This window comes from Schistocerca cancellata, chromosome 5, assembly GCF_023864275.1.
Source record: "Schistocerca cancellata isolate TAMUIC-IGC-003103 chromosome 5, iqSchCanc2.1, whole genome shotgun sequence".
Classification (NCBI taxonomy): Eukaryota; Metazoa; Arthropoda; class Insecta; order Orthoptera; family Acrididae; genus Schistocerca; species Schistocerca cancellata.
Window position 1 is genome coordinate 623556765 of NC_064630.1, and position 288358 is coordinate 623845122.

Below are 288358 nucleotides of genomic sequence, written 5' to 3' on the forward strand. Positions count from 1 at the left end.
CTCAACTCCTGTTCACGGCCAGTTCTGTCAATAGTTTCAACCTTTAATAGAATGTTTGTCATAAAGCATGTAGCACTCTTCCTGCAGGATAGCTCCTTCTGGTGTACTATCTGGAAGACAGTGAGTCCCTCAGCCACTTTACAGTATTTCACTTGGCCAGGAAAATACTCATATTTTTCCCTGACTGGTCCACTGTGCTGATCTTCTTATCCAACACAGTAGAAAACTTCACCTTCTTAAAAGTGTAGATTATCAAAGATACCTCTTCTGGTTTTATTGCTAAATAAATCTAATAAGAGGTCTGTTCAAAAATTTCTATAACATTTGTAATTTTGTGCCATAGGAGTGTTGGAGCGAAATGTGGTTGGCATCCCAGCACATGCCTGTATTTAACGTGTAACTGCCAGAAGTTTCATTGTTGTTATAGTTCAGTGTTGTATTGAGCAGAATGTTGTGTCACACAGTTTACGAATTTCGAGATGGCAGAGTTAGAGGAGCAACGCATCTGCATTAAATTTTATGTGGAACTCAAGAAAACCTTTAAAGAGAGACACCAAATGATGTGGGAAGCCTACAGTGATGAGTGCTTAAGCTGTATTCGGTGTTGCGAATGGTTCACATTGTTTCAAAATAGCCAGACGGAAGGAAGTTAAAGGTGACTCTCATTCAGGACCCTTTGACATTTACCAATGATGCTTATGACAGGAATGTCAATGAAATTGTGCATGCCAATCGAAGACTGACTGTCCGAGAGATTGCAGAAGAATGTAACACTTCAGTTGGATCATGTCACGAAATCTCGACACAGCATCTTGGAATGCATCGTGTTGCCACCAGGTTTGTTCCACAACTCATGAGTCAAGACCAAAAAAACCTTCACCTCACAATCTGTGAAGAGCTTTTGGATCATGCAAATGAGAATGAGATGTCCCTTAAGAGAATCATAACTGGTGATGAGACATGGGTCTACACTTATAATGTTGAGACCAAGATTCAGTCTTCACGATGGGTCAGGAAAGGTTCTCCAAGACCAAACAAAGCTCATTAGGTCAAGTCAAATGTCAAAGCCATGCTGATAGTTTTCTTTGACTTTGAAGAATTAGCATAATTAATTCATGCCACAGAGACAAACTGTTAATCAGTAGTACTATCAGCATGTGTTGGAATGCCTTTGAGAAAATGTGAGAAGGAAACGGCCTGAATTGTAGGTGAGGTAATTCATGGAACTTGCATCATGATAATGCACCTGCACATTTATCCCTGTTGGCACATGAGCATTGCACAAAAAAATGAAATAATTGTGCTGCCTCTCATCCTTCATACTCTTTCAGACCTGGCCCGTGCGGACTTTTTTTTTTATATCCGATGTTGAAAACCCCACTTAAAGGACAAAGATATGCAACAACAGATGAGATGAAAGAAAATTCAAAGATGGAACTTCACATGATCCAGCAAGAGGCATACCAAGACTGATTCCAGAAGTGGAAAGTGCATTGGGAGTGATGTATCGATTGTGGAGAAGAGTATTTTGAAGGAGAACATGCACAACAATAGAAGGTAAGCATAGAGAAATTTTGTGGAGAAAGTTTCAGAATTTTTTAAGAAGACATCATACACTATCAAGCAATGTCATGTGTTCAATATGAGTGCACATATAAATTATGTTTACTGTTACACCTCACATTTCTCCACAAACAGCAGATCTGTCATATATCCACAATGCCATTGAGAATGTAAAAATAGTTTAAAGACTCAAAATGCAAAAGGTAGCTTTTATATCAGTTTTGAATATACAAACAAAAAAACATTTGATGAGAAAATGAGTAATACTGTATCAAACACTAACTAACATTCTATATGTCACTTGTCTGATGGCATTCTGGGTTCTTAAGCCTAGAGGCAGTCAAATGGACACAGGAAAACAGTCTGCAAGCCACTGTGGATTGCAAGGTGCATTAACTATGGCTCCACACAGACCCCTGGACACACATATTCTTATAATGTCAATATATCTGGCATTTTGTTATGTACCAAAAAATCTCAGTTGGTATCAAAATACCTTATTAAATACATCATAAAATCACAGTGACACACAGTTGTTAATGAAAATAGAACCCATACATACGAGTTGAAATTTACTTTAATGGTAATGAGTTTAATGCAGGAAACATGTATTAGTTGATGACAAGAGAGGATTCTATATTGCGCAGGGAACATCCATTCAACTTGAATAAGGAATGATGAATCTGCCCTGGAAAATAAGGGGCTATGTTCACATATTAATTTAAAACTCGGTAGTGATAAAATTTTATGAGATGGGTCCTCAAAATTGGCACCATGGTGACAGGACAGTCATGAAGAAAACAGAATACGAAACGAATGAGGCACAAAGAAAAAAATGGCTCTGAGCACTATGGGACTCAACTGCTGAGGTCATTAGTCCCCTAGAACTCGGTAGTGATAAAATTTTATGAGATGGGTCCTCAAAATTGGCACCATGGTGACAGGACAGTCATGAAGAAAACAGAATACGAAACGAATGAGGCACAAAGAAAAAAATGGCTCTGAGCACTATGGGACTCAACTGCTGAGGTCATTAGTCCCCTAGAACTTAGAACTAGTTAAACCTAACTAACCTAAGGACATCACAAACATCCATGCCCGAGGCAGGATTCGAACCTGCGACCGTAGCGGTCATGCGGTTCCAGACTGCAGCGCCTTTAACCGCACGGCCACTTCGGCCGGCTGGCACAAAGAAAAAATTAGTCAAATATTCAAAGGAAACTGTTGAAATTTGTAGTGATTTTGAAGAAAATGTGTATTGGTAAAGAAAGGATCTACTGCGGTTTATGTTTTAAGGGCTGATGAAGGAAAATTAAAAAAATATTTCAGAAGTAATAAAACTGTTGTTTGGCTGGAAGATTGTGATTTTGTCTGCAATCACAAGTCTCCATAGTGAGCCAAATATAATGCCACCTGCTGCCAAGTCTGTCTCAGTTTGCCGTTATCCAGCTTGCCTCTGCATGAGGACTCCACAATGCCACTACTCAACAGTTTACTCTTTAGTGCCATAGATCATGAACTTGCTGTTCCAACCACTTTTGCACTTGCTGTTCCAACCACTTTTGCCTACATGGAACTTTTGTTATAAAACACACAGTGCATCCAATAAATAATGAGACTGATTTTTTTCCAGGAACATTTTTAAGAAACACGCCGAATGTGGTTACCATTTCACTTGCTAGATTGTACTGTTCAACTGTGTCAAAGACTTGACCAATGTATACACGGCTACCAAGAAACTAATGCTGGGCAAGTAGCAACAGTCGAATATCGTGTCACAGATCAAAGAGCTGTGATAAAATTTTACCATAAATTACAAAAAGCTGCATCAAGACATGCAAAGTGTTTTACAGAGAAGATTGTCTTAGTCGGCACAAGTGTCCCACTAGTTTTCAGCATTTAAGAATGGAAGAGAATCCCTAGAAGATGAATGACAAGTTGGACATCCTGTGTCTGTTCAGGTGCATGAAAACGTGGAAAAAGCCAAGAAAACTGTTCCCAGCGATAGACGAATCGCCACCAGAATTCTTACATGAAACTGGGTGTCAGTAAGGAAATGGTCAAGTCCATTTCAGAGAAAGATTTGCATAAGAGAAAGATCTGTTCCTGTTTGTGCCACATTCATTGGCAGAAGAGCAGAGAGAGCATCGAGCTGCATGCTGCATTAGTTTCATTGCAACAGTTGATGAAGATTCCAAACTGTTGAAACAAATTATAACTGGGGATGAAAGTCGATGTTTTCAGTTTGATCCAAAGACAAAAGTCAGACTATGGAATGACATGGACATTGTCACCAAGGCAGAAGAAATTCAGGTTCTAGAAATCATACAGCAATACAATGGTGACTGTTTCTTTTAATGCTTCATCAGTGATACATCATGAATTTCTCCCTGAGGACACAACAGTGACTGGATATTACTACTTATGTCATGCAACATCTCTTTGCTCATATGTGTTACGCCAAGATGCATCTGTTCCAAAGTAAGAGCAATGCACTGGTTCATTGCTCACTGCCTATAAAACAGTCTGTAGCATCAAAACAAACCTGTGTACTTGGATATCCACTCTATTCAACTGATTTTCCATCTACAGATTTTTTCTATTTCTGAAAATTAAACGTGTTTCAAATGGGGAACTTTTCAGTGACATTGAGGATATCCAACACGTGACCAACAGTCTGAAAGAGGTACACAATCAAGACTTCCAGCATTCAGTCAACAACTTGTACGATCAATGTATATGTTGTGAGGAGTTGCAAGGGGATTATTTTGAATATATGTAACTGTGAAATTAAAATAAAGTTATGAAATGTATTCACAAATTCCGAAGTAGTTTTACAACTGCTGTACAATTCACTAGAAACATGTGAAAATCTGTGCTGGACTGCAAGTCGAACCTGGATATCCTAATGGTCATGGGCAGTCACCTAAACCCTTTGAGTCCTACCAATATGAAAAAGAATGTAATTTGAAAAATTTTCACATAATTAATCTTTATCATCATAGTAAGCCTTGAATACAAGAAGAAATTGGCAAAAAAAGGAAAAAAATCAATTGCTTTAAGGAGGTAGTTGCACTTTAGAATAAAACTGTACAATTTTTAACAAAATTAATCATTATTATCTTTGTAAGCACCCATTGTTTTAAGGAAGTGGTTTCATTTTGGAACCATTGGGACATACTATTTGAACCAATCATGATGTTATGTGAGACATTTGAAACCAAATTCACATTTTCCTTGATAAAATCTCACATCTCAAAACTTCCATGAGTTTATAATGCCTAAAACAAGTTATATTTGTAAATATTGTCTCAGTGCTTTCATTTCGATAATACTTCATCACTATGAGTCTCTGCCTTGCAATAGCCTCTGTGGTTTCATGCGAAACGCAGTGGTACTTAAAAAAAATAGTAATACTAGTCATAATAATAAAATGGTGATTTGAGGCAAAAATCACTAATATGCAAAGGGTTAACTACTTCAGCAACCTGAGCGCACCTCCAGGACCGTCCCAAACTTCCATACATTCTGGTGCCTACATCTCATAGTGCTACAATTCACAATTTAATATGCCTGTCAACTGACAGCAGCATCTGTTCCTTAAGACACACCAGCATGTCTGAAGGAACACTGCACAAACTAAACAGACACTATCAAATACAGACACTGCACTACCATAAAACAAAGTTCTTAGATGGATGTAATGCTAGAGGTCTTCATTATTTGGTGCATTGTACAGGGGATATCCAGCAATGTCCTTCTTGAACTTTATTCTTCTACTCTAGAATGATAATCAAATAATTTCTATTGTGGTTCTAATGAATATTTTGTTGTGAACTGTTTCTGCTTGGTTCATGGACTAACTGACTTTTTATGTTGTTTTCTACAGAATATTTAATCATGTTCAATAAATGTTGTTTGCCAAAAGTGAGCATTGCAACAGAACTGATAATTTTAATGACAAATGATACATATGGAAATTTTGAATAGTTCACAAGAGAAGATTTGTTGTCATGGTCTTCAGTCCAAGGACTGGTTTAATGCAGCTTTCCAAACTACTCTGTCCCACACAAGCCTCTTCATCTTCGAATAACTACTGCAACCATCATTTATATACTCATCTATTGGACTCTGACTGCAATTTTTACATTCCATACTTCCTTTCAATTCTAAATTGACAATTCCTTGATGCCTCAGAATGTGTCCTATCAACCGATCCTCTCTTTTAATCGAGTTACGCACAAATTTCTTTTCTCCCCATTTCTATTCAGTACGTCTTCATAAGTCATGTGGTTTACCCATCTAATCTTCAGCATTCTTCTGTAGTGCCGCATTTCAAAACCTTCTATTCTCTTCTTTGTCTCAACTGCTTATCGTCCACATTTCACTTCTGTAAGAGGTTACACTTCAGACAAATGCCTTCAGAAAAGACTTCTTAACACTTAAATTTATATTCAATATTAAGAATTCTCTCTTCTTCAGAAATGTTTTTCTTGTCATTCCCAGTCAACATTTTATATCCTCTCTATTTAGACCATCATTAGTTCGTTTACTGCCCAAAATAGTAAAACTCCACAACTACTTTTAGTGCCTCATTTCCTAAAATAATTCCCGCAGCTTCACCTGATGTAATTCAATTGCATACCATTACCCTTGTTTTGCTTTTGTATATGTTCATCTTATATCCTCCTTTCAAGCCATTATTCATTCTATTCAACTGCACTTTCAAATCTTTTGCAGCCTCTCATAGAATCATAATGTCATCAGTAAAACTCAAAGTTATTATTTCTTCTTCTTGAACTTTAACTCCATCTCTGAATTTTGTTTTGGCTTCCTTCACTACTTGCTCAATGTACAAATTGAATAACATTGGGGATAAGCTGCAGGTCTGTCTTGCTCCCTTCTCTAGCACTTCATTCCTTTCATGCCCTCTGATTTTTATAACTGCCATCTGGTTTCTGTACAAGTTGTCTATAAACTGTTGCTCCCCATAATTATGCCTGCTACCTTCAGAATTTCAGTGAACTTATGCCAGTCAACATTGTCAGAGAAGCATTCTCTCTGTATAAAAAAGCTATAAATATACTTTGCATTTCATTAACTTATATTCTAAGATAAGTCATACAGTCAGTATTTCCTTACACGTTACAACGTATATTTGATATAATTTTGTACAATTATGTTGGTCACCAAGTTGAAAATTCATAGTGGTAGTTATTATGATTACTGCATGCACATTTTGCAGAAACAGAAGGAATGGCCATCAAAATACAGAGAAGAATGATAAAGAACATCTGTACATGAATTAAAGAAAAATTAACAATTTTAAAAGTTGAAACTGCTTAGTAACATGAGCTGGAATATCATATGAGAGAAGTTGTTATACTTTAAAGATGTTAGTGTGGGTTCACTACTTGCCTTGCTGGATACGAATTATGGATCTGCAAGTCTGGCTACTTTGCACAGAGAGTGTATACCTTCTACATAAGGGTGTGTGCATTCAGAGTTGCAAGCTATGGCATCTTAAAGATTAAATCAGTGTGATCTTTTAGAGAGTGTGTTTTGATGCACACTGCTACAAGTGGGACCATCACTGCATACTCACTGTTTCCAGGTAGACCTCAACCACTACAGCATGTTTCAGGATAATGATGAGCAATTACTAATTGATAGTCTGGTTTCACCTCTCTACTGCATTGGTATGCATTTTGTGACAGATCATTGCACCTGCTTTTAATATTGCAGTAAGCACAAAGATTATCCCCATGTCTAAAAGACAGTTTATGAGTTTTGACTGAAGAGGGTACAATCCTCTGCTTTGTATTCTTGTGAGTAATGCCAGGTGTGAGTGTGGCTGTTTCAGAGCTTTTATTACAATGGAAACTGAAATGTTTTCCCCTCGGAACATTATATGTATTCAGATGATTCAATAGTCAGTCTTTTATAATGGAATGAATTATTTTTGAGAATGATGACAGCAGAAAAATAAACCTGCTGTTTTCTTCCTCTTCTGTGTTACCTTTATTTAGAAGAGGCACAACTCTTGCCTAGTTTAGATAGTCTGGACACTAAACTGAGCAGAAAGAGTCAGTTATTATATCAGTTAAGGAAGTTCACTTGCGTAGCTGATTACAGAAAAGGGCCATACAGATAACAACAAAAATATTAATTCAGCTCATTGTAAGGACTGTTCAAAACCTTGGGAATGTTAGCGAAGTCATGCGACTACATATAACAATCAGTTATGCACAACAAGGAAACAACCCTTGATAATTACTGCATAAACAGTTCTGTCCAAACCCATGGAACAAGATCTAGACTGAACTTATATTTATGAAGAAAGACTAAACATTAAACTCAAAATAGCACTTTTCACCAAGGAATAAAACTGGACAATAAATTGCCTACAGAGGTTAAAGAGATTACTAAAACTAACTCATTTAAAAAGACAGTTTAAAAGTACATATTACACTATACACTCTATATATATGGAAAGATTACTTAAATAACACAGATTATGGATTTGGTTAAAAAAGTAAAATAAGTAAATAACAATAAATCATTTATGTCACTTCACAGTACATCTCCTTACAATAATGTTCACTCCTCCTTCCCAGAAAACCTTATACTAATGCTCTGCAATGGCCATCTTATTCTCTTTCTGAAATAGTGTCTCGCTCATTAAGGGGACATGCTGACTAAATTTCTGAGGCAACTTACTGTGAAAACTCTGAGACGCAAAATGAAAAGCAAACATCAATGTCGTTGTCCTCATGTCGGCTGATAGTGTGTGCAGTGAGTGATATTGAGAAATGAATTTGCATTTCAGCACGAGATTTTTACATTATCAAATAAGTTCTTTTCAAGTATCAATAAGCACAACAGTACAGTACAGTAACACTAAACTGAATAAGGTTGCAAACTTGTAAACAGACTGGTAGTGTTTTCGGGCAGGTGGAAGCTCTAATCCCTATTTGACCATTCTGATTTGCATTTCCTGTGGCTTATCTAAATTACTTCGGGTAAATGCTGAGATGATTCCTGCTATAAGACCAGAGGAGACTACCTTTCCCGTTCTTGTCAAAATATACCCGAAAGTACATGAGTACCTGCGTATAGGCTATGGATTATGTTTTTTATGCTTAAACTGTAGTAACATGAAATGCTCAATATCCTTGTAGAAACGATGTACACATGAACAAAATACTACTACTACTACTAGTAGTCTCTCTTGAAACTTGTTAGTTTATAAGGGTTATTTATTCACATACTAATGCCTCAATGTGTGGATGGTGACTGCTTTCGTTCAAAAATAAAGCTTTTTACATTATCAAATAACTTCTTTTCAAGCATAAATAAGCACATCAGTATTTTACAGTAAGGCTAAACTGAATAAGGTGCACTCTTGTTAACAGACTGATATTGTTCTCGGGTAGGTAGAAGTTCTAATCCCTATTTGACCAATCTAAACCAAACTCTATATGCAGAACCCCCCCTCCCCCCTCTACACTAATGCGAAGCAATCAATAAATGAATTACAAAATTATAAACACAATTAGCATCAAAGAGCATTACTATTAAATGATAATGAGAAGGATTCATGGCTACTCACTGTAAAGATGACACATTCAGCTGCAGACAGGCACAATGAAAAGACTGTTACACACTGAGCTTTCTGCTAAAGCCTTCTTCACAAAAGAAAGGAAAACACACACATTTACATAAGTAGGCACATCACATGCAGACTTGACTGCTATCTCTGGCTACACTGCAACTACTGTACTGCACAAAAGCTGCACTCCTGAGTGGGGAAGGGAAGGGAAGGGGGCGGGACAGCAGGGTACATGTGGGAAGAGAGAAGACCATTGTTTGGCAGAGTTTGCAGGGACTAGAAAGCGGTTGGATAAGCCTGCCATGTGCAGCATTAGGAGGCTGTGGGAGAGTCGAGCAGTAGAGCAGCTGTGAGGGAAAAGACCGGTGGCGGTATTACTACCAACCAACTATCCACTAGGATGAAAGGCCACCACCACTGTGACCAAGAGCAGAGAGTGGCAAAACATCCACCTGAATATATCATTCTAGATCTCAATGGGTGCTTTACAACCCGGGCCATCTGGATCCTCCCCTCCACCACCAGCTTTTCTGAACTGCACAGCTTGCACGGCTGGGATTTATCCTGACAACGCATTCTCCACTCCTGAAATTATCTTGGCCTCAATCTAAGAACCTACTGTCCCCATACACTCCAATCAACAGTTTCCGCCCCTCTGCTCTATAATTTCCACCCAATTTACACCCCTCACCCTAACTGTGTGTCGCTCTCTGCCACTGTACCCACCAGCCTTTTCCCCTCTCTGCTCCTCTCCTTTTCCACTCCCCTCTCACTCCCCTCCCCCTTCTCTGCTCCATTCAGGCTTGCTGATTTTGTTAAACACAATAGTTGCAGTCCAGTGGTATAGCGATCATGTGTGCCTGATGTGTTCCCGCTTGTTTGAATGTGTTGTTCCCTTCTTTTCTGAAGAATGCTTTGCCCAAAAGCTACCATTTTCATAATAGTTGATAATCTAAACTGAACTTTCCATAGTTTGTTTTTACTATTAAATAAGATTCGGTATGCAAACTGTTATAATACTGCCTGTTCGACTGTTGTTTTGTATTAAAGTGAGAATATGTAGTAGTCAACCACACACAGACATTGAAAAAAAGAATTTGTTTATTTACAAACACTATCTAACATCAGTGAATCAACATTTAAAGCAAAAGGCAGTTTTCTTGCTGGCAAGGTGGATTCATCACAGAACATTTTGGAAGGCATGCCATGGTCTCTGAAACTGAGAACATTTTTTAAAGTTATTCACAATGATCAGTCACAAAAACATTGTTACAATGAATTCACATTTTCTAGCTTTGCAATATGAATGTACTGCACTACAGATAACATACTACAGACACACTTAATGAGTTTTGTCACAGAATATTATTGCATGATATTTTAAATTTGGAGAATAAATGATACTATTTTGGCAAACCAATTAATTAAGATATTTATATTTTCTACAACTAAGCAAGTCTTTAATATGTTCTGTGACTGAAAAATATTTTACAAACCAAAAGTGGCGAAGCTAATTTTTTGTGATGCATCAGCAAAGTATGTCAATAATTATGAAGCAGAATTGTACATTGAAAGAACAAATAAATGTTCCAGTATATGCAAAACATTCACAAAGCTACAGTTTGGCACTGTCATAACCGGTGGTGTAAAATACATGTAGTTTACGATGCTAATAGATGAGTTTATGGAACAGTAGAGGTATTTTGGTATTTGCTAAGTAGAAAAACTAATGATAGTTGAAATAGAGCGGAAATAAAATCCAGATTGGCAGGGGCAAGAAAAGCATTTCTGAAAAACAGAAATTTGCTAGCATCGAATATAAATTTATAGTATTTTTTCCTTCATAGCAAGTAGCACAGCAAAAACCCTAAATTATTAAATCAACAAGTTCTACATACTTGAAAATAAATGCACAATAAAATACACATGAATTTGTTAAACAAATCAAATACATGTATTCCTGATAACAGTACACTGGTTTCTTTTGACATCACTAATATCTACGCATACAGCCCTCTCTCCCATCCCTCCAATCTACACACATGAATATACAGTGACAGTATTTGAAATTATTATTCCAAGTTTAGCTTTATTCTTTGATCAATATAATACCTGTGTAAATGTTAAACTGTCAAACTAACAAGGCAGCATTTGTGAACTAAAACAAATAAAAAACATGCTGACACTTCAATATGTAAGGTATAGTTTTCCATTGCAAATAAATGTATTTAAAATATATTCCACATTATGATATTTGTGGAGGTAATGTAATGTACTCTAGAGGGTCATTCTAAATGATGGACCCATTTTCAAAACTTCGTACTTATTCAAGTACAAATCCAAAATGTACAAGCTTTATACCAATGAAAAAAGGCAGTTTCAAAGATTTTTCATAATGTTTGATATCAATTTAATAAATTTGATAATTTGTAATTAATTAATGTTTAATAATTATTTAATAATTAGAAATGTGATAACTGTTACAAATGTTCAATGTGGCCATCGTTTGCTGCACGGCAAACATTGCCGCGATAGCCAAACTCATCTCACACAGGTGAAAGCTTATCTACAGACATGCCAGAAGGCTACAGAAAAGAGAAGGAAGATGAGAGAGAAGTGGCTAGCTGACGGGGAGAATGAGCAGAAAAGGGAATATTTTATCAACATCAAAAGGGAGACAAAGCGAATCCTAAGAGCAGAGAAGAGAATATATCTAACCAGTTTGCTAGAACACATTGAGGAAGAGAGGCAAAACAAGAACTCAAGGCAATTCTTCCAATACATAAAAAATCGGAAACTTGGATTTCAGAGCCCAACTTTTTTCATTATAGATAAGAATGGCAACTTGATAAATGACAAGGAAAGAATTGTAGAAAGATGGAAAGAATACTTCTCAGAACTGTTGAATCGCCCAGACCAAGATGAGATATTACCTGCAAACACTACGGAGGAAAGGGAAGATTAAGAAGAATGGGAAGTTAGTGAAGAAGATGTGAAAATCGCAATCAAAGACTCAGAAACAACAAAGCCCCAGGGGAGGACGGAATAACATCAGAATTAATCAAGGAGGGAGGTGAGAGCTTACACTTATAGATATATAAACTGATCCAGTTGATATGGGAGGAGACACTGCCAGAAGAATGGAAATTGGCTATAATATGCCCAATATACAAGAAGGGAAGCAAAATGGAATGCGGTAACTACAGAGGAATCAGCTTGTTGAATGTAACTTATAAGGTGCTGTCCATCATTATCCTCAGAAAATTGCAACCATTCATAGAGAACAACATACAGGGGTACCAAGCTGACTTTCAACCAAACCGATCGACAATAGATCACATTTTCACACTAAGACAATAGTTTGAAAAACATTGGGAATATGATAAAGATATCTACAACCTGTTCGTCGATTTTCAATGTGCTTATGACAGCATCCACAGAAATAGCCTATACAATGCAATGCGGAACTTCAGAATCCCTGAGAAGCTAGTGAGAATGGTGCAAGCTTGTATGGAAGGGTCAAAGGCAGTAGTACGTTTCCGAGGAGCCACATCAGAAACATTCAAGACTGAGACAGGCCTCAGACAAGGGGATGCTCTCTCATGTGTTCTGTTCAACGTCATCTTAGAGAAAGTAATAAAAGATTGTAGGCAACAAGAGTCGGCTGAAGTAGAGATGGACAGTAACTTCAATTGTCTCGCATATGCAGATGGCATATTACTATTAAGTGAATCAAAGCACAAGTTGAAAGAAATGTAACAGAAAATCGACAATTATACACAGAAGGTAGGGCTCAAAGTGAATCGAGACAAAACAGAGTTGATGCAATTAGGAAGAAGACAAGAGCAGATAGAATTTCTTGAGATAGATGGCAAGGGGTTCAAGAGAGAAGACCAGTTCAAATACTTGGGATCATGGTTTACCATGGACAACAACATAAAAATGGACATCAAGGAAAGAATAGCAGTGGGAACGAAATACATGCAAACCCTCAGAGAGATGCTTGGCTCTAAATTGATCTCAGTGAACACGAAGATGAAAATCTACAACACAGTGATATGCCCAGCAGTAATGTACAGTTCAGAAACATGGAGCATGACTAAGCGAGAAAGGGAAAAACTATTAATATTTGAAAGACGAGTAATGCGGAAGATATGGGGACCAGTTTTAGATAATGGAGGAGGAGGAAAAACGTGGAAATCTACCTTGTGATGGACAACCAACTATCCTACAGAAGATAAAGAGCAAAAGAATACAATGGGTGGTCCATGTAGCCCCTATGCCAGATGGAAGACAGGCCAAGATGGCACTAGCGGGGAAACCAACAACCAAACGCCCAACTGGACGACCAAGGCAGCGTTGGATGGACGACCTGGCGAAGGACCTAGCATCTATCTATCTGAAATCCAAAGACCCAAAGTTAAACTTTTAACAAACATACATAGTTTAGTATAAAACCATTGAACAGAAGTTTCTGTAGAGTTATATTAAGTACTTGCTGTTGACGTGGCATTGCCAGGTATGTAGAGTTATATTAAGTTCTACATGTGTACTTGGCATTGCCTAGGTATGTATTTGTTCCAGTCTTCTGTTAATTATCTCCTCCTTTCCCCTCTCTCCATCTCCCCCTGCCCTTCTCTCTGTATATCTGCTCCTCCCCCCTCTTTCTGTCCATCATCTGCTTCCCTCCTCAATGTCCATCTCCTCCTCCCTCCCTCCAAGTTATCTCCTCACTCTAAGTCAATCTCCTCCTCCCCCCTCTCTGTTCATCCCCTCCTCCTCCTCTCCCTGTCAGTTTCCTCATCCCCCCTCTCTCTGTCCATCTCCTCCTCCTGTCTCTGTCCATTTCCTCCTACCAACCTTCTCCCTCAATCACCAAGTTACCACCCCAACGCATTAGCAGGGTGGTGGTTCTAATCCCACAGTATTTCTTTCCAGATAGTAAGTAATATGTGTACCAAGTTTAACTGAAATCAGTCCAAGAGTTTAGGAGGAGCCTTTCAGCTGCAGCTTTGCTGGAGTACACACACATCACATTTATTTAATGTATCTGTCACGTATTTGTATACATATTTCACCTGTGTCTGTAGCAGATTTCATCCTGCAGTTCCGTTTTCATGCAGCTCAGTCTTTATGACATCACAATCTCTTAAACTGTGTTCTACAATGACATAATTTTGCATGTACATTCAGTGGTATATTTGAATGGTGTCTGCAAAGTGTGATGTTAATAGAGTTCCTAGTAACGACATAATAAATTAAAATGTCAAGCATGGTGTGGCAGTTTTTCACGCATCTCAGTAATTATGACACCATATATCCCAAACTGTGTTGTACAATGATATAATTTTGCACGTACATTTAGGGACATATGTGAATACTGTCCATGAAATAGGTTTCAATAGAGTTAGTAGCAAAGAAGTAATAAATAAAACTGAAATGCCATGCATGATGAGCAATTTATCGCACATTTCAATGTTTATGATGTCATATCTCATGAGCTGCATGTCGTACAATGATATAAGTTCATAGGTACATCCAGCAAAGTTTGTGTATACTGTACATGAAATGTGTTGCGAGTAGTTAAGAAGTAATAAATTTAAAAATCGAGCATGATGTGACAGTTTTTCATGCATCTCAGCGTTTACAACATAATATGTCATGAACTATGTGTTGCAGAATGATTTAATTTTGCAAGTACATTCAGTGGTATAGGTGGATACTGTCTGTGAAATGTATTGCGAATACAGTTTGATGTCAAGAAGTAATAAATTACAAACTCATGCCCGATATGACAGTTTTACTGAACGAACAGCGAAAATGTAGTGAGAGATAAACTTTTTTCCTATCATCATTCTGTGGGGGTTGCATCGAGAAAAAGTTTTGTAAAGGTTTGACTACGTGTAAAGTTTGTTGCAGGTCATTAAAGTCCTCTCATTCTCAAATAATGGACAAATAAAGTACTCATGCATTGTGTGCTAGACTTCTTTTTCATCCCCGTCCACATCCCTTTGATAGGTAATTTGCTTTTATCCCACAGTGATTCTTCCTAGACAGTAACTGATTTGGGTCTCAAGTTTAGCTGACATCAGTCCGGTGAGGACATGTGAAACGAACAAACAAATATACATACATACATTTTTGTGATACCTATGGAAATTGCAAGATATCAATGGTTTATGAAAATTTCACATCTGTTGAACTCTGAAGACACAGAGTTGAAATTTCAATAGTAGGTGGGTTTTAGTAGTCCCATTTAAAGGAAATTAAGGTATTATTAGTGGGTACAGCAACAACAGGAAATGCAGTTCAGAGGACAAAGATGATTCAAAGTTCTACTTAAAACATCTTAGAAGCTACATTTATTGAAGTACAAAATTGAAACTCAAGTGGCATGTTGTGTTTGGAAAAATGGGGCTGTGGGCATAATCCTAACTGGGAGAATTGTTATAAATTTTATGCAGCAAGACAGGTGCTTTTAAAGCACACAGTTGGGTGCACTGTCATTCAAAAAGTGAGTGTTTTGTTTGCCATCTGTACATCCGCACTAGGGGCATTTAGGCAGCCACAACAGGGCATTCAGGGACAGTCTATTTGCAGTCATTCAAGGAGTGACTGTCAGTCTGTTAGAGCCATGCAATATATGGAGAAACTTCAAGTTATCGGGGTGGAGACTGGTAATACTTAATTCACATTGCATACAATTCAACTTTCATCTGAACATTAGACTGTTTATACCCCACTGTTTTCGGTGTACTGAATGTTTATGCTCCACTTGTATTAAAACTGTGTGGTGAGTGCAGCATTAAATGTTCCACTTTTAGGTGAGCTAAACTATCTAGGTTTATGATGATTACCTGACATTGTCGGGTGCATCTATGGTTTATACAGCTGGTGTTTGATAGAAACAGTTCATAGAAATGTGAATAGAATTTTGATTCTGATGTGTTACAGATTCTGAGGAAAGAAAACAATTTTGCTGAAATGTTAATATTTAGTGTCTATGATACAGAGGACATGTGAATATACGAGATCTTTCTTGAAAGCCTTGTTGAATGATTCCAGTAGCTGCTTCCTCATGACCTCATAGTAGCATGTAGATTTTTTTTTCAGTTACAGGGAGCTGGAAATGTGGGCAAGTAGATTCCAGATTACGGGTACTGTAATTTGTTTACAAATATTTTCAGGTTACCTACCTCAATTGTCTACACACCCATATTGTGGAGTGGATAAAATTTTAGGACAAAACTGAACAAATTAAAACTGAAATCTAATCACCTACCCTGCTACACTCCCTGCTCCATCCTCCTGAACAATGAACTTGTGCATCACTGGATTGGGCGTAGTGGTGAAGATGATGTGGCTCTGTTCCCTTGGCTGCCCAGGTTGTGTGACTTAACGTCTTGTGATTTTTTTCCTTTTGCCATATATTAAGGTCTGTGTTTACATACCCCCATTGACAAGAACACTGGAATGGCTCTGAGAATGTGTCAATGCTGCAGTGGTAATCATTGACAGGATGTTCCTGCATAAGGAATGGAACGAACATCAGTCTCATTTGGACCTGTGTCATGTGAACAGAGGAGCACTCAGAGAACATTTGTAGAGTGCAAAATGCAAACTTGTGAGTTTATGGTTCTTTTAATGCATCAATCAAATTTGTATGTGAAATACTTCAGAACATACAGAGCTTAGAAAACTAATGAATCATTCAATATAGCTCTGTATACTGAATGCTTTACTGTACATGGCTTTCCAAGGAGTGTGGCTCTAATACTCAAAAACAGATAAATTGTCCTCTATAAAATTTCACAATAGTGTCTTTGGAAGCTAGTTTTGCCACATGCAATTTGCAGATTACATTCCATCAGAACTATTGAAGTCACTGGGACACCCAGCCATCACAAAACTATTCCACCTCATTTACAAGATCTATGAGACAAGTGAAACACCTTCAGACTTCAAGATGAATGAAATAATTAAAATAGAAGGAAGGTGCTGGAAGGAGTGCTTATTATCAAACTGTCAGTTCAAAAGTCATGTCGCAAAATGCTGACAAATGAAAAAGCTGGTCTGGCCTGACCTCAGGGAAGATCAGTTTGGGTTTTGGAGAAATGTAGGAACACACAAGGCTGAAGAAAGGCAAACCCATGTTTATAGCATTTGTAGATTTAGAGAAAGCTTTGATGATGCTGACTGAACTACACTCTTTGAAATTCTGAAGTAATGGACATAAAATACAGGAAGCAAAATATTATCCACAACTTGTACAAAATGTACAAAAACTGGACTGTTGTTAAAACAATTGAAGGACATGAAAAGGAAGCAGTGGCTGTGAAGGAGATGAGATAGGACTTTAGCCTGTCCCCAGTGTTGTTCAATCTGTACACTAAGCAAGAACAAAGGAACAAGGGACATATGTTGTAATGGATTTAAAGTTCATGGAGAAGGACAAACATTGAGGTTTGTCAATGACACTGTAATTCTGTCACAGATGACAGACGAGTTTGCAGAGGAGATGGGTGGAATGGGTAGTGTTCTGAAAAATGTTTCTAAGATAAATACCAACAAAAGTAGCATTAGATTACGAAATGATACAGTAAAAGTAGTAGATTAATATTGCTGTTTGGCCAGTAAAATAACTGACGATTGTCAAAGTAAAGAAAATATATAATGTAGACTGGCTATAGCACAGAAAGAATTACTGAAAAAGAGAATTTGTTAACACTTAATGTCAATTTGTTCAGAAGTATTTTCTGGAAGTACCTGGCTGGAGTAAAGTCTTGTATGGAAGGGAAATGTGGACAATAAACAGTTCAGACTAGGAGGTATTAGAAGCTTTTAAAATGTAATACTACAGAAGAATGCTGAAGATAATATGGCTAGACTGATTACCTACTGAATGGAAATGGGGAAAAAAGAAATTTATGGCACAACTTGGCAATGAATACAGTAAGCAGGTTCAAATGGATGATGGTTGTGTATTTATTTAGAGATGAAGAGCCTTGCATGGGAAAAACTAGTGGGAAGAGCTGCATTTTCAGACTGAAGACCACAACAAGCAACAGAGCTGCTCATAGGTCTTTTGTAAATGAAAGAATAAACTACATGATTAATACTGTACAACACAAGGATTTATTACCGTTTCTAAGTCTAAGCATTACACACAGTCCAGTTACATTAATGTGGGCACCACCACGTTTGAAGTCAAGTGCAGTAACCACTATCAGAAAGCAGATGGCAGCACTAGCAGTGGAAGGAATATAAAGCATTTGGGAGGGGGAGGGGGGAGATGTAAAAAAAAGTGCTGTCATTGTTGTATTGCAGAAATGGAATGATTTATCTGCTATCCAAAACAGTATGATCATTGGCTTTCGGGCCAAGGGTGGAAGGAAATTCCGAAATGACTAAGCCTGTTAATTTTGCACATGCCACTGTCGTACTGTGCTTGGCGAAATGGCAGTATCTAAAATCGGCACCAAGGAAACTGTGGTGTACCACATGACAAAGATGAATGACAGCTACAGAGATGTGTACTGGTGAACAGACATACAATTATGGGTCACCACAGCAGTCACCTTTGGTGCACCCATGCTGATTGCTGTTCATTGTCAATGAAGGCTGGAAGTTGCATACCAATACCACAGCTGGACATCTACTTAGGGTGACAGGTGGACTTTTCAGTTGAATCACATTTTATGTTCCATTGGACAAATGTCTATTGGTGTGTGCAGTATGAAACATCTAGAAGCAAACATGCGGCAACCAGGAGGGAGGATTAGTGTCTGGAGAATGTTTTCATTGTGTTCCCTTCGTAATTTCATCATTCTGGAAGGCACAATGGGTCAACAAAAGTATGCATGTATACTTGAAGACCATGTCCACCCCTAAGTGCACTTTGTTTCTCCTCACCACAGTGGCATCCACCAACAGGACAATCCACTCTCACACAGCTTGCAGTGTAAGTGCATAGTTCAAAGAGCACTAAGATCAATTTACCTGTACTACCCCGGCCATGAAATTCCCCGTATTTAAACCCAATCAAGAATCTGTGAGACCACCTCAATTGGTCTCTTTGCACTGTGCATCCCTGGAGCTTACCTGGCTCCATATCCCTATCGGAAACTTCTACAACCTCACTGACTCTCTTCCTGCACATCTTGCAGTGGTCTGCACTGCAGAAAAGTGGCTATTCAGGCTTTTGACAGGTGGTCACATTACTGTGGCTGGACAGTGTAGTAAATGAGGATTCTTCTCCTTCCACAGTCACCACTTTTTGTTGCTTCTGCAATTTAGACATAAGAGAAAGTCTCATGAAGATAAGGAAGATGGTCTGTATGTCCGGCAACAACTGCTATCAAAGAACAAGTTTTCTGTATACCAGTTATAACTGAAAGATATGTTCTCTGTACCCACCATGGATAAGTGCTCTTTAGATGGTTCAGTAGTTGTCTTACAATTGTACATGACAGATTTTGTGTGAAATTGCTCCCAGTTACTGGTTAATATGCTGAGGGGAAAAACACTTAGTGTTTGGAATCCTGACACTGATTGTGCCATAAGTCTAAGATCAGCATATCACATTGTAACATCATTGTAACAGTATAACCTACAGGAAAAGAGTTAGTCTTATTTGTATCATCCATGGTGATCATTATCAAACACATGAAGAGGGCAGGAGTGTGAGCAAAAGACTTTTTTAAGGTCTCAAAATGTTCATTTTATTTCTTAGTTTTAATTTATATTTCTTAGCATTTAGACTTTCTGTATTTTCTTCAGCCTGTATTATTTATCACTTATTGTATCTACTAAGTGCATTATTTGTCTCCAGTTATGCTCCACTGTTTCTTTTCAATATAATTTGTAACTTTTTATTTCCCTTTATTGTACCTTTTTATTGTTTTCATGTCTTCTTTGAGCTTTTTGATCTTTTAACATCGTCTCACTTTTGTGTATGATACCAAAATTACTTTTTACATGGAGTTTATGTTAGCACTTAATTAGTGAGTAATGATGTGTTCTCTTAGTATAATCTTCCATCTTTTTACATGAAGTTTATGTTAGCACTTAATTAGTGAGTAATGATGTGTTCTCTTAGTATAATCTTCCATAACAATTTCTCAGTATTTTTAGAAAATTATTGATATTTTTATTTAAATTTGGACATTCTGATTTTAAGTATTGTACTTATGGCAGATCATACATAATTGCCTTATTATGATGCAAAATGATAACACAAAATTTAAGAAACACATTCTGGACTTACATTTCACCTGAAGTTTCCACTGTCTGATTGCCCACATTTAATCAGGTAACTTCTTCAGGAGAAGTTTTGGTATTTGACAAATACAACTGCTGCTAATTCCTTACAGAATTCCTCAAGAACAATGAATCCTTCAAACAGAGTACTGTTCTCATCCCTGAAAAAAAAAAGGGCATTTTTCTTATTTTTACATTAATGTGAATCCCAGGATGAGAAGAACAAATAAAACAGAGGAAAGGCAATCATTCACCAACAGATGGTTGCTCTCTCTCTCTCTCTCTCTCTCTCTCTCTCCTCACACACACACACACACACACACACACACACACGAGTATACCACAGTACAGTACGTTGTGCTCATCAGCATATTTTGTCAATGAATCTGACCTTATGCCCCACATACCCCCAACCCTCTGCCACAAGAGTCTTACCCCTGTGAAAGAACAAGATGCAAAATGTGTCCTGTGCACCCACTCACCACATCCTACATCCTGTTCGAGTCTCATCACGAGCATATCTTAAACTATCCAGAGGCAGGCCACCTGTAAAAACAGTCGTTCATGTACCTGTTCTCCTGTAACGTTTGCACATTGTTCTATCTGGGCACAACCACCAACCAACTTTCCATCCAACTGAATGGGCACTGCAATAGTGGCCAAGAAGAGTTGACCATCCAGTGGCACAACATACTACTGAGCACAATAAGGTCATTTTCTACTGCTACTTCATAACCTGTACCATCTGGATCCCTTTCCCATTAGCAGCTTCTCAGAATTACGTAATTAGGAACTGTCTTCACGAAACATCCTTTGAACGTGATGACCTCAATGTCCAGCAGCCACTGTCCCACACTCCCCTCTTCCTCAATTCACCAAACAATCTGCACCCACATTTTCCTCCTGGAGTCTCCCTCTTCCTCTGTTCTGTCTCCTCATCTCCAACTATTTCCCTACCTCATATGTCACATGGAACTCGTCATGCCTGTGCCAGGGCAACCTCACCAGTGACACATTCCCATCCTGCTTCCTTGCTCACTTTCCTTCCCATTCCTTCTCTGCCTCTTCCTATTCAGAGAGTCAGAGGTGCAGGGGTGTGGGTGGGGGGGGGGGGGGGGGATGAGGGAAGAGGAGGGAGAGAGTGGCATTCTACTACTTAACTCTTTTTGTATATGCCTATCTGCTGTTTATTGTATCTTTTATTTGATGTGTAATGATCAAATCTCACATAAATGTTAAAAGAAAATTTCAGTAACTAAGAGTCAAAACATGACCATACGCACAATGATTAGACATAAATCATTGATGAATCACGCTTATAAATACCTATAATAGCTACCTATCTCAGTAAACTCCTCACACTTGCCTATGCAGTGCATGTGAATAAATCAGAAAGCTCATTTCTGAAAGTAAAATACAATCCACAATGCAAGAATTTTAGGGATGAGTACCTAATGACTTGCAGTAAGTATGATGATACTGTTAATTTTTTTCTCTAAACAGTGCAACACTACCAATCGTAGTTGTATGTAAAGGGGAGTACATAAATAATATAATTTTTTTGTTCAGACATAGAATACTGCTGTGGTTACAAAGTCTTTTGTGATAGAGTCCTCACCATTTCAAATTCAGATAAAATCTAAAGCTTTTGATGGTTGCCACTATCATCATCATCACAAGGGGCTAAGCCTGACTGTTGTGAAACTGCCGAGGCTCCCACTTTTATACCAATCTGATTGGCTGGACTATGCCACCATGATGACACACACAAATGGCGCATACTGTGGTTGTGCCCTATATTTCAATAGATTATGTCTGCATTCTCTATCCATCATCACATGCAGTGTCATCCCTCACATAAGGTGGTATACTGCGAGAGAAGTCTTCATCTGTGCTCTTTCCTTATCACACACATGCTCCATGCATTACTTAAGACATAGATGATGTCAGTATTAAAGTTGTTTTCACATAGTCTAATTTCAGTCACTTCCCTGCTCACAAAGTCCCAATAGTTCAATGCATGAGTATATTTAAATAAATAAATAGCATTGTAAAAAGTGGCTGGTTGCTGTAATCTTCTATGTAAGAGTCAACCTATATTTTGTACACAGCCATGGGCTCAAAATGTCAGTTTTTGACAAAATAGCATGCACGAGTATTCTTGTTTCTACAAACAAAATCTTGTGTTTATTTAATAGCCTGTGCCCTGGCACCACTGATTTTTTCCAAATTCCTATTTTTGATGTGTTGCCAATACTCAACGCAGTGGGCAGGAACAGTCTGTGAGGCCCATGTAACTTTTGCATCAGTCGCAAGGAATATTATAAATTTGTCTGGGTGACTGATCTGCTTCCTTGCCTGTTTAGGACTCTAGCTATCATATTAGTTGTTGCGCTGCCGAATGAAAGTCATGCTATGTGTTGGTCATCTTGGATTGCTTGAACAGCGTCGCATCTTAGTTTCTTCGACAGCATTGATCTAATAATGCGGACAGAATACCCATTGCTTCTGGACACCTTCATCAGAGGATTAATCTCAAGTCCTAGGTGGTCCTTATGCAAAACAGTCCTCGTTCTACACACTAAGGTGTTCAGTATATAGCTCTCTTCTGAGCTGGATGGTGAAAGCTACACCTGCTGAGGTTCAGACCTAGATGTTTCAGTTTTCTGTACACAGAATGGCAGAGTTGTCCACCTGATTTCTATTTGACCAACATGTCTAAGAAAGGTAACTTCCTGTTCCTCTCTACCTCCATTGTGAATACTATGTTAGTATGTACACCATTCAAATGGTCAACGAACTGCTGCAGCACCTCATTGCCATCGGTCCAGATTAAAAATGCATCACCACCATCCCTGAAGAGGTAGGATGAATGGAGGGGAGCACTATTCAATGCTCATTCTTCAAAAACCTTCATGAAAAAAATTCGTTATGGCTGGTGAGTTGTGAACACATTACTGTTCCATCAGTCATTTCATTTCACAATAATTTCCACTGCACAAAAAGTGAGTGGTCATCAGAATGTTCCAAAATTACTGGGAAATTTTAGGGGACAAATGTGTGGACAAAAGTTTTAATTTATCTTCCACTGGTACCTCCATAAACAGGGAGACCACAACAAGGCTGACTATAACTTCACTCGTGCCTATCCTTATCTGCTTTATTGCATCAACACACATTCCTGAGTTTTAATACAATGTCTACAGTGGCCAACTATGGGTACCAATAATTTAGTTAAGTACTTTTCCAGTTTGTACGCAGGGGAGACATGAGCACTAACAATTGGTCTCAATGCTATGCCATCTTTCTGTTTTTTAGGCAGACCATAAAACTTACGTGACCGAAGTGCTCTTGACTTAAGTTCTTCACAAGTCCATCGGAGTAGCCAGGGTTCTTTAGTAGCTCTCCTATCTCCCTGTGAAATGCTGATGTGGGATGCTGTTTGAGAAACCAATATGTGGTACTTTGTGCACCTGGAGATTGGAAGCCCACCATGATTCTTTTAGCACAAGACAGCCCCCAACAGTGGTGTCCACCCCTGCAAGTGGAGGTGTACAGTGTCAGCTTGCCTGCACAAGTAAGGGCAGGTGGGTGGTTGTACTGCCCTGGTCATGAACAAATGCCTTCTATGGCAGAAGCTCAGCTGTTGCTTAACTCAACCCAAGAAAATTTCGAAGTCCAAGGGAGTGAACTTAGAACCAGTAGACAGCTTGTTGGTGGTGAAGCCTGTGGTGCCAGCCTGAAAACGATGTTGCCTCGTCACCTGGTGAGGACCTCCAATCGCAGTAGGTGCAACCAGACTGTGAATATGTCTACTGAAAATGATCGGTATTTATAAAGGTTCGATGCCCATTTGTTGCACTGAGTCACTGCTTCTAACTGCATACACAGATTTCCAGTACTGTGAGCACTGGCCCTTGGCCTGCAATGTGGAAACAGACTGGAAGCACTACTGCATCTGATGCAAGGATGTTTTGGTTCACTCTGCACCCATTGGTGTCTGTGACCCTCTTGTGATAGCTGCAGCACTGTTGCTATTTATTTTGGTAGCAATGAAAAATAGTGGCAGTATTACAGGTAGAAGTGAACTACTTAGAACATCTGAAGCAGGCTGTTAGGACTGCCTGGACACCTTAGTTTATAACAATACTATGTAGAAGAAGTAAGGATCTGGAAATGCGACAATTTAAACTGGTCAGGAAGTTCCACTGGCCTACTGTATATAAAACACATATGTGCCCAAAAATGTTATTATGCTTAAGCTAGCTTATTATTTTATATTTGCACATGTTAATAAAAACACGAAGTAATTTACTTAGGGGGAATGTACAAACAGCTTTTGTGCAGTTAATACATGCAACAATACAGAATTACATATGCTTCTCATAGATATGTACATGGAACGTGTAACTCAATCATCATAACTTCTCAACAGCATATTGTTATATACACACATGCACAGTATAAAAGGTTTTCCAGATTTTCTCAAGTGAAATAAAATAAGTAGTATCAAGTATCAGCTGGAATCACGGGGAAACTACCATCTTTATACTTCCCAAGCACAGGTATCTCTACTACATGGTTTAGCAACAATGGGATTCTAACTGGTCAAGTATTCCAGAGGTAAAATAGTCTCCCAATTTGGATCTCTGGGTGGGGACTACTCAGAATGATGATTTTATCAGGAGGGGAAGGGTGAAAAATACTGGCACTCTATGGATTGGAGCTTGGAATGTCAGATTGCTTAATAAGACAAGTAGGTTACAGAGTGTGAAAAGAGAAATGGATAGGTTATATGTAGCAGAAATTAGTCTGGTGACAGAAAGAACAGGAGTTTCAGTCTGCTGAACACAGAGTTATCAACATCAAATCAATATAGGTAATGCATGAGTTGTTCCACCTCAGCAGTGCTACACAGACAATACAGGAACTGAAAAAATGTATGATGAAATAAAAGAAATTTTCAGTTTGGTAAGGGAGATGAAAGTTTAATTGTGTTGGGGGACTGGAAATCAATAGCAGGAGAATGAAGAGAAGGAAAAACAGCAGGAGAACATGGACTTGGGGACAAAGATGAAATGAGAAGCTGCCTGGTACATTTTTGCACAGAGCACAATTTAATCATTACTGACATTTTGATTAAGAATCTAAAAAGAAGATTGTATGTATACATAGAAGAGGCCTGGAGACAGCGCCTGTTTTGACAGATTATATCATGTTAAAAATATATTAGGAAACCAGATTTTAAACTTAATGCATTTCGAGGGGCAGATATAGACTCTGACCATAATTTACTGATTATGAAAAATGGCAGAAAGGTTGGAACAGACTCTGGATAAAATGAAAGATTCCGAAGTTTTTCAAACTTGCAAAGAGGGCCTTAGGTGACAATGGACTGTAACAAAGAAAAGGAATACAAAAGAAGACTGATGGTTAGCTTTGAGAGAAGAAACAGTGAAGGTATCAATGGATCGAATAAGGAAAGGACAAGGCCCAGTACATTTCCTTGGATAACACATGAGATACTGAATTTAACTAGGGTCTTAAAAAAAAGTTCCAATTTCTAAGAAGGCAGTTGCTGACTGATGTGAATATTACTGTAGCATTAGTTTAACAAGTCATGACTGCAAAATACTGATGAGAATTATTCACAGAAGCTTGCTAGATGCAGATTTTGGGGAAGACAAGTTTAGGTTCCAGAAAAATGTAGCAGTATGTTTAACAATACTGACCACATGACTTATTTCAGAAGATGAACTGAAGAAAGACGAATATGTGTTTATAGCATTTATAGATGTAGAGAAACCTTTGATAATGTTTACTTGATTGCAATCTGAAATTCTGGTAGTAGCAGTGATAAAATACTTGGACCAAAACATTATTCACATCTTGTCCAGAGTCCGCCGCTCGTGGTCTCGCGGTAGCGTTCTCGCTTCCCGAGCACGGGGTCCCGGGTTCGATTCCCGGCGGGGTCAGGGATTTTCACCTGCCTCGAGATGACTGGGTGTTTGTGTTGTCCTCATCATTTCATCATCATCCAGGAAAGTGGCGAAATTGGACTGAGCAAAGGTTGGGAAATTGTACGGGCGCTGATAACCGCGCTGTTGAGAGCCCCACAAACCAAACATCATCATCATCTTGTCCAGAAACCAGACTACAATTATAAAAGCTGAAGGACATGAAAGGGAAAATTATTGAATCTGCACATTGAGCAGGCAGTAAAGGAAACCAAGGAGAAATTTGGAAAGCGAATTAAAGTTTGGAGGAAAGAAATTATGAATATGAGGTTTTTTGGTAACTTGTAATTCTGTCAAAGGCAGCAATGGACTTGAAAGTTGGAATGAAATAGGATGGATAGTGTCATGAAGTGTGGTTGTAAGATGAATATCTAAAATAGTAAAATAAGATTACTGAAATGTAATCAGATTAAATAAGACATGCGAGCTGGTAATAGCATGAAAAGCAGGTTTGTAAAAGATATATATCTGAACTTGCATTATAAATTTAAGTGTTAGGAAATATTTCTGGGCGTTTTTGTCTTCAATGTTTGCCCTGTACAGAAGTGAAATGTAGACGATAAACAGTATACACTACAAGAGAATATAAATTTTTTAAACATTGTTACTGAGGAATGCTAAAGATTAGATCGATTGTTCAACTAACTAATGAAAAGGTACAGTGAACTGAATTGAGGAAAAAGTAAATTTATGGCACAATGTAACTAAAATAAGGGATCAACAACTTATATTGAGGCTCAAGGAATAGTCAACCTGATGATGGTTAGATATGGGGGTATAAACTGTACTGGGAGACAAAGGATTGTCTATAGTAAGCAGGTTGCAGTAGTTATGCAAAAATGAGAATGTTTTCATGGACAGCTGCAGCAAACCAATCATTCAACAAAAGATAACAACAGTATCAAGATAAACAGAAATTGTTATATAGTAAATGACTTACACTACATATTCTTTGTCCTGCAGGAGGAACAACTTCGTGGAGGTCAGAATCGCTTTATGATCCTCAATTTCAGAAATTTTTAGTATTAACTCTTCTGCCGTTTGTTGCAGAACTTTAAACAACGTTACTACACCTTTTATAATTGGAAGTGTTGGATTTAAAAGGTACTCATGTAAATAGGGGTGTGGTAGCATTGCTAGCTGTGAAATTAAGCCAGTTAGCCGGAGGTTTACTTGGTAGGACTGAAAAATAGTAAGAAATGACAATTAGTTATTAAATGTCTTGCAGAGGTTAAATTCAGTTAGCATAATATGTCACATACTGAGGAAAATACTTATTCCAGAGTACAAAGAAAAGAATGTTCATTAGGCAAATCATTTTGCTTCTTCATAATTTTTAAGTTAAAAAACTGCAAAATACAATCTATACTATGTATACTGCAACAAGTGTTGCAAGCACTCTTACTGAACAAACAATAAATTTAATGGTATTCTAATTTCTTTTGTTAACATCTATGGCAAAAGAGAGAGAAGGGGATGGGAGAGGGGGTGGGGAAGGGAGGTGAGGGGAGAGAGAGAGGGAGAGAGAGAGAGAGAGAGAGAGAGAGAAACAGAGAGAGAGAGGGAGGGAGGGAGGGAGGCGGGGGGAGAGAGAGAGAGAGAGAGAGAGAGAGAGAGAGAGAGAAGAAGAAGAAGAAGAAGAAGAAGAAGAAGCAAATAATCAGGTATCTTCCTAGGCATCCAACTTACAAGTTCTTTAAAAAATAATGTAGACAGAGAAACTACAAAAAATATACTTTTAAGTTTTTATCATGATTTCATGATATTTACTTATGAGCTACTGATCTTCAATTTTGGGATCGCCTCTTCCTGTAATGATGAAGAATTACTATATGTGGATAGGACACTGACAGAGGACAGTAAAGGTAATCATTCAAAGTACCTTGCTGTGTATGTACTATGAACCACAAAGAACAAAATTATTTTATTATGTTTCTTTTAGCTTGTCTTAAATACAAACATCAAGCTTTAATTTAATGATGGTTAATTATTACAGAAATCTATAGAATTAATTTCTAACAACTGCTTGTCTTTGATAATCTACCTATGCTTTGACTTAATTCACATTACTGAATGTTGTCCTTCATGACTGTATTGTACAAAACACAACTGAATGAATAGGGTAAGTCCCACAATGCATGACTTCCATTTATTTTTCATTTATTTCCAATAATGCTCGTATTTTTCAAAAATTTTAATTTGATTCTCATGCAAATTTCCAATTTTTGTATTTTTCCTCACATGTTAAATGCATAGCTTGGTAGCAATACACATCTGAATGCACAAGTGTATATGCGACTTGAAATCTGCCGGCACACATTACCAATAAAGTTCCTGGAAGTGATTAAGCAGTAATATATGTCTAAATACCTGCAACTCTCAGTTTGTAATATCATTATCCCTGTGGAAAAAGATACTATACAACACTTCAGATATATGATGGAAACTGAAAGAAATTCATAGGATAAGGTATGCTATAATCTACTGCAATCAAGAGTCATCATTATACAATGCAACAATAGTTTATATTTGGGTTAGGAGAAATTTTAGGACAATTATGTATAAAAATTCAGACATGGTTCATGACTTCACTTTTGACAAACCTCAATGGTATCAGTGCTAACATATTACCACTAAAGTGAAAATAAGCTGTGTACCTGTATACAAACAATATCTTTCCAATGTTAATGTGACTGACTACAACACTCTGATAAAGTTCTATGAAGTGGAAGCTATTTTGTTACAATCCATCAACAGTTTTAACATTATAGTCAATCTTTTCTGTCAACTATTTCTCTACATAACAAGAAACTTTTTGGCTTTTGAATAACATGTTTTTATAATTGCATAGAAGCTTTTATGCACCCTGGACTGTGATCTATCAATAGTATCTCTGTTTCAATGGCTACAATCCTCCACAGATAAATATCTCTTCCACTACAATGTTATTTTGAGACATACCATAATACTCCAACAATAATATGACATGCCACATATTTCACGAAACTTATCTGGTTCCATTGGTATTATTGTGAAATACAACCTAAAGGTGTGGCAAGAGATGAGTACTCCATAGCAGATAGGAGAAGTTTTTGTCAACTGCACATCCATGTCAGTCCAGTAACTCAACGCAGAGCACTCAGATATACATGGTGATATTGTAACAGCTTTAATACATATGTGAGTAAATCTTCAGACATGATTTTATAGCCGTGAAAAAGAATAAGAAGACTTTTTTTACACACATATGTAACAGCCCAACCATTGTCTTTGCAATAATAAGCTTATTTAATATTATATAATAGTTCTAATACTGTGTGTTGGTTTTTTCTGTTTGGGATATCAAGAAATTAGGCACCAAATGCAGCCACTGGTAGGTGCAGAGTCCATGGATGTAATGGTGCCCAACCACATTGCAATCAACATTTTATTGTACTGGGCCATATAAGTACTGGGTCAGATAAAATAGCATGCTTCAGGGGCGTTGAAGAAGGTAAACATTGTTGTAATGCTCCACTAGTTTACTGTGTGCATTTTTTTTTGTTCGATCATAATTGTGATTGAGTTACGATATAAGAGAAGGGGTACTGATAGCCAGGTAAGAAGAGGAAGAGTGTACCATTCGCAACCATACAACACTGTAAGAATAGTGGTCATACAGATCCTAACTGACAAGGACTGGAGATCAGTGTCAAGTCTTGTCAGTGACAACCGATTTCAAAACCAACAATGAATTGCTGCTGCCAGTGAATGCATGTTTCAGACCAAACATAATGAAGAGAATTGCATGCAGTGGGACAGGTTCCTCAAAGAAGGTAATTGCTACGTTTCCAGTACCATGATTTGGGCCCATTCATTCAGATTACTGTCAACCTGAACCAGGATGTTTATTTTGAAATTCTTGGTGCCCAAGTGATACTATTTCTTCTACATCTTCATGATGTGGATACTGTGGACTCTCCTGACTTCCAAGCCAATAAGAGCCATGTCCACAGGGCTGTAAAAGTATGATCCTGGCGTGAAGAACACTCAGCCATCCAACTTTGACTGAACCACTAAATCATCTGATCTTAATACCACAGAAAATGTCAAGAGATCATTTGGAATAGTGGTGAAACACAGCAATTAACATCACTACAATTTGGTAGCTCTCAGTGATCTATTCCGCAATGAATGGTTTTAGTTGTATACAGTTGAGTTAAAGAGTATTACCAAGGCAAGAGGTGGTGTTACACAATATTAGAAAGATACCTCCGGTGGGGGGATTATTTATCCAGTGTGCTTATCATAAAACTGATGAAATGGAAAACATTAGTTTACAATATGCAATTACCACTAAGCATTTTTTTTTCTTTTTGTATCAGCTCAGGGCACAACAATGCTGCAAATCATCACTGTCGACACAAATATAACTATATTAGCTTATAGAGGCTCGGCTGCATAGCTGGGGAGAAAGAACAAAATTTGATGTCTGGGTAAATCTACAGGGGAGGAGAATGGCCAAAAACAGGGTTGAGAGTTGGGCATCTGATGCCAGTTCTGTAGCGCACCAACTGTCATAAACTGTTGCCAAATGGCCTACTTTGTGGAACATGCCACACAGGATATATATGTGTCAAAGACCCTCCGAATGACAATCAAGGCATGACCTCTGGCTTTACCGTTGAACATAAACAGGTGAGGAAGGGAAACAGTTCTGAGTATCAGAAAAACAACATGAATGGTGATTACAGCACTTCAACTGACTCACACCCACAGGGCCCGAACAGGCAAAGGTGGGCAGCACTGTGATGTTGATGCACACAAAAAGTTAATGGCATCAACACACAGCAGCTCAGCAGAGGGCAAGGCTGCCTGGTTCACCCTATGGGTTATTGGGTGTTGTTTACCATGCACATCTAACATTACCACCTGCCAGTTTTCCAACAGTATGTCTTTTGCACTGCTGTAAATTCATGTGGTTCCACAATCTTAGGAACTTCAGCTAAAGGGGACTGTAGAAAGTCTATTCCCTAGTTTGAACCTTGGAGTCAGTTGTTAACCAGATGATCATATCTCTAATTAGCAAACTCCTGCCACCATTTCAAAAATGCTGTCTGTGGTGGCCACAATAAAAAAAAGGAGGGGCATCACACCGTAAGATTGCCATTTTACATCTGCACAGAGCATACATAAGAATGTCCTACATGCCATTCCGTATCTGCAAATGGCATGACAACGCCATGAACTGTAGTTATTGGCACAAATATAGCCATACTAACCAACGGTGGCTCAGCTGAGGAGCTGAAGCCTGGCAGAGAGAATAAAATTCAGTGTGTGAGTCAATCTACAGGGAATAGAAAATCTGAACCATGCTTAGAGACCAGCACAGAGAAATACACAACCTGGCCAGCTGAAGGACTGAATGACTTGGTACGTGGAAACCAGTACACGGTGTGAAGTGAGAGCCAGGTCCAAGTACATTATCATCAAGGTAAAAACTACAAGGCCAAGTATATTATTGCCGGAAAGTTAACACCTGGTTCAATGGCTTTACCCATACTGCACTTTGTATGCACCTCCTTTGACAACGTTCTGCAATATCCTGCAGTGATACCCAGTCCAGCACATCTGTACCCAACTTGATGTTGATGTTGATGTTTGGTTTGTGGGGCGCTCAACTGCGTGGTTATCAGCGCCCGTACAATTTCCCAACCTTTGCTCAGTCCAATTTCGCCACTTTCCTGGATGATGATGAAATGATGAGGACAACACAAACACCCAGTCATCTCGAGGCAGGTGAAAATCCCTGACCCCGCCGGGAATCGAACCCGGGACCCTGTGCTCGGGAAGCAGAACGCTACCGCGAGACCACGAGCGGCGGACAGTGTGTACCCAACTTGATGCCGGCTAGTAGGAATGCTAAAATTTTTTTCAAAGCAGGAGAATTTTTGCCCTTTTTTCCTAGGAGGAAATGTATCACATTCTTATGAAAACTATTTCTTTGTGAAATCACTTAGACTCTGCTCTTTGGTTCTCACCCTCTTGGTCCAAATTCGCACTGTTGTTGCTTCTTGTTTCACAGTTATCTTTAGGCTATTGACCAAAATATACTGCTTTACTTTTTCTCTTGACAATTGACTAGTGAAAACATTTATTTTAAAGCATGGAACTAAAGCGGTACCCACCAAATAATTTTTAGCTGTTGTGATGTTTTCAAATCATTTTAGCAATCCTTGTTATATGACAAACCTCACCTGGCTTTTTTTATCCTTAGCACTGACGTGTTCATTATATCGCAATTTCACATTAATACACTCCTGGAAATTGAAATAAGAACACCGTGAATTCATTGTCCCAGGAATGAGAAACTTTATTGACACATTCCTGGGGTCAGATACATCACATGATCACACTGACAGAACCACAGGCACATAGACACAGGCAACAGAGCATGCACAATGTCGGCACTAGTACAGTGTATATCCACCTTTCGCAGCAATGCAGGCTGCTATTCTCCCATGGAGACGATCGTAGAGATGCTGGATGTAGTCCTGTGGAACGGCTTGCCATGCCATTTCCACCTGGCGCCTCAGTTGGACCAGCGTTCGTGCTGGACGTGCAGACCGCGTGAGACGACTCTTCATCCAGTCCCAAACATGCTCAATGGGGGACAGATCCGGAGATCTTGCTGGCCAGGGTAGTTGACTTACACCTTCTAGAGCACGTTGGGTGGCACGGGATACATGCGGACGTGCATTGTCCTGTTGGAACAGCAAGTTCCCTTGCCGGTCTAGGAATGGTAGAACGATGGGTTCGATGACGGTTTGGATGTACCGTGCACTATTCAGTGTCCCCTCGACGATCACCAGTGGTGTACGGCCAGTGTAGGAGATCGCTCCCCACACCATGATGCCGGGTGTTGGCCCTGTGTGCCTCGGTCGTATGCAGTCCTGATTGTGGCGCTCACCTGCACGGCGCCAAACACGCATACGACCATCATTGGCACCAAGGCAGAAGCGACTCTCATCGCTGAAGACGACACGTCTCCATTCGTCCCTCCATTCACGCCTGTCGCGACACCACTGGAGGCGGGCTGCACGATGTTGGGGCGTAAGCGGAAGACGGCCTAACGGTGTGTGGGACCGTAGCCCAGCTTCATGGAGACGGTTGCGAATGGTCCTCGCCGATACCCCAGGAGCAACAGTGTCCCTAATTTGCTGGGAAGTGGCGGTGCGGTCCCCTACGGCACTGCGTAGGATCCTACGGTCTTGGCGTGCATCCGTGCGTCGCTGCAGTCCGGTCCCAGGTCGACGGGCACGTGCACCTTCCGCCGACCACTGGCGACAACATCGATGTACTGTGAAGACCTCACGCCCCACGTGTTGAGCAATTCGGTGGTACGTCCACCCGGCCTCTCGCATGCCCACTATACGCCCTCGCTCAAAGTCCGTCAACTGCACATACGGTTCATGTCCACGCTGTCGCGGCATGCTACCAGTGTTAAAGACTGCGATGGAGCTCCGTATGCCACGGCAAACTGGCTGACACTGACGGCGGCGGTGCACAAATGCTGCGCAGCTAGCGCCATTCAACGGCCAACACCGCGGTTTCTGGTGTGTCCGCTGTGCCGTGCGTGTGATGATTGCTTGTACAGCCCTCTCGCAGTGTCCGGAGCAAGTATGGTGGGTCTGACACACCGGTGTCAATGTTTTCTTTTTTCCATTTCCAGGAGTGTATAACGACATATGGAATAATTTCAGAAATACAAGCATATCTGGAACTTGTAATTTTTATTATTTCCTCAAATGACTGTCATAATTTCAAAAGTTGCTCTAAAAGCTCCCACTGTGCAGCAGTCAGATTGGCAGATAGAGTGAAATGGCCTGTTTTTGTTCCATTAGCCTTGCAAGAATATAATACAAGTAGGTGGAATTCCATTGCGTACTGACATCTTGCACCAACTCATGCTGAGGAGATCCAAATCTTTTTGGACAGAATGCAGTTTTCCCTATGCAAAGATAGAGTGATTAAAATGAGTTATTATCCTCCTACCTGTAGCTATCATTTGAGTCACATTTGACTGAGCCTTCAGACAATCGTTAACAAATAATTGAAGAGTATGAATAAAACAACGTTATTGGCCAACTATGCATTACTATCAACTTTTACTATGTTTTGTCCATTATCACAAATAATGGTGTGAACTTTTGCCAGCTGGATGTCCCATAAATTTGCAATTTTCTGTGAACTAATCACATGTTTTCTGTTGTGTGTTGTCCTTCAAAACGCTCAACACTCAATACTACATGTTTGACACTGAACTCACGATCAATAAAATGCACTGTAAGACTTAAAAAATTGTTTTGATTATGCAAGCAAGCACATCTACATGTCGCATGTCACAGAAATATAATCAGTCTCAGACAGTAATCTTTTAATTGTCTCAACCACCTTATGATAAGTTTCTCGAATTATTTTGTCTGAAAAGTAAGGGCAGTTTGGTATTTTATACGGTGCCAAAGCACTGTTAATCAGTCTTCTAAAACCAGCCCTTTCAACTGTATTTACTGCCTCATTGTCTAGTGCTATCATTTCAGCAACAAACAGATAGTATTTTTTAGCCATGGGACCATTAATATCGCATAGTTTACATATTTCAGAACTTGATTCAAGACTCTGGTACTTTTTTGACGTTGAAGCTTTACTTACAATTTTTTGGTATCAAAGGTTTATTTACATCTGTATCTTGATCTGTAATTTCTTGCCCCATATGAATCATAGGCTACAACTTACAATATTCGTTGCTGTGTTTATTTTTCAAATGATTTATCATTCCTGATGTAGTTGCCATCTTTCAAATGCCACTATGAGAAATTTTTATTTAGCACAATTTGCACACAACACTTTTCGTATTATTTTCATCGTCTTCAGAGTACGTCCATATAGGTGATTTTGTTTTAGAAGCCATAATTGATTATTAATAGTTAGACCTTATACAATTCCACTTTTACACAAAACAAAATGTAGAGAGTGCAATGAAATGTGCTTAAATGTCCTGGCTTTCCCAGTTAAAAAAACAGTTTTTCCTGTGTGAAAATACACTGTACCCTGGGTGAAAGTACATATTTTTTCTGTATTAGGTGACAATATAGTTTCCCTTGGAGATGTAAAAATTATCAATCCTTTAAATGGTAAAAATTTTATACACCTTTCTAGAACTTTAGCACTTTTCTATCACTTTAGGAAATCCATACAAATTGCACTAAATACTGCATGATACCTTCCAAAGGGCTGAAATCGAGATTGCGCTTTATGAAGGGCTACTGTCAGCCAATCATAGCTCATGTCATGTGATCTCGCAAGCCAATGACAGCAGATATTCAGAGTAGGGCTGTTTTACTACTTTTTGAGCTTTCATCTCTTTGACTGTGTGAAGCAAGTTTAGATGGCACAAAGAAGAAGTCTGATTGCACTGCGGTGTGGGGGTGCAGTAACAAGGTATCCGATCGGAAGAAATTTTAACGCAACTAGTGTGATAGTTCTTCGCATTGGTGTTCTTCAAAAATAGTTGCCGAAACTGATGAAAAAAATCTAAATGATAAGATTCGTTTTTGTGTTGTGTGGAGATGTGTGTGGGGAAATGCTGATGCAATTGGCTGGTGCTACCAACAGAAACTGCAATGCTTATCTTCACCACACAATTTAAACACTACAACTGCTAAGTCACAGGCATGAAAAAAGAGACAGGGAAGTTAAAATGAAGTATTCCGTATTTTGTGACTCGCCGATTATTCAAAGTGCCGCTGCGCAATTACGCACGCCCTCTACGTGCGGCGCTGTCTGCCAGCCATGCAGCAGCTGCGCCACCTAAGCGACCAGCCGAGCAGCGGCCGCTAGACTGAGACTCAGTGTTTAATCGAATGCCGACTTGTACACAGGTCAACTTACTCAACGACTTATATGTGTTGTTGTGTTGTCCGAAATATGTGTTAAATTTGAAGATTTAACAATTGGCGACGAGGATGGGATTTTTCCTTTTCACCGTTGACTCACAGGGTTCCATGGCTACTGTCGAGCAGCTCTTGCAAAATCTCCTTGAACAGCAAACGCTTCTAACTGCGGCGATTTGCGATTTCGTCGCGGCGTCAAATGCGGGGCGTTTCTCGTCGTTGGCTGTACCTCCTTTTCCACCTTACGACGAGATGGCGGAAGACTGGTCTGATTATAAAAAACGTCTTCGACAGCACTTCTTGGCATTTCATGTCACGGACGAACAACCATGTAAGTCTCTGTTCCTTTCCTGGATTTCACCTCAAATGTATCGGTTGTTGTCACAATTGGCTCCTTTGAAGGATCCTGCGTCTTTGTCCTTTGCTGAAATGTGCTCCCTTCTGTCTGTCTATTTTCAAAAGCAAACGCATGTGGTAGCCTCTCGTGTTGCCTTTTATCGTTGTCAAAAACAACCAAATCAGTCCTATCGCGCTTGGGCTGCTGAACTTCATGGCCTCAGTCGAAAGTGTCAATTTGTTACTGACGTTCACAAAGAATCCTATGGCGATTCCATGGTACGGGATGCTATTATCCGGTCGGCGCCCGACAAAGAAGTTTGGCAACGTGCCCTTCAGTTGGCGAATCCGACTCTAGATGAAGTTCTCTCCATTGCGCAGTCTTTTGAAATTTCTCGTGCCGCTGGGGCGCAAATTGAAGCGTGGGGTGACGTAGGGGAAATACAACCTCTGTGCGCTGTTGACGACGCGTGCGGCGCGTCCCCGCCGGCCGACGTGGCCGCAGTACGCTCCCACGCGCAGCCTCGGCCTAGCCGTAAACAACCCACTAAGAAACTGCAGCAAAATCCCCGGCAACTTCCTTCATGTCCGCGGTGTTTTACAAAACATTCACGCGAGGATTGTCCCCAACGTTGGGCTGTGTGTCACACTTGCAAAAAGAAAGGTCATGTGTCTTCCGTTTGTAAATCCGACAGCATACATGATGTTCATGAACACGACGCTGATTCTGATTCTGTGTTGTCTGTCAATTGCACTTCTTCCCTTTCAGGGAAGTTATTCCTCACTGTCCAAATCCTTGGTCGAGATGTTCGCATGCAAGTGCGAACATCTCGGCAATTACGGACGTACAATAAACAGAAGATTTCTCTCTTGGGACAGTTTAATGCTGAGGTATCTTACAAATCTGTCGTTCGCACTGTTCCCATATTTGTGGTCGACCAGAGCAACGCAGAAAATCTTTTTGGTTTCGATGCCTTTCGCGTTTTTGGGTTCTCCATACATGACTCTGTCAATATTGTCTCTGACGCTATTCCTTATGCTCAACTATTCCTTGTCGACGACATTTTCGTCCCTTTTTTCTCCTGCGTTAGGCCGTGCAAACGACTTTGAAGCTCATATCACGCTCAAACCCACTGCTCGGCCTAAGTTTTTTCGGGCTCGGCCCATTCCTGTGGCCCTTCGTGATCGGGTAAAACGGGAGTTGGATTGTCTCACTGCTTCAGGGGTCTTGCTTCCTGTCACTTCCAGTGAGTGGTCCTGTCCTGTCGTTGTAGTTGCTAAGCCCAATAGTGATATTCGTCTCTGTGGCGATTTCAAAGCCACTGTAAATGCCCAATGCCTCATCGACACTTACCCTATGCCCCGTCCTGAAGAACTGTTCACTAAACTCGCTGGAGGACAGTATTTTTCTAAAATTGACCTGTCGGAAGCTTATCATCAACTTCCTCTCGACGCTGCTTCCCGGCAGTTTCTGGTCCTTAACACGCCTTTCGGCCTCTATCAATACCAACGCTTGCCATTCAGGGTTGCTAGCGCCCCTGCTTTCTTTCAGCGATTCTTGGAACAACTATTGCTCCCTGTCCCGGGGTGTATCAATTACATGGATGACATTGTTGTCACTGGCTCCACCACTGAAGAACATCTTCAAAATCTCCGCACACTTTTTAATGTCTTACAGACTGCCAGTCTTAAGTGTAATCTTCACAAATCACAATTTTTTCAGGCATCTATCACGTACTTGGGGTTTCAACTCTCTCGGGATGGTATTCGTCCGCTTCAACACACTGTTGCTGCGATCGATGCCCTTCCTCGCCCTATATCTGTTAAGGAACTGCAGGCTTTCTTGGGGAAAATAGCATACTATCACAAGTTTTTACCATCTGCGGCATCAGTGGCTCAGCCATTGCATCGCCTGTTGCATAAAAACGTGCCTTTTCACTGGTCTGCGTCATGTGACGCGGCTTTCCAGAAATTAAAGACTATGCTGAAACAGGCCCCGTGCCTGGCTACTTATCGACCTGGCCAACATCTTGTTCTTGCCACAGACGCCTCTCAATACGGGGTCGGTGCAGTCCTTGCGCACCGTTTTTCTGACGGTTCGGAACAACCCATCGCTTATGCCTCCAAAACGCTCACGGATGCCCAACAGAAATATTCTCAAATTGAGAGAGAAACTTTGGCCATCATTTATGCTCTTCATAAGTTTGGTGTTTTTCTCTATGGCTCAAAATTTCATCTTGTTATGGATCACAAACCGCTTGTTTCCTTGTTTAATCCATCAACGTCACTTCCCGACAAGGCTGCACACCGCATCCAGCGTTGGGCTCTTTACTTGTCCCGTTTCAATTATGAGATTCATTTCCGGCCAATGGCTCAACATGCGAATGCTGATGCTTTGTCTCGCCTTCCCATGGGTCCTGATCAGGCATTCGATAGGGACGAACTTTTGTGTTTCCACCTGGATGTTGCCGAGCAGCGGGTTGTGGACAGGTTCCCCATCACTGGGGACAGGCTGGCGGCTGCTACGGGTTCTGACCCTACCCTCTCCCGGGTTTTACGCTGTATTCAGAAGGGTTGGCCAGATCGCCCGTCCTCTAAGACTTCTGATCCGTTGTGGAACTACTACACTTTGCGCTACCGCCTCACAGCTAGGGATGGTGTTATCCTCCTCTCCACTGATAATGCTTCGCCGTGTGTTGTGGTACCTGCATCTTTGCGTGCTTCGGTCTTGCGCCTCCTTCACCAGGGGCACTGGGGTGAGTCTCGCACAAAATCTCTGTCGCGCTGTCATGTGTACTGGCCTGGCATCGACTCTGAAATCGCACACATGGTCGCTGCCTGCGGCCCTTGTGCGTCACAGGCCACTGCCCCGAAGTCATCTTTGTCACCGTGGCCTTCGCCTGAGAAGCCCTGGGAGCGCATTCATGCTGACTTTGCGGGACCCTTTTTAGGTACTTATTGACTCCTCGTAAATGACGCCTATTCTAACTTTCCTTTCATTGTCCGTTGCACGTCACCTACCACCGCGGCAACCACCAGTGCTCTCGCCCACATTTTTTCTTTGGAAGGCCTCCCCTCTACTCGTGTTACTGATAATGGTCCGCAATTTGCCTCTTCCGACTTTGCGGATTTTTGTGCTCGTCACGGCGTTACGCATGTTACGGTCCCGCCGTTCCATCCACAATCCAACGGTGAGGCTGAACGACTGGTCCGCACATTTAAGGCTCAGATGCGGAAACTTCTGACTTCTTCTGCTGCTGATGACGCGCTTCTCCAGTTCCTGGCGTCTTACTGTTTCACCCCCATGGGCGATCACAGCCCGGCTGAGCTCTTACATGGTCGACAGCCCCGCACGCTACTTCATCTTCTGCGGCCTTCCACCTCACGGCCACGGGTGCCTTCACTTGGCCGGTTCACCGCCGACGACCTCGTCTGGGTACGGGGATATGGCTGGCGGCCAAAATGGAGCCCGGGCCGCATCTTACGACACCGTGGCAGACGCCTGTATGAAATCCAGATGGACACGGGTGTTGCAGTGCGTCATTCGGACCAGCTTCGGCCTCGTGTGCCAGCAACGCCTGTTCCGAATGCCGCCACACCACCTTTGGCTCTACCTGATGCTTGGGATCTTGGCATCTCTCAATACTCACAACGCAGCTCTCTCACCGTCATCGCGATGCCAGAACCAGAACGGATGCCACCAGGAGACGTGCCCATGCAGGAACCGGAGGACCATCCTCTGTCAGAGTACATCTACTCGCCTCCTCCTCCAACGGACGCCGACACATCGCCCATGTCTCCTGTCATATCAACTGGACTTGCCGCAACGGGCAGATTGGTGCAGGGGGCCCCAGCAGATTCGACCCCTACGTCTCCTGTCATCTCGACCCGTTATCATCGGGGACACTTCCGTCCGTATGGGAAGCCTCCTCCTCGAGACTTTACGGCGAGTCAAACAACGCCTATGGACGTTAGCCATCTCCAGGACACCTCCATCAAGACCAGTGCAACAATTTCAAAGGGGGGAAAAGTGTTGTGACTCGCCGATTATTCAAAGTGCCGCTGCGCAATTACGCACGTCCTCTACGTGCGGCGCTGTCTGCCAGCCATGCAGCAGCTGCGCCACCTAAGAGGCCATCCGAGCAGCGGCCGCTAGACCGAGACTCAGTGTTTAATCGAATGCTGACTTGTACGCAGGTCAACTTACTCAATGACTTATATGTGTTGTTGTGTTGTCTGAAATATGTGTTAAATTTGAAGATTTAACACCGTAAAAATCCAATATGTGACGAAACCGAACAATGGATCCATTGGATACCTTTTACTATGCCACTTACGTGCTGTTACCATTGTATGAATGTGGATTGTTTTCATTTTGATTCTTGAGCTGAGAGGGCTAAGCAGGCTGCTAGCTTGTTGATGTACAGCATATCTAATAATAAATGAATACTTATAACAACGAAAATAATCAATTATTGACAAAATAATATAAAGGGTTTAACTGTTACAAATTTTCGAAGCCAGTGACTCCTTCTTTCCAGAAAAGAGTTGCAGGGGAAGGAAGAGGGGTGACGGAAAGGGACAGAAGAGGTTCAAGGACTGGGGTACAGTTCAAAAAAGTCACCCAGAATCCCCCTCTTTCAGTTCAGTAAGTCTCCCCTGAATTGAGGTTCTGGGTGACTTTTCTGAACTGTACCCCTTTCCCTAAACCTCTCCAGACCTTTTCCTTTGCCCCTCTTCCTTCTCTTTCAACTCTTCTGCCAGAAGGATGAGCCATTGGCTCCGAAAGCTTATAAAAATTAAGCCCTTTTGTGTGTATGTTCCCCTGCTGCAGCTGCTTGGTGAGTATATATTTTTTATCTATCCATTTATATTATAATCAATAATTAAATACACAGCTCTAAATCTGGCCAGTATGTCAATATTTCTTCTGTAACTATAATGATATAGCGATAATTTTTTTTTTATGTATCGAGGGACGATAGTGATAATTTTTTAAATATTGATGTATCAGATTCCCTATATTTATAAAAATATCAACAGCTCTAATTCAGAGCATATGAGATGTGATGTAGTCAGCCAACAGCAACATCACTGTTAAGTAGCGCAAACACAGAAATTGGAAAAGTTAATGGTTTAAATCAATGAACATATAGTGTAGCTACAAGAAAAACTAACTTTTCACATATATTATTGCCTGTCAAAAATTTTTGCTGTTTTTTTCCAAGGGTGTGGTTAGGCAGGAACCTAGTAGCATGGCTTAAATTGCTATGAGTCAAATCACTATTTGCAATATTGTCCTACAACCTGTTAGAAATGTTAACAGTTGTGCTGTCAAATCCATCAAAAGCAGTTTGATGTTATACTCTTCATCCTACAGCCTTCGACACATTTTTCTGTCAGCAGATGTTTGTGTGCAGACTAAATTTTGTTGCTGTAAAGGCACATTTTCTTTGCAAATAAAGTTTTAAATTGGTGTTATTCTCTTGCTTATCCTTTATTGTTGCAGTATTATACTGCAGTAGCAGGCTAAAGCAAAATTATTTGTTAAAGTATCAGTTCTTAGCAGTCTAAATTACAAAAATTTAACTGAAAACAAAAACAATTCAAAATTCTCGGAGTTCTAAAAAATTTTCAAGATTTTCCCACATTAAAAAGTTACCACACTTTTTCTGGTTGTCCCGGGCTGCATACACCCTGATTTATGAAATAAAAGTCTGCTGAGGGTAATATTCAGTACAGTGTTGCTCCACTCCATGCAATATGATGTACTGGGACCCTCCTAGGTGTGCTGTTCACAAGGCTGTTGAGATGCTGCAGTTGAAGCCAGTACCATTTTTTGACAATGGTCTTTCTATGGTCATGCAATGTGGCACAAGGACGTCGTGGATCAATGCACAGAAAGTTTCAACTGATCTTAAGCATGCTCAATTGGATACATCAGCATATACCACAGGCCATTCCATTTGGTTGATTTTGATCTCCTGAAGGAATGTGTTCATGATGTTTTTGCAGTATCGTCTTGAAAGATGAAGTCACTGGACAACAGACTGGAATATCCTGTCTCCATACTGCATAGCAGTCAAATCAGTCTCGACAGAAATGAGAGGTGCCTGACATCTACACAATACCAACCCAAAATGTGATTGAGAATTGCACTGATACCTACACAACTTCACACTCTTTTAGAACGATTACGAGGTGTCATAAAAAATCTGCACTCATTGGTGAAGAGAACCTGATGCCACTGACCCATGTTTCATTCTGTGTGTTCCCTCACCCACATTTTAATTAACCACACTGCTCAAAGGAATGTACTGTTGTTCTTCATGGATATCTACAGGGCAATTTGAAATTGTGGAGATGGTCACAATCAGTTCTGTTGGATTATCTTCCTATGGGCAGTACTGCTTTGCGAGCTAAGCAAAGGGTTACACCGTTTTCAGAAAGTGAGCCAGTTGAAAGAAATCATAAACTACAACTTTTTTCACTCAAATATATAAATTGGTGTGTAAAAATATTAAGATGGTCAATGAAAGCAATGCATTCATTGTTTATCAATACAGTGAATAATCTGCATACGAGGGGGGGGGGACACGGAATAATGTTGCCGTGAGTAGAGCTTGAATAGTACACATTTTTGCCGCTAGGCGTGTATAATGCAACTCACTGCCAGTTCAGTGCCACCTGTGTTGTTGTCCTGGTTTGTTCTATTCATCTGCAGTGAGTGTTTTTGCTAGTGCTGTTTTGGTCTTGTTTTGTTTTTTACGGTGGCAAGTTCAAGTGAACAATGTGCAGCTGTGAGATTTTGTTTTCTACTCAGTAAAAATGCTGCAGCTTATCAAGATGACACTATTAGAAAAACTCAAGTGTATGAGTGGTTTGTTTGATTTAAAAATATCAACATGTCGGTTAATGGCAAACCTAGTTCTCGACATCCATAAATTGCCCGAATCGACAAAAATATTGAAAAAAATTCAAGAGCTTGTGCTCACAGACTGTTAGGCAATAAATCAAATCTTTTATTTGGAAGTTTTAAGCAGATAATACAATAGTGTTCATAAAAAAAAGACATGATTTGTGGCACCCAAGAGACTGGTTCTTCAACCACGAGAACACACCTGCACACGGAACCATCTCTGTTATAGAGTTTCTGGCTAAAAATGGCATGGTTCCGCTGCCCCACACGCCTTGCTCGCCTGACCTGGTTCCGTGTGAGTTTTTCTTACTTCAATCATGAAAAGGAGCATGAAAGGACAATGATTTGAAAACACTGAAGAAGTCATGAAAAAAAAGGAGGGAGGAGCTGACAGCCATGTCTAAAGATGACTGCAAAAAATGTTTTGAATAATGGAAGCACCAGTAGCACATATGTATTAGTTGTGATGCAGAGTATTTTGAAGGGGATAAGGTTGTTTTGTAAACAATCCTTCCCTTTTTTGGGGGGGGGGGGGGGGGGGGCGGCGGGGAGGGGGGAGGGGGTGTACCCCTTTGTACATAACTTTCAGGTCGCTTCTTGTAACAGTAACGCTAGAAAGTTGAAGCAGTGACTGAGGTATACATTTTCATGTGAGTTTTAATGTCACACCATCAAATGTAATAAAGATCTACCGTTACCAATTTCTGAGAATTTCATTAGTTTTAGGCATGTCATTCCAGCCCTGGAGCTATTTAAATAAAATACTGCATTTCCTTAAGGCCAAAATGGGCTAGAAGTGATCATGGAACTACCATGTTGGAGGTATTCTTTTTTAAAAATATTTCATTAAAATGTTAAAAACAAAAATTTATATTCTTTCTGAAAAACAAGTGTTTTATGCTTTTCTGTATTTACAGCTAAAGTGAAGTGTTTCTAGACTGTAACCTTCGCCACCCATAAAAAGTGATGTTAATTTTTAGCATCTCTAGCATTGTAAAGTTTATTTATGGCTGAATTCCGAACTCCTTGTGATCTGTTGCCATGGATGTTATTCTACTGCTGGTCAGAAATGACAAGGACTAATGGTAATTGCAAGATAATCAGTGCCCTCTTCACATGTTCGACCCTGATAAGCTTCTGTTGGAAGACGATAACTAGTTCCCCATCCCATGGTCAATACAGCTCTCCTAGTTGTCTCCGAAAAGACAGCAACCAGTTTTTTTTGTATTCTTCAGCCACAGTATATTGGTAATGCACATCAGCTGTTGTTGTTGACAGTGGGTGATCATTCTGGGGCACATCTTTGATGTAGTGGTATTGTGACAGCTGTCCTATAGGCTACTGACTCAAAGTACAGAAATATAATCTCTCACTGAAACTACGCTTCCCTGTGATGAACTGCTGTCCTCATTGTACTTTCCAGGAAACACTATCCAAAGTGACACAGTGTGTAATGAAAGTTTTGTTAAAATGCCCATCTTGCCATACTCTGGTTTCACAGTTTTCTTAAAACATTTCAGGAAGAAGCTGGAACCCCTTCCTTAAAAAGACAGTGGCCATTTATTTTTGCCAGATATTTATGCAAGTAAGCTAGCATTTTTTTCTCTACTGGTTAACCATAAAGACCATAATCTCTTCTTACAGGCAGAAGAGTCAGCAATGCTAAATAACATGGGGGATGTAGATGGCACTGGTACTGTACACTGGCCGAAGGCCAACTAAATTATGCTTCCCGCACAAAATCTTCACCCTGCGGGTTTGGCTACCCTTGGCCCAAGGAGTCTCTCCTCTGGAGTTTACCTACAGATATCACAAGGATATTGTGCGTTATGGGCATGATACATTTACAAAGAGTCGCTGGTATGTGATTGTTACAGGCACCACAAGGGAGCACCAATCCTGCTTCTCAGCAACACACGCCTCAGGAAAATGATGGCATTGCTATTGAGGAACCAGTTTCCACTCACACAGCACTTGATCGTGGATATCCTTCCACCTGCTGGATATTTAAGGTGGAGCACATCCTCCAGAGGTAGCATTCAACTTCTTGCACAGTTCTGAGCCAGGAGCCAACTACACCAATAGCATTCAACTTCTTGCACAGTTCTGAGCCAGGAGCCAGCTACACCAAGTTCAAGGAAGTAGATAATATATGTTGTATTTTGTTATGTTTCTTGTAATTTTGGTTATTTTGTTTGTATGTGTTACAGGGTGTTGAGCACTGTATACAGGAAAATGAGAATATGTAGGAACAGACGGTGTGGGAAGTAATGAAAAACAGAGATGATTATATGATGATTAGGAGAGGGGAAGTGTTGATCTGTGTCTGGTCATTTAGGATTAGATCTGGACTGTGAGATACATGTTTGTTAATTTACAGTGCTTCCAGCAGGTTGCATCTACATCTACATCTACATGGATACTCTGCAAATCACATTTAAGTGCCTGGCAGAGGGTTCATCGAACCATTTTCATACTACTTATCAACCATTCCACTCTTGAATGGCACGTGGGAAAAATGAACACCTAAATCTTTCAGTTCGAACTCTGATTTCTCTTATTTTATTATGATGATTATTTCTCCCTATGCAGATGGCTGTCAACAAAATATTTTTGTATTCGGAAGAGTAAGTTGGTGATTGAAATTTCGTAAATAGATCTCGCCGGAAAGAAAACCACCTTTGTTTCAGTGACTTCCACCCCAACTCACGTATCATATCAGTGACACTCTCACCCCTATTGCGCATTAACACGACACGAGCTGCCCTTCTTTGCACTTTTTTGATGTCCTCCGTGAATCCTACCTGGTAAGGATCCTACACCATGCAGCAATATTCCAGCAGAGAACGGACAAGTGTAATGTAGGCTGTCTCTTTAGTAGCTTTGTCGCATCTTCTTAGTGTTCTGCCAACAAAGCGCAGTCTTTGTTTCGCCTTCCCCACAATATTATCTATGTGGTCTTTCCAATTTAAGTTGCTCATAATTGTAATTCCTAGGTATTTAGTCAAATTGACAGCCCTTAGATTTGTGTGATTTATCGTATACCCAAAATTTATCTGATTTTTTTTAGTATCCATGTGGATGACCTTGCCTTTTCTTTATTTAGTGCCAATTGCCACTTTTTGCACCATACAGAAATTCTCTCTAGATCATTCTGTAATTGGAATTGATGGTCTGATGATTTTACTAGATGGTAAATTACAATCTATGGGGGCTGCTCAGATTATCACCTACATCATTTATGTAAATCAGGAACAGCAGAGGGCCTATGACACTACCTTGCAGTATGCCAAATATCACTTCTGTTTTACTCGATGATTTACTGTCTATCACTACCAACTGTGACCTCTCTGAGACGAAATCACAAATTCAGTCACACAACTGAGACAATACTCCATATGCACACAATCTGATTAATAGTCGCTTGTGAGGAATGGTATCAAAAGTCTTCTGGAAATCAAGGAATATGGAACCGATCTGAGATCCCTTGTCGACAGCACTCATTACTTCATGGGGATAAAGAGCTAGTTGTGTTGTACAAGAACGATATTTTCTGAATCCGTGTTGGTTATGTATCAATAAGTCACTTTCTTCAAGGTGATTCATAATGTTTGAGTACAGTATATACTCCAAAATCCTACTGCAAATTGAGGTCAGTGATATGGGTCTGCAATTCAATGGGTTACTCCTATTTCCTTTCTTGAATACTGGTATGACCTGTGCTACTTTCCAGTCTTTAGGAACAGACCTTTTGTCAAGTGAGCGGTTGTATATGATTGCTAACAAAGGCGCTATTGTGTCTGCATACTCTGAAAGGAACCTGATTGGTATACCATCTGGACTGGAAGACCTGCCTTCCTTAATTGATTTGAGTTGTTTCGCAACACCTAAGATCTCTACTTTTATGTCACAATTGCTAAAAGCTGTTCTGGTTTTGAATTCTAGAATATTTACTTTGTCTTCTTTCATGAAGGAATTATGGAAAACTGTATTTAGTAACCCCGCTTTAGTGGCACCATCATCAGTAACATTTCCATCATTATCGTGCAGTGTCGGTATTGACTGTTTTTTTGCCACTGATGTACTTTACATACAACCAGAGACTCTCTGGGTTTCCTACCATATTTTGAGATAATGTTTCATTAAAAGCATCTCGCATTGACACCCGCACTAAATTTCGAGCTTCCGTGAAACTTAGCCAGTCTTGGGGATTTTGCGTTCTTCTGAATTTGGCATGCTTTTTTCGTTGCTTCTGCGTGTTTTGATGTGTTTTGTGTACCATGGTGGATCAATGCCATCTCTTATTAACTTATGCGGTTATGAATCTATCTATTGCTGTCGATACTGTATCTTTGAATTTGAGCCATATCTGGTCTACACTTACATAATTAGCTTGGAAGGAATGGAGACACTTTCTTAGGAAGGCATCAAGCGAATTTTTATCTGCTGTTTTAAATAGATATATTTTGCATTTATTTTTAGTGGTTTTGGCTGATATGGTTTTGAGCCTCACTACAACGACTTTGTGTTCACTAATCCCTGTATCAGTCATGACGCTCTCTATTAGATCAGGATTATTTGTGGCTAAGAGGTCAAGTGTGTTTTCACAACAATTTACAATTCGTGTAGGCTCATGAACTAATTTTTCAAAGTAATTCTCAGAGAAAGCATTTATTACAATTTTGGAAGATGTTTTCTGTCTGCCACCATCTTTGAACATGTATTTCCGCCAACAAATTGTGGATAGATTGAAGTCCCCACAAATCATAACTCTATGAGTGGGGTACTTATTTATAATGAGATTCAAGTTTCTTTGAACCATTCAGCTATTATATCATGAGTCGGGAGGTCAGTAAAAGGAGCCAATTATTATTTTGATACCGCTGTTGAGTATAACCTCTACCCACAGTAATTCGCAGGAACTATCTATTTCAACTTCACTACAAGATAAACTACTACCAACGGACACAAACACACCACCACCTACTTTATTTAATCTATCCTTTCTGAACATGGTTTGCGCCTCTGTAAGAATTTCGACAGAATTTATCTCTGGCTTCAGCCAGCTTTTTGTTCCTATAATAATTTCAGCTTCAGTGCTTTCTATCAGCGCTTGAAGCTCTGGGTCTTTTCCAACACAGCTACTACAATTTACAACTACAATACTGACTGTAGCTTGGTCAATTCTTGTTGTTTCTTTGCCTGTACCCTTTGAGACTGGAGCAATGTTTGAGAGTGTGGTGGTACTGCATTTTAAAAGGTAAAAAAGGCTGAACATTACACAAAAACAAAAGGAGCAAGCAGAAAAAACATTAACATTATACTCAAAACCGTGACTGTTACAGTTTGCATTAAACTTCTTTGGTGACAATACTCAGTAAATGTCTGAAGATGGCCTTGTAAGCTGAAAGTCAGTTAACACAATAAAAGTAATACTGTAGAACAAAAGCAAACTAGTACTTTTCATTTACTGTAATGTTGTTCTACCAATAACCGACGGAAGATTCAATTACCACTTAGTCTTTCTCATTTTTTTCAGTTCTTCTTTACTAGTCTGCCAATCACAAATTGATTTTTCTGTTGGTGGAGGGCCAAATTGTGCTCAGCTGCTTTGTTTCCCCATTCTTCTGCATATGGTATTACTTTCAATTTATAGCCCACATAATATGAATTCATTTCATTTTTTCCATTATGAAATTAGTTACAAACAAATCACTTGTAATTAAAGTTCAATGGCACTATAGACTGCAATGATGCACCATAGGCTAAACATTGTCTGGATTTGTGATTGCAGGTCAGGAGAGAGACAGTGTCAGCAAGCTTGTGAATCCCCGTGACTCACATTTGTTGCATCAGTGCACTGCTGCTGCCATTGAATCTAGTGTTGCCAGATAGAGATAGGTTTCCTGTGGCATCAAATGTATGGCCGTTTTTAAGACTGGTGGGAATTTTAAATCAAACAACAGACCTTTTTGATATTATTTTTAAGTATAAGATGCATCTGAATTTTTTAGGCAACTTTTTGAAGAAAAAATTACATTTTACAGTCTGTAAAACATGGTAATTTCTGTCCACTCCATTAAGTTGTCTTGAAACAAAATCAATCAGATGTTCCTCTCCATCAAACTCCTGGCTCAAAATACACCCGAGAGAGTGATTTGATGCATCACATGATAATATAAACTCTTCATGAAATTCTGTGAACACAAACACTGGACTCGATGTTGGTACCTCCTTTAATTCGACAAATGCTCTCAGACACTCTTCAGACCATACAAACCTGATACCCTTCTTCAATAAGTAAGTAAGCAGCGGTACTATACAAGCAAAAGCTCTCATGAACTTTCTACAACACATGAGGCCCAAAAAAAGACTGACTCTTTGCTTGTTCCAGGTACTGGAAAACTCGTACTACCTGTGTCAATCTTGTATCAGTCCTCACACATCCATATTAACTATATGGCACAAATAATTTATTTCTTGGAATAAAAAGTGAAAATTTATCGTACTCAGTGTTAGATGTGCAGCTCTTAACCTCTTGAACACCTCCCACAGTCTTTGTCTGTGTCCCTGCATATCCCTTGAAAAACCAATTATGTCATCTAGTGACATTAGACACTGGAAAGGCTGCAATCTTTTCAACACCCCATCTATCAAATGCTGGAATGTCACTGCCACATTCTTAAAACCAAAATGCTCCAAATGATGAGTTAAAAAGTTTGAAGATCACCTTTTATAAATCCTGAGTATACTTGTGCAATGGACTTTGACTGAAAATCCTGAAACCTGGAGTCAATTTTTAGTTTCTGTGTAGTTATGAAGTTGAATCATGTATCCTGTGAACAGAAATCTTGGGAAGAGCTGGGGGAGCACTGGGGATTTATTGATAAAGTACCACTGGTGAGCACTTGTCAGTCAACAGATGAACTTTCATCACTTTCAAACTCCAGTGAAGTAACATCATATTCTTCTTCACTTTCTGAGATGCTAAATTCAATGTCAAAATCAGGACACTATAGCAATCCTTTTTTGAAAGCACTGCCTTGCTGAAATGGATATAAGAGAGGTTTTATTTTTTCAAAGGTCTGAAAAGTTTCCCAAGTATACTTGGGATTTTAAGTCGTTAAAATAATAAAAATGAGATAACTCAGGACTTATGTTAAGCAACTAATGTGAACAGAGATTCTTAAGGAACCACCAGTGAAATGGAGATCTACATCAGAATGCTGGCTTGCTGAGCTAAGGAGAACCAGGTGACACCAAAGGATGTTGAGAAACTGGAAGAATGACAATAGGCTGTCCCTGTCCTACGTGTGCATCATAAAGATGCCATCAATGAAGTTGAACAAGGGGAGGGATATAGGATTATAGATAGCTGCAATAGTCTTCTGGTGGCTCATGGATAGGTCGGCACAGGACAGTGTCACACATGTGATTATGACAGAGCTATGGATGTCACAAGAACAATCTGTGTAACTCCTTTCAGAGGCCACCAAGGATCTTCATTAGTCTCCTCACTTTATCCAGAAACACTCCTACATGCACAAATGAGACATACAGAAGTGCCCATATCATCACTGAGTACCACACAGGATGCAACAACTGAACCGTATTCTCTACTTAACTACAGCGTCTTCTGACATGAATGATGATTATCTAACTTTGATCCCTCCCCAAACCATTATTATGGCCCCCTAACAACCACCTAATATTCTTACCCCTCCATCCACCACTTCACTTTCAACACCCTGCTCCACAGGTCACATCCCTGCAGAATATCCACATCAACAAACCTGTTACATACATCTGCCTATCACTTTATATTCCAGCCTTGTTACTGGTATTTCCTAGCTCATCAGAGGCAGAACCATCTGTAAAAGTACTCACAGCATTTACAAACTTTGCTGCAATCGCTGTAGAGAACTGGATTTGTGGTATGAGCATGGACAACCCATTCACACACTAAAGTATGTGAGTACCAAAGTGATGCTGCAACTCCGTCTGCAAGGCTAGTGACGTACACTGTATCAGGGTACAGACTCTGAAGCACACTGGCTGCTTCAACCATGTATGAAGCACCATCTGTTACTTGCAGCAAAGTGTGTCCCATTGAAACCAGCATCCGTGTGCAGTGCACTTTTTACGCCCCTATTCCTACCTCCCACTCCAGGCTCTACTTTTCTCCAGTACTATTTTCTCAGTGTTTCTCCCACTGCTAACTTCTATCTTGTGCTCACATGCCTTATCATTAGGGCCCAGATATTAATAACCTAAAAACCAGCAAAATATGCAACAACTTATGACCTAAAACTTACATAAATATGACCTTAAAAAATAAAATATGACTTTATATAAATTTATTTAAAAACATTCTTGTTGATTCTTTTTTATACAACACATAATACAAAGTTTACTTCTGAACAAACAGTGAGTACAGTAAACACTTTTTGCAGTGTCTCAAATTAACTAGCACTTACTTTTGAAATGTCTACATATGCCTGGGTGAGGGAGGGGAGAAGGGAGGGGAAGTACAGTGAAAACAATAACACCCATCCAGACAAAAAAAAAGTTTTTACTACTTCACACCAGGATAATTTTGTACTAGGAAATCTCCTCTATTACATGCCTCAAGAGCATATTGAGTGTATTTAACAGTGGCAACATCACTGCAGGCCAACTTCTGTTTACTGTCTTCAAATGCTGTTTCATTCCCAAAAAGACTGTCACTAAGTTTGCATTTTGTGGAATATTCAAGATTCTGATGTAAAACACTTTGCAATTTGTTGTTCACTTTGTCAGCCACATGAACACAAGCTCAACCCTACTAACTCTGCACATATTGCACAATATCCATGATGTCACACAGTTGAGTACCAGTAGCTTCCAGTCATGTGATGGCTTTTGATACCACTGAAAAATTGGCACTGATGTACCCCAAGTTTCCATGCAAGAGATCTGGAGACCTCTTTCACAGTGTTGAAAGCACCCAATTCATCACTGTCTAGGTCATAAAAGGTCGTCTTTATTTTGGTGTAGATGGTGCAGTAATACTCAGCAGCATTTGCCATCATGTAAGATGAAAGGACAGCAAAGGCACCTGTTCCTTGAATTTCTGCACACATAGCAGAGCTTTCATGTAGTTTTTCTTGCTACGGGAAATAAATTTGTCCACTTTAGGGTAATCTGAGTGCACCTCTCCCGCAACTCCGTCTGCAAGGCCAGTGACATAAACCATATCAGGATAGAGAATCTGAAGCACATTAGCTGCTTCAACCATGTATGAAGCCCCATCGGTCACTAGCATCAAAATGTTGTCTCTGTTAACAACATCCGCCACTAGAAGCTTCATACAGTTGTCAAAGAAAGTGGCAACTCTTGAGTTGTTTACTCTCTGGAGAGCTTCACGCATTAAGATGAACATTTCTCCAGGCTTGTCAACTTTTAGAACACCAACAACAACATTTGCAACATAATGACCACCCACACTGGTGTTTTCATCTACAGGCACCCAGACCGTTCGGCCAGAGCAACACCAATTTGCATTTTGCTGAGCAGCTCCTCTTAGCACACGGATAAACAGTTCTTCGTTAATGCACAAGCATCTGGAATTGGATGTGTTGTGCACTTCTCCAAGGACTGTCTGAAGAATGAATTCTTCAGATTCTCCAATAGGATGTTGCAAGACATCATCTCATACAAGTCCTTGAATAATGACTGCAAGATTGAAGAAGAATCCGTCTGCTCAAATAACAGTGTTTGTGTGTTTCACACAGGTGTTGTTGCACATTAAAGCACTTTTCTGCACTAACTTTAAGTATTGTACAAAATAATATTTCCCTGTCGGTGCTGAAGAATTTCTCTCCAAAATCATGAATAAAACCTCACAATGTCATGCTTTTGGAGCACTTTACTTTTGGCATGTTGAACCAGACTGAGTTGTTTTCAAACTGAATAGTGTGACCACGTGTGTAGCGTTTATTATGTCTAAGGCCACCTTTGTTGGCTTTGAGAGTGTTTTGCTGACCCTGTGCAACAATTTCTTATGCCAGGAAACTAGCTAGTGTGTTATGCTGCTTGTCTACTACAGTCTTGATAAATGAAGCTGTGTAGTAAAGTGTTTAATTTATTTGTGTCATCACCTGAAGCATTGTCGTGTGAACAACATTTTCAGGTTTCTGTTCTTGAGTCCTTAAGGATACAACATATAAGAGGGGCGTTCCATAAATAATGCAACACTTTTTTTCTGGCCAATTTCAGTTGCAAAAAGACAGAATTAGTTGTGGGACATTTTGATATATTCCTGCTTTGCCTCTACAGTTTCATTACGTTCTGATAGGTGCCAGCACTGTACAAAGCCTTCAAAATGCCATCTGTAATGGAGGAGTGTTCCAAGCACGGAGCTGTCACTGAGTTTCTTTTGGTGGGAAAGATATTCATGGGTGCTTGCAGAATGTCTGTGGAGACCTGGCAGTGAACAAACGCACAGTGAGCTGTTGGGCAAGGCATCTATCATCATTGCAACAAGGTTGTGCAAACTTGTCCGATCTCCCACTTATGCCATCTGGCCACACACATCTATATCTACATAGATACTCGACAAATCACACTTAAGTGCCTGGCAGAAGGTTCATCGAACCACATTCACAACAATTTTCTATTATTCCAATGGCAGACAGCGTGCGGTAAAAACAAACACCTATAACTCTCCGTGCGAGTTCTGACTTCCCTTACTTTATTATGACGATTGTTTCTCCCTATCTAGGTCGGTGTCAACAGAATATTTTCTCATGTGGAGCAGAAAGTTGGTGATTGAAATTTCCTGAGAAGATTCCGTGACAATGAAAAATGCCTTTGTTTTAATAATGTACACCCCAAATCCTATATCATGTCAGCAACACTCTCCCCCCTATTTCTCAATACTACAAAACATGCTCCTCTTCTTTCAACTTTCTCAAAGTACTCCATTAATCCTATCTGGTACGGATCCCACATTGCACAGTACTCCGAAAGAGGATGGACAAGCACAGTGTAGGCAGTCTCTTTAGTAGATCTGTTGCATCTTCTAATCATTCTGCCAATAAATCACAGTCTTTGGTTTGCCTTCCCCACAGCATTTTCTGTGTGTTCTTTCCAATTCAAGTTGCTCATAACTGTAATTTCTAGGTATTTAGTTGAATTTACAGCCTTTAGATTTGACTGATTTAGCGTGTCACCAAAGTTTAACAGCTTCCTTTTAGTGCTCATGTCATTTAGCATTTAGTGTCAACTGCCAATTTTCGCGCCATACAGATATCTAAATCTTCTGGAGCTTGTTTTGATCTGCAGAGCTGTGACTCCTGTGATGTTGGAGCATGCAGACATGATCATTTGAAGTGAATGATGAATCACAATCAAATGCATAGCTGCACAACTGGACATCTCTGTCGGTAGTGCTGATACACTTGCCCACCAGTTGGAGTACTCAAAGGTGTTTGCCTGCTGGTTCCTTGCTGCCTAAGAGAAGACCATAAAGAACATTGGAGGACAATTTGTGCAGAATTGCTTGCAAATTATGAGGCTGCTCATGACAATTTTTTCCTCAAATATCATCACAAGGATGAAACACGCATTCATTACTTTGAATGGGAAACAATACAGCAATTCATAGAGTGCTGCTACATCAACTCTCCTAAAAAAGAAAATGTTCAAAGCTACACTTTCATCTGGTTAAGTCATGGTGACGGTCTTCTGAGATTCTGAAGGGATTATTCTGTTTGATATCGTCCCTTAAAATGCAATGATCAACTCTGAACTGTATTGTGCTACACTCTGGAAACTGAAGAAACACCTTCGGTGTGTTCGTCACCATAAAAATATAAACATACTTTTCCTTCTCTATGACAAAATGAGGCCTCACACAGGTCTGCGCATCTGAGAGGAATTCATAAGACTTCATTGGACTATTCTTCTTCATCCACCCTATGGCCCAGATCTCGCTCCTTCCAACTTCCATCTGTTTGACCCAATGAAGGACATAATCTGAAGTATCTGCACTAGCAGAATACAAATGCAGAAAAAACAAGTCCGAAAACAATTTATTGGACTCACCAAAATGAAACAATAATACAATATCCAAAAGAACAACCAACTTGATCCCAACTGTGGATCAACACAAATACAAAATAACAAATAATAATAATAATAATAAAAAAGACCTGACTCTTCATGGGGAGCGAACACCAATAGTTCTACAACGTCAAGAGTTTCGTCAACTATACCGAGATATCGGCCAGATAGAAGAGGCGTCTGGCTGTGGCTGCAGCCCTGTATCCTTCCAAGCGGTGCATTGAACTGCCTTTTGCCACCAGTGCGCCACCTTATAAAGCCCGTTGGCGGATGTATCTGTCAGAACTATTTGCGATCCCGTGTCTGGCGAAGCAAAGTAGTTCCTAGGCTAGTTGCAACATCTGGTGAAGCTGTTCTGCAGGCTCTGCGAATGGGTAGTGGGCCCTGGCGGCCGTTGGTGGAGACCTGGTGGTGTGTTATGTTGTGGCCACCGTTAAGTCTTTGTTTTGACAACACAGACAACGTAAGTTTTCCTGGTGAATATACACCCTGTGATGCAGGCGTCCTGTGATGAGTGGACGTAAAGTGGAATGACGATGCTGCAGGTGCTATGATTTCCGAAGTGTGCAGCCACAGCATACTCCACGCAAAGTAGTATGTGGATGATGGTGAGTTTGTTCATGCAGCAGGACACTGGCTCCAATGTTGACCAGCAGAGTAGTACAGACTATCTCACTATGGTGGTGTAAGGCTGTCGTACTGACTGGATATTATGTTGAAAAATAAGGTTTTGTAGCCAAAAGAGTGGGAAATTATATGTTGCATTTGAATCCTGAATAAAACCAAACTGCTTTTAGGAAAAAAATATGATGCATTACCTACTGAACACCCCTCATATATGCATTTTGGCATAAGTTGGCTGGATTGTGAGCTATTACTACGAAATGTATGAACATGACTTGATGTGCACAAAGAAAATACATTTTTCTACACTACAATGACTGGTTTTATGCATAAATTGTTGTAAAATTCACCCCAAAGTTCAGGGGAAAAATATGACTTGTCATTCAAATCAGGGCCTCACTTTTCACATACGAGGTGTGGCTAGAAAAAAACCGGACTAGTACTGGTGAAACAATAAAACGAATGCAATAAGGCTGAAAGTCGCGTGGCCTGTAAAGTGACTCTCGCTCCGCCTACTGCTCGAGTTTCATCTGCCTCCTGCACTCACTCTGCCCGTGGCGTCTGTTTTAAGTAGTTGACATTTTATCTGTGCGTCGGAAAATGTTGAGTGTACAGAAAGAACAGCGTGTTAACATCAAATTTTGTTTCAAACTAGGAAAATCTGCAAGTGAAACGTTTGTAATGTTACAACAAGTGTACGGCGATGATTGTTTATCGCGAACACAAGTGTTTGAGTGGTTTAAACGATTTAAAGATGGCCGCGAAGACACCAGTGATGACACTCGCACACTTTGTTCATGTTGAAACTTTGATGAAGAATCTGCCTAACACTTTCCTTGTCAACTCCTGTTAACTGAGACACTGCTCTGATTGTTAAACGGCGATCTTGTCGAACAAGTTTACCGATTTTTTCAATGTTTGCATCAGTTTTTGCTGACAATGGTCTGCCAGTGCGAGTGTCATCACTGGTGTCTTCGCGGCCATCTTTAAATCGTTTAAACCACTCAAATACTTGTGTTCGCGATAAACAATCATCGCCGTACACTTGTTGTAACATTACAAATGTTTCACTTGCAGATTTTCCTAGTTTGAAACAAAATTTGATGTTAACACGCTGTTCTTTCTGTACACTCAACATTTTCCGACGCACCGACAAAACGTCAACTACTTAAAACAGACGCCACAAGCAGACTGAGTGCAGGAGGCAGATGAAACTCGAGCAGTAGGCGGAGCGAGAGTCACTTGACAGGCCACGCGACTTTCAGCCTTATTGCATTCGTTTTATTGTTTCACCAGTACTAGTCCGGTTTTTTTCTAGCCACACCTCGTACATAGTTATATTCCATAGTGGATTAACCAGTGAAATGTATATTGTGAATAACACTGTGGTTCACTAAGCTACAATTGTTAGCAATAATTTATAGTTTTAATACCTGGTATGGGAGTTGACCAAGCCTAGTGAATAACATCCTCAAGAATGGACCCTCATAGAAATTATTCCGATGATCAGCTTCAGGGTAAGAATCTGAGCTACAACAGTCATCAGATTCCTGTGACTCTGGAAATACTGCTTCAAGAGGCCATTTATATTGACTACAACAAGAGATACAATGTTGGTACTGCTTCCTCACATCTTCAACATATTGCTCATATGTTGATTCTTCAGTATTAGATGTCTGCATGTTCCTGGGTATTAGGGATAAGAATCTGTAACAAAAGAAACAGTATCAAATTTTAGAGTCACTGATATTTTCCTAGAAGTCTTTTATTACCATTTTTACAACTTAAAATTTGCCCTTTAAGTGAACAATAAAGTAAGGAAAAATTCTGAAATGTTGAAATACAGCAAAATTTCTACTCATCTACATACATACTCTGCAAACCACTGTGAAATGCACGGCAGAGGTTATGTGAAGCACCTATTAGACATGTTAAGATCAATAAACTTCTACCATTCAAATGATAAACCCACCCAGCTCAGTGCTTGCTTAGATAATATAATATGCAACCTTCAGCCAAATAAAACTGAATTTGGAACTGTAAACCTCAGGATATCAGATCATGAAGGGCTGTGGCTTAGGCATCCTCTAAACAACAAAACAGACAGTTCTGCAACTGAACTAGGAAGAGTAATCAGGCCAATCAATGAACATAAACTGAATCAGTTAAAAACCAATCTTAATCACATAAACTGGAATATAGTACTCACTAATGATATGTCTGCCAATAATTCACCACAGAAACTTTTAGAATTATTAGAATGAAACCTTAACTCATGTTGTCCCAAATACTACAGAAAACACCCAAAGCAGAACTGGAAAAATAAACTGCAAGAACTGATTAACTAGTACATGCCACACTTGTACAACCTTAGGGAAGAAATGATGGTGCACTATGATAGATTTCAACCAAATCAAGCTGAGAAGGAAGCTTATGCAGCAGCAAGAAGGGTGTATAGATCAGAAATTAGAGCATCCAAGAGGAAAGCCAATGATGGATACGTACTTAACTAGACAAATAAGTTTAAAGCAGCATGGAAGGTTATCAAAACAGAGATAAGCTCCAAAAATAAACACAACAACATTCCAATCCAACCAAACACCTTAAATGCACACTTTATCAGTTCTAGTTCATATAAAAGTCTCACTGAAGATGCAAATAAAGCTGTAGATTTGCTTCCAGCTCTAGCCAGTAAGCAACACAAAAACTTCTGCTGGACTTGCATACCCTACGGACAGGTTAGCGAAGCAATTGCCACTCAAAAGCAGAAGACTTTTATGGACTTTCAAATCATCTAATAATGGAGAATAGATGACAAAAACACACACACACACACACACACACACACACACACACACACAGAGAGAGAGAGAGAGAGAGAGAGAGAGAGAGAGAGATGACCACAGTCTCTGGCAGCTGAAACCAACAGTGTGTGCGAGTTGCGTGAATGTGTGTGCGTGTGTGTGTTTCGTTTATTTTGTGACAGTCTTTTTGTTGTACCTGTCTGTGATTCAGAATTTCCACTATATGGTGAGTAGCAACTATCCTTTTCATAGTATTGTTACATATCATCTAATAAAAAATATAAAGAAATAAATTCCACTGTCATTAACCAAAATCATCAAACAAATGGTACATAAAGGAATCTTCCCAGATTGCCTAAAAATTACTATTGTAATACCTATTCATAAGAAAGGTGATCAAGCATCTCCTGATAACTATTAACCATCTTACTCATACCAATCATATTAAAAATTATAAAATATTGTATGCACAAACAGATGAATGAGCACTTCAAGTAAAATAATCTACTTAGCTCCTCATAATATTGTTTCAGACCTCAACTTCCCACTGTCAATGCAGTTGAGACTACCATCACAAAAATATATGCCCCTTTTGAAACTAAGAAAACAACCTGTGCAACTCCTCTGGGAAAGCTTTGACACTGTCTGCCATAGCATACTCAGATGGTAACTATAAACAAACAAGCTTTGTCAGGCAGTACTGTATGCAGATGATACAACTCTAATCTCACAAGTTGACAATCCAGAGGAGCTGCAACATAATGTAAATGTAGCAATGGACTGATGCACTAACTGGTTCCAGGCACGTTATCTACAAATTAACAACAATAAAACTGAAGATATTGTTTTCAATTAATGTCTCCAATGAATATAAAAAACAGTCAAACTATTATGTTTCCACACAAATCAGAAACTTAGCTGGGAGAGACAAACAGAAAAATTGTGCTCAAAACTTTGAATAATTTATCTGTTGTACAAACTAAGGATTAATGAAGCAAAACCTTGCCAGTATATGCATATTTTGCATTTTTCCACTCCCACCTTACCTATGGAACTGTTTTATGGGGTATTGCCCAGCTCAAAAACCCGCATTCAAGTAGCAAAGAAAGGCTATCAGATGTATAGCAGCACTGACTCTAAGAGAAACCTGTAAAGACCATTTCAAAGAGCTCAATATTTTACAGTCCCAAGCCTCTATATGTATAGTTGCTTTCTCAGTGTTAAAGAGAATTTAAATACTTTTAACCTTAAGAGGTCTGTACATGATCACAAAACAAGAACTGGACAATCAATTGATATACTCCTGGATTCCTCTCTTAACAGTGCTTCATGAAACTTAGTATCCTATCATGCAATAGTTTTGTGTCTATTTTAAAGCGTCTACCAGTTCAGATTTTCCAGCCTTTCTATAACATTCTTTCATAGGTCTAAGAAACCTGTCACTATCTGTACTCTCCTTCTTTTGTATACATTTAATATTCCCTGTCAGGCCTGTTTGGTACAGGCCTCACACATTTGAACAATATTCTAGGCTGAGACACATGCATCTCCTTTGCAGACTGGTTACATTTTCCCAGTAGTCTACCAATGAACTGGAGTCTGCCACCTGATTTTACTTGTGATTGAGCCTATATGATCATTCCATTTGACATCTCCACAAATTCTAACAACCAAGTAATTTTATGAGTTGGCTGATTACAAATATGACTCATTAATAATGTACTCATAGGAAACTATGTTTTTGATTTTTGTAAGTGCACAGTTTTACATTTCTAAACATTTAAAACAAGTTGCCTATCTTTGCATCACTTTCAAATCTAATCAATACCTGATTGCATATTTGCAAATATTTTTTTTACAGACAGCACTTCACTACAAATAACTGCATCAGCTGCCAAAAGTCTAAAGTTACTATTAATATTTTCCACCAGCTCACTAGTACATGATACTAGTGAACCCCGCAGTGCTTTCTAATTGCTGTGTATACATGGAAAATGGATGTACATCCTAATCTCCTTCTCCCCCCTCTCCTTGTCCACCTCCTGTTCCTCCTCCTCCTTCCCCTCCCTCTATCTGTCCATCTCCTCAATCCTCTTTATCTCCTCCTTCCCCACTCTCACTGCCCATCTCCTCCTCCACCTCCCTTTCTCTGTCTATTTTCTCCTCCACCCCTCTCTGTCGACCTCCTCCTCCCCATATTTCTGACCTTCAGCCTTGTTTATTGGTATTGCAAATGAAACCTTGATTCAGAATTGAAGTTGCTTAAAACAAATGGGTAAATCAATTGGGACCGTTGGTATACAGGTTTGACAAGATCACTTCAGCTGCTAGATCTGTGAGGATATGGGCTTCAACAACAGTATTTTGCAGAGTTTTAATCTGTGAATAAGTTGGATTACAAAGTTATGAGCAATTCAAATTCAATAATAGTATTCTGATGATAATCCAATAAGCCATAAATACAACTTCCCTGTTTTCAGTTAAAATCAACCGTGAGTAAGAAAACAAAACAGCACCTTGATGTGTATTCCATATTTATTTAAAATTATGGTTAAGGGGAAAGATATATATATGGGGAAAGCAATTTGCCTAATGGTTTAAACATCCTGATAATATAGTTAACACCGAATGTGGGAAAGAAAATACAACTACACATTATTTTTTAACAGAAGATCTGTACATTATTGTTTAAAAAATATATAGCCTATGTTTGAAGTAAACTGAAATTTTTCCTGTCACTTTTTCCCCTTTATATACTATACATACATATGCATATACTACCGATTTGAAAAAAAAAAATATAAATAAATAAATACAAAACTTATGTCCAACAACAACCTTGCTAACAACCTTTTCTCTTTATATACACTCCTGGAAATTGAAATAAGAACACTGTGAATTCATTGTCCCAGGAAGGGGAAACTTTATTGACACATTCCTGGGGTCAGATACATCACATGATCACACTGACAGAACCACAGGCACATAGACACAGGCAACAGAGCATGCACAATGTCGGCACTAGTACAGTGTATATCCACCTTTCGCAGCAATGCAGGCTGCTATTCTCCCATGGAGACGATCGTAGAGATGCTGGATGTAGTCCTGTGGAACGGCTTGCCATGCCATTTCCACCTGGCGCCTCAGTTGGACCAGCGTTCGTGCTGGACGTGCAGACCGCGTGAGACGACGCTTCATCCAGTCCCAAACATGCTCAATGGGGGACAGATCCGGAGATCTTGCTGGCCAGGGTAGTTGACTTACACCTTCCAGAGCACGTTGGGTGGCACGGGATACATTCGGACGTGCATTGTCCTGTTGGAACAGCAAGTTCCCTTGCCGGTCTAGGAATGGTAGAACGATGGGTTCGATGACGGTTTGGATGTACCGTGCACTATTCAGTGTCCCCTCGACGATCACCAGTGGTGTACGGCCAGTGTAGGAGATCGCTCCCCACACCATGATGCCAGGTGTTGGCCCTGTGTGCCTCGGTCGTATGCAGTCCTGATTGTGGTGCTCACCTGCACGGCGCCAAACACGCATACGACCATCATTGGCACCAAGGCAGAAGCGACTCTCATCGCTGAAGACGACACGTCTCCATTCGTCCCTCCATTCACGCCTGTCGCGACACCACTGGAGGCGGGCTGCACGATGTTGGGGCGTGAGCGGAAGACGGCCTAACGGTGTGCGGGACCGTAGCCCAGCTTCATGGAGACGGTTGCGAATGGTCCTCGCCAATACCCCAAGAGCAACAATGTCCCTAATTTGCTGGGAAGTGGCGGTGCGGTCCCCTACGGCACTGCGTAGGATCCTACGGTCTTGGCGTGCATCCGTGCGTCGCTGCGGTCCGGTCCCAGGTCGACGGGCACATGCACCTTCCGCCGACCACTGGCGACAACATCGATGTACTGTGGAGACCTCACGCCCCACGTGTTGAGCAATTCAGCGGTACGTCCACCCGGCCTCCCGCATGCCCACTATACGCCCTCGCTCAAAGTCCATCAACTGCACATACGGTTCACGTCCACACTGTCACGGCATGCTACCAGTGTTAAAGACTGCGGTGGAGCTCCGTATACCACGGCAAACTGGCTGACACTGACGGCGGCGGTGCACAAATGCTGCACAGCTAGCGCCATTCGACGGCCAACACCGCGGTTCCTGGTGTGTCCGCTGTGCCGTGCGTGTGATCATTGCTTGTACAGCCCTCTCGCAGTGTCCGGAGTAAGTATGGTGGGTCTGACACACCGGTGTCAATGTGTTCTTTTTTCCATTTCCAGGAGCGTATATACAGTGTGGTCCATTGTTTGAGACCGGGCCAAATATCTCACGAAATAAGCGTCAAACTAAAAAACTACAAAGAACTAAACTTGTCTAGTTCGAAGGGGGAAACCAGATGGCACTATGGTTGGCCCGCTAGATGGTGCTGCCGTAGGTCAAATGGATATCAACTGCATTTTTTTAAATATGAACCACCATTTTTTATTAAATATTCATGTAGTGCGTAAAGAAATATTAATGTTTTAGTTGGACCACTTTTTTCGCTTTGTGATAGATGACGCTGTCATAGTCACAAACGTATGGCTCACAATTTTAGACGAACAGTTGGTAACAGGTAGGTTTTTTAAGTTAAAATACAGAATGTAGGTATGTTTGAACATTTTATTTCGGTTGTTCCAATGTGATACATATAATTTAGTGAACTTATGATTTCTGAGAAAGCATGCTGTTACAGCGTGATTACCTGTAAATACCACATTAATGCAATAAATGCTCAAAATGATGTCCATCAACCTCAATGCATTTGGCAATACGTGTAACGACATTCCTCTCAACAGCGAGTAGTTCGCCTTCTGTAATGCGCTGACGCATGTTGTCACACGAGCTCTGTGTTGCACATCCATGATGTTGGAAGTACATCACCATCCTGTCATACAGTGAAACATCTTGTAGTAACATCAGTAGAACATTAAGTAGGAAATCAGCATACATTGCACCATTTAGATTGGCATCGATAAAATGGGGGCAATTATCCTTCCTCCCATAATGCCACACCATACATTAACCCGCCAAGATCGCTGATGTTCCACTTGTCGCAGCCATCGTGGATTTTCTGCTGCCCAATAGTGCATATTATGCCGGTTTACGTTACCACTGTTGGTGAATGATGCTTCGTCCCATAATTTCTCTTGTGCCCAGTGGCAGAACTGTACACAATGTTCAAAGTTGTCACCATGCAATTCCTGGTGTACAGAAATATGGTACGGGTGCAATCGAGGTTGATGTAGCATTTTCAACACCAACGTTTTAGAGATTCCTGATTCTCGCGCAATTTGTCTGCTACTGATGTGCGGATTAGCCGCGACAGCAGCTAAAACATCTGCTTGGGCATCATCATTTGTTGCAAGTCGTGGTTGACGTTTCACATGTGGCTGAACACTTCCTGTTTCCTTAAATAACATAACTATCCGGCGAACGGTCCGGACACTTGGACGATATCGTCCAGGATACCGAGCAGCATACATAGCACACGCCCGTTGGGCATTTTGATCACAATAGCCATACATCAACACGATATTGACCTTTTCCGCAATTGGTAAACGGTCCATTTTAACATGGGTAATGTATCACGAAGCAAATACCATCGGCACTGGTGGAATGTTACGTGATATCACATAATTATATGTTTGTGACTATTACAGTGCTATCTATCACAAAGCGAAAAAAATGGTCCAACTAAAACATTCATATTTCTTTATGTACTACACGAATATGTAATAAAAAATTGGGGGTTCCTATTTAAAAAACGCAGTTGATATCCATTTGACCTATGGCAGCGCCATCTAGCGGGCCAACCATAGAGCCATGTGGTTTGCCCCTTCAAGCTAGACAAGTTTCATTCTTTGTAGTTTTTTCATTTGATGCTTATTTCGTGAGATATTTGGCCTGGTCACTATCAATGGACCACCCTGTATATTAAAAATATGTAGTTTACGTCCTTCCCAATATTTATATTTCTGAAGAAAATCAGCCAATAATGTTTCAGAGTTTTTGCAAAAAAGGGTTCCTCTTTTATTATAAATGTCTTGTCTTTATATAGTAGTATAAAATAGGTAAACAGTATGGATCTCAACACATTTCCCTGGGGCACACCTGAAGTTACTTTCACATCTGTCAATGATTCTCCATCCATGACAACTTGCTGTACCCTGCCTACCAAGCTATCCTTAATACAGACACAAATTTCAGTTAACACCTGGACCACTCCATGTTATGGAACTAGACATTTTCATAACATTTTAACATGTTTCATATTCCAAAATTTAATTTATATTGAAACATAAACTGTTTCTGTGGCCACAAAACAATATAGACCTAAATATATGAGGAACTTTCAATAAGCAACACAACACTTTTTTTCTCAGCCAGTCTCGGCTGAAAAAATGTGGAACTTGCTGTGGGACATTGTGGAATATCCCTGCTTCAGCCCTTATAGTTTGAAGAAATTCCAACAGGCGGCGGCGCTACACAAAGCCTTCAAAATGGCATCTGTAACAGAGGTGAGTTCCACGCAGAGAGCTATCATTGAGTTACTTTTAGCAGAAAATCAGAGCATCACAGATATTCATACGCTCTTGCAGAATGTCTAGAAGGACCTGGCAGTGAACAAAAGCTGGTGAGTTGTTGGGTGAGGTATCTGTCATCATCGCAACCAGCTCTAGCAAACCTGTCTGATCTCCCACGTGTCAGCTGTCTGCAGACAGCCTCAGGAAATTGAAAAAACAACTTCAATGTGTTCGTCAACATAAAAATACAAACAAACTTCTCCTTCTCAATGACAACACAGGGGCTCACACAAGTGTATGCACCCAACAGGAGTTCACAAAACTTCATCAGACTGTTCTTCCTCATCTGCCCTGCAGCCTGGATCTTGAACCTTTTGACTTCCATCTGTTAAGCCCAACAAAGGATGCACTCTACAGGAAGAAGTACATGGATGATGGGGAGGTCAGCAAGACGTTGGTTCCGATGTCGACCACAGACTGGCACCATGTGGCATACAGACACTCACAGTAAGGTGGCATAAGGCCGCCGCATTGAATGAAGATTACATGGAAAAATAAGGTTTTGTAACCCAAAGATGGGGAACAATACAGTGTGTTCAATCCTGGATAAAACCAATCTGCTTTCAGAAATAAATATGTTATAATTTTAGTAAAATAAAATTATTGAAATATCATTTAGCATTGTGAAAATTATTAAAAGTGGGCATTTGCTATATAAAATCTATGTGTGGTAACATGCCACAAGAAATATGTGTTATGAAATTTTTGTGCTTGATAAGAAGAGTCCTCAGTCCAATCTGCATTAACAAAGTTTTTATTTTCGTCTGTTATTTTAATATTAAAATTATTTCTTCAAATGACTGAATGGGACATTTTTATGACAGACTGGGCCTAGTACAAAACAATTTCATTTTAATTTGTTTTATTTTGAAAATACTGGTTTCCAACTTGACCAAATTCACAAATTTTAAATAAAATACACTAGCCACATGTAATATTATTGCTATTCAAGCCATAGAATGAAAACTTTTGTCAATGGTCAATATCAGACATATGAAGAATTTGAAGAATATCAGACCTTGTTATACATGTTGTATTATCAGTTTTAAATGTAAGTTTTCAATCTGCATTGTTCTTTCTAAAGATACTTCTTGTTCATCAGCAGCTACTGTTATAGCTTGTCCTATGAAGTGCTAAACTGACTTTTTGGTTGCAAATTTAACAACAAAAAAGAAACCCATACAAATATCTCCCTTTCCATCAACCATCTGACCACTAAGTTCATTATTGAGGCTGTGCTCAGGAATCACTGCTGTAAACAAAGTTAAACTCAAAACCATTTTTTGTGATAGAATGCCCTTTGTAAATTGTTGTGCTTGGGGGGGGGGGGGGGGGGGTTGGGCATCCACACACTAAACAGAGCAGTGGTTCCCATCCTTTCTGAGAGCATTACCCTTGAGTGCTGTCAGATATTAGCTAGTACCCCCTTGCCCCATTATCATCAACATTAGTGTTGAACTAGACTTTAGAATGAAAAACTATGTTCTTAGACACTCTTATTTTTAAAAACACAAAAGAAAGATGATCTTTTGTTTTTGTGAGTGTTTTACTAAAACGCGAACTAATGAGTCACTGAGATGATAGGTAATGCTTATTTTTATCAAACTTTTTACAGAATGATGATGATGAATACATAGTGTGTGCTACCTACAACTCCTTCCCAGAAAAGAAAGCTAACTACCCAAGTTGACAATGGATACTTGTTACAAAACATGCTTCCTCTGCACCACTCCTGTCCCTAGTAGCACTTGTTTACCCATACCATACATGCCCATTTCAAATCAACCACATTAAATTGCGCATACTGCAGTTAGCGTTTGTGAATCACTTCACTGCTGGACTCCCTACCTTTGTAATGGCAGAAACTGGAAGATATCAGGCTACAACAACAACAACAATAATAATAATAATAACAGCCATTACATAGATACTGCTATTTTGTCCTGTCAATCAGCTTGTTTATTCTTGCAACACGAATAATTAAGCAATTTCTGGTCTATTGCAGGAACTACTTCAAGTCAGAGAAGGAAAATTTATGGAACATTTATGCACATTTGATGTATACATCTCAATTTCGCTGTGATTGATGCATGATACAAAATATGCATGTAGTGGGTGGGCTATATAAGGAATATATGATACATGAAGATGGTATTTGTTCTTTCGGACAGGTCCTAAAGAGCAGATATCACTGGTGATCTTGCAGCTCTCGAAGAATGAAATTATAATAAAACCCAGACCATTAGCTGCTTACAGGTTTTGATAAATATCAAGGAGGACAGATGAAAATGTGTGCCTTGACCGGGACTCGAACCCGGGGTCTCCAGCTTACATAGCAGACACTCTATCTGACTGAGCCATCGATGACACAGACAATAGTGTGACTGCAGGGACTTATCTCTGGCATGCTCCCTCTGAGACCCACATTTCCAACTGACTGTCCACACACACTACATTTGTAGTGCCCCTACCCACTATACTCATTACTTGTGGTGGTCAATCTACTGATTCCCGTAAGAGTTTGAGCAATGCGAGTACATATGCACTGAAGAAGATCATTGCCCAGTAAGCCTTATCTATATGAACACAGTATACGTCCTTTCGGACATGTCCGAAAGAACAGATACCATTGGTGATCTTGCAGCTCTCACAGAATGTGGGTCTCACAGGGAGCATGCCAGAGATAAGTCACTGCATTCGCACTATCGTTTCTGTCCTCGATGGCTCAGTTGGATAGAGGGTCTGCCATGTAATCAGGAGATACCAGGTTCGGGTCCTAGTCAGGGCACATATTTTCGACTGTCACCATTGATGCCTGTAAGCAGCTAATTTTCTGGATTTCATTGTAATTTGATACTTCGAGTTTCGGACATGTCCAAAAGAACAGATACCATCTCCGTATAGATACGGCTTACCGGCCAATGATCTTCTTCAGAGTGGATGCACTCGCATTTCTCAAACTCTTGTGGCAATCGATAGACTGACTGCCACGAGTAATGAGTACAGTGGGCAGGGGCGTAGGGGCACTACAAATGTAGTGTGCAAACAGTAAGCTGGAAATGTGGGTCTTACAGGGAGCTTGCCAGAGATAAGTCCTTGCAGTTACACTATCATCTGTGTTCTCAATGCCTCAGTTGGATAGAGTGTCTGCCATGCAAGCAGGAGATCCCGGGTTCAAGTCCTGGTTGGGGCACACATTTTCAACTGTCCCTGTTTATATTTATCAATGCCTGTAAGTGGCTAACAGTCTGGATTTCATTGTAATTTCATTCTTAGAGAGCTGCAAGATCACCAATGGTATCTGTTCTTGCGGACGTATCCGAAAGAACAGATACCATCTTCATGTAGATAAGGCTTACCGGCCAATGATCTTCTGCAGTGCAGATGCACGCACATTGCTCAAACTCTTATGGCAATCAGTACACTGACTACCGCGAGTAATGAGTATAGCGGGCAGGGGCACTACAAATGTAGTACATGGGTAGTAAGTTGGAAATGGGGGTCTCTCAGGGAGCATGTGAGAGATAAATTCCTGCAGTCACACTATCATCTGTGTCTTCAATGGCTCAGTCGGATAGAGTGTCTCCCATGTAAGCAGGAGATCCCGGATTTGAGTCCCATCAGGACTGTCCTGATTGATATTTACCAAGGCCTGCAAGCAGCTAATGGTGGGGATTTCATTGTAGTTTCCTATAAGGAATATGTTGTTCATACATTTGTTGCAGGAGCTGTAATCTACACCACAATGTGTCAAATGTTAATGCTAGTATTTGATGCAAAATGGTGATTATTGGTGACTTATTTAATCAGTATTACATTCTTATGAAACCGTGGCAATAGTAATGATGTTTCAAAAATTATTTAATTTCTGGTAGCAAAATATACCTGAATCCTTTTATTTTTTAGCCCTTAGAAAATTGTGTGTTTACCTCTCAGAGCGCAGTTAATACCCAGATTGGGAACCACTGGTACAGAGTGAGTGTGAAGTACTGCATGGTTATCATTAATAGCTGTATCAAATAAAGAACTCCTGTATTTTACTCTGTAAATCTGCAAATGGAGCTAAGCATTTCTGCTTTAGCTTTGCTACCATCAGTTCCAGTTCCTGGGTTATTTGTTACTTCATGGACCCTAGCTTCCATTCCACTGACAGTATATATATATATATATATATATATATATATATATATATATATATATAATAGAGGGAAACATTCCACGTGGGAAAAATATATTTAAAAAGAAAGATGATGAGACTTACCAAACAAAAGCGCTGGCAGGTCGATAGACACACAAACAAACACAAACATACACACAAAATTCTAGCTTTCGCAACCAACGGTTGCCTCGTCAGGAAAGAGGGAAGGAGAAGGAAAGACAAAAGGATATGGGTTTTAAGGGAGAGGGTAAGGAGTCATTCCAATCCCGGGAGCGGAAAGACTTACCTTAGGGGGAAAAAAGGACAGGTATACACTTGCACACACACACATATCCATCCGCATATACACAGACACAAGCAGACATTTGTAAAGGCCCATATCCTTTTGTCTTTCCTTCTCCTTCCCTCTTTCCTGACGAGGCAACCGTTGGTTGCGAAAGCTAGATTTTTGTGTGTATGTTTGTGTGTCTATCGACCTGCCAGCGCTTTTGTTTGGTAAGTCTCATCATCTTTCTTTTTATATATATATATGATCAGAATTTCATCAGGTTTTGTGAAAGGTCTTTCAGTATGGTTCTCCTACGACAATTGTTAAAGGCTTCTCAAATTGCACCCTTCTGACATACCAACTTGTTTCATTTAACGTATCTCTATCTTCAGCCCTCTGAATTATTTTACACTTACCGTACGGTACTCGCTGTTCCTTTAAAAGTTTCTTCCAGAGATATTAGCTATCACTGAATTGTATTCAGTCTTTTCAGATCAACAGTGTATAATATAATTTGTATGGACAGAAACAAATAATATTGATGCCACACTGTGTTGTGTTTCACATTAAGAAATACATAGATCTGCAAAGCAATGTGGGATTAGACAATGACCAACAGTACCAAATGAATAAATAGCCCCAAAGTGTGCAAGTATATGACGTTTTTTGATGTGAGTATAAATAGGACAGAAATACCACAACTGAAGATATTTTATTGCATTCACACAAAACACATTTTGTAACAGAAACATGCATTTTATAGTAGTTCTAAAGACACATATATCTACATCTGCATGATTACTTTGCAATCCACAATTTAAGTGCCTGGCAGAGGGTTCATTGAACCACTTTTAAGCTACTTCACTGCCTTTCCAGTTCTACTCTCAAACAATATGCAGGAAAAATGAACACATAAACCTTTCCGTGCAAGCTTTGATTTCTCTTATTTTATTATGATGACCATTTCTCCCTATGTGGGAGGGTGCCAACAAATTATTTTCACACTTTGAGGAGAAAGTTGGTGATAGAAATTTCATGAGTAGGTCCTGCCGCAGCAAAAAACTCCTTTGTTTCAGTGACTGACACCCTAATCCATGTCATATCTGTGACACTGTCTCCCCTTTTTGAAGATAATACAAAACGAGCTGCCCTTCTTCGAAATTTTTTGGTGTCCTACATCAATCCTATCTGATGCGGATCCCGCAGTGCACAGCAATATTCCAGAAGAGGGCAGACAAACATAGTGTAAGCAGCCTCTTTAATAGACCTGTTATATTTTCTAAGTGTTCTGCCTGTTATATTTTCTAAGTGTTCTGCCAATAAATCACAGTCTTTGGTTTGCTTTCCCTACAACATTATCTATGTGATCATTCAAATTTAAGTTATTCATAAATGCCTTCAATAATTATAAAGCAATGGTGAACAATAAGGCCACACAAATGAAGAAATCACTGACCCAGAAAAGAATGACAATGGGGCATAGGAACACTTAACAGATAAAAAGTTTCACAGGTGACAAAAAGTTTAGGAATGCCAATGACACAATCTGATCTTTTGGAAATATTAGTTCCTTCTTTGGGGAAGAGAGAGGAATAGGTTGGAGAATGTTACAACTAACAGTAGGTCCCTCAGGACCCAGGATGAGAGGAACCCACCTATAGTGAGGAGAAGGGAGAGAAATATATGTAGGAGAAATGACAGGGAGAGTAGAAAGTCACAGATAGTCCACTCAAAGCACTCTGCCAGAAAAGACCAGAGATGATGAGGACAGAATAAGAAGTAGGGATACTCCAGAAGAGGGTGAACAAGTGTAGTGTTATAGACCTATCATATTTTCTAAGTGTTCTGCCAATAAACCACAGTCTTTGCTTTGCTTTCCCTACAACATTATCTATGTGATTATTCCAATTTAAGTTATTCATAAATGCCTTCAATAATTATAAAGCAACTGTGAACAAGTCCAGGAATAAATACAGATGGAAGGATATGTTGGAGGGCAAGTTTCTTTCTATGGAGATCAGGGTAACTAATAGCAGATGGGAAGATCCAAATAGCCTTTGCCACCTACAGGCATTCAGGTCCCTTGAGAAACACTGTAAAGCATGTTCAGCAAATGGGTACTAGGTGTCCCCAAGGCATAAAGTTCTCGTATGCCCATACACGCCCAAAAGATAGGTCGTGGCAGTAATTCTATCTCATAACCATACATTTTGCTACGAGTTAAATTGAGTAGAAGACAGAGCACCACATAGATGAAGAGTAGCCAAGCAGCGTGTACCTTCCCCTCACATACACATCACATAATGATTGTGATGGTAAAAACACAAAAATTTAAGCTCACAGAGAAGCTTATCAGCATCAAATGGTTCAAATGGCTCTAAGCACTATGGAACTTAACAGCTGAGGTCATCAGTGTCTTATCAGTATCCATTATAGTTACTGTCATGGTAAAAGTACAAAAATTCAACCTCACAGAAAAGCTCATCGGTATCCGTTCTTCCTGTGCACCATTTGATTATAGAACAGGAAAGGAGGAAATATTAGTGGTACATGAGGTCCTGTCAGAACGTGCTGTAAGGTGGACTTGCAAAGTGCAGAACTAGATATAGATGTGTAATGCAATTCAGTATCAGTTTGAATCAAACTTCTACCATTGCAACTCATTTCTTCCATGCTAATTTCTACAAAATCACAATGCGAAAAGGTAATGAGAACTGTGCAGTTATTAAATTTCAATCACTTTCTCCCATGTTTCCTATATATGCTGTATCACTGTGTAAAAGCTACAGTATTGGATATTACTTGATAATATTTTGTGATTGTCTTCTAGTTTAGCTTTCAATGGAAAAGATAGTAAAGAGAAAGTATTTATTTCTAATATGTATTGGAACTGATAATACATCCTAATCTCCTCTCCACTGTCTCTGTCCATCTCACCTTCCCTGTTTCTTTGTCTATCTCCTTGTCTCCCCCCCCCCTTCCCCCATGCATGTCCATCACCTCCTCCTCCCCCCCTTTCTGTCCATCTTCTCCTCCTCTCCTCTCTCCATCCCCTTCTCTCTCTCAACCCATCACCTCTTCCCCTCTTTCTCTGTCCATCTTCTCCTACCCCCTCTATTTATTCATATCCTCCTTCCCATGTTTTTTGCCATTTCCTCCCACCCCATTTTCCATCTCCTCTTCCCCCTCTCTCTGGCTTGTTTATAGTTATTGCAAATTCCGGTTCTGTAATAGTATTCTACTCATAAACCATACCTGTTTGCTAACAATGTTTCACTATTGTGTGTGTGTGTTTTACACTGTTCCACTGTTGAGCCAGAGCTGAGGACGATGCAGATCTACCCTGCAATACCATTCAGATGAGATGTTGATTTCTCGTAGGGTGGTCTGGGTAGTGCAACCTGACCCACCTCATTGTGTTCTACGGCCTTCCATGAACCATTTGCACACACCTGTTGCATTGCCAAAACACTTTGTCCTACAGCAGCAGCAATTTCATGGATGGATGCTTTACATTTCTCATGTCAATAATGTGCCCTCTTTCAAACTCACTGAATTGATGGTACGGTTTGCACATCCATCTGTGAGGCATCCTGCATGTCTGCTCAGGTCACATTGATCCACTACCTTTGGTTTATAGTGACAAAGAGAGCTGCAGGCACTTTTTACTGGTAGGTAGTGTTGCGCTGTGATGTCGATGTTGACCTTGGACCTGAAGCCCGACGTGGTTCACATGCTAATCATTTCTGCAGAACATACTAATGTACATGAGTTTAAATATTGGTTTGTTCAAGACCATTCATCTCAAGAATTTCTTGTGCAATATATATACATAATAAGAGAGAAAGAGAGAGAGAAAGAGAGAGAGAGAGAGAGAGAGAGAGAGAGAGAGAGAGAGTCTATGTGTGTTTAAACATTTATTACAGTAATGCGTAAAAGTTTGAAGTAAATCAGAAAGGTAGTCAAAATTTCAATGAAATTGCTCAAGAACTTCTGGAGATGAATGGTCTTGAACAAACCAATATTTAAATTCATGTTCAGAAAAAACTAGGGATAGGATGTTCATATTCATAGGACATGTACATTAGTATGTTCTGCAGAAATGATTAGCATCTGAACCATGTCTGGGTGCAGGACCAAGGACAACATCGATATCACAGTGCAACACCACCTACCAGTAAAAAGTGGCTGCAGCTCTCTTTGTCACTATAAACCACATCTGAACCATGTCTGGGTGCAGGACCAAGGACAACATCTATATCACAGTGCAACACCACCTACCAGTAAAAAGTGCCTGCAGCTCTCTTTGTCACTAGAAACCGAAGGTAATGGATAAATGTGACCTGAGCAGACGTGCAGGATGCCTCGCAGATGGATGTGCAAACCGAACCATCAATTAAGTGAGTTTGTAAGAGGTTGGATTATTGGCATGAGAAATGTAATGCGTCCATCCAGGAAATTGCTGCTGCTGCTGCTGCTGCAGGACTAGTGTTTTGGCAGTGCAACAGGTGTGCGCAAAATGGTTCAAGGAAGGCCGTGGAACACAATGAGATGGGTCAGATTGCACTACCCAGACCACACTATGAGAAATCAACACCTCATCTGAATGGTATTGCAGGGCAGATCTGCATCCTCCTCAACTCTGGCTCAACAGTGGAGCAGTATAACACATTGTATACAACGGGGGTGACAGTCTGTCACCGTTTATTATGGCACAGATTGTGTGTGGGTCATCCACTTCTCCATCTACCTTTGATGAATGAGTAGAAACAAGCCAGGTGGCAATAGTGTATGGAACATCACTGGAGACAGGAAAGGCATCAGATAGTGTTTTCGGATGAATCTAGGTTCTCTTTATTTGAAAATGGAGGTTGCATTTTGGTGTCAACTCAAGGCCTTATGGTGTGGGGTGCTATTGGTACAACCACAAATAACACCCTGCACGTGTCCAGGGCACTGTGACCAGTGTGACCTATGTGAATGACATACTGCGACCCATAGTCATACCCTTTCTGCACAACACCCCGATGGGCATTTTTCAGCAATACAATGCATGACCACATGTTGCTGTCTGAACACTTGCTTTCTTCATGTCACAAGACGTCAAACATTCACCCTGGCCTGCCAGATCACCAGACATGTAGCCTATTGAAAATGTGTCAGTGTGCGAAACAGTGGAAACAATGTGTGTGGTGCTATGACCCAATGGAAACAATGCGTGCGGTGCTATGACCCAATACCAACAACCACAGATGAACTTTGGAGACAGGTGAATGCAGTGAGAATGGCTCTACCACAGGACCCCATTTGCGCTTATACGTGTCGATGCCATCACGCATGGAACAATTCAACAGGGTCCATGGCAGACCCTGCGCTTACTAGGCAACAGGACACAGGCTGAACCGAGGTGACTGAAATGATAATCATTTCTGCAGAATATATTAATGTATAGGTCCTGTGAATATGAAGGTTCTATCTCTAGTCATTCAAGGTGTTCTATTTATCTTTTTTTCTTTCTAAACATCAGTGTACATTTTTATAATGCTTCCTCTTTTATTGAATATATATTACTTATATACCAGAATGTGTATAAAAACACAAGAGTATTTGAATGCAATGTTATGTCAAAATTTCAAAGGAATGCCTGAAGAACTTTTGGAGATTTCAGATTTTGATGAAATGAACATCTATGTCTGTACTTATATAGACACTATAAATGTTACTAATCGCAAATCTCTGAAAGTTTTGGACCGAATGGTTTGAAATTTTGACAAAACATTGCATTTGAATATTTGTCTGTTTTTATATACCTATTTATAAATATATGCAATGCATAATTTTTCATTAATTTATTAATAGGGAAATACTGTTACGAAAAAATCTCAAAAAGTTACAAACGCACCCCCCCCCCCCCCCCCGCCCCACTCACACCCCCCCCCCCCCCCCCCCCCCCAGCCCCACTCACAGAAATAAGAACTTTTGGAGGTATACAACTGTTAACAAGCAAACATTTACATATTTATTTATATACATAGTTTCACAGATAATCTCCAAATGGTGTAATGGATTTGTCTGATAATTTGGTTATATTAGGGCTTGAGGTCCTGCTACATTACACTGATATATGTTTCACCTGTTTTTTGTGTTGTTAAGCAAATGGAGACTGGACATTAAGTTATGTTTCACTGCTGAAATACTGGCATGCAGTTCTCATTAAGCAAGGGTTTCTTGATGTACTAAGAAGCTGTCCCCGTATATCATACAAGAAATTACAGAACCAATAATGGAGCAGTTCAAAGGTAAACCAACACCTTGAATAAATTAGACTTACTTGTTAATAATCCTATGGACATTTTGTGGCGCCAATGTTCTGCTGACTGGTGAAGAGACCCTGGAAGAAACTGGAGACAAAAAAGTGAATTTTGTGTAATATCTGCAATTGAAACTAACTAGTCCCAGAATTTAAGCATTCAAAATGCAACACAGACTCTCATATGGAAGAATAGTAACAGAGAGGGACACACATTACTGAAATTAATTGTATACTTGAGGTGGATTCAAATCAACCCTAAAATAATGAGGGTTCAGAACTGTAATTGATACGTGACAAATTAATATGGTCCGTGTTTTCACCATATGCAATCCTACCCTGGGTTTGTTTCTGGGAATCTCTTACAACGCAGTTAGTATATGAGTTTACAAGATAACTGTAGAGGTTCCTCATGAGTGGTGCAAATAGAGAGCAACCAATGTTATCCAAAACATGTTCAATGAACATCATACAGGATGTGTAAATAAAGTTTCCAGACTGATTTTTTCCTGATTAGCGGTGTACGCGCAGACCGGTCTCATCACCTGCGCCCGGAGCGAGAACATCACGAGTGCAGGGAGCGTCTGTTTCGAAACGTCGTCGAGAAATCGGAGCATCGAAAATGCAACGCCTCTTGGAGCAGCAGTGTTCAATCAAATTTTGTGTAAAACTGAACAAAACTGGTACAGAAATGTTGAAAATGATTCAAGAAGCTTATAAAGAATACATCATGTCTTGTGCCATGATTTTCATGCGACACAAGTTGTTCAAAGATGGCTACGAAGACTTGGAGGACGATGAGCACTCTGCAAGTCCTTCAATGAGCAGAACTGACGAAAATTTGCACAAAGTGCATCAAATTTTAAACAGTTACCAATGTCTCAGCATCAGGTGAAGTGGGTTTGAATCACTAACTGTGTTTCAGCTAGTGACAGAAAATCTAATGATGAGAAAATTGTGTGTGAAACTTGTCCCTGAAGTGCTCTCAAATGAACAGAAAGAATGGTGCCTTGCTGTTTCGTTGGAAAAGTTTGAAAGTTTACAAACTGAACCTTTTGGACAAAGTGGTCACTGGGGATGAGACCTGGGTCTTCGAATATGGTCCAGAGTCGAAGAGACAAAGCTTGGAGTGACATACCTCCGCATCACTTAAGTCAAAGAACGTCCGCATGAGCAAGTCATGTGTGAAAAGCATGCTCATTGATCCACAGAGTTTGTGCCTGCCAGATAGACTGTCAATGGTCAGTATTTCACAGGAGTGGTTCGCCGTTTGAGGGATCGAGTCCACCGAGTCTACCCAGAGAAGAAAGACGACTGGGTGCTCCACCATGACAGAGTGACCGTTCATTACTGCTTTGCTGTCACTGAAGTTTTGACCTGGTTCAACATGGCAACACTGCTATATACACCCTATAGCCCCGACTTTGCCCCCAGTGACTTCCTTTTGTTCCCCCGGATGAAGAAAGACCTGAAAGGGAAGCGGTTTGACAGAGTTGCAGAGGTCCGAATGGCTTCGACAAGAGTTTTGAACGGCATTCCAGATAAGGATATCCAGGGAGCTTACCAGCAGTGGAAATCTCGTTGGCAGTGGTGTGTGGATTCTCTAGGCACCTATTTTGAAGAATTTTAGTCCGATGTGTGAAAGAATTCAATAAGTTTTGTGTTCTGAGACCAGTCTTGAAACTTTACTTACACACTCTGTATAAGATAAATGTGCAGGCCAAGCAAGTCAGGATGCCTGACATTCTTCAAAGAAAGTTTGCAAATTCTTCACTACACTGCAAAAGGCTTTTTCTGCCAGAATATGACTTGTGGAATAGCCTGAAGGACGTGAAATACCTTAAGACTCTCAAACGGCACTGCTGTAGCAGTTGCTGCTGATACTGTTATCAATGTCTAGAGGCCACTATAAGGTATTCTGTCTAATGATATCTTTAATCATCACATCTTGCTTTCATCTATTGTGACAATCAACAATTCAACCTTCCTGAGCCATATTTGCTTCCATGTTTACAGTTTGTTTGATGGTGCTTCACTGTGTGAGCCTACTAAAAGAGTGGACACTGCTGGGACAAAGTATGCACCATCTCTCCACAGTTTTAATAATTTATTGAAGTACAAATACACACCCACACCCACCCACCCACCCACCCACACACACACACACACACACACTAGGAGTTTGGATTCATTTGGCCTGTTCTTCATGGATGTTGCATATTACAATAATAGGATTTGTGATCACATGCTCATTGCTACACAAGGAAATTCAATCCCATGGCGTAGAAAGGTTCAAAGTAAAAGGATAGTAAGGAAGCTTGAGTAAGCTAAAGTTACCAATGGAACTTATTTATGTACACATTATTGTGACAACATGAACAATGCAAAAAGACCACAAATTCATAATCCCCACATTATAATCATTAATGTTTTCTTTATTAAAGATTTATGATTATTCTTGTGGTGTCACCGCCAGACACCACACTTGCTAGGTGGTAGCTTAAATCGGCCGCGGTCCATTAGTACATGTCGGACCCGCGTGTCGCCGCCATCAGTACTTGCAGACCTAGCGCCACCACATGGCAGGTCTAGAAAGACGGACTAGCACTCGCCCCAGTTGTACGGACGACATTGCTAGCGACTAGACGTACGAGGCCTTCCTCTCATTTGCCGAGAGACAGTTAGAATAGCCTTCAGCTAAGCACATGACTACGACCTAGCAAGGCGCCATTAGCCTTACCTACTTTGAGAGTTATAGTATAAATGTCTCAAGAAGAACGCTGTATTCATCAGAGAATAAAAGTTAAGTATAAAGCAACTACGTACTTTTCTTGCTACCATTCAATAGTTATCCTGTTTCAGACTTCACGCCCGTCTGCATTAGTTAGCGTGCCTTTCGGCTACCTCCGAGTGGTGTGGCTGTCTTGCTACGCCACAACAGTTTGGCGACGAGGATGGGATGTGTTCTTCCTACTTGTTTTGCTCTGATTTGATTTGCTTGTGTCATGGCTTCGCCACAATCTCCAGATGTACTGTCCGAATTTTATCGCTTGCAGAATCAGCAGACGCAGGCGTTATTGGATGCCCTGGGACAGCTCGTCCAGGGTCAACGTGCGCTGCAAAACGATGCGGCCGCCGCCGCTTCCTCACAGCTACCGCAGCCACAACATGCAGTTGCACCGCCGTTTCGCCAGTTCGATTCCACTCAAGAATCTTGGGCGGAATATTCCCGACAGCTGGATTTTCATCTGGCAGCCTACAGAATTCAAGGTAACGAGCGGCAGCCTCACTTATTGTCTTGTGTCGGCGTGCAAACGTATCGTGTGATAGTGAAATTGTTTCCCCGACGCGACGTAGCTACACTGTCCTACGAAGATATTGTGTCGGCTTTAGATGCCTATTTCAAAGACACAGTTAATGTGGTTGCAAAACGGTATACGTTCTTTCGTACGAAACGTACGGCCGGTCAAACTAATAGGGAGTGGGTTGCAACTTTGCAAGGCCTTACTAGGGACTGCGCATTTGACTGTGACTGTGGCCTTCCTTATTCAGATACAATGGTGCGTGATGCAATAGCACAGAACGTTTCTGATGTTCGCATAAGGGAACAGATTTTGAAACTAGTTAATCCCTCCCTTCAACAAGTGATAGACATATTGGATAGGCAAGACACACTTGACTGTGCTCAGGCATCTTTTGAAGCTTCGCCAGCAGTGTGTAACATTAACCGGCCCGCTGGACGCGCTGCGCGGCCCGGTAACCGGCCCTCGTGCACTTCGACGCAGCTGCCGCCGCGCTCTAAACCAGGTGTGCCTCGCCAGCACACAAATGCAGTGAAATCATGCCCGCGGTGTGCAACTAGACATTCGCGTGAAAATTGCCCGTCACGCCAAGCTATTTGCTTTTACTGTCAAAAGAAAGGACATGTTCAAAGTGTTTGCCAGAAAAAGCTCAGATTAGACAATCAAAACCGTTCCAGGCCCTTTGCTTCGCGCCGGAATCGAACCAAGGACACTCAGGCTCGGGAACATTCGCCCATGGACATTCATGTAGTTAATGCCACTCCGCCCAGTGTTCCTCTCTCTACTAGTAACTGTGTTTGTCCCACAAAAAGTGTGCGTCGACGTCGACGGCAATCCCGTCACGTCGCAAGTGATTCTGTACCAGTGTCTGTTCACGTTGCACAAAACAGTCGCTCTTGTCGTCAGCAAGACAATAAACTTTTTGTAGATTTGGACTTTGCCGGACAAGTGATACCATTCCAGCTCGATACCGGAGCTGCAGTTTCATTGCTCAATCACGCCACGTACAAACAACTGGGCGCACCGCCGTTGCGTGCCGCAAAAGTTCAGCTCACTAGTTATTCATGACAGCATATCCCTGTGTTAGGACAGTGTAGCCTTCTTGCAACATACAAGGGACAAACAAAACTTGTGTCATTTTACGTTCTTCGTTCTTCTGCTGCAGTGAACTTGTTTGGTTTAGATTTATTTCAATTGTTTAACTTGTCAATAGTAAATCACGTCCTATCAGTGAACCAGACTGTGCCTTCAGCCAGTGTTTCTAGTCTATGTGAGGAATTTGCAGACATTTTTGCAACGGGCCTTGGTTGCGCTAAGAACTATGAAGCACATTTGGAACTAAAAGTCAACGCGCAACCGAAATTTTTCAGAGCGCGCAATGTTCCCCACGCATTGCGTGATGAGGTCGCAAGAACATTACACGATTTAGAATCACAAGGTGTAATTGAACGTGTGCAGGCTTCTCTCTGGGCCTCACCCTTAGTTATTTTGCAAAAACCTTCCGGAAAATTGAGACTTTGCGTGGACTTCAAGGCAACAGTGAATCCACAATTAGTGCCTGCTACTTTTCCTTTGCCCCGCCCGGAAGATCATTTTGACAAACTGTGCCCGGGAAACTATTTTTCAAAGTTGGACCTAGCAGATGCGTACTTGCAAATACCGGTGGACGAAGAATCCCAGCGCGTATTGGTGGTTAACACGCATCTTGGATTGTACAGATTCAAAAGACTGCCATTCGGGTGTGCATCCGCCCCTGCATTGTTTCAGCAATATTTACAAACTATTTGTGCGTCGGTCCCTACTGCAGCTAACTATTTGGACGATATAGTGATCTCAGGAAAGACAGAAGCAGAACATTTACAAAATCTCAGAACACTATTTCAGGTCTTGCGACAGAATGGTCTTCGCTTGCGGAAGGACAAATGTGTTTTTTGCTCGTGACTTGCCGTATCTGGGACATGTCATAAATGCCCAAGGCATCCATCCGAGTCCAGAGCACCTCAGTGCCATACAGGACTTGCCTGCACCACAAACTTTGAAGCAGATACAGAGTGTGTTGGGAAAAATTAATTATTATCATCGCTTTCTGCGCAATGCCTCTTCCATTTCAGCTCCGCTTCATCGCTTACGCCGTAAAGGTGTTCCGTTCGTCTGGTCGACGGAATGCGAACGCGCCTTTCGCCAATTGAAATCGGCGTTGCTTTCAAATACTTGCCTTACGCCATTCTATCCCCAGAAACCCCTTTTGTTGATGGTAGATGCATCGGATTTCGGGATCGGTGCTGTGCTTGCGCACAAAGATGGTTCGCATGATCGCCCTATTGCCTTTGCGTCCAAATTGCTCTCGTCAGCGCAAAGAAATTATTCCCAGATAGAGAAAGGAGCTTTGGCTCTCGTGTTTGGTGTTACGAAGTTTCACGATTTCTTGTATGGTCGTCACTTTACCATCATTACCGACCACAAACCTTTGACATCGCTTTTTCATCCGAACAAGCCTGTACCTCCACGTACAGCGCAGAAATTCATTCGCTGGTCTCTTTTCCTCTCGCAGTACCGCTACGATATCTTGTACCGGTCCACTGCTAAGCACGGAAACGCAGATGCGTTGTCCCGTTTGCCTGTTGCCGAGGATAAAGCATTCGATTCTTCCGAACTTGCTTGCATGTTCATTGATGCGGACACTGATGACGTGGTCGAATCGTTTCCGATTGATTTTCGTCGTGTAGCTACAACCACAGCTGCGGACCCTGTCCTTGCTACCGTTTTGCGTTTTGTTGCTGCGCAGTGGCCCTTGTCGAAGTCGCGGATCGAGGATCCGATGGTTCGCCGATTTTTTGCTCACAAGGCGAGACTTTTTGTACGACGTGGTGTTTTGTTGTTGCGTTCTGATAATGATCAGTCTAGGGTCGTGGTCCCACGTTCGTTACAGTCATCTGTCTTAAAGCTTCTCCACCAAGGACATTGGGGTATAGTGCGTACGAAACAACTTGCTCGTCAGCACTGTACTTGGTTCGGAATCGATGCTGCGATTACGAATATGTGCTCTTCTTGCATGGCGTGTGCCGAACAACAATCTGCACCGCCGCGGAAATTCTTTGCTTGGCCGAAAGCCGCTTCCCCTTGGCAACGCTTACACATAGATTTTGCTGGTCCTTTCTGGAATGCTCGATGGTTGGTTGTTGTCGATTCCTTCAGTAATTTTCCTTTTGTTGTCCGGATGTCTTCCACGACGTCATCTGCCACCATCCAAGCGTTGTCTGCTATCTTTTGCATTGAAGGTCTTCCACAGACTATTGTTTCCGACAATGGCCCACAATTCATGTCCGCAGAATTTGAGTCATTCTGCACGGCCAATGGTATTCAACATCTGACGTCCGCGCCGTTTTCGCCTCAGTCAAACGGTGCTGCTGAACGATTGGTCCGGACTTTCATGTCACAGATGTTGAAGTTGAAAGAGTCGCATTCTCGGGAGGACGCGTTGTTGCTCTTTTTGTCTTCGTATCGCTCTCAGCCCCGCGATGGTCGCTCGCCGGCTGAGTTGCTTCACGGTCGTCCTCATCGAACCTTGATGTCTTTGCTGCATCCGCCGCATCAGGTTCCTGTGCAGCGGCAGACTCCTGCTTTTGCTCCAGGCGACGTTGTATTCTATCGCAACTATCGCGGTTCACGGCGTTGGCTCGCAGGGCGCATTCTTCGCTGCCTCGGCCGCGCGATGTATTTGGTTACGGGGGCCTCTGGTGAGGTGCGTCGGCATCTCAATCGGCTGCGCCTCTGTCGTCGCCTGGGTTCTGCCGCTCCCCGTCTGCTTTCAGCGACGGAGCCGTCCGGTCAGCGCCCTGGGGACCCATCTACTGGCTCGCCTCATCCCCAGGTGTTCCCGACGATGCCTTCCATTTTGCCCCACGGCGTCGCGCCGCCGCCGCTGCCGCCGCCGCCGCCGGCGCAGCCCGCAGGGGACGCTTCGCTGCAGCCGCCATCCGCCTCCCTGGGTCACGCGCCGCCGATCGCTTCCCGTGACCAGCTGTCCTCCGCCATGGAACTCTTGCCCGCTCCGGACCACATGGCGTCATCGCGCGTCGGATACCCCGACGCAATGGAGGTCGATCCTTCGGCCCCTCCTGTCTCATTACGGGCGCATGCGCCGCATGTTGACGTGCACCCTGGAGTAGGTTTCCAGGCGTTTCCTAGCTCCCCTCGGACCGAATGGCCGGGTGCGGGTGGCACAGCCTCGCCTGTTGTTAGGCTCCCCACCTCATCGCATACGTCAACATGGGGCCCTCCCCACGGCGGGCGGAAGCCTTATTACACGACCGTTCGCCGATTTGCGGGGGAGGAATGTGGTGTCACCGCCAGACACCACACTTGCTAGGTGGTAGCTTAAATCGGCCGCGGTCCATTAGTACATGTCGGACCCGCGTGTCGCCGCCATCAGTACTTGCAGACCTAGCGCCACCACATGGCAGGTCTAGAAAGACGGACTAGCACTCGCCCCAGTTGTACGGACGACATTGCTAGCGACTAGACGTACGAGGCCTTCCTCTCATTTGCCGAGAGACAGTTAGAATAGCCTTCAGCTAAGCACATGACTACGACCTAGCAAGGCGCCATTAGCCTTACCTACTTTGAGAGTTATAGTATAAATGTCTCAAGAAGAACGCTGTATTCATCAGAGAATAAAAGTTAAGTATAAAGCAACTACGTACTTTTCTTGCTACCATTCAATAGTTATCCTGTTTCAGACTTCACGCCCGTCTGCATTAGTTAGCGTGCCTTTCGGCTACCTCCGAGTGGTGTGGCTGTCTTGCTACGCCACAACAATTCTATTTGGATATAATGATCAAATGATATGATTGTAGATAACTTTCATGATCCTAAGAACTGGAGCATCCACAACTTAATGGATACCACGAATGAACAGTGTATGCTGATAGGGGAAGTTACATTTGATTCTATTTCCAGGCTTGATGCTGGTTTTTGGACAGTCATTTTTCAGCCACATTAAAGCGCTTACCTTATATTGGCACCAGCAGCTCACAATTCTACATAACAGAAATGATCAATTGAAGCAAAAAAGTCTAGTAAACATTGGTTCTAAAACACTTACCGTAAGATCTGTCAGAACTTCTTCATCTTTGATATTGTGAAACAAATCTCTTTTACTGCATGCTCTTTGCTATCTGTGTTTTGAGAAGCGGTAGTATGGACACATACAAAAAACATGTCCAGTAAACACACATGTCTTACCAGCTATGAGCATTTGTTCAGTAGAACAGATGAGTTTCACAGTAGCGAAGATGAACAAGTGCTCATAGCTCTTTAGAGCCCATGTTCACCGAACATTTTTTCCTTGTAATAGTCCACACTACTGCCTCTCCAAACACGGAAAGCAAACAGCTTGTAGTAGAAGAGATTTGCTTCACAGTATAGATGATGAAGACATGATCATAGCTCTGAAGGTATGCATTTTACAGCCCTTGGTTCTTAGACTTTTTTGCTTTGAATAATCATCCCTGTCATATCTCTGAATATTGACCATTCCTCCTGGTACACCCTGTGGAGTAACTTTTGTGAGGAACATTTCACAGTGGCTCAAATTATTTGTGACATCCAAAACACACCAGACCACAATGTTAGATGTTCATCAGAAATGATATTCTGCACGGGCATGTTTGCCAATCACATGTAACTGAATTAAAGTCTCTAATGTAATCTTCACCAATGACAGCTCATAGCCACGTACATTTTCAAGAATTATAGACCAGAGTTTTATCTCCTTGTGTTGTAAATTTTATAATTTAGCGGACAGTTCATGTTAAACACAATTGTGTTGGCTCAGTGAACTACATACCTACTTATGACTCATATACTGGTAAAGCAGAAAAAAATCTTTTCCATCATAATCAATCAATTTCACAAAAGGTGAACAGACATATGAAAAACTAAATGACACTGACATTAAAATAATCTTATAAAAAGGTTATTTCATTCCATGCAGTTCTGTGCTAGACAGTACAAATTTCTGACAATAACAGTAAAATGTGGGGCAATGGCATTATGTACACCAAAATGTTCGCAGTTTTTGGGCATTCATATTGGAAAGAACTTACAATGAAAATAATGTATTGTATATTTTGTATGTAACTGTTGATATGATAAAAATCTCAGAAATTTGTTTACTCTTTCTATTTCCATTTATTAACATTGGTATGGAATATAAACTATCTCCACCATTCATGATTTATATACGTAACTTGTAGGTGACGCTGGTGAGTGCATATGGAGTTTTAAAATCTTATTTGTGTTTTTGAAGATGTGTGTGTGTGTGTGTGTGTGTGTGTGTGAGAGAGAGAGAGAGAGAGAGAGAGAGAGAGAGAGAGATAGACACTGGGGGGAGGGGGGGACACACATCAAACTCAGAGCCAACATTCAGTGAAACCCCACTTTTACACTTTTCAAGGATCTTAAAAAAATGGTGTAAAATGCAGGAAAATGTAACATGTGGGAAATAACATTTTAAGCTGTAGAAATTCCTTATAGGATACCCCCTTGCACTTTATGTTGATATATGTATATAACAGGCATTAAAAGACTTGTTAGGGACTTGTTTATTATCTAATAAAGGTTTATTATCAAATAAAAACCGCTGATGTAACTGGAACTCATAACTGTCTGGGAAGTAGGAACATTTGACTCAATTTTATGTCATGATAGATGTTTTTGAAAGCCTGCAGCTGTCATCCATTATTTAAATAATGAAATACTGCACTAGTGCAGTATCATCCTTAGCATGATGCACTTCGAGAATTTTTTCTCACTGTGAAGTGCAAATATGTAAATAAGTATTTTGTGTGGTGTTTGTGTATGTGTTATTCTGTGTCTCTTGCAATGTAGTCATCTTTTTGAGGTTATCAGTGACTGTGCCTCATCAGTTATGCAGAACCCCCCGCCCACACACACACACACACACACACACACACACACACACACACACACACGCACAAACTATCACTAACATTTTTTGTTTGCGTATCATCACAAAAAATTTGTATTTAAATACTGCACTTGACAACGAGTATAAATTCTCAAAACATGTTTTACTCACCATGAAGAAAATACGTAATTGGCGCTGTGTTTAAACTAAAAACATTTGAGCAACGCAACTAGCACTCCAAGTGGCCATACGCCGAAACATACCAAATATGGTTCGACAAAGGTGTCGTGATGATCACAACAGTCACAAAACTGCATTTGTGCAGTAGAGACGATTTGGAAATGGTTGTGATTGGTCATGATATCTTTATTCGAACGAACCTAGTTACTGCCATCAGCCACTATGCCAAGTAGAGCTTGGAAGTGGTGGGAGATATGGCGTGAATTGTTCCAACTTTTACACGTTTACCAGTTCAAATCAGCTGAGTAGAGTGCCCTAACAACGTAATATTTGTAAACATTACTGGATGACTAACATTCCAGCGTCATTTTTTCTACACAAACATTATTTTCTAATGCGTAAATTGCGGGAAAAGTATAAATATGTTGATGCAAAATCAGGCGTAAATTAACATGGTGGGCATAGGAAATTTGACAGGACCAATAAAAAATGTCGTAACCGTCAGAAAAACGTTAATTACGTGAACGTAAAAGCGGGATTATACTGTAGTTTAGTCCTCTTGAATATCACAATGGGGTAGCCACTGAGCTTTAATTCCCCTTCCAATGGCTGTGTCAAATTCCATGATTCCACAAGGCATTACAGAGAGATTTGGAATTTAATCTATGCCTTGTGCTTAGGATAGTGATCAAGAGTGTCATAGTCCCACCACATCAACCCCTGCCAACCAAATAACAGTGGTGTTAATTTCTTCCTCCCACCAGGATTGGACCTGGTTACCTCCAAATCAAAAACTATTGCATGAGTAAGAATTAGCAGTCTCATCTACAGAGGCGGGTATTTCTCCAATGAATACAGCTGTTGTCAGACAAAAAGAGAAAACAAATACATTTTGGCTGGCAAATTATTCTACTTCATACTCTGAATAGATAATCTCTCTCTCTCTCTCTCTCTCTCTCTCTCTCTGTGTGTGTGTGTGTGTGTGTGTGTGTGTGTGTGTGTGTGTAAAAAAGAGAAAGAGAACATATGGACACGTTCAGTTAATCTCTTTAAATGTAATTTAAAACATATCATGTTCATCACACAATAATATTTTCACTGAGAAAATGTACTATTTTTAACGTAGTTGGCATGTTCCATACTGTACCAGTATATTACAAACATTGAACATGGAAATAAGTTACTAACTGACCTTCAATATCTCTTGTCTTCTCCCACTCATCCTCTTCATCACTCCAGGAGCCTGCACAGCTATCCGAGGTGGAACTATTATAGTAAGAACGTGAGTTTACATATTTCAACACAAGATTTTTGAGTATGCAGTCAGTTGGTTTTTCCAGGAGACTCTGCAATAAAAATTAAAAGCTAGAGACACTATATGAATTAAATTATACTACATTTAGGGCTGGAACTGAATTGAAGAAATAATATTTGTTGGCTCAACATCGAACTTTATACTCAAATTCTGTATCTATTATTGAGCAGAAATAGTGGTAATGGTTGAGAGAAGTAGAGGATGTAAGCTTCCCCTGTTTTGACAATGCTGACACAGTGTCTTTCTTTATTTTATAGTGAATCACTAAACAACTGAATCACATTCATACTCCTAGCTTTTAGTTCATATTCATTGCACTTTCACACCAGTAAGAAATATAAACATTATTCATCTCAAATACCACAAACTACTACTGAACTATATAAATACAATGGTATTACCTACATCATTAAATTTAAGCAACAAAATACATGAAAGACTCCAAGTGCCTCCCTATGCCATGTCCACTCAAGAAGTGAAGTTGCAATTCTTAGCAGATATCTGGACTCATTATTAAGAAAAACCGTTGTATAGTAACTATTGGTTTCAACTATTTCAAATTTAATTTATAATAATCATCATATTATTTTAGATGTGACTATGGTATCCTCACATGTTGTAGGCCTGTACAGAATATAAATACATGAGGGTTTCATTCACTAAAATCTTATCATCATCATCATGGTTATTATTCCAGAATGAGATTTTCACTCTGTAGCGGAGTATGCACTGATATGAAACTTCCTGGCAGATTAAAACTGTGTGCCCGACCGAGACTCGAACTCGGGACCTTTGCTTTTGCGGGCAAGTGCTCTACCAACTGAGCTACCGAAGCACGACTCACGCCCGGTACTCAGAGCTTTACTTCTGCCAGTATCTCGTCTCCTACCTTCCAAACTTTACAGAAGCTCTCCTGCGAACCTTGCAGAACTAGCACTCCTGAAAGAAAGGATATTGCGGAGACATGGCTTAGCCACAGCCTGGGGGATGTTTCCAGAATGAGATTTTCACTCTGCAGCAGAGTGTGCGCTGATATGAAACTTCCTGGCAGATTAAAACTGTGTGCCCGATCGAGACTCGAACTCGGGACCTTTGCCTTTCGCGGGCAGGTGCTCTACCAACTGAGCTACCGAAGCACGACTCACGCCCGGTACTCAGAGCTTTACTTCTGCCAGTATCTCGTCTCCTACCTTCCAAACTTTACAGAAGCTCTCCTGCGAACCTTGCAAAACTAGCACTCCTGAAAGAAAGGATATTGCGGAGACATGGCTTAGCCACAGCCTGGAGGATGTTTCCAGAATGAGATTTTCACTCTGCAGCAGAGTGTGCGCTGATATGAAACTTCCTGGCAGATTAAAACTGTGTGCCCGATCGAGACTCGAACTCGGGACCTTTGCCTTTCGCGGGCAAGTGCTCTACCAACTGAGCTACCGAAGCACGACTCACGCCCGGTACTCAGAGCTTTACTTCTGCCAGTATCTCGTCTCCTACCTTCCAAACTTTACAGAAGCTCTCCTGCGAACCTTGCAAAACTAGCACTCCTGAAAGAAAGGATACTGCGGAGACATGGCTTAGCCATTCCCCAGGCTGTGGCTAAGCCATGCCTCCGCAATATCCTTTCTTTCAGGAGTGCCAGTTCTGCAAGGTTCACAGGAGAGCTTCTGTAAAGTTTGGAAGGTAGGAGACGAGATACTGGCAGAAGTAAAGCTGTGAGTACTGGGCGTGAGTCGTGCTTCGGTAGCTCAGTTGGTAGAGCACTTGCCCGCGAAAGGCAAAAGTCCCGAGTTCGAGTCTCGGTCGGGCACACAGTTTTAATCTGCCAGGAAGTTTCATGGTTATTATTATTTTTTGCAAAAGAGATGATGTATACAAGGAGGTACCGTAAAAAACTGGAATAACATTGCTATGGGCAATGGTGTAGTATGCATTTCTGCCACTAGACATGTATAGCGTAAGTCATTGCCAGTTCCGTGCCACCTGTGTTGTCGACCTGGCTCGTTCTGTTAATATGCAGTGGTTGTTTTTGCTAGCGTATTGTTTTTGTTTCATTTTTTATGATGGCAAGTTTAAGTGAACAACATGCAGCTGTGAAATCTTGTTTTCTGCTTAGTAAAAATGCTGCTGAAACTGTTTTAATGTTGGAAACAGCTTACCAAGATGACTCTGTGGGAAAAACACAAGTGTACAAATGGTTTGCTTGAGTTAAAAATGGCAATGTGTTGATTGATGACAAACCTCGTTCTGAACGTCCATCAACTGCCTGAATCAAATCCCCCAGGTCAGACCGTCAATCAAACCTTTTATTTGGAAGTTTTAAGAAAATTGCGTGACAGTATTAATCAAAAATGACCCGATTTGTGGCAGACTGAAGACGGGTTCTTCCTACACAATGCATCTGCACACATTGCTGTCTCTGCTACACAGTTTTTTGCTAAAAATGATACGGTTCTGCTGCCCCACACACATTACTTGCCTGACTTAGCTCCATGTCACTTTTTCTTATTTCCATGCATGAAATGAGGCATGACAGGACATCGATTTGATAATACTGAGGAAGTCAATATGAAAACAAAGGAGGAGCTGTCAGCCATTTCTAAAGATGACTACAAAAAATGTTTCCAACACTGGAAGCACTGGCGGGACAAATGTATTAATTGTAATGGACAGTATTTTGAAGCAGAAAAGGCTATTTTGTAAACAATTTGAAAATATATAGCATTTAAAAAACAACTTTTTTTTGGGGTACCCCCTTAACATCATTAGTGATGCTGTAAATGTACACTGTGGAGGAATACAATGATTTATAATGATTATTCAAAGAAAGTTTCTTTTGCCAGTCAAAATAAAATTTAAAACGTGTATTCTCAGCTATTGCACACACACACACACACACACACACACACACACACACACGCACACACTCATCATTTAAAAATAGAAAACAATTACTAGCATCATAACAAACATCCTTGTCTACAATAAACAGGTATTGGTTTTTACAACATGAAAATATCTATTGTCTTTGACAGTTATCAGTGTAATTATGTAAATTATAAGCAAGCAAAAGTAGATAAACGGTAGATGTATCTGGATAGCAAATTTATTATTAGAGTGCATGACAATGTGGCTGCTAGTACATGCACTCTTATTTCTATGAGAATAGTGTGTTTAAAATAAACAATATTTTTTTTAGAAAACTTAGTAGATGGACAACATACGACCACAAGCAGTTCCCCATCATAGTTTATTAAAATACCTGAGCCTTCCTTAAAATTTAAAAGAAATATGATTAAATATGTAGCCAAAATTGAAAAAATATGATACAGAGTAGTGTGGCTGATTGATCACATACTGACAAAGGTTGAGCTAACCATTTTAACTCTCATTAAAATATCCTAGCTAGTAACTTAAACAATTGTCTGGACAACACACAAAAAAATTTAAATTATCTATCATTTTGATTGTGTCTGTAGCACTGACATCTGATTGCAATCAACCACATGTGATTCTTGGCTTAAGAACGAGATTTACATTGGATTCTTTTATAGGTAATTGACAGTGTTGATTGATGGACCTGACAAAGGTCACTGGACTTGTTAGCAAAAACTGTATTTTATGTTAGAGTAGTACTTGTGCACTCTCTGGTCTGCATCATGAAATCTATGGGACAGAATACAAATCAACTTTTGAAGGGTCATTTCTAAAACTGAAGTAAAAGGTGGCTGTCAACACTTCACTGAACGATCCTTGTTATGTAAATACACTGTCTATTATCGCCACACAGCTGACACCACCATTAACATCATAAGAAAGATCCTGGCCTTCAAGAGAACAGGAATTGTGATTGACAGTGGCCCATAATTCGTCTCTCAGTTGTTTCAGCATGTCTTTCAGTGAAATGGCAGCCAGCACCACCTGTCCATTTCAGGCCGAATATATTGTCCGTGCCTTCAAGCATCATAAAGGGTACGAAAAATCAATGGGGCAGACCTTGTGTCTTTCCTAAGCACTTACTGGACCACAACTGTAAATAGCCACAGCTGAACCAAGTTATGTCACGAGCCTTAACCCCCCCCCCCCCCAACTTTTTAAGTTGCTGCACCCAATTCTTGGACTCAGAATATAACAGTCACCAGCGAATCATATCAATGGTCTACCTATGCAGGATGCACTATTGGGCAGAATCTGAGTTGCATGCTGGTCACAGCAGTTTCTAAAAGAAGAACCCATATATTTGCTGTAGCAGCCAATCTACAACAATTGCTGTGATATGAGAACAAGTGACATCCCAGGTTTTCCGATCAACCACTATGCCAAGCCTCAATCAGTTAGGTGAAAGCTGTACTTGGATAATGGTTTCTTTTGTTTGCTATCATATTTGTTTTGGCATCTGCCTCTAAATCTTGACAGCACTGGTGGGTACTCTTACTCCCAAGGTACATGTATCATGGTAATGAAGTTCTTAACCATGTGCCTATGTGACATATGGCTTATCAAACTACTACTCTCAGTACTGCACATAACTAAGTCAATAACACGCAAACAAGTATGAGAAAGGTCTCTTCTAATCAGAATATATTTACTAGGCACTGTCTTTATTATACTGTAAGTTTATAGATAAGTCACCATGATGTCTAAAGTTCACTCACATGACTTCAACTTTTATACACATACACCCACTAACTCCACTCAAGTTACCTGTTTCTTTATTGACTCAGTCCTATTACCATAAAATATTACCTGTTGTCTCATTTCACAGAAAACTAATGTGCATGGACAATTATTAATGTTCATGCCTACTTTCTGCACTCAGATGTATCACTGGGCACACTGCACTCATTTGCAACTCACTTCTCCAGGCTTCCTCCTACTAACAGCTGCACACCAATTCAGCAGGTGCCGAACTGCTCCTACAGCTGGATGAAGGAGCAGCCCAGCAATACCTGTGTGCTCCATATTGCAAAATGCAATACATAGAAACTGTATCAAAATCTGTAACCTTACAACTATCACAGGACCACAGATATGACACACGAGTGTCATGGGCCAACAACCTACATAATCCCAGCTGGCCAATGTCAGCCACAGACAGTGCATTGCCCATTTGATGCCACAGATGCACTCCTTATTCCCATTTCTACAAACCATAGGGTTACCTTTGCCCATTGCCATTGCTGCCACTGCCATGACAGTCCTACAAAACATAGATCACACCACTGAAGCCAACACTGATATCACTCCACATCAAACTGGCCACCACTGTGACCAGCAGCATTTTCATCACACTACGAGGTCCCTTGTCTAGTGGGCTGTAAACATTGCTGAAATGTATGGCACAGGATCACCATAACTGTGGCCAGCAGTGGCAGCCGACCTCCAATGCCGCAATTAAAGCCACCACTGCCAACGGTGCCTAACCACTGATATAATTGAAATGAATACCACAGCTCTTAACCCATGTCCACTGATGCAACACCAACAGTCGCTGTCAACATGCTACCAGTAATGCTGATAGCAACAGTTACAACACCAAGAATTGTGGGATCACCATCATCTCCTTCCGAGGGTGTTATTAAGCAAGTAAAACTCCAAGCCAGTATATGAGACATTAAAAACATTATATCTGTCTGTGTGTCTATTCTTTTGTTTTGCAGTTTGGCCACAGACATTGGAAGTAGGATAATTTGTCATTTCATCAGCATATATTTTCAGCTTGATTTCAGAGGCATATTCATAAAATATTACTGACTTTTAATTAGCTCATGGTTATTTTCCTGCTTTCTTAGAAAACTGTCTGTCTTGTGTTGTGGTGATGCAAGCTGTTTGGGATTAATTTTAACCACTAAACACTGCTTGTGACTATAATTTTTTGTGATATTTGGTGGAAGTAGTTTCGACGTAGTTGCTGGGTTATTGACAAAGGTATTGTTGCATGTATATTTATTTACATGCACATTATTTTAATACAAATGTCTGTTTCCTGTGTTTTTTTGTGCTGTACTTATTTTTACAGCTGCACTTCTTACAGTTGTAGCAAATAAAGCAGAGAAAACGAGAGGTCTCATGGCCTTATTCTATTTTTTGCTGTTATATAAAATTCTCCAGGTACCTTTAATTTCCCAAATACTGTGCTGTTCCTACTCCAAACAGTATGGTCACGTGAACAATTTATGCAGAAGTCTGGCATGGAACTCAACAACTCTACCTTACAAATCTCTCTCCCACATGTCCCCATAATAATTACAAAACTGAACTAAGGAGGGTGAAGTGGAGAGAGAGAGAGAGAGAGAGAGAGAGAGAGAGAGAGAGAGAGAGAGAGAGTCTGCACTAAAGTTAGTAAAATAGCAGAAGCTAATGCAGCATTTCATACACTGGTTATCTGTCCCAATTTTTACAATTTATGAGGTAGTCAAACGAAGCTTATGAATTTTCTTATCATGCTCATGAAATGTGTTTATAATATAATGTGTTTTTGGTATTTAGCAGCCTTTCTTTAAGTTTATAAATGGTGTACAATATAAAGTAGTTTGTAATAAATATGTCTTTAGGAAGCAAATATTGAGTGTTCAAAGAAATTTTAAGCTTGCAGCCAGTTGTCGTCAACTACACTTCAAGATATTTCAACCAGAAACCTGCCAGTTATGCTCAGTTGAGCCATCAAAGATTTGTGAAGATGTCCTTTGTTCTGCAATATACAGCACACTGTAAGTATTTCGCACATGTCAAGATCACACTACCCAGTGGCAGCACACTCACTGATGGGACTGCTGAACTCAGCTGTCGCCAGCATTGCTGCTCACTGCAGCCATCGATGCACTCTGTCGTCTTTGATTACGGCAAATCATGGAGATGGTAGACAACTAGTAATCGCTCTCATGGCTCATCAGATTTTCTGCCATACGTATTTAAATAGCTTCTTTAATAATGGGAGTCCCAAAAAGATGTTGCTGTGGCCAATATTATTGTTTTATCATTCTTCATTAAATGTCTTGATGAAAGCAATCAGTTTTTGAAATTATAATATAACTGGCTTGGGGGCGGAAAAAAAAAATCTACTCACCAAGCAGTGGTAGGAGAAAACACATATTAAAGTTAGTTGAAGAAATGTGCAAGCTTTCAGAGCCAATGGCTCCCTCTTCTGGCAGAAGGGTTGACGGGGAAGAAAGAGGGATGAAGGAAAAGGATTGGTGAGGTTCAGGAAATGGGGAGAGTTATGGAAAAGTTACCAAGAACCCTGCGTTGGCAGAGGCTTACCGGACATATGAGAAGGAAAGACTGACTGTTGGGGATTGCATAAGATGAAATATGAAAACCTGAGAGCTTAAAGGTGGAAGATAGGGTAATATGCAAGACAGAGATTACAGACAAAACACCAAGCAAGGATATGAAACTTCGTGGCAGATTAAAACTGTGTGCCGGACCGAGACTCGAACTCGGGACCTTTGCCTTTCGCGGGCAAGTGCTCTACCTACTGAGCTGCCCAAGCACGACTCACGCCCCATCCTCACAGATTTACTTCTGCCAGTACCTCGTCTCCTACCTTCCAAACCTCCACCAAGCAAGAGTTAACAAGAATGGAAAGTTAAGTGCAGTGCACGCAGTGGATATGTGTGCGGGGATTCGGGAAAAGTAGACAGATCAGAAAATAAAAGACACAGAAAATTGAAAGGGAGTGAAGAAAGGAATAGTTACTAAAAAGAAATAATGCTAAGATCAAAGAAATTAACATATATTAAGACCAGGTGGGTGGTGAAAACCAAGGACATGTTGTAATGCCATTTCCCATCCGTGTAAATCTGAGAAAATAGTGCCGGAGGGGGGGGGGGGAGGGGGGATCCGGATGCAACATTCCGTGAAGCTGGCACCAAGGTCAAGACTGTCATGTTGCAGAACATGCTTTGCAACAGGATATTATGTGGTACCAGTATACACCCTGTTTCTATGCCCATTCATCCTAGCTGATAACTTGGTTAGTCATATCAGTGTAGAAGGCTGAACAGTGTTTTCGTAACAGCTGATACATGACATGTATTGTTCCACAGGAGGCTCTCCCTTTGATAGTATATGTTTTGCCAGTTACATGGCTATGATAGATGGTGGTTGTGGTAGTGGTGATGGTAGTGGTGACGGGAGGGGGCATAGGACATTTCTTGCCTAAGAGATGGTCACAGGGATAGGAGCCATAGGCTAGGGAAATGGGTGCAGAAGGAAAACAGGGTCTGACCAGGATATTGTGGAGACTGGGAGGAGGAGGAGGAGGAGGAGGAGGAGGAGGAGGAGGGAGAGGGGTGGGGGGGCAAAAAGCTATTCTAGGCGTGGTGAGAAAAGTGTCAGACAAAATGAACCTCATTTCGGGGCATGGTTTTAGCAAGTCATAGCCCTATCAAAGTAGCTGATTAACACATTCAAGACCAGTATAGTATTGAGTGACATGAGGCTTTTTGGAGGGATCAGCTGTACCAGGACTGGATGTGATGTCCTGGGAAATCTGCTTTTGAATTGGAGGGTGGAGTAATTACATCCAGCAAAGGCTGAAGTGAGAATGTTTGTGTTGCATTAAAGAATCTGCATCTGAACCCAGCCACTGCATGTCTGGTGGAGATACAATGTTCGACAACAGCAGAGTAGCTCAGTTACAAAAGGCAATTGATGTTTGATGTAGTGTTGTTCCACAGTGCGCATGATCCAGCTTATATAATCCATACCATATTGACGAGCTGTTCTGTAAATTCCACTCTTCCGCAACAGAAAACACTCATTCACTAAATACAGCAGGTCGGCTACCTTAGATGGTGGGCAGAAAACCATTTTCACCTGAAAATTACAGAGGATTCTTGCTATTTGAAATGAAATATTTCCAACAAATGTAAGAAATGCTAGAGATGTTGCCAACATGCTCTCCTCTTGATTACTTCCTGGCCCTTGGTTGTAACTGACAGTGAGTGCCCTGTTAATCTGCCAAGCAGAATATCCATTTTCCTTGAACACTGTCTTTAGGCTTGTAAGCTCTGTAGGCAAACTATCTGCATCTGGAACTGTGAGAATTCTTGCGTACTGGTGTTTTAAGCACTCTCATAGTTTGTGCTGGGTTATGAAAACTTGACAATTGTCAATATAAACCAGTATGAGAGAGCGTATGATAAACTGAAAGCCCCAAAGAGCCAGCCTTGTTCTGTCTAACCAAAACATCCAGGAAAGACAGACAATAATCTTTCTATAATTCCACAGTGAACCAGATGTTCTATAAATGGAGCTTGTAGCGAAACAAGCGCTGTATCGTTTGTGAGATACAGAGGCGAGCAGGTGTGCTGGGACTTACCCCGGTTCACTGTTAGTAGCGCCACGTCACCATAATGCATTTGTGTGTAGCGCACAAGTATTGCACCATAATTAAGAATAAAATTAAAAGTTAAAATGGTTTTTCAAACTTTGTCAGCATATATTTTAATGTAATAATGTTTTAAATGTCAAGTCTTACAGTGGTTAGATCAATAGTTTTCCTAAATACATCGTTTTAAGAGAAAAATAAGTGGTGCTAAGTAATAAAGCTAGAACGCCAGAAATTGGTCATAATGTGCAGAAGTATGTCAAAATTAACTGGTGCAAGTCTCAACATGATAAAATAAAAATTGTAATCAGAATCTACGCTTTTAAGAAAAACTGAAGGTGATAGATATTAGACTTAGAATGTAAAAATCTGTGTGATTTTCAGTTCAACCTAAAAATAATAACTATGTGACCACATCAAGTTACTTCTAATAGTTTTTGAGTAATTTAAAGAAAACTAATATTGAACTAAAACATCCTTAATTTTAGTAGATTAAGTAACCGTAATTTTAATGCTAGAAATTTTTGGTTACAGCACATGATAAAAACTATTAAATAATAGAGCTATAACAAGTTTTGGGACTGTAATGTTAATAACAACCAATACAAGGTCTCTTTAAGTTATAGTTCAGAGGTAATGATCTACTGTCAGTTCCATTCTAAAAATTCTAGAACGCAAAGTTTTTATGCAAGTGAACTGAAACTTTTACTGAGATTTCAACCAACTTACCTACATGCATGCAAAAATTAAGAAGATTCTAAATTAATTCATAACTGTCATTAAATATTGTATGTACAAGGAGCGGCCATTTAGAGACTGCTGCCATGTGCATAAGGCGGATGACAGCAGGTGTTCCCTCGGCCGTCCACTGTGCCACATATATAAGTACAGCCCGAGAAGCAAGACCAGGCTTAACTTCACACCCAGCCACTCTAAGATCTGCATCTGTCAAAATGCCAGATTGCGCGCTGCCTTGGATGATGTCAGAGACGGGCTTTTGCAAAAAGCCAGCTTTCAGTAATAACAGATGTGAACTTGCGAGGACTGCACACTGTCCTCGATTGCTTAGATTTTTGCTAAGTAACTGTTAGTGTGCCGTCCGTAATATTTACAAATCTGCGTGGCAAGTGGTGACAATTATCTTTCCATTTTGGTCGCGAGTATTTTGAGTATCAGTAGTCAGGGTGAAAGACAATTTGGTAGGAACTTGTGACAACGTTCCCTGCTTTATTTCTTCATTGATCGTCCTCGGTGTTGATGTACTGGCTGAAAAAATAGGGGGTGGAAGTGCAGTACTGTCTACTGTAAATTATGTAGCTGAGATACACATTTGTGTTTCACTGTTGTTTACTTTTACTTTTCACCCCCCCCCCTCCCCCCCTCCCATATACACATTTAATATGGCCAGTGCACTATTGTTCAACTTTTGATAAGCTTCATTAATATGTTGCAGGTGAACATCGACATACTGCTACAATAGTTTCCTGTTGAACATCTACGAGCAGTAAAAGCCTAAGCACATAGTTCACATTCCTTGAAGAATAAAAAGGTATGTATGGAGCACACACTGTCATTGTTTTAACACATGGTCTAACTGTGTAACACTTATTTCACAGTTACGCTGAAGCATTGCTGTTCTAAATTGACACAAAGTTAAATTTACAGAAATAACAATTAAAACTTGACTCATTCGATTAACTGAACACATTGAAAAATTGGTTCTTTTTAACAGTTTCTTCTACCAGAAGAGTTAGGCCGAATTATTTGTTTAAATGATGAAATTAACAGATGTTGTTACACACCAATACTGTTGACAAAACTGTTAATTACTTTGGAATTAATTAAGGGCTGACTTTGCTAACATGTTTTTGAATAGAGCCAAATAGATACTTTAAGATTACTAGTATGTCGTCTTCCAAATGTTTACAATTATTACAGAATTTATATTTGTTTATAAGTCAACAATAGAATTTAAGTTACAAAACAATTACTGATTTCACCCTATAATGGAAAGTATTAACTAGGAATAGTCAAAATAAATTAGAAAATCAATTACATACATAAAACTACGCACAAAATTAGAACTCGTGTTATGACATCGGCATTCTAATTGAGTGAAGGGGAAAAAATAAATAAATAAAGATTGAAACAAGACTGCAACCATCAACTATTAGTCTCAAGCAGTACCAATTTAGCCATGTGACCTGTCGAAAAATCGTGTAACTTTGGTGAATTACAGCTGCTCAGAAAACTTGTAAGCCAATTTTCTCGAGAATTTTTGAAACTACTTTGGTTTATTGGTGTTTTTCTGAACTTCAGGTACCATAAACATAAAAAAATTACAAAAATCTGATTGCGGTGTGGTCTCCTTGTAAGTGGCTCGGTATGATGTCCTATCAACCAATGTCTCCTTTTTGTCAAGTTGTATCATAAACTTCTTTTCTCCGCAGTTCAATTGAGTAATTTTTTGTCAGTTACACAATCTATTTGTCAAATTGCTGACATTCTACTGTAGCACCATAATTCAAGAGGTCCTACTCTCTTCAAGTTTGTACTGTTTGTCATCCACATTTCACTTCCACCACTGCTACACTCCAAAACAAATCCGTCATGACAGACTTCCTAAAACTTAATTTATATTTGCTGTAAACAAGTCCTTTTTCTCCCTGCCCCCCCCCCTCCACCCCTGCATTTTGTACACATTGTACTTTGATCACCATGTTTTGATGTAAAGATAGCAGAAAGAATCTACTACTTTTAGTGTCTTATTTCTGATATATACTTCAGCAGAGCCTGATTTGATTTGATGAAATTCTGTTACCCTAGTTATACTCTAGTTCATGATTGTATAGTAACCTTTCTTCACAAAACTATTGTTTCCTTTCAACTGATCTTCCAAGTACATTCCAGATTTAGCTCAGGTTTTTTTCTGCTGCTTGCTCAATATATGGTTTGAATAACCTAGGGATTGGCTACAGCCCTTTGTTGCTTCCTTGTCAACTACTGCTTCCTTTTCATGCCCTTCAACTCTTATAATGGTAGTCTGGCTTCTGTTACAGTTTTAGATATCCTTTAGCTCCCTTTATTTTATCCCTGTTACCTTAAGAATGTCAAAAGAGCGTATTTCAGACTGGGGAGTCTCACTTTGAAGTCACTAACAGCAACAATTCTTGGATAGAAGTCCTGTTGCCAGGTAGCAGACTGAACTAGTCAAATTCCAAATTTTCATAGTTACAACACAACGCACTCTTCTGGCACAGGTGCAACAATTTTTTTTTATTCATCTCAGAGATCCAAGACTTACGTACATTAAATACAGTAAAAAACTTATCTCCCATCATACTGACAACAGGTGGGTCTTTCTCATCCTGGTGCCTGAGTGACAACTACTTTCTACCTTGCACAAAATTATCCGTTTTTCTCTCTTACAATTCCAAAAGCAATTATTAATGTTTTCATTTTTAAATGTGTGTATTGGCAGTACTGAAATGCCACCTCCTGAATGTGTGAACTGGCCAGTGACTCTACCCCAATGTAATTTTGCAGAACAGAAGAAGCTACATCTTGTACTGGACAGATCTGTTCAGGATGTCTCAGGAGGAATGGTCAGTGTTCAGGGATATGATAGGAACAATCAACAATCATTCAAAGCAAAAAAGTCAAGTAAACATGGGCTCTAAACACATAGGCTATCTTACATACTATGAGCATTTCTTCACCTTCAACACTGTGAAACAAATCTCTTCTACTGCAAGCTCTTCTCTTTCCATATTTTGGGAGGAAGAAGTAAGGACTAAAACAAGGAAAAAATGTCCAGATGGGCTCTAAAGTGCATACCTCAAGAGCTATGAGCACTTGTTCATCATCGCTACTGTGAAACACATCTCTTCTGTTGAACATGTGCCCATTTTTTTCTTGTATTGGTCCTTACTATTTCCTCCCAAAAATATGGAAAGCAAAGAGCTTGCAGTAGAAGGGATTTGTTTCACAGTATCCAAAATGAAGAAATCCTCATAGTTCTTAAGGTAAGTATTTCAGAGCCCATATTTACTAGACTTTTGTTGCTTTGAATGATTATTCCTATGATATTCCTGAATATTGATCATTCCTTTGAGACAAAATAAAGCTGTGCTCATAGTTCGTAAGGTAAGCATTCTAAAGCCTATTTTTATTAGACTTTTTTGCTTCAAATTATTGTTCCTGTCATATTCCTCAATACTGGCCATTCCTCGTTGGACACCTTATATTTTTAGGCAATAATTTACTTTGAACTGCATTAAACAAAACATACTTGAATTTACTGCCTTTCACCACAAACAGATATAGACCCTTTATTTAAAGTGATAATACAAAATCATTCCACGGGAGCACCCAATTTCTATCCCTTTCCATTGCTCATTATTAAGCCTTGTAATATAATGTAAATTCTTATGATACAGGTTTAATATTATTACTTTTATTCCACATTTCATACTTCACTATTTCTTTTTATAATTTTTCTTTTAAAATATTAAGAATGTGTTACGATGTGGCTATAACACTGTGTCACTGATACAAAAATTCAATGGAATTAGAACAAAAAAAATTACAATATACAAATGATCAAAAAGATCGTATATAAGCTTAGAGGAAAAACATGTGAAAACACCAGAGATCTATTTCTGACATTATCCATTAACTGGCAGAATCATCAAAACATAGACATATTTACCTGGAACAACTGCAATGCTTCAAGACTAATATCATCTGCTTTATGTAAGCAGCAGTCTATAACATTTAATACCGGAGGAGTTTCAGATCTTGGCAATTCATTTTCTTCCATGTTTCCAAGAAACCAAACCAAAAATTCTGAAAAGAAAAAATAAGATTTTGTTTATTTGTTACTCTATCCCTTATTATGTTTTTACGCTTCACTGAAAGTGGGATGGGTGGAAATGAAGCAGCCCTTAGTCCAACAAAATGCAATCTACCTTATATAATCCTGGAGCAGAGTGCATTCAGCCGTTCTGTTATCATGTTTCTTCATGTTAACTGGGCTCCATTCTTGGGGTCATTCTGCACTGTACAGCATTCAGCCTGGCATTGTATTCAGACTGTGTATAGAACTTCTAAACCATTATCTCATTAAAGTGATTAATGCACTATGCTTGTACTTATTTGTGTTAATACCGTATTTACTCGAATCTAAGCCGCACTTTTTTTCCGGTTTTTGTAATCCAAAAAAACGCCTGCAGCTTAGAATCGAGTGCAAAGCAGGCGGAAGTTCTGAAAAATGTTGGTAGGTGCCGCGACAACTAACTTCTGCCACCGAATATATGCAGCGCTACACAGGCATGCTTCGTAGGCACAGAGATAAATACTGGCGACAAAACCTCTGCTTCAGTAAATAAATTTTTTAAAAAAAGGTGGAAGACGAGCTTTTTTTTTTCCGCCCCGAGTTTCGACCACTGCATTTTCATACATTATCCAACGAAGTAAATACAAATTCCGTATTGTTCATCTTCGAATTTAGCAGAATTTCAATGTACTACGAAAATCCGACTGGCAAGACTGTTGCTAATAGGAAACTGATGAAATGTGAATTGTGGTGTCACCGCTAGACACCACACTTGCTAGGTGGTAGCTTTAAATCGGCCGCGGTCCATTAGTACATGTCGGACCCGCGTGTCGCCACTGTCAGTAATTGCAGACCGAGCGCCACCACACGGCAGGTCTAGAGAGAAGTACTAGGACTCGCCCCAGTTGTACGACGACTTTGCTAGCGACTACACTGACGAAGCCTTTCTCTCATTTGCCGAGAGACAGTTAGAATAGCCTTCAGCTAAGTCCATGGCTACGACCTAGCAAGGTGCCATTAACCATTTCTAGAGAGAGTCTCACTTGTATCATCAAGAATGCTGTATACAAATGATGGATTAAAGTTAAGTATTCCAGCAGCTATGTACTTTTCTTTATAGCATTCATTACGTATCCTGTTCCAGACCTCACGCCAGTCTGCGTTAGATTATAGCGTGCATTTCGGCCTCCTCTAACTACAAGGTGTTGGCACATCTGCCAACACATCATGAATCACATGCAGTATTCTCTTCACCATAAGAATAATACGAATATAAACATTTTGACATGTATTCTTTCGTGTTTGCTGCTATCTCATTTAAATCCTGTCTGCCTAATAAAATATGAAACTAGAGTGAGACAACAGCAAACGCAGAAGAATATATGTATCATGTCATGTTTATATTCGTATTATTCTTATGCCTAATAGTGATACAGTCAGAAACGAAGCACGGCAACTGACTACATTTTTAAATCTAAGATGACTAATTTCTGTGCAGAATTTGATGTACTAAAGAAGCGGCCGCAAAGATTTTCAAACGGAGAAAAATTTTCACTTAACTCTCGTTCAGAACATGTTCTATCATACGCAATCTATTATTTGGTTCTTGTTGATCATTATCAAAGAAAGCAGCAGTGTAAGCAACAACAAATAGCAGTCTCTTGCCATTGTTTCGCTAATGAGATGATTCCCCTCCTTTTTTTTTTTTTTTTAAGCGGCGGTAGCGAGCACAAAAGCAAGCTATGCCGCGGGCGGCGACAGGCCGTAAACACGCACATCAGAATGCGACAAACAATGCGTGACGCAGTACAGTAATGCATTTTCAGCTTAGAGTGACGTAAACATCTAAACAAAGAAAACGGCACTTATCAGATCAAAGCAAAATAAGCAATCGATTCAAACGAGACAAAGCACGTGAAAAAGGAAGGGTACCCGTATAAATACGGACTGAGCACCTGACGCATAGCAATGGCTACCTGGTAAAGCTTAACTGCTAATCTTACGACTCGAACAAACCTACTGTAGCTGTATCGTCTTTCATTCGACCTAAATTGTGTCTCATATTACAATGGACCAACTTTGTTTCGATTTGGAGGTGGGGCCTAAAACTTTTCTCTCCCCTTGAATTTCTAGTCTCAAATTTCAGGTGCGGCTTAGCTTCGGGAATTTTTTTTTCCTTTATTTCGAGTCTCATTTTTCAGGTGCGGCTTAGATTCGAGTGCGGCATAGATTCGAGTAAATACGGTAGTTATTGCATAAGTGGTGACAAGTGCGGTAGAACATTCACACGTTTTTTGCCTATTCAACAATGTCGACATGTGTGTCCTTGGAGGTAGTGCTGCAAGATTACTGCAGCAACAGCTGGAAAGCCACAGATGTCTGGAATTCCAACAACGAGAGCAAACTACCATGCTGGACAGTGTGTTGACCATCCTATTAGCAAGGCCTCAGCAACTGGCAGCTCACCTGCCTCCTTTCCTCATCTACAATGAGGCTGCTGAGTACTAGAAGTGTACAAGAAAGATCTGTGATGACACTTCGCAGTCTTCAAGATATCATATGCCTGTTCCATTAAAGCCCTCTTTCCACCATGGATATCACACCGCATTTACCACTTGTTAGGAAAGTTAGTTTCTCTTCAGGATCCTGCATCCCTTACATTTGACTAAATGTGTCACTTTTTGATGTCATAGTACTGCCAGCATACTCATATTTATTTCCACAAGAGCGGGGTTTTATCAGTGCAGGAAGCAAAACCATCAATATTATCAGGCTTGGGCTGTGGAGTTGAAGGCCTTAGTAAAAAGTGCTGTTTCGTTACTTTCCAGTCTAAGAAGTCTTATCCTGATACTGTGGTTAGGGATGCTATCATTAGATCAGCTTTCGACAAAGAGTTCCACCAATGGGTGCTGCAATTTGAAGAACTCAGCTTGGAAGAAGTCCTCTCTCTTTCTCAGTTGTTTGAAATTCGTCAGGCAGTGGGCCATCAGCTGGATTTCTGGGTGGATGGACCAATGTCAACTTAGATGACAGTACGCACTCGCATTCCATCACAACTTCAGCAGCAGGCACTGCAGTGGTACAGCATGCCCAGCTACCAAGCTCCACACCAATATGTCCATGGATTGGTTTCTGCACGCTCCTGCCTTCTTGACCACCTTATTTTGTTCAACATGTTCGATCAGTCTGCCCTAATTGTTGGTCTTTTTGTCACCACTGTAGGAAGAAAGGACGCACTGTGGCAGTATGCAATGACCAGCTAGCTAATGCCGTGTTTGGGTTCAAGGGTGGAGAATCAATTAACATAGTTTCCAACCTTTGCCGTATCAGGAATTGTATGAATGTTGTAAGGAATTTTCGGACTTTTTTCACCTGGGTGAGGCAAGGCCACAGATCATTAGGCACACATTGCTCTTAAGCTGACACCGCAAATTTGTTTCTGCAGAGTTAGACCAGTGCCACATCACTTTGTGACCAAGCTAAGGAAGAACTTGACAGGTGTACTGCTTTAGGTGTTGCTGAACATATATTGTCTGGTCCAGAGGTGGCCACAGCATGCCAAATCACACGTAAGCAAGACAGGCAGGCCACGTGCAGACCACAGCTTTGCCTGTCTTGGCTTTGCTCAATTTTTCTTGGAAGTACCTTGTACAGCTTGATATTTCATTTTGTACTGTGGTAGGGTAGTTTTTCGTTGGCACAACTTTCTTCACTTCAGTGGAATTGTGGTGTCAGTGCTATTTACCATTTGCTATTTGTTCATGATATGAAGGATATGAAGGACATTCACAGGTCCAATGCCTGTTTGCACAAAAAAAGGTGTATAGTGGTCTATCATCATAAGCCTTTAACAACGAACAGTAAAATGTATTTACAATACCATGCAGAAATAATTTAAAGATTTAGCTGACAATGAAAGAGCAAAAAATTACAACAGTTGACAGACAAGATTCACTGTTCTGTACATCGAGAAGCACTTTGTGCTAAATTTGCAGGCATGGAGCATGTGAAGAAATCAGTAGTATGTACAGTAAATTTTCTTAAGTTCCATCCATTTTTCCACTGTCAGTTGCAACAGTTTTCGATGGAATTAAATGAAGAGTATGGAGACTTTATATATTTTTGTGAAGTACATTGGTTAAATCAAGGAGCATGCCTGGAAAGATTTTTTGATTTAAAATGGGTTATTGTTGAATTTACAAAGGAAAAAGGAAAGCAAGAATGAAAATTAGAAAATCCAGAATAGATTGCACACCTTGCATTTCAAGTGGAGTTGACTGCCCACAGTAAGATATTGCAAGGCGAGAAACAATTTATTTTTGATTTGATGGGGATGCATTTAAAAATAAAATTGCACTGCAGAAGGGATAAATTCTTGAAAACACAATCCAGTACCCTAAGCTCACTAGTGTCAAAGAAACTGCAACATTTGAAGAACTAGTTGTGGCCTTGCAAGAATTACAAGGCTAGTTTTTCAAATATTCTGAGGACACTGCCAATGTTACATCTGTTTTTGAGACCATTTGCTGTTTCAGTTGAGAGGCCCCTGTGCATGTGCAGATGTAACTGATTGATGTGCATTATAATTCTTGTTTTGAGGACAAATCCTTTTATGTTAAAACTGTCCAGGGCATTTTCATTGTTTGCCTCAAACAGAGTTTTCACATCTCCACAAAAAGTGCCACAACATTCTGATAATCATATGTGTATGAAAGACCTTTTTTTGATTATGACAGTAAATAAGTTACAATTATGTGGCAACCTGAGTGCAAAAATCTGTGAAATTGTCTATGTCCATTCATATGCTAACAATTTGCACCAGATAAAAATTATACTACCTCTTTAGTGTGCCAAAAATAATTAAATAATACTGAAAATTTGTTTTATTTGTGGTCTATGATGCTGAGAAATATGAACTGAAATTGTATGCAGTGCAACTGCATTGCCATTTAAATACGACTCCTCTGCAGTTTCCCCCTTTCCCCTCCTCCTGCCCAGGCAGCACAACATGGTGATAGCTGAAGCTTGCAGTGAGGCAGAGCACTTTGGCAAGCAAGCCTCAGCATGGTTCATGAAGCTGAAATCTTGGCCACCCCTGGTCCAAGCCAATGAGTTAGGCCATTAGTGATGATTAAGGAGCCTACTGGGAAGCTTCATCTATACAGTGATTTCAATGTGACAATTAATGCACAGTCTGTGTTGAACACACATGCCATCCTATGTCCAGAAGAACTGATGACAAAACTAGCAGAGGGGACAGTATTTTTTAAAACTGGACCTGTTAGAGGCATATTTACAACTACCTGGAGGAGGATTCATGGCAGTTACTCGTAATCGACATGCACTATGATCTCTACAGGTACAGCCGCTTGTTTTTTGGGGTGCCAGCACTCCGGCCCATTTCCGTGACTTTTGGAGCAACTCACACGTGTTCCTTGTTGCATTAACTATCTAGATGACATTGTAGTCATGGGTATCACCACCAAGGAACATCTACAGAATCTCAGGCTTCTGTTTCATACTCTGCATGATGAAGATCTCAAGGGAAAAATCACATTTCTCCCAGCCCTACTAAATACCTGTAACATGTCATTTCGTGTTGGGGTTCCAGCAGACAAACAGGCATGTTGCGGCTACTGACACCTTCCATTGGCCTGTTAAAGTAAGGGAGCACCAAGGGGTTTTTAGGAAAGGTATTCATATTACAGGCAGCTACTGTGGCATATCCTATCAATCAGTTGCTGAAAAAGAGCATGTCATTTGTTTGGATGCCAGCATGTGGCCAAACATTCAAAATCTGAAGGACAGTCATTGTTCTGCCGCATGCCTGGCCACCTTTCAGCAGCAGTGGTGGCGGTTGCATGTCAGTATGGCCTGGGACTGTACTGGCCCATTGCAATCCTGACATTTGAGAACAGCTGACTGTGTTTGCCTCAAAGACATACAATGTGGTGGAGAAGAATTATTCTCGAATGAAGAAGGAAGTTATTTCTAATGATTCCAAGAAGTTTCATGTGTTTCTACAGGGTGTCAAATTTCATCTAGTAATGGATCACAAGCTTTTAGTCTCCTTCTTTAGGCCCATAGAACACATGCCAGATAAAACAGCACATAAGACTTCAGTGGTGGGCACTGTTCCCCAGTTGTTATCAGTTATCACTATGAGATTCACTTCTGCTCTGTGGCTCAGCACTCCAATGAAGATGCACTAGCACATCTCCCTATGAGTCCTGACCAGCTTCGACTGGGGAAAAAATCATTTGTTTTTACCTTCACCAAGGATACCGTCCCTATTATGAACTCCAACGCTGCTGATGTGGTCGGTTTAGATCCTATTTTCCGTGAGGTGTGACAGTACAAACAGAGGGGATGGCCAAAACAGTTTCTGGCTCAAGCATCAGGTCCTGCCCATAATTCTTTTTTCTCCACTATAGAATGACTCTCATCAATGAAGTAATTTCGTTGGCTACGGAACATGCAGTGCTGCAGTTGGTCATTCCTGCCTCCCTCAGGTATGACATCCTTCTCCTCTTACACCACGGTCACTGGTTCAAGTGTGCGGGCCACTAGGCTGCGCAGCGCCTATGTTGCTCGCCAAGGCCAGAACCTTCACAGCTATATGAGTGTGTCCACCTGGATCTCACAGGCCCCTTTTTTGGACGCATATTAGTTGATTGTTGTAGATGCCTACACTTGGTTTTCATACGTCGTGAACTGTTGTTCCATAATTGTGGAATCGAAGTTGTAGGCCCTCAACTGGATCTTCCCTGTAGAAGGCCTCCCCCACAAACCCTGGTGATGGACAATGGCCCACAGTTTATCTCACAGATTTTTTCAAGAATTTGGTGCACAACATGGTATCCAGTACATCAGGGCACCCTGTTCCACCCTCAGGCGAATGGGGAAGCAGAATGCCTCATACAGACTTTCAAAATGCAAAAGAAGTCATCCATAGAGAGCCCACAGAGGAATAAATGCTCACACATTTTCTCAGTTCTTATATGTCCATGCTAATTGGTTAGAAGAACCCAACTGAGCTGCTGCACTGAACTAGCCACGCACGGTGCTGCACCTCCTGCTGCCTATCCCATGTCCACCCAGGATGTCTCCGTCACCACGCTAGGCGCCAGGGACCCCATCTGGGCTTGCACCTCTGGTTCCGTCAGCATTGGATTCTGGCAGTCATCGAAGGCAGCATGGCTGATGAGGATTCACACTGCAGATGGAAGACGGTCTGGTGGCCTGCCACTGCAACCAACAATCCCCGTGGGTGAGGGGACCGGCCTCTGCCACCCCCACACACACCTACTGAGCTTCCTCCCGCCTGGAGCCTGGGTTTTCAGCTTCTTCTCCATCTCTGGGGGTACCTTCTTTGACTCTGGCCCCAGCTCCTGTGTTAAGCTCGCCCTTGCCCACCACCCTTCATCTGCTGTTCACTGCAGATGTTCCAGCACTTGTGCGTGGTTTGGCATTGTCATACTGAAGGAAAGGGTGCTCCATGTGTGAACAAACTCTCTGAATTCAAAATTCGATTACAGCACATTTGGAAGATTTTTAGAGCCACTGGCTACTTCTTCTGGCAGAAGGGTTGAAGGGAAAAGGAAGAAGGGCAAAGTAAAATAAAGAGAAAAGACAAGAAGGAACATCATTTATCAAACCTTCAAGGAATGACACCTCTATCTCACTGCCACAAGCTAAAGGAAGGAAGGAAGGAAGGAAGGAAGGAAGGAAAACTGAGTTAAACATCCCGTCGACATAGAGGTCAGTAGAGATGGAGAACACACTCAGATTGTATCAAGGATGGGGACGGAAATTGACTGTGCCCCTTCAAAGGAACCATCACGACATTTGCCTGGAACAATTTTGGGAAATTACGAAAACTTAAATTTGGATGGCCAGACAGGGGTTTGAACCACTGTCCTCACAAATGCGAGTCCAGTGTGCTGCCCACTGTGCCACCTCGCTTGGTGTTGCAAGCTGAAATACACATAATAAACCGCTGGTTTAATCAAAGCTCAAATTCCCTCCTTCCCAACATGACAAAGTTAGTATTTAAGTCTATATTTAAATAACTATAGCACTAACATGCATTTCAGATGGAATATGCGACAATGAGCATCGATCAGCATTTCTATCATTGGGTATTTGGAAAATATTTCAAGAAGCTTTCATTTCACTATCTCCATACAGATAATTGCACAACCTGTGAACTAATGATGGCCAAACAGAAGGTAAGTGTGCGACCAGAGAAGCAGAGAAAGACAAGAAAACCCTTGAATATGGCAACAGTAAACCTTGAATGCCTTCAAGTATTATCTGCAGAATTGAATTGGAATACAGCAAGTGACGTTCATGTCAATGTTGACTCATTCTAATATGTTTTACACAAGACACCTGTCCAACTGTATCCATGTCTGCAAACAGATGATACTGGGCAAGGTCTCATGTGTTTGTAGAGCATGTGTTTCTTTCATATGAGTTTTTTATGCTTCACAACAAGTTTTTACAACTTGGACTCACTTGTAACATGCTCACAAAACTTTTTTCACTTCTCCTGTAAAATCTAGCTTTTGTGCCTTACTTGCTTTCCCATACAAAAACCCCAATTGCCCGTTTTTTTTTCAGCAAGTTGTGTTTCTCTAGTTTTTATATTCCTTAGCCTTTGAACATTGATTGTACACAACTGCAGAGTTTTGAAAATACATGTCCCTCATGTATTGTACAAAATTCACATCTCAGTATTTTAAATGCATTTTTAATTGATTTCAGTCACTCAAAGTGGGGTACTTCCCGCATTAGCTCGAACTCTTACAACCATACTGTTAGAAATTCCTTTCTATTTTTACAGGGTACTGATGCTTCTTACAAGCTATGAGTGCCAACAGTATGGAATACTGATTTGGTGAATATGCCACTATGGTAGTAAAGAAATGTGTGTCACATAATGGAATATTTTAGCTAAAATCTTAAGACACTTTCCACTTCTCTTCATGTGCATGTTCTTTTTGTGTGTAAAACTACCTCGAAGGCAACTTTCAAAATTAGATTTAACTTTGCAACAAAAAAGTATTTTCAGCGAGGGGAGCTGCCTATTGAATTGGCTTGAACTACAGTGACACAACTAAACATTTAACCTCTATCATGAGACATAAAGCATCAAAGATCTGAGTTGTAGAGTCACCTGTTGTCAACATCACCAACTGATGATTGTTACCTATAAATGATGACTTGTGGACCACGAAAAATGAAGCAGAACTGTCCACTACCTTTTGAGGTAACAGGGAGGACTAAGTCACTCCAGACAGTATTCAACCATCTCCATATGATCAATCTGGACTCAAGACATTTATAACCAATGACAGACACAATCCTCTGCACCAAGGTGCACGAAAAAGGTACGTAAGACTTGTGCACTGGACTGGAGTTCAGGAGGGCTATGTTGAAGAGTAGGACAGACTTGAGCAGCAACACCTTGGCCACATTGTGAACAGCAAACAGAGGAAGAGCCCAACTTTTTATAATGAATGTGGTCGAGCATGGTAGTGATTGTTACGCAGCAGTCGATTTTGATTTCACATATATGTATATGTAAAGATGTGCACTTTCAAAGAAGAAGCCTTCATGTTGCTTATTGTTTTCTTTTTCGTTCAGATTTATGTTAATTTTTGGCTTCATAAAGCTAATTTTTTAAGCCCTGAACTCCTTCAATCTAAGTCCACACCAATTTACTGTTATCTACAGCTACATCCATACAATGCAAATCACTAAGAAGGGCCCAGCAGAGTGTACGTCCCAGTGTTCTAGTTATTAGGGCTTTTTCCTGTTCCATTCACATATGGAGAGTGGGGGCAACAACTGCTTAGATGCCTCTTTGCATGCTGTAATTAGTCTAATCTTATCTTTGAGATCCGTGTGAGATATAAACTTTCTAAGTAGGCTTCCATGGGGTATTTTATGTCTGTCTTCAAGAGTCTGCCAATTCTATTCTTTCAGCATTTTTGTGACACTCTCCCACAGGTCAAACAAACCTGTGACGATTCATGATGTCCTTCTTTGTATCCATTCAATGTCCCCTTCTGAGATTATTTGGTACAGGTCCCACACACTTGAGAAGTGCTCCAGAATCAGTCACACATGTGTTCTGTAAGCAGTCTCCTTTGAAGATTGATTGCATTTCCTTGATATTCTACTAATAAATCATAGACTAAAACCTGCTTTATCTACAACTGAGACAATGTTAATGTTCCATTTGACATCCCCACAAATTCGAACATCTAAGTATTCGTATGAGTTGACAGATTCCACCCTGTGACTCACTGACACTGCAGTCATAGGATACTATGCTATTTTGTTTTGGGAAGTGCACAATTTTACATTTATGAACGTTTAAAGGAGGTTTCCAATATTTGCATCACTTTGAAATCTTACCAAGATCTGCTGAATATTTGAACAGCTTTTTTCAGACAGTACTTACTTATGGATAACGGCATCATCTGTGAAAAATGTGAGGTTATTAATAATATTGTCTGCAAGGTTGGTAATACACAACATGAATAGCATGAGTCTCAATCAACTTCTGGGGCACACCAGTAGCTACTTCGGCATCTGTGGATGACTCTCCATCCAAGACAACAGGCTCTGTCTCCATCAGGAAATCCTCAAATCATTCATAAATCTTGCTTGCTCTCCATCCAAGACAACAGGCTCTGTCTCCATCAGGAAATCCTCAAATCATTCATAAATCTTGCTTGATACCCTATATGCACATGTTTTCAATAATAAATGTATGTGTGGTATTGCATCAAATGCTTTTTGGAAATCAAGGAATAGTACATCCATCTGACTACCTTAATCCAAAGCTTTCAGTATGTCATTGAGAAAAGCAGGATTTGGGTGTCACATGATTGATGTTTCCAGTATCCATGTTGGTTGGTATGGAGGAAGTCATCATGTTCAAGATACCCCAGTATATTTATGCTTAGAATATATTCTGAGATTCCACAACAAATGGATGTCAAGGGTTCTGTTCAAGGGGTATTCAGTATATTATGGTTAAAATTAACTGGATTGCATCAGGTCTCAGAGCTTTTTTCAGTTTTTACGACTTCATCTGCTTCTCACTAGTATTAGTATCTATATTTCTCATCTTTGCAGTGATGTGACAATTTAACTGATGCATTACTCCTGGATTTTCCTTTATAAAGGAACATTTGAAAATGAAGTTAAGCATTTCTACTATTGCTCTGCTATCCACAATTTCACTTCCTGTCTCATTCATGAGCGTCAGAACACTACACTTACTTTGTTGTCATTAACGGCCTTTACTTATAACCAAAATTTCTTCATGTTTTGTTAAAGATCTTTCGTTAACATTCTGCTCTGGTAGTCACTGAAGGCTTTACACAACATCCTCTTGACAGCCAAAAGTATTTCATTCAGCACCTCTCTACCTACAGCCCTATGCTTTGTTTTACACCTATTACATGGTAGTCTGTTTCTTCAGAAGTTTCTTGCCAGTGACTGTCAACCATGGAGGATCCATCCCATCACAAACTGTTGTGATAGGTACATATAAGTACAGAACATTATCAATTATTTTTTTTAAACCTGAGCCATAGTTCTCTACATACTTCTGACCAGATCAAAGTTCAAGTTCCTCACTGAGATATGATACTACTGCCTCTTTATCTAGTTTACTGAACAAATACATCTTTCTATTTGTTTAGTCTGCCCTATGCACTTTGGTAATCATTAGTGCTACAACACCTACATAGTCACCAATACCAGTTTCAATGTGGACTTTCTCAAACAGGTTAGGTCTACCTGTTGCCACTAGATCCAATATATGTCCATCCTGTGTGGGATTCCAAACTATCTGCTCTTGGTAGTTTTCAGAGAAGGCATATAGTAATGTTTCACAGGATGTCCTGTCATGGCAACAACTAACAGAATTGTAATTATCCTAATTATATGGAGGTGGTACAAAACTTTTCTTGAAGAATTTATTCTAAGTATAAGAAAATAACTATCTATTAAACACATAACGTGGAACTTAATACTTTACATAGGACACAAAATTTATACCTTGGAGAAGAGCAGGTGCTGTCACAGTTCTAAGGCCTTTTCTTAGTAAAGCAATTATTCCCAATTTTTGATCATCATCAATATTGACCAAATGTAAAGACGTGCATTGTTCCAGAAAGTCTCTTCTTATACTTTTAGAAATAGAGTCTCCTATGATTTTGTGAGCTTCCTGGACGAGCTACAGAAACAGTAAACAGGCAACTAAGTATAGAACAATGCTTAGTTAAGTATTTTATTTCAGAAAACATATTATTGACATAATTTTGATCTTCAATGTTACCAGCAACTATGATATAAAATTAAATTACAGTTTTTGATGAATTACATTATTTATATATTTACAGACAAGGCCAAGTGTTTATTTTTATTTTTGTCAGGCCAGTATCCGATTAGATGCCCATCTTCAATGATAATGTAGTTTACTTTGTGCTCTCTGTAAACGTTCCTGGAGATTTTATTTTATATTTTTAGCTGATTTTCAGCACTTCCTTGTAGTTTTTTTGATGAGTCAGTGTGCTTTACAATACCTGCCTCATCCATAACGCTAAAAAAATGTGCTTAAAACCAGCTACAAAATAAAGTAGGATTTCCAAAATCATCTATAGAGATTCTATGTGGGCAGAAAAATAAAATACATGACCACTGAAGATGGGCACATAACCTGGTACTGGTCCAACAAAAATAAAAATGCAGCCTTGTCTATAGACATAAATAGTGTCAGTCATGAACTTCATGAAGGCTGCAGGCTATCGTTAATACCAAAATAATAGTTTTATCTTATTATTTTATATGTATTGATTGATTCAGACAACAAATAAATCTCCAAGACACAAAGGAATTAAAGACATTAGCTGCCAGCGGGCACTGTATCTGGATGGCATACTGGTCAGCACATCTGTCAAGTAAGGAGGTACCCCAGGTTCAAATTCCAGTCCGGCACGAATTTATTACTTGCCCCATTGATATAAATCAATGCCCACTGGCAGCTAATATCTTTAACTCCTTTATGTCTTGATTCACAGTGGCTGCAGGATCAAAATAGTGTCTGTTCGTTTGGACATGTCTGAAAGAACACACACCACGTGTATAAAATTAATCTCTAGCTCATGTAACAAATCAGTGTATTTGAAAATGAGAATTAAAATAATGTCCACCAGACAAGTCCTCACAATGATTACATTTCCATAATATAGATAGACTTAATGAGTCTCAGCTTTCAGGAAGTCACCCATGTTAAGAGACAAACCACACTGTTGGGTTGTCATAATAAAATTCAGTAGCCGCAAAAGATGTTTGTAAAAATATACAAAGTGTGACTACTGAGTGAGCCAGGCCTAGAAAAAAGTGGAGAGAAAAATACATAATGAATCGGACACTACTGTCAATAGGGATAAAATGCCTAAAAATTAACTAGACTCTCTACAGTTCCCACTCCTTTCCCACCCAGTGATCTGTTCGTCACTGTCAATGGCATCTTCATCTACAATAACAACCACCTGCTTACCCCCTTCCCTGCTCCAACTCCAGTACCATACAACATGCCTCCTATCCTACCAATGCACCTGCGTGTTCCTTTTCTCTTCTCTAATTCTCTCCTCTCCTCTTCCCCTCTCCCCTTGTTCACCACGCCCCAGCACAGCCTCCAAATGCTCCAATGCTGTACCCAACAGCACTATCTTGAACCCCACGACATCCCTCCACACTCCCACAGGCAGCATTACGATCTTCCTCCACCTCTACACTGATGTCCCTCCCCCTCCCGGCTCCATGCCTCTTCTGTATCCCCACTACCCACTCAAGCAAATATTGCTGCTTACCTCAGATGCAGCTTCAGTCAGTCCTTAGTGCCCAGAGACAACTGGCCATGTGTGTGTGAGTCAGGCTTGTGTGAATGTGTGTAAGCTTCCTATGTCTGATGAAGGATTAAATATACCTAATATTCTTTTATAATTTTTTTGCGATTTGCAAACAGGGGTGGAGATGATACCTCAGCTGTATTAGAGAAAATAGATGTGAGATAGTGTTGAATTACATTTGGTTTTACATTTTCTCTGTTCAGTCCTTAATTTCTGTTACCCCATTCAACCCTTAATTTCTGTTACCGCATAACAATAAACAAATGTTTTATGTCTACATGCAAAACTATTTTGCAAAGGAAAACAACGTAATTTAACAGGGTTGCCACAAGTTTTCCCAGGTGAAATTCTAAGATGTTTCCCTAATTTCCAGACAAGTTTTAGCATTTTTCCCTGACAAATTTTGAGATCTCAAGGGTAAGTAAAGCCATAAGCTGAAAAAAAATTTAAGGACTTCCGTATTTCTCCCCCATGTGAGCAAGAATCTTAAGTACTAACATCAACAGCTTTTGTAATGAACCATTTTTAGATGGAGAAAGCAATCCAAATGGTATATGTGTTTCATTAAGACCACTGTTGTTATTTCATTTCAATAAAACAAAACACATTTGGTGACAAAAATATGCAATGTCTTGGAGTCACAAGACAGATTCAAAATCCCCTCACTGATTTCAGAAATAACCCCAGAAAAACGTAAGCCTCTTGAAAGAAGAATGTAAGACACAGAAGAGCTGTGTAAACCAACACTATAGATGGCCACCAATAAAATGTTGGTTCTACTATGTTTGTTATTGTCGGTTATCAGTCACTCTGTTATGTCTATTATTTTACAGATATTGTGTGATTTTTCTTTCGAGAAATATATGAGTATGTAGTGTACAAACTGCCAACGACTGCCACAATTTTCTTTTTCTTATTGTTAATACTTTCTAACACACAAATTATTTTCAACGTGCCAAAATGTACTAGAATAAATAAAATGTCTATAAAGCACTGCGCTGTACAATGCACTTGCGGTGAGACAGTCCTGAAATCCATCGCCCATGGCCTCTGGCCTGCCGAGGAGAACCGCAGTCCTGGGTCCTTGGATAAACTACAAAAATCCACTGCATTATGCCACACACAAACAGACCTGACCTGCAAGCAGAATAGTGAGACTACATCTGATGGGCAGGGCTAGCACATTAAATGATGGGCTTCAGATTGGCAGACCCAATCCATTAGAGATACCGACAGAAATGGCCCGTGGTTTTGGCCCATCGTGGACACCCACTAGTGTGGCCAGCTATTCATATGTCACAGGCACCATGTTGATGAAATGAGACTGGGGTGATCAATCCATGCAACAGATAACTTGCACAAATACTCTGAGAATCAATACTAATGAGGATAGGTAGCAACTCACCGTAAAGTTGATCACCGAGCCACAGACAGCCACGTAGAAAAGACAATCACATTCTTACAACTAAATTTTTGGCCACAGCCTTTGTCAGAAAACAAGAGCATACACACATTCACACAGTTACTCAGACACAACTCGTGCACACATGACTGCCGTCTCCGGCCGCTGCATCAACAATCTCTGAGAATCAGATCCAAACAAACCCCTTCTCAGGCCTCCATGCCTCTCGTTGGCAGCTGCTAGGCTAGTGGCAAAAGGTGGTGGCAGAACTGACTGCAAGCTGAGGAGAATGGTAGGAGGGATTTTGCTGATATTTCCCTGATTTCCCTAATACATTTGAAATTCCTTAATATCTAGAACTTGTGGCAACCCTATTTAAGTATAAACAGCAACTACATCTAACATCCTGGTTTATGAGATATTAAAGATCAAAGATATTTCTTGCCAATACAAGTCATAATGAACTCTAAACAAGAGTACATCACAAAATAACACAACAACAAAGAAGAGTATGATTACAAAGTATTTCACTAATCATACCATATTCAATAATATATGACAGAGCTATCCAAACCTGGTTGCAGTAGTCAAGCCATGCAAAAAATGATGTAATTTCACGGCAACCGGGAAAGGGTGCTCCTTCATCCCAAGCAGGAGTATCAAACCTAAAGACAAAGACAAAGAGACAAATAGCAATAACAAACACAAAAGGGAGGAAAAGTTGAGTTCTAACATTCTTTTTATTGTTACTGATCGTTCTAACATTCTTTTTCTTTTTTAGTGATCATTATAGTGTACAGTTAGAGCACACACAGTGTAACATGCTATTAACAGTATGGACACACTTCATCAGACAGATGATAGCAATGTAGGTTATAGACAGAATGTTATCTCTAAAATAGTATTTAATATGAACTCTACACCATGAGCATCACAGCAAGGTTTGAGGCAATGAATACAATATTGAGAAACGTTAACTTTCACAACAAGTGAAAAAGAAAGAGAAAGCCGTGTGGAAATTATTCGCTGCTGGGAATTAACAATAGCAAAAACAGACAACAATTGAGGAAAAAGATGGAAATTAAAAGATGTGTAAAAATTCATTCTAATATGAGGTTTGTTCAAAAAATTCCGTAACATTCATAATTTTGCATCAATTGTGTGTTGGAGCGAAATGCGGTTGGAATCCCTGCACATACCTGTATTTAATATGTAACTGCTGGAAGTTTCATTTTTGTATATCTGTTAGTTAATGTTCAGTGCTGTAATGTGTAGCATGTTGTGTTGCACAATTTGCGAATTTCTAGATGGCACCGTTACAGGAGCAATGCGTCTGCACTAAATTTTGCTTCAAACTCAAGAAAACTTTCACAAAGACACACTGAACGACACAGGAAGCTTACGGCTATGAGTGCTTAAGCTGTACTCAGTGTTACTGATGGTTCACATGGTTTAAAAATGGCTGGTTGGAAGTTAAAGATGAGCCTTGTTCAGGTTGCCCTTCAACATCTACTGACGACACTCATGTCAGGAACATCAACGAAACTGTGCATACCAATCGAAGACTGACTCTCCAAGAGATTGCAGAAGGATGTAACATTCAGCTGGATCATGTCTGAAATCCTGCCAACATCTTGGAACACATCGTTTTGTCATTAAGTTCGTCCCATGGCTCATGAGCCACGACCAGAAAGACCTTTGCCTCACAATCTGAGAAGAACTTTCGAATCACACAAATGAGTACGAGATGTTCCTTAATGTTGTGTCCTGTCCACTTATCTAATATAGGGTGCCTAGGAAACCTGCTTTCTCGGATCGCTAGACAACAATTCAAGCAAATCCTATTACTGGATTTTTATTACAGTAAGATACATGGCAATACTTAACTTCGAGAAATTTACAATGAGATGTAGCAAGCATCTACATCCATACTCCGCAAGCCACCTGATGGTGTGTGGTGGAGGGTACCTTGAGTGTATCTATCGGTTCTCCCTTCTATTCCAGTCTCGTATTGTTCGTGGAAATAAGGATTGTCGGTATGCCTCTGTGTGGGCTCTAATCTCTCTGATTTTATCCTCAAGGTCTCTTCGCGAGATATACATAGGAGGGAGCAATATACTGCTTGACTCCTCGATGAAGGTATGTTCTCGAAATTTCAACAAAAGCTCGTACCGAGCTACTGAGCGTCTCTCCTGCAGAGTCTTCCACTGGAGTTTATCTATCATCTCCATAACGCTTTCGCGATTACTAAATGATCCTGTAACGAAGCGCGCTGCTCTCCGTTGGATCTTCTCTATCTCTTCTATCAACCCTATCTGGTACGGATCCCACACTGCTGAGCAGTATTCAAGCAGTGGGCGAACAAGCGTACTGTAACCTACTTCCTTTGTTTTCGGATTGCATTTCCTTAGGATTCTTCCAGTGAATCTCAGTCTGGCATCTGCTATACCGACGATCAACTTTATATGATCATTCCATTTTAAATCACTCCTAATGCGTGCTCCCAGATAATTTATGGAATTAACTGCTTCCAGTTGCTGACCTGCTACATTGTAGCTAAATGATAAGGGATCTTTCCTTCTATGTATTCGCAGCACATTACACTTGTCTACATTGATATTTAATTGCCATTCCCTGCACCATGCGTCAATTCGCTGCAGATCCTCCTGCGATTCAGTATAACTTTCCATTGTTACAACCTCTCGATATACCATAGCATCATCTGAAAAAGCCTCAGTGAACTTCCGATGTCATCCACAAGGTCATTTAAGTATATTGTGAATAGCAACGGTCCTACGACACTCCCCTGCAGCACACCTGAAATCACTCTTACTTTGGAAGACTTCTCTCCATTGAGAATGACATGCTGCATTTTGTTATCTAGGAACTCTTCAATCCAATCACACAATTAGTCTGATAGTCCATATGCTCTTACTTTGTTGATTAAACGACTGTGGGGAACTGTATCGAATGCCTTGCGGAAGTCAAGAAACACGACATCTACCTGGGAACCTGTGTCTATGGCCCTCTGAGTCTCTTGGACGAATAGCGTGAGCTGGGTTTCACACGATCATCTTTTTCGAAACCCATGCTGATTCCTACAGAGTAAATTTCTAGTCTCCAGAAAAGTCAATATTCTCAGACATAATACGTGTTCCAAAATTCTACAAGTGATCAACGTTAGAGATATAGATCTATAGTTCTGCACATCTGTTCGACGTCCCTTCTTGAAAACGGGGATGACCTGTGCCCTTTTACAATCCTTTGGAACGCTACGCTCTTCTAGAGACCTATGGTACACCGCTGCAAGAAGAGGGGCAAGTTCCTTCGCGTACTCTGTGTAAAATTGAACTGGTATCCCATCAGGACCAACGGCCTTTCCTCTTTTGAGCGATTTTAATGGTTTCTCTATCCCTCTGTCATCTATTTCGATATCTACCATTTTGTCATCTGTGCGACAATCTAGAGAAGGAACTACAGTGCAGTATTCCTCAGTGAAACAGCTTTGGAAAAAGACATTTAGTATTTCGGCCTTTAGTCTTTCATCCCTTGTTTCAGTACCATTTTGGTCACAGAGTGTCTGGACATTTTGTTTTGATCCACCTACCGCTTTGACATAAGACAAAAATTTCTTAGGATTTTCTGCCAAGTCAGTACATAGAACTTTACTTTCGAATTCATTGAACGCCTCTCACATAGCCCTCCTCACACTACATTTCGCTTCGCGTAATTTTTGTTTGTCTGCAAGGCTTTGGCTGTGTTTATGTTTGCTGTGAAGTTCCCTTTGCTTCCGCAGCAGTTTTCTAACTCGGTTGTTGTACCATGGTGGCTCTTTTCCATCTCTTACAATCTTGCTTGGCACATACTCATCTAACACATACTGTAAGATGGTTTTGAACTTTGTCCACTGATCCTCAACACTATCTATACTTGAGACAAAACTTTTGTGTTGAGCCATCAGGTACTCTGAAATCTGCTTTTTGTCACTTTTGCTAAACAGAAAAATCTTCCTACCTTTTTTAATATTTCTATTTACAGCTGAAATCATCGATGCAGTAACCGCTTTATGATCGCTGATTCCCTGTTCTGCATTAACTGTTTCAAATAGTTCGGGTCTGTTTGTCACCAGAAGGTCTTATATGTTATCGCCACGAGTCGGTTCTCTGTTTAACTACTCAACATAGTTTTCAATAAAGCACTTAAAAAAATTTCACTGGATTCTTTGTCCCTGCCACCCGTTATGAACATTTGAGTCTCCCAGTCTATATCCGGCAAATTAAGATCTCCACCCAGAACTATAACATGGTGGGGAAATCTACTCGAAATATTTTCCAAATTATCCTTCAGGTACTCAGCCACAACAGCTGCTGAGCCAGGGGGCCTATAGAGACATCCAATTACCATGTCTGAGCCTGCTTTAACCGTGACCTTCACCCAAATTATTTCGCATTTCGGACCTCTGTCAATTTCCTTCAATACTATTGCAATGGGCAACAGACAAAATAAGTACATCTCTTCAGTATAGCAATTCTAATACATGTGAAATAATACTGTTCATAATTCATTGCTGTAGCGTTCATAGAAGGTTAGTCTTCAACTGAGCTGTGGCCAGGCGGCGAGGCACTTACGACCTCTTCTTGTAGATGCCGCTGCTGTCTCATTGTCGTCCTAGAGAGGTGTCAGTCAGCGTACTATCGGCTGACGTTTCCTTCACAGCCCTCTCTGCTCTAATGTTCTTGACCATCATACTGGTGCTTGATGTTACGCTGGAACACTTAACTGCTGATGGGACATGGGTCTATGGTGATGATGTTAAGACCAATGTTCAATCTTCATGATGGGTCAGGAAATGTTCTCCAAGACCAAAAAAAGCTTGTCTGGTCAGGTCAAATATCAAAGCTATGCTGATAGTTTTCTTTAATTTTGAAGGATTCATTCATTATGATTTAGTGCAACACGACAAACTGTTAATCGATGGTACTATTGGAACACATTGCAATGCCTGCAAGAAAATGTGAGACAGCAAAGGCCTGAAATGTGGCAAGACAATTCATGGCCCTTGCATCACGATAACGTGCCCACATAATCATTCCTTTTGATGCATGAATATCGCACCAAAAAAAGTAATCACTGTGCTGCCTCATCCTCCATACTCTTCAAGCTTGGTCCCTGCCTATCTTTGTTTTAGTTCCAAAGTTGAAAACCTCATTGAAAGGATGAAGATTTGCAACAATAGATGAGATAAAGGAAAATCTGCAGATGGCATTCATATTACAAATGCAAAAGTGGCCCAGCTCTGTGTGTTATGTTTTCATGACTACATTACTGAAATCTGGGGAACAGCATACGCTACTTTAGAAAGTGTGTAGTACAAGATATTTATTGATTTGAAGAATATTACATGAATTACAGAAAAATAATTACTCTTTGAAAAGGCTGTTTCTTCTATAACTTTTGAATTATATTGTATTTGTGAAAATGCTTTTATCGGTTGGTATGTTCAACATAATACAATTCAATATGTAACTGGACATCCACTTCTAGCATTACTTTTCCTCAACAGTAGTTGTCAGAACCAGTATTATTTTTCAAATTTTGGGCAGTTCAATATTATCTCAGTGCACAATATGTTATTTTTCAAGCTAAAATTTAAGAAAAGGAATTACTTTATTTTTGATGTTACAATCGATAAGTAGTAGCTCTGAATGTACAATTAAAATTATTATTATTATTAATTTTTTGTAGAAACATTTAAATTTATGAAATATTTGGCACACTCAAAATTTCTATTATTAATTAAGCAATCTAGTACTGTTTACTATGTCTATTTCTTGATTCATTTATGAAATAATAATAGAAATCAATAGAAATGCATTTGTCAAGAAAAATTGTAAACACTTTGGAAATGGTTATTACCGCACACTGAGGTAGTAGAAAGCATGTCTCTGATGTGACTGGACATAGTTTTGTATTTTGGGCAAACAACGTAATTTTGGCTTTGTTAATGTGAAAATTCAAAAGACTGTATGTTACACTAAAATGTGACAAAATATATTAACATAACAACAAAAATTCTGCAACAGCAAACTTAAAATTTATTTAGATCAATTCAACCATGAGGTAAATGTGACAAAATATATTAACCTAACAACAAAAATTCTGCAACAGCAAGCTTCAAATTTATTTAGATCAATTCAACCATGAGGACATAAAATGTGAGAATTTCAGCTTCAAGAATCAGACCACTAGACAAGAAGAACTGGTGCCAACTCTACATTAAAAGCTAAGTAAGCTAGAAAGTTTATTGTAATCCTTGCACCTCTCAAATTTTTCATCAAAGACTTTGCTTCTCGTGGACAATAGCTGAAACTAGGAAGAAGGGGGGAGATTACAAATGCAACAAACAGAATGCTTATAAAATCCTCACATATTTAATCCACACTTCCATACTAATATTATAAATGTGGAGATAATTCTGTTTGGTATGTTTTAACAACTAAACTGTAAACTGATTTCAATGAAATGGGTTCAAACTTGAGGAAGAAAATAGGCTATTTTAAAAAATAACAACATACATCAACTCCCTAAGAGGATGAGGTACAGATTGAAACATCTTTTTTTTTTTTTTTTTTTTTTTTTTCTACATCCATGAACATGAATCATGTTGAAAAATTATTAATTTGTTGCATAACATATAACTACTTCAGTATCACAATGCATTGATGCATGATTCTGTCCATGCCCCTTAACAACCTATGCTTAACCAAATAGGCAGAGGGAAGCTTATGTTATTGCACATACAATAGCCTACTTACTCACCAACACTAATCATAACAAAACTACTGGTATATGAGCACAGCTGTGGTTGATAGCTAGTAGAGTTATAAAAGTTGGTAAGAATGAGGAAGAGAGAAGAAAAAGTACAGAGAAGTTGTACAGATGGAAGAAATAAACAGATAACAAATCAGTCACATATTAATTAGTGAAAATATGTCAAGGGTTATCCACCTATTGTGTTATCTTGATTCTTCATGACCATTTTCCTCCTTTAAGTGGAACTTAATGCACAATATCCAGACTGGTCAGTTCATAACTATGTACCCAGCCACCTTTAATAGTAACAAAATTCGAGAATACAGATAGTTGCACATTCTTTTAGTGTCAACTATTACCTACTCCACTATTTTCACCCAGTATTATGTTAGTTGTACTGAGTTTTCTCAATTCTGCATCTACAATGCCAAGTGCTCTGTCTCTCTCTCTCTCTCTCTCTCTCTTCCCCCCCCCCCCCCCCAATCTTTCCTGTCTCTAACCAGCTTGGTCTTCATTATCAACACACATGGCTAACATGAACTATGTTGAGAAACAGGAGGCAAAGTGACTACCGAGGTCTTCATAGTTTTGTCAATTAGTACTGCATGGTTTATGTAATTAGACTGTGAAATTACACCGCAGTAATGTCACAAAGACTGAATGAGAAATCTTAACACTATAGAGAAACGAAAGAGGTTATGAATTTAAGAAATTTGATTCTCTTGACAAGAAGTTTGAACATAACCGTCAAGAACTGTGGGACATGATTACAAATACCATGAAGGAATTCAATCATTTAATTGATTAAACCAAACAGATCTGCACTTAAGAGTTTCAAAGCAAGCATGACATAGTGCAGTCCTAAACTACACAGTCAAACTCCAGTTTTTGCTGGTCAAATGATAACAGATTTTGCTAAATGTAAAAGGCAAATATTCGCAAAACAAGGAAACTGGTTGTTGGTGTCCAGCAACAGCTTTTGAAACCAATGGACAAAAAATTAAAAAAAAAATTACGGAATGTAACACTTGTTCCCAGGAGTCAATTACAGGGTTGTTATGAGATGCTCTGAAAGACAGATGCAATGAATTTTCATTTGAAATTCCAAATTCAGTAACTCATAATGGAAATAAGGAGAAATCAGACATTAAGTGCCACTTAACAGATGTAATCAATAAGGAAATGGAATGATATCAAAAGATGATCACTGCTGGAACCACAATGATCACTATCAGAATTATAATTATCATAATCTCCAGCTTCAAATGAAGAATGCAGGAATTTTGAAAATTCACTGAAACATTCTGGGAATGAAGAGCATGGACAGCCACAGCAAAACTTGAAAAACTGAGACTAGTTTCAGATGAGACTCACAAATCAAAAAATGGGTCATGGCCTACCAGTCTTAAGGAGATATGGTACCAGCTGGATTTTAATGTGTAGAAAGATGTACTGGAAAAAATGAGAGAATAATGGAGTAACCCTTGACGTCTTTAATTGATATTGACTCATAATTACATTCTGGTGCACAATTAAGGGCAGTTTTGGAAAAATTGTTTATGCAGTTTGAACAATGAGAGAAGTTGCCAGTTTTTCTGTGAATATTATAGGGCAAGTGCTGTTGAACTTCAACACACAAGTGGAAGAGAACAAGCATAGCTTTTTGGTAGCAAAAACTTCAATAAGGGGACTGATATTGGGTACTGATTGGCTGACAGAAATGAACTGCAGGTTAGATTTTTATCATGGCTGCATGCATCTGTAGGGTAGTGAGAAGGTTATTTATTTTAAAGGATATTTCAATGGCAATAATGTTGGTGCTCTATGCCTGAATTTGTGGATGTTTAGGACATGTAAGTAAGAGGAAGACAGTTCTCTGCTATGACATAAAGACAGGATTAATTACAAAAGAGAATATTTCACTCAGAATGCTGTCAGTGCAATCCATCAGAAGATGGAACAGTTGGTGAATTTGCATGTAGCAAAGAAGGAAGAAATTAGTGAATTGTTAAGATGTTACTTGAACATTTTCTCAAAAAGACAGAACTTATAAAAGGATTTGTCCACTTCTGAACGTTAAAAACCTTGAACAATTCAGAAGTAAGAGTTATCCTATTCCATCACCAGAGAGAAAGGTAATTTGTGACAAAATTCATTGTATGTTAAATTAACACAGCCGCAGAGTGCTCTGCGAATGAATAGTGTTACCTGATACATGTTGTAGGCAAGAAATATGGGTCTGTCAGAACCTTCAAGGGTCCAAGACCTGTAAACTACAGTATATTATTGTAAAGGGATCAACACAAAGATCTAGAAGGCATTATACAAACATTAGAAAGCACAAAATATTTAACTAGTTGTGACTTGACCAGCAGTTATTGGCAGATACAACTGCATTCAGAGAGCAGAAAGTACACATTGTTTCCTTAAAACGGAAGACATGATGAATTCAAGAGAATGTTGTTCAGGTTACACTTGTCAGCAGCACTTACATATGTATGTGCTGGACCAAATATGTGAAACAAATCACTGCAAAATATTACCAATTATGTGGAAGATATAGGGATTAGTCTGACATTCTGAGAAGAACATATCAACATTTACATCAAGTTTTAGAAGCATTCTGGAAATCAGAAGTTACTATAAATTTGGATAAGTCAGAGTTTACTTAAAAATAAGTGAAATTCCTCAAACATTAATATCACAAAATGGAACAGCACCACATGTTTCAATGAAAGAAGCAGAAATGACTTTTGCAATGCCAACATGTAACACACAACTTCAAACATCTCTCAGATAAACATTTCTCAGATACAAATTTTTCTTGCTGCTTCATAACTGACATTATTTGTCTTCACCAGCTTTATTAAATTTCTTGCATAAAGTTTTTTTGGAAAGCAGAAGAGCAGAAGAAGAACACTGATTTTGTCCTGTCCTGTCAGTTTTTTGTTACTGTTTAATTCTTTACATGTGTTACCGTGTACTCAGAGTACGGGAAAATGCTTTCAGTGCTAGTGTAGACTGCAGATGAGTTGCACCAGTAAGGTTATTTTCACTCGTTGTAGTTTTATAAATTGCTGCAGTGCATATACTTTTCTTTCAGGGTTGGCAGGATGTGATTCTACTAACAGACACAGGCTTTATGTGCAACTTTGAGTATAATCTCCCAATAAAAAGTCAATTTCAGTCCAGGAGACTTTAACACAACATAACAGTGTTGTTGCTTGATCATACTGGCATTTAATGACTTTGTGTTTACATGTTGACATCATCATGCAACTATGATGAATGTCTGTATCATAACCAACGACGGTGTTCATCTGTTAATTGCACAGGCAGAATATTCAAGAACAGCACAGCATCAGCAAAATAACTGACTTTAGGTTTTTTATTCATATTATTTACTGTGATAAATGCAGGAATCAAACAAATGTTGAAAAATTTTGACTCCCTCAGTTACAAGATAAATATACAGAGGGACCCCTTATTTTACATTTTCATGCTATCCAGACTTAAAAAACGCAAAATCGCGCAAAATGCAGAATCGAGGAAAACGTTAAAATGCCGAAAATATGAGCAGAAGCACATGTAATTGGTATATATGATTAAAAATCACAATCCTCTCCAATACTTTGTATAAAATCCTTCTAAGTGAAGGAAACTAAATGTACAAAACTATATTTATACAATAATTTGTGGTAATGAAGTACATCGGTTCTTAAAAATACACAGATGTATAACAGTAAGTTAAAACTCATCAAAAATCGAAACTGGTATCTGGATACAAGGTAATCGAGCCTTTTTCTGACGTGCTACGACTGCAAATTATATGTTTAAAACAAGTGTTTCCGAGAGATCATATTTTGTGCTCACTCACTAAAAGAACAAAAATTGATGAACATGTTGAATTAAACCAAATAGATCACAGCAACTAAGTGGTTAAACCATAACCATAAATGCGGACATCTGCTCAATGACACACTTTGTCACCACTGCTGTTACTGTTTAATGCCTTTCTTACAAGCCACACTTCATATGCTCACCACCATTAAAGTGTTATTTTAGGCTCAATGAGAGAAACAGGGACATGAAAAAATGAGTTTAATTCCCCAATTGATGCTAAAAGCTCAATAGGAGTCGGTTCCGTGAATTTCTGTACACTGTGTAAAATGTAAGTTTGAAAGAAAGCTCAGGTGCTATAGTTTCACTTCATGCCCTCTATCACTGCTGCCAGCTTTACTAGCTATTGTGTGTGGTGCAAAGTATATACATGAGTAGTGTATAGAGTTGTTGCAATTGTATCATGTCATATATGAACACAAAAGCCTTTAAAATGTACTTTTGCAAAACCATTGTTCTATTTCCATGTGACATCCCTGTCATAGCACATCATCTGCAAAAAAGTATATTTTCAGCACTTCACAAAATGCTTTGACCTCTACCTGTACTCCCATCACTGAAGAGCCACTACCCCTCACCACACATCCAGCAGGCGAGCTCATTTTATGTGTCTCAGTGTGGTGAGGGGCCTGTGCTGGGTACTGGGTGACTTAAAAAGTCACCAGCCCATAAGAGTTCACTAGCCGGAAATAGGTGAAGTTTCCTCTATTATGACCAAAAATATTCTTCGAGACTCAGTGTTTGAATTAAAAATGTTGACGATTTATATTGTTGCTGAATACAGTACATCGGAAATACATGCCAAAAGATAAGACTGAGCTATAAGTGACACAAGAAAAGGTGATGGCTGAGCCCCTCCGTCACGTATTGGCTCGGTCTGGAACACTTCATATTGGCTGTCTTGTTTTTCCATTACTGCTGCAACCTAGCAGTAGTTGTTTCGTAACTGTGCTGTGAAGCTAAATATCGCAAGTTGTGTTAGCAACACCTTTTATGTCAGCATTTCCTCTCTCTCATCTCTCCTCTCCATGACGGCCTCAAATATTCTATTAAGTACACCACCACCACCCATGGCGCAAACCATCTGTCTTTTGTGCCACTTATAACTCGTTCAGTCACATCAAATGTCAATAGGAAGAAAAAGGGACGACGTCAAGTGAGACATCGAGTAAGAACTTAGAACTGAAGTAGACCTTGCTAGGAAGAAGTGTAAAATTGGGGAATTTTTAGCATTGATCGTGTGGGTTTTTCACAGGTGTTACTTTTCCTGAAAAGTGCTATGTGGTTGACAGCTACAAAAAACCACTGGTATTCTCATTTTAATTCTAAGTTTTTGAAACTCTGCTTAAAAATCATGTAATCAGGGATCATACCATTATTTGAACATTATGAGTAGTCAGTCCTAAAGGATGAAAATTGATGTTGAAGAACTCTATTCTTTGGGTTAATTTGTCTGTTTTCAAGACCTACAAGCAGATAAAGGCATATTATGTAGACACAGGCACTAGATCAGCTGCTGTCTATTTTTGTTGTAACTATGAATGAACTGTTAAGTTTTAAGATTTCTGCTTATACATCACAAGTTTGTTGAGGCTTCTCCCATTTTTAATCTTTTAAAGCAAATGGAGCACCTTATGTTTGACGATGACAGTGACAAATTACCATACAGATCAAATGGGACGAGTCTTGCATATTGCATGTACATGTGTACTATTTAATAGATCATGCCACATAGTAACGGGTACATAACTGTCTCTGCACTGCAATTTTCATGCCACGTGTTTGTTGCTCATCTGTGTCGACAGTTACTAAACTAGCACTCGTCACTTTTCCAGTTTTCTATAACAACACAATATTTCAAAGCAATGGAAATTTAACAAATAAAAAAAGGTTTGTTTAAAAATAAAAAAAATTGGCACTGCTGCTATGGATAATTGATATTTCGGTTTCTTTTATCTGGTTATTTGTAAAAAATAAAAACACCTGTTATAATCAAGACCAAACATATACTGAAAAATACCTGTCATTCAGAACTAAAATACGAGTATTGGTTTTAACTGGTCAGTTTTTCCTATCCCTATTTCTGCTATGTGGATGACTTACCACCAACATTCAAAAATAAGGAGAAAATTCCTTGTCCAGGAATCCATAAACCCAGAATTTGTATTACAAGACATGCATGGACAGAATCTCTAAATCTATGTAAAATAACAGTATGTGCATTCCACTTGAACGATACCATAGCAAGATAACACGTCAATGTTAACTTCTTGAAGGAAAAGACAAAACATAATTTTAAACCTAACTATCTTGGCAGAACTTCAGATCATTCCTTAATCTTGTATGAAAGCTTGGCAATGTTTTCAGCCTTTTTTTATCTGGCTATCAATCACTCAACATCACAGCTGTATGGTGAGGTATCTATTTTTACTCCTCCAACATGTGTACTCCACCCACGATTTTCTATCATCATTTTTTTCTTTCTTTTATTTTTAACAGCTGTTGTTCTGCCAAAGCCACAATGCTGGTAATTGCACTTCTTGATGTGCCATTTTGCCGCTCGACAATTCTGTCGTTCACCTGGGCAGTGATCTATCTCCGTACAGATATGCACAACGCATCCTAAATTTTCCATCACTGTAACTAAACTCAAAGTCATTTCATCAGACAAAATATTAGTCTCCCACTTAAAAAAGCAGACTAGCAGCTTTGGAGTGGTATAGGTGGTGTAGAACTGCTACCAGCCAGTCATGTGATCTTCCACTGCTGGCTTCAGTCACGGCAATGAAGGGGTATGCATTTGCCAGTCATATGTATGGAATCAATGCAGTAATATGGTTTAACAAAGAGAGATAACAGAATAGCAGAAAGGAAAAAGGAAAGAAGGAAGATTGGGTTTAACGTCGTGTCAATATTAAGGTCATTAAAAGCAGAGCACAAGCTCAGATTGTGTCAGGGATAGGGAAGAAAATTGGCCTTGCCCTTCCAAAGGAACCATCCTAGCTTTTGGGATGGCCAGATTTGGGTTTGAACTGCCATCCTCCCAACTAATAGCAGAAAGGAGCTATAAAGTTTGGAATACTTATGACCACACTATTAATGAAGTTGCCCAACTCGTATGTATATCAAGATGATCTGTCCAATGTGTCTACAGGCCAAGATGTAACACTCGCAGCCCCGTAACATGGAATAAGAACAGTGGTCATAAAAAGACCCTAACCAACAGGTAATAGAGATGATATGAGAAGGAAAGTTGCTAATCACCATATATGCTTTTCATAATATTGTTACTTGTCATGGAACTGCAAAAGGCCATTGCCTACAGCTGCACATCTTCAAAAGGCCACATAACACAGAAACTGCGCAGTAGCTGAATGAAGGCATGTAGTGTGGTTCAACTATTCACTATTTTCGCCTCGTTTCCAATGGTGCAAGGCATCTAGTGTACTGATGTGCCAATAATGTCTTTAACATCCAGTAAGTAGAGGGTGTAGTTCAGAGTGGAAGTGGTTCTGTGATGTTTCAGTAACGTTTTGGGGTCACCCATTCAGTTTACTATGAATCTGAACCATAATGTTTATTTCAACAGCTTTGGTGACCAAGTGGTGCTATTTCTTCTACGTGTTCACGATAAGTATGCTTTGAGCACTTATATCTTCCAAGATGACAACAGTCATGTCCACAGGAATACACGAGTATGATTCTGGTGTAAGGAACACTTAGGCACCCTATCAAGACATTGACTAGCTCACTAAATCACCCACCCTTAATTCTATAGAAAAAAGTGTAGGACTATTTGGAACAGTGAGTGAAAAGTAGCAATGAACATCCTCGCAATCTGATAGCTCTATGGGATCTAATCCTCAACAGCTTGGGAACGGGGGTGGAGGAAGGGGAGAGAGATGTTCAGCTGTAAACCTGCAGGTACATTTGGAGGCCATTATCAGGGACACAGAACGCATGGTCTAGACGTAGCGTCTTTGATTAGTATTAAAAATGTCCTTGGTCCTGGGTTCGAAACGCCACCATAGCAAAAATTTTGATTAATAATCAGCATTGGTGATCAAAGATTTTCTGACATAAGAAGTCAACTTCATTCTGGCAATGGCCTTGTCAAAGAAGGCAGAGCAGCAGATAGAGGTTCAGGGCACTCTCTTGTCCTTCGGGTGGGAAACTGCCCTAAAGGTAGAAGAATCAGCATTGACCAATGGCATGAGGATGCAGAAGGCAATGGAAACCAATGCATTACTGACACACAATGTGTGTCCAGGACATGTGGCCTGTAATTGAAAAATTGTCATGATGATCTCTCCATTAGAAAAAGATTCCAGGACAGTCCCCCATTCGGATCTCTAAGTGGGGACTGCCAACAGGGAGGTGGCAATGAGAAAAAAATTGAATAAGCAACGAAAGGATAACATTCAACAGGTCGGGGCGTGGAATGTCTTATAGTTGTGGCGGACTGGAATGCCGCTGTACGGGGAAGGAGTAGAACAAAAGGTTACAGGAGAATATGGGCTTGGGACATGCAATGAGAGACAGTAAAGACTAACTGATTTCTGTAATAAATTTCAGCTACTAATAGCGAACACTCTGTTCAAGAATCACAAGAGGAGGCAGTATCCTTGGAACAGACCAGATGATATGGGAAGATTTCAATTAGATTACATCATCGTCAGGCAGAGGTTCCGAAATCAGATACTGGATTGTAAGGCAATCCCAGGAGCAGATATAGACTCAGATCACAATGTGGTAGTGATGAAGAGTAGACTGAAGTTCAAGTGATTAGTCTGGAAGAATCAATACGCAGAGAAGTGGGATACAGAAGTACTAAGGGATGATGAGACACGCTTGAAGTTATCTAAGGCTATAGACACAGCAACAACGAATAGCTCAGTGCACAATACAGTTGAAGAGGAATGGACATCTCTAAAAAGGGCAATTACAGAACCTGGAAAGGAAAAATAGGTACAAAGAAGGTAACTGCAAAGAAACCATGGGTAACAGAAGAAATACTTCAGTTGATCGATGAAAGAAGGAAGTACAAAAATGTTCAGCGAAATTCATGAATTGAGAAATACAAGTCACTGAGAAATGAAACAAATAGGAAGTGCAGGGAAGCTAAGACAAAATGGCTGCATGTAAAAAGTGAAGAAATCGAAAATGAAATGATTGTCGGAAGGACTGACTCAGCACATAGCAAATGATTGTCGGAAGGACTGACTCAGCATATAGCAAATTCAAAACAACCTTCAGTGACATAAAAAGCAATGGTGATAGCATTAATAGTGCAACAGGAATTCCACTGTGAAATGCAGAGGAGAGAGCAGATAAGTGGAAAGAGTACATTGAAGGCGTCTACGTGGAGGAAGATCTGTCTGATGTGATAGAAAAAGAAACAGGAGCCAATTTAGAAGAGATAGAAGATCCAGTATTAGACTCAGAGAGCTTTGGAGGACTTCAGGTCAAATGAGACAGAAGGGATAGATAACATTCCATCAGAATTTCTAAAATCGTTGGGGGAAGTGGCAAGAAAACGACTATTCATGTTGGTGTGTAGAATGTATGAGTCTGGCGACATACCATCTGACTTTCGGAAAAATATCATCCACATAATTCTGAAGACGGCTATCACACAATCAGCTCAACAGCTCATGCATCCACGTTGCTTAAAAGAATAAAATACAGAAGAATGGAAAAGAAAATTGAGGATGCGCTAGATGATGATCAGTTTAGCTTTAGGAAAAGTAAAGGCACAAGAGAGGCAATTCCGATGTTGCAGCTAGTAATGGAAGCAAGGCTAAAGAAAAATCAAGACACGTTTGTAGTATTTGTCAACCTGGAAAAAATGTTTCACAATGTAAAATGGTGCAAGATGGTCGAAATTCTGAAAAAAGGAGGCGTAAGCTATAGGGAGAGACGGGTTATATACAATATATACAACAGCAGAGAGAGGATAATGAGAGTGGACAACCAAAAACGAAGTGCTCTTATTAAAAAGGGTGTAAGACAGGGATGCAGTTTTTGAACCCTACTGTTCAATCTGTTCATCAAAGAAGCAATGTTGGAAATAAAAGAAAGGTACAGGAGTGCTATTAAAATTCAAAAGTGAAAGAATATCAATGATACAAGTTGCTGATGGTATTGCTATCCTGAGTTAAAGTGAAGAAGAATTACATGATATGCTGAATGGAATAAACAATCTAATGAGTACAGAATACGGACTGAGAGTAAATCGAAGAAAGATGAAAGTAATGAGAAGTAGCACAAATGAGAACAACGAGAAACTTAACATCAGGGCTGACGGTCATGAAAGTTAAGGAATTCTGCTACCCAGGTAGCAAAATAACCAATGACAAACGGAGCAAGGATGACATCAAAAGCAGACTAGTACTGGAAAAAAGGGCATTCCTCGCCAAGAGAGATCTACTAGTATCAAACATAGGGCTTAATCTGAGGAAGAAATTTCTGAGAATGTACATCTGGAGCGCAGAATTCTATGACAGTGAAACATGGACTGAGGGAAAACGGGAACAGAAGAGAATCAAATCTACAGGCAAATGTTGAAAATTAGGTGGACTGATACGGTAAGGAATGAGAGGTTCTGCACAGATTTGGACAGGAAAGGAATATGTGAAAAACACTGACAAGAAGAAGGGACAGGATGATAGGGACATCTGTTAATACATCAAGAAATGACTTCCATAGTGCTAGAGAGAGCTGTAGAGGGCAAGAACTGTAGAGGAAGATAGAGTTTGGAATATGTACAGCAAATAATTGAGGACATAGATTGCAAGTGCTACTCCGAGATGAAGAGGTTGGCACAGGAGAGGAATACATGGCGGCCACGTCAAACCAGCCAGTAGACTGATGGGGGCAAAAAATCAAGGTTACAGGTGTGTTACACAGTATCATCATGATGTCTCCTGTGGGAGACTAAATTTTTATCCAATGTGTTTAGGATAACCTCCAAACACAAAGTTATTTTTCAGGTCTACACGCGGCCACATGCACTACTGTTCTAAAGCAGTGCATGCCCTTGGCTGCGTTCTTTTGTTAGTTACATGTCTTCACAAAGAAATATATATATATAAATAATAGAGGGAAACATTCCACGTGGGAAAAATATATCTAAAAACAAAGATGATGTAACTTACCAAGCGAAAGTGTTGGCATGTTGATAGACACACAAATATATATATATATATATATATATATATATATATATTATTTTTTTTGCGGGGGAGGGAGGGGGGGGGCGGCAGAGTGCTTTGTAACAATGCCTAGCAACAAAGTGAACTCTGAAATTGTGCTCAGCCATGAGTAGAAGTCTGGAGAAGCTAATGGCCAAGGGGAATATGGAAAATCTACTACAAAGTGGGCACCCATGCATTTCTTTGTCCCGGAAGGACAGAATACTTCCTCAACTAAGCCAGAAAAACATGAGTGTTACTTCAGCTGAACTGGCAAAAGCATGGCAAGAGGCAATCGGAGTTGATTCCAGCTCATCTGTTGTTAGGAAAAGACTCTATACAATGAGACTGTAGCCTAGAGTTGCCAAGAAAAAGCCATTTTTAACTACTGGAATGAGGAAAAAGAGGCTAGCATGGGCCAGACTGCACATAAACTGGACAAAAGAGTAGTGGCGAATTGTGATACTTTCAGGTGAAAGCTGATTTTTCTTGCTGAGTAACAGACCACAGTTTGCCAGGTATGAACTCAATGAAAGGATGGATCTTGAGTACCAATGTGCAAACCATGAAAAATGCTTCATTGGTAATGGTGTGGAGAGTGATAACATACCAAGGCGTGGAAAGGCTGTACTTTGTTTAGTGAACAATGACCAGTGATCAATACAAAGCTGTGATTTGGCATCCTCTAATGTTCATATATGTGATGCTTTCACAGATGTGCAGTGATTTTCCAATAGGATCTGGCTCCATGCCATGTATCAAAAGAGGGAAGTTTTCATTATTGTATCTTTTTAATACAATTTACAAGGTTACTGCTTTCACAAATCATCCAAATCTATCTTTTCAGATTCATTCTGTCATGACTGAATTGAGTATCAGGAAATTTCCATTGCTGGGAAAGTCACCAGACCTAAACCAAAGGGAGAATTTGTGGTGACTAATTGGTAAAGGGGTTCCGAAGAAGCAGCCTGCAACAAAATAGGGGCAACTGGAGGTGATTGTGAAAGTTTAGCATCATGAAGTTGACATCAGTACCATTAGAAAATTGATCCGACTCCATGCCTGAGAGAATGAAGGCTGTTGTAAGGGCCAAGGGGGGCCCAACTAAATATCAAAATTAATTAAAGTATGACCACTGAACAAAGTACTTGTGATACACAAGTACTTTGGAAAATTTCATCAAAATATTTAATTTTAATATTAATATTTTAATATTATGACACGGCACGTCATTGTACAGATATACAAGTATTGTTGACGTATTTCCTTGAATCAAAATGATGGAAACAATCCTGTCCTTTATTAACATATTACTTCTCACTTGCAGACTATCCTCCCTTAACAAACATTTGAAATTTCAAAGATGAATGAGTTTTTAGAAGTTCTATACAAAAATTCTCAAAATTCTATATAGGGACATACAGTGCTTTAGAATAGTAGTGTACATCTGCAGCAGCATATATATATCACAAAAATTAATACAACATAATTCACAAGGGTAGTTAGTTTTATATGTCTCATTTATGTCTGCACAAGAGAAGAATCTAAGTGAATTTTCATAATGAAATGTTAGTTGTCTAATCCTTAACACCTGGCTTAAATTTCATGTTAATAAACATGCAATAATAAATTTCTATTATGGCAAGACACCATTACATTAATATAAACACAGTTAATTATGGAACTGTTGAATATGCCAATCAATTTTTACAGCTGAAAAACAAGTATACATGTATATAAGATGTGAATTACTAAAAACTTTGATACTTCAATGTGTTATAACGCTTACCCCCAGTTAAACTTCATGTTGTACAGCTCAACAGGATCAATATCTTGTGGGATAGCATCAAACAACATTCTCAGTTTTGAACACAATGTCTGAGGTAGGCTGGATTGCCGTGTTATATGCAAAGCATGCTCATCAGACGATATTGAAGCAATCACCATAATACCCTCACAAGCTTTAGTTCTTACATTATTATCCTACAGAGACATAGAGAAGAGTGTTATAAGGCATCTGAACTATCTTAACTTACAAGTTATGAAAACTGCTACTAACATCATGACCAGTATATGACTAGTATGTATAAACAGTAATAGTCGATTTTCAATTCAGAGCCATAGATAACAATGTTAATTAAACAGCTATTAGCAATTCAATGGCTATATATTTTCTCATTCATTAGTAAGCAATGCATCTGTAGCTAAATAAAACTACTTAATGTTACAACCCAAGAAGAGACCAAAATTTCCAGCATACATATTAGTAACAGTGTATTATTACTCATGCACTACTGTGTTACTGAATACATATGCAATCTTTTGGCTTAAGGAAAATCAACTTCTCATTGACACAAAAAGTGTAGTTCAATGAACTAAATGAAGAAGACATAAAGGAATTAATGAATTGTCTGCTAGAAGACATTTATTTAAATCAATAGGGAAAGCTGAAAATCTGTGCCGGACTGGGATTCAAACCCGGGTCTCCTGCTTACTTGGCAGATGCGCTGACCCTGTGCCATCCAGATACAGTGATCATCACAGTGGCACAGACTACACTAGTACACCTCCTATCAGACCCAAATTCTCAACTTACCCACTCACTACTGATGTAGTGCCCCTTGCCCATTTCTGTCATTGCTCATAACATTTTGCCGATTCCCGTAAGAGTTCGAGCATGGTGTGCATCTGCACTGGAGTAATCAACTGATCATCCTCACCTTAATTATATATGATGATTGTGTCTGTTCTTTCAGACATGTCTAAAAGAATGGACCCCGCACATATCAATGAAGATGATAAATGTCACAAGGAAAAATGTGTTTTACTTAAGTTTAGAACAACAGAAGACATAGTTAGGCAAAATCCATTATAAAAATAAGGGAAGTGAAAATTCATACAAAGCTGCAGCAACAGCTATCATATATGTCCAACAAAAAGAGAATGAAAGAGAGTTAGATACAAATGTTGACTCACTTTAAATTTGCTCCTTTAATAACATATTCCAAAAGTAGATGGGAATATAAAGAAACTAATGATGAATGTTGAACAAAAAGAAGAAAGAAAGCAAATATGATTTCCAAGGCTGTTGCATTGGTTTATTTTAAAGATAAATTACAGTTTAGATATCACACCTGAAGACACTGTTTGTACATAATGAAAATGGGATATCTGTATTTCTCTCTACAACAGAAAATCTACAATATGGGACACACAAAATATTTTCACTGCATCAGTTTTAAAAAACATGAAGTGATTTCATTACCTCATAGGTTAAATACACTAGTTAAACAATGGAAATTCCAGGTAGGAATATCAACAATGTAAGAAAAAACAGATTGCTACTAACTGTAAAGAAGACATCAAATTGCAGACAGGCACAATAAAAAGACACTCACATAAAGCTTTCAGCCACAGCCACCATCAGTAAAAGAGAGGCACACACCATTCACTCATACTCATACTCATACACACACACACACACACACACACAAAAAGCAAGTAAACCTCTCTCTCTCTGTCTCTCTCTCTCTCTCTCTCTCTCTCTCTCTCTCTCTCTCACACACACACACACACACACACACACACACACGAGAGCGCCAACTCCAGCATCTCGGGCTGGAATGCTTTGTGTGTGTGTGTGTGTGTGTGTGTGTGTGTGTGTGTGTGTGTCTTTTTTACTGATGAAGACTGTGACCGAAAGCTTTATGTAAGTGTCTTTCAATTGTGCCTGTCTGTAACTGGATGTGTCTTCTTTACAGTAAGAAGCAATCTGTCTTTTCTTACATTGTTGGCAAAATATGAGGTGTGTTCAAAAAGTAAGGTGACTTTATATTTTTATGAAAAAATAATTTATTTATTCATCGACATTCATGTTGTCTCCTTCAAAGTAACTCCCTCAGATACAATACACTTGTGTCAACGTTTCTTCCAATCCTCGAAGCATTTCGTCATAAGCACTTTTTGGTACAGCCTTGAGTACTTCCAGTGGGGCCGAATCAGGTGAATATGGTGGGTGAGGCATGATTGTTATGTGGTTTTTGGCCAAAAAATCTCTCACAAGCAACAATGAATGAGCAAGTGTATTATCGTGATGCAACAGCCATGAATTGTTTTTCCATAATTCCGGACAATTTTTGCGTATTGCTTCTTGCAAACAGTGCATAACATCAAGGTGATACTCCTTATTGACCACACGGCCTTGAAGCAAAAATTCATGATGCACTACGCCACAGTAATTGAAAAAAAAAAAAACAGTGAACAAAACTTTGACATTTGATCTAATTTGGCGTGCTTTTTTCGGTCTTGGATCTCTGGGATGCTTCCATTGGGACGACTGGGCTTTGGTTTCGACATCATAACTGTAAACCCATATTTCATCAACAGTTATGACCCTTTTGAGCAAATCAGGATCATCACTGGCGTCATTCAAGAGCTCTTGAGCGATGCTCATGTGATGGTTCTTCTGGTAAAATTGACAAGTTTTGGAACAAACTCCGCTGACATACATCTCACGCCCAAAACCTCCAAAAAAATTGCATTACACAAGCCAACATCCACAGCAACTTCTCTTATGGTAATTTGACACTTTCTCAAAACTATTTTCTTCATAGTTTCGACGTTATCGTCTGTTGTTGTTGTGCTGGGAAATCAAGAGCAAGATTTGTCATTGGCATCTTCTCAGCCATCTTGGAAGAGCTTGTACCATTTGTAAACATTTTTTCAACTTAGAGCAGACTCACCATATGCCACTGTCAACATTTCAAATGTTTTAGAGCACTTGATTCCATTTTTCACACACAATTTGATGCAAATTCTTTGCTCCATTTTTTATAATAATCAAAAATTGCTGAGCACACTAAAACATGTTTAACCTTTCTATCTGTCAGAAACAAAAGAAGTATGCTGCACACTTGAAACTGTGAACATATGTTTGGGACATGTGTACCAACATAATAAAAAAAACAAAGATCAATAATCGAATGTACGTTGCCCGTGCAATTTGAAAAATCACCTTACTTTTTGAACAGTCCTCGTATACACACACACACACACACACACACACACACACACACACACACACACACAGAAGAGAGAGAGAGAGAGAGAGAGAGAGAGCGGGGGGGGAGGGGGTTTGTTTGTGTGGTCTGATAAATCTGAAGAATTTTGTCCAAAGTCTACACAGTTTATTGTCCTTTCTACTGTATTGAGGATTTTCATCATTTTAAATACAGGGAAGTGATAAAACGTGTACATAATAATCTCAATGTAGAGAAAGAGAGATAGAGAGAGAGAGAGAGAGAGAGAGAGAAATACTCGTTGCCAATGTTGCTTATCTCTGTCTTCTCTTAATTAGTATCTTCTGCCACTAAAGGTAAAAAATGTAAAGTTGCAGGATGAAACAAGGTCAGGAAAACCATTTACAAATAAAGAACACTTTATAGTTGTCCACACATTATTAATAGTGACAGCAATAGTAAATGTAGATGACTTGTTTCCATCTAAGAAGGAACCAAGTACTGAATTTTTCACTTGAAAGTGGACACTTACTACATCATATTGGATATAGCCTGGTGGAGCCAGAAAGTGGTCAAGGTTTCCTGGCTCAAGACCCATGGAGATCTTTAGTTTGAAGGCACTTTATACTGTGGCATTTCTTAGTCCTTGGCTCCCCACTACTCTGGAGTATAAGTTGCCGTGCTTTTCAGAGGAATTCAGGAATGTTCAATTGCAGGATTATAAGGGATACTGTTCCACACAAGGTGTTTAGCTATTCATCAGTTCAGCCAAACTATGAGTATTTCTTCAGGTGTCTCATGTCCACAAACTACTGAATTCACTTCATTGCCCAGATGTAGTCTTGATTTCAGAGTTCTTATAAGTAGCTATATCTTATTACAAAGAGTGGCTTAAATATCTTTTCTAGAAGACACACAAGTGAGTCTTCACTAAATGATTGGAGAAGCTGTAACAGAGCATATAACTTGAAACCGAGTCATTTGAGAAAATGTGGAGATAAGTACTGAAGTAAAATGGGAGTCTGAAGAATGTTAACAAAAATTTCAGTGACCCACCTATAAACAAATGAAAAGTCTACTTGCCAGTAGTCCTTGTTACAAAAGACACAGCTGGATACAATAAAATAGAAACTAAGTCTCTAAGTCTCTCCCCCCTCCCCCCAAAATCTTATCCAGTTCCCCCCTCACTTGCTCAAGCACACTGTGTGGCTTTCCTAAAATAGTTTGCACAATCCATTTTTCTTCTCCATAGAAGAAAATTCTGTCTCCTAAGGCTCAAGTTTCATCATTATTTCATGGATAAAAGCTGGCTTGTTTTGGAAATCAGCCTTAGTCAAACACAATTAGTTTATTTTTATATTTCCCCAGACATGTTTCGACACCAATGTGTCATCTTCTGTGGGTTAAATTTTAAAATTACATCGCTAATTGAACTGTATTATTGTACATCAATTTTAGTGCTCGGTTTCATCTTTTTTTTTTTTTTTTTTTTTTTTTTTTTTTTTTGACAGCATGTCATCTGCAAGATGTGTCCCTGGTTGGTATCTCAATCAGTTACTATTCATTTGTGACAATACATGTTTAGAGAGCAAACCAGATATTTTTCAATATCTTTGAAGATAGTTACATTTATGTTACACAGTCAGGGTTATAGTAAGAATATGTCAGCACGAGAAGCATCATTTCCTTTTATCCCATAGTAATTATTGTATAACAGGACCTGAGTATCAAGACAAATTGGTTTATTTCATTGAATAAATACATAATTCTAATAAATTTTTATGCCAACAAACAACAGGAATGAAAATTGTAATATTTAAAACCATAACACATTATGACTGTCATGGGCAGTGTATGGGAATAATTACTCCAAAGAACTGAGAAGCTTATCACATCATTCTGCATCATGAACAACAATATGAATTAGGCTACACTGCTACTCACCACACAAAGGAAACATAAAGTGGAGGACAGGCACATTTAAAAGTAAACTGAGCTATTTGAAAAAAGAACTTCATCATATCTAAAGAGAGAGAGAGAGAGAGAGAGAGAGAGAGAGAGAGAGAGAGAGAGACTAAGCTACTGGACAAAATCCCACTTCAGATCTAAAAACACATACACATTTAATTTATAAGATTAAGCTAATATAAGAAGTCCTTCCTCAGATCTAGAAACACACATACACATTTATGCACGGGTTCTACATTTTGAATATAAAAAAGCAATAACTTACATAGACAGTAAGCACATACAAACTGCAAATAACATAAATATTATTTGTGTGCTTTCAAGTCACTGGTTTCTTTGAAACCTTTCATTAAGCAAGCTCTGTGAATAATATAGGTTATTATTAACTTACTTCACTGCTCAAGAAGGATAGCAGACATTCAAGCAACACATTTGGCGTGGAATACAAATGATTTTCTTTAGTCTGATGTCCTTTGGGTGGTTCTGATGATAAGGGTGAGAGAGAAATTGTGTTTTTCTTGTCACAAACTTTATCCAGGTGTGCCTGCTTAGAGTCTGATGCCAAAATGTGAGGATCTGATGACTCTTTAGTTATTTCTGCTTCACTCTTCCTATGGATACATTTGTCATCTCCAGGAGATATTAAGTTACCCAGTTCCATCTTACATTCAACAAAAGTATCTTCACTATTACTCAGTGAATTTGACAGCCACATCTGTTAATAAAACAAGATGAATTATCTGTGTTTATCTAGGCAAGATAATTAAAACAAAAGACTTGCTACTTGATCTCACACTGTTCTGCAATAAGTAACAATAAAAATCAATTTTGATGCTCATGACTTCTACACCTAGTATGTATTTCCTTCTAAAATTCTGAATGTGGCTAGTATCACTGTGCAAGATTCTTCAACAAGCCCCACCGATGTAACTGAGGAAAGCAACAATTTACACATATTCCAAAATAATTTGAAAACATTGTTTATTACTAACTCTTATCAATAACCTCTCAGAGGATTTGGAATCAAAAATACCTTCTATTACAGTTAAACAATACAGTAACTTAGTGGTTAAAATTAGGAAGCTTTTTGTAGGTTTTTGTTATCTGTTTTGTGTGTGACACATATTCAGTTGAATACTGTGCAGTCCTAAAGCATCAACTGCACCGACCAGCAGAGCACCATGAAATGGGATCAAGAAGGCACTGAGCCACGTGCCAATAGAAAGAGCAGGCAGTGCTTAGTTTGTGTTGGTGCTGACTCCTACAGTAGCTGACATAACAGACGCTGTCTGTCTTCAAGGTGGGACAACAATTGCAGTATTTCCACGAGTTGCGGTACATGCATGGTCACTGTGTAAGCTCCTGGTGTCCTGGTTTGGAGTAGCATGGGACACCATTGAGTAAAAAGCATACACTGTAACAATGCAGCATAGAGTTATGGCAAGTCAGAAGAAATCATTTATAGTGATTTAATTGATTCTAATGTCAGTCTCCAATGTACTAACTCATTATGAGTAGAAGCATGTTCCCAATGCTGTAATGTCTGGGATGCAAGAGTATGGAGATAGAATACCCAAGATAATCAAACAAGACATTCTTTGTATTCATCTGTAGAAAGCTGAAATATTATTAAAGTGTACTAGATTCCAGCACAACCATAACTGTATCAGAGATGTGGTCCATCAGATCTGCATCAACATGGTCTGAGGAGAATTTGGTGAGTGAGTGTGTGTGTGTGTGTGTGTGTGTGTGTGTGTGTAAGGGGTAGGGGGAGAGGGGGAGGGGGAGAGGAAGGGGGGGAGGGAGAGAGAGAGAGAGAGAGAGAGAGAGAGAGAGAGAGAGAGAGAGGTCTTTTCCCCAGAAACAAGGAGTAAAAGTGAAGGGTTATAACATGGAAAAAAGGGCAGTCTAGAGGACATGGAAAAATAAGCAAAACAAAATAAATGTGGATACGATAACATGGATTACTGCATTTCCTTGACTTGATAAAGGTTTTAATGTTTCCTTTTATTGTGGAATAACGAACAAGTTTGAAGCAACAAGGTGGCATACTGAAAATGACATCCCATAAAGATTAAATGAACTATAAGTAGCATCAACATACTTCACTGAAATAGAATTATAAAAATTCTCAGAAGCAAAAGCCCACATGGTATTGATAAAATTTAGAGTAGAATACTAAAAATTGTTCTAACCTGATAAATAAAACTCCTTAATGATATACATAACATATCACTAATGAAAGCAATGATTCCAGGCAAAATGTTCCATTGTTAAACATCTTTACAAAACAAATTTACAGAAAGGCTCTAAATAACTCTTACCCATTACCTTGCTAATATTTTCATCCCAAGAAAGCAGTTACTTCAGTTTAATGTCAAACTTATTAAATATAAACAATTTACTTAGTGCATTAAAATTGTTTTCCAAAAGAGTTGCTTGACTGAAAATGTTTTATATGTATTTACTCACCAAATACAATTATTAAAGGAACCCTACCCCCCTACCTTAATTTTTAAAAAGATACAGTCTACCCAGTTCTTTACAACAAACAGAACATCACCAACCCTTAAATAATACATCAACATTTGAAAACTCCACACTGAAATATCAACAATACCAGGAAAAGAAAAGATTGCTACTCACCATAAAACACACACACACACACACACACACACACACACACACACACAAAAAAAAAAAAAAAGCAAGAACACCTTACACACATATGATCACTACCACCAGCAGTTCTGACCTGAATATGTCACGTGAATAGCAATCTGGAGTGGGGCAGGGAAGGGGGAGGGACAGCAGCATAAGTGTGGGAGGAGAGAAGAGCATTATCTGGTGGCACAGTAGGAACTAGAGACTGACAGGGAGTCAGGAGATGGGGTGAGGGGCAAAAAACTGGAACAGAAAATGAGAGGAGTGGAAAAGAAGAGGAGCAGGGAACAGGAAAGGATGGGCAGTTCAATGGCAGAGGGTGGCACACAAGGAGGGTGAGGGAATGTGGAAAGAGAGGAGGTGATAGGAGGAGGGGATGGAAATTTTTGGGTCAAGGGTGTGAGGACAAACGGTTACTGTTCATTGAGGTCAGGATAATTTTGGGAGTGGAGAATATGTTGTAAGGATAACTCTCATCTTTGCAGTTCAGGAAAGCCGATGGTGGAGGAGAGGATCCAGATGGCCCAGGTTGTGAAACAGTCACAGAAGTCACGTTCTGCTGCATGTTGTGTCACTCTGCTCTTGGCCACAGTTTGGCAGTGGCCATTCATCCTGGTGGACAGTTGGTTGGTAGTCATACCAATATAAAAGCAGTGCAATAGCTGCAGTAGAGCTGGTAAACAACATGGCTGCTTGTATGGATGGCCTGGCCTTTGATGAGCTAAGATAAGCCGTGACAGAACGGGATTAGGAAGAGCTGGGTGGGTGGATTGAGTTGGTCTTGCACCTGGGTCTTCCACAAGGAAATGATCCCTGTGGCTAGGTGTTGCGATTTGGAGTGCCATTGGGATGGACTAGGATGTTGTGGAGTAAGGTGGTTGATGGAAGATCACTTTAGGAGTGATGGGAAGGATCTTGGGTAGAATGTCCCTCATTTCAGGGCACGATAATAGATATCACAGCCCTGACGAAGGATGTGGTTCAGTTCTTCCAGTTTGGAATGTACTGGGCGACGTAGGGGGCACTCTTTTGTAGATGACTCTTGGGTGTGGTGGGATGATTGGGGGGGGGGGGGGGGGCAGGATATGGCACGAAAAAAAGTATCGATACATCGACGGAAAAAATACTGACATACCAGCCTACAGACAAATCAGCTGCACATTGTAAATATGTTGCCAGTTTTAGAGCTGTATATTTAAGTATAATATTGATTTACTATTAGATATTCTGTACATCAACAAGCTAGCAGCCTGCCTATCCCCCCCCCCCCTCCGTCCACCCACCCCCTTTCAGCAGGAATCGAAGTGAAAACAATGCACGTTCACACTTGGCGATAACCACTTCGTAAACAATAATGGCAACTGCATGGAAGTGGCACAATAAAAGGTGTCCAATGGGTCCGTTGTTCAGTTTCATCACTTATCAGATTTGTCCAGAAAACTTCATGTCGATTTCCCTGTTTTTTCATTTTTGTCAATGCCCACGACCTCGCAGCTGTAATGTCAAAATTGCATGGTGAAGCTGAACATTGCAGTTGCTGTTGGTAGCACTGAGCGCCAATTATATCAGTACTTCCCCTCACACATCTCCGCCCACTGCAAGGACCAATCTTGTCATTTAGATTTATGTTCATTATTTTCAGCATTTGTTTTTGAACAACACCAAAGTGAAGAAATAGCACACAAGTCATGTTAAAAATTGTTTTTTAAACAACTGGTGTGCTATTTCTTCACACTGAAACTCTTGTTACTCTATTCGCCCTCCCAGTACAATTCGACATCTTCTTTTGTGCCACCTATACTTGCTTTACACAGTCAAAGATAAGGACTGGATGTGATGAGATTTCAAAAAGTAGTAAGACTCCTTCAAACAGTGAAAGTAAAATTATGTTCTACAGAAATTTCAAAAGAACAACTTCAAATATTTACTTAAAATTGTGAAAAAATATAATATAAAATACAAATATCAGCACTCAATATTGCCATATTGATATAAATATATTGATACAACAGGGAAGAAATTATCACCAGTATATATCAATTTTTTTTGGAAAGACCTTCCCATGTGTTTCATTAGCATTGCTCTTGCCAATGATCTATCAAGTCATAAATCACAGCCTGAGTCAAAAATAAATCATTATAGAACAAATCTTTGCAATGACTCAAACAACCACCTGTCTTGCTGCACTAGCAGTGCATGAAGAAAAGACATGGTAGAGAAGTCTTAGATGCACTTGGTCGTAATTTACCCAAGATTTGTGGGAAATAAGTTTACGTAGCATACAGAATTTTTACACAGACAAATGTAGTGACAGTAATTTAGTAGCATAACAGCAAATGTGTATATTACCTGGTTACAGAACATATGAATGAGATCTGGATGTTCACTGATGACTGCACACAGCATACAAAGGAAAGCAATTTCATCAGATTCATTTGGTGAGCCATTTTTACCATTACATGTCATTATCAACTGCTGTAAAGTGAAAAATAAAATTGAATTAGTTTCTTCTACAGCATTTCTGAATATTAAAAACACAGCACTATATTACCAACCATTACTGAAGGAAAAATTGCTGCATTTGACAAAATTGGTTGTCTAATTTTAACTACAAGTCTCCTCACAAATACAAGCACAGTATGCCTCATTCCTGGTGGTGAATCAGACGTGGCAAGAGCAACAAGAACATCAAGTAATTTATGATACAAGAAATATTCCAAACATGGACCAGTTGTTCCTACAGCTTGTGCATCTTCCTCTTGAATCAATATCTGCAACACAAAACAAAAATTTTACAACTAAAAATGGAAAAAAATGACAGATACAAGAATTATTAAGTTTGAAAGTTCTATTGCTACTAAAATGATTTAAAGAGCCTCAGATATGACTAAAAGTGCAATAGCAAGTTACATCAAAAGAAAAGACTGTGATTCTACAGTCAACAAATCCCTAGTTATGAAGTAGAAGTCAAAAGACTTACGGCCACTAATATTTCAAGTTTGGCCACTGAATACCTTACAGATCCATCAGTACAGATTTTAGTCACACTATAATAGGTATTAATAAATACTGTACATAGAGCATACATGAGCTAGAATGAGAGCTGAAACAGTTCCTGACCCACTTTAGAGGCAACCTATAATTCCTTCTCTGGAAAGATAGCCAACTATTTTCTTAATTCATGCTCAGTCCAATTGGATAGCAATTTAAAATGGAGTCAACAAAAAAACACTAACGAAGATGCACAGTATAGTATGTTTTACTCTCAGAAACATCTGCCATATTGTTGACCAAAAGACAAGAGTGTTGGCATATTTTGCATAATTGCACTCTCTGTTGGGATATGGAAATATCTACTGCTGCAGTGTACAGTAGGTAAATATAATACTTATTCAGCAGAAGTAAGCAATAACAACATTGTATATAGCTGGATAACCATACATTTTTCACATACACTGCTAAGGATCTTGGAATTGTAACACTCACTTTCCAACACAGTTACTTCTTGAAGGTTTTTGTGGCTAACAATAAAAACATGTTCAGTTGCACTGTGATTCACTTCATCACAATACGAAACACACACAAAAAAATATCATGTAGACTTTGTCTACCTGTCTAGGTTTCAGAGTGGAGTCATGCACTGTTGTTCGAAGGTATTCAACACATTTGCATTTAACAACAGGAAATTGGGAGGCCCAATCTATATCTACATGATTACTGTGGAAATCAGACTTAAGTGCTTAGCAGAGGGCTCATCAACATACTTCCAGACTATTTCTCTACCTTTCCACTCTTGAGTAGCAACTGGGTAAAATGAACAACTAAATATTTCCGTGTAAGCTCTACTTTTTCTTATTTTAATATGATGATCAGTTTTTGTTATCTAAGTGAGAATCAACAAAATATTTTTACATTTGGAGGATAAAATTGATCTTGCCACAACTGGAAACGCTTTCAGTTTTATGACTGCCACAAACTCACGTATCATATTCATGACACGTTTACCATTTTCCGTGAAAGCGCGAAACAAGATGCCTTTCTTCAAACTTTTTCGATGTACTCTGTCATTCCCATCTGGTAAGGATCCCACATCATGCAGCAATACTCCGTAAAAGGATGGACAAGTGTAATGTAGTCAGTCTCTTTAGTAGGTTCGTTACATCTTCTAAGTGTACTGCCAATAAAACACAGTCTTTGGTTTATCTACCCCACTCATATGTGATGTTTCCAATTTAAGTTGTTCCTGTTTGCCTGACAAATTGGGAGACTTTCTGATTGCTCCCCCGGAAAGTTTTTTGTTGCCAACCACACTTCAAAATGATCTTCCTCTCAACCACACATGGGTCACCACCCTCTATTCAGGCATTAACTAGGCCGACCATGAACGGGGAACATTTGACAGGTGCTGGATGTCCACAGTATCCTGACCTCTGGCCTCCCACAATGATTACAACATGCAAGAGCTTCAAGCTGCATGACCAAAGCCAGCACCACCTGTCACTGTGAGCAAAGCGTCGTCAACTCAGCTCACATCTGAAAGCAGCTTTCTCAGTCTCTATCCAAACCAAAGACAGTGGAAAACTAGACCACACAAATGTGAGAAAATTACATTAACCTACAAAAGCACACACAGACAAATCTAAATAAGTAACTCACTTCCACAAAGAAGCTTGTAAAAGGAACACACAAATGATGATCTTGTGATGCTGCATGAACAGAGTTCAAAAGAAAATTGAAAACATATCCCAGTAACCACTCCCTTTACCAATTATCTGATTATCTATATTCAAATACTGGAAATTCCTCTTAGCTACAACACAAGTAACAGTGTTCAACTGTATAAAGGAAACTGTATTTATAGATCTAGTAAACTATTTTCTCTGAAAAGTACAAATTTATTCAATAAAAGAATAAGCTACAGGTATGAGATAAACTGCAGCTATTTAATGTAAATGATGAAGAAGCAACAATTTTCAATGTAGCAGCTTTGCTCTAGTTAACTAAATTTAAATGGCATAAACACAAACAACACTAAGCAGTAAAGTGTTAACTTACTGTAAACTAGCTGAGTACCTGGTATTGCCCTGGATGTACTTATTTCATTAGCTCATCTCCTCCACACATCTCTCTCTGTCCACCTTCTTCTCCCCCTTTTCTCTAACAACCTCCACACTCTATCTCCTCCTACACCCCCCCCCCCCCTTGCCACTTTCTGATCATCTGTACCTCTTCAGCCCACTCTGTCAATCTGCTCCCCCCCCCCCCCCAAAGTCCATCCCCTCCTGCCCATCTGTCTTGTTCTCACTCTCTTTTATCATCTCCTCCTCCAGGACACTTAATGTAGGCTGGGTGCAGCTGCTTCACATGTCTTAATGTGATTTTGTAAATGTCTCTATGGCAATGCCTCTTCATAACTCCATAGACAGTTATTGTTTTCACCTACAAATGTTTGTGCTTTGCATTTAAAATTTGTCAAAACTGCTGCCAGGTGTGACGAATTTCCTTAAGGTTGATTCAACTGCAGGAGTGTCTTAGTAATAAAGAATAAGTGTATTAAAACCATGCACAATGAGGCATTTTTTCATGTATCTCAGTGTTTATGACATATCTCTTGAACTGTGCATTGTACAATGATATCTTTGTACAGGTTCATTCAAGAGCATGTGAGGATACTGACAGCAAAATATGTTGTGAACAGAGTTGGAAGCAAAGAAGTAATAAATTTAAATAACATATATGATCTAGCAGTTTTCCATGCATATCACTGTTTATGATGCCATATCTCCACCTGAAACTTTCACTCTGCAGTGGAGTGTGCACTGACATGAAACTTCCTAGTAGATTAAAACTGTCTGCTGGACCAAAACTCGAATTTGAATCCCAAGTTCGAGTCTCGGTCTAGCATACAGTTCTAATCTACCAGGAAGTGTCATGTCTCCTGATCTGCGTACCATGCACTGATATTATTTTATAGGTACATTCAGCAGCCTATGTGGATACTGTCTGAAAAATTTGTTGAGAGTACAGTTAGTAGAACACAAGCAATAAATTTAAGTTTCATGCACAATGCGGTGGTTTTTCGTGCATTTCAAGTGTTTACGACGTCATATCCTGAACTATGAGGAGTACTTTTGTAGGTGCTTTTAGCAGCATATGTGGTTACTATCTGTGAAATTTATTGTGAATGGAGTTAGTAGCACAGAAATTATACATTTAAACATCATACATGATGTGGTAGCTTTTCATGCATCTCATTGTTTATGACACCATGTATCCTGAACTATGATAAGCAGGTGATTCTTACCATACAGCAATTGTTGCCTGACTGTAAATGGTAATTGTTCCAAGATAAAAAATATGTATGTATAGACTGTGATTTGCTTTTGTGTGTGTGTTTGGGGGGGGGGGGGGGGTTCTTTTGTTTTGTTTTGTTTTCTTTTCTTTCTTTCATTTCACATCCACATCTGTGAAAGTTCTCCTAACAGATAAGACTTACAAAATATGGTCAATGAATGTAAAACCTCAGATATAGTTGGTACATTGCTTCAGGGAGGCAGGATTCCACTCCAGACTACCTGCTTGGTTAATCTGCTTCCACTGCTCCAATTTCCATTATTATTACACTTCCCAAAGTGGAGTGGTATAATGGTTAATGTACTGGAGCTGCATTCAGCAAAAGGTTCATCCAATCTCTAACGGCCTTGTCAGTAGAAGGATATTAAACTCAAATATTCCTTTCCTTTTCTATGACCAATCGAAGAAAAATGTCCAGACTGAATGCTTGATGAACATACACTGAAGTGCCAAATAAACTGGTACAGGCATGCGTATTCAAATACAGAGATTTGTAAACAGGCAGAATATGGTGCTGCAGTCGGCAACACCTAAATAAGAGAAAAAGTGTCTGGCGCAGTTGTTAGATCAGTTATTGCTGATACAATGGCAGGTTATTATGATTTAAGTGAATCTGAACATGGTGTTATAGACGGAGCACAAGCAATGGGACACAGCATCTCCGACATAGCGATGAAATGGGATTTTCCAGTACAACCATTTCACAAGTCTGCTGTGAATATCAGGAATCCAGTAAAACATCAAACCTCTGACATCGCTGCACCCAGAAAAACATCTTGCACGAATGGGACCAATGACGACTGAAGAGAATCATTCAACACGACAGAAGTGCAACCCTTCCGCAAACTGCTGTAGATTTCAACACTGGGCCATTAACAAGTGTCAATGTGCAAACCATCCACCAAAACATCATCAATATGGGCTTTCAGAGCCAAAGGCCCACTTGTGTACTCTTGATGACTGCACAACACAAAGCTTTATACCTCACCTGGGCCCGTCAACACTGACATTGGACTGCTAATGACTGGAAACATGTTGCCTGGTCGGACGAGTCTCATTTCGAAGTGTATTGAGTGGATAGATGTGTACGGGAACGGAGACAACCTAATGAATCCATGGGCCATGCATGTCAGCAGGGAACTGTTCAAGCTAGTGGAGGCTCTGTAAAGGTGTGGGGCCTGTGCAGTTGGAGCGATATAGGACCCCTGATACTTCTAGATTTGACTCTGACAGGCAACACGTACGTAAGCAAACTGTCTGACCACCTGCATTCATTCATGTCCATTGTGCATTCCGATGGACTTGGGCAAAGCCAGCAGGACAATGTGACAGCCCCCACATCCAAAATTGCTACAGAGTAGCTCCCGGAACATTCTTCTGAGTTAAAATACTTCTGCTGGCCACCAAACTCTCAAGACATGAACATTATTGAGCATATCTGGGATGCCTTGCAACTTGCCATTCAGAAGAGATCTATACCCCCTCGTACACTTATGGATTTATGGACAGTCCTGCAGGATTCATGGTGTCCATTCCCTCCAGCACTACACGAGACATTAGTTGAGTCCATGCCATGTCGTGTTGTGGCACTTCTGCGTGCTCGCGGGGACCCTACACGATATTAAGCAGGTGTACCAGTTTCTTTGACTCTTCAATGTATTTGGAAATATATACACTCGGTCTTGAGAATTAAAAATTTTGGATTAACTGAGCATTTTGCTACTGGCAAACAGAAAGCAGAATGTTATAAAGATGCATCACAATGAAACTCAGATTATGCACGACTGCTGGGTATGGGAAAAGGGGTCAAGCAGTAATGGTAGACTTAATATAATTTTACCTTGTGCACCTGCAACTTTCATTCATTGTTTACCCTCTCTGGTGAAAATTGTGTACTATTTGTGTTTTACCATTTTTTACAAGGATGAAAAGATAATTTTCATACCCAAACATACATGCTGTTTTTGTTCTCCTCCAGTTCAAAAACAAGAAAATTGTTCACTGTAAAGGAGAATGGAACAAAAGATACATAGTCTAAATTATTTGATTCAGGTAGAGGAAACATGGGCGATTTCATCTCAAAACATATAGGTCACGAGTGAATGTGTCACATTACTATTTTGAAGTTTGCTGAAAAAGATATATATGTTGCAGTTCCACATGATACCCCTCCATAACTACAATATTTTGATTTTCTGTTGATTTGTTAAAACGCTATAGACCTCTCTAAATGAGAGTATTCGTGAAAATGTTGTAACGAAAGGGAAAATTGAAAAATTGTAATAAAGAAACCACAAGTGATAGAGATATGAATTTATTTTCAATAAAAACTTTGTTCCCAAGACTATGAGACATGATTAATATTTTTTAGGAGGGGAAAATCAACTATGAAAATCTGAACAGTCACAAGATGTTAACTGCCTTGAGAAATGTGGAAGGACTGCTAACTGTCAGCTACGACATTAATGCATAAAATTCTTGAACTGTCAACATATTTGCATGTAAAGATGAAAGAATCTGAAATTTTTTGGTTGTTTAGAAATCATTGTCCCCAAAACCCCCACCCAAATGTTCTAAAAATTTCTTGGTATGTTAGTTGGTCATTGTTTTTAAGAAATGTACAATCAGAGTGGGCAATACTTGTCTGTAAAATATGTGAGAAATTTTTAGGAAGACCTAGCTCTACTCCCAAGGTCAAAAAATCTTGGACACTTAAATATTTAAACTGATCACTGATTTTAAGTAAATGTGATGCAAAATTGATATTTCTGAATCAAAATAATTACTTTACAATATTAGAAGTGAGTGGGAAAACAATTCATAATTTTGTTTGAAAGCAATTAAAACAAAAATGAGATGTAGAATAATTATACCCATTTTTCTTTTTACGATATTATTCAGAAATTATTATTGTGTTCTGTCATGACTTTCTATGAATTAAAATTTTCTCCAATGTAACAGTCAACACCAAACTGTTGAAAAGAGTTCATTTGTTTTTTATCTACCTCTCATTGAACTTGTATAGCTGAGCTGAATTCGCACACAGGCAAGGATGATCCAACAAGAGCAGTACTTGGGAAATGGGAACTGCGCACTGATCTTTTGATGATGGCCATTTGAAAGCATTAGCAGGATTATTAGGTGTCATAAAAAGAGATGGTTATATCTTGCAGAAGTACACATAGATGGACCTGATGCTTTCAGGAATATGTCAAGAGCTGCAAGATAAATGTTGGTTGCACGAGTGTGCAATGTGTCTTGGTGCTAAAGTGATGACTGTTGAAACATTACACCTTCAGGATACTGACCATCATGTAACCTATGCATTATATCTGTCCCACCCACCACTGATTTGTCATACACACAAGAAATGAAGTGAAATGAAGTGACTCACTACAGAGTCTTCTAATATATACTGTGGTCTCTGCATTTCACACACAGTAACAGACTGCATTTTGTGGAGAACCGTTCTTGCAACGTATGTGCCACTCTGGGAAGCAACCCAGAAATGACTTGAATTCCTACCACAGGTCTAGTGCTTTAGACGACCTGAAGCGATGTGAAATTGGACAGCAAAATTCACACCTCTCTCACATCAGTTGACTTACTTGATCTGCACAGTCAATATTCTTCTCTGGATTGCTGGCTTCGTCAATCTCCAAAACCTTCTTCTCCAAAGAACAGTGCTGGTTACAGGAATTTATAAGACTCTCTCTCTACTTTTGAAATAATTCAGTCTTGGTATATTTCCACCAATAACATATTCACCATTTCTCACATAAATATTCAAATGTTTACAAGTCAACCAATTCATCTCACGCTAGACTCAATAAAATACATCTGCAATAAAATTGGTTAAACAACCACATAATTTATGAACCCGTCTTGCCTCGTTTCCACTCTCCCACCTATATTTAAAATATCATGAGTTCGAGACGGTAGAAGGACATGTGGTTCTAGAACTTACGTGGAAATTCTCAAAGAACTACACAGGCTTCATAGAAGACCACTCTTCTCTCTTTTAAACATAATTCCCTTAATGTACTTTCATTTAGAATTAAGAGTTTCATGTTTGTTACTGATGGTGATATGGTGTGTACAAATTCAGTAGCATCTCTTATAGCATCAGCAGCTTCACGCTGAAGATTAAATCTTGTTGCAAGATGTTTACAGAGACCTCCTACCCCATCACACGCACTTTTTCCATGGCGTGTTGCTGAAAATATACCTTTTTTTCTCCTAATTCCTGTACTACAGTGTTGACCAAGCTCATAAAGCTGAAAGTGGTTTTTAAAATGAAATGTTACACCATTGGTCACATACACATGTTTAGCAAACACATGGCCTCTAGATGCTATGCCATCAATTATGCTGATGGTCTTGCATGCATGTGCACTGCCATGAGTGAGATCACCACCACCAATAGCAAAACAGTGTGGTGTTCCAATGAAGTGAGCAATACTTGTGAATACTGATACCTGTGATGTGTGCCAGTGGCAACTTTGGATTTCATTCAGCAAAGCAACAGACCAGTTCTCAGTGAAGTCGAAATGAAGAATTAATTTGTCAGTATTCTGGAATGTGGCTGATTTTACTTCTGCTATGGCCTGTCTCTGTATCCTCTGGATATGATGGTGAGCTATTCCTTTCATGACCCAATGCCTAATCTCTGTAACAAACTTCTCTGGATTTACTGTCTTCTTCATCAACTCTCCTCCCTCCCATAATGCATAGGTTACATCATTGTCAGTATCCTGAAGGTGTAGTGTTTCAACAGTCATCACTTCAGCACCAGGACACATTGCACCCTCCTGCAACCAACATTTATCTTGCAGCTCTTGACATATACACGAAAGCATCATGTCCATCTCTGTGTACTTCTTTCCTGTGACACTACTTACAGTGAAACAAACAAGTTTCAAATTAGTGCAGTAAATAAATGTTCTTACTTCCTTCGCTGGCTGGCATTTTCACCCATTTTCGACGTAAGGAGTAGAATTTTATGAGACCAATTTTTAAATTTGGATCCTCCTTTTTCATTGGGAGATATGCTTCTCTTATTGGTATCTTTTTACCTTTTCAACTTTTTCACCATTTCCACTAACAGAGATAACATCAGCCTGGTTAGGACTTTGTCTGGTGCAAATAACTTTCTCACTCTTTATTTCAAAAGCTTTTGAAACCAAATAATGTGAGGAAGCGGATATGTATTTCTGTACCTGCACTTTAGAATAGCTACCTGATGTCAGTGTCAGTAACTGTACCTTCTCAGTACAGGTTGTTGCTGAGATAGCAATATTTAGATTTTGAAACCGCTCATCACATTTCATGCACCAAGTGCATCTATATTACAAACTTCACAAAGTTTTGGAGATGTTGCTTGTGTAAAACTTGTTTCAATTTCTTCCACTTCTCTTTTTACATACTGTTTTCTTATTGTGCTTCTTACCTTCCCTGAACATTTAAGAGGGGATATACTAGGGACTACAGCAGAAATTCTAACATTCAAAGCACCAACAACTTCACACCCAGGAATATAAACATCTGCAATGTCTTCTTCAGTTTCACGTTTGGATTATGGTGATTGTTCAGGTGGGTTGTCACTAAATTTCTTCTTGTAGTGAGTCTAGCAATTCCTGCACAATGGAAGCGATGCTAACACTGTTACTTGAGGGCCAAGATATTCCTGCAATATCTCTGACAGATTTCCAACAACTGTGAAGTGCTTTTCACTTTTCTTACTCATCACCTTCTTGAGTCTTTTCTCACAGTCCACACACCTCACTCTTACACAAATGTATTTCCTCACTGACATTGTATCTAACAAAAAGTTCAAACCAAACACAAAACTCTATGCAGAATGGTTTATGTGAAAGTTCTCACTCGTTTGTTATAAACAGAAGAGCACTGGAAACAGTGCTCCCAAAATGCATACTTTACAGTAGAAATCCAGTGTCGCAAAAATCCAGAATGTTGAAAAATTTTTAACACTTTACACAGAAATATATTGTCCACTGTGTTTGCACTGACTACAAACATATTAACCAAACAATATTTTATGTAATCCTCAAAAGTTTTCAGATGGGGGTTTTGAGCAAATAATTTGTAAAAACTCATAAAAATGCAATTTTTTACATTTTTAGTAAGAAATATTTACATAATACAGATAGCTGAGCAGAGAGGACACTGTTTATAATTATATCAGTAGTATCTGGTAACATGATAGAAAAGATAGTGTGCTGCAACTTTCCAAATTAGAAAAAGAAATTTTTAAGTGAAAAAATTAACTTAAATTTTGTATTTTCGTCTTAAATTTGTAAATTGAAGTAAGCCCAACAAGTATGCAGGTGTCAACTAAATTTCAACACACTAAGAGGGAGCTTTAACACAAAACATCTGCCAGGTCTCCAGTACTTTTGGTTTATTAACTATTTACATATTTTTTGTTCTCTCCCTTTTTAAGGGTTATTTACAAAATATACATTTTTCAAAGGGTCATATCATTTACAAAAATTAAGATAAAACTTTATTTCTTATCACTTATGATATAGAGGTCTAATATATATTTTTTCCAGAGAAATTCATGACTACGAGCTGACAAGGTCTGTATGATTTGAGATGAAATCACCCAGGTCAAAATTGTGGTAACATTTCAACATGAATGTAAAACAGCTAATGTTAATAAAAATGTCCTAATAATAATTCAGTTTTGTTACAGATATACACAATAAAAAAAAGTCTAATACTAAGTTACCCCTTGCTTAAATTATCATTTTATATTCTATGAATTCTTCTACTGAATAGTGGCATTTGTCTCACACAATCTGCTAAGGCTTTATTTTTTGAATCTCTGGGTTCATATTTAATATGTTTTTGCCCATTAATTTGTTAGACATTTTCATCCCCATATGATGTGGAAGAATGTGTGTGTAATTTCAGTTGGTGTGGGATTAGCATAAAATTCTTTTTATTTCTCATATTTTGTGTGTGTTTGAAATGATCTCCTCACATAATTTTTGTCTGTCACATAACTAGTACCTACTGTATTTCTTTTAGTATATTTTTGAACTGCACAGTATACAGGCTGGTATAAGGAAACAGTGACTTTTAAAATGCATCATGCAAAGCTGGCAGTATTACAAGAACGGGATTGCGAGATACAGATATCCTACTGATTCAGTTATCATGGAGCATCGGTTTAGGTAACATTGTTCTCTCACCATAAAAATGTTATACAAAAATGGTTATTTCAGAACTGTTCAGCAAGATTTCCAATATTTTTACATTTATAATTTCATAGCTGAGTACCTCCAAAACAATTACTAAAAGACTTGATTGACAATGATGAACAAGCCAGTATTATGACTCAGAAGTGTGCAAAGCATGCAGGTTACCACAGGTATGTTCATTTGTTTTGGAGCCCGAATTTCTAAGCCAGTTGCCGACTACAGTGTTTTGGATTTGTGTTCTCACCAGCAAGGTCATTAATGTTGGTTGTTTATATAAAGGGAAGAGTATAGTCAAAACATTTAAAATTCAATTGTCACATCAAATCTATTAATGCAATATTACGCTTTTACTACGAGAATGCTTAGCTAAGGTGGCAAATGTGTGACATGTTCTGCTCAATTGTGAATATAAAATATTTTCCATATGTATTTGACAAAACAATGCTATAGGCATTTACCATATGATACACTTCCTCTTGCTACTACACAAATCTCCAACCAGATGTGGGATGTTCAAAATGAAAATGGGTTTTCCATGAGAAACACAGGATGAAACAACACTGAAACATTAAAATCTTCACCCAATCAAAGTGATAGGAGTCCTAACAAAACAGAAAACGTGTTACATATTAGGTCTAAAGTTTGATACATATGTGTATGCAACTATGTATTGCACATGGCATGCCTTGTTTAATGTAGATCTGTAATGGAAAAAGAACAGAAGACTTCATTAACTCAGTATTGTTTTTATGACTATTATTGTACAAAGGCAACATCAAACCTTCCAAGACTGTCACAGAAATGGCACTGATGTCAAAGAATATTTTAGTTGTCATTTTGCTTAATGATGCATAATGATGTTATGGCCATTGTCAACTTGATCTGTGCCACTGTAGCATTTGCACTGAATTTCAAAGTCTGTAACTGTGTTACATCTTTCTGGCTCAAACAGTAAACTGGCACATTGTGTTACCATAAAATCATCCAAAATTGGTGAAGATTTGTAAGGAGTATGTTCCTCCATTTTAATCCTTCAGAAATAGACAACAGAATTTAAATGTGACTGTAGTCTTGAATATGATACAAGTGAAGGATGTCCTTTTGGGGGGGGGGGGGGGGGGGGGGGGGGGGGAAGAGAGAGAGAGAGAGAGAGAGAGATAGAAACATTGAGAAAGTATCAAATTCAGTAATGGACAACCAGCTGATTAGCATATTGACTGCCACCTGCACCCACAGCAGACCTGCATGCCTGAAGCCCATGTGGCTGCCAGCGGCCACAGCAGAGCTTCACACCTAACACAGTGTACCTGACATGGTCTGTCGATTACACATCCGTCACAATGCTTATGGCAGTTAGTCTGTTAACATGACCGTAATAGCTATTCCACAGCATACTGATAGGAAGAGTATGGTTCATTTTTTATGAAAACTGAACTATCAGAAAGCTTTGCACACAAAACATGCCAGATTTGTAGATTGACGATTAAAAGCCAATTGGAAAATGAATTTCTCAGAACTGTGATCTCTTTAAAAAGAATAATTTGATTGTGTATCATTTTGCTACTGAAGAAAAGAATTTGAATTTTATTTTGTTTGTTAATAATGTCATTAAAGATGGAGATTTCATACTGGGATCAGATGTGTACCCACTGTCCTCTGCCAAACATGAAACAACAATTTATGCAGTGGGTGGAAGCCACTTTCTCTGCACTAAAAAGGCAAGATCAAAGGGAATGTCATCTGCCAGAAAGGGATATGAAAGGGGTTATTGTTACTGATTATCTTACAAAATGTAAAACAATAACTAATGAATACTTCTGCATTAATAAAATAAAAGATAAAGAGGCCAGGATTAGAGTCAAACAATCACCTCTCATGAGGTCTGCTTATAACATTGCATCACACACCCAATATGTTAAACTGGAAACTCAGCTTGAGTCGACGTACAATTCCAGAATAATGCCAACGCATCTGTGTGTTATGCTCCTTAGCTCCTATGCCTGCTGACCATGTTAGGAAACAACTACTGAATTCTGTATCCAATGTTTTCATCATTTCTGCTACAGCTGTCACCTGGTATCATTTTCGTTTGTGTCACAGTTTTTATAGTTTTATAATATTACACGTTACTTTTGTTTTAGCCGCAGTTTTTTTTACTGTGCTTGAATTTTTCCCATAGGATTTCAAAACACTGTTGGTAATGTAGCTTTAATTAATGATTATAGTCTTACCTCAGCAATTAACACAGCTGCTTCTTGTTGGAACAAGAGATTTTTATAACAGATGTCATCCATCCTTTGTCCTTACTTCAATTTCATCATGTTTAAGCTACCAATCGCTAACATGATGACTTTTCTCTTATATATATGGTACTGGTTCTTGATTTTATTCATTTTAAATGTGTTGTTCATTATCAGATGGCTGCACTGTATATACAAGATGAACTGTTAAGAGCTGTTGAGTGCTTTGAATGTCATGGTGCCCTACAGCCAAAACGTTTCAGAAAGAAAATGAAAATTGAGGGTTTATTAAGTTGGAAGTGTATGATAAATGCGTTGTAAGTACATATACTACACAAGAGGCTCACATTGAGTAACAGATCAGTGAAGACCTGGAGAGTGATAACCTGAGTCTTATTAATCTACGGTCTTCATGACTCATATGCTGGACGTTGTGGAAATATTTCAGGACAGCCAGCCTGTAGATGAGCTGTATTATGAGCAACCATTTCCACCCTAGTGGGTCACAGTTCATTTTACAAATATCTCATTTATTAATTAAAATGCTCCTTTGGTCAGTGCATCTTCCTTCAAGGCTTCTAGCAATGCTGGATCTTCCCTCTGCTCTGCAGCAATGCCATTTAATGCAGTGATGACTAAGTATTCTGGAAGCATAAGCTACAATCTTCTCAGCACCTTTCCAAATTTGTACTACAACTGCAACCTTAACTGCTATTGTTTCAGTGAAGCCCTGTATCAGCATTCTCATCATACAGTGCTAGGACTAAGATGTTAGGTCCTCCTTAAGGACAAGGAAAGCTCTTTCTAGCACTTCATGTTAGCAACATTACGCATCTCCCTGCAGAAGCTCTTGCAAGAGACATGCCTTGGTACAGAAGACCTTTATGAATTGCTGGTAGTACTATCAAATTCAGAGAAAACTTCTCACCTCACTAATGTGCTGAGGAATCGGAAAATCTGTGATGGCTCTTATTTTCTCTGGATTGGGATGGACTCCATTAACTAGATGCCCCACTATTTCTATTTCTTGGGCAATGAAGAGGCACTTTTTTGCATTCAGGTAGATATCTGCAGCCTGAACACACTTCAACATGGTTGTTACATGGTTTATATATTCTTCAAATGTCCAGATAACAAAGATATGCAGTTAGTTTCATGTTTCATGGATCGTTTGGCACGATAAATAGTAATGATGTGGAATGAGTCATTTTACATTCACATCACAGATTAATTTGTAAATAAGGTACCTGCTGAATATTTATTTATAAGGTTTTCTTTTTTTTTTAATATGCAGATGCAAGTTATTAACTCCTATTCACCACTTTATGCACATTACAATAATAAAAATTCTTCTATGGAATAGGATGAGTTGTTAAGGACAAACTTTTGTTTTTGAATTTTACTTTGTTGTCTGTCAGACAGTGTACATCACTGCGAAAGTGATAAAAAAATTTTGTTGCAGCACTGTGCAGCCTCTCTGACCTAAAGACAATTTTAATGAGGAGTAATGAATGTCATGTCTCCTTCTGGTATTGTAATGACGAACATCATTGTTCCTTTTGAACTGCAGTGGATTATTTACAACAAACTCCATGAGGGAATAAATATACTGTGAAGCAGTAGTCAGAATGCCCATCTCCTTAAACAAATGTCTACAAGATGATTGTGGACGAGTACAACATACTATTCTTACAGCATATTTTTGCACAGTTAAAACATTCTTTTTTAAAGATGATTTACCCCATAACATCATTCCATATGACATTACTGAATGAAAATATGCAAAATATGTCAACCTATTGATTCGTCTTTCTGCAAGATTTGCAATGATGCTAAGTGCAGATGTTGCTGAATTAAGTTCTCTTAGAAATTCCAAAATGCACTTTTTCTTTTTTAAATTCTCATCAACATGGACACATGAATTTTGAAAGTTTCCACCCTATTTATTATTTTCTCCCCAAGTGTTACATTTATCATTGGTGTAGTATCCCTAAATGAGCAGAACTGAGTATGTTGCATCTTTTTAAAACTGAGGGTGCGATCATTCACAGAAAACCTGTCAACGATACTTTCATAAAGTGTTTACCATTTCTTATGTTGCTGTTTGTTTGTATGTTTGTATGGATGGACAGATTGATTGATTACAATGTTAGTGTCAACTGGAAAAAGAACTATTCTGCTTGTTGTGTATTAGATGATAGATTGTTTACATACATGAGGAACAATAGTGGACCTAAGATTGAACTTTGGATAACCCCCCCCCCCCCCCCCCACATGTGATTTCTTCCCAGTCAGAATTACATCCCCAGACTATATTGGTTGAATTACTAAGTACAACTTTCTTCATTCTTTTGATTAGATTTGACATTATCCACTGATTGGCTACACCATCAATCCCATAAAACATCAATTTATCTACAATATTTTGATTTACAAAGTCAGATGCCTTTGATAGGTCACAGAAAATACCAACTGGTGCTGTTTTATTATTCAGTGCTTGTAAATAATTTAAGGTTTTGATGCAGGTTCTTCGTCATACTTTCAAAGATGGCTGGCACATTACACAGTCCAAATAGCATAACCTTTAACTCAATGGCTATCATGAGTTATGAAGGCAGTGTTTTCCCAGTCAGTCTCATCAACCTCAATTTTCCATGTTCAGCTGGCTATGCCCTATACCCCACGCCCTATATCCCTGTGTTGATAGGGTGTTTTACCATGGATTGGTTGGTCTGTGTTTTCTCCAAACCGGATTTAAACCTATCTTAAAATTGGTGTATAGGCTAACACTCACCACCACGGTTCCTCAGTCAGGCTAGATCCTATTGACAGTTCAACAGTAGCTTCCTCCTTTGCGTTGTCTCATGTTAATGGAGCATGATCCTTCACTGATGGCACTGAGCTGCCCATCCTGGACTGGTTTGGTTGTTCCTATGCACGTACCTTAAGTGGTGTTCAGGGCTCCTTGTGACAAATAGTGATCTAAAGTTTTCCTCATCCACCTACGGTGCTTACGTCCATCACTGGCATACAGATTTCTTTTATGAGCCTGGGCAGCTTCTTGCAAAGGACCGATAAAAGCTTCATGGTTTAACTGTGAATCTAAATCAACAAATGGAACTCGTCTTGTTAATGATGGTGGGTTAAAAAGTCCAACAGCAAACAACTCCCCACAGCAACCTTTATTATGTGTGGTTGTTTTAACAGCTTTGTCAACCTGGTGTGCTGGTTTTCCACAGCCTGTAAGAAGTCCCATTTAAGAACAACATTATGACTACATTCTAAACTAAGCTTTAACTGGGCTCGAAAGGCCCAATATTACTGATCGATCGCCATGTCATACTCAGCCAATAGGTGTCAATGGATGCATGTATGGAGCTGCATGCGTGCAGAACACCGCTCTTCTGGCCATTGTCAATAAATGACTGGAGCTGCTACTTCTCAGTCAAGTAGCTCCTCAACTGTCCTCACAAGAGCTAAGTGCACCCCACTTGCCAACAGTTCTTGGTAGAGTCAATGGTCACTCATCCAAGTGCTAGACAAGCTCGACAGTGCTTAACTTTGGCGATCTGACAGGAACTGGTGTTACACTGCTGCAAGTTCACTGACATGACTACAGTCTACTAAAATGAAAAATTTGAAGGGTGGTGTGCTGTCATTGATAGTTATTCTTGCAATACATTTTCCTACATATTTCTGACCTTCAGCACAATGACTTTCTTATCATGGGACATAATCATCTTCAGCTGACAATGGTTAAGAATTCAACATTACAGAATCAAGTAACACCCAGGCACGTTGGCTTTTGATGAGATTTCCTGACATCTTGGTGACTGCTGTCCATGGAGGATTTTCATCTGTGGCAGCCTCATCACCACAGACAGTTATCTCACTTAGTCTTCTTCAATTTGGCTGCTAGGCAAATTGCTGGAAACACTGTATGATGGAGACTGGCATGACACATCAGGGAGTAACCTTGTCTGGGGTGTGGCAATGGGCTTACTCCCACAGTAGAAACATATTAACATGTTGTCCTCTGTCCTCCAAATGTCCATTCTTTTGAGGAGCTTTATATGTGGTGGAGGAGATGGCTGCTTGAGATAGTCAGATGCTGGGTTGTCATCTGACGGCTGTAACATAAATCCTAGTTTGTCCAGTCCATTTGACTGATCGCAGGGATATGTGCTAAAGATCGAAACACTTCAACATTTTCTATTACCTCCTGTCGTATGGCGTCCACATTCATAGCTGCTATCTCTTGTGGACTTGAATCGATGTTTCTGGCTGCTATAAACTGCTGCATCTCTTCTCTAACTACATGGCGTATGAAAGATGTGACATCTTTGTGGTCTTGCACAACTGCTATAGGGACCACACTCGGGAGCTGATCATACCTCTTTTGTTGACTATTTTCTGTTGTGTCTCCTCAATGCACTGGAATCACTCAAAGATGTGACGTCTTTGTGGTCTTGCACAACTGCTATAGGGACCACACTCGGGAGCTGATCATACCTCTTTTGTTGACTATTTTCTGTTGTGTCTCCTCAATGCACTGGAATCACTCAACAAATTATTCTGTTGTTGTGACGTCTTTTACCAGAGTGGCTTTCTACATGTCTTCTGCAACTCCTTTCACCAAGTATGAAATTTTGTTGGTTTCTGGTAGATTCAAAATTTGGCATAGGGCCACAATATTCTGTGAGTAAGACTACGCAATTTCCCCAGGATGTTGTGGCCTTTTCTTCAATTGTTGTTCTGCTAAGTAGACTTATTGCTAATCGAAACCAAATATCTTCTTCTCTTCTTTATTCTCGAACCACTGATAGGCTGTGCTATCCACATAAAAGTTCACATTTGCCAAACAAGTCACATCATCCCAACTATTGTATTTAAGCAATTCTGTTTAACCCTTTCAGCCATTTCATCAGTTCCTGATCAACATGTCTGGAAAAAACTGATGGATGCCTGTTGAACAACTGACTTACTGCTGTTGTAGAATCTTAATGGTCTCCTTAATATACTGACCTTGGGTACGATGTCCTACTTGTATTCTGGTTCCTGCCTGGCTACACAATAACTTTTCACATTGCTGAGCTGGAGACACAGTGATGCAGACATTTTGAATACCAGCAGTTCCACTAAACTGTGTCATGTCATAAAGACAATCAAGCCCAAATGTGAAAGCAAGTTCGACAATGAAGACAACACTTAACACTGAAAGTATGTTTATTATGGGATCAAATGTACACACATAACAGAATTGTCTCCTGGACAGACAGTACTGTTGTTTATACAAACACCTAATATTCCAGAATATGCTAACATTAAAAACATAAGAAATTTCAAGAACCTTCCCGAAACAACCAAAATTTGCTGGTTATCAGACATGAACTTGTGACCCACAGTACACCAGCCAGTAATGTCAATCACTACTCCACCTTGCATACAGCAAAGATTGCAGGCGTATAGTGGTGAACTTCATTTAAACAGTCCACTGAGGAATAAATGTTTTACATAATGAAATATTTTCCAAATAAGTAGCTTTTTAGTTGCCATACATTATCTAAGCTTGTGATGTTTTTTTCAGTGTAATGTGCAGTGTTTTGATCACGAACACCCTGTCTCTCTAATTCCTTTCATTCTTTTGATGAATAGCTCACCAAGCCACCTGATCTGTATTCCCAATTTATTGAACCAATGCCTTGTCAATAAAGGAAAATGCTTTACATGGGGATACTGCCTAGCTAACTTCATATTACAAAATGGCTAGTACTCAGTTTTACTGTGAAATGGCAAGTAATCTCAAGACGTATGTTTTTCAATAACTCTTACTGCAACAATAAGAGCAGACTGTGTTATTGCCAAATGATACTGCGCACATCGTTTTCTTTTTGATATAACTGTCTACTTGAAAGGACAGTGATTTAAGAATGTTAATTAGTGACTTTGTTAGTTGAATGGCTGCCACTTTAATGTTAGATTACTGCAATCGAACAATCACATTATACATCAGTCATGTGTAGTATGTGGCTAGCTACTTATCCGAGTACAAATTATAATAGATGAGACTCATTCTCGCCATAAACCATAGGTTATTTAATATTATAGTGCAGTTGAAGCATTTGGACTGTAACTCTGGTGTGGATCACATCATTCAAAATAGTCTACTTTCAACAATCACTTTTCAGCCTGATCCGACCGAGACACAGCTACAGGAGGCATATTAACGTAGATAAATATGGCTTCACTTTAATATGCACATCAATTTTTTTAATTACAACTACAGAAAAAATCCAATTGAAACATTAAACACATTCAAGTGTATTACATTCAAATATATTTTCAGAAGGATATGAAACTAGATTACACCTGATAATTTCACAGCAAGATACTTTTATTCATTAAGGCTCCACAATACAACACAACATGGCACACCACTCTATTCTCTGATATATACACAATTAATGCCAATAGAGATGAGCCTCTGATAGTCTTCTGCATCACCTCAATGACAACAGCAGCCTAGCATTAATAGGTTGCAGATTGCGTCTCCCCATCACTGATCAAATTTCTTCCATCCAAATGGTTTTCTCAGCCTGACAAACTGAAAAAAATCTATACACTTCCACACCAACAACTGAAAACTTTGAAGAAGACTGATTACATTACACAAGAAAGGTGAATGCTTTACAAATAAGAACATGCCTTTATTCGACATCAGCCAAACACCACTATCTTAGTTCATTTCCTCCAGCAAACACACACAAAACACTGCAAAGCTGTAGTTTCTTCAATGTTCTTTACTATCACGTTACATTTCCCCATCTCTAAATGAATGACACCACATGGCAAAAGCAGCAATTTTTAATCCCAAATGAGGTACTCTGTTATAATCATCACCCATACTGTCACTTTGTTGATGGCACAGATTTGCTCCCTTTCATGTAGTAAATCTCTCTACTATTTTAGTATTTTCTATTTCCATTTTATATCCTTGTCTAGCTCTCTATCTCTTTTTATGAGTTCTGGAAAATTCCTGGGAATATTGATAAGTGCAAAACAACTAAATTCAAAAGCTTTTTTTACTACTGCAAACTTTGATAGAGTTTGAGTTTTTTTTCCATCTTTGGTGAAGAAGTATTCACACAGCACTCAGTTTAAACATACATTCCCTGAAGTCTAAGTCAAGCTGTGGCATTTGACAAAATCACAAGAGACCATAATTCATTAACACCACAAGATAAGTAAGGAATATCTTTTCAAAAGATAACTAAACAGAACAACTCAAGCTGGTCTGACACCACATAAGCAAAGATATAATCAATTCCAAGATTGGTTTGACCACCACAGTGCTTTACTTGTCACCCTCTGACCTCTGCACTGGCTTCCCCAACCAGTTACAGATATAGAGTTACAGTTTAATGTGGATTCTGAACAATGGTGTTACTAAGATTTTTTTCACATCAACAAAAATTGTCAGATATGAAACAAGTGATGAGTGACAGATAAAAATCTTAAGATTGAGCGGTGATTGAATCCGACACCTTTGCCTTTGTAGTCTGCACTTGACCACTGAGCCACCAAGCCACACGACTAAAAATATGAAAAAAACAGCAGAATTTCTAGTGTATGGAAACTGTTTAACTGTTTTTATTCCTTTCAGATAAAACAAAGAGGAAAGGAAATGGTTCCTATGTGTGTCACTGGTAAGCAGAAGCTCCTTATTTGTCACAAGTAAACAAAAATCATGATGCCCTGAAACATCTGAAGCCAGCTCCGACCTAATATTTGTACATGCCACACACCATAGAACTGTAGTATTTTACTCAGTGTTGAGAAAATATAAGAGGTTATTAGACACAAAAACAAATAATAATAATAATAATAATAATAATAATAATAATAATGTCGTGTGACGGGGGTCTCCCGTTGGGTAGACCGCTCGCCTGGTGCAAGTCTTTCGATTTGACGCCACTTCGGCGACTTGCGCGTTGATGGGGATGAAATGATGATGATTAGGACAATGCAACACCCAGTCCCTGAGCGGAGAAAATCTCCGACCCAGCCGGGAATCAAACCCGGGCCCTTAGGATTGACAGCCTGTCGCAATGACCACTCAGCTACCGGGGGCGGACACACAAAAACAAATCATAAGTGAGTAATTTTCTATTATTCATATTTCAAGACTCTACGGAAGACTTTAAATGTTCCCTCTTTCTCCACGTCCTCACTTCTTTCTCCCTGTGAAGAGTTACACAAGATTCACATGGGTCATGAGCCTTTTTTAAATTTGAAGTTAGGTATATGTCACTGTTTAAAATCTGAACATTTTTCTTTCAACATAGGTGAGAGGGGATAGTTGGGACATGAGCACTCTTGTGAATTTGGGATTTCTAGTAATCTTGCTGGTACAGCTTTCTGAGGAAGCCAATTTTTGTAGATGTCACCCTCACATTATGACAGGAAGTTATAGAATTCATGAATTGTCATGGAATGATTGTCTTCCCTTTCAACACTGTCATACTTTGAAAGCTCATATTTTGTCAGGTTTCTATTGATATCAGATGTATTCACTTTTTGTAAACCCCCACACACTATCCACCAAGAATCTTAACTTAAACACCTTTTTTCATATCTTTAATGTTTTCATTTTTTATTGCTCCTGTGTGTGCGGGGATTGGGGGCAGTTGGTTTACTTTCCATGTAAAATGCACCAAATGCTACTTCTGTTGTCTTAAGTGTGTGATACCCTTCCCACTTCATGAATTCATGTCATAACTCTATATTTCAAGTAATCTCACATTTACCATTCCACCAACTGATGCAGACCAAATCTGTAAATTTTAAACTCCTTTAACATGTATTACTGCTGCATTTCTTTACAAGTACAACTACATGCATTTGTCTTAATATGTTGTGGTCTTCACTCTGAAGACTGGTTTTATGCAGTTCTCCATGTTACACTATCTCCAAATAACTACTGCAAACTGGATCCTTCTAAATTTCCTTACTGAATTCGTCTCTTGGTCTCCCTCTATGATTTTTACTCCCCCCCCCAAGACACATTTACTTCCAATACTAAATTGGTAATCCCTTTATGTCGCAGAATGTGTCCTACCAACAGACCCCTTCTTTTAGTCAAGTTGTGCCACAAATCTGTCTCCCCAATTTTATTCAGTCCCTCTTCATTAGTTAAATGATCTACCCATCTAATCTTCAGCATTCTTCTGTAGCACCACGTTTCAAAAGCTGTTATTTTCCTCTTGTCTAAACTGTTTATCGTCCATGTTTCACTTCTGTACATGCCTATACTCCAGATAAATACCTTTAGCAAAGAATTTCTAAGATTTAACTCTGTATTCGATAACAACAACTTTATCTTCTTCAAAAATGCTTTTCTTCCCATTTCCAGTTTATATCCTCCCTATTATCACCATCATCAGTTATTTTGCTTTCCAAATAGCAAATAATAATAATAATAATAATAATAATAATAATAATAATAATAATAATAATAATTTCAACCAGACATAACGTCTGAGACAGGAAAGAGAAATAATGTTGTTGTTGTGGTCTTCAGTCCTGAGACTGGTTAGATGCAGCTCTCCACGCTATTCTATCCTGTGCAAGCTTCTCCATCTCCCAGTACCTACTGCAACCTACATCCTTCTGAATCTGCTTGGTGTATTCATCTCTTGGTCTCCCTCTATGATTTTTACCCTCCACACTGCCCTCCAATACTAAATTGCTGATCCCTTGATGCCTCAGAATATGTCCTACCAACCGATCCCTTCTTCTAGTGAAGTTGTGCCACAAACTTCTCTTCTCCCTAATCCTATTCAACACCTCCTCATTAGTTATGTGATTTACCCATCTAATCTTCAGCGTTCTTCTGTAGCACCACATTTCGAAAGCTTCTATTCTCTTCCTTTCCAAACTATTTATCGTCCATGTTTCCACTTCCATACATGGCTACATTCCATACAAATACTTTCAGAAACGACTTCCTGACACTTAAATCTATACTCGATGTTAACAAATTTCTCTTCTTCAGAAACGCTTTCCTTCCCATTGCCAGTCTACATTTTATACCTTCTCTACTTCGACCATCATCAGTTATTTTGCTCCCCAAATAGCAAAACTCCTTTAAGTGTCTCATTTCCTAATCTAATACCCTCAACATCACCCGACGTAATTTGACTACATTCCATTATCCTCGCTTTGCTTTTGTTGATGTTCATCTTATATCCTCCCTTCATGACACTATCCATTCCATTCAACTGCTCTTCCAAGTCCTTTGCTGTCTCTGACAGAATTACAATGTCCTCGGCGAACCTCAAAGTTTTTATTTCTTCTCCATAGATTTTAATACCTACTCTGAATTTTTCTTTTGTTTCCTTCACTGCTTGCTCAATATACAGATTGAATAACATCAGGGAGAGGCTACAACCCTGTCTCACTCCCTTCCCAACCACTGCTTCCCTTTCATGCCCCTCAACTCTTATAACTGCCATTTGGTTTCTATACAAATTGTAAATAGCCTTTCGCTCCCTTTATTTTACCCCTGCCACCTTCAGAATTTGAAAGAGAGTATTCCAGTCAACATTGTCAAAAGCTTCCTCTAAGTCTACAAATGCTTGAAATGTAGGTTTGCCTTTCCTTAATCTAGCTTCTAAGATAAGCCGTAGGGTCAGTATTGCCTCACGTGTTCCAATATTTCTACGGAATCCAAACTGGTCTTCCCCAAGGTCGGCTTCTACTAGTTTTTCCATTCGTCTGTAAAGAATTCGCGTTAGTATTTTGCAGCTGTGACTTATTAAACTGGTAGTTCGGTAATTTTCACATCTGTCAACACCTGCTTTCTTTGGGATTGGAATTATTATATTCTTCTTGAAGTCTGAGGGTATTTCGCCTGTCTCATACATCTTGCTCACCAGATGGTAGAGTTTTGTCAGGACTGGCTCTCCCGAGGCCGTCAGTAGTTCTAATGGAATGTTGTCTACTCCCGGGGCCGGGGACTCAGGTCTTTCAGTGCTCTGTCAAACTCTTCACGCAGTATCATATCTCCCATTTCATCTTCATCTACATCCTCTTCCATTTCCATAATATTGTCCTCAAGTACATCACCCTTGTATAGATGCTCTTTATACTCCTTCCATCTTTCTGCTTTCCCTTCTTTGCTTAGAACTGGGTTTCCATCTGAGCCCTTGTTATTCATACAAGTGGTTCTCTTTTCTCCAAAGGTCTCTTTGATTTTCCTGTAGGCAGTATCTATCTTACCCCTAGTGAGATAAGCCTCTACATCCTTACATTTATCCTCTAGCCATCCCTGCTTAGCCATTTTGCACTTCCTGTCAATCTCATTATTGAGACGTTTGTATTCCCTTTTGCCTGCTTCATTTACTATGTATTTATATTTTCTCCTTTCATCAATTAAATTCAATATTTCTTCTGTTACCCAAGGATTTCTACTAGCCCTCGTCTTTTTACCTACTTGATCCTCTGCTGCCTTCACTACTTCATCCCTCAAAGCTACCCATTCTTCTTCTACTGTATATCTTTCACCCATTCCTGCCATTTGTTCCCTTACGCTCTCCCTGAACCTCTGTAAATAATAATAATAATAATAATAATAATAATAATAATAATAATAATAATAATGGCGTGTGACGAGGGCCTCCCGTCGGGTAGACCGCTCGCCTGGTGCAAGTCTTTCGATTTGACGCCACTTTGGTGACTTGCGCGTTGATGGGGATGAAATGATGATGATTGGGACAACACAACACCCAGTCCCTGAGTGGATAAAATCTACGACCCAGCCGGGAATCGAACCCGGGCCCTTAGGATTAACAGTCCGTCGCGCTGACCTCTCAGTTACTGGGGGCGGACTCCAAATAGCAAAACTCATCTATAGTATTAAGTGTCTCATTTTTTAATCTAATTCTCTCAGGAGCACCTGATTTAATTCAACTACATTCCATTATCCTTTTTTGCTTTTGATCGTTTTCATCTTATATCCTCCTTTCCAGACAATGCCCATTCTGTTCAACTGCTCTTCCAAACACTTTGCTGTCTGTGACAGAATTACAATGTCATTGGCAAACCTCAAAGTTTTAATTTCTTTTCCCTGGACTTTAATTCCTATTCCACATTTTTCTTTGGTTCCTTTTACTGATTGCTCAATGTACAAACTGAATAACATCAGATATAGGTTACAAACCCTGCCTCACTCCCTTCTCAGTGACTGCTTCTCTTTCATGCCCCTTGAATCTTAAAACTGCCAATTGGTTGTAAATAGCCTTTCACTCCCTGTATTTTACACCTCCGACATTCACAAGTTCAAAGAGTGTGTTGCAGTCAAGGCCGTCAAGAACTTTCTCTAAGTCTACAAATGCTGCAAATATAGGTTAGCCTTTCCTTAACCTATCTTCTAAGATAAGTCATAGGGTCAATATTGCCTTGTGTGTTCCTATACTTCTCTCGAATCCAAACTTATCTTCCACGAGGTCAGCTTCTACCAGTTTTTCCATTCTTTTGTAAAGCATTCAGGTTAGCAACTTTCAACCATGACTTATCAAATTAGTAGTTCGGTATTTTCACACCTGTCAGCAACTTTTGTTACATTCTTCTTTAAGTCTGGAGGTATTTTGCCTGTCTCGTACATCTTGCACAGTAGATGGAAGAGTTTTGTCATGGTTTGCTCTCCCAAGGCTACCAGTAGTCCAATAGTTCTGACAAAATGTTGTCTACTCCTGGGGTCTTGTTTCAACTTAGGTCTTTCAGTGCCCTGTAAAATTTTTCTTGCAGTATCTCTAATCTCATCTTTATTTATATTCTCTCAATTTCTATAATAGTGCCTTTAAGTATCTCCTTTGTATAGATCCTCTATTATGCTTCTTCCACCTTTCGGCTCTCCCTTCTTTGCTCGGGACGGGTTGTCCAACTGACCACTTGATATTAATACAGCTGCTTCTCTCTTCTCCAAAGGCCTCTTACATTTTCCTGTGGGCGATACCTATCTTTTCCCTAGTGAAACATGCTTCTAAATCCTCTAGTCATTCCTGTTTAGCCATTTTGCACTTACTGTCAATATCATTTTTTAGATGTTTGTACTTCCTTTTGCCTGCTTCATTTGCTGCATTTTATGTTTTCTCCTTTCATCAATTACATTCACTATCTCCTTTGATATTCAAACATATATACTATATCTTGTCTTTTTACCTATTTGATCCTCTGCTGCCTTAATTATTTCATCTCTTAAATCTACCCATTCATCTCCTACTGCATTCCTTTCCACTGTTCCAGTCAACCATTGCTAATGCTCCCTCTGAAACTCTCAACAACCTCTGGTTCTTCTAACTTATCCAGGTCCCAAATCCTTAATTTCCTTCATTTTTGCTGTTTTCTCAGTTTTAATCTACAGTACATAATCAATAAATTGTGGTCAGAGTCCACGTCAGTCCCTGGAAATGCCTTGCAATTTAAATCTGGTTCCAAAATCTCTGCCTCATCATGATATAATCAACATGAAACCTTCCAGTGTCTCTGGGTCTCTCCCACATACACAGCCCTCTTTCATAATTCTTAAAACTTTTAGCAATGATTAAATTATGCTCTATGCAAAATACTACCAGGTGGCTTCCTCTTTCATTCCTTCGCCCACCCCAATCCACATACACCTACTACTTTTCCTTCTCTTCATTTTCCAGTTATTGAATTCCAGTCGATCATCACAACTAAATTTTCATCCCCCTACATTATCTGAATAATTTCTTTTATTTCACCATAAATTTCTTCAATCTCTTCATCATCAGCAGAGCTAGTTGACATATACACCTTTATATTGTGGCAGGTGTGGGCTTCATGTCCATCTTGGCTATGATAATGCAGTCACTATGCTGTTCATAGCAGCTTATATGCCTTCCTAATTTTCTTATTCATTATTAAACCTACTCCAGAACTTACTCCTATGTGATTTTGTGTTGATAACTCTGTATTCACCTGACCACAAGCCCTGTACCTATTCCCACCGAACTTCACTAATTTCCACTGTATTTCACTTTAACCTATCAATTTCTGTTTTAACCCTTTGAATGTCAAGGTAACAATCCATCACCCCCCCTACTGATGCTAATACCGTCAGGGTGCCCATTCGTCAGTACTCTGCTTCGTCTTCTTTAGCTTACAGAATCGATAGATGGTGTTGGCGTGCTGATTACAGATGCTCTTTGCTTCGAGCTACGTGTAGGACGATAGCTATCAACAATTGAGCATCGTTTCAGTGAAATGTAAGCATTTGGTTATTCCGCTTTTGCATCGTTTGTTTATTGACGTGTTTCGCAGTACATGTTTACATTCTGTTACTGCATTCTATGTTCTGGTTTTTGCGCAGTACTTTTATTTATCATTGTTTCTGTGTGTTTTTTTCTTCATTTTAAGAGTTTACAGTTTGTTTATTTTCTCCCCTTTTGTGAAAAATGCAACCTACACCAGGCCACAGCAGAGAATTTACCGACGAAGAAATTTGTGAACTTTTAGAATGTACTAGTGACACAGTGTGTTTTGGTGAAAGTAGCAACAGTTCAAATGGTTCAAATGGCTCTGAGCACTATGGGACTTAACAGCTGAGGTCATCAGTCCCCTAGAACTTAGGACTACTTAAACCTAACCAACCTAAGGACATCACACACATCCATGCCTGAGGCAGGATTCGAACCTGCAACCGTAGCAGTCGCGCGGTTCCAGTCTGAAGCACCTAGAACCGCCCGGCCACCCCGGCCGGCCAGCAACAGTTCAGAAAGTGACAGTGATGTACTTGACGATAATGTGAACAAAAGTGAAGATGAAATGGAAGATGTACAATACACTGAAGTAATTGCACCTGAAACACTACACCCATTACCACATCCATTTAAAGGGCTGCCAGGACCAAAACATATGCCGCTAGCAGGATCTCCTGTGATAGAATATTTCAATCTGTTCTTCACTACAATGTTGCTGCAGCTTATTGTAACTGAAACAAATCGCTCAGCTAAACAGTTTATAACTAAACATGCTACATTGTCCAAACCTTATATAAAAAAAAAAAAAAAAAACAGAAGAATGTGACAAGTAGCAAGGTAAGAGGTTTTATTGCATGCTTACTAAATATGAGACTCAATAAAAAGCCCACAATGCTCTCATACTGGAGTACAAAACCATCACAGCCATTTCCATGGTTTGGTAACATGTTTTCTGCCCACCAATTTACACATCTTATGAAATTCTTTCATCTTGTGGATAGTTAGAAATGTCCAGCACCAGGCCATCCTGATTATGACCCATGTATCAGGTACCAGCCATTGGTAGACCGTCCTAATAATATACTTGGGCATCATTACACACTTCATGAACAACTTAGTATTGATGAGAGTCTAGTTGGCACTCAATGTCAAACTTCCCTATTACAGTATTTGCCAAACAAACACCACCACCGATGGGGAATCAAATTCTCGATGCTGTATGACTCTATAACGCACTATTGTCTAGGGTTTTATACTTACAAAGGTGCCAAAAGCCAAGAAGATAAGGCTGAGATTGCAAAACATGGCTTAGGTTACTGTGTTGTCCAGAAGTTACTGTGTTTGGGCAATTATTTGAACAAGGGATATCGTATCTTTGTGGACAACTTTTTCATGTCAGTCCCACTTGTAAAAAGTCTTTATAAATTAGGCACATACATTACTGGAACTGGAACAAAAACAGAATTATTTGCCAGAGCAATTTAGAGAGAAATTTGGAATTGGGAAAAAGATGTATTGTAAGTCAGGTCCGGTACTAGCACGTGCGTACTGAGAGAAAAAATCCCAGCGTACTCCCGTTCTCTTATTGTCAAGTAAAGTTGGTGCTCTTGACATTGAAGTCCAAAATAAAAATAAAACAGTAAAAAAGCCAGAAATAATACACCAGTACAACCAGTATATGGATGGAATAGACACATCCGACATGATGCTGTATGCGTATTTGGATGAGAGGCGAACTCTTCATGACTGGAAGAAGGTAGTTTTTAACATAATGTCAAGAATGGTGCTGAACTCTTACATATTATACAAAGCGCATAATAAAGGAAGGAAAGTTGTTTCCATATATGTATATACTGTAACGATAATTGAAGCCTTGTCAGATGAATGGCTGCAAGAAAAAAATGCAACTGATGATCCTTGTGGTTCTCCGGGTTTGAGAAAACTTCCAGACAAGAAAGAGTCAAGATGCTTTGTGTGTACTAATGAAGGAAGGAAAAGGAGGTCAAGAACTGTTTGTAATAGATGTAATAAGGGGTTGCATGGTGAATGTTTTCCTAAACACAAATGCTAAGTAATACTGTAGACATGGAAATTCTGCAATGTTCTCTTCAAATAAATAATTATTATCTTTCTAAATAATAACACAAATTTTATATCCCTCAAGTCATTTTAATCAGAAATGTGTGTAGATTCTATGGACTGTAGTTAGCCTTCTTAAATTGAAGCACAGTGTCGGAATCAAAGTCAAATTTATAATATTAAAAATAATATTTTATTTGGAATGTCACAATCAAATTCATTTGAAACATTATGATAATCTGTTTAAGTCATAATATTCTACATATTTTTATGGATAAGTGGTAAGTTTTTTCATATTTTTAAAATGAATACTGTGTGATGTATGGCAATTTAAATAGAATGTAGCTTAATGGTATAAATACGCATGACATTTTTAGCACACACCACTCCAAATCAGCTGACTGCAAAAGGATTAAAATTTTCTAACCTACCTGCCCAATTAGGGATCTAAAATTTCACACTCAGAGGTATAGAACACCAGTTTTGTTTCTCCTGATGGCAGTATCCTACTGAGTAGTCCCCATCCGGAGATCCAAATGGGGAACTATTTTGCCTCCAGAATATTTTGCCCAAGATGATGCCACCATAATTTAACCACACAGCAGAGCCGCATGCCCTCAGGAAAAATTACAGCTGTAGCTTCCCTTTGCTTTCCGCTATTCACATTATCAGCAAAGCAGGGCCATTTCAGTTTATGTTACTATGCCAGATCAGTCAATCATCCAGTATGCTGCCCCTGCAACTACTGAAAGGGCTGCTGTCCATCTTCAGGAACCACACATTTATCTAGCTACTCAAAAGATACCACTCCATTGTGGTTGTACCTACAGTATGGCTATCTATATTGCTGAGGCATACAAGCCACCCCACCAAAGGCAAGGTCCACGATTCATTGGAGGTGGAGCGTCTAAACATACACAACCTTTAATTTTTTCATTACATCCGTTTTCAATCTAACAAGTATCTGAATAGTACAGTTTTTTGCACACTGCACACAAATGTACAACATTTCCTGCCAGATTGCACTCATGCGAGGTAACCATTAAAATCCATACTGATTACACGTAACTATTGTAATTGTACACATGTAATCCCAAACTGTAGATGGAATACAGCAGAAAGGTTGAAGCATTTCTTTTAATGGTATATTCACTGAATCTTTCTGAAAGCCTGAAAAAGAAATACAGCAATTTTCACAGTCTTTTCCATTTTCACAGGGAAATAATAGATGGAAAGAAGCTATCTATTCATGGAAGACAAGCAAACAGATGGAAAGAAGGAAGGTAAGTATCTGATGTCTTGCTGACAGCAAGACCATTAGTGGCTGTGCCCAAGTTAGTACTGGAGAAGGATGGGGAAGGAAAACAGCCAGATACTCTAATAAACAATGTCCTTGACATTCTCTTTAAGTAATTATGTGAAACCACAGGAAACTATGTCCAGACTGGGATTTGTGCACCACCCTTACTGAATGTGAGTCCCAAGCCTAAATCAGTTCACCAAGAAAACAGATAATGTTGCGGATGAAATGTCAGTGAACTGGAATATGGAAAATTTAAAAGGAAAACAGATGCTACCTTAGAATAAAGAATTTTATAACTGAACAAGAAAGCTGAAGGCTTGATGAGCAACAGTAAAGCGGGGAGACTATACTGGGAATTCTGACAAAACTGGTCAAGTTGAAACAGAAGTAAAAGAAGAGTAAGTTTCTATGAGTTTTCATTCTGCTGCAGAGTGTATGGTGTGATACCGATGTGAAACTTCCTGGCAGAGTAACACTGTGTAGCTGGATGGGACTCAAAACATGGGATCTTTGCCTTTCACACACATCTGGAAATGATGCACTAGGCTGTGACTAAGCGATTTCTCTGCAATATCCTTTCTTCCCACAGTAATACTTCCCCAAGGTATGCAGGAAAATTTACATGAAGTTTGGAAGGTAGGCAAAGAGGTACTGACAGAAGTAGATTTAAGGGTGGATAGCTCAGTCAGCACAGCAATTGCCCACCAAAGGAATAGTTTTCAAGTTCAAGTCTCATTCCAGCCAGAACATTTCATATGGAAAGCAGACCATTTTATTTTCAAGTTTCTACTTCTCACATACAAGCCCTTTCTGTATTACATATTTCCGCAGACTGCACCATTACGTTAATTTTTCGTGCTTCATGCCTTCTTCCCTTCCAAATCCTTCTTACATTTTCTTAATTCTGCACCTTTCTCTGTGAATCTTTATGTTATTCACATCATAGTGTTTCCCTCACTTGATACCGTTACCAACTCAAAGTTTAACCAGAACACATTTACCCTGCAAGCCACCATAAAGGAAATGGTGTGGAGTATATTCTACTACTATCAAATTCTCCTTTCCCTGTTATATTTGCATTTGATGTAAGAGAAATCTGTCTGTGTGTTTCCTTTTATGCATAACTTTATCTGTTTGGGAATCAATTCTTATGCACGATATGCTCATAATAGGTAGTTTTATACGTTTCAGTGAAATACTAGTTCTCTGAATCTACTGACAGCATTTGGTGACGAAAAACACTATCTCTACCACTGACAACTACCGTATTTACTCGAATCTAGGCCGCACTCGAATCTAAGCCGCACCTGAAAAATGAGACTCGAAATAAAGGAAAAAAAAAATTCCCGAATCTAAGCCGCACCTGAAATTTGAGACTCGAAATTCAAGGAGAGAGAAAAGTTTTAGGCCGCACCTCCATATCAAAACAAAGTTGGTCGATTGTAATATGAGACACAATTTAGGTCGAATGAATGACGATACAGCTACAGTAGTTCGGTTCGAGTCGTAAGCTTAGCAGTTAACCTTTACGAGGTAGCCATTGCTATGCGTCAGGCGCTCCGTCAGTATTTATACGGGTACCCTTCCTTTTTTACGTGCTTCGTCTGGTTTGAATCGATTGCTTATTTTGCTTTGATCTGATAAGTGCCGTTTTCTTTGTTATAGGTGTTTACGCCACTCTAAGCTGAAAATGCATTACTGTACTGTGTCATGCACTGTTTGTCGCATTCTGATAGTGCGAGTTTACGGCCTGTCGCCGCTCGCGGCATGGCTTGCTTTTGTGCGCGCTACCGCCGCTTACAATTGAAAAAAAAAAAAGAGAGGAATCATCTCATTAGCGAAACAATGGCAAGACACTGCTATTTGTTGTTACTTACACAGCTGCTTTCTTTGATAATGATCAACAAGAACCAAATAATAGACTGCGTATGATAGAACATGTTCTGAACGATAGTTAGGCGAAAAGTTTTCTCCGTTTGAAAATCTTTGCGGCCGCTTCCTTAGTACATTAAATTCTGCACAGAAATTAGTCATCTTAGATTTAAAAATCTAGTCAGTTGCCGTGCTTCATTTCTGACTGTATCACTACTAGGCATAAAAATAATACAAATATAAACATGACATATTCTTCCGCGTTTTCTGTTGTCCCGCTCTAGTTTCGTAGTTTATTAGGCAGACAGGATTTAAATGAGATAGCAGCAAACACGAAAGAATACATCGCAAAATGTTTATATTCGTATTATTCTTATGGTGAAGACAATAGTGCATGTGATTCACATTTCATCAGGTTCCTATTAGCAACCATCTCTTCTCACAGGTAGGAAAAAATTCAGAACGTAGAGTTGGCCATATTGACAAACATCCCAAACAGTCTTGCCAGTCGTATTTTCGTAGTAGATTGAAATTCTGCTACATTCGAAGATGAACAATACGGAATTTGTATTTACTTCGTTGGATAATGTATGAAAATGGTCGAAACTCGGGACGGAGGAAAAAAGCTCGTCTTCCACCTTTTTAAAATTTATTTATTGACGCAGAGGTTTTGGCGCCAGTATTTATCTTTGTGTCTACAAAGCATGCCTGTGTAGCGCTACATATATTCGACGGCAGAAGTTAGTTGTGGCGGCACCTACTAACATTTTTCAGAACTTCCGCTTACTTTGCACTCGATTCTAAGCCGCAGGCGGTTTTTTGGATTACAAAAACAGGAAAAAAAGTGTGGCTTAGATTCGAGTAAATACGGTACTCAAGTTCTATGAATGGATTCATAAACTTTCTGCATGGACTAAACTGGTCAGTTACAACCCCTCCTCTATTCCAATTAAAAATCAACATGAAACATAATCTAATACAATAAGTGCTCCATTTGAAAAAACCCCAAACGAAAGAAATTATATGTCTTCATCCGAAAACTGTATTTGAATGTGACCATTCTAATCAAAATGCTAGGTAAGATAACCATGCTATGAGACAGTACATCCACAGTATTCAAGAAGTTATAAACACATTTTTATTTGAATGGGGTAATAGCTGCAAGCTGCACCTCCAATAACTGATCCAGATGAGCTGGAACATTAGTGATTTCCACAGCATTTCTATGAAAATCTCTTCTTTCATAAAACTTTAGTATCATCCTCCAGTGATACAGGAAATCATCCAGCAAAGTTCCTGAAGAGGAGAACTGTAAAAGAAAAAAAACTGGAATGAAATTTCTTTCCAAACATTAATATAGTCAATTTTCATCAGATATGAAAATATTATATGTACAATGTTTGTTCACTTATAAATTTAATTATGAAATACAAATCTTTGCTGACAATGGCATGCAACTGTTAACTAGCTAGTTAATGAAAATTTACTCAACAAAAGAATAAAAGCACTACAAAATCACTGTTTACTACTGAGCACAACACAGCAACCAACAGCAAGGATTTAAAGAAAACCCCATTTTCTCTGGATACTTGTTACAAACTTAATCATGTATCTCCATTACCCTTTGTTGTGCAGGATTATACTCAGTATTTACTAGCACAATCTAGGTACACTTTGAATGCCATGGTTACTCTGACCACTCACATATCTGAAGTTTTACAGTTGGCTATCAGTTGAGTGTTCAGCATGTACCTTTGGTGATAAAGTTTCATCAATATATATTAGATGGCACCACGTCGTGCTAATTTTCTCACGCAACAGTTCGTGAACCTGTCACAGTTTATAATTGCGTACAATAAAGTGTCTTAAAATTTGGTGACAAAGTTTCATCAATACATACTAGATGGTGCCAATTTTCTCGCACAACAGTTCGTGAACCTGTCACAACTTATAATGGCATAGGAAAGAATGTCTTAAAATCTGGTTGTGCATAATACACCGACATCATTTAACTGAAAGGACATAGGTGTTTTCAACTATATTGATTAATTCTCAAAACAGACCACTGATTAGTTTATAGTTCACATGTATATACTGATTAGTTTATAGTCCACATGTATATATATCTGCCAGTATAATACTATGATTTCTGTTTCAGAGTTACTTTAACCAATGGTCATTGTTACCCCAGGATTACAGATACACAATTTACTAAACAATGTTGAAGACAATGACAGTGGAGGACTAACGAATATGAACATTAACCATCCTTATATAGACAAAGACTCATTTGTAACTGTTAATGTGCCTGCAATTAAGAAAAACAAATGTCACTCTATACTGATCAAATTGCAAGCTTGTGTGGCTCAGGCAGTGATTCAGGTGTAACACACAACGTCAACTAGCTCCAGAAACAAGGAATGAAGTTAGTTGGGCTTATAAGTGCCAGATATTGCCTCAATAAATGAAAACCAGATAACTTTAGTTGTAACTGCAAAAGACGTTTTGAAAAGAGGGTTATGGTTTAAGGTGGATGAAGCTGAAGGTATTATAAAAACTTAATTTGGTGCTATGTGTGTGGTACTCCATCCTAGTACCTTTTGTTGCATTTATAATTTTGATGATGGATTTCACTGTTTGATGTATGCACCGTACTAGGCTGTCTTCATTTATGCAGCTTAATAAAGCACTTAAGAAAACTTTGGGTCAATGTATTTATTTCTGGATGGTCAGAGTTTCATTGTGATTTTGAAATATTGATCAAAAATGGAATGGTAGTTGACAAAATTGTTTTGGATGTATAGGCCAGTCAATATATCCCTAAATCCATGCTAACTTTGACCACTTACAATTTTTCCCATTACTTCTTCTGCATTAATCAGCTTGTAATCCTTTCATACATACCCCTATATTCACTACCATAAATATCACAGAGTAAAAAAACAGTCATGATAATCACATTTGAATCTGAAAATCGGTGAAAGTATACCTTGGTTTACGATACTATTGTACAGTGTCCGACTACAAACAGAATTCACTTTTTCCAATTCTAGTACTTTTTAGGCACTCAATGTGGCTCTTACTTCCAGCTGCTCTCTTTTTATAAGCAAAAGCTAATTACATTTTATTTAGTTTTGTATTCATTTTTCCCACTAATAATCCCTGCTCCCAGGGTTAGAGGGGGCTGTGTGAGATACGTACCAATGGTTCACATTACATGTCAATATTAAGTCCCCCAATAAATAGCTGCAAGAGCTGGTACTCAAAAAAGCATGGTCAAGTGATTATCTCCAACACAACTGTGTGCAGTAAAGCACACAACATTCAAGTCATCTAACAGGTCAATGACTGCATCATTTTCCGATGGCAAACATTTACAAATCTAACAAGAATGAACCTACACAAGTAAGTAAAGTAAAAACAAAATTCTTTAAACCTGAATGACTGCACATGGAACGATGTTTTTTAACAACAAACATGACGAGAATTGGACTATGCAACAGTATCAAGCAATCTTCACTAAAGGTGTGTTAAGTCCAAAATCTAATTTCTCTGAAACTTTAAGAAAGACTAACTGGAGTGGGAAAGGTGGGAGAAGGGGAAGAATTTGAGCATTAACATAGGGAATTTAAGAAAAATTTTTTTAAATGTTTAACACCAAAGCTGCTAATTATTCACTGGCTGACTAGCTTCAGGCTTTGCCAAGTTTCACAAGCCCCATATTTTGTATTTGGGATATGTTTAGTGTGAAAAGCTCTATTTATGTCATCATACTTACATGTTGTTTGGATCTTCATTATTCAGCATGATCTGATACACGTAACGAGGATATTTTGTACAAAATGGAGGATATGTTCTCACTGGAACACACTGTGTGCCATGCTGGCTTATTTTAGTCAGCCAATAAATAATTACCAGCTTTGGTTTAAACAAAATGTCTTCTCATCAAAGTCTGAAAGCTGCAATATACAACATACTGAAAATCTTTATACGAATTTAGGGAAGGACAGGGCAATTGATCCAACTATACTGCCATTAACACATAGTATTACTAAAAAATAAATTTAAAAAAGAAAAACAGCAACAATGCATGCCCCTTAAGAGCACATGAAGTTGCCCAATGAGAAGGGGACAAAAAATGCATCTCTATCTACATGACTACTTTGCAGCTCGCACAAATCCTGACAGATGGTTCATTGAACAACTGAGATTATTTCTTTACCTGTCTGCTCTCAAATACCAGGTGGGGAAAATGGGTACTTAAATCTTTCCATGTGAGCTCCAATTTCTCTTTTTTATTATGTTTGTCATTTCTTCCGATGTGGGTGTGCATCAACATAATATTTTCGCACTTAGAAGAGAATCTTGGTGATTGAAATTTCATGAAAAGATCTCACCGCAATGAGAAACGTCTTAATTTTAATTACACTTTTACCCTTTTTCTTGATGATAAAAAAAAAGAGATTCACTTCTTTGAACTTTAACAACAGCCCTGTCAACTGTGGCGGTTGCCACATAAAATGATAAAAATGATATTAAATAACTTCGCAAATATACCAAACTTGAAGTCTTAACAAAATATGTTATGGTGTGAACTTTCAAAGATATAAACATTATCTCTTCTCAGAAAAATAACAAAGACTCTGTAATCAATTAATATGATCTGCAAATGTAATTGCAATCTCTATTTTTTTTTTTTTTTTGCAAAAAGTTTCCTTCTCTTCCCTTTTGTGTTTTTTTCCCCCATAGTGCAAGAAGACGCTTTGCGACAAGGCACAAAAACATGTAAGTTTCATGTAATATTTAGCTTAAATATAATCAAATATTACTTAAAAGTGTTATCAATTTTTATATGCACCAGCTCCTATAGTCATGAAGTGGTAAAATTAATTTCTTCATGCAAATTTTATAGGGGAACATTGGTGCAGAGGTCAGCACCACAGTTCTAAATGATAACGGCCCAGAGTCATAATAAATATCTAAATATTCTTTAATTTTGACAAGTAAAAATAAATGTAAATGTAGGAGATTTCTCTTGATTATAGGTTCTTCCATTGTAACAATAAAAGCAATCAATATTTTCAATATTGAATCGTATTTGCATAAAACTGAGTTCGGTACATTTTTCCGATCCTGACTTAACGAAATCATGAAAATCTCCTTAGCCTCGCATTTTCACAAAAGTAAAAATAATTAACAAAAATCAATTTCAACAACAACCAGTCATATATCCAGAATTTTGTTTGCATATTGGACCACAAGTTTAAAGCCCTGAGGTAGAAAAAAGTCGTATGCTTAAGCCATAGGTGTTGAAAAGATTTTCATTCTGATGCAGAGCTAGTGGTTGTAAAACTAAAATAATAGAAAGCTGTGAGCCACCGGCCTTTCACTTTTTCTTTTGATCTGTTATTTCGTATTGCAATGTACGCATTATTTTAAGTAGTACGTTGTAATATGTTTGTTGTGGCATCTTTTAATATAAAAACACCATGTCAGGCAAATTAACTGTGAGAAGCACCACAACTGATCCACTGATGTAAATAATTTTCCAGCTGTGAAGCAAGCACAATAACATTAACTTCAACTTTTCATAATGTATAAAAACCAATACATAAAGCACCACCACACAATCCCATCTGGTAAAGATCCCATACCACACACAATACTCTGGAAAAGGCAGGTAAGCATAACACAGGCAGTCTCTTTAGTAGATTTTGTTCTGGTTTAACAACAAGCACTGGAACGAAGACGAAGAACACAAAACCAGAGAAGGCAGTGAAACGATGTCTGCCAATGGTGTGCAGACTAGGATTGCACAGCAACAGGAGCGCCCTCAAACCGAATTGTATACAGAGCCGCTCATGCCAGCCTTGGCCACTCAGGTCACACTCAGGATCGTGGACGTTAGTTACCAGTGATGTGTTAAAACTTGCACGAACATTGCATAGCCAAGCATATTACTGTTTGCATGATGCCCATCGTTTGCAGCTATTCCTGGTACATCTCCAAGTTAAGTATTGTTAATTTGCTTTATATAAATAAAACTACTAATTTTATTTGCTTGAACTGTTGTATAGCATTCCAAGAATGCCGCATCCCTTAGGCACCCCATACGAGACAAGTGGGCAAGACCAACAACTGGCAACGAGGTGCTACAGACAAATCCCGTCCCTAATGGCCATGGCATTTTACTGGTACCTTAATTCTCTCTCGTCTTTACTTTGCAGGGGCACTCACTTTCCTTTAACAGTTTCTTGTCTTTCTGCTGATTCATTTTTTCAGATGGGCACTGCACAAAATTTTCATTTTGTCATTATTTACGTTGTTTGCCTTGCATATTTTTTTGCATTTGTTCTTCCAACATGCCCACCAATCGTGTCATGCCCCCTGCTCCAGTGCCACAGCCACAAGCTTTAGATGCCACACAGCTAATGCAAATGTTTCAGTTTCAGACACAGCAAATATCAGCACTACTAAACACAGTGCAGCAGCTACTGGCCAACGCTACACACCCAACAGAACAAGCTCCGCCTACTACAGCTGCTATACCACCTTTTCGACAGTTTAGTGAACAAGAAGAGGAATGGCTCAAGTGGTTATCACAGTTCAAGGCACATTTACTTGCCTATCTATTATCCATGGCAGGAAGTGCAGTGCTCAGATTAATTCAAAAATCTTTCCTAACGCCACTCTGAGTGAACTTGCATATGACAGTGTAAGAGATTCACTAACAAACAATTATGAACAACAAGTAAATGTGGTAGCAGCTAGGTATCAATTCTTCAATTGCAAAAAATGGTCAGAAAAAACTTATCCTGAGTGGGTAACAGATTTGCAAGGTATGACAAGGAAATGCAAATACAAATGTGCTTGTGGTGCTTTATATTCAGACATTATGTTGTGTGATGCAGTCAGGTACAATGTACCTGATGTCAAACTCAGAACAAATTTTGAAACAGTCTGATCCATCATTTCAGCAGGTAGTGCAAATACTAGATCAGTACAATTCCGGTGGCTTGTTAGCTCATACATTTGAGCAGCCAGCTATCTGACAGGCTGAATCCCTTAGTTGTGATCACTGGCGGTGTGCGCTTGCCAAGCCGAGTAAAGAACACCATGCCACACTACGCAAGCAGTTCACTAAACAGGTGAGCAAAATTAAGTCTTGCCCTAGATGTTATTCATGGCACAAATGCCAGGACTGCCCCTCCCAACAAGCCCAGTGTTACGCTTGTGGTAGGAAAATATATTTACAATCCGTATGTTTGCAATGGAACAGACATCAGAATTCAGTCCACTCACTCACAAAAATCTAGTCACAAGGCCCATGTCGTTAATGCAGTATACTCCAAGACTGCAACTAGCAAGCATGCAGTTTTGTCAGTGATACATAAGTCAAACAAACTTCTTGTTCATTTACTTGTTTGTGGGAAACGTGGGAAATTTCAACTGGACATGGGTGCCTCTGTCACTTGCTAAATCATCACACATATGAACTGTTAGGCTGCCCACACCTGTCTAACATTAGCATGCAACTGATGACTTATAATGGACAAGACATTCCCATTCTCGGAACATGTACTTTGCCTGCCATGTATCGCTCGCATACATGAACAGTGACTTTTACAGTACTACAATCAAGCAAGTGTGAGACTATTTGGTCTTGATTATTTTAATTTGTTTGGCTTTAACATTCAGACCAATGTGTTGTCAGTGTCTGCATTCAATGCAAAAGACAGTGTAGCTAGCTTGCTCCAAGAATTCCCGGAACTCTTTTCCGAAGGTTTAGGCACGGCTAACAATTTTGTTGCACATATTACACTTCAATAACAATGCTCAGCTGAAATTTTGCTGGACCAGAACTATTCCCATTGCATTACGGGATAAAGTCACTGCTGAACTTAAGGAATTGCAAGATAACGGAATTATTGCGCCCATATCAGATAGTCATTGGGCAAGTCCATTGGTTTTGCTCCCCAAACCTTCAGGTTGCATTTGCCTCTGTGTTGACTACAGTCAACCCACAAACAGTCACTGATACTTATCCACTGTCATGCCCAGAGGATCCCGGGGTGCGGGGGAGAGGAACGGGGCCCGCGTGCCGGGTTGGGGGGGGGGGCAGGTGGAGGAACGGGGCGCAGTGGCGGGGAGAAAAGGGGCACGGGGGGAGGGAGAAACGGCACGCTGTGGCGGGGGGAGGCAAAACGGGGTGCGGTGGCGGGGGGGGGGGGGGGGGGGGCAAATGCGGCGCGGTGGCGGGGGAGCCAAATGGGGCGCGGTGGCGGGGGAAACAAACGGGGGCGCGGTGGCGGGGGAGCCAAACGGGGAGGGGGGCGCGGTGGCGGGGGGGGCCAAACGGGGGCGCGGGGGCGGGGGGGGGGACCAATGGGGGCGTGGTGGCCAAACAGGGACGTGGTGGCCAAACGGGGGCGCGGTGTCCGAACGGGGGCGCGGTGTCCGAACGGGGCGCGGTGTCCAAACGGGGCACGGTGGCGGGGGGGGCCCAAATGGGACGTGGTGGCAGGGCCCAACGGGACGCGGTGGGGGGGGGGGGGGCCAAACAGGGCGCAGTGGAGGGACGGGGCCAAACGGAGCACAGTGGTGGGGGGGGGGCCCCAAATGGGGCGCGGTGGCGGGCCTAACGGGGTGCGGTGGCGGTTTTTTTTTTTTTTATTGTGGTTTTAGGGCGCACAACTTCAATGGTCATTAGCGCCCTGACGACGTTAAGAATGCACCGCGAGGCACAAGTTTAAAACAACAACTAAATGGGAAAACACGATAAAAGACAGACTGACAGGCATAGGATTAAAAAACAGCATCATCAAATGTCCTTAGTGAGGTTTGTCAAATTGATAAAACGAAGAACACGAGCAGCTGCTCATGGGTCATCCGCTAAAACGGCATCTAAAGTACATGGCAGGTTAAGATCAAGACGCAGTGCGTTAAAATCCGGACAGGACATTAAAATGTGGCGGACCGTCAGCAATTGCCCCCATGGGCAGAACGGCGCCGGCGCAGCCGTCAGCAGATGGCGATGGCTGAACCGGCAGTGTCCAATTCTTAACCGGGCCAAAACTACCTCCTCCCGCCGAGAAGGGCGTGAGGAGGACGTCCAAGCCACGGGAAGAGGTTTCAAGGCCCGAAGCTTGTTGGCTGTAAGGGCAGCCCAATCGGCATGCCACAGCGATAAAATGTGCCGACAAATAACCCTGCTAAAATCTGACGAAGGGACACAACAAGAAGCTGTCCGAGGCTGGAGGACCGCAGCCTTGGCCGCGGCATCTGCAGCTTCATTCCCAGGGATACCGACATGGCCAGGGACCCACATAAAGCTAACCGGAGAACCGACGTCCTCCAGCTGCCGAAGAGAGCGTTGGATCCGGTGCACGAAAGGGTGAACCGGATACGGATCACTGAGGCTCTGGATGGCGCTCAGGGAATCGGAGCAGATGACATAAGCAGAATGTCGGTGGCAGCAGATGTAAAGAACAGCCTGGTAGAGGGCAAAGAGCTCAGCTGTGAAGACCGAACAATGGCCATGGAGCCGGTATTTGAAACTTTGTGCCCCGACAATAAAGGAACACCCGACCCCGTCATTGGTCTTAGAGCCATCTGTATAAATGAAAGTCATATTGATGAACTTCGAACGAAGTTCCACAAAACGGGAGTGGTAGACCGAACCGGGGGTAACCTCTTTTGGGAGCGAGCTGAGGTCAAGGTGAATGCGGACCTGAGCCTGGAGCCAAGGTGGCGTGTGGCTCTCGCCCACTCAAAAGATTGCAGGGAGTGAAAAATTAAGGTGTTGAAGGAGGCGACGAAAGCGAACTCCAGGGGGTAGCAGGGCAGAGACATACAACCCGTATTGATGGTCGAGAGAGTCGTCAAAAAAGGAACGATAAGACGGATGGTCGGGCATTGACAGTAGCCGACAGGCATACCGACAAAGCAGTATATCGCGCCGGTAGGTGAGTGGCAATTCGCCAGCGTCAGCATGAAGACTCTCTACGGGACTAGTATAAAATGCTCCGATCGCAAGTCGTAAACCCCGATGTTGTATGGAGTTGAGGCGGCGTAAGATGGATGGCCGTGCAGAGGAGTAGACGAAGCTCCCATAATCCAGCTTGGAGCGGACGATCGACCGATATAGACGAAGTAGGACGGTTCGATCCACTCCCCACGACATACCACTGAGAACACGGAGGACATTTAAAGAACGGGTACAACGGGCGGCCAAATATGACACATGTGGAGACCAGCTAAGTTTCCTGTCAAATGTAAGGCCTAAAAATTTGGTTGTCTCCTCGATTGGGAGAGCAACGGGACCGAGTCGTAAGGACGGTGGGAGAAACTCTTTGTAGCGCCAGAAGTTAATACGGCAGAAAAACGGAAGCCATTGGCGACACTCCAGGAGTAAAGACAGTCAAGAGAACGCTGAAGACAGCGCTCCAGGACACGTGTACACTGCGCGCTGCAATAGATGGCAAAATCGTCCACGAAAAGGGAGCCTGATACATCAGCTGGGAGGCAATCCATTATTGGATTGATCGTGATGGCGAAGAGAGCGACGCTCAAAACTGAGCCCTGTGGCACCCCATTCTCCTGGCGAAAGGTGTCGGACAGGACAGAACCCACACGTACCCTGAACTGTCGATCCATTAAAAAAGAACGAATAAAAAGAGGGAGGCGACCGCGAAGGCCCCATGTATGCATGGTGCGGAGAATGCCCGCCCTCCAACAGGTGTCGTAAGCCTTCTCCAAATCAAAGAACACAGCCGCGGTCGGGCGCTTCCGCAAGAAGTTATTCATAATGAAGGTCGACAAGGTAACCAGATGGTCAACAGCAGAGCGGCGCCTACGAAATCTACATTGTACATTGGTAAGTAGACGTCGAGACTCGAGCAGCCAAACCAATCGAGAGTTAACCATTCGCTCCATCACTTTACAGACACAGCTGGTAAGCGAGATAGGTCGATAACTGGAAGGCAAGTGCTTGTCCTTCCCCGGCTTAGGAATCGGGACAACAATAGACTCGCGCCAGCATGCGGGAACATGTCCCTCAATCCAGATGCGATTGTATGTACGAAGAAGAAAACCTTTACCCGCAGGAGAAAGGTTCTTCAGCATCTGAATATGAATAGAATCAGGCCCTGGAGCGGAGGACCGTGATCGGCCAAGTGCGTTTTCGAGTTCCCGCATGGTGAATGGGGCATTATAACTTTCACAATTCGAGGAGCGGAAGTTAGGTGGCCTAGCCTCCTCTGCCTGTTTGCGGGGGAGGAAGGCAGGGTGGTAATGAGCGGAGCTCGAAACCTCTGCGAAAAAGCGGCCGAAGGCATTGGAGACAGCCTCAGGGTCCACAAGGATGTCATTCGCGACCTTCAAGCCAGAAACTGGTGAGTGGACCTTAGTGCCAGATAGCCGGCGCAGGCTACCCCAGACAACAGAAGAAGGAGTAAAACTGTTGAAGGTGCTTGTGAAAGCAGACCAGCTGGCTTTCTTGCTTTCTTTAATAATACGACGACACTGAGCACGTAATCGTTTATAATTGATACAATTCGCCACTGTAGGGTGGCGTTTAAATGTGCGTAAAGCACGTCGACGGGCACGTACTCCTCCCTACATGCTGCGGTCCACCAGGGGACCGGTACGCGACGTGGAGAAGAAGGAGGGTGAGGGATGGAATATTCAGCAGCAGCGAGAATGACTTCCGTGAGGTGTGCGACCTGACGATCGCAGCTTGGGAAGGTTTGATCCTGAAAGGTCGCCCTGGAAGAGAGGAGCCCCCAGTCTGCCTTGGAGATGGTCCAACTAGAGGAGCACGGAGAGGGGGTATGCTGCAGGAGATGGATAACACATGGGAAGTGGTCGCTCGAATATGTATCAGAAAGTGCATACCACTCAAACCGGCGTGCAAGTTGGGGAGTACATATAGAGAGGTCTAAATGGGAATAGGTGTGAGATGTGTCCGAAAGAAAAGTAGGGGCGCCAGTATTGAGGCAGACAAGATTGAGCTGGTTGAAAAGGTCTGCTAACTGGGAGCCCCTCGGGCAGGATGCTGGAGAGCCCCAAAGGGGATGGTGGGCATTGAAGTCTCCAGTTAACAAAAATGGTGCAGGTAGCTGAGCAATAAGTTGCATCATGTCTGCCCTGGTAACGGCAGATGACGATGGAGTGTAAACGGTACAAATGGAAAATGTAAAAGTGGGGAGAGTAATGTGGATGGCAACTGCCTGCAGGCCGGTGTGCAACGTGATGGGATCGTAGTAAATATCATCCCGGACCAGCAACATAACCCCTCCATGAGCTGGGATACCTACCACAGAGGGTAGGTCAAAACGCACAGAGGTGTAGTGTGCCAAGGCAATTTGATTGCATGGGCGTAGCTTCGTTTCCTGGAGGGCTACGATGAGCGGACGGTGCAAGCAGAGCAGCAACTTCAAGTCCTCTCGGTTGGAGCGAATGCTGCGAATATTCCAGTGAATAAGTGCCATCATAAGAAAAGGAAGATGAAAGAAGGGGTCACCTCGAAGGCCGCTGAGGGCCTGGCTTCGAGCGAGCACTGCCGCCGCTATCAGTAGGCGGACAGTCATCGTCCATTGGGTCTATAGGTTCATCGGCCATCTTGGGAGGATGGCCGGGAGGGGGAGCTTCCTCCGCCGGTGAACGGCCAGATGTTCGGCTACCAGCGGTGCGGCCAGGCGAAACGGATGACGGCCTGGGGCGGCAACCGCTGGGTGGCGCAGGAGAAGAAATGCGCCGTGGCGGAGAAGGAGAACTGTGCTTCCTATGAGCCTTCTTGGAAGGACGTTTGGTGGAAGTACCGGTCGAAGGCTGGGAGGTCCAGGTACGTAGGAAGTCTGCACGGGATGGTTCCTTCTTGAAGGCCCGTGCATCTGACTTCGGGGTCTTCGTCTTAGCAGAAGCTGATGAAGGGGCTGGTGTCTGTGGGGTGATGGGAGGAAGAGGAGACGTCGACCGCGCGATCTTAGCACTGGCCGAACGGACGACCGTGGTGCTGAAGGTCAGATCGCATGTCTGGGTTGCCACCTCCCTGGTAGTCGGAGGATAGGCGAGGACAGTACTGTATTTCCCCGCTGGGAGCAGCGCGGGCTTCCTACTAGCCAATAGCTTGCGAGCAGCCGAGGTGGACACTTTCTCTTTGACCCGAATTTCTTGGATACAGCGTTCTTCCTTATAGACAGGACAGTCACGGGAGGATGCGGCATGGTCACCCTGACAGTTCACACAACAAGGAGACGGAGGTGGACAGTCACCCTCATGGGCATCCCTGCCACAAGTGACACATTTAGCCGCATTGGAACAAGACTGTCGAGTGTGACTGAAACGCTGACACTGGTAGCAGCGCGTAGGTGTCGGGACATAGGGGCGAACAGAAATAACCCCGTAGCCCGCCTTGATGCGCGATGGCAGCTTAACACTATCGAAGGTCAAGAAAAGTGTCCAGGTCGGTACAAGGTCATTGTTGACCTTTTTCATGACCCTATGGACAGCCGTCACGCCCTGCTCAGTGAGGAAAGATTGAATCTCCTCGTCAGTCAATCCGTTGAGGGAGCTAGTATAGACTACACCACGAGACGAATTCAAAGTTCGGTGGGCCTCCACCCGGACAGGGAACGTGTACAGGAGTGTGGCCCGAAGCAGTTTTTGTGCCTGAAAGGCACTCTCAGTTTCTAGTAATAAGGTACCGTTACGCAACCTGGTACAAGATTTGACAGATCCGGCTATGGCATCTACGCCCTTCTGGATAACGAAAGGGTTGACAGAGGAAAAATCCTTTCCGTCCTCAGATTGAGAAATGACGAGGAACTGTCGGGCAGGCGGTAGTACTTTTGTCACTGGTGGCTGGTCACGTTTCCGTTTTTGGGCAGAAGTCGAGAGAGATGGAGTGAAATCCATTGCGGAGGAATCCCCCATGATTGCCAGCGTCTCCGATGGCGCGCTCCTTCCTTGTGGGGACCCTCTCAGAGGGCACTCCCGCCTTAGGTGAATGTTTACACCTCAGGTCACACCTCCCGAGAAACAGACGGAGGGACCAATCGGCATGGTCAGAAGGTATCAGCTCAGGCAATCACCCCTCCCCGGGCCTGGCCTTTACCAGGGGGTACGCGCGTGCCTTACATGTCTACCCAGGGCGGGGAATGACGCGTTACCCCGTCACCGGCTACGCGTGCGAACGCGTGGGCCGGCCTTCAGGCACGCACAGGGAGGAAGGAAGAAGAGGAAAAAGAAGAGAGAGAGGGAGAAAGAGGACAGACTGTCTCAAACGCCGAGGCGGAGACCAGAGAAGGCAAGGAGGAGAAGGCAAGGAGAAGAAGGCAATGAGAAGGCAAGGAGAAGAAGGCAATGAGAAGGCAAGGAGAAGAAGGCAATGAGAAGGCAAGGAGACGAAGGCAAGGGAAAGAGTAAGGAAGACAGTGAGGTGGAGAAGAACAAAGAAAGGAACCAACCAAAGGAAGGAAGAAACGAGAAGTGAAAAACCAAAAAGACCACAATTATAGGTCGTGGAACCGTCCGTCTCCGGACGCAGGCGCTAACTACCCCCGTGAGGGGGATGGACTCCTTTTAGTCGCCTCTTACGACAGACAGGAATACCTCGGGCCTATTCTAATCCCCGGACCCGCAGGGGGGCTTCTCAAGCATGAGATAGAGAAGTAGTAGTCCGAAATTTTTATATAGATTTGGAATCGTCATTTTCATCCATAATTTGTGTGATGACCCCATTTCATCTCCTTCCTCGTTCTAATAAACAATCTTGTCATCACTAATTCTGTAACTATTCTGCCTTCCAGTGACAAAACTTATTGTCCGGTTAACTTCACTAACCCTGCCACGATCACCGGTTTAGTTATCCGCTGTTTACTCTCCGGTTAGGCGTTATTACTTGTTCGTACAACGCGTTTTCCGCGCTACTCTCAGAATAGAACTTCAGCGGCTGCTAGCAGGGGCCTGTACAACTGGCCCTTACTAGTGTAGCGGCCTGGCCAAAAATTTTCTGTCAAAATTTCATTTTCTTGGATACAACGAGAAGACAATACCTAACCTTTCATACCTGTTCGTCGTTTATTTCCATTCTGGTAGTCTGAATCTATGGATTTCGCTAGTAAATATAACAACACTGATCATTCGCAAACCCAGTAACCACTTAAACAGCAATAGGCATTCATCCGTTCGGCTGTATTCCGCTCAGCTCGTATGGCCCTGTCTCCTTTTGTCTGTAGGAAAAAAATGGTTCAAATTGCTGTAAGTACTATGGGACTTAACATCTAAGGTCATCAGTCCCCTAGACTTAGAACTACTTAATCGGAAGAACTAACCTAAGGACATCACACACATCCATGCCCGCGGCAGGATTCGAACCTGAGACCGTAGCAGCAGCGCGGTTCGAGACTGAAGCACCTAGAACCGTTAGGCCACAACGGCCGGCTGTCTGTAAGAAAGTTTATTTCTAGATGCGACGGGGATTCCTGTGGCAGAGGCATCACTTACACTATGCACGGATTCAAAAATCAACTTATGATTCATTTGGAACTCAACTTAGAATGCGTTAAAAAACCAACGGGGATGCGTTTCAAAATCATGTGAATAATCATCGATTGACCAACGTGTGCTGGATGCTAGGCGCTTTGTGAAACAAGATTTTTATCCTCAAGAATATGAATTTGGCGCACCCCCCCCCCCTCCCTCCCTCAAAATTGCCGTCCGGGGAGGATACCCCGGTTAGCCCCCCACCCCCTAAATCTGGGCCTGTTGCGCATGCTTGAATTTGGCAGCTTGGGCGTGCCAGTAAAATTTTTCCGGGTAGCATCTGGCTGCTTGCTGCTAATGTTTATACAGCTAACAGCCACACTTCTGTAGCCAAAAGCGGGAGAAGGTACTACTCATACACGACTTAACTGCGCACACGCTCGCTCGCAACTGCTCAAACGACTCTAAATGTAAACACTTGTGACACGCTCATCGAAGGCAATTTGTTGTTATGAAGCATTGCATAGTCTTCCTAAAGCGTTTGACACATTTTGCTGTTGGCAGATGCACTGTGTTTTGTTGGTGTATATGGCGCATTTCCCTTGCAATATAGTGTTATTTTCGTTTTTACGCTCATGTTTTATTGCTGCAGTATTATTCTGCAGAAGCGAGATATGGTAATATCCTTTGTTACAGTACTGGCTCTTACCAGTCAACATTACAAAAATTTAACTGTAAACTAAAACAATGAAAAGTTCCCGGAATTCTACAAAATTCCCGGATGAAAAAATTCCCGGGTTTTTTTCCGGATCTCCCGGTTGTCCTGGGTCGTATACACCCTGGAAGAGGCAGAGGTCGAGTTGGAATAGCAAATTTTCGACAACTCTGTCATGGCCAGGAAGCACAGTGCCACCCCACAAGAGGTTATGGGCGTTAAGATCTCCCAAAAGTAGGAAAAGTTTAGGGAGTTGATCAGTCAGCGCAGCTAATACATTCAGGGGTACCACCAGGAGGAAAATATGCATTGCAAACAGTTATTTCCTGCATTGTCCTTATTCTGACAGCCACAGCTTCAAGCGGGGTTTGAAGAGCCACAGTTTCGCTACAGACTAAGTTTAGGACATAAACGCATACTCCACCTGACACTCTGTTATAGCTGCTACAGTTTCTGTCATATCCCTTATAGCCATGGAGGGCAGGGGTCCGCACTGCGAGGAACCAGGTTTCCTTGAGAGCAATGCAGAAAGCAGGTGTAAATCTTAACAGTAGCCGTAGCTCAGCCTGGTGGTGGAAAAAAACCACCGCAATTCCACTGGAGGGTGACGTCATCGCGAGATTAGGAAAGCATGGAACATCCAATGGGGCAGTTTACACGCTCAGGGTCACCTGCTGCCACCGACTTTTTTGCCTGAGCAGTCTATATGCATCGTGTCTGAGGGTTCGGCGAGATCTAGGTCCTCAGTAGACGCCAGAATCTCCACCTCATCTGCAGATGCAGAGCTTGTAGGTAGCGGTGGTGCGGGTGCCACTATAATTCTCTTCGTCTTGGCGACCTTCGTTTTGGATTTCTCTCACTGTGTAGTGATTGTGATGTCTGTGCAAATTCTAGAACCACTCAGCCTACTACCGTCTCGAACACACAATATTCTGGATATGGGTGTGGGATGGTTGTGTGTGCTGGTTTAAAATCAGTCGCGGGAAAAGTAGACGCGGTGGACGAAGGCCACTGCCAAGTACCTATCGGGCAATCCATAGATGTTTTAGTGAGTGTGTAAGAAAGAACCATAATGCTTATTGGGTCATTGACTATTGTTATTCAGACAAAGAGAGTTAAAAAAGAACTCTTGAAAACTCTTAACGTAACCTTGCTATAGGCAAGAATTATTTTCCGATTTATGTTAAAAAAGTTATGGTATCAAAGCCAACTTTCTTTTAATTGTAATTTGATTTGTTTCTGACGTTCTACTGTATGAAGTTATATATTTATGTTGAAAGTGAGAGTGTTATTGTGTATTAAAGTCAAATAAGTCGTTAACTGACGAAAAACAAAGTTCGTATTTCTACTTATTTCATAAGTAGAAAGAGTCTAAAAATTCCTGTACCTAGCGTTATTCGATGGAGAAGAAGTCAAAAGTGTTTGCAGCAGCCGGCTATCCAGTAAAGAAGAGTGGCTGCAAATTCAAAGTAAGTCACCTCGTAACGAAGTGGAAGGTGGTTTGGGGGAATAAACCGAAATAACCCAGGCTCACAACTAACACTTTAAGTCGGAAGAGCTACTCCTTGGGTTTCCCTGACTAGGAGGACTTCACTAATTCAGTCTCTAGGACTGCGGATAAGCGTGAAGCCCTATGACTAGCTGCTTTTGGGCTCTTCAGCCACTGGTGGGTGTCATCTTTCCCACTAGCAGAAACCTGGGAAGGGAATGACACAAGGGACACCTTCCTAGCGAGAGGAGCCAAAGAAGACTTTTCTCTGGCTCAGAAGTGGGGACTGATATCCCCGATGGTTGGCGGGGGGGGGGGGGGGGTGTTGCTCCTGAAGTAGGTGGTTAGGGAGCAACAGGGAGGGAAGTGTCCTCCACCATCAAGAGGGCAGGTGTGGTCTTCTGTTCTGGTTCTGGTTCTGAGAGGTGACAGGAATGTGAGAAACTGATGGGGTGACAACTGTTCTCGTAGCAGCGGCATAAGAGGTGGTCATAGCTACAGGATGTAGGCGCTCAAATTTCCTCTTAACCTCAGTGTAGGTCAGTTGGTTCAGGGTCTCATATTCCATGATTTTCCTCTCTTTCTGTAAAATCCTGCAGTTGACACAAGATGGGAGGAGTAGCACATGGAGTATTGGAATGTGATGGACATCCACGATCTCAACATGTGACTCTGCAACTATAGTGGGAAGACATATGGCCAAACTTCCAGCACTTAAAGCACCCCATCGGAGGAGGGATATATGGCTTGACGTCACAGCGGCAGACCATCGCTTTGACCCTCTCGGGCAATGTGTCACCCTCGAAGGCCAAGACGAAGGCACCGGTGTCAACTTGACTATCCCTTGCACTCCGATGGATGCATAGGATGAAATGAACACCTTGCCGCTCTAAATTGGCAAGCAGCTCATCATCAGACTGCAAAAGAAGGTTCCTGTGGAATATAATCCCCTGGGCCACATTTAAGCTCTCATGGGGCGTGATGGTAACAGAAACATCCCCCAACTTGTCACTTGAGGTGGGCAGAGGATGCTGTTTTTATCAAGACTGACCCAGAGCACATTTTGGACAAGCCCTCCTCCTTCCCAAACTTGTCCTCCAAATGCTCCACAAAAAACTGAGGCTTCATGGACATAAAAGATTCCCCATCAACTCTCATACCCAAACTTGTCCTCCAAATGCTCCACAAAAAACTTAGGCTTCATGGACATGAAAGATTCCCCATCAACTCTCATACATACGAGGTACCGGGTGGAATAAGCTTCACTGCCATCCTTAGCCTTGCGTTCCTCCCATGGTGTGGCCAGGGAGGGGAATGATTTGGGGTCATATTTCTTAGCACTGAAGTTAGACTTTGCCCGCTTAGAGACTGCCGGAGGCGGACCATCAGCAAGAGAGGATGTACTGTACTTCATCGCATGTCATCCCCCCTGATGCCACCCACTCCGACCAGGGACCCTCCCCACGGGCACCACCCAGCCTCAGCAAGGGACACCTGGCAGTATGGCCATTGCCAGGAGTCCTGATGCCCCAGGGAGATGGTCATCTACTCCATGGAATACATGGGAAGTTAACAGCGTAGGCATCAGCAGAGTTGTCAGGGGGGTACAACCAACAGGGTACATAGCGGCCCCACCGCAACGGACTGGCTACCGTGCGGGATATGGGGTGCTAAGAAGTACATGATCATCATCGGCGCAGGAAGCGACACTGCGTAGTGCATGGTGGAAAACGTACCCAGGAAGGTGTCCTCGCCGAAGAGATGGAGAATGAGCGGAACTGAAATGCAACAACGAGAAAGTGGGCTGAAGATCTCAATGCAAGATGGACATGATACACCATGTAAGGTGCCCTTCCCCAATTGGCTCATTCTTCGGGTAAATTTAGAAAGACCAGCACATAAAGGTTGAAACGTGTGAGACTTTTTTTAATCACCTCTTACGACAGGCGGGAATACCTCAGGCCTATTCTAACCCCCGGACCCACAGGGGGGTTTTGTCACACGGTCGGGCACTTCATGAAACAACCATTTAACTAATGTGACCTAAACAAATTAAATCAAGAGGGAAAGATTGGTTTTCTCATGAATATGAACGCAACGTCTTATTGACCGCAAACACTATGTGTAGATGCCAGAGCCTCAGTAGATTGTTCACTATTGACTGCCACACCCACCTTCAGTGTAGAAATGTGATAGTTGTAAATAAGTGTTGTAAATTGAGTCTCTGTTGGATGATACATTGCTACAATAGCCTAAGAATAATCATACGCACCTCAGAGTATTGTACATTAATGTGTTGCATGACAAGTTTGCTATTATCTCCCAAGTGAAAATGTGTGTGAGCCACTTGAGTTATTCCACATTGATAAGGCCCATTTTAGTTACGATCTGTAGAAGGGAGATTACCAGCTTTCTTTTCTTTTGCAATACACTATGTGATCAAAAGTATTCAGACACCTGGCTGAAAATGACTTACAAGTTTGTGGCGCCCTCCATCAGTAATGCTGGAATTCAATATTGTGTTGGCCCACCCTTGGCCATGACGACAGCTTCCACTCTTGCAAGCATACTTTCAATCAGGTGCTGAAAGGTTTCTTTGGGAATGTCAGCCCATTCTTCAAGGAGTGCTGCACCGAGGAGAGATACTGACGTCGGTTGGTGAGAACTGGCACTAAATTGGCATTCCAAAACATCCCAAAGCTGTTCTATAGGATTCAGGTCAGGACTCTGTGCAGACCAGTCCATTACAGGGATGTTATTGTCATGTAACACTCCACCACAGGCCACGCATTATGAACAGGTGCAACCGCCATCCTTGAGTTGCTCTTCCGCAGTGGGAAGCAGGAAGGTGCTTAAACATTAATGTAGGCATGTACTGTGATAGTGCCATGCAAAACAACAAGGGATGCAAGGCCCCTCCATGAAAAACACGACCACACCATAACACCACCACCTCTGAATTTTACTGTTGGCGCTACACACACTGGCAGATGACGTTCACCAGACATACGCCATACCTACACCCTGCCATCGGATTGCCACATAGTGTACCATGATTCGTCACTCCACACAATGTTTTTCCACTGTTCAGTCGTCCAATGTTTATGCTCCTTACACCAAGCGAAGCGTCATTTGGCATTTACTGGCTTGATGTGTGGCTTATGAGCAGCTTCTCAACCATGAAATCCAAGTTTTCTCACCTCCCGCCTAACTTTCATAATACCTGCAGTGGAGCCTGATGCAGTTTGGAATTCCTATGTGATGATCTGGACAGATGTCTCCCTATTACACAATACGACCCTCTTCAACTGTCGGCGGTCTCTGTCAGTCAACAGATGAGGTCAGCCTGTACGCTTTTGTGCTGTATGTGTCCCTTCATGTATCCACTTCACTATCACTTCAGAAACAGTGGACCTAGGGATTTTTAAGAGTGTGGAAATCTCACTTACAACCATATATTTTGGGGGGTGTTCGGATACTTTTGATCACATAGTGTATGTATTATGTAGTCTTGTTGTATGACATGCTCTCAGTCGTTGAGGATCTCCTCATAATTGATCTACAAACCAGTGGATATCCTATTTAATCAAATGACTCCAAGCATTGACTTTTCTAAGCAATTCCACAAATTGGCAACGGTGTTTGCTTATTAATGTGCCAAATTAAACTATGAATGTGCAACCTAACATGAAAACATGTGATATATTGTTTCCAGGAATATGGATCTGTTTCTTCTTATGGTGGACCTGTTCAACAGCCATCTTCAACACTGAATTTAAGTTGTTGAGTCGCATACCAGGTGGTATATATACTTGAGAGTCTTGCAACAAATGGAGGCAACAGCCATAAATTCTGAATCCATCAAAATGATGAGTGAAAGTATTTGGAAGAAGTTAGGGCACACCTAGTTATTCATCTAAGAAAAGAAGTTTCATGAATGAGGGTGAAACTGCACTAATGAGAAAACAGTTGGTCGTAAGTTTGAATAGTACACAGACTGGTGATGTTCGTTAAAGATATAAATGTGTAGACATCTGTCATTATATAACACTCGATTTCAGTGAAAATTTCAACTTTGTGATTTATTACTGACTGGAACAATATCACAAAATTTGATGTAGCCTCATCACATAGGTATTTTCAATAGCTCTTTTCATTTTTAAAGCAATAGCTCCAATACTGTTTAGCAAAATTCATTGTGTGTTATCACAAAGACGAAAACAAGGCAAAAAAAATTCTTAGAGCACGGCAGTTTGTGCCATTATTAGACATGAAATGAATATATTCTGAAAGCCAAATGATACTGAACTCCCCAGATGACATTAGCAGCAAGACAGATAACATAAAACTCAAATCACTGGCTACTAACAATGGCTAAAAGGTGGGGCCAAAATATTCCATCAAAAGAAGATACAATAAACTTACTTAGATGGCAAGCATACTAGACCAACAGATCAGTATTTCTGATTCACATGCTAGAGAAATCGCAAAAATTAGGTTATGGAAAAGCAGTAACTCCTCTGGCTATTATGGTATTTCAGCCAATTACTAAAATCTTGTGCCGGCTTGGTACCAATAGCACTACCCAAGAGGTACCTTTGTAACCAGTCAAGGACTGTAGCAAAGACAGTGAAGTCATATAGTACGGTTAGCTGGGAGACAGCAAGTGGTAGGTTCAGCTGCCAACGTGGAAGGGTTTTCTTATTTCACGCACAATGGTGTGAGGGTTGTCTTTTAAGTGCATCTGTTGAGAGTAGGTGACTGCAATGAGTATATTTACAGCACAGTGTCATAGTTCTGTTGTATGATGATGATCACACAAGCCACGGCACCTATGTATGAGGTAACATGTTAAAACTTTGTACACTTGTTTGATGTATAATGTGATGGATTTTGGCCAATTTTTATAATAATTACGTAATTATATTCATAGTAATGAACTGAAATGTAATGTGCTGCACAATTCATATGAAAACTCTAAAACTAGTTTAAATGACCACAGTTCCCATATAAATTATTGTAAAATTATGGAATGTGTACTGAACATCTGTCAAACTTGAGGTTTAATATAAGGTAAAAATTACTATAAGTATATATATCCGTGTGTGTGTGTGTGTGTGTGTGTGTGTGTGTGTGTTATTTAAATGATTTTTAAAAAGAAAAAAGTCAAAAATTTTTTCAATGTTCCCCCTTCCGAAATTTAACTTTTTAACGAACATCTCACATCTTACAGAAAAGAAATTCAAGAAGGAGAAGTGAGAGGATGTAACACTTCATTCAGAAAACTGGAAAGGGAACAAACAAGCAGAACCTCTGTTTCTAACAAAGACATACATTACCAAACAAAAGAGTTTCTTCAGACCTAAATTTTGTCTTTTAACAGGACAAATTTAAAAATTAAATTATAGTATGAAACACATGTCCGCCCCTCGTGGTCTTGCGGTAGCGTTCTCGCTTCCCGAGCGCGAGGTCCCGGGTTCGATTCCCGGCGGGGTCAGGGATTTTTCCTGCCTCGAGATGACTGGGTGTTGTTGTGTCGTCATCATCATCATCATCATCATTCATGCCCATTACGGTCGGAGGAAGGCAACGGCAAACCACCTCCATTAGGACCTTGCCTAGTAATCCGGTGCGGGTCTCCCGCATCGTTCCCCTACGCTCTGTAAAGAAGCATGGGACTTCATTTCCATTTTCATGAAACACATCAGGAAAAACAATGACATGCCACGAAATGCAAATTTGTTCAGGAGAGCGCATCGTGAGTTGTGATTGCCTGTGTTAGTATACATACCTAACATTATGTATATGTTAAAATGTGGCTTGTCACTATGTAGTTCCAAGTCCTTCAGATATGTCATTCACCAGAATCTAATCACTGCAGGTAAACAGTCTCAGCTTTACACCCACTTTGGCTTATAATTAGTCAACTGTCAGTTAATTTTAACTTAGCAAAACTGTGATTCGTAATGTGTGTCATTGCACATTCATTTACCCTTAAATAAGGACCATTTTGCTTCCAGCAATTTAGGAGAGACTTGACTTATAGTATGTCCTGCCATTGTGTTGATTTTTACGTGACATAAAATGTGAGAGAATGGAACATTACAAGTGTCATTTTCAGACCAATAAAAGGATGATGAAGGCCCCCGTGGATGCATGATGTTTCAGGTTTTCTTGACAAAACTGAAAAATGTGCGCAGCACTAAGTATCTGCCCATGAAACGATCTTTACAGACCTGCTTCTGTAACAAGCCTTTTCAAAGTCCCAAAGTCCCACCAATTCCTTTACAGTGACATTTACCATGGATAGCTGAAAAAAAGACCCAAGCCAAGGGAATTTAATTCTGAAGTCACATTCATGGTTGCATGTATTCAAAAAATTCTTGCAGGTTTTGTACTGTGAAATATTCAGTATCACTTATAGGCAATTAAAGTTCTTGTTTCAAGAACAGCAATACAGTCTTCTACATTTGATGAACTATGTCCACATCATGCTCTAAATAATCAGAAACAATGTAAAGGCTTTTAAATTGCAAACTTTGGTGTTCCTTATAGTACACACAAAGTGTGTGAAGAGACAACTGTTGTCATTCCAGCAATAACCTTGAGCTTTGTCTTGCACAACAAAGCTGAAGGTTTCACTGAAATACATCAACATTGAAACAGACCCTTCTTGAAGAGTTTCTTTTCTCATTTAAAATAATTACATTGATATTTTGTGATGAAGGGATGAGCTGCAAGTTTCACTATCTTCTGTGCCAGCAACTCACAAATTTCTGACAATGTGCTTACTTGAAGAACCAAAGTTATCCTGTCTGTTGAAATCCACTGGCTGTATTGAACTCTTTCAGCAGGCTCAAAAGCTTCCATATGATTTTGCAGGTATCCCTGAAGTACGGACGTAGGAGGACATATGTCACAGAGACGAAGGATACAGGTTCTGTGATTAATGTTGCAAATTATTGCTCCCATTAGATCTTGGTACCATTTTTTTAAGATTAATTTCACGTATTGGCAACTGAAAAGTTTGATGAATGGTACAGAATGAGTACCAATACTTAAAATCAGTCATTTCTGTGGATGTGCTTTTTTCAAGATGCTCACTTTGTCTTTCTTTCCTGCTGTTATTCTAGAGTGTTCATCTAGCAAATAGAAATTTTTTTACTCTGTCAGTTGTTTCCTGTGGTACTGCCTTTCCCCTTTTCCGTTCAGGCAGTGATAAAATTCCCTTTTGTTCCAATAGAGTATGTACCTGATGTACCAACATTCGTTCTACAAGTTTGGCATAACTTTGCACCAGGAATGATAGAAAGTCTTTTCTTTGCTGTAATTTCACTTCAGGAAAATCAGATGTCACTGTTTTTTGTGTCAACGCATCTCTTTTTTATGTAGTGAGAATCTTACTAAATATATTCTGTTGTGTTTAGATCACTTGATCTAAAGGCAAAAATACACCACCATTGCGCCATAACAGTAACTCCTGCTTTTCTTCAGTTAGGTCAGAAATACTTGACAGGGAACGATCACATTCATCTGCATTGTAACTTGTAGAGAAAATTCTCTAGATGAGCAGCCCTCCATTATTTAACATAGAAAATATGGGAATATTATAGTCTCAATTTACTAAAATAATATGCCAGTAATTTTTTCAATCTGTTAATGAAAGCTTTGAAGTATTTGAAATTATGTATACTTACAATACTGCTCAAATCTTTCCATAAACTCACTAATGTATAGGGATATCGTGAGCTTTCATGACTTTCACAGGACAAAGAATGCTTAAAATGACAAAGGAATGTTGCCATATCAAAGAGAATAAAAAGCAGGCAAAAATATTGCAAATTGAAAGCAATAAAAAATCCCCTACACTTCATAATGGAGGTGGTTTATTATTATTATTATTTGTTGTTGTTGTTGTTGTTGATGATGGTGTGTGTGTGTGTGTGTGTGTGTGTGTGTGTGTGTGTGTGTGTGTGCTGTTGGTAGATATTTTCTTCCAGTGAAACATTTCCAATATTTTCAGAATACAGAAAGTTTTATTTACATCACTGTTTATATTTAATTTGTTCTTAAATTTTTATTTATCTACATCACTATTTATATTTCTTTTGTTTATATAAGAAACTTGCGCTTTCTTGGCTCATGATAATGCAATTTAAATAAACTACTCTAAACTGATGGAAACCACTAAAAATTAGGAACTGTTGTCTTTTGGAATATACATTACAGCTTTTAAGTAAAACTGGAAAGTTTTGACGGTTAAACATTTTTAACTCAGCAGTTAATAACATTATGTAAAAATCAGAGTAAGTAATATCAAGATGTGAATTAAATATTGATTTCATTGTATGTTGCCCACAAATGGTTTACTGCCATCAACTGTTTTTTATCAAAGCATTTTCAGTATTGTCTTTTATTTCTCTTAAACAACTGTCATTTCTATTGTGTCTACATTGGTTCTTAATGACCTTGTACCTAAAGGGGGAAGTTGGAGAAAAATAAATTAATTTGTAGGCAATGGTTTTATGTCATCTTTATAAAAACAGGCAATGTAAGACAAAAGAAATGAATGTCTCTATAATCAAAGATGTCTCTTCCAAACATCACACTATCCTCTCGTTTGGGAAAAATAAAGGTCAATAACCTACTGCAAAAATTATAGGAACTATTACATTATGTTCTCAATGACAGATAAAGCTTTCTACAATACAGTTACAAAATTCCTTAATTTATTCTTATTATAGCACAGCAATCTAACCAAATTTTGGAATCTGTCATAGGGATTCCTAAACTTTCACCACACAAAATTTGAAAGTTTTCTGTGGGGGTAATATTTCTTTTTCTTAAATTTCTAGATGATTTGACATGGAATGACCTGCGGCGTAAAAACCAGTGCTGACACATAGCCTAATCCTCCTGAACAGCACAAATGGGACCCCATGTTTATGTCTCAGTGTGGCAGATGGATCACAATTAACAGAATCACATATTCTCACTCCATGAGACTATGGAGGTATTGGGAATTTAATCCAGGATAATGGCCCTAAGTCCAATGATCAGGAACTGTACACTATCATATCTCCTACCCTTGTCAGTCAAACACCAGCAATGAAAATTTCTCCCACCACCAGGATTCAAAATGACCACCTCCACACGGAGCTCCGTCATGTAGGTGTGCATCAGTGACCTCAGCTAAATACGCAGGAATTTATGCAATAGTAACACCCATTTTTGAACAGCAAATAACACTAATTGTACCCCCCCCCCCCCCCCCCCCAGATTTCTCTCTCTCTGACAATAGCAATTTAAACCGTTGACTTTGGTTTGGATAAAGGTTTCTCTACTGAAAAAACAATTTGTCTAGTATGATCTCACGATATTTTTTCTGGTGTAGACCTGAACAAGACAAATCACCAACTGACATTTTATGTGATCTTGGCAAGGTTGTAAAGTAGCATGCAATTAAAATTGTTCCATTTGTATAGCTGGAGTCTTATTTTAACAACAGGAAACAAAGAATCTCATTGACGCATGATAAAACAGAGATATGTAGATGTAGTACAGACATGGGAATGATCACATATGCTGTCCCACAAGGTTTGCTGCCTTGTCCACTTCCAATTTTGACCTATAGAAATGATTTGCAGGGGACATCAAAGGACTCTTTAAAAACAGTGATGTGCACTGAAGACACAAAAATACTGACAAAAGGCACAAACCTATCCCTTCCAGACACATCCAGTACAGTAACACAACAGGCTCATAACTGTTTAAACTTTAATCTAACAAAGGCTCAAGTTAAGGAATTACAAACAAATCAAAAATACTTACAGATAAATCAAAAAGACTTACATGTATGAAAAGTTTATGTTACTGGGCACACGTTTGATGAGATGCCAAATGTGGTGTTCTTAGGCATCCAGACTGATGTTAAGCCAAAGTAACACCAGTGAATGGATAAGTTTAAACCAAAATGTTCACTTCTGCTAGCTACACACTGAAAATCTCTCTCACTGTGATAACCTGAAGATGAAACCTTTGCATGATTTCACTCAATATTGTCCAATAGTATAATCTTGTGGGGCAACACAACAGACGTCAAAAAGTGTTTTCTACAGAAATGCACACTGTGGTTAGCAACATGGGTGATTCTACAATGCACTGTGCCATTCACAACAATACTAAAAGGAAAAACAATTTCCCTGTTAGTGGGGAAGTTTTTATATATCAAAATCAGGTGGTGCACAAAAACAGTACCATTTAATCTTCAAGTAACGTGGAAAGACAATGTGTAAAGAATGTCGAAAATAGTGTGCATGTATTATGATCGAAACTAAACAGGTAAACTGTGCAAATCTGTGGCAAAATCTAGATGCAAGACTGGAGGACATCACAGAAGCAGCAATTACCAATATTACTAATCAGAATAGTAGTAAACAGCCTGCAAAACCATCAGGTCACGAAGATCCAAATATTGCTGTAGTGGCAACCAGTTGAAGTGTAACTAACGAGTGCATCAGTGAAACAAAATCCATTGTTGTAAACTCACAATAGGCCTAAAAGGCATTAACAAGTAGCTGGACATAAACTCTACAGATGACGAAAATTAAAATACAGACTGGCATCAAGTGAACAACAAGCCAACAAGCGGGGAGGGGGGGGGGGGGGGGGGCAGAACAACAAGCGTGGGGGTGGGGGGGCAGAAGATATTCAACTGCAGTGAGAAAACGGAACTGGCCATAACCACTGCAGACACAGCAAAAGGAAATACAACTGTCCTCCAAGTCTGTGTTACAAAACGGAAAAGCTGGTGAACAGATAGGTCTACTTTGAAGCCTACAATGCAAATGTTTGAAAATATCAGTACTAAAAACAGAAATGAAGTCATTATAGGTGCTGGTGATAAAATGGAATGCTGTACAACGAAAAAATGGCCTAGTTCCACACTAACAAACTGAGAGATGGTAACACAACTGACAACGTAACTGACTTCTTGCAGACCACTTTTCAAACTCGCAACAATTTTACGGTTGAAAAACTGGAAATTAAGGAATTAAATAGTAGCTTCAAAACTGGTGTTCATATTGTCTTAAAAGATAGATAATGGACAACAATACATGGCCCAAGAACAAAGTGATATAACATTTTTTTATTCCAATGAATGCCCTTTGCTCGAGTGAGATAAACTTCTAAGACCATGAGTATTCCAGTAGAAAATGAAATGTCACCACTGGTAAAAATGAAAACTACCTTTACAGCTACTGCAAATGTGTAGTGCCGTATGGCAAAACTTGATACATTATCTCAGTTTGCTGAGCAAGTGATATTTGATGTATTACATACATATGTGGACACTGGATAGCACAAACAGAAACACAATACTAGAGGGCATACTGGATATCTGGAAGTAGTGAATGCATAGTGTAGAGAAACTTCTATGCACAGTGGTGTGTCTATATATGCAAATACTAAGCTCAGTGCCAAGAAAATTGACACAAATAACTTCTGTGTGGACCCGGACCTAGAACTGGATGCTTTGGGGGCTGCCATTCAACATCCATATTGGGGAAGGTAGTGACAAAGACAGCTTTTATGAAATTATTAAGCAGCTATGGACTATTTGTGGCACATTATCTACCAACAAGAGTACGTGTCTATCTCGATACATTTGTCACAGACATAAGTAGTTGGGACTACAAGATAAATGTGGTTGACCCTCTGCTTCTTGATCACAGTGCAATGATCAAAGCTACGGACAAACTTGGGAAGTACTCAACAAATTTCCAGCTGGCATTCAAATTATGTCTTAAGAAGTAAGGTTATTACAAAGAAAAATTTAGATGATTTCAAAACTACAGTGCATTCTACAAATTAGCATCAAATTATGAAGAACTGGCACCAAATGATCCATTCAGTTCCATGTCCCAGACTCTTAAGATCAAATTTGATGAACATTTTCCACTAAAACACAAGAGATATTAATCTGCCAAATAATAATACACACAGAAAACTTCCAGGTTAACTAAAATACAATGCATCATAAACCTTTAAATGACACAAAGTCCAAGCCACTGAAGACCTTGGCATTAAGGAAGAGTATACCACAATTATTTATGGGCCGAAAGGTTGTACAGAAAAGAAGTAGAGACAGCAAAAAAAGAAAGCAATGGCACATTTATTGAAGAAGCTCAAAATCCTTACATGTTAGTATGGGTCTGGTTACTGAACACAAGCAAAATCCCACCTCTTGCTGTCCAATTAAATTTAATGAGTATTTTATAAATATAGTGGGAAGCACATTAGGTGAAGAACTCCTGACTTTGGAGCAGATGCTGCAGTTGCTGTGAAATTTGGAAATGAATGCAGTGTGGTAATGTGAAAGAGTGTGTTTCCAAAAGACACAATTAAAATAGTAAAATACTACAAACACTCACATAGCCCTGTTATTAATGGCTTGCCCTGTACCATACTAAAAACTATAATCTGCAAAATTGCTCAACCACTGTCAGTAATAATAAATAGATGCTTCCATGACAGGGAATTTCCCGACTTCCTGAAAGCAGCATGCACACTATCAGTTTACAAAAACAGTAATCAACATGAAGTGTCAAGCTACATGCCTACATCTATAATATTGGATCAAGTTAAGATGATTTCACTCCATAACAAAAAATCAGCTATTAAGTTATTTTGAAGGAAATAACCCCTTTTATGATACACAGCACAGCTTTGGGAAGGGCAAGTCAACAACAACAGCACTAAGCACTTCACTTGGTTACAAATATAAGTCATGGTTTTGTAGATAGAGACTCTATAGCACTGGTACTCTGTGACCTTAGTAAAGCATTTAACTGTATCCCACATAAGGCTCTGCACAGCAAACTAAAATCATATGGTATTGGGGGAGCTGTTCCACAAACTCTTGAATCCTATAACAGATGACGTCTCTATCAGTGCAAAGGGCACATGTAGGTGAAATGAAGTTAAAATGCAGGGTCACATGGATGTGTAATAGGGACTTCTTGTTGTTATTTTTTGTAGGTCATATAGGCTCCAAATGGCACTCTTTGCAGTTTGCAGATGATACAACTTTATTCTCAAAGGGACAGAATGTATATTCAACGTGCAGAAGTCCTATTCAGTGAAACCAAGACATGGTTTATCACAAACAAGATGAAAATTAATGAAGACAGAAAACAAGAATATGATTGCAGCCTTAGTGAAGCTGGGACATTGGGTGACAAAGCAGCTGTTAGGCTTCTGGGCTTTTTAATCGATACCAAGTTAACCTGGAAACAGCACACTGAACATGAATGTTCCAAACTCCCACTGGTTGTACACCTCTTGAGGAAACTAAAAAGTGTTATACCATAACAGTACCCACTAACAGTATACTATGCAATATTCCACAGCCACACAATTATGGCCTGTTACTGTGGGGCCATTCTGCAGGCTGCAACAACACACTTTTAATGCAAAAGAAAGCAATGAGAATCATTATGTCAAGCAAATGCATGACCACTGTAAACCAATTTTGTCCACATTAAGAGTTCTAACTGTTTTCTGTTAATGTATTTTCAGTTCCCTGTCCATGCAAGATAAATCATGAGACCTGCAGAAAGAGAAATAAAGTTCATCAACACAGCACTCGCTATAAAGGCAGTATAGACAGGACAACATTTCAATTTACTAAGATGCAGAACAGCTTCCCAATAATCATGCTCAAATTATTTAACACTTCACCTAAGGATTTCAGTCAGTCCCACTGGAACAATTTATAACTAAAATTTTGTTTGGTATATTAAAAGACAATCTTTGTACCGTATTGAAAAATACTTCTCTGGTGATAGAACAATGTCTACCTGAGCTGCAATTCAGTGCCAATGTAAACAGCAGCAACACTCTTATTTTTGCTACACTGTGTTGTTTTACAGATTCTCACGTCAGTGGAGTAGATCAGCACTACTGGTAAAACAAACTGAGAAAACTGCAAAAGGAAAGGGGTGGGGGTGAGCGAACTAAGTAATTTAATATCAATTATTGTTATATTCGCAATAGCTGCCTGCACCGGCTGATTCTACCTGTTGATGTATAACTTCACTCGTTCCACGTCTCTCATGGCTCTCCTTCATGACGTCATTTACGGAACACGATACAGTGAGTCCTTTGTAATCATTAACTACCCTTGTCGTAAGTTGTTGTTATACAACTTAGACTGCGTCAGGTAATTTCAAAACAGCGAATGGGGGAGCGCCAATATTGTGAACGTAGTCTCTTCCATGCATTTCGTGGTTTCATTCGGATGTAAACGCAGCATCTTTTGAACAGCCTGCACTGCATGTATGCACAAAGTTAATGGTAGTAACTGCAGTGCACAAAAGACAAAACGAGTATGGGTACTTACGCTTTCCACTGCATTATGAACAGCTGCTGACAATCTTTTAAACATTGTTGCAACAAATAGGTATATGCATGCTCATCACTTCATGGCTTTTCCGATTTCACAACTAACTCAAACGCGTACTACCATTGATCACAACAGAAAAAAATCCGACAATAACATTCCTTTCATGTCAAATATCACATCTACTTCGACTAAACGTAACACCTACACAGCGTAACACATCTCACACGTTTGAACACTGCGCGTGCGCGATACATACAAAAAGTGTTTACGAATGTCATATACGTGGTAAGGTGGCTCTCTGCAAACTTCGGTGTTGTGCAAACTTCGTTATGTAGGGGTTTTCGGTAGCAACATGTCTAGCATTGTTCACGCTCCCTAATGAGAATTTGTTCAGGTTTTCCAAATTAACAGCTAATTATGTTCCTCATTAAACTACTTAAGTTTCATTATTCAACAATCGATAGGAATAATTGCAGTCTCGAAGTGGTAGGCTTGACAGGTCAGTCAGCTGCTGTAAACAATATTATAGGAGGAAGGAAGAAAGATTGGGTTTCACGACCCATTGAGACCGCTCCTAGTAGCAGATTGGTCAGCGCGACAGAATGTCAATCCTAGGGACCCGGATTCGATTCCCGCCTGGGTCGGAGATTTTCTCTGCTCAGGGACTGGGTGTTGTGTTGTGTTCTAATCATCATCGTTTCATCCCCACCGGCGCGCAAGTCACCGAGGTGCCGTGAAATCGAATGACTTGCACCCGACGAACGGTCTACCCGACGGGAGGCCCTAGTCACACGACATTTACATTTTACGACCCATTGACATCGAGGTTATCAGAGATGGAGCAGAAGCTAGGATTGTGTCAAGAATGGGGAAGGAAATCTGCAGTGTCCTGTCAAAGAAATGATCACGACATTTGCTTGGAGCGATTTAGGGAAATCACGAAAAACCTAAAACAGGGCCATTGTTCTCTCGAATGCGAATCCAGTGTGCTTACCACTGCGCCAGCTTGCTCGGTGACAATATTGCTCCGTCAATGGAAACTACCTTAGAACATATAGTTAAGAGGCGCATTCATATTCATAATGGTAATATATTAAGCTTCCTACACACTCACCAGGCGACCGCCCAATAAACTGGACCTGTTTAGGTACACTGATCAACCGACTAACCATATTTTCTTGTTGGAAGTACGGTAGGTTAAGGTAAGTACACATCCGTATACAAAAGCGAGCAACTGTATATAGACATTGTGGAGTGACTGTCTATACAATGTGTCTGAGACCCTTTGGGTCAAACTGAAATAGGTAAACAGCAGTGGTTGAAAATGCATATTTATTGTGATATGGACATACACAGTGTACATCGCGTAACAACAACATAGATCACAGTAATTGTTCAAAGTGAAGACTGCTGGTCTCAACATGTGCATGGTAATGACACATGAAGTTCTGCCACACTCTCTCGCAGATCGCTGCCGTCTGTTGTACCAAGAGAAAGGAAACTTGGGCCCCAGCAAGCAGGTCTTCATCCATTTCTGTAGCGGTTTCACACACTAACGTCTTGGCGTAACCCCAGAGAAAAAGGTCCAGAGGTGTGAAATCTAGCCATGGGACAGGACCTCCACTTTCAAACCAGTGATGAGGGCACGTGTTGTTCAGGTGGTCACAGACATTTACATCTCTGTGTGCTGGTGCACCATCTTGTTGAAGCCACATCCTTTTGCAGACACAAGGGATACAGTCTCCTAAAACTTTGACAGCACATCTTCCAGGAACACCAGTCAAATGGGATGGCAGCGAATAACATCCTATTACGTGATCTTGGACAATGCTGGTGGCTTGGGGATTGTCCTCAGGCCTTGTCCATGAACAATATGAACTGTACATTGTAGAAAGTTTTGTTCTGGATAATCCATTTGACAGATGTGAATGTGAAGCTCAAAATCCCTTAGGCCCAGTGCTTGCACACGTCTTTTATGGTGGGGTGTTAATACCTGATGCACCAGCAGAATCCACACTGTCTCTTTCAAAGTGTGCATATAACAAACAAGTTGATGGGTACTTATTGGTTGGTGGTCGACCCAGTCGAAACAGTCTCCTCAAAGTGTTCTGACATGTCTTTGGCGGGACCTCAGCCAGCTCTCTGTTTTATGAACAATCCTGTCTCTTGAAAGTTGGTATCCACAGAGATAAATGTTTCCAATTAGGATGACGCCTGTTGGGAAAGCATTCTCTGTACATTTGTGCTGCTTAAGGGAACTACATCCTGCCACACTGTTCTTTAAATGCATGTCTGGCATCTCTCATGATGAAATAGCATTCCATCTTTTACTCTTTGACTATGGGCCATGTACTGTACACAGTAACACACCTTAGTATAGACACTTCACACCCTGACTGATGCAATGAACAAGTGACACCCGGAATAGTGGTGTGTTTGCAGCACAGTTTAATGCACATGACACACAAGCTATGGGCTAAGTTGTGTACCATATGTCTGTTTGTGAGTTATGGTTGTACACTTTTTGTCACCCACTGCCTGTTCCGGAGTACAACAGATACCAGAATCTCTGCAAGAGTGAAGTAGAACTGAACATGCCATTGCAATACAGGTATTGACAGTGGCATTCTTCGCTTTGAACAACTACTGTTATTTACATTATTGTCATATTGTGTACGTCCATAACATAATAAATATTTGTTTCCCACCATTGGTTCCCTACCTTAATATAACTGGTTGTGGACCAACTATCATCTGTTTCAGTTTGACCCAAAAGCTTTGAAACACCCTGTAACCATGTAGGTAGACAATATGTACGTAGACAGTCTAGAGACATTGTCGCATGTACACACTTGGATGACTTGTTCCTTGATATTTGCTTGGCTTGTGCAATGATAATAGAGGATAGTGAAAGAAATCGAAGGAGGAGATGTTAGTGGGAACACGAACTGTTCTTGGAGGGACCTCATTGCAGCTATAATTTACTTTCGACTTTGAAAGTGGAAGGCGGCAATGATTTCTGAAACTTCACATTTTGGGTCCAAGTGACTTCAAACAACTGCTTCAGCTTTCAGGCGGAAAAATAAAGAAAACTGAAAAAAATTAGAGAAAGCATTCCACCTTCTCTGAGACTGGTAGTGACACTGTGTTATCGACAACTGTAGAATCGTACACCAGCCTAGTGTATATGCTTAGGATGTCAAAGAAAGTTATATCACATATTGCTACTGATGTGTGTGAAGCCAAGGCGTTTATAAATAATTATAAACTAACTACAGAAAAACATTTATATTTATGAAATAACATACACACACAAAAAGTTTTCATCACCCTGGTTCCCAAAACCCCTGAAGATAGACGTTGACTATGGATATTGTATCACAGACACAATCCCTTTGGCTATTCAGAGATGTCACTAAACCCAACCAAAGATGTAAACAACCATGTGTGAGCAACGCGTATTAGACGGAGGAGGTCTGACAGCCAATCAGTTCCAGTCATTCCACCAAGAAGGAGGTACATGGCTCGTGTTGTCTGTAGTTCAATCATGCCTAGACAGTCAATATCGCGGTTCGATCGCGTCTGCATTGTTACTTTGTGCTAGGAAGGACTCTCAACAAGGGAAGTGTCCAGGCGTCTCCAAATGAACCAAAGCGATGTTGTTTGGACATGGAGGAGATACAGAGAGACAGGAACTGTCGATGACATGCCTTGCTCAGGCCGCCCAAGGGTGACTACTGCAGTGGATGACCCCTACCTTCGGATTATGGCTCAGAGGAACCCTTACAGCAACGCCATCATGTTGAATAATTCTTTTTGTGCAGCCACAGGACGTCGTGTTACGACTCAAACTGTGCGCAGTAAGCTGCATGATGCGCAACTTCACTCCCGACATCCATGTTTTCAACCATGACACCATGCAGCGTAGTACAGATGGGCCCAACGACATATCGAATGGACCACTCAGGACTGGTATCAAGTTCTCTTCACAGATGAGTGTCGCATGTGCTTTCAACCATAGGAGGCAATGGTGTCAGGATGAACGCCTTAGACACACTGTCCAGCGAGTGCAGCAAGGTGGAGGTTCCCTGCTATTTTGGGGTGGCATTATGTGGAGCCGACATATGCTGCTGGTGGTCATGGAGGGCGCCATAATGGCTGTATGATATGTCAATGCCATCCTGCGACAATTATTGCAACCATATTGGCAGCATATTGGCGAGGCATTCGTCTTCATGGACGACAATTCGCGCCCCCGTCATGCACATCTTGTGAATGACTTCCTTCAGGGTAACGACATCGCTCTACTAGAGTGGCCAGCATGTTCTCCAGACATCAACCCTATCGCACTGGCCTGGGATACATAAAAAGGGCTGTTTATGGATGATGTGACCAACCAACCACTCTGAGGGATCTACACCGAATCGCCGTTGAGGAGTGGGAACATCTGGACCAACAGTGCCATGATGAACTTGTGGATAGTATGCCATGACGAATATAGGCATGCATCAATGCAAGAGGAAGTGCTACTGGAAATTAGAGATACTGGTGTGTACAGCAATCTGGACCACCACCTCTGAAGGTCTCGCTGTATGGTGGTACAACATGCAATGTGTGGTTTTCATGAACAATGAAGAGGGTGGAAATGATGTTTATGTTGACCGCTATTCCAATTTTCTGTACAGGTTCTGGAACTCTCAGAACTGGGGTGATGGAAAACGTTTTTTGATAAACATCATTTCCGCCCTTTTTAGGCAGAAGCTCCATCCAGTGTGCTCACCATGAGATCCAGAGTCCAACTAACCTAGTTCACAAAACCACCGCCAGAGGGCGCTATCGTCCCTCCCCCTCTCCCCTCACGTGACGTAATACAAGATGGCGACCTGGAGAAAATGGCGGGAAAAGGAGTCAGTCTGTTTTTAGCTCCTGGACTGGGAGGACAGACATAATTGTTTACTATCATGAATGGAGGATATGTCTGTGGTGGAGAAGGAGGAGTATATTAGCTATAGCCATGCTTGTAGGTGCTGTGTTGATAGCAATGATATTTGGTAAAGATGAATACACTTCACAAAATAATGAAGATGGGCTAAGTTACGCTTCTCGACTCATGCTGATAAGTGTGTGTGCTGCAACTGTAGCTCATTCGACAGAAGTCCAATCAGGGACTGGGAGGACAGACATAATTGTTTACTATCATGAATGGAGGATATGTCTGTGGTGGAGAAGGAGGAGTATATTAGCTATAGCCATGCTTGTAGGTGCTGTGTTGATAGCAATGATATTTGGTAAAGATGAATACACTTCACAAAATAATGAAGATGGGCTAAGTTACGCTTCTCGACTCATGCTGATAAGTGTGTGTGCTGCAACTGTAGCTCATTCGACAGAAGTCCAGTCAGTAAGTCTTCCGAAGTGCAAGAGGCAAGACGTTCAGCCCAGAGCCTCCACATCCGCTGCAAGATAAGTAATACGCTGGGCTCCCTTCCCCAAGTCTCCACGCCGACTTACAGCACAGCCATATGGTAGCCACAGGGCCGCGCACTAAGCACTTCCTGTCGTGTTGCAAATACCCATGGCCTTCATCCTGTCCATCCCCAATGCACAGATACCCAGAAGTTATTAAATCTGGTATTGCAGAATAATGTCGCTTATATAACTTGAAGATATCACAGGAACTATATGTACAACTGAACAAAGACAGAGAGAGACAATCTCGCAGATGACGCGAGAATATTTAAACAATTACACATTTTATTTTCACCTCTACACTCGAACACGCACTGTTAAAAATATCGCGACACACTTGTGGAACCATCCCCGAGGCACATTGTACACCCTTGTCTTTGAGCACGAGCTGCTTCAGAAGTTATTAAATCCAAATGAATATGTCTGTAACTACACCTTCAGAAAAGATGGATACATAGTAGTTTGCTTCAATTTTGTGATGTATACCGCCACACTCGTATACGGACTCTGAAAAAAAGATCGCTGCACACATGTGAAACCTCCCTGAGACAATTCGCACGCTATTGTGGGAAACAGATCGCGAAACCGATATCAGCTGCAATATCTGATTTTATACCCCAAAACTATGATATTTGTAAATCCAAATAAATGTCTCAGTAACTCTAAAAACAGGACACTCACCACTTTACGAGTTTTAGCTACTTGTTTGTAGGCTCTGCCAGAAAGAGATAAAAATTTCTGAGTCCTACAGCTGCTGTGGTTTTCGTCACTTTTCTGAAACGGTGAGTGGGCTAAGTTTTATATTTGCTGCTGCTGGAGGCAGGGATGTTATTTTCCTCACTTCACGAAGCACTCACTGGTGACCAAGCACAGACTAGAAAATTAGAAAAACTCCACAAATAGAGTTCGAAGCAGTCGTAAAGACGAGACAAATGGCTGGAATTCTCGGTGAATTTTCGGTGTCCTAGAGCTGCTGGTCTGGAAATGCTCTAAAGCCACAATGGTAGGTGAGGGACAGCATCCCACCAGAGGTGGACAGTCTACTTGGACTTGTCTCTCAACATTCTAACAAAGAAGACATCACGTGACTCAGAACTTTCCATAGCTACTTTTCCCCTGTCTTGTTCAAACCTCTCTGTTGAGGCTCCTATGTGTCACACAAAGGATGTCTTGTAAATGGAGCATTCTGATTGGTTCTTACTGAATTTAACCGCCAAAATGCTGTTGCAGTCGGTGTGGAAGCACTGTCATCCATTTTCTGCAGACAGACAAATTACAAGCCATTTAGCAGCATAACAGTTTTGTACAGATCGAGAAAACATACAGCAGTCATATTGCACCGACAGTTGAATCCTGCAAAAGTGGTCTACAGATCCTGAAATACGAAAACCAATGCCAAAGATATTTCCTCAATTACAATGCTCTGCTACTGTCGAGGAAAGCTTAATTTTTTTCATGTGAAACCCATCAGTCTGCTGCTGCCGCCAGTGTGGGAGCACTATCCGACATTTTTTTTCTGGAGACGGACAGATTACGAGACTTTCAGCAGCAAAACTATTTTGTACAGACAGAAAAAAACGTACAGCAGTCATACTGCACCGACAGTTAAACCCTGCAAAAGTGGTCTACATATCATGAAATATTGAAACTACCACTAAAGACACTTAGTCAACTACACTGCTCTGTTACAGTGGAGGACAACTTGAATTTTTCAGCATGAAATCAATCTCCAACAGGGCTATATCACCGCATTCCACATTGATGTAGTAAACACAATTCGTGCCCCGCACCACACAAAATCATCACTTTTGGATCCTGCATATAGCCATCGACCAACAGATACTCGTTCAAATACCACAAAGACAGACAGATCCCAAAGAAAAACATAAGCACATGCACAGTATATAGTCTTTGCAGCAGTAGATATTTCTCCATGAGATCTTGTTGGTCATCTACCATGGCCAACAGTCACGTGTCAACTGCTCCAACACATATGTTAGCCTGAGGTACGACCAGAGGGCCCTTAGCAGTCCGTGGTCACTCTTCAAACTGATGTAAAAAGACTGAGTTAGTTTCCTCCTGGAACAAAGACGTTACTGTCTCTGGCCCTGTCCTGCTTGCTTGCTTCCTGCCATGCTTTCTACAGCTGTTGCCAGACTCTAGGATTACAAAAACATATGTATTTTCACATGGTCTGCCAGACTATCGCAGCATTACACATAGTGGTTAGCTACCGATCGCTTGCCCAGTATAATTCCATAGATAAGGAATGGAAATTATTTATCTAGAAATTATTTCTCTAGAAACCAGAAACTTTATTGAGGTGCATCAAGGTGGAAAACGCTGCAACCACTGAGTAACTAAAAAATTATCTTGTCAGCGAAAATCCTTACGTGAAAACTCGAAAAAATAGAGGAAACTGGTTGTTCCACTCACGACTACCGATGTCGGTGATATAACGGATTCCAAATCATCCTTCTACTTTACAAAGTCAACTAATGTGTTTCTCATGTCTAGAGAACCAGCAAACATGTCTTCCACCCGTCATTCACCATCTAGATGCACACAGCATACACCATAATCGATGTTCTCTCAGCCAAACACTGACGGAAAATGTTTAGAAGCAGTCAACTGGACAGTTTACATCGGAGGGAATAATGGTTGCCGGCCGGGGTGGCCAAGCAGTTCTAGGCGCTACAGTCTGGAACCGCGAGACCGCTACGGTCGCAGGTTCGAAACCTGCCTCGGGTATGGACGTGTGTGATGGCCTTAGGTTAGTTAGGTTTAAGTAGTTCTAAGTTCTAGGGGACTGATGACCTCAGAAGTTAAGTCCCATAGTGCTCAGAGCCATTTGAACCATTTCAATAATGGTTCAGCACAAACACACGCCCATATTGATTCTTCTCAAATTTCCACACAGAACATACGCTATCACAAAGACCGTCCAACATATACTGAGTATGCCGCCTAGAGGGCTACACTGTTAGATCAGTTGCATTCCTATACTCCACCCGGCTACTCCAGTCCGGACGGCTGCAACCATAAGGTGGAAACGTCAATCGTTCTGGCCACAGGCTACCGCCGCCAAAAGCCTCGCACCCGAGACAGCATCGTCCTAGGAAACCAACCACATATATTTTATCACTGCCGTTCGTTTGATGATGACAATCTCTTTCTCTATTTTGACGCCGAGATTCTTTACTCTCCTCTTTTACTTCCCTATGAACTTGTGTGAACCTATAGTTCAGCTCCGTATTCGCCTTTTTAATTTCGGCATTAAGGTTGGCGCTCTGCTCTTTCAGCTCCGAATTCGCCTTTTTAATTTCGGCATTAAGGTTGGCGCTCTGCTCTAAGTTCACCGTTTGCATGTGTTGCAACAGGTCCGTAATGTTTTTGAGAGTAGCCGCATTTTGATCCTCGTCCTTTTGAGGTTGAAAATGCGACTCTTCTCCTCTGTTCTGAGGAACCCTTCGATATCTAGACAAGTACCGTCTCCGTGCCCCCGTCGGGTCACTTGTGAATGAATCGTTTGATAATCGTCGGACACTGGTTTGTTCCAACACACTCTGGCTTCTTAGGCTGGATCTTCCATACCTATGGATTAATCATGAACTCCCTGCGTCCCCCGAGCCCTCAGTATCACTGCCTGAATCAACGTCCTTGCTATTCAGCGGACTAAACCAGTCATGAGACGCAGTTTCAGGAAGTTGCAACTCGCGTTCGTCACCATCATCGGTAGAGCTTTCCCTACTATCACCCATGCTCTCCCGAGTAACAGTCTGATTATATTCTGCTGTTGTCTTGGCTTTTCCCCTCGTTATCAGTTGCACTTTTATGTTACACGAAAACTCAAAACCCAAGTACCCCTTACACTCAATAATTAGATAACGTGAAATATATATAAGGACACAAATTGATACACTGGGTGTGAGCAGTGACCCGACAGATAGTTCATGAAACATTCCCCCAGAAGGGCTAGTACCAATGATTGTGTTCTGCGTGCTCAGCATCGGCTGATTACGGCACTGCACATCATAAGTACTCCAACAAATCACAAATATAATGCATAGGCACCTATAAATGTCAATTTGAAAGGACGGCACATGAAGAAGACAATGTAACTTATTGTAACTAATGCTACCCGTTTTTCAATTAAAAATGGCTAAGCAATAGATCACGTGGAAAAATTTCCTTTTTCAAGACTACTTCCTAGCAAATCCCGAAGTATCGTATCCTGGCATGGGTCAGCCATATGTAACACCCCACCTGTCACTTATCTGGTTTGGGGTGTGTTCACCCCAGGTAATTGACTAACAGATCAACAAAGAGTGCAAAACTGCCGCAATGTCGGACAACGCAAAGAAAATAATAAGGCCCTGTGACTCCTGATTGAACTGCGGTGGCAGTGTTGCCATTAATTGGTTCAGAATTGATCCCTTTTAATTAAAAAGGGGTGCACATTGATGTTATATTGAGGTATTGAACACCAGATGCAAATGTTGAACATAAAATTAATTAAGAAAGTGACTTGGGATTTCAACTACTTGATTGAAAACAGATGCAGTCGATTAGCACAGATTTATTTTAACTCACGACCTTCAATCATCACATTACATGACTCTCCTAACAGGCAGTGGTAATAAATTGAGTTTGCGTGGAGTAAAGCGCGATAAATCAAAAGTAATTCCTATTGACTGACCCAGGCGTAATGCGAAGTGCGAGAAGAATTCTACAATACACGGCCCATGAAACCCTCGTGGAAACTTTGCCGACATGATCCAGCAAATTAATCAGTGGCCGGAGCGGGCGCAATATCACCGAATTCAGCGTGGCGGAGCAGTGTCGTTGTGCGGACGTCGGCCGATCTCGTGGTGCTGCAAGGCTGCGCTCATCTATTCACTCCTAGCTATCTTGCTCAGTACATAGCTGAACCGAAACTTCCTTTCTCCAAGCTCAATCGTTCCATTTGCTAAGTCCTAAACTGCAGAGATGCTCACTCTTTCTCAGGCAAGCTGAGTAAAGAACGCTACGTCCGCACTGTAGGCCAGCTGGGAATGGAAGACCTCTACAGAGACTTCTCACAGTCCGCTCTTCGCCTCGGTTTCCCCTCCAGCAAAATCACTTACGCCAATTGCAGCGCAAGTCGTGTTAATTATGCGTCGCTTCCCAACACCAACCAATGCCTGCTCTGGGAAGTGAATAAATTCCCACAAAATTTCCCTTCCTCTCAACTTCTGTTATTTAGCTCCTCCCAGGCCACCCATCATGGTTAGCGTCTGCACAACACCAAGTTTTCCGCAATTCTGACTCCCAGGAGAATACTTCAAATTCCTTGGTCCTACGTTCCCATCAGAGGCCGGCGTATTTCATTCTGTTGCTCTTCACCTGAATTGCTTCAGACTCTGCGGACCGTGAATTCAGCGTGAAGTTGCTATAGTCACGAACACGCATATTTTACCTCTGTTGACCGCTCCATCGTAGCTTTGCGCGGCTTTCTCGCATGTTTCACAGAAAACGGGATGATGGTCATTTATCAACAGGTGTACAAGTTCTCCGTCTGTTTCCCGGTACACCAGCATGGAGTCGGGGTCAACCACCCACTCACTGTCACTCATCTTAAGGCAGCCGGAGGCTGTGCCCCGTTACCGCTTTCTCAGAGATTGAGCCGCCCTAAGCTGCCTATTGTCGCTTCCCTTCGCCACTTCCCCGCCGGCCTGCCATGGTCACTCTGTATACTTCCCTGGGTTAAACTAGCCTCCAGTCAATCGACACGTTTCCACAAAGTTTTTCATGTCGTGTGAACTACTTTAAAACCATCACTCGACACTAATTATTCCAATACGTCCATAAGATGCATTGTGCCTTGACAGTCATTTTTGTTCAGCCCTACTGTTCACTCAACGTGAATTAGGTGATCTTTAATGACTTCATGTAAGGGGCATAGTTCTTGCCGTCTTACAGTGTCTTAGGAAGAGAGGCGTAATCGTCTTACAAGCGACCAGCTATTAAGAAAACACAATTGCAGTGGCTATGTTGCTGTCACAATCGGTCTTGGTTCTACAGGCACACACAAGTATTGCTGATGGTATCCATGTTAAAAACTATACCAGCTTTATAAATCAAGATATGGTATTGCTTCAAATGAAGTGGCTTTCCACACAAATACCGCGACACTGAATATAGACGATGATCGAAAGGTGTGTATTAACAGACTGGAAGTGTGGGTGCACGTCGCCAGCCGTGTAATCTGTTTATAAAATCACAGAATTTAGAAAGTGATTTGGCTAAGGAATATGGTATGAAGCTGGTATTTGCAACTATCTCACGCCCCACTTGATATTCTCCAGTATTTGTAACGTATTCTATCCCGATGCCATGTCACAGTTTCTGTGATATGTCCACTGGGTTATAGGTGATGGTTGATTGAGAATGATGACATACAGTAGATGGTGTGCTATGCAATGAATCTCTTAGAGAATGCAACACTAGACTGAGCTCGTAGGAAATGTACTCTGGCTTCACAGATCTATAGTGTTACACTTTCTGGTAGAAACGTTGTCTGCAATTTGGAATCAAGTCTCTCCATTCAGCCACATACTTGCATTGAATCCTATGGAGATGTTTTTTTAACTATTACAACCACTGGTGAATCATCACGATATAGTACAGTACTGTATTCAAGTGCATCCAGTCACCCTCAGCCACATATTCTACAGCTGCAGTATGTTTGCTCTGTTTTCTGCATGTCTGTGTCGGTGCATGTTTCGCAGATGGCTCCCATGACCCAGAGTAGATCCGAATTAGTGTTGAACTGTGATCCCACCATGCGTTATATCCAGGGCAATGTTGCGACACAGATCCACAATATACCACATATGGGATAGGGATTGAAGGTGGATCTGCTGCACGTTAGATACATAGCGATGTTCAGAGGCTGATCCACAACTTGTCACATCTGTGAAAGAGCTTGAAGGTGGATCAACCACTCATTACGTCGGGAGATGTGTTCTGTGTTCGAAGTCGGATCCACCAGCGGGGGGAAGAGGTCATGGGATCCATCCACCACACATGTACAGACAGAGACATGCAGAAAACGGAGCAAACGGACTGCAGCTGTAGAATATGTGATTGGAGGTGACTGGATGCATTCGAGTACAGCGCTATATTATACTGTCCAACCCAAGAAATAGTGCATTTGCGCTAGGTGTTGGCAACTGGACTAGATTTACAAGGAATTTCAGAATATGGAATGAGAAGTGATGTCATGATCACAAGGGTAGAAGTGACACAAAATCGATACAATTATGAAAAATGACGTAAATTACGTATAAATTGAGGGAAAATATACTGACATGCAGGGATATTGAGGGAGTACTTGCATGTCTTCTGTTCGGTGCAGGACAATTCTTATAGGTGGGAAGCAGTATGTGACTGCAAGAGGAATAAGAGAAAACGTCGACAGTGATAATACACTTGGAACAGAATGCTTAATGTGGATGAGCACCAAACGTAGAGTAATAAATTTATACAGGATGGAGAAAAATTGTGTCACGAAATTTTCACCCTGGATACCTGATGCCAGTAGGGACCAAAATTACTAATGTTGTGTAGGTCGACAATGCTGGAGATTGGAGTGATGGGGGCAAGGGACGTTTGAACGTATGAACCAACAGCTATAGCACTGCCCATCGACTGACGAACGGCAACAGGGCAATCCCAAGACCAATTGGAGCACGTGGTGCCAAGTTTCCATAGTTTAAAAATGATGGTTTGTCGATCTACACGACAATAGTAATTTTGGTTCTTACTTGTATCAACTATCCAGGGTTAAAATTTCGTGACACAATTTTTCTCCAACTTGTATCTGTCGGATCACAAGCCCAGGTGTAATCCCAAAGTTATTGCCAATCGCCTTATAAACCTTTATAAAGTGTTCTTAGCTAAAGAGTGTTGTATTACCGGCTATGATGACTAAAGTATATAGCTACAGAATGGACCGCGTGTTTGACTCTGTGCAGGACCATTTAGTTGTTTTAAACCCTAACAAATAGTATTTACAATGTACTTCTCCATAATCTCGGCAAATCACCATATTGCGGTGTCATCTAACAAACAGTTGCTGTATGGCAACATTCTACTGTATGTCTATGGAGATGATTGTCATACATCCAAGTCGACTGCTGTCTTTGATGCTTTCTTGGAAAAAGAGGGTCATCTGCCTGTAATCTTACACGGATCTGCGTTAAAGGACGCTAGGAAGTTGATGGAGTGATCGGTTGACAGGAAGAGAGGGAGATGTTGCAGTAGGTCATTTAAACATTTTTTCCGTCATTCTCCAGGATGTATCAGTTGTGTGGTATAACCTGATAACGACTCACATACAACTGTGTGTTCTGTGTGTGACTTAGAGCACTGTCTACCTGCGATAGTAAACAGTAAACCTCTCCAGACCACAGTCATTAGGAGACTTCCAATCCATGTGTGATGAAACATATCTATCGACGGAAAACCTGTTTCGGTACCCTCCTCTAGACGAACAAAAATGTATGCAAAGTAGCCCACCTCTCTGCCACACCTTAGACGTAAATCTAGTTTTCAATGTCCTATAGGTACGAAACGACTATTACTATACTTTTCATATTTGTCCTATCCTAAAGGCATGCAAGTGGATCATCGGGAAGAGGGCAAATCATGCAGCTCTGGAAACCTTTATAGTGTTTGTGTTACAAGGAATCGATATTTTCTTTCATGTGCATGGTAGCAGTTTTACCACTTTACAGTCATGTGCAAGGTAGCAGTTTTACCACTTTACAGTTTGTCGCCATAGTTCATCGCAGAGAAACTTGCATGGGTAATGTATGTCATGCGCTGGGGATATATTTCTTACATTGGAGTATTAGCAGCATTGCCATTCCACACGACCAGTAGGTCGGAAGTCGCACCGCTCTAGTGTTATAGCGCATTTTAAGTGCAGAATCTTGTAGCCTTAGGAAGGCATGTGTTTATGTTCTCTCTTACCAATACCTTGTTGGTACTGGCCCTCAAACACTATAGTAATACTTCTGAATTGACTCTGCAGTAGATTTACGTAAAATGCTTCAAACTACGTCTGTCCTGCACCCCCATTGTTCATATTCTTCTTCATAACCTTCTGTTATATCATTACAACACTTTCATGTCTACTACACACGGATAAGGGATGCTAACCTCCACGACATGTGCACATCTGGAGAGATCTTGTGCACTTGGATGGGTATCGTGAGTAAGATTGGCGTGGAATAGCACTTACGGACTCGACTTGCTCTGCCCCTTCGCAAGATGTGGAATATAGGGGTCTACTTCTGGTCAGCTGCAAATTAAATCGGCAGTTATGCTAAAATTACGATAATGCTGTGTGACTCACATCTGCCTAGGGAAAAATGGGCAATCGTAATCGTAAATTACACCCCATGATTGAGGTGCTAGAAATACGTACATCACTGTCAGGTATACTTTGGTATAAATGTAAGTTCAAGAATTAACAGGGAATGGATATACTGCCAGTCATATGTCTACATTCGCACTCTAGTATATGGTACTCGCAAATTAGTGGAGGGGTGGTTCAGCGATGATACAGAAACTGAGAAGCATGCTGCCGTGTCACTGATCGGCGTTGAAAAACTGGTAAAATTGTTAAAATTGAACGCACTATCAACTGTGTCGCTTATTGCATTACATCGACGGTATCTTTTCCATTCCATCCACCCACTAGTGTGCTGTTGATTACCACACAGTGAATGACGGATATCGCTTGTTTGAGATGCAGAAAGAGTCTTTGTGGGACCAACCCCTTCCAGTGATGGCCACCACACAAACAGTGCTCGCATACATGACTGCAGTATGAGGAATAAGTTGAAATGATACACCGAGATATCAGCAACCCCATCACTGTGAAAGATGAGTTTAAATGTAGAGTCATCAATCACCTTTGGACAGCTATTTGGAAACTCTCCCCAATGCCAGAAATCTATTCCAGTTTCCTTATGTTGTGACTGTCTTTTATTTCAATCATCCAGTGAATGTGTTGTGGGAGCAACAGCAATGTCATTTGCACTGCGTGATATCCGGTTTTCTGTGAGAGCCTATGGATCGAAAAATGTTAAAGTTAGTTTAGAACCTGACACAGACTTGTGGTGGAAAAAGGGTATGGCTGTGTACAAAGCTGTAGCAATACCGTGCTTGCACATGTTACAGCAGAAAAAGACAATGTATCAGACAACAAAAGAGGGAACCTCTCTTGCCTTTAGTGAATTAGCAGTCTAGTTAAAGGTTAACTCTCTTCAGTAAATTGTTTCCTTAGGATGGATAGGATGTGTGACTGCTGTGTACGGACGCAGGAGGAGCTGGCCACTGTTCGCGAACAGCTGAGCGTGTTGATGGCCGCGGTCAGCCGTCTTCAGGCTACTGCCTCGGAGTGTAGCGGCAGTGGGGAGTCTGGTGCGTCGCAAGGTACACCCCAGGTGTTACATGCTTCACCCACTGTCCCTGCTGTCGAGACATCTTCGCGGGTACCGGGCGCGGTTGGGCCACCGTCTCCCCAAGGGGAGTGGCGGGTTCAGCGGCGTTCGCGGCGCACGAGGCGGAAGGTCAATGTGGAGGCTGGCCGTGTGGCATCGCCCGCTCTGCCTGTGAGGGGACATGTGGCTGCTCCTTCAGCAAGGTCCGAGCAGGCACACGGGGGGAGGGGTTTATTAGTTATTGGGAGCTCCAACGTTAGGCGGGTGATGGAGCCCCTTAGGGAAATAGCGAGAAGGTCGGGGAAGAAGGCCAGTGTTCACTCTGTCTGCTTGCCGGGGGGTCTCATCCGAGATGTGGAGGAGGCCCTACCGGCAGCGATAGAGAGCACTGGGTGCACCCGACTGCAAATTGTTGCTCATGTCGGCACCAATGACTCCTGCCGTCTGGGTTCAGAGGTCATCCTCAGTTCGTACAGGCGGTTGGCGGAATTGGTGAAGGCGGAAAGCCTCACTCGCGGGGTGGAATCAGAGCTAACTATTTGTAGTATCATTCCCAGAACCGATCGCGGTCCTTTGGTTTGGAGCCGAGTGGAAGGCTTAAACCAGAGGCTCAGACGATTCTGCGGAGATCTGGGGTGCAAATTTCTCGACCTCCGCTATCGGGTGGAGAAATGTAGGGTCCCCCTGAATAGGTCAGGCGTGCACTACACGCCGGAAGCGGCTACAAGGGTAGCGGAGTACGTGTGGAGTGCACATGGGGTTTTTTTAGGTTAGAGAATCCCCTCCCTAGGCCCGACAAGACGCCTCCTGAGACGCGGCAAGATAGGAGTAGGCAAAATGCAACAGGGAATAACAATATTAATGTGCTAATAGTAAACTGCAGGAGCGTCTATAGAAAGGTCCCAGAACTGCTCTCAGTAATAAACGATCACAACGCCCATATAGTACTAGGGACAGAAAGTTGGCTGAAACCAGACGTAAACAGTAACGAAATCCTAAACTCAGATTGGAATGTATACCGCAGAGACAGGCTGAACAGTGAAGGGGGAGGCGTGTTTATAGCGGTAAGAAATGCAATAGTATCGAAGGAAATTGACGGAGATCCGAAATGTGAAATGATTTGGGTGAAGGTCGCGGTTAAAGCAGGCTCAGACATGGTAATTGGATGTCTCTATAGGCCCCCTGACTCAGCAGCTGTTGTGGCTGAGCACCTGAAGGATAATTTGGAAAATATTTCGAGTAGATTTCCCCACCATGTTATAGTTCTGGGTGGAGATTTTAATTTGCCGGATATAGACTGGGAGACTCAGACGTTCATAACGGGTGGCAGGGACAAAGAATCCAGTGAAATTTTTTTAAGTGCTTTATCTGAAAACTACCTTGAGCAGTTAAACAGAGAACCGACTCGTGGCGATAACATATTAGACCTTCTGGTGACAAACAGACCCGAACTATTTGAAAAAGTTAACGCAGAACAGGGAATCAGCGATCATAAAGCGGTTACGGAATCGATGATTTCAGCTGTAAATAGGAATATTAAAAAGGGTAGGAAGATTTTTCTGTTTAGAAAAAGTGACAAAAAGCAGATTTCAGAGTACCTGTTGGCTCAACACAAAAGTTTTGTCTCAAGTACTGATAGTGTTGAGGATCAGTGGACAAAGTTCAAAACCATCGTACAATATGCGTTAGATGAGTATGTGCCAAGCAAGATCGTAAGAGATGGAAAAGAGCCACCGTGGTTCAAAAACCGAGTTAGAAAACTGCTGCGGAAGCAAAGGGAACTTCACAGCAACCATAAACATAGCCAAAGCCTTGCAGACAAACAAAAATTACGCGAAGCGAAATGTAGTGTGAAGAGAGCTATGCGAGAGGCGTTCAATGAATTCGAAAGTAAAGTTCTATGTACTGACTTGGCAGAAAATCCTAAGAAATTTTGGTCTTATGTCAAAGCGGTAGGTGGATCAAAACAAAATGTCCAGACACTCTGTGACCAAAATGGTACTGAAACAGAGGATGACAGACTAAAGGCCGAAATACTAAATGTCTTTTTCCAAAGTTGTTTCACAGAGGAAGATTGCACTGTAGTTCCTTCTCTAGATTGTCGCACAGATGACAAAATGGTAGATATCGAAATAGACGACAGAGGGATAGAGAAACAATTAAAATCGCTCAAAAGAGGAAAGGCCTCTGGACCTGATGGGATACCAGTTCAATTTTACACAGAGTACGCGAAGGAACTTGCCCCCCTTCTTGCAGCAGTGTACCGTAGGTCTCTAGAAGAGCGCAGCGTTCCAAAGGATTGGAAAAGGGCATAGGTCATCCCCGTTTTCAAGAAGGGACGTCGAACAGATGTGCAGAACTATAGACCTATATCTCTAACGTCGATCAGTTGTAGAATTTTGGAACACTTATTGTGTTCGAGTATAATGACTTTTCTGGAGACTAGAAATCTACTCTGTAGGAATCAGCATGGGTTTCGAAAAAGACGGTCATGTGAAACCCAGCTCCCGCTATTCGTCCACGAGACTCAGAGGGCCATAGACACGGGTTCACAGGTAGATGCCGTGTTTCTTGACTTCCGCAAGGCGTTCGATACAGTTCCCCACAGTCGTTTATTGAACAAAGTAAGAGCATATGGACTATCAGACCAATTGTGTGATTGGATTGAGGAGTTCCTAGATAACAGGACGCAGCATGTTATTCTCAATGGAGAGAAGTCTTCCAAAGTAAGAGTAATTTCAGGTGTGCCGCAGGGGAGTGTCATAGGGCCGTTGCTATTCACAATATACATAAATGACCTGGTGGATGACATCGGAAGTTCACTGAGGCTTTTTGCAGATGATGCTGTGGTGTATCGAGAGGTTGTAACAATGGAAAATTGTACTGAAATGCAGGAGGATCTGCAGCGAATTGACGCATGGTGCAGGGAATGGCAACTGAATCTCAATGTAGACAAGTGTAATGTGCTGCGAATACACAGAAAGATAGATCCTTTACCATTTAGCTACAAAATAGCAGGTCAGCAACTGGAAGCAGTTAATACCATAAATTATCTGGGAGTACGCATTAGGAGTGATTTAAAATGGAATGATCATATAATGTTGATTGTCGGTAAAGCAGATGCCAGACTGAGATTCATTGGAAGAATCCTAAGGAAATGCAATCCGAAAACAAGGGAAGTAGGTTACAGTACGCTTGTTCGCCCACTGCTTGAATACTGCTCAGCAGTGTGGGATCCGTACCAGATAGGGTTGATACAAGACATAGAGAAGACCCAACGGAGAGCAGTGCGCTTCGTTACAGGATCATTTAGTAATCGTGAAAGCGTTACGGAGATGATAGATAAACTCCAGTGGAAGACTCTGCAGGAGAGACGCTCAGTAGCTCGGTACGGGCTTTTGTCAAAGTTTCGAGAACATACCTTCACCGAAGAGTCAAGCAGTATATTGCTCCCTCCTACGTATATCTCGCGAAGAGACCATGAGGATAAAATCAGAGAGATTAGAGCCCACACAGAGGCATACCGACAATCCTTCTTTCCACGAACAATACGAGACTGGAATAGAAGGGAGAACCGATAGAGGTACTGAAGGTACCCTCCGCCACACACCGTCAGGTGGCTTGCGGAGTATGGATGTAGATGTAGATGTAGATGATAGTCTGTGGTATATGGAAAAAAGGACTGTCCTATCGCATTAACTCAGCTAAACCTGTTTCTCTGTCTGGCGCAGACTGAGGTAGATATAGCGCTTTCTGACTTGGCTTTTGCTCCGACTTAAATTATAACTATCACATGCACAAAGCTGCAGAGATTGAGGAACAGTTACAAGATGCAGAGGGACCATCTAAAGCAACACAGAACTTTTGCTGTAGGAGTTAGGTTCGTAAAAGGTGACTTGTTTCGGGATATGAAAGTGGCGTGAATATGTTTCATGAGTGGTTGTAATAATTAAAAGACATCTCCATAGGATCCAATGCAAGTATGTGGTTGAATGGAGAGACTTGATTCCAAATTGCAGACAGCATTTCTACCAGAAGGCGCAACACTACAGATCTGTAAAACCAGTGCACATTTCTTACTACCTCAATCTAGCACTGCATTCTTTAAGTGATTCATTGCATAGCACACCATCTCATCATCATCATTCTCAATCAACTATCGCCGGTAACTCAGTGGATATATTACAGAACCTGGGACATGGCATGAAGGTATAATGCATTACAAATACTGGAGAATATCAAGTGGGGCGTGAGACAGTTGCAAATACCAGCTTCACACCACGGTCCTTGGGCAGATCACTTTCTGAATTCGGTGATTTTGTTAAGAGCCTACACCACTGGCGACATGCACCCGCACTTTCGGTATGTTAATACACACCCCGTGATCATCATCTATATTCAATGTTGCGGTATTTGTGTGGAAAGCCACTTCATTTGGAAGTAATACCACACCTCGAATAATACAGCTTGTATAATTTTTAACATGGATATCTTTAGTGATACTTGTGTGTGCCTGTAGAACCAAGACCACTTGTCACAGTACCACAGCCGTTGCAATTGCGTTAAAGGGTAAACTGGCTGGGGTAATAGCAGGAAATTTAAGGGGGAGAGGCACTGCCATGTATGGTAAAATACCAGTGGTTACAGGTGTTGGAGCAGCACCTTTTTTAGGATAGGTAAGACAGAAAGATATCAAGTTCTACGAGAGGTCAGGATTGAAATAAATCTTCAGTTTAGGAAAGAAATTAAACAGCACAATTCTAGCACATTGGATCACCAATCACAGCTGTCAATTATAAATTTTCACCAGTCACCAGAAATTTTATCTCCACCAAGTTGTATCTCAGTCCTAGGTAATTGCATTGATGAATTAAAGTCACCCAACCCAGTTGACATAATCTGCCTCTCTGAACACCATGTGACCACTGGTACAGGAACTAGGCCTAGGCACAATGAGAAACTCAGACAGGAGAGTACTGCAAATGTTAGAATAAGGAAAGGTTCTCATAAAAGTATAATTAAAAATAATGTAAGTATATTTCATCAAAATATTGGGAGTTTAAAGAATAAAATAGATGAGCTTCTGGTTTGTTTAGAAGATTTAGAAGCTGAGGATGAAATAGATATACTATGCCTGTCTGAGCATCACATTGTTACTGATATGGATAAGGTAAATGTAAGTGGATATAAGCTCTCTGCACATGTAATGAGAGAAAATATGGAGAAAGGAAGAGTTGCCATATATGTCAAAAGTTATCATTGTGCAAAAAGTATAGAAACAAAAAAGTTTTGTGAAGAGAAACATATAGAAGATGTGCCTGTGAGCTTAAATTAAATAAAGGCGCTAATTGTAACTGTATATAGGTCCCCATCAGGAAATTTTCATCTATTTCTGAAAAATTTGGACTCCTTGATGTGCTATCTGTCAGACTGGGGGAAGCAAATTATTATTTGTGGGGACTTCAATGTAGATTCTCTGAAAGAGGGTAATAGGAAAAATGACCTTGAAGTATTACTCGGTTCTTTCAATGTGACACCCGTTATTGATTTTCCTACTCGGATGGTAAAGGATAGCAGCTCACTGATAGATAACTTCTTTATAGACCAAGATAAGTTTAACCAGATAAATGCTCAGCCTGTTGAGAATGGTCTTTCTGATCATGGTGCACAGCTAGTTACAATATATGACATAGCTCCATTCAGCAATACTAAACAGTCCTCCAAAGTCATACGTTCAGTCAACGATTTAACAATTGCAAATTTCAGGGAAAGCTTACAGCAGTCAGACTGGGATGAGGTGTACCGTGAACCTGATGCCAATTTAAAATATAATTTATTTCATGACATTTTTGTAAATGCATTTGAAAACTGCTTCCCCAAGAAAATAGTTAAATATACTTGTAAGAAACCTTGTAACAAATCATGGCTTACTAAGGGTATAAAAATATCTTGTAACCGGAAAAGGGAAATGTATCTGACAGCAAGAAAGAGTAGTGACCCAGAAACTATCAAACATTATAAAAACTACTGTGTTATATTAAGAAAATTTATTAAAAAATTCAGAAGTATGTGTATCATGTCTGAAATCAGCAACTCTGATAATAAAATTAAAACAATTTGGAATATTATTAAAAGAGAAACAGGTCAACCAAGAGCACAGGAAGACAGTATTACCATCAAATTGAATGAAAACTATACGAATAAAGTCAGAAGTTGAAAATATTTTTATTAATCATTTTCTAAATGTTGTGGATATAGTAGGATCCAGGTGTTCATTAGAAGATGCTAGGCTGTTAATGGGAGAAGCCATACCTATGCAATTTGATACAACTGAAATCTCACCCACTTCTCCCTCTGAAATTAGGAAAATAATAAACTTGCTTAAAAGCAAAAACTCACATGGAATTGATGACATTTCCAGCAAAATACTAAAAGCTTGTTCTCAACAGATAAGTAAGATTCTCAGCCACCTGTGTAATAGCTCTTTGGAACATAGCATTTTCCCTGATAGACTGAAATACGCTATTGTTATACCTTTGCATAAAAAGGGGGATAGATCTGATGTCAACAATTACCATCCAATCTCCCTTCTAACAGCTTTATACAAAATTTTTGAGAAAGTAATGTATTCTAGAGTAGCTTCACATATCTGTAAAAGTGAAGTACTAACAAAATGTCAGTTTGGTTTCCAGAAAGGTTTTTCAACAGAAAATGCCGTATATGCTTTCACCAATCAAATTTTGAATGATCTGAATAACCGAACACCACCCATTGGGATTTTTTGTGATCTCTCAAAGGCTTTTGATTGTGTAAATCATGAAATTCTGCGAGACAAGCTCAAGTACTGTGGCATGAGTGGGACAGTGCACAAATGGTTTAATTCATACCTAACTGGAAGAGTGCAGAAGTTGAAATAAGCAGTTCTCATAATATGCAAAGACCAGCACATTCCTCAAACTGGGGAACTATCAAGAATGGGGTTCCACAAGGGTCAGTCTTGGGTTCTTTGTTGTTCTTAATATATATTAATGACTTGCCATTCTATATTCATGAAGAGGCAAAGTTAGTTCTCTTTGCTGATGATACAAGTATAGTAATCACACCTGACAAACAAGAATTAACTGATGAAATTGTCAATACTGTCTTTCAGAAAATTACTAAGTGGTTTCTTGTAAACAGACTCTCACTGAATTTTGATAAGGCACAGTACATACAGTTCCATACAGTGAATGGTATGACGCCATTAATAAATATAGACCTTAATCAGAAGCATACAGCTAAGGTAGAATATTCCAAATTTTTAGGTGTGTCCATTGAAGAGATTACATTGGAAGAAACACATTGATGATCTGGTGAAACGTTTGAGTTCAGTTACTTATGTAATAAGGGTCATTGCAAATTTTGGTGATAAACCTCTTAGTAAATTAGCTTACTACGCCTATTTTCACTCGTTGCTTTCATATGGCATCATATTTTGGGGTAATTCATCACTGAGGAATAAAGTATTTATTGCACAAAAGCATGTAATCAGAATAATACCTGGAGTCCACCCAAGATCATCCTGCAGACATTTATTTAAGGATCTAGAGATATTCTCAGTAGCTTCTCAGTATATATACTCTCTTATGAAATTTGTTATTAACAACCAAACCCAATTCAAAAGTAATAGCAGTGTGCATAACTACAATACTAGGAGAAAGGATGATCTTCACTATTCAAGATTAAATCTAAGTTTGGCACAGAAAGGGGTGAATTATACTGCCACTAAAGTGTTGGGTCACTTACCAAATAGTATCAAAAGTCTGACAGATAACCAACAAGTATTTAAGAAGAAATTAAAAGAATTTCTGAATGACAACTCCTTCTACTCCATAGAGGAATTTTTAGATATAAATTAAGAAAAAAAAGAAAAAAACAAAACAATTATAAAAAAAGAAAAAACACACAAAAATTTTAAAAAAATAAAAAAGACACAAAAATAAAAAAGTTGTTATATTAACTTAAGTATCTTGTTAAATTAACTTAATTATGTCATGTATTGGAAAATTTGACTCGTTCCACATCATTACGAAATATCGTATTCATGATCCATGGAACTAGTATTAATCTAATCTAATCTAATCTAATCTAATCTAATCTAATCTTAATACCTGGGCACTTGTTAGACGATTTAGTCTCTATTTCTATGAAACACTGGTACCACTCTAAAAAAAAAACAAAAAAAACAAATGAGACACATCCATCCATGGTGTATATTCATCCACTGCGGATTTTCGCTCAGTATTATTTGGCGTCGCCAGCGTTCAGAAATTTTCAAAGTATTATGCTTAATAGTAGGGGATGCGTTATAGATTTGACACGATCAGCAGGCTTATAAAGTTTTGTGTGTTCCGACTTGTGCAAAAAAAAAAAAAATTACTATGTACTGTTGCAAGGGAAGATAAGGATTTGATGTGGAAAACTGTGATAGCCGTAAGGCGAATGTAAAAATTTTTTATGTGGAAAATTAAGTTCAGTCATAACTATGGTACAGATATTTGTTTCCAGAGCCATTGCCATCAGGAGGCGGTATTTCTGATACTTCACTCTTTGTGGAATGTCGTCAGACAGAGACTGTTATCGTAATCTTTAACTGTAATCACAGTGATACAATATATGTGGTTGGTTTCCTATGACGATGCTGTCTCGGGTGCGAGGCGTGTGGCGGCGGTAACCTGTGGCCAGAACGATTGACGTTTCCATCTTATGGCGCCAGCCATCCGGACTGGAGAAGCCAACTGGAGTATAGGAACGCAGCTGACCTAACAGTGTAGCCCTCTAGGCGGCATACTCAGTATATGTTGGATGGTCTTTGTGATAGCGTATGTTCTGTGTGGAAATATGAGAAAATTCGATATGGGCATGTGTTGCAGTGAACCATTATTCTCTCCCATGTAAATTGTTCGTTTGACGCTCAGATGCCCAGACTTTGCCTTCCCCCTCGAACGACCAGAGGGGTCATTTTGACTCCTACCATTCAAAAAGAGTTTTCTGAATTATTATTTCGAAATTTTAAGCATTTATTATATTTTTGCAAGATTTATAGCCATTTCAGATACAAGGTTGTGAATAAAAAGAACAGTCACAAATTATATTACTTATTGACATATAAACAAATTTCACTGATCCTGGTAACACCCAAACAAGTGTGAGCAAATGACAGGCTTTTCTTTGGTCTAAACTCATTTAAAAATGAACTTTTCATGTGTTCAGAAATTTCAGCTACTTCACTGTTTTACACAATTGACACATTTGTATTCATTTTCCTTTCTACATTTTCCACAATCCATCCTCTTACAAACACTGCACTTGAAAATAGCTTTATTCCTTTTGCAGAATTTGAGAACTTGACATTTACGGCGCTTCTGTGGCATTTTGTCTTCATTTTCATTGTTTTCATACTTGTCAGTGGACATACGACGAAAGTGACTCTTCACATACGCAGAGCATAGTTCATCTGCAAGCTGCTGAAAAAAATGTCTTCTTTTGAACTTCTTCCCAGTAACAGCCCTAAATACTACATATGCATTTGTTGCTGTTAGGTCAAGGATATTGTAGGAGTGCACTGACAACTTCTTGATGAAGCCTTGACTGAATACTGCCTCGCCATTTTGTCTACTGTGTCAACCCCAAATTTTGTTTTGTTGTTATAACGTACAGTTTGTGGACTCATTTGTATTTATGGTAACGCTAGGATGAAGGGTGTGTGGTTTCCACACAAAATGATAGGCCCCAGGAATGTGACCATAAGCTGTGAAGGTTTGTACTTCGGAAACCATTCACATGATGAGCATAAATAATTGCAATAAATGCTTCTACTTCTTCCGGGTCATTGACCAACTGTCATTTCCTAGCACTCCGTGTGCCTCTGTTATAGTACCTTTCAAAATATGTTTGATTATGTAATTGTCTATGAACAAGTGCCAAGCACTTGATACAAGTTCATCACTCACATTTCTTTTTGCATGTGGTGTAGACCCAGCAGATTCTCTCAAAATATTGTGATTATGAAGACGTCCACCTTATGAATTAGGCACTGCTTCTACCAAAACCGTTCCATCAGGAGAAATTTCTTTATGTCTTTCAACAGACGATGAAGGGCATTCACTTGTTCTACACTCCAAGGAACAGGATTATCTCCTCCTCTGTTACATGATGCTTCTCGATCTACAGAGCACGAATAATAGAATAAATGTAAGAAAGCCACTATAATCTCTAAATTGAGTACAGTAATATTATATATAGATAAGAATGTGATGATTATAAATTAGTGGTAATAATAATAATAATAATATACTTACCAGACTGTAAACTTGCATTATGTGTATCTGAAGAATCAGAATCATTAGTATTAGGTGATTCATCTTCTCTCAATGTCTACAGTAAAAACTCTTCCTCTGAATCGCCAGGAAAAAGTTCACCACCATCTGAATCAACTCCATAACTCTTTGTAACTCTGCAAGGATCTCTTCATCTCATAAATACTCTTTCCAATTCGTTTCAATCTTCAGCTCACAATCACTTTTGAAAGACTGGTTCTTTCAAGGGAATGACAAACAATGGTGAACCTAGTCCATTGTTGTCATTTCATGTGGCAATATGAAAGAAAGTAAATTATTGAGCCGGCCGCGCTGGGCGAACGGTTCTAGGCGCTTCAATCTGGAACCATGAGGCTGCTATGGTCGCAGGTTCGAATCCTGCCTCGGGCATGGATGTATGTGATGTCCTTAGGTTAGTTAGGTCTAAGTAGTTCTAAGTCTAGAGAACTGATGACCTCAGATGTTAAGTCCCATAGTGCTTAGAGCCATTTGAACCATTTAAATTTTTGCATTACTGAACACTGTAGCTGAGGCTAGAGAATCCTTGAGATAAATATATGGCATAACTCTAAAGAAAATTGTAGCTTTTTTCTAAAGGGGTCAATATGTCCCTTCTGGGTGCTAAAGGTAAAACTGGAAAAAAGTGATAATCCATTATGCAAAATGCACTGTTTTTTAATATAATGAAAGTACATGTCAAATAACTTAATGTCACTTGAATCATTCTTCAAAACATAGCTAGCACTTAAAAACCGAATAGGGTCATTTTGACCCCTCTGGGAGTTCGAGTGTTAACTGCTTCTACACATCTCCCGTCATTATTTGGTTGAGAGAACATCGATTGTGGTGTGTGTTGTGTGCACCTAGATGGTGAATGACGGGTGGAAGACACGTTTGCTGGTTATCTAGACATGAAAAACACCTTAGTTGACTCTGTAAAGTAGAGGGATGATTTGGAATCTGTTACATCACTGACATCGGTGTTAATGAGTGGAACAACCAGTTTCCTCTAGTTTTTCGAGTTCTCACGTAAAGGTCTTCGCAGACGAGATAATTTTTTAGTTACTCAGTGGTTTGCAGCATGTTTCGCCTCGCTGCACCTCGATAAAGTTTCTGGTTTCTAGAGAAATAATTTCCATTCCTTATCTTCGGAATTATACTTTGCAAGCGATTGGCAGCTAACCGTAATCTGGCTGATATCGAGAACTATCGCGTAATGCTTTGATATGCTGACAAAACATGTGAAGATACTTGTTTTCTTACCGAGCGAGGTGGCGCAGTGGTTAGACACTCGACTCGAATTCGGAAGGACGACGGTTCAATCCCGCGTCCGGCCATCCGGATTTAGGTTTTCCGTGATTTCCCTAAATCACTCCAGGCAAATGCCGGGATGGTTCCCCTGAAAGGGCACGGCCGACTTCCTTCCCCATCCTTCCCTAATCCGATCAGACCGATGACCACGCTGTCTGGTCTCCTTCCCCAAACCAACCAACCAACTTGTTTTCTTGTAATCCCAGAGTCTGGTGACAGCTGCAGAAAGCATGGCAGCAAGCAAGCAAGCAAACAGGTCAGGGCCGGAAACAGTAATGCGTTTGTGCTGGGAGGAAACCAACATCAGTTTGGAGAGACACCACGGACTGCTAAGGGCCCTCTGGTCACACGTCGGACCAGCATGTGTGTGGATGCATTTGACATAAAACCGTTGGCCGTGGTGGATGACCAACCGACCTCGCGGGAAATATCTAGTGCTGCAAGGACTATATACTGTGCATGTGCTTATGTTTTTTTAGATCTCTCTTGCTTCACCGTATATGTACTAGTGTCTGGTGGTCGATAGCTATATGCAGGATGCAGAAGTGATGATTTCGTATGATGCATGACTCGAATTGTGTTTACAACATCAATATGGTATGCAGTGGTATAGCCCTGTTGAGATCGGGTTCATGCTGAAAAATTCAATTTTTCCTCGACGGTAGCAGAACAGTGTTAATGACGAAGTGCCTTTGGTGGTAGTATCCGTACTTCAGGATCTGTAGGCCACTTTTGCAGGATTCATCTGTCAGTGCAATATAACTGCTGCATGTTTTCTCGATCAGTACAAAACAGTTTTACTGTTGAATGGCTCATAATTTGTCTGTCTGTAGAAAAATGGCTGACAGTGCTTCCACACCGACTGCAGTAGCATTTTGGCGGTTAAATTCCGTAAGAATCAATCAGAATGCTCCAGTCACAAGACATCCTTTGCGTGGTGCATAGAAGCCTCAACAGAGAGGTTTGAACAAGACAGGGGAAAGTAGCTACCGAAAGTTCTGAGTCTCGTGATGTCTTCTTTGTTCGAGTGTTCAGACATAAGTCCAAGCAGACCTCTGGCGGGATGCTGTCCCTCACCTACCATTGTGGCTTTAGAGCATTTCCAGACCAGTAGCTCTAGGACACCGAAATTCCATCGAAAATTCCAGCCATTTATCTCGTCTCTGCGACAGTGCTTCGAATGCTATTTGTGTAATTTTTCTGATTTTCCAGATTGTGCTTGGACACCAGTGTGTGTTTCGAGAAGTGAGGAAAATAACGTCCCTGACTCCAGCAGCGGCAAATATAAATCTAGGCCCACTCACCGTTTCAGAAAAGTGATTAAAACCACAGGAGCTGTAGGACTCAGAAATTTTTTTTCTCTCTCTCTGGCAATGCCTACAAACAAAAAGCTAAAACTCTTAAGGTGGTGCGCGTCCTATTTTTAAGAGTTACAGAGATATTTATTTCGACTTCCAATTACCGTAGTTTTGGCGTGTAAAATCAGATATTGTAGCTGATAACGGTTTCGAGATCTGTTTCTCACAAAAGCGTGTGAATTGTCTCAGGGAGGTTTCACATGTGTGCAGCGACCTTTTTTGCAGAGTCTGTGTTCGAGTGTGGCGGTAAACATCGCAAAATTGAGGCAAGCTACTGTGCAGTGATCTTTTTTGAAGGTGTACTTAGAGACATATTACGTTGGATTTAGTAACTCCTGAAGCAGCCTATGCTCAAAGACAGGTGTATTTTGCATTAAAACGCGCGAAGTGTCTGGAATGATTTCACATGTGTGCAACGATCATGTTTTCAGAGTCTGTGTTCAAGCGTGGCGGTATACATCGCAAAATTGAAGCAAACTACTGTGCAGCGATCTTTTTGAGAGTGCATTTAGAGACATATTCAATTTTATTGAGTAACTCCTGAAGCAGCTCGTGCTCAAAGACAAGGGTATTTCGCACAGATGCGTGCTATGTCTCACAGATGGTTTCACAAGTGAGTCGCGATTTTTTTAGAGTCCGAGTTCAAGTGTGACGGTGGTGGTATTTTTCGGATTAGAATGTGTAATTATTTAAATATTCTTGAGCCATATTCAAGGCTGTCTCTCTCTCTCTCTCTCTCTCTCTCTATCTTTGTGCAGTGGTACATTTAGTTCTTGTGACATCTTCAAGTTACGTGTGTGACAATATTCCGCAACACCAGATGTAATAACTGCTGAAGCAGTTCATGTTCAACGACAAAGGGTATCCGTGCACTGGGGAGGGGAAGGAGGAAGGCCACAGGTATTTCCAATATGACAAGAAGTGCTTAGCGCGCAGCTCTGTTGCTACCTCGTGGCCGTGCATGGAGACTTGGGGCAGGGAGCCCAGCGTGTGGCCTCTCTTCCAGCAGGTGCAGAGATTCTTGGGTCAACGTTTTGCCTCTTGCACTTTGGAAGACTGACTGACTGGACTTTCATCGAATAATCTACGGTTACAGCACACGCATTTATCAGCATGAGTTGAGAAGTGTAACTTAGTCCAGCATCATTATTTCATGAAACGTATTCGTCTTCACCGAATATCATTGCTATCGACACGGTTCCCACATGCATGGCTACAGCCAATATACTTGTTTCGTAAATAAAACCGCCTTTTGTTGCCTCAACAGACGCGTTTCGTCTTTATCTTGCTCTAAGGCATCATCAGTGGGATGGTTTGCTGTGATCTGCTTTTTCCTCTCATCTGGTCTGGAGGTCGCCGCACCACTTTCTTACTGACACATAAGCACATTTTTGTACTCCGAACTTTTTCACACTGTTCACCATGCTTCTCCTTCTTTTTTGTGGTGTACTATTATTCTTAGTACACTGGCGGCCTTGGTCTGTCTGTGATTACTGTATCTATATGCTGAATCTTGCAGTCCAAGTCTATACAATGGTGTGGGGTGGTAGACTCTTCCATGATGTCTTTGAGTGGTACCACTTCTATCCACAGTGGGGCTCTGTCTATCATTGATAGGAGGTGTTTGGAACCCTCTGACGCTGGGAGGGGCCATGACAGCAGGCTTTGGGATATCAGATTGGCCTAATTGTGGCTGCAGGTGTCTTCCGAAGTTGCTGCATCAACACACTGCAAATGACTGTGCCTAGTTGCAGCAGTCCTTCTTGATGTTGGGCCACATGAAGCGTTCCATTATAAGATGAGCTATGAGTGGGAGAGATAATGGAGTTGGTCGAAAATAACTCGTCACATAGTTAGAAACACCAGCAGCCAGATACTATTAAGGGAGATATCACAGACGACTGTTACATCAATCCCCAGGATGGCGCATTGTTTGATACATAGGTTGGTAGTCTCGCTGTGTACCGCTTCTCCAACGCTCATTATGTTGGTCAGTGGTTAGTTTCTAGTAGTTGAAGCAGAGGGACAATACTGACTCATGATAAATAGCATGGAATGACATTGTCTGTTTCTCGTAGGTGATGTATATCCAACACGTACTGGGCTATAAGCTCCAGGGGTCATTAGCACCGACGATTGACAACTTTTGTTGGGTGCCATACGGCCCTTGGCGATTGGTTTGTGGTCTATAAACACTGTGACACTATGGATGTCCATACCTTCATGAAAGTATTTCATGGCTTCATGTACAGTGAGGAGATCTTGATCAAAAACTAAGCAATTCAACTGAGAGAGTGTAGGTTTTTGTGAGAAGGAAAAGAGGGTTTGTGCCTATTCAGCAACTAGCTGTTGTAGTATGGCGTCAATGACATGGTCACTTGCAATAGTGATGTCAGTTTGTTGAATATCTGGAATGGGGTGGGCTCCTTGTGCAATCTCTGTGGTATCAAGTATAACCACATCACAGCATCTCACCCTCAGAGCAATAGATTAGTCGAGCAGTGACACCAGACCCTAAAAGCAGACTTTATGTGTTATGGCAGATCATGGACTGAACCACTACTTCTGGCACTACTCAATATCATAACAGCCTTCAAGGAAAACCTGAATGCATCTCTCGCTGAGATATTGTACAGTGAATCGCTTGTGCTCCCTGTCAACTTCGTCCTAACCACACAAGACCATGAACAGACAGATTTACCTGCCTTAGTCCAGCGAATTAAGGTCCACATCTGACATATCCACATGCCACCCCCCACCCCTCAGTTGACACCTACAGTCTTTGTACACAAAGCCCTTGCAAATTGGGAACATGTAATACTAGGGGGCGACATGGTCTGACTAGCAATACAGCCAATGGCCGGTGTGGCCGAGCGGTTCTAGGCGCTTCAGTCTGCAACTGCGTGACCACTAGTAGCAGAATCGAATCCTGCCTCGAGAATGGATGTATGTGATGTCCTTAGGTTAGATAGATTTAAGTACTTCTAAGTTCTAGGGGACTGATGACCTCAGATGTTAAGTCCATAGTGCTCAGAGCCATTTTTTTTTTTTTGACACAGGTCCCTTCAGACTCCTTAAAAGAGAATGTAGGTACATGGTGAAAGACCCCTGGATATGGTAAAGTTAAAATTTATTTAAAAATGAAACAGCAATAAAGATATAACAAGGACCGACTATAAGTGTTGGCAAAGAAATTAGTTATGAATGTGCAGTAAAGTGTAGGGGAGAGTGGGGAAAGATGGGGTGGAGGGCAAGATGGGGTTTTTGTGTGTGGTACCACGACAGATGTCCCAACCTAGTGGCGATTAGTTGAACTAGTTGGCTGTTGCTATGCGAGTGCCTGACAATGCTGGCAGCCATTTTGAGCAAACCATTCGGAGTGTATACATCAAAACTTGTTTTCGTCTGTACTGATATAATTTTTCGTCGTTTTCAAACGTGAAAACGTAAGAGAAGTAATTGTTTCTCCTACTCTTAAGTATTATCATTGAAAAAAGCGCTTTTTATAACTAAAGTAATGTATGCAATAACTAATTGAATATATACTCTGTGCTATAATATTAACCTAACCTAAAAATGGTCTCTGGGGGCAAGACGGGGTACGTAGTGGGAGGGCAAGATAGGGTGCCCCACATGACATAACACATAATGCAAGAAATCTAATTATATTTTTTATTTCCAGAAAATGGTTCAGACATATAAAAGGAAAACAGAGAGAGGTTCATGGAGTGAAGAAGCTATGAAAAATGCTGTCACTGAAGTAGTCAATGGCCGAATGGATTATTATTGAGCAGCAACAGCATTTCAAGTGCCTCAAACAACTCGTGAACGTAAGATAAAAAAATTCAAATCAGAATCTAATTAAGTTGAAAAAAGTGAATCTTTTGTTGTAAAGGATCAACTGGGACCTTACAATAGTGTATTTAGCCGTGAAGAAGAGCAAGAATTAGTTATTTATATAAAGAATATGGAAAGCCATTTGTTTGGTTTGACTGGTAATGATGTAAAGTGGCTGGCATACCAGTAAGCTGTAAGAAATAACAAGCAGCATAATTTTAACCAAGCCAAAGAATCATCCAGAAAGGACTGGCTTAGGGGATTTTTGCAAAGAAACCCAGGTTATCATTTAGGAAACCTGAGCAAACCTCTGCGACTAAGTGATGGCTTTTAACAAAGTTAATGTATAAAAATTCTTTGGTTTATTAGGGGAGCTATACTACCAGGACAAATTTACAGCAGATCGAATTTATAATTGGGATGAAAGTGAGATTTCTGCTGTTGCAAAGAACACTTCCAAGATATTGGCATCGAAAAGGAAAATCACGTGTTCTCGTTATCATCTGCCGATAGAGGGAAAACTGATTCTGTTGAATTTTGCATGAATACAGCTGGAGGCTTTATGCCACCCTTGTTAATATATCCTCGCCAGCGATCGAAGCGGGAACTACTAAACAATTGTTCACCTGTAATGTGGGCAAAATGTCGTGTCTGGTGGGACGCAAAAAGACAGTTTTGAGAAATGGTTCGACAAATTCATTGAATTTTCTAAAGCAACCAAAGAGAAACCTGTGCTGTTATTGTTGGATGAAGATTCAACCCATATGCAGAGCCAGACTATAATTGATAGAGCAAGGGATAATGGTGTGGTCATCCTCTATTTTCCACTCCATTGTACCCATAGGCTTCAGCCTCTAGATGTTTCATTCGTGAAGCCTCTCAGCACGTACTATGATCAAGAGCTAACCAACTGGCTAAGATCAAATCCTGGTAAAGTTATTACCATGTTTCAGATTGCAGAGATTTTGGGCAAAACTTTTCTCAGAGCTGCAACCATGTTGACCACCACAAACGGTTTAAAACACAGGAATTTGACATTTCAAACCAAACATCTTCCCAGATTCAGTGTTTGAAGCTTCTCTCATTAAAGACTATCCTTTAGCTACAAGTGAGGCCGCTAACGTTGCTGTTAATAATGACCAAGGCGAGGCTTCAGTTGGCTCACATAAGCAGGTTACGCCAGAGACAAGCGATGATCCTGTCAACCAAGGCGGTCGTAAAGAGCAAGATATGCTTGCTGTAGGCCTAAGCCCTTGGTGCTCATTTTGGAATGATAATAACTCCAATTACCACACAACAAACTAGCAGGCTTCTGAGAACAACACCAATCAATTAAGGTCATTTGCTGTTTCACCTGAATAAATTGTCCCAATCCCCCATGGCGGAAAGAAAAACATCTGAAAAACAGGCCCCCAAAAAAAAACTGTTGTTGTTACCAGCTCCCCTTACAAAAGAGAACTTCTGGAGAGTGCAAGTAAAATTAAGCCTGGCAGAAAGAAGGAACAAGAAGGAAAGAGTGCATCTGAGAAGAATGTTAAAAAAATCCATCTTTCTTTGTAAAGGAATAAGTGGGAGAAATAAAAACCAATGACAAACTTAGCAAAGAAAATAAAAAAGGGCAAAAAATAAGAAGAAAGCACTTCAGAAGAAGATGAAACTGCGTGCCTGTATTTTAGCTATTTATACTTGCATTCAACAGAAGGATGGGTGTCAAGAGTCTCTTGTAATAAGTGGGCTCACTATTCTTGTGCGGGAGAAGAGGATGAGGATGCCGAGGTACATCACGTCTGAGAATTTTGCTTACAGAGAGATCATGAAAACTTAATAACAATAGACTAACCCTACTAGTGATTAAAGTAAAAATGATTGAACATCTTTATCCTCCATTAACAAGAATTATTTTAGTTAGGCCTATTGAAGTTAGCATCTTGAGTAACTAATATAAATTTTTTACCATACAGTGTTTTAGGTATTGAAGTTAATGTTACAATTACTTTTTTAAGATAGTAGCATATTCATATAATTTCTTCGTAGTACTGTTAAAAAGATGATTTGTATTTAATTATTGGAGTAATCTTTAGTAATTAAAGTTAATGTTTAAAGTTAATATTTTAAAGTAATAGTTACTGAACTTTAACATCATATAATTTTTACTTAATGCATTTTCATTAGATATTAAAATAAATCTTTTATAAACTTTTAAACCTGTGTTCATTGACTCATTTAATAACCTTTGCCTTATACAGTAGTGAGGAAAATCATCTTGTCCATACCTGTGTACTCCATCTTGCCCTCACTACAGGGAAAGATGGGGTACATGGTTTTTTTGGTCCTAATTTTTTTATAAACTCTAGGCATACTGTAGTTTAAGGTGGAATATATGGTATTTTTATTGAGCATTTTGTAAGCCTACAAAAACTTAAGTGCTTAAGTAGCCCATCTTGCCCCCCTCTTCCCTATACAAATGACCACTTTTTTCGTATGATTTTGTTTCACTCTCTCATATGTAGAAGTTTGGTTAAGCTGTACTGCTTGGAGTATGACTGGCTACAAGTCTTTTGTATCATATGTGTTTCTGAATAAGAGGCGACTTAATAATAGTATGAAATATTTTTATTACAGTGAAATAGAACGAAGGTAAGAAGAATTCCCTCATATTTTATATCATCTTGTTGAGAGGCACTGGTGTTCCCTGGAGTCGTCTGCCTATATTTACAATTTAAATGGAGGAAAAGAAGTCCATGGTCATATTTTCGTAACATTAACAGAAGGAGAAGGTTTCAGAAGACAACAAATATAAGTAAAATATATTTAGTGATTGACACTGAAAAAGCAAAGACGCAAAGTATAGCAAATGAACAATAGCACAATTTCGTACATGCAGAACATTTCATAATAATGCAATTGTCCTAATATTCTCCTTTAATTACAAGTGGCAGAACAATTACCAATCAAGTTTCCTTCATTCTTTCCTTTAATTAATTTTTTTACTATAATACAACTGACAAATGCCACAAGATCAGGACACCAGTTGTAAGTAGGGTTTGTTAACTATTGTTATATTAAGAATTTTCTATGATAGTGTTATTAGTCATAAAAACTAATTGTCTGTATTTTCTGTTTGCATGGGGGCAAATAAAGCAAAAACACAAAAATTGAGGAGAAATTCTGGAAAGAAATGAGAGTTGGTCCCAGGTCACATAAAATCTTCCATACTAAGCTGTTTTGTTCAGTGCAACAAACGTACGATGTCTACACAAGTTGCTTCCATGGTTACACTTGGTAGCACCTCTTTTGATGTAGATAGAAACGTTTTTCGCGTTATTCTCTTCCCTTGAATTTTATTGTGGAAAATTTAGAGGAATTTTTCATGTGATACGCGTTGTCAGTAAAACATAAAGAATTGCAACATAATAGTTTGCGTGTCCTAATAGACCAAAACAGTCTTTGACATCTCGTAAATTACAATTATCAAGTCCAATAATCAGCATACGAAATTTTTCCATTTTTTGTGAAATTTTTATCTTTGCACATTCATACAACATGGCAGAAAAATATATATCTATTGTTCATAACAACAGCGAAAACGCAATCTACCAAGATGGCGTAGAATTGCGCGATCGCACACTTGAAGTTCAGGCGCCATGCATGCCTACCACAGAAAGTTTAAGTAGGTCATAGATGAGTGTCGTAGGTGTGACAAATGATAGCCATGCTCCACAGCAGAATAACTTTGACGACACAGTGTTTAGAGTTGACGAGACAATGTCACGCTTCTCCCAGAGTGATATACCGCTCATGAATGGAACATTGGAGAGCGACACAAACATGAATCTTGACAACACGTTACAAACACCATTTTTTCACAACACAAACATTGACTTGGAAAGTACAGCTGACAGCCACCACAGTAGTACAACTGATGCACTGCTATGGCAGTTATTATCTAACATAAACACGAAATTAGATAAAATGAACACCAATTTCAGTGATATGAAACAAGATATGAGCACGGTAAAACAGCTACAAAACACTGTTACACAAGATCTAAATACAATGAAAGAAGAACAAAAACAAGTATTCAATGATTTGCAAGACACGGTCTCACAGAAGTTCAATGCCTTAGCCAAAACTTTTCGCACTGAAATCGACGAAAAATTTAATGATATGAAAAAACAAGTAAAGCACGAAGTACTTTCTGACGTTAACAGTAACATTAAGGAGTTAAAACAGAATGATCTAGTAGAGCAACAGATAAAAAAATCATAGACACGAACACAGACGTTGAAGCCACACAGAACCAGCTGTGTTTGACAGTTAAGAAAGGCAACTACTGTCGTTAACAAACTAAACAAAGACTATTAAGGTGTACCTATAGCTCTAGAAGAGCTTACATTAATTTTAGCAACATTAGAAGTTGACTCATCATGTGCTAAGAAGGAGAGAGAGAGAGAGAGAGAGAGAAGATTAATGAAAATCTGAGTGAGATCGTCGATCTGAAGCAGGTACGCTAGATAAGGGTAACACCACTGCAGAGAAGTTAGTAACCGGTTGTAAGTTATACACATATGTAGCAGAAAAAGCTATTCAGAAAAAAGAAAATGAAATAGTGAAAAAGGTAAACATTAACCTGCAAGCCGCAGAAGGTAGGACCCTCAATCTTTTAGAAGAAAATGTTACCGGATCTCGAAATACGCACCTAAATAATACACAGGCTACAGCGAACAAACTACAGCCTGTCGATATTTATCCACAAATTGACACGAGTCCTACAGCAGGTACGACTGACAGTCGTAGAATACAAAATGTAAATATACCTACTACTCCAACACCTGAGCAATTACCAACTGGAGTTACAGGTAACTACAATAACAACATTAATACGACAAAACATGTCATGTGTCTATCAACTAATTCTGCAGACAAAGATTTACAGAGACATCGACAGTTTCCTACATTCACTACCGAAGATAAAAGAATGAACCCAGTAGTATTCATCAGTGTTTTTCGTCATGTGATGAACAGTTATGCATTACTCAACTTGCTACGAAAAAACGGTCCTTGGTTATGGGATGATAAGTGTCAGGAGGACTTTAATAACACTAAACAGGCATTAGTCAATGCAAAAATTATTAGCCATCCTGACATGTGGGATTTTTGTCTATGCACAGATGCCTCATCTCAGGGGTTGGGGGCATGCATGTTCCAGATGTGAGGAGAAGAAGGCAAAGAAATACCCAGGGCCATCAGTTTTCCTAGCCAAACATTATCAGAAGCAGAAAGATCTTACTCTGTGTCGGAACTGGGACGTTTAGTTGTAACATGGGCATATAAAAAGTTTGAAGATTTTTTGTGGGGCAAGAATACCAAAGTTTACTGTGACCATCAGTCACTGTCATTTCTTTTAACATGTAAACTATTACACCATTGTTTAGCTAGGTGCCATCCATATTTACAAGAATTCCGAGATCATTTATATTAAAGGAAATCAAAATGTTATTGCAGATGCCTCGCCTAGGTTACCAAAAGGTTTAGACGAGTTTAACAGAGCAAGATGCAGAAATCAAAACATTATTAATGCAAGGTACAACACAACAGTCTGATTACCATAATTTTTGTAAGTAAATAAAAACTATAGAACAGCAATATCACAGATGGAGTAAAGTCATGCAAAACATTAAGCAAGATGAAGGTGGAAAGGTAAGTAAATGTTATCAGGAGTACAAGGGCGTTTTGTTTCATATGAAACATTAAAAATCTGATCAATGGTGTTTGTGAATTCCAGAAGATTATATCGTCGAATTTATAAGACATACACATGTAGTGTGGGGACATTATGGAGTAGGCAAATGTACTGAGAAAATTGCAACGCTTTTTTATTTCCCAAATTTGGGAAGGCGAGTCCTTCAGGTATTAAGAAAGTGAGTAATGTGTCAAAATTCAAAACAGTCCAATGTGTCAAAATATTCTGAGCTAAACCGAATACTCACAAAAAAACCCTAGATATAGTATCCCTGGACACAGCTGGTCCATATCGAATAAGTAAAGGAGGAGTAATATAAATAGTGGCACTATACGATATTTTCTCGAAACATATGAAAATGCATGCCATTAAAAATGTAACAGCCACAAATATCAGAAAAAAATGAGGTAGACTGTTTGAGAAGAATACATAAACCAAAGCTACTACTAAATGACAACGCTTTATATTTCGTTGGGCAAAAGTGGAAACAATACCTCACAGGGCATAAAAATGTGTTAGTAATCTTTTTTCACCCGGAAGCAAGCCAAGTAGAACGATTGTTTAAAAAATTTAACCGGTTTATTACATCATACACCCCTCACAAACACGCCCGATAGGTGTGTAACTCCTTTCATGCAAGTTGTCAATAACCTTCCACATTCTTCAACAGGTATCACACCTAACGAATTGATATTCCGGACAAAGCAAACGAATGAGTGGGAGTCGCCGATACCAAAGGTACCTACTAACGAAATGCCACTACAAGTCAAAGTCAACACGTTATGATTACACTCGAAAACAGGGCCGAGTATAGAGAATTTATAAGAAGGAACTGAAACGTGTAACACAATTTTTTGAAGGGCAACAAGTCCTCTTATGGACGCACCCTAAAACGACAAAAATTGGCGAACTGAATATGTGGCAGTTACTCTATTCTGGACCATACATAATTTCTAAAATACCTTACCCTGGAACGTACAGATTAGTCTATAAGAAAATAAGAAAACAGGGAGAGACAAGGCTCTCCACCCTCACAAAGATATAAAAGCTAATATAGAATGATGAAGCTAAGTAGCTATTTTCTTTCTATCACAAGATAATTCCACATAATGTACATAACTGAATTTTTTTTCTGGAGTATGTTTAGGGTAAAGTAATGTATATAGGTATAAGTAATTCTTTTAATTTGTACACGTAAGCATAAAATCGACAGGAAGGAGAAGTAATACACCACTTCACACATAGCGAAAGTATAAACAGAAATAGCTTATGGCCCTGCTGTGTGCATTCAACAATACATGCTGACGTCAGTAGCAGGAGAGGAGGCACTTACCAGTGTACATGTGCGACAGACTGACAGAACGAACTAAAAAACGAAGTAAACGGAAATACTAAGCAATTACAGCTGCTATCTAAAAAGTAAGGAACCTATTGATACATGTACACAGAGATTTAATTAAATACTAAGCTACATAAAACATATTTACAAGCAAAAGGAAGCATTATGAAAAAATATACAAGAAGTGTAAGCTAACAAGAAACGACAAAATACTGTAGGAAATGTCAAATAAATCTCTTTGCAGGGTAAATGATCATAAAAGGTAACAGACTTAAGTGTGGAAATATCTATGGATGGATGTAATGACCAAATGTAGCAGTGGCCACCGAGCTACGTAATGCAATTAGTTTTAAGTTCTATTATTGCAGTGACCAGTGCTTCGTTACAACACAGAAGAAGAGAATCACGTCGAGAGTAGCAAATACCAAATGAAGAAAAGGGCCGCACCTTGAGTAAGCAATTTAGTTATAAGGATATTTATATGAAGGTCATAAGACAATGAAAAATGAAAATATGCATCGTCACAGTATAGCTCCATGACATTTACTAGTACCTATTCGCCGCAAAATACACATAAACATTTAAGCTTATGATTTTACAAAAAACAATTAATTTTTATCATGTCACATGAAAGCATAAATAATACATTTCAATGTATTCGAGAAAGGTAAGTCTACCTTTCTCTTGCGTGCCTCAGCGATACAGATGGTCGTATTGTAGATGAAACCACAACGGAGGGGTATCTGTTGAGAGGCCAGACAAACGTGTGGTTCCTGAAGAGGAGCAGCAGCCTTTTCAGTAGTTGCAGGGGCAACAGTCTGGATGATTGACTGATCTGGCCTTGTAACACTAACCAAAACGCCCTTGCTATGCTGGTACTGCGAACGGCTGAAAGCCTTAATTTTTCCCGAGGGCATGGGGCATGCAGCTTTACTGTATGATTAAATGACGATGGCGTCCTCTTGGGTTAAATATTCCGGAGGTAAAATAGTGCCCCATTCGGATCTCCGGGCGGGAACTACTCAAGAGGACGTCCTTATCAGGAGAAAGAAAACTGGTGTTCTACGGATCGGATCGTGGAATGTCAGATCCCTTAATTGGGCACGTAGGTTAGAAAATTTAAAAAGGGAAATGGATAGGTTAGAGTTAGATATAGTGGGAATTAGTGAAGTTCGGTGGCAAGAGGAACAAGACTTTTGGTCAGGTGAATACAGGGTTATAAATACAAAATCAAATTGGGGTAATGCAGGCGTAGCTTTAATAATGCATAAAAAAATAGGAGTGCGGGTAAGCTACTATAAACAGCATAGTGAACGTATTATTGTGGCCAAGATAGACTTGGAGCCCAGGCCTACTACAGTAGTACAAATTTATATGCCAACTAGCTCTGCAGATGATGAAGAAATTGATGAAATGTATGACGAGATAAAAGAAATTATTCAGGTAGTGAAGGGAGACGAAAATTTAATAGCCATGGGTGACTGGAATTCGGGAGTAGGAAAAGGGAGAGAAGGAAACATAGTAGGTGAATACGGATTGGGGATAAGAAATGAAAGAGGAAGCCGTCTGGTAGAATTTTGCACAGAGCGTAAATTAATCACAGCTAACACTTGGTTCAAGAATCATGAAAGAAGGTTGTATACATGGAAGAACCCTGGAGATACTAAAAGGTATCAGATAGATTATATAATGGTAAGACAGAGCTTTAGGTACCAGGTTTTAAATTGGTGAGCAAGATGTATGAAACAGGCGAAATACCCTTTGACTTCAAAAAGAATATAATAATTCCAATCCCAAAAAAGCAGGTGTTGAAAGATGTGAAAATTACCGAACTATCAGTTTAATAAGTCACAGCTGCAAAAACTAACGCGAATTCCTTATAGACGAATGGAAAAACTGGTAGAAGTCGACCTCGGGGAAGATTAGTTTGGATTCCGTAGAAATGTTGGAAAACGTGAGGCAATACTGATCTTACGCCTTATCTTAGAAGAAAGATTAAGGAAAGGCAAACCTATGTTTCTAGCATTTGTAGACTTAGAGAAAGCTTTTGACAATGTTGACTGGAATACTCTCTTTCGAGTAAAATACAGGGAGCGAAAGGCTATTTACAATTTGTACAGAAACCAGATGGCAGTTATAAGACTCGAGGGGCATGAAAGGGAAGCAGTGGTTGGGAAGGGAGTGAGACAGGGTTGTAGCCTCTCCCTGATGTTATTCAATCTGTATATTGAGCAAGCAGTAAAGGAAACAAAAGAAAAATTCGGAGTAGGTACTAAAATCCATGGAGAAGAAATAAAAACTTTGAGGTTCGCCGATGACATTGCAATTCTGTCAGAGACAGCAAAGGACTTGGAAGAGCAATTGAACGGAATGGACAATGTCTTGAAAGGAAGATATAAGATGATCATCAACAAAAGTAAAACGAGGATAATGGAATGTAGTCGAATTAAGTCGGGTGATGCTGAGGGAATTAGATTAAGGAATGAGACGCTTAAAGTAGTAAATGAGTTTTACTATTTGTGGAGCAAAATAAGTGATGATGGTCGAAGTAGAGAGGATATAAAATGTAGACTGGCAATGGGAAGGAAAGCGTTTCTGAAGAAGAGGAATTTGTTAACATCGAGTATAGATTTAAGCGTCAAGAAGTCGTTTCTGAAAGTATTTGTATAGAGTGTAGCCATGTATGGAAGTGAAACATGGACGATAAATAGTTTGGGCAGGAAGAGAATAGAAGCTTTCGAAATGTGGTGCTACAGAAGAATGCTGAAGGTTAGATGAGTAGATCACGTAACTAATGAGGAGGTATTGAATAGAATAGGGGAGAAGAGGAGTTGGTGCACAACTTGACACGAAGAAGGGACCGGTTGGTAGGGCATGTTCTGAGGCATCAAGGGATTACAAATTTAGCATTGGAGGGTAGCGTGGAGGGTAAAAATCGTATAGGGAGACCAAGAGATGAATACATTAAGGAGATTCAGAAGGATGTAGGTTGCAGTAAGTACTGGGAGATGAAGAAGCTTGCACAGGATAGAGTAGCATGGAGAGCTGCATCAAACCAGTCTCAGGACTGAAGACTACAACAACAACAACAAGTCTAAGTTGGTTGAAACTCCTTCATAACACTAAGCTACATGTGAACTGAACTGAACAGCAATAGCGCATGAAGAAAACAACATGATAGTACATGAATTTTTAGTCAGTACACATCATTTCCATGAAATAAGAATTCCTTGGCAACTAGTCCATTATTGTACGAGTAACACTTTCTCATAAATCCATGAACCAATAGATGAATATTTCCTATCTTCCCTCCCAAACAAAGGAGACGGCGACAAGCGTACCGAGGCCAGCAATGCATGATGTTTGAATGGTTTTCTCTCTCCTCTATCTAAGGAAGTAATGATCTCCCATAAGTGACAAAAGCATGTCTATAAAATGAAGTACACTACTGGCCATTTAAATTGCTACACCACGAAGATGATAAGCTACAGACGCGAAATTTAACCGAGAGGAAGAAGATGCTGTGATATGCAAATGATTAGCTTTTCAGAACATTCACACAAGGTTGACGCCAGTGGCGACACCTACAACGTGCTGATATGAGGAAAGTTTCCAATCGGTTTCTCATACACAAACAGCAGTTGACCGGCGTTGCCTGATGAAACATTGTTGTGATGCCTCGAGTAAGGAGGAGAAATGCGTACCATCACGTTTCCGACTTTGATAAAGGTCGGATTGTAGCCTATCGCAATTGCGGTTTATCGTATTGCGACATTGCTGCTCGCGTTGGTCGAGATCCAATGACTGTTGGCAGAATATGGAATCGGTGGGTTCAGGAGGGTAATACGGAACGTCGTGCTGGATCCCAACGGCCTCGTATCACTAGCAGTCGAGATGACAGGCATCTTATCTGCATGGCTGTAATGGATCGTGCAACCATATCTCGATCCCTGAGTCAACAGATGGAGGCGTTTGCAAGACAACAACCATCTGCACAAACAGTTCGACGACATTTGCAGCAGCATGGACTATCAGCTCGGAGACCATGGCTGCGGTTACCCTTGTCGCTGTATCACAGAAGGAGCGCCTGCGATGGTGTACTCAACGACGAACCTGGGTGTACGAATGGCAAAACGTCATTTTTCAGATGAATCCAGGTTCTGTTTACAGCATCATGATCGTCGCATCCGTGTTTGGCGACATCGCGGTGAACGCACATTGGAAGCGTGTATTCGTTATCGCCATACTGGCATATCACCCGGCGTGATGGATGGGGTGCCATTGGTTACACGTCTCGGTCACCCGTTTTTGCATTTACGGCACTCTGAACAGTGGACGTTACATTTCAGATGTGTTACGACCCGTGGCTCTACCCTTCACTCGATCCCTGCGAAACCCTACATTTCAGCAGGATAATGCACGACCGGATGTTGCAGGTCCTGTAGTGCCTTTCTGGATACAGAAAATATTCGACTGATGCCCTGGGCAGCACATTCTCCAGATCTCTCACCAACTGAAAACGCCTGGTCAATGGTGGCCGAGTAACTGGCTCGTCACAATACGCCAGTCACTACTCTTGATGAACTGTGGTATCGTGTTGAAGCTGCATGGGCAGCTGTACCTGTACAAGCCATTCAAGCTCCGTTTGACTCAATGCCCAGGCGTATCAAGGCCGTTATTACGGCCAGAGTTGGTTGTTCTGGGTGCTGATTTCGCGGGATCTATGCACGCAATTTGCGTGAAAATGTAATCACATGTTAGTTGTAGTATAGTATATTTGTCCAATGAATAACCACTTATCATCTGCATTTCTTCTTGGTGTAGCAATTTTAATGGCCAGTAGTGTATAAATGTATCATATGCATGTATTGTATCTTAATAATGTGTTATGTAATTAATTTCTATATGTGATGTGAATGAAGATAACTTGAAACTAACAAACCAACTGTAGTAACCGAAACCAGTGAATGAAAAATTTATAACTGAACATTATTGTCAGCATGCTAAATTCAAATATGCAATGAACTATCAACTTATTTATATAATCTTTTAATTTCTTGCAGAACTCTAACATACATAGGATAAGCTGACATGTCCATTCCATTAAATAAAAAAGAAGCTGACAAATAAAGGGCATCAACCTCTATCAGCAAACAAATATGTTATGGACATACAAAAAATACTGTACGTCCCCATACGATGTCAATGTACAGTGTGGGTTGCAATTGTGTTGGTACATTGTGAAAGATCCCCAGGTATGGTAAAGTTGAAATTTATTAAACATAGTTAAAAATAAATTAATTAATTAAAATGATTAATTAAATACAACCTGAAGATATTGGCTAAGGGAGATAATGCCAAAAGAAAATCCTGGTCCTCCTAGAAGGGGGTTGAGCAGATGGCTGGTAACCAACTCTCAGAAAACACAGACTACTCCCAGTACCCAAACGAGCCTCAGAAACAGGGCGGTCTTAAAAGTAAATGAAAAGGCTATGAAAAACGACAAACGAAAGTCGATAAATGGATACATCAAAGTGGAATGTGAGAGGAATTTCGCAAAAGGAGCTAGAACTAGTAAATATGCTATCCGATGTGAATACCGATGCTGTAACACTCACAGAAACTAAAAAGAAATTAAAAGGATATAAATATGTAGGGGATTACATTGTGTTCTATAGTGGTGTTGAACAACATATACGAGCACACAAAGGTGTAGCACTACTATTGCATATAAAAATGGAAAAGGTCATTGAAGATTGTACATATGTAATTAAAGAATACTTACAGGCAGGCTGAAACTGATAAGGGGTAAAGCCACCTTTATAAGTGTATTATGCACCTGAAGACAGGGAAAAAAGATGGGCCTAAAAGCTTCTATGAAGAACTACAGAAAACTCTTAGTAAATACAGTGCTACTGATCAGATTATTGTGATTGGTGATTTAAATGCCAGAATAGGAAATATCTCAGTAACAAACGTTATAGGTCCATTCCGTGAACCAATATGTAATGAAAATAGAAAATTGCTAAGAGATTTTGCCACTTACAACAATTTGAAAAACACAAATTCTCTTTTCAAAAAAAAAAAAAAAAGATATACACAAGTATATGTGGGCCAGCAGAGGTCTTAGATCAACAATTTAGTCCATCTTAGTAAATGATAAGCTAGCAGGCCAAGTAAGGGATACAAGAGTTCATAGAGGACAAGATATAGGATCAGATCATTTCTTACTAATCTCCAGAATAGATCTTTTTACAAAATGGAAGAAAAGAACTGAACAAGTAATAAACCAACAAGATCAAAGTGTTTATAAGGTATACTTGCTTTAAGAGGACAGTATAAAATACCTGTACCAAAGGAGATTAAACGAAGAAATAGCAAACTTACAAACTAATGACAATATAGAAGAAGAATGGCAAACTCTGAAGAATACTATATGCAGAGTAGCAGGAGAAGCTCTCGGTAAAAAGTAAAGAATACAGAAAAGAAAAGGCCTAAAAATTTGGAATGAGCATATAATGAAAGCTGTCAAAGAAAAAAAGGATGCATATATAAAATACTGAAGCAACTCCACTATTGATAACATGCTACATGTGTGGTAAGGAAAGCACATCAGGAAAACTGGAATAGGTTTACGTCTGATATCGAACACGATATCTACGGGAGAGAACAAATGGCATATAAGGTTTTCAAATCCTTAAACACAACAGAAAGAGAGAAGATGCAAATATATAGTATTGAAGAACAGTGGATAAATCGTTACAGCAAATTGTGGTATGATCACACAGTACAAGAAAACGGAATTGAACAACTAGATGAGAAAATATTAGATTAAATACAGTCTGAAAAATTAACATCTGCACTAACATCACTTAAGAACAGAAAAGCAACAGGAAAAGATGGCATTAAGGCTGAATTATTAAAATATGTAGGAATGATGCTACACCAATGACTGCTACATCTCTTCAAAGAATGTTGGAAGAAGAAGAGTATTCCCAAAGACTGGAAAACAGCTAGAGTGATATCAATTTTTAAAAAAAGGAGATAAAAGCCTATGTAGTAATTACAGAGGAATAAGTTTACTGGACTCTGCATGCAAGCTGTATGCTAAGATTTTAAATATAAGACTTAAAAACATAGCAGAAGCAGTACTGCATGAAGAAAAAATAGTTTTTAGGAAAGGACACTCCACACTACATGCAGTTTTATTCTACAGCAGATAATAGAAAAACGGGGAGAGTATAATAAAGAAACACACATTGCTTTTATTGGCTTTAAAAAAGCTTTTGACAATGTCAAAAGACAGAAGCTTCGGGAAATAATGATGAAACACGGATATTCAAAGCATCTAGTAAATGTGATAAAAAGTTATATTAAGAAGAGATCTCAATGGTAAAAGAACTAATGAGATAACCAACTAACAAAGGGGTACAACAACGCTGTTGCATCTCTCCAACTTCGTTCAACATCTACATTAATGAAATAATACATATATGGAAATCGGAATTTCAGAAAGACATCTACCTAGATAGGAACATTCTTTTAATTAATTTACTATATGCTGATGATACAGAGATCCTAGCAGATAAGGAAGATGACTTTTAGAAAGGAATCTACTTGCTAAAACAAAAAAGTGCATAATTTAACATCGAAATTTCAAAAGAAAAAACTAAGACAATGTCCTTCATGGGGGAAAGAACCAATAAGGACCAAAATAGTGATAGGTCAGAAATTTAAGAGAAAGTAAACCATTTCAATTGCCTCAGGTGTGAAATGACATATAGCTACAGCAGAGATATTGAAATTAAGCTTAGTAAATTCAGCCGGGTATGTGGAACAATTAACAGAAACCTAACAGACAAAACCAGGAAAGACACTGAAATTAAAATTTACAAAACTGTTGCAGTTCCCACAGTGCTCTATGGAAGTGAGACCTGGGTGATTACCAAGAAAGCCGGATCCAAGCACAAGAAATGAAATTCCTTAGAGGTATTAAAGGTTTCACAAGAGAAGGCAGGCTAAGACATCAAGATATTAGAGAATAAATGCAAATATTTAGCCTCAATGATAAATTCTAGGTTACAGAAGAAAATGGAACGAACATTTACAAATAATGGAGAGTGAGAGACTTCCCTTCAAGGCAAGAAATTATAAGTGCCATCGGAGAAGAGACAGAGGAAGATCCCATTAGAGTTGGGTACCGTACAGGCAATTCCGGAAGAGAAGATGAGATGAGTTGAGATGTGATGAAACAGTGATAGCGATATAATTGGGGACCGCCTATAAGCGTCGACAAAGACATTAGTTATGAATGTGCAGTAAAGCGTAGAAAAATGAACATAAAACATCATTCACTTTTTTGCACATGATTTTGTTTCACTCTTTCACATGTAGAAGTTTGATTAAGCTGTACTGCTTGGAGTATGACTGACTATGAGTCTTTTGTATCATATGTGTTTCTGAATAAGAGAAGACTTAATAACAGTATTAAGTATTTTATTACAGGTAAATAGAACCAAGTTAAGAAGAATTCCTTCATATTTTATATAATCTTGAGAGACACTGGTGTTCCCTGGAGTCGGCTGGCCTGCATATACAATTGAAATGGAGCAAAAGAAGTCCACAGTCATATTTTCGTAACATTAACAGATGAAGAAACTTTCAGAAGACGACAAGTATAATTAAAATATATATAGTGGTGGATACAGAAAAAGAAACGACTCAAGGTAAAATCGCACAATTTCGTACACGCAGAACATTTCATAGTAATGCAATTGTCCTAATCTTCTCCTTTCATTACAAGAGCAATTACCAATCAAATTTCCATCATTCTTCCCTTTAATTAATTTTCTTTATTATAATACAAGAGACACACAGGTGTTTGACATTCTGAATAATGACAAACAAATAACCATCTCGATTAACCACTTGAAACCAACTTGGGTTCACAACGAGAATATCGACAATGGCATCATGAACAGTGATTATGACTGTCAATCACCACCTGATACATAGATTGTAAACCGAATATATCTCATCCAGTCACCATTTGCTTAGACCTCAGCGAGTTCAACCCAGATGACATCACCATCAAGCTTGCCCATAATGATCTCTGCCTCACAGCTTGCAACTAGGGCACACTCTCAAGCGACTCTTCATTTGACAGTTGCTGCCATTTGTGTGTGAAGACACACATGCTCATGAAGTTTGAATGTCTACAGAACCAGATAAGATTAGTGGTGCCTTATGCATGGGGGCTTAATTAGAATAACTATGAATGCAAATATTTTTAGTAGCTGTATGTCCGATTACGCACGTCTCGTAAACGGCTGGCCCTGACTAGTTTTAGTACGCAATCTGACTGCTTAGAATGACAACAAAGAATGTAAGAAAATTTTCGTTAACACAGTTAATTAATTAAGTTCCCAGCAACTATAAAACCTACGAAACCAACAAAGCACAAGTGTAGCTGTTCTGTATGTGGTAGTATGACTCAACGCACATCTGGCACGGTTCTTCTTCAACAGGACAAGAATTTTTAAATATCATTTATACTGACGTGATAAAAGAAAATTAGAAATACTATAATTGTGCAAGAAACCCAGAATTACACTCTAATACAAGAACACACGCCAGATGCTTTGTTGACTGAACCTGTAATAAAGCATTATTCAGGACACACAAATAATAAGAAAATAAAGAACAGTAGTTAGTTACCTTAATTTATATTGACGAAAAGCACTCAGATCATTACAATATCTCCATTGGAACAACATCTGCTATCTCTCCCATCAAATAACTGCATAAACATGTAACAACACTCTCCACTACCGCATCTCACTCTGACTTCGGCTACAAGCAGTGTCCGCCACAACTTCTCGGCGAGAACTGCTTGCCGCTACGTCTCAATAATCACTGCCAGTGGAGGCGGCGGAACAATACTCTCTGGCGCTGTGGCTCAGTGTAGCCACCTTTCACTTATCCTATACTTTCACGAATTGTACTTGGTGTCATTCATGTGACATGACTGAAGATGACGTGATTGGAAGGTTGAAACTGGTTGCCTAACAAAACAATCAAAATAACAGCTGCTGGTAGCAAATTATTACAGTAATGCAAGAGATGCGTCCAATGTGGGGGGTGGGGTGGGGCAGTAGTGCAGCCTTTGCTATGCTTTGGTGCGTCTTAGGCAGAGCTCATACATCTGCCCACTGGATTGGAGACTTTCGCTTAATTTTAGGTCCAGAATGCTGCAGTCAATGGTTCCTGCATCTCGGGCGAGTGTGCAGATGATGTTGGTAAAAGTATAGCAGTCCTAGGAAATAACGTAACTCCCTGATGGTTTCAGGCCGTGAAATCTTCAATGTGGCTCCTACTTTCTCAGGAAGCGGTAGTGATCCCTCTGACGAAATCAGATGGCTCAAACAGGTAATATTTGGTTAGCCAAATACACATTAGCAGTATTCAGTACCACACTGTTTTGCTCAAAGCATTTAAAGACTTCCACTAAGAGTTGATGGTGCTGTTCTGCCGCGGCCGAAAAGACAAAGGTGTCATCTTGGTATGCAAATCAGAATGGCAATCCTTGCAGCACGGAGTCAATAAAACTTTGCCAAGATTGCGAAGTACTCTGTAGACGAAATGTCATGAACAGACTGTCCTACAAGCCGAATGGCCCATTATAGCTGTGTTTGAGATGTCTTCATCTTCCATGCAAATTGGTGTGAAAGCCTTTGTGCAGTCTAGCACACTAAATATGGTCGCACCATGCAGAGCATAGTTATAATCTCTTTACAGAGTTCTGGATATCTGTCTGGCACTGTCCTTGCATTAAGTCCATGATAATATAAAATGTGGTGATAATCACCACAAAGGCTCCACACATCACGCTTCTTGGTGGCTAGGTGGAGAGTGATTACAGGATGCTAGAAGGGCGAATAGTACCTTCGCGAATCTCGGTGCAACTAGGTGCTAGCCGTCTGAAGAACTATAATCGCCTGTTCGACATACTCAGCCAGTTGCACAAAACATAAACTCCATTGTACTAGACACGAATAACATTTATTAACTAATAGGCACAGAGTACTACCTTCTTTGAGGATACAGTGAATTCTGCTTTGCTATAACCAAACGGTTAGGAGCCAATCGCCTAGGTCTGCACAAAGCCGGTGGGCCTTTGGTCGTTTTAAAGTAATGGACGGTATTGTGATGCACCTCTCTCAGAACACCTGGAGGTGGCGTTATAGGTGGAAATTGTTCAAGTAGCTCGCCCTATTTACAACTTGCTACCTGGATCAGCTTGGTGTTGTGTATCACTGCACTACATCGGAATCCGGCAGGTGTATGGCCCGCGATGCTATAGACAAATCTTGCATTCGCCACATCTGGTAGCAGATGATAATGTGCCAGGAACTCTGCTCCCATTATGGAATCTGTGACGTCAATGACAGAAAAATCGAAGGGAAGGCACAGTGCAGTCCCAAGACCAACTCAGTAAGTTGGGTGCCATAAATCACTGTGCATGTATTGTTTGCTGCACAGAGGCAGAATGAGTCAGCCACTGGCAACTGTACAGTAAAGTACGTGGATAAATACGCAAGTCTGAACCAGCCTCCACAAGAAATTTTTATACCGACTTCCGATCGCCGCTAGAGCGACACAGAGACTGCGATCGGAAATCGGATGTGCCTATTTTCGACTGGGGTAAGAACAAGATTAGGTACAGTTGTGTGGCTGATCACCAAACTTCCTGTGATACCAGCATACAGAAGGCGGCTGTTCTGCGCTACTCAGGGACAAGGAGTTCATAGAGGAAATACAATGCAATCTCTTGCGATAGCGTCCTCTGACATTGTTGCAGTTGCGACAAGACAGCAGTTCACGAATCTGTTTAGTCAGAGCGTCGACCTTACCTGCAAGGCAATTGTAACTTGCATCAGTTACCGCCGATGACAAAACACTGTTGCATGGCGCTGCCACAGCATCTATTGCAGCTGGCGGCATTATTGCATCTTGTATCCTATCGACTAGATCTGCCATAGAGCGTAATGGCATTTCCGTCTTAGAAACTAGTATAGCTTTCACCTGGGCGAGAAGATGGCAACTCCACAGTACACGTAGAAAAGTACCAGGTACACTGCATGCGACGACTTTACTCTGTAAATGCCTGAGATGTTGTGACGGTTTTCTGTCGCCAGTTTCTTCTTGCGTTAGGACTTGTTGCACCTGTTCTTCGTGCGAAGCAGAACCCCTCGAATTAATTCAGTTCAAAAAAAAATGGTTCAAATGGCTCTGAGCACTATGGGACTTAACTTCTGAGGTCATCAGTCCCCTAGAACTTAGAACTACTTAAACCTAACTAACCTAAGGACATCACGCACGTCCATGCCCTAGGCAGGATTCGAAACTGCGACCGTAGCGGTCGGGAGGTTCCAGACCGTAGCGCCTAGAACCGCTCGGCCACCCCGGCCGGCAGTAATTCAGTCTTGAGTATGTCGTAAGGAATATTGCTCAGGAGGTGCAGCTATACATTTTCGGTTTCTGCCACAAATGACGATCGGTCTAGCTGACCACCAAGACAAATTTTGTGGAATCCATAGTTATTACGGCGAAAAGAAAGCTTGCTTATACATACACGAACCACAATGCAGAATGATGACACCAAAATGAAGGTAATATCACAGTAAGTCGCAATACTGAGGGCACTTCATCCAACCAGTGTGTCTTGCATTACATGAAAATTCTTTATTCACTCTCAGTTAGTCCCACTTCTCCTGGTTACGTAGACAGAACATACATAGGCTAAGAATACATCAGCACCACGAATCTTGGTGCAACTAGGTGTTAGCCATCTGAAGAACTACAATCGCACGTTCGACATAGTCAGTTGTGCAAAATACGAGCTCCATTGTACTAGACACGAATAAAATTTGTTAACTAATAGACACAGAAGATATACTAGATAATACTTGAGACTAATTAGCAGTGGCTAAGAGTTTGACAAGATTGTCTATAACTGGCAAAAAATCATCGCTCTATGCTACATTCATTCATGGAACGTTGTACTGCATACGGAGAACAAACCAAAACGCAGTGCCTCTGGCTCCTCGAATGCGAACGTCTCTGGCTTCTGGTGCACAAACGCTTTGGCAGCTCATGTAAACACAACAGCGGACGGTAGCTGATGACCCTGGTCGCCAAAACCTTAAGGTGCCCGTAAACGATCGAACATTTTGTCAGACTAAACTGTGCTTGCCAAATATTTGACCGTGTACGGTGCAGTTTGTCGTGTTTGTCAAGCATAGATCGTGTTTGAGAGAAATATTGATTCAAAGAAAGTTTAACAAGATGCGGACGTTGGTTCTGTTGATATTTCGCCGCATATGTTAAAAGAAAAATTGTTTCATTACGACTAATCTCACTGGATCGTGTGTTTCCATTATTATGAAAACTACGATGAAGTACAGAAACAAAATAGCACTGACAATTACCAGAATGGTAGAGGTATCACATCTTTCCCAGCCATATATTACGCATCAAAAAGTTATGAACAAAATCAATATTTTACACATACAGTGACATACGAACGGAGTGGAATGAAATAAAAGAAATAGAAGTTATCCGATTCTTCCAAGGGTGATGTGGGCTATGTGTTCCCACGTTACGGTATTTTAATGACCTGTCAGACGACCAAGTAGAAGAGAATAAATTTTCTACTTCAAAGTGAGGGCAAAGTAATGCTAAACAAGTTATTAAACGTTTAGTTGTCCATCTAAAGAAGGTCCTGAATGAAAATTTCCCGTAACAGGTTTCCAGTTGCATATTTCTCATTTTAAGCCATTCCCTGTACCAGCATCTTGTTTTCTTCTTCTCTGAACACAGTGCCAGAGGCAATGTTTGAAATGTTTTCTCTGCATTTGCAGCCATTCCCACTAGCGCCAAAAGACAGCATACACGAAAAGTGTCTGCTTCAGAAGTAAGGTTAAATTGAGAAGCTTTCCTTGTAAATTTAGGAGCTTGTTTGACACATCTGTGGCTAGACAACAGCTAACTTGACAGGAAAGTTTGATCTTTTAGGAGGGACTTAATAAGTAAAAGTTTCATTGTCTATTCGAAGAAAGTTGATGTAATCATGTGGTTCTGAGAGTAATATTTCCTTTAGCGTATTTTCATGTGTAAATCTCTCATTTTAATCAATTCCCTGGACCAGAGTCTTGTTTTATTCTTTGTCTTTAAAAACAATGCCAATGTCAATGCCAGGACTGCTTTGTATGCATTTGTGGCCGTACTCGCTACACTCAAAATACACATGAGTACGAATAGCATGTGCTTCAGAGCCAGGTTAACTGACATCCGTGGCTAGATAAGAGCGATTTTGTCAAACACGTATGATCGTTTATGTGAGCCTTTTCAAGGCCCCTGTAAATGACAGCTCATTAAAATAACGCAACGTGGGAAAATATAGCCCACATCGACTGTAGAAGAACCGGAAACTTTGATTTCTTTTATTTCATTCCGCTCCGCTTGTACGTCACTGTGTGCGGAGAATATTGATTTTGTTCATAATCTCTTCATACGTAATATATGGCTGGGAAAGATGTGGTATCTCTACCATTTTGGTAATTGTCAGTTCTAATCTGCTTCTGCCGCTCGGGATTAACTGAGCGGTGTAAGCCGCTGCAGTCATGGACTGTGCGGCTGGTCCCGGCGGAGGTTCGAGTCCTCCCTCGGGCATGGGTGTGTGTGTTTGTCCTTAGGATAATTTAGGTTAAGTAGTGTGTAAGCTTAGGGACTGATGACCTTAGCAGTTAAGTCCCATAAAATTTCACACACATTTGAACATAATCTGCTTTTATACTTGATTGTAGTTTTCATAGCAGTGGAAACTCATGATACAGTGAGATAAATCGTAATGAACCAATTTTTCATTTAACATATGCGACGAAACGTCAAACAAACAACGTCTGCCATCTTTTCTCACTTTCTGTCAATCAAAATTTCTGTCAAACACGTCAAACATTATATATGCTTGACAAACAGGTCAAACAACTCTCGACCAACGATAGTCCATGTTATGTTCGTTTGAGTAGGCAAGGTTCTCAAAAGGAAGGTTGGGCCTGAAGCGAAACGGGCTGCGATTGTTTGGGGCAGTGAGGTCAATAAAGAACCGAGCGAGGTGGCGCAGTGGTTAGGCACTGGACTCGCATTCGGGAGGACGACGGTTCAATCCCACGTCCGGCCATCCTGATTTAGGTTTTCCGTGATTTCCCTAAATCACTCCAGGCAAATGCCAGGATGGTTCCTCTGAAAGGGCACGGCCAACTTCCTTCCCCATCCTTCCCTAATCCGATGAGACCGATGACCACGCTGTCTGGTCTCCTTCCCCAACCAACCAACCAACCGTCAATAAAGGAGCAAAGTGAGGCAGTGGCTGGTGCTGAACTGACTGCAATAAGTTCCAGAAAATTATTCAAAACAGTTTGTTTACCTGTTTAGATGTTTGTAGTGCACAAAGAGTGCCACTGCTAGGATATCTGCTTTTGTGCTTCTGTTGCTGCTGTTTGCATTTTCAGTTTCATATTGAGGAACCGTAGGCAAATGTAATGTTCTAAAATATAATTTTTAAGAACTTAGGCGTATTTGGTACAGACAGCAGCTCAGATTGTTTTCTCTATATTTTTTCCTTCGAAATACTCTCCCAAACTATCAAACTAATTATAAAATAAGTTCAAACTGGTATACTTTATGTAGTCAGGGGAACTATAAGCCTATAACAAGTTACGACTTCAATACAACCAAAATGTTCAAGATCTGTTGGAGGACTTAAGATGTCACTAGAAGGTGTTCTCAGTGTGTCGTCACAATCTTTGCAAAACAGGCTTTGTAGCCAGTCAGGTAGTGGAATCCTGCGGAGTAGTTATTTAATAAAATATTCCGGGCTATTACGCCGTGGTCGAAGGGATTTCACTTTAAAACACGACGTTTCGTCCTCATATGCGGAGGACACATTCAAGGGGGATCGTAGCTTTGTCGAATGTACGATACACACCCTGGCTCGCTACTGTCTTCAGGGAAATTCCGCTTCAGCGCAGGGGCGTGATGTCACATATTTTGAATACACGAGTGCAATTGGCCATTGACTGCCGTCATCCGCTGTTACCATCATCCCATGGTGGAAGACGGTAAGTAGTAGGGAGTTGGGGGTGGCAGGACACTTTTGATATCAAATTGATATGCAAATTATTTAAACTGATCAATTAATCACCCCACTCAATCCAGTGATACTACATGGACAGAGTGAGGATGCAGTGGATGAGAAGATACCAATTAAGCATTGTGCACCACTGCTCTTCTCTTCCGTGTACAATTTAACCGCTAGTGGCTCGAAACGTTTACATATTGGTATAGAAGCAGCCACAGACAGAGAGTGGCGTATTGTGATAGAGATCGCGAGAATGCAGCTTAAAGTATTAAAGTGCGGTTTACGGAGGTGGGATGGGATGAACTCTGTCGTGCAAAAGCGTATATCATACAGCAGTTGACCGCCGAGTATCACCCGAGCCGTCCTCCAGACATTTACTGTGCTGCTCTAGCTCTGTCCATTACAGCAGTGTACAATGAAATCATGTATGGAAGTGAAACGTGGACGATAAATAGTTTAGACAAGAAGAGAATAGAAGCTTTCGAAATGTGGTGCTACAGAAGAATGCTAAAGATTAGATGGGTAGATCACATAACTAACGAGGAGGTATTAAATAGAATTGGGGAGAAGAGGAGTTTGTGGCACAACTTGACTAGAAGAAGGGATCGGTTGGTAGGACATGTTCTGAGGCATCAAGGGATCACCAATTTAGTACTGGAGGGCAGCGTGGTGGGTAAAAATCGTAGAGGGAGACCAAGAGATGAGTACATTAAGCAGATTCAGAAGGATGTAGGCTGCAGTAGGTACTGGGAGATGAAGAAGCTTGCACAGGATAGAGTAGCATGGAGAGCTGCATCAAACCAGTCTCAGGAGTGAAGACCACAACAACAACAATGAAATCAGGTGACACATCTGTTTACCTACAGCACATCACCTTTAAAAAATTTTTCGATCTACAGATGGTGTGTTGGAAAGACTGAACAGATGGCTGCCTTGGGTTAAAGTTATGTATAAACACAGTGCAGAGTATCTAAGTATGAACAGCGCGCATATATACAACTTCGAAGAGTGGGTCAGTATGATGCCGGTGAAAACTAATGTACAGCCAATAAGTTTGAGAGAAATACATGCTGAATTGTGTGCTTACAAGAACGCTATATTTTCTATATTCTGTACTGGCGTTAAGATAAAGAAAGAACCAGTTTATGTAGTGCATTCTGTGTATGATTACTGAATAAAAAAAATGTACCGGGTGATCAAAAAGTCAGTATAAATTTGAAAATTGAATAAATCACAGAATAATGTAGATAGAGAGGTACAAATTGACACACATGCTTGGAATGGCATGGGGTTTTATTAGAAAAAAAAAAAAAAACGTTAAAAAATTTCCGACAGATGGCGCTTCATCTGATCAGAATAGCAATAATTAGCATAACAAAGTAAGACAAAACAAAGATGATGTTCTTTACAGGAAATGCTCAATAAGTCCACCATCATTCCTCAACAATAGCTGTAGTCGAGGAATAATGTTGTGAACAGCACTGTAAAGCATGTCCGGAGTTATGGTGAGTCATTGGCGTCGGATGTCGTCTTTCAGCAACCCTAGAGATGTCGGTCGATCACGATACACTTGCTAATTCAGGTAACCCCAAAGCCAATAATCGCACGGACCGAGGGGGCCAAGCATGACGAAAGTGGCGGCTGAGCACACGATCATCACCAAACGACGGGCGCAAGAGATCGTTCACGCGTCTAGCAATACTTTTTTTTTCAATTAAAAAAAACCATGTCATTTCAAGCATGTGTGTCAATTTTTCCTCTCTGTCTGCATTATTCCGTGGTTTATTAAGTTTTCAAATTTATACTGACTTTTTGATCACCCGGTATATAACCATGTATGTGTTTTTTATTTCCTACCTCTTATTATATTGCAAGTACTAAAGCATTTTCACTGGATACATGCAACAGCAGAAAATTATGTTATTTAACTAAATTCTCCGTAAAAGCCCATTGCACGCCGGTACCTGAAATCGTCAGTATCATGGTAAGGGCACAGCGTTAATTATTTTCTATAAAAACCCATTGCACGCCAGTACCTGACATAGTAGGTATCATGGCAGGGTGGGTGAAGCATCGAGACTTCGTTGTAAGCAACTGGAGCTGTGACGGTGCGCAAGAAGACCGGAAGAAGAAGAATCGCGCACTCCTTCCCGACAACATAAGTGCAATAATTGTAGGTCCATCCAACTGCGGCAAGACAAATGTCCTCATGTCGCTGCTAACACATCCGGATGGAGGCAGCTTTGAGCATGTACACTCCTGGAAATTGAAATAAGAACACCGTGAATTCATTGTCCCAGGAAGGGGAAACTTTATTGACACATTCCTGGGGTCAGATACATCACATGATCACACTGACAGAACCACAGGCACATAGACACAGGCAACAGAGCATGCACAATGTCGGCACTAGTACAGTGTATATCCACCTTTCGCAGCAATGCAGGCTGCTATTCTCCCATGGAGACGATCGTAGAGATGCTGGATGTAGTCCTGTGGAACGGCTTGCCATGCCATTTCCACCTGGCGCCTCAGTTGGACCAGCGTTCGTGCTGGACGTGCAGACCGCGTGAGACGACGCTTCATCCAGTCCCAAACATGCTCAATGGGGGACAGATCCGGAGATCTTGCTGGCCAGGGTAATTGACGTACACCTTCTAGAGCACGTTGGGTGGCACGGGATACATGCGGACGTGCATTGTCCTGTTGGAACAGCAAGTTCCCTTGCCAGTCTAGGAATGGTAGAACGATGGGTTCGATGACGGTTTGGATGTACCGTGCACTATTCAGTGTCCCCTCGACGATCACCAGTGGTGTACGGCCAGTGTAGGAGATCGCTCCCCACAGCATGATGCCGGGTGTTGGCCCTGTGTGCCTCGGTCGTATGCAGTCCTGATTGTGGCGCTCACCTGCACGGCGCCAAACACGCATACGACCATCATTGGCACCAAGGCAGAAGCGACTCTCATCGCTGAAGACGACACGTCTCCATTCGTCCCTCCATTCACGCCTGTCGCGACACCACTGGAGGCGGGCTGCACGATGTTGGGGCGTGAGCGGAAGACGGCCTAACGGTGTGCGAGACCGTAGCCCAGCTTCATGGAGACGGTTGCGAATGGTCCTCGCCGATACCCCAGGAGCAACAGTGTCCCTAATTTGCTGGGAAGTGGCGGTGCGGTCCCCTACGGCACTGCGTAGGATCCTACGGTCTTGGCGTGCATCCGTGCGTCGTTGTGGTCCGGTCCCAGGTCGACGGGCACGTGCACCTTCCGCCGACCACTGGCGACAACATCGATGTACTGTGGAGACCTCACGCCCCACGTGTTGAGCAATTCGGCGGTACGTCCACCCGGCCTCCCGCATGCCCACTATACGCCCTCGCTCAAAGTCCGTCACCGCGGTTCCTGGTGTGTCCGCTGTGCCGTGCGTGTGATCATTGCTTGTACAGCCATCTCGCAGTGTCCGGAGCAAGTATGGTGGGTCTGACACACCGGTGTCAATGTGTTCTTTTTTCCATTTCCAGGAGTGTATGTGTATTTTCAAAAGCACTGTTTCAGACCAAATACCAACTATTAGAGGAGATTCTGCAGGATGTAGAGTGTGACATACACGACATTCAGTGAGAACAGCGATATCCCCCCACGGCAAAAAGTAAAGCCAAACACAGTTTTCCTATTTGACGATGTTGCTGTGGAAAAACAAGATCAAATTAGGCGATATCTCTGTTTCGGTCGCCATATGGCTGTTGATGTATTTTGTCTGAGTCAAACATATTCCAGAATCTCAAAACGGCTAGTGAGGGATAATGCAAACCTAATTATAGCTTTCAAACAGGACAATCTGAATTTAAAATACATTTACCATGCTCATGTAGGAACCGACAATTCGTTCAAGGATTTTATACAGATACGTGCAATTTGCTGGGATTCCAGCAATCTGCACAGTATGGGTTTCTTGTTATTGATCAAACAAAAAAACTGAATGATGGCAGGTATAGACAGAACTTCCAGGAGTTCCTATATGTATATATACAGGGTGAGTCACCTAACCTTACCGCTCGATATATTTCGTAAACCACATCAAATACTGACGAACCGATTCCACAGACCGAACGTGAGGAGAGGGGCTAGTGTAATTGTTTAATACAAACCATACAAAAATGCACGGAAGTATGTTTTTTAACATAAACCTACGTTTTTTTTTAATGGAACCACGTTAGTTTTGTTAGCACATCTGAACATATAAACAAATACGAAATCAGTGCCGTTTGTTGCATTGTAAAATGTTAATTACATCCGGAGATATTGTAACCTAAATTTGACGCTTGAAACCTCCGACGTTCAGTTGCTTGTTGTAACAAACACGGGCCACGGTCGGCGAACAGCATCTGCAGGTACATGTTTACGATGACGACCGTGTTTACGAGTGTGGCTGTAGTGCACTGTTGTGGTTTGGTCTAGCTGTTGCAGTGTCCGCATGTAGCGCTTGCTGCTATTGTTATTCTGCATTCGTCTCCGCACGCAGACCAACTGTAGTACACCGTGTTACCAGACGTCTGTGATAGTGTAGTGTTGGTAGGAACATGGTGGTTGTAGGAACATGGTGTATTCGAACTCTGAAAAGGCGGAGATGATACTCATCTATGGCGAGTGTCGACGAAATGCAGCTGAAGCCTGCAGGGTGTATGCAGAACGGTACCCGTACAGAGAGCATCCAACTTGCCGCACATTGCAAAACATCTAACGCCAACTGTATGCAACAGGTATGGTCGTAGCACGCAAACGGGTCCGTAACAGGCCCGTCACAGGAGAAGCGGGTGCAGTTGGTGTGTTAGCTGCTGTTGCCATGAACCCACACATGAGTACACGGGACATTGCGAGAGCCGGTGGACTGAGTCAAAGTAGTGTCATGCGCATACTGCATCGTCACCGCTTTCACCCGTTTCATGTGTCGCTACATCAGCAATTACATGGTGATGACTTTAATATCGAGTGCGTTTCTGTCAATGTGCATTAACAGAGAATGCGTTGCAGTTCTACCTGTTTACCGATGAAGCGGGTTTCACAAACCACGAGGCAGTGAATCTACGGAACATGCATTACTGGTCCGTGGACAATCCTCGCTGGCTCAGACAGGTAGAGCGACAGCGACTGTGGACTGTAAATGTATGGTGCGGAATCATTGGCGACCACCTCACTGGTCCTCACTTCATTGCAGGGGCCCAAACAGCTGCAACATACATCGCGTTTCTACAGAATGATCTGCCAACGTTGCTCGAAAATGTCCCACTGGAAACGCGTCGACGTATGTGGTATCAGCATGATGGTGCACCTGCACATTCCGCAATTAACACTAGGCTGACCCTTGACAGGATGTTCGACGGGCGTTTCATAGGACGTGGAGGACGCATAAATTGGTCAGCCCATTCTCCTGATCTTACACCTCTGGACTTCTTTCTGTGGGGTACGTTAAAGGAGAATGTGTACCGTGATGTGCCTACAACCCCAGAGGATATGAAACAACGTATTGTGGCAGCATGCGGCGACATTACACCAGATGTACTGCGGCGTGTACGACATTCATTACGCCAGAGATTGCAGTTGTGTGCAGCAAATGATGGCCACCACATTGAACATCTATTGGCCTGACATGTCGGGACACACTCTATTCCACTCCGTAATTGAAAACGGAAACCACGTGTGTACGTGTACCTCACCCCTCATGGTAATGTACATGTGCGTCAGTGAAAAAGACCAATAAAAAGGTGTTAGCATGTGGACGTAATGTGCTGTTCCAGTCTCTTCTGTACCTAAGGTCCATCACCGTTCCCTTTGGATCCCTACGTAATTCGGTGCTCTCCGATGCACACGATCGAACAGCGGAGGAGTGGTACTCAAGCGTCAACTTTAGGTTACAATATCTCCGGATGTAATTAACATTTTACAATGCAACAAACGGCACTGATTACGTATTTGTTTATATGTTCAGATGCGCTAACAAAACTAACGGGGTTCCATTAAAAAAAACGTAGGTTTGTGTTAAAAAACATACTTCCGTGCATTTTTTTATGGTTTGTAGTAACCAATTACACTAGCCCCTCTCCTCACGTTCGGTCTGTGGAATCGATTCGTCAGTATTTGATGTGGTTTACGAAATATATCCAGCGGTAATGTTAGGTGACTCACTTTATATATATACATATAGGAACTCCTGGAAGTTCTGTCTATACCTGCCATCATTCAGTTTTTTTGTTTGATCAATAACAAGAAACCCATACTGTGCAGATTGCTGGAATCAGCAATATATATATATATATATATATATATATATAGCCATGCAAAGACGTGAGTATATCAGTATACGCATCACCAAGGATAAATTCGAACGCATGCCAGGAGCTCAATTTGATAGGATGGGTGTACATAGACAAAACATTCGCTTGTACGTGGAAGCGAAAATTCAAACTCTCGAACATAATGTTGGAGGTGTATGCAAGGAACTAAAGACTTAACAATACAGTGAATGATCGGGTTAATGCAATCGAGAAGAAAGTAAACGATTTAACTGAAAGGGGGATAGCTGTCATTGAGAACAGGACATTGTACGAACGGGTTAACGCAATTGAAAAGAAAATAGGCAACTTAACTGAAGGGAAAATAGCTGTTACCGAGAAGGGGGAGTAGCATGAGAAGAAGAACCTCACGCTGCACTGAAGTCCGATTAGTATACACCGAGACGTCGACTAAGCATAAAGTCATCGAGGCACGGAAGGCTGTTCGTGAGACATCTACATCTACGTGATTACTCTGCTATTCACAATTAAGTGCCTGGCAGAGGGTTCAATGAACCACCTTCAAGCTGTCTCTCTACCATTCCAATCTCGAACGGCGCTCGGGAGAAACGAGCACTTAATTTTTCTGTGCGAGCCCTGATTTCTCTTATTTTATCGTGATGATCATTTCTCCCTATGTAGGTGGGTGCCTACAGAATGTTTTCGCAATCGGAGGAGAAAACTGGTGATTGAAATTTCATGAGAAGATCCCGTCGCAACAAAAAACGCCTTGTTTTAATGATTGCCTCTCCAATTCACGTATCATGTCTGTGGCACTATCTCCCCTATTTCACGATAATACAAAACGAGCCGTCCTTCTTTGAACTTTTTTGATATTATCCGTCAGTCCCACCGGATACGGATCCCACACAGCAATAGTCCAAAATAGGGCGGGCAAGTGTAGTGTAAGCAGTCTCTTTAGTAGATCTGTTGCACCTCCTAAGTGTTCTGCCAATGAATCGCAGTCTTTAGTTTGCTCTACTCACATTATCTATGTGATCGTTCCAATTTAGGTTTTTTATAATTGTAATCCCAAAGTATTTAGTTGAATTTACAGCCTTCAGATTTGTGTGACTTACCGCGTAATCGAAATTTAGCGGATTTCTTTTAGTACTCATGTGAATAACTTCACACTTTTCATTATTCAGGATAGATTGCCACTTTTCGCACCACACAGATGTCTTATCTAAATCATTTTGCAATTCGTTTTGGTCATCTGATGACTTTACAAGACGGCAAATGACAGCATCATCTGCAAATAATCTAAGAGGGCTACTCAGATTGTCTCCTATGTTGTTAATATAGATCAGGAACAATAGAGGGCCTATAACACTTCCTTGGGGAACACCGGATACTAATTCTGTTTTACTCGATGACTTTCCGTCTATTACTACGAACTGTGACCTTTCTGACAGAAAATCACGAATCCAGTCGCACAACTGAGGAGATATTCCATAGGCACACAGTTTTGTTAGTAGGCGCTTGTGAGGAACGCTGTCGAAAGCCTTCTGAAAATCTAAAAATATGGAGTCAATTTGACATCCTCTGTCGAAAGCACTCATTACTTCATGAGTATAAAGAGCTAGTTGTGTTCCGCAAGAACGATATTTTCTGAATCCGTGCTGACTATGTGTCAGCAAATCGTTTTCTTCAAGGTACTTCATAAAGTTGGAATAAAGTATATGTTTTCTAAAACCCTACTGTAAATCGACGCTAGTGAGATAGACCTGTAATTCAGAGGATTACTCCTATTTCCCTTTTTGGGTATTGATGTGATTTGAGAAACTTTCCAGTCTTTAGGTACGGAACTTTCTGTGAGCGAGCCGTTGTATATAATTGCTAAATAAGGAGCTATTGTATCTGCATACTCTGAAAGGAACCTGACTGAAATACCATCTGAACCGGAAGCCTTGACTTTATTAAGTGATTTAAGCTGCATTGCGACACCGAGGATATCTACTTCTATGTTTCTCGTCTTCGCAGTTGTTCTTGATTGGAATTCACGAATATTTATTTCGTCTTCTTTGGTGAAGGGGTTTCGGAAAACCGTGTTTTATAACTCTGCTTTGGAGGCACTGTCATCAGTGACTTCACCGGTGTTATCGTGAAGTGAAGGTATTGATGCGCCTTGCCACTGGTGTGCTTTATATATGACCAGAATCTCTTTGGGTTTTCTGCCAGATTCCGAGACAGAGTTTCGTTGTGGAAATTATTAAAAGAATTAAGCATTGAATCAAGCGTTATATTTCGAACTTCTGCATAACTTTGCCAATCTTCGGGATTTTGCGTTCTTTTGAATTTGGCATGCTTTTTTCGTTGCTTCTGCAACAACGATCTGACCCGTTTTGTGTACCATGTGGGATCAGTATCATCAATTATTAATTTATGTGGTATATATCTCTCAATTGCTGTTGATACTATCTGTTTGAAAACATTCCACAACTTTTCTACACTTACATGATCAGATCAGAAGGAGTGAAGACTGTGTCTTAAAAAGGCGTTAAGAGCATTTTTATCAGCTTTTTTAAATAGATGTACTTTGCGGTACTTTTTTATGGCTGTGGGTGTTACGGTATTCAGCCTAGCAGCAACTACCTTGTGATCGCTAATCCCTGTATTCGTTATGATACTTCCTATTTGTCCAGGATTATTTGATTCTAAGAGGTCAAGTATGCTTTCGCAACCATTTACGTTTCTAGTAGGCTCATGAACTAATTGTTCAAAATAATTTTCTGAGAAAGCATTCAGTACAGTTTCGGATGACGTTTTATGCCTGCCGCCGGCTTTAAACTTATAATTTTTCCAGCATATCGAGGGTAGATTGAAGTCGCCACCGACTATAATTGTGTGAGTGGGGTACCTATTTGAAATGAGACTCAAGTTTTCTTTGAACTATTCATGAACTATATCTTCCGTGTCGGGTGTCGGTAAAACGATCCAATTAATAGTTTAGTCCGATTGTCAAGTATAACGTCCACCCACACTATTTCGCAGGAACTATCTACTTCAATTTCACTACAAGGCAAACTTCTTCTGCCAGCAATAAATACTCCACCACCAACTGTATTTAATCTATCCTTTCTGAACACTGTTAGATCGTTTGAAAAAATTACTGCTGAACTTATTTCCGGCTTTAACCAGCTTTCTGTACCTATAACTATTTGAGCTTCAGTGCTTCTTTCCCAACACACCTATGACAACTACAATACCGATCATTTCTACAACTACCTTACTGTGTTTTACCTATCTCCTTTCAGATGGACGCCCTTTCTGTGGGTTCCTGAGACCCTCTAACCTAAAAAACCGCCCAGTCCCTTCCACACAGACCCTGCTACCGATTTAGCCGCTTCCTGTGTGTAGTGGACTCCTGACCTATTAAGCGGAACCTGGAAACCCACCACCCGATGGCGCAAGTCAGGGAACCTGCAGCCTACACAGTCACAGAACCGCCTGAGCCTCTGATTCAGACCCTCCACTCGGCTCTGCACCAAAGTCGGTTCTGTCGACGATGCTGCAGATGGTGAGCTCCACCTTAATCTCAGCAGTCTGGCAGTATTTACCATTTCCGGTAGCCACCCAAAACCAGAGAGAATCTCCTACGATACAAAGCGACACACGTCATTGGTACCGACATGGACGACCTCCTGCAGTTAGCTGCACCCTGTACTCTTCATGGCATCCGGAAGCACCCTTTCCACATCCGGAATGACTCCCCTGGTATGCACACGGAGTGCACACTGGCTTCCTTCCCCTCCTTGACAGCCATGTTCCTAAGGGGACCTATTACGCGCCTAACGTTGGAGCTCCCAACTACCAGCAGACCCACTCTCTGTGAATGCCCAGACCACGTGGGCCGAGAAACTTCCTCTGGAACGGGGTGGACAACTGCATCCGGCTCTGAGGTTTCGTCAGCCACAGATAACGCTCGATACTTGCTCATCAAACGAACAGGGGAAGCCCTACAACCAGCCCCACGGAAAGTCTTTCGCTGCCTGCCAGACTCTGGAATGATCTCCCACTCTACCACGCGTGAGGGTTCAACCTCAGTGCAGGCAGCACCCGGGGCGGCCACAGCAGTGGATCGATGGGGGGACACGTGAGGCGTGCTCGACGACCCTCGCATCCTCACGTCCGACCCCCCACAGTGATGCCCGTTGGCAGCAGCGTTAAGCTGTGTGACGGAAGCCAACACTGCCTAGAGCTGTGAGTGAAGGGTCAACAACTCAGCTCGCATCTGTACACAGCAATCACAGTGCCTATCCATTTCTGAAATCGCTCCTGTTTGAAACTCGTAAAGATATGTAATAAACAAACGGTATATTCGCTTTATTACCAGCAGGAACTCGCGCTACTCTCTGAAGATCTAACCGACTCTAAGCTGCTCTAAGCGAAACAAACGAAAGCCTGTACTATACGAGGGTCGATACAACGGTCGATAACAACGGCAGTACTGTACACTACACTGTTTTTAAAATGAAATGAAAGGTTATTTCTAGTAAGCATTCAAACACACAAGAAATGACAAAAATATACTAGTAACAACTAAGGTAACTGAAAAGAAGTCGCTCCTGTTTGAAGCTCGTGAAAATATGTAATAAACAAACTGTGTACTCGCCTTCTTAGCAGCAGGAACTCGCGGTGGGTATTTGAAGCGGGAGCAGACACTGCGGGAAACCTTTAAACCAGTTACTGAATCTCTCGATGAACTCTCAGCGAAATTCCTCGACGACGACGATGACGCTATTGCCGATTTCATTAATCGTCACAGCGACGCTAGGATAGAGGAAACATTCGGTGTTTGTGGTGAGAAACCATACATGGTGGGCACACAGCCTATAACTTTAAATGAACAAACGATACAGATCGGCGATAAACAATTTCAAAGAACACCCGGTCTACTGAACATTATTTTCCTAAGACCCACAAAAACTGTAAATTATTCGCCTAAAGATCTGGAAATGTATCGTGAAATATTGCTGTTAACTGATCTGCAAAAGAATGCAAAAGGTCTAAGCAATATTAAATACAAATCCATTATAAGACCTGTATTGGATGATGAAAAAAAATATCAGTGGTGATGGTATTGACATTCAGCTTCAAAGAGTGAACAATCGACTTCCGCAGTATATACGAGATTACGACGACCCCAATGAGCTTACAGACTGGCTACGACTGGTCATGGCATCAGGTGCCACTGGTAATACAGCTCATTCGAATGAACTTGTTTCAATATTTTCTGAGCTTAGAGAGAGAGGCATCATCGAATAAGCATGGAGACTGTAGTTCGAGAACTGCACAAACCAGCATGCAAAACATACCCTCGAAGATATGTAATGATTAAAGGTTTGGACGACCTGTGGCAGGCGGATCTCGTCGACATGAGGGAATATTTAAGTGCCAATAATGCTCTCAAATATACGAGGGTCACTCCAAAAGATATGCACACTATTTTTGTAAAAATACAGTTTTCATTCTGCATGTGTGAAACTCTTACAGTGTGTTGATACTACATTCCCGCTTGTTTTCAAACTTAGTTCAACCTGTTCCCGTGAGTGGCGACGCCACAGCATGTCTTCAAGATAGCTGCTACACTTGACGTTCGTCAGAAGCAACGTGCTGTCATAGAATTCCTGTGCTGTGAAAACGAGACAGTGGGAAACATCCACAAGAGGTTGAAAAAGGTGTATGGAGATGCTGCTGTCGATCGCAGTACAGTTAGTCGGTGGGCAAGCAGGTTACGTGATGAAAGCGAGCACGGCAATATTGAGGATTGTCCTCGCAGCAGCAGGCCTCGTACTGCACACACTCCAGGCAATGTGCAGAGAGTTAACGAATTGGTGACTACTGACAGACGCATCACAGTGAACGAATTGTCACGCAACGTTGAGATAGGGGAAGGAAGTGTTTGCAGAATACTGAAAGTCTTGGCTTTAAAAAAGGTTTGTGCCAGGTGGGTTCCAAGAATCTTGACAGTGGCTCACAAAGAAACAAGAAAAACGGTATGCAGCGAACTTTTGGAGCAGTACGAGAATGGTGGAGATTTATTTCTTGAAAGAATTGTGACAGGTGATGAAACATGGCTCCATCATTTTTCACCAGAGACGAAGAGACAATCATTGGAGTGGCATCATGCAAATTCACCCAAGAAAAAAAAATTCAAAACCACACCTTCTGCTGGAAAAGTTATGGCTACGGTGTTTTTCGATTCGGAAGGACTCTTGGTTGTGGACATCATGCCAAGTGGAACCTCTGTAAATTCTGATGCATATGTGACGACACTGAAGAAACTTCAAGCTCGACTGAGTCGTGTTCGACCACATCGGCAAAAGCAGGATATTTTGCTGTTGCACGACAATGCACGACCACATGTCAGTCAAAAAACCATGGAAGCGATCACAAAACTCGGATGGACAACACTGAAACACCCGCCTTACAGTCCTGACCTGGCTCCATGTGACTATCATCTCTTTGGGAAACTGAAAGACTCCCTTCGTGGAACAAGATTTGAAGATGATGATTCCCTTGTGCACGCTGCCAAACAGTGGCTCCAACAGGTTGGTCCAGAATTTTACCGTGCGGGTATACAGGCTCTGGTTCCAAGATGGCGTAAGGCAGTTGAGAGGGATGGGAATTATGTGGAGAAATGAAAATATTGTTCCCAAAGGATGTATCTACACACTGTAAAACTTTCAAACATGTAGAATAAAAGATGGATTTAAAAAAAAATAGTGTGCATTTCTTTTGGCGTGACCCTCGTATTTTAATGGTCATTGATACTTGTTCTAAATATGCCTGGGAATTACCTGTGAAAGCGAGAACAGGGAAGGAAGCTGCGCATGTGTTTGAGGAATTGCTGTAGACGGGGGCGAATCGAAGCCCAGACAACCTTCAAACAGATCACAGCGGTCAGTTCTACAATAAATATTTCAAGGCTGTGATGGAGCGGTATGGAACACATCACTACTCGACGTTCACCCATCTGAAGGCGAGTATCGTAGACGTCTGAACAGAACAGTGGAAACCCAGATGTGGATGCAATTCTGTTTTCGCAGCTCACACAGATAGATCGATATCCTCCCGCAAATAATTGCACAGTGTAATCGAACCAAATATCGCACAATAAAAATGAGACCAATCTATGTTCGTGATAATAGACTTCTAGATACAATATACAATCGTATTAAAATGGTTAATCCGAGCAAACAGCAATTTAACGTAAGGGATTTAGTACATATGTCAAAACACAAGACAATATTTTAGAGGTTATACATGCCAAACTGGTCAACCGAGATATTCACAGTTTCCAAAGTGCAGAGAACGAATCCTAGAACCTACCTCTTAAAGGACAGTAGTGGTACTGAAATTGCAGGATGCTTTTACACGCAAGAGTTACAGATGAGCTCGGAACCAGATGTGTATCTCGAAGAGAGTGTCACACGGCGTCGAGGGAATAGAGAGTTAGTTAAATGGCTTGGTTTTCCCGCATCACAAAACAGCTGGATTGACGCCGACGATTTGTTATATAACAGGGAGCGCAGACCACAAGCACCTCAGCAGCATAACATGCATGATAGGAAACGCATTAGAGGAAGAGGCGGAATTCTCGACGAACTACCAGTCGAATAACACATTCTTGGATATAACTACTGGGCACCCGAAACAAAACTTCAAAATCAATTGGTACACAGTGATAAGGGAATAAATCTACTCGACGAAGCGTGTGTGGAATCCGACATTGCTTACGCAGCAAATAAAGATAGTCATACCGCCGATCGAAGTTTAGCTGATAAGGCAAAGGCAATAAGTGTGCGAAAGGATATTGGTATAGGTCAATGCATTATAGCATTTGCAGTTGAAAAAACTACGCGTGGTAAAGTTAAGTTGGGTTTGGGTATGAAGAAGTTCAGGCAAGTTATGAGCGCTGCACGTAGGGCGCTAATGAAGAAGATGAAAACCAAAGATCCTGACAGCGCTGTATGCAGCTAAAAGCGCCCTGAAGCAGAAAGGAGTGAGAAAAAAGGTCGATTAAACTACCCAGGGCTCTACCAATACCCAAGACGTCGGGTAGAATTATTCCATTCCTCATTCCTGCCTTAGCCGGTCTCTCAGCAATGGTATCACTGGCTGGTGGTGCTGCGACAATTGCCAGGACAGTCAACAATGCACAAAGCTCTCAGGAGCAACTGCAGGAGGCACGAAGACATAACCGCATGATGGAGGCAGCAGCCATCGGAAAAGGGCTATACTTGAAACCACACAAGAAACGACTAGGTCTCTTCAGAAACAAAGAAAAGCCCCTTGTAGTCCTACTAGGCAGGGAGCTTACAAATACAGATCTGCTTAAGTTTGTTACGGAGAAATTCAACATTCCGAGATTCCGAAGTGTGTTTATACGGAATACATTACCAAAAACTATGTGAAATCGGGAGAATGTGGAATTGTGAATCTGGATACAGCAGGAGGACCTAGAACTCAATGGGTAGCATATGTTAAAAAAATAAATACAAATAACGTCTACTATTTCGACTCATGCGGCGATATGCAACCCCCAGAAGAATTACAACGATACTTCACAGGCAGAAGACATGTGTTCTACAATTTTCGACGACACCAAGACTTTAATACACTCCTGTGTGGTCATCTATGCATCATGTTCCTTCTGACTTTTACGAATGATATATAAGGCAGGGTATTAAGCACCCATTTACCAGTCGGTGTTTAGATGCAAAGTCGTACACTCTGACTTTAAAAGAACGATCGTCTGTACTACGTGCGAATTATTTTCCACCAGTTGATTTAGGCGTTGGAGATTGGAGCAGCGCGCTGATTGGACTGGAGACATACAACACCATCCCAAATATCACAGAGACTAACAATAAATTTCCTCTGGAAATTAATGGTAAAGAACAAATCGTAGAAATTGAACCTGGTTCATACGACACTGATGATTTAAACTAAATTTTAAAATAGTCTGGAAAAGGGATTGAGCTCTGTGCAAACATCAGTACACTTAAATCTGAAATAAGGACGGTGAATGCTTCGATTGGCTTTAAGCAGAAAGGTTCAATAGGCCCACTACTGGGTTTCACAAAGGGACAGGTTTGGAAGACGGGTCCCAATAAATTTTACAAATCTGATCAGAAAGTGGATATTCTCCCTGTCAGTACAATCCGTGTTGAATGCAACATTGCAACGAACTCATATCTCAATCATAGATTGCTTCATTCAATCTGCGGATTCTTCCCATCAGTTGGAACTGGGTATAAGATTTTTGAGACTCCTACCACCGCTATATACCTTCCATTGACAGTTCAGACATTGAACTACCTAGAGCTACGTGTTGTGGATCGGAATAACCAACTTGTTAACTTTCGTGATGAGAAAATCATTGTACGACTACATCTACGACAAAATGGGTGTAACCAGCGCACGCAGCAGAAACGCAAGGTGATAACACGCGCGAACTACAAGTTTCTTAAATCAGTAGGCTTGAAACCTCGCAATGACGTCGTCGTTCAATATATCTCACCCACTGAATATGATTAGTAAATCATATGCCAGGAATACTTCTCGCATAAACCTCATGCTTCAACGACATTTTACAAGAACGATGAAATTAGAATTGTCATACAGCGTCAGGACGCTTTAACACTTCCATGCAAGAGTTTCATATATTTGGATGGATATTTTAAGAAAAAGGATGGTAGTCATACAGTGGGATCAAGGCTTACACGTAATGATTTGGCAATCCTGTTCCAGGAAATACGTTATGAACTTAATGGGGTAGAGATTGATCGTACACGTAATGTTGGCATAACATCAACCCTTAAAACATATGTCTCATCGTCACCCTCGGATCTGAATAGCTTAGAAAATACAGGATGGTTCATAGACGAGCCTGTGGGAAGAACAGCAGAAGAGTACCGCCGATTTACTGCATACATACCTCTAAAAATGCTTATGTGGCACTTTGAGGACATGCAGCGAATTATTATGAATCGCAACAGGGACTTATTCTGGTACGGAGCGCAATAGATAGTAACTCGATACATTCAAGGAGCTCAAGAGGAGAATCAGATCATTATCAATAAAATTATATGGAAAATGCCGCACATCACTTTGGCATACGAGGAGCTTTTAAAAGTTCCGAATACCGTTACATATCTGCCATTAACTGTCCGCTCATGGGAGGTTTTTGAGTACCTGGTGCTACTGACAGCGAGCAGACAAACATGGGCTACTAAAACCTCAGTGCAGCTGGAGACACCAATATTCATCATACTTGCATTCCAGACCAATAGAAGAGGGAATTTAGCAAATGATACCACCGTACTTAACAACTGTAATTTACTTAATGCCAGAGTCTACTTGAATTCAGGATTCTATTCGTATGATAATTTACTGCTACAGTGGGATTGGAATGTATACAGTCCAGCATTTGACATGTATGCAAGGTTCCGTGCTTCTTACTATGAAGGTGTTGAAGAGGAAGGATGCCTACTCAGTCCACTGAAATTCAAGGAGCTGGCACCAATCACCGTGATAGACTGTTCTGAACAGAATGAGATAATTAAATCAGCACCAATAGATGTACGAATCGAATTTGAATCTTCATCAAATTTCCCAGAACATACTGCAGCGTATGCCTTAGTTCTACATGACCATGTGGTTAACTATTGCCCACTTACTGGTGTTGTGCAGCGTGCTGTATAAATGACCAAGTGCGGTGGCATGCCTAGAGCATTTCGCAAACATGATGATGATTGTAGACAATTCGTACTTAAAGATGTTGCACTCATAGCATACACAGAAGATGCTGGTATAATAGAGACATTCTTAGCAAGAATTGCATCACCGAGGCCTTTCAAGCATGTGAATTGTGTTAAACTTGGAGGAGTGCAAGGTGGCTAACACGTTTCTTTCATGGACTCCACTGGGACGACCCTGGTATACCTTATAAAGAAATGATGACGTCATTTCAAATATTCGATCATCCTGAGACCATCATCTACGTCAAAGGAGAGGAGAAGATCGCATGGATGCAGCGAATATTCAAGTTTGCATCGATTTAAGACCTAGAATTCTGTGGGTAACGTGCTATCCATTAGCTTAAGAAGAAGAAGATGTGTGAAAATAGCGTTGTGTCTGCTTATGAAAATATAAAATTACTTTTAAGTTGGATTAATGAAAATAAATGAATTTTTTTAGCTCACATTCTGTGCTTTTCTTTCTTTCTACCTAGCTCCTACTTAGATAGCACGTAGCTTTGCCCAGATCCTATGTCTGAGGCTTTGTTCAAGCACAGGAGATATAATTTCAGCCATGTTTTGCTATATGTCTTCGGAAGTGGACATGATCACGAACCACCTGTTCCCAAAAACCTATATGTGCAGCACAATAGGGGAAATCCCATACAATCATTAGATATATTCTGTTTCCTTCCATCTTAAACGTCACCTCCCTCATGCTGTAAACTAATGTCTTGTGCATCTTGCACAGCCTTTATATTCATTTGTAAGGGTAGGGATTTGTGAAACAATAACAAAGACGTACTGTAACGAATAACAATTTTTTATCCAGACATAAATATTCACAGTAGTAATACAGCTTTACACCCACAAATCTAAATGTTTTTACAATACACGAAGTAATACTGCTGTTAAATTCACACTTCTTGTAACTGTTTGAATTTTTTTTATTACAGTTCATAGTTTTTAAAAACAATAGTACAGATATAATTTTTTCTACTTTACATTGCAGTACTATTTACAGCTATTGCATAGGGATAGCTTCTCTTACACAAATACTATTACTAGTGAAATTCCACCCAAACAGAAGACTTAATTTATACTTTGAACTGGGTGACTCTAAAAATTTTCCACCTCAAGCAGCTGAAATAATTTAATACAATGAAGCAGGTGGTCACTATAATGTTTATCTCAAACAGCTGCACTAAAATGAACTGGGTAGAACTCACACTTAAAACTAGTATGACTTGGGTAGCTAGAAGTAGGTGAAACTTAAAAACTAGTCTATTTACACATGCGTTCATCCACTCACACATGCACATGAAGTTCAAAGCGAGAAATAATATGCTAAACGATTTTTTCCTCCATTTACATTTTTTAACTTTTTGTAATTTTGGATTAATTTTTTAAATCTTTTTCCTAAATACATTGCACATTTTTAATTTTTTAAAATAATTTTTTTATAATTCTTTCCCAGCACATACTGCTTATATAGTCGTGCCTAGATATTATGGTATTTACATAGAGGCATACATATTTACACAGACATCCACACTCAAGTGCACTAACAAGCATACACACAGACACACATAAGCACTCACACATTCAGGCACACCATACATCACACATGCAATATTTAAAGTATGATAAAAGAGCCATACTATTAGGTACAAGTTCTCACTCAGCCAGTCACTCACTCACTCACTCACTCTCTCTCATTCACACAGTTGGAGTCCCCCACCCCCTCTCGCACTTCAAGTAAATAGTGTGAGTACGGGAGGGTTTCGATCCCATAATCACACATGGCTCTTTTATCGTCATGAGGTGACAATCCGACTTAAGACTGAAGCACAGTGTACACCTCGTGGCCTTGCGATCGAATACTGGTTTGCTGTACCAAATGCAGAGGTTATAGCAGAGCACTGCGAACTCCACCGTACAGGTACTATAAGTAGTCTTACAAGGGGAGGCCGGAAATTGTGAAATTCAGATTCGATTCATACTGCGCATAATAAAAGCTCATGGCCAGAGGTGTGATGTGGCAAAGCACCAAGATGCACTTCTCAGCCGTTGTCGAGAAAATCGACAGTTAAAAGAAACCGTTGCAGTGAAATACTCTCTAAGAGTAGAAATTTTCTGCAGCGTCGTGGTGCAGCGGTAAGCGCTCGGGTTCGTTACCCGAAGGTCGCCGGATCGAATCCCGAACCATTTAACCATTTTTTTAGTATTTGTTTTTTGTAATTCAAATATATATTCGTCAGTAGGAAAAGGGAGAGAAGGAAACATAGTAGGTGAATATGGATTGGGGGGAAGGAATGAAAGAGGAAGCCGCCTTGTAGAATTTTGCACAGAGCATAACTTAATCATAGCCAACACTTGGTTC

At 40.4% G+C, this 288358-nt stretch overlaps 1 protein-coding gene across 4 annotated transcripts; it reads right to left on the reverse strand.

Annotated features, from left to right (window-relative positions):
- Positions 1–10201: 10201 nt before the first annotated feature.
- LOC126187941 (FHF complex subunit HOOK interacting protein 2A-like) lies at positions 10202–213218 on the reverse strand. Of its 4 annotated transcripts, XM_049929314.1 has the most exons (16): positions 212459–212515; positions 212240–212364; positions 181859–181996; positions 147884–148099; positions 147678–147803; positions 143056–143379; positions 137468–137661; positions 118347–118437; positions 114515–114692; positions 102305–102441; positions 88143–88296; positions 76559–76628; positions 57801–58074; positions 27392–27633; positions 20442–20595; positions 10205–10394 (listed from the first exon to the last, which is right to left on the reverse strand). In XM_049929314.1, the coding sequence occupies exons 3-15, from the start codon at positions 181946–181948 to the stop codon at positions 20496–20498; spliced, it is 2196 nt and encodes a 731-aa protein (XP_049785271.1). In that variant the 5' UTR covers positions 181949–181996; positions 212240–212364; positions 212459–212515; the 3' UTR covers positions 10205–10394; positions 20442–20495. The 4 variants fall into 4 exon arrangements, with proteins under 4 accessions (XP_049785269.1, XP_049785268.1, XP_049785271.1 ...); XM_049929312.1 differs by lacking the exon at positions 212240–212364 and having other exon boundaries at positions 10202–10388; positions 212459–212596; XM_049929311.1 differs by lacking the exon at positions 212240–212364 and having other exon boundaries at positions 10204–10394; positions 212459–212594.
- Between the last annotated feature and the right edge of the window lie 75140 nt (positions 213219–288358).

Bases quoted from the DNA above. Each gene is read 5' to 3' on its own strand.
- LOC126187941 (XM_049929312.1), bottom strand. From the start codon at position 212,509: ATGAAGGAGAGCCATGAGAGACGTGGAACGAGTGAAGTTATACATCAA. The intron at 76,629-88,142 runs GTCAGTTAGTAA...TTTTGTCTCCAG, and splicing joins GAAGACAAGAGATATTGAAG to TTTCTTCCAGGGTCTCTTCA. The intron at 27,634-57,800 runs GTATTAAAACTA...ACTATTTTTCAG, and splicing joins TTGGTCAACTCCCATACCAG to TCCTACCAAGTAAACCTCCG.